The 210232-nt window shown below is 42.9% G+C and overlaps 7 protein-coding genes and 1 long non-coding RNA gene across 28 annotated transcripts in view; 4 read left to right on the top strand and 4 right to left on the bottom strand.

Moving 5' to 3' along the window:
* Nucleotides 1–5943: 5943 nt before the first annotated feature.
* On the bottom strand, nt 5944–10931 carry LOC310704255 (cytochrome c, testis-specific). The gene is made up of 3 exons (XM_083497491.1): nt 10788–10931; nt 8966–9140; nt 5944–6251 (listed from the first exon to the last, which is right to left on the bottom strand). The coding sequence occupies exons 2-3, from the start codon at nt 9132–9134 to the stop codon at nt 6103–6105; spliced, it is 318 nt and encodes a 105-aa protein (XP_083353617.1). The 5' UTR covers nt 9135–9140; nt 10788–10931; the 3' UTR covers nt 5944–6102.
* Nucleotides 10932–11304: 373 nt separating this feature from the next.
* Nucleotides 11305–24447, top strand: LOC310704319. Of its 2 annotated transcripts, none has more exons than XR_014524716.1 (3): nt 11305–12194; nt 15488–15618; nt 19760–24447. It is a non-coding gene; the product is annotated as an uncharacterized lncRNA (long non-coding RNA). The 2 variants fall into 2 exon arrangements; XR_014524717.1 differs by having other exon boundaries at nt 11305–12838.
* A 3950-nt stretch (nt 24448–28397) lies between these two features.
* Nucleotides 28398–128169, top strand: OSBPL6 (oxysterol binding protein like 6). 14 transcript variants are annotated; one of them, XM_083496030.1, is made up of 27 exons: nt 28504–28610; nt 50081–50122; nt 76911–77180; nt 78797–78892; nt 81744–81866; nt 83357–83410; nt 83972–84085; nt 84164–84334; nt 85002–85134; nt 87711–87814; nt 88361–88447; nt 91338–91412; nt 97503–97668; nt 98548–98678; nt 103249–103356; nt 106910–107047; nt 109056–109143; nt 109658–109911; nt 111952–112089; nt 113299–113362; nt 113613–113691; nt 115470–115614; nt 116102–116246; nt 118163–118289; nt 119832–119954; nt 120766–120870; nt 125532–128169. In XM_083496030.1, coding segments are annotated over exons 3-27 (2871 nt in total). In that variant the 5' UTR covers nt 28504–28610; nt 50081–50122; nt 76911–77078; the 3' UTR covers nt 125533–128169. The 14 variants fall into 14 exon arrangements, with proteins under 14 accessions (XP_083352157.1, XP_083352148.1, XP_083352150.1 ...); XM_083496019.1 differs by lacking the exon at nt 125532–128169 and having other exon boundaries at nt 120766–121768; XM_083496027.1 differs by lacking the exons at nt 28504–28610; nt 125532–128169 and adding an exon at nt 28907–29124 and having other exon boundaries at nt 120766–121768.
* Nucleotides 128170–130058: 1889 nt separating this feature from the next.
* Nucleotides 130059–146320, bottom strand: PRKRA (protein activator of interferon induced protein kinase EIF2AK2; the record flags this gene model as incomplete). The annotated part of the gene is given in 9 exon segments (XM_083496933.1): nt 130059–134473; nt 135722–135896; nt 136852–136949; nt 138327–138444; nt 139553–139631; nt 141621–141702; nt 144392–144561; nt 145934–146110; nt 146112–146320. Coding segments are annotated over 9 exon segments (1266 nt in total). The 3' UTR covers nt 130059–134315.
* A 706-nt stretch (nt 146321–147026) lies between these two features.
* On the top strand, nt 147027–161178 carry PJVK (pejvakin). Of its 4 annotated transcripts, none has more exons than XM_083497160.1 (7): nt 147027–147150; nt 148458–148632; nt 156863–157058; nt 157207–157348; nt 158574–158691; nt 159225–159317; nt 160056–161178. In XM_083497160.1, exons 3-7 carry the CDS (start codon nt 156940–156942, stop codon nt 160355–160357), a joined length of 774 nt encoding a protein of 257 aa, XP_083353286.1. In that variant the 5' UTR covers nt 147027–147150; nt 148458–148632; nt 156863–156939; the 3' UTR covers nt 160358–161178. The 4 variants fall into 4 exon arrangements, with proteins under 4 accessions (XP_083353286.1, XP_083353285.1, XP_083353284.1 ...); XM_083497159.1 differs by having other exon boundaries at nt 147041–147150; nt 148445–148632; XM_083497158.1 differs by lacking the exon at nt 147027–147150 and adding an exon at nt 147180–147267 and having other exon boundaries at nt 148445–148632.
* Nucleotides 161179–162446: 1268 nt separating this feature from the next.
* On the bottom strand, nt 162447–168853 carry FKBP7 (FKBP prolyl isomerase 7; the record flags this gene model as incomplete). Its single annotated transcript, XM_083497340.1, is given in 5 exon segments — nt 162447–163169; nt 163270–163403; nt 166734–166885; nt 168419–168769; nt 168771–168853. Coding segments are annotated over 5 exon segments (882 nt in total). The 3' UTR covers nt 162447–163007.
* On the top strand, nt 168723–186760 carry PLEKHA3 (pleckstrin homology domain containing A3). Of its 4 annotated transcripts, none has more exons than XM_083497322.1 (9): nt 168723–168853; nt 169713–170044; nt 176375–176491; nt 178549–178704; nt 179234–179370; nt 181034–181198; nt 182740–182783; nt 184899–185014; nt 186491–186760. In XM_083497322.1, exons 2-9 carry the CDS (start codon nt 170005–170007, stop codon nt 186613–186615), a joined length of 900 nt encoding a protein of 299 aa, XP_083353448.1. In that variant the 5' UTR covers nt 168723–168853; nt 169713–170004; the 3' UTR covers nt 186616–186760. The 4 variants fall into 4 exon arrangements, with proteins under 4 accessions (XP_083353448.1, XP_083353451.1, XP_083353449.1 ...); XM_083497325.1 differs by having other exon boundaries at nt 168772–168912; XM_083497323.1 differs by having other exon boundaries at nt 168807–168947.
* A 5298-nt stretch (nt 186761–192058) lies between these two features.
* LOC310691422 (titin-like) overlaps nt 192059–210232 on the bottom strand; it is a 284446-nt gene continuing 266272 nt past the window's right edge. Inside the window, exons 296-313 of the mRNA XM_083471213.1 lie at nt 209968–210232; nt 208422–208727; nt 208031–208312; nt 207240–207833; nt 206843–207130; nt 206422–206721; nt 205900–206202; nt 205446–205748; nt 204770–205354; nt 204092–204397; nt 203694–203993; nt 202775–203350; nt 202386–202691; nt 201698–202291; nt 194873–200826; nt 194625–194778; nt 193500–193793; nt 192059–193368 (exon numbers count right to left, since the gene is read on the bottom strand). The exon at nt 209968–210232 is cut by the window's right edge and continues 41 nt beyond it. Of these exons, the coding sequence (XP_083327339.1) occupies nt 193076–193368; nt 193500–193793; nt 194625–194778; nt 194873–200826; nt 201698–202291; nt 202386–202691; nt 202775–203350; nt 203694–203993; nt 204092–204397; nt 204770–205354; nt 205446–205748; nt 205900–206202; nt 206422–206721; nt 206843–207130; nt 207240–207833; nt 208031–208312; nt 208422–208727; nt 209968–210232 (12003 nt within the window). The 3' untranslated portion in view covers nt 192059–193075. The remainder of the gene's footprint in view (nt 193369–193499; nt 193794–194624; nt 194779–194872; nt 200827–201697; nt 202292–202385; nt 202692–202774; nt 203351–203693; nt 203994–204091; nt 204398–204769; nt 205355–205445; nt 205749–205899; nt 206203–206421; nt 206722–206842; nt 207131–207239; nt 207834–208030; nt 208313–208421; nt 208728–209967) is intronic.

Raw genomic sequence — 210232 nt, 5'->3', positions numbered from 1 at the left:
AGTAAATGAACATAGGCTTGCAGCCTTGATTTGCAGCTGCGGCCATTGTCCTTTTAACTCATTAAAATCAATCTGTCACGCTAGCTTTAATGGACTTGCTGGAGCTTAGGAATGCAATCGCATCCTTTCCTCTTGCAGGAGGGGATTTGAATCGCAAAATGGGGAGCCGGAGGCTTGCAACCACAAATACGCGGAGATTATAATACACAGAGACGAGAAGGTGCGCTTGTGCGCCAGATGGTTTATTGTTTTTTATTTATTTATTTACGCTGGGAGCCTCCCCCTGAAGCGGTTGCGCGCACGTGGTCACCTTTCCACAGAAATGTGCAGGTCTCACAGTCCGATTAAGATGAAGGAACCGCGAGCACACATGCGGCTTCCTCGCCTCCGCCTCCTCCCCCTTCCGCGGCTAGACGAAACCCCGACCGCCTCTCCGCTGAGACAGACTGACGTGGAGCTATTTTTACGCGCACGTGGAGCAGCGCATTCAATGCCGAACCGATGCCTACGCAAAAATGCTGGGGAACCTCAAGTCATGGATCCCAGCACGTGAAAAACGTACGCTGTGCAGGGACCTGAATGAAAGCGATGTCGGTGGGGTGGTGGTGGGGAAATATGAATGAGATGCCAAACCTTCTCAATGGAAGCTAGCACACACACACACCGCCATCCTATAGCACCTGAGAGGCACCCTAGATTTTAGGGTGGTGTTGAGGCTCGTATAAATGCCAGAATCTGCTTTCAGTGCTAGGGCCAAGTACGGGTGTTCGTGCTTAGCATGTGCAGCGCCTTCAAGCATGTGCAAAGTTCTTTTCTTTGAAATCAAACATGTTAGCATTGAATGTTAATTTCAACGATAGCGTTGAATGTTAAGTGCAATGTTAGCATTGAAATTAATGGACTTCAGTGGGTTTACTCTGAGTAATGCTTAGCAGTGGTATTCAGCTGAGGGCAACCAGGTCAGAATAAATAATATCGCGACAGGTTGAGCCTCGATAGCCCCTTGCCAGCTTTCATAAATTAAGCAAAGGTGCGGAAGGAGCCCAAGACATCCGCGAGAGAGACGGGGCGATCGAAGACAGACACGTGGAATTTGATTACGTGGGAGGTGGTTGAAAAAGGACTGAGCTCTCCAGCCTCCGCTGATACATAAATTGATTTGCTCTCCTTGCTGCAGTCGTTTGAGATTGTAGGTAGGAGGAGCTACTTGGCGTCTGACGATCAGATAGGACAAACTTTCGACAGAAACTGTAATTGAAACAGACGGCGGAACGGGCTCTTCAAAGGCTCTGACCTAAATATCCGTCCTAGATTATAACGTCGTTGAATTTAAGGTGGTGGGGGGGATGTTTTAAGTGCAAGCAAAAGCCAAAGCCAGCTTCTCAGCGCTGCTGTGTTTGCTGGTTGGCTGCAGATCTAGCTTTGATTTGCTAAAAATAACCTATCTCTCTCGGTGCAAGGTGATGGGCTTTACTATACGGACGTAATACACCAACCGATGGCTTCTCATTGAGAAACAGCGCATCGCGAAGAGCAGAAAAACTTGTCAATTGTGATCGCGGGAGGGCGGCAGGCGGGGAGCCCTTTCCGAGCATGCGCAGAGGCGAGGGGAAGGGATTTTTGGATGCACGATTTGCCAATTTCTTGCTCCGGAGTGTAACTCTGAGCTCTTGCTTTGGGTGGATGGGGGACGACATTCCCTCCACCATCGATGGCATGGGCGTAGGTGATCCCGCCCCCCCTCGCTCCAGATCAAGGAAGACAAAATAAATAAATAACTGACCAATCACGTCGGTTCTGCCCCCCCAAGTCCTGCCCCTCCTAACAAAAAAGCCTGGCTACGCCCATGCTTGACGGGCTCACGAAGATGCTCCACGACGGCACCCGCTTTTGTTACCTCGTAGCCGGGAGAGGGAAGAGCGCTTGAATTTTTTAAAAAAATTCAAACTCTGGTCTTAATGGTGGGAGGCCTCCCACCACACACCCCAAGATATATAAAAAGGTAAAGGGACCCCTGACCATTAGGTCCACTCGTGGCCAACTCTGGGGTTGTGGCACTCATCTCGCTTTATTGGCCGGGCGTACAGCTTCCGGGTCATGTGGCCAGCATGACTAAGCCGCTTCTGCCGAACCAGAGCAGCGCACAGAAACGCCGTTTACCTTCCCGCCGGAGCAGTACCTATTTATCTACTTGCACTTTAACGTGCTTTCAAACTGCTAGGTTGGCAGGAGCAGGGACCGAGCAATGGCAGCTCACCCCGTCACGGGGATTCGAACCGCTGACCTTCTGATTAGTAAGTCCTAGGCTCAGTGATTTAGACCACAGCACCACCCTCCAAGATATATATATAGTTGTAAAATATGGCAGAGCCAGGCAGAGGCCCGGGCCAGGTAGATAATGTGCCCCTCCCTTTTTTACCCTGGGGATAACTGAAGTCTTATAAATAGGTAAGTATATAAATAATTTTGTGAATATGCTGACCGAGGCCCCCTTTGGAATCGGAGGCAATGGCCAAGTGGCCCATATGGGGCCCCCTCTGTTTGGGCCTGTGTCCGACTCTTCGTGACTCCATGGACCAGAGCACGCCAGACACTCCTGTCTTCCACTGCCTCCCGCAATTGGGTCAAACTCATGCTGGTAGCTTCGAGAACACTGCCCAACCACCTCGTCCTCTGTCATCCCCTTCTCCTTGTGCCCTCCATCTTTCCCAACATCAGGGTCTTTTCCAGGAAGTCTTCTCTTCTCATGAGGTGGCCAAAGTATTGGAACCTCAGCTTCAGGATCTGTCCTTCCAGGGAGCACTCAGGGCTGATTTCCTTAAGAATGGATAGGTTTGATCTTCTTGCAGTCCATGGGACTCTCAAGATTCTCCTCCAGCACCATGTAGAAGCCTAAGGTATTCATTATGACACCACTTCTACTAGTGGCCACCAGGGGTCGCCGCTGCTAGACAAAATAGAGGCGGGGGGGGGGGCGTGAATTGGTTTGACTCCGCATCAACTTCAAAGCAGACCCTCGCGGAGGATGCTCTCTAGACGGGGCGGCAGCAGGAGAAAACTCACGGGATAAGAAGGGGACCCCCGTGCTTATTCCACGTCTGTGATCGCGAGCTAAGTGGAGTAGTTACCTCTCCCCACCCCAAATTCGAAATCGTTACAACGCTTTTTTGTTAATATTTAAGCGGATTTCTACATAGCCACACTTCGCTTCCTGCCCCCCCCCCCACGTGCATAGACTTGCGTCATTGCCATGCAGGCCATCAAAGCAAATGAGCAGAGCTGTCAAGCAAGGGAGACAGCGCGGTGCCTCGCGGTTCCGAGGCTTCAAGCTTTCTGGAAGATCCTCGCCCTGAAGCCTAGAAATGTGGGAGAAGCTTGCCAGTCAGGCAGGAGGAAATACACGCGAGCTCAGAGGCCCCCCCCCCTTGACCTCCCCGTCCCCACCCATCCCTGAGCGATGCCATGGGAAAACTCAACCTTCCAGGGCTTCCCCCTCTCCACCATCTGTCTCTGGTGGTTGCCGTGGAAGAACTGCTCCCTTTTAACAAAACCACACAATTCAATTTGATCTGGCGCTTTTTTTTTTTTTTTTTACTCGGAGCAAACCCCGCTGAATTCATAAGTCTATAAGCTGTACCTTAAATCTTTATTAAGAAAACTGACAAATATATTCATCAATATATTTATTTCTTACTCTTGTTTCAAGAACTATAAAGTACAGTGGTACCTCGGGTTACATACGCTTCAGGTTACATACGCTTCAGGTTACACACTCCGCTAACCCATAAATAGTGCTTCAGGATAAGAACAGAAATCGTGCTCTGGCGTCGCGGCAGCAGCGGGAGGCCCCATTAGCTAAAGTGGTACCTCAGGTTAAGAACAGTTTCAGGTTAAGAACAGACCTCCGGAACGAATTAAATACTTAACCTGAGGTACCACTGTATTAGATAGGGTTTCTGACGCTTGCTTTCTGTTAGCCTCTCTAACAGAGCCTCTGTCCAAATAATTTTTACAGCTGCCCAAGTTTTGTGTTAAGTTTTGAATTGTAAACCCCACGTTTTGTGCCACCCTCCAAACTGAGTAATTGGGGGCCATAAGGACACCCCCCAAACCCAACCTCGTCCAATTGACTCCAAACCAACCTATATCCATATATGAGCATGGGGGACACTCCACTTTGGCACTGGTTTGGAGTCAATTGGATGAGGTTGGGTTTGGGGGTGTCCCTGTGGCCCCTGGTTTGAGTGTCAACTACTCAGTTGGGGGCGGACGACAGGGAAAGTGGGGTTTGCGACACAAAACTACCACAAAACATTGGCACTGGTTTGTAGTCAGTCAAAGTTGGATTTGGGGCATTAACCTGTGACCCCGATTTGTTTCGTCAATTACAGTCGTACCTTGGAAATTGAACGGAATCTGTTCCGGAAGTCCATATGACTTCCAAAACGTTCAGAAACCAAAGCGCGGCTTCCGATTGGCTGCAGGAAGCTCCTGCAGCCAAGTGGAAGCCCCGTAAGCCCCGTTGGACATTCAGGTTCCAAAGAACGTTTGCAAACCAGAACACTCACTTCCAGGTTTGCGGCGTTCAGGAGCCAAAACATCCGAGTACCAAGGCGTTTGGGGTCCTAGTATGATTGTACTCGGTTTTGGGGGGGGGTGGCACAAAACGCAGCACAAAACTAGCACAAAGCTTTGGCATCGGTTTGGGGTGATCCTGAATTTTGGGGTCACTGATTAATGAAGCCGTTAAGAGTGACAGCTGTACAAATTATTTGGACAGAGGCTCTGTTAGAGAAGCTAGGAGAAAACAAAGTTCAGATACTCTATCTAATACTTTATATTTGTCAGTTTTCTTAATAATACAGATTTATATTATTACTTTCTGCCTAAGCATTTTTCTCTCATTGAATTTTTTTTAAATGAGTCCAGGATTACCAGAAGACATAGTGAACAAGGAAACATCAAACAGTACAACCCTATGCAATATACACGTTTTCTGAGAAGTCCCGCAATGTTCACCTATTTGGCTTATATCCAGATAATTGCAGGTAGGGTTGCAGTCTTACAAGATTCCACAAAACCTAGGTACTGGACTGCCAAGGCCTCTTCTGTTCCTCCTAATTTTATATTTTAGAAAATGAGGGTAGCTTTTTTGTGTGTTTTGCTGTGGAGAGGGTTATCTGCATTTAGTCTGCATCTTGCTTGGGGGATTGGGTGGGGGGTGTCTTATGCAGTTTGGTGGGGTTCACCATCATTGGTTTTTCCCCTGTGAACAATATGACCCAAGTATTGTATGTAAGAATGAAGCTCATTTTTAAATGAAATACAAATTGATCAGAATCTAGTCCCCCCCCATAACCTCCCAAGCACTACAGCAGCGTGATCCAACGGTGAGCAGAATCTATACATATCTAATGGTCCTTGCCCTTGAGTTCATTCAAATCAATTGCATTGGTCAGCTCTTTTTCTTTTACTCTAGCAGAATTCTGCAGAGTGCTGAGCAGGTCCCTCGTCCATTGATTTCACTGAAAAGTTGGCCTGAATAAAATATCACTACTGAAGTGTGTAGGTTCACTTTCCTCAAGGGCAACAGCTCTCTGATGGGAGTCTATAGCGTGACTTGCCGTGTTCTTGACATCTTCTGCTTTTTGCTATTCCTGGCAGACAGGGAAGGTAGGTTTATTGAGCTCATAGTGATAGGAGCTCTGCTAGGCTGTGTTTGGTTTGGTGGGTCATGAGTTGTATATACCTCCATAGGCAGAAGATTGAACCAAATCCACATTTTGCTCTGTTCTGTGGTCTATTATTGAATTTATTTATTCATTTACTTATTCATTCATTCATTCCTGTGAACCAACCCTGAGAACTTTGTTTTAAACAAAATAAAGTATATTGAAATGTCTGTATAGGGACATGCATATGAAAACAAAAGACAATTAACACTTGTTTTCTTAGGAGACTGAGCACCTGAAAATACCAACTTTTATTTGCCCTTTTGAAGGTAATGTCTTAAAGAGCAAATGCTAGGACAATAAACATCAGATGTAACACAAGAGTGGTGCCAACTGGGAATTATCTGGACATCACAGAGGCTGCAATGTTTTATGAAGAGGTTGCTTTTTTCAAGTATGCAATGAGATCTGCCCTTTCATTACTCTTTTTAATGCCAGCAAAAATCATTTTCGTCCCAGGAATGTATTTCTTAGGATCCTCCAAATATTCCATCAGTGTGTTTTCACTCCAGACAATACCTGGAAAATTTAGAAAGTGTTGAAATACCAATTTCTAATCCCATGACTGTTTCACCAATTGGTGTCACCTTTACTGTGAGAGATTTCAAAATTTATTGGAACACATATAAAGGAAAATGTTCTTGAACATCTTATGTTCTTAATTCCAAAGGTTAAAAAAAGGATTAGAAAGAATGTCAAACAAAAGCCAGTTTTCATTACTGTTTGCACACATTTAATACTTAGCATGTATCTGGCATTCTATTTACTTTTGACTCGCTTTTTAATAATCAAACTTGGATTCATGAAGTAGTAGAGGATCTCTAGATGTCCTAGAGACAAGTTGTCACTTTGAACAAGGTAGCTTCTTCTAACATAATCACATTTAAAAGCCAAAATAAAAACCTTCCAAATCATTATCTTCTTGATATTAAAAATTATTTTCTGAAACTAGATGGAAGTTAAACAACCAAGGTTGAAAACCAACAGGTTATTGAAATTCCACATACTTCGGCAAGTCTTTCAGTTGATTTTTCCTGAAAATTTGTGTCATCTCAATCTTTTAAATACAGAAAAATGTAATGAAAGCTGGGGTTGCACATTGTCCAATGAGATGCTGAAGTGCCCTTATCAAAAGTCCAATGGTCTGTTATTGTTTTTCTATAGTCAGAGCAGATTACTGGTTGCAACACTGGGGCTACCCTATTCTTATTCTAATGCCCCCTCTATTCTTTTGCTTGTGCCACCTTGCCATGGGTAAGTTGCACTGCAGCCTTCCACAGCAGTCCACCTGTTCAGTGGAAATAGTCACCTGAGGCTCTCCTCTGTGTGCCCCTACCTTCTGTAGTTTGGTGGAAGGTTAACTGGGAAGAAATCCTTTTAACTGGTGACTCACCTTTGAAATGTGCTCCTGTGGTGCCTACACTGCTGCCAGTTAGGCATCAGGTGAAAAGCATTCTTATTTTCCAGGCTTTTCAATTACCCTTTTAATTTATTTGAAAACTAATTTGTTGCCCTTCCAGTATAATCCTACTGCTCAGGGTGACTTAACACAATCAAGAACAACACCACCACCTCATATAAGTAAAATAAGCATGTTAAAAATGGGAAAAGGCTTGATAGATAAAAATGTTATAAATGAAGATCCATCACATAAAAATAATCCAGTAAGAAAAAAGGGGGGGAGGGGGAGAACAGTAAGAGAGAAGGCCAAATGGATCTCACAAGGTCATAATTTTTACAATCTGGGAGTAGCCACTAAGAAGTCAGTATCTCTCATTGTCTTGTTTCAAACCATCATGCCTCAGTAATGGATAAGACAAAGAGGTCTCTAACATATATCAGTAGAGAGATTCACTTAGATATGCCTTTGATAACTTCAGGTTTTCTCACATTTGATCAACAGGTTAAGCTGCTGTTTTGAAGGTTTTAAAAAAAACCTTCCTATTTTAGTTGGTGCCTTGAGACCTATCACAGTTAAAGGTGCATGATACACATTTAGTAATTAATTTCAAATAAACATAAACTATATAATTGCATACCCTCTGAGCCACACTTAGCTGATTTCCTTGGAACATTCTTCCAAGTAAGTATGCTTAGAACAGAAGCTCAAGCGTATCTGTAAAACACAGGCCCTCCATTCCTCTCCCCAAAATGTGGAAATATGCATGCGCACTTGCAGTGAATTATCAGAGGCAAGCCAGTCCTAAAGGCATGCTAGAAAATAAGCTGGGGTGTCTAAATAAAAGCCATGTCCAAGCAGCTGGCAGTAAGCATGTGCATCCTAGCCTCTGACTGCCAAAACAAAACCTGGTGTCTATAGCTATAAGCATACAAAATCTGATGGCTGTTAGAAGAAATTCAAGAGGAGATGGGCAAGTCAGGCAGTTTCAGAAGGCGCATGGCCAGCCTGCAGTTGGCCTTATCAGAATGATAAAATTAATTGAAAATCCAAGGATACTAGCAGTCTAATGCATTTGCTTTAAGCTGTCACAGAGAGAGTGATGTAGTGGTTAGTGTTAGACTAGAAATTGATAGACCACGGCTCAGCCATGAAATTCACTGGGCCAGTTATCCTATCTCACCCATACCAGGGAAGTTCGGTGGATAAATAGGGGCATGAACCATGCACACCAGCATGAACTGCTTGGAGGAAAGGGAGCATATAAATGTAATAAATAACAATATAGATTGTATGCAGCTAAGTTATTCCCAGAGCTGACCCACTGAAAACAATGGGCCTATTCTGTAGTCTATCATTAACACAGCAAATAGCATTTGCCACCAGAAAGTCTCTGCAAACCTATTAAAAACAAAGAAACGCCTGCAGTGCCAATCTGGCTCCTGGCCATCTCAAATCAGCCTTAGGATGCTGCATAGAGCCAGGGCCATCATTAGTCCTGCCTCCATCCCCACTGGTACCAAACAAGGGACAGTAATGCAGCTCATGCTCTGGTGCAGTGGTTCTGGCGCATTAGGGGCTCTGTGAGATTGATCCCATGCAAATCCATGCAATGACTGGACCATAAAACTTGCAATGCACAAGTTGTTAAATCCAAACCAGAGGTTCAAATTTATATTCTTTATATAAAACCAGAAGAATATTTTCAGAATGTATTTCTAAGAGTTGAAAAGTAATCTCCCAGTGAAGTTTTCCCCTTCTCTAACTTTGGATCGTGTTTATTCAGCGATACTGTCATGATGCAACTGATTATCCGATTCCCCCCCTTTTTTACCTTTATTCTTGTTTGCGTCTGAATAAGAAAATCCTGCAGCTTGTCCGGTTTTTCGGCCAAAGAGACCCCAAAGATTTGGGCCAGTCTTGTGCTTTCCACCTTTTTCAGCTGTATGACACTGAGAACATTTTTGAACAAAGATCTTTTTACCCTTTTCAAAATCACCCATGGCAATCTATGAAAAAGAAATGTGGAAAAATAAAACTACGATGTGTTTGAAATGGTTCCCTCTTTTTTAGCACACTTGTTTCTCAATGCATGTTTATATTTGAAAGGAAGAAAGCAAAGGAAAACATTATTTTGTGGTGATAGTAGTGTAAAGGGAACACTGGAAGTACTATTGTTTAATAGAAAGCTAACAATTTGATCCTACACTTATTAACTCATAAGGATATCCTACAGACCTCTGTGAGATATACTTCCAAGTAAGTGTGTACACAAGATTGTGCCCACAGGCTAGTCTTGAGATCACTTACCTAAACATATAGAGTGGGGAGAGATTTACCTCTTAATAAATATGGACAGCATAGATTGCTCTCCTGGTTTTTAGACAGAAGCATTTGCCAATGTTCTTTTCTTTGCTTATGGCATGTTTACAATGGACATCTGCTTACTGTGAATTTTAAAAGCTGTACATCACTGGTTTATATGCAGTCACTCATTTATATGCTGTCACTGGTTTATATGATAGCTGAGGTTTGATGGAAGGGGGCAAGACAAAAAAGGACCCAGCAGTCGACTCATCTGCTTCTAACCTATTATTTCTGCACATGGACCATTGAACCATCGCCCATGCCGTGAGTGCACCATAAAAATAACAGGTGATTTGGAAAATGATGCTGGCTTTGGGAAGCTCTACTGAGAAATCATGAGGATCCATGAAGATCTGACATGTTTATCCATGGAAGCAATGCTCAGTGGGTTGCCTATGAAAGATTGCTAGTCCCAGCACATGGCCCATATACAGGGAATTATAGAAGTAGGTGCTCTGTGGAGTGGGGGAGCTCTATACCTATGCCTCAAGTGGAACAGAAGAATTAAGCTTTTAAACAAGAGGGTGAAACGTTTATAGCCACCCAACCTAATATTTATTGGAAAAGAAATAAATGGGTGTGCAGGTGTAAATAAATAAATGCACTCTCTCTCATGTGGATATACATACGGTATCTGCTCAAAGCTGACTGAATGGGTGCGATATAAACTGGATAACAAAATATTATGGAGGATTAGATGCTTTACAATAAGAATAAAATAAAAGTAGGGGAGCAGGGTCTCTCCCCTGAGATTCCTGCCAAGGTAGCAAGTTTCTGTGTGGCAAAAAACTATGAACACTTTATGGTGGGGTTTTTTGTTTTTTAAAAACCCATTCTAATACAATGATTTTATATTTCCCACTGTTTCTGTATTTGACATTGTTTTTAAATACAATATATTTAATGCTGCACTTAATGTAATATACTGTGTTTTATGTGTTCAGTTTTCTTCCTCCCTTCTCTACCAGTTATTAAGATATACCTTTCTATCTATACCTAGAGATCTATATCTATCTATATCTAGAGATCTATATCTAGATATAGATATCTATACCTATTTATATCTAGATATAGATATCTATATCTATCTAGATATCACACACGCACATACGTGTGGAATAAGCATGATATAAATATCTGCTCAAAGCGGACTGCTGGAAGAAATGGGCGCGATATAAACCGAATAACGAAACGTTCTTGAGGACTAGGCACTTTACAACAAGAATAAAATGAAAGAAGGAGAGCGGGGTTTCTCCCCGTTCCCTGTATTTCTTTCTACCACTGCCTACCTTCAGTCCAGACTACGACAGGGCCCAGCCCCTCCCCCTCCCCGCTAACAAGCCAGTTTTCACCGCGTCGCGCGACTGTCACAAGTCGATCGCGCATCTGGCGACAGACGCCGCCAAGGCGGATAAAGGTTTTTAACGTGTCACAATAAAGCCGACCAATCACAAGCCACCGTCGGCGGACGTTCTGGGCAGCGATTGGTGCCTTCTGTCGGGGGCGGGGCCGTTCTGCTTCGGCCAAGACTTCCCGCCTGTAGGAGAAAAAATGAGCCGGCGCGCGTTCAACAGTCGGCGGCGGGAGACGGAGCCCAGTTATTGGCTCTCGCCGTAGCCAATAGCAGCTCCTTTCTCTGCTGTCCTCCCCGCCCCTTGGTGTTACGGTTAAAATGCGCGGAGACCGTTTCTGTTTGTTTGACACTCGCGAGAGTAGGGGCTTTATCGCCTCCTCACGCGAGGGGGCGCTGTGGTGCGTTCGAGTTCCCTGCGCCGTGAGCGGCACCACCGAGATGCGGATGTTGAAGGAGAGCAGACGTGACAGCTCGAGGCCGAGCTTCCGGTTTCCGTCGAAGATGGCGGCAGCGATGTCTGGTCGCCTCCGATATTGGAAGCGACGGCAGCCGTTTGTCCCTGGCGTGAAATAAACGCGAATTCCCACCCTCAGGCGACAGTCGCTTGCTTGTGGGGACGGGCAGAGATGTGTCTGCCGGGAGACAGCTCTTTGAGAGCCAGATTATCTCGCTGGACTAGCACAGCAAGAGGACTTTCCTCAAGGCTGCCCTCAGCTCGCAGGCTTGTCTGGCCATGGAAGCGAGGAAAGGTCTACACTTGTTGCCGACCTCTTAAGCCCCTGAAGCAATACCTCCGTCGTTAACTTTCCTGCCCCTTGTCAAATAACGGAACTTGCTGTAGTACTCCCAAGACAAAAACGATTCAATGTGAAATATGCTCGGAGTCGGGAGTGGATTTAATGCACTTTATTCAGCTCACAGTGGTGAGAAGGAATGGAAGTTCCCCCAGAATGTCTGCTTTATATACATTACTTACACAATGATTACTTACACAATGATTACTTACACGTGATTGGCTAATTCCGGGATTCTCCTGTAGGCCAATCAGGTTGCTGATTCACTTCCACCTGGAGCTGGATTGGGTGGCTGCTGCATTCTGGATCCTATTGTTATAGGACCAATCAGACTGCTGCATTTTGGATCCTATTCAACTCAGTACATAACAAATGTGTTGTTAGACAAGAGGAAATGTTCTACAAGGCAGCAAGTGTGAAATTGGATCAGGCTTGCTTTTCTCTACATAGCTGCTGAGTCCCCTGCTCTCCTACACAGACAAGCCTCAAAGGTCTATGTCTTGGAAACTGGATTCAATCATTTCATCAGGTGTTTCTGAAAACTTAAGGTGGAGATCTAGACCTTTATTTCTGTATATATATATATATTTTTTGGGGGGGGAGGGCTTCCTTCTTTAAAAGGCAAAGTTTTTAATCTGCAAACCCTGCTTAGAACAAGTTGCTGGCATCTCCTTAAGTCTTGCTACCTACACAGCATCAGTGAGTGTCACTTACACAAAATAAGATAAAAGTCTTGTGAAAATGGGAAGTTTCTGCATTTTGCATCTATTTAGGACCATATGTAAATGAAAATTTATCTCCACGCTGTTACATTATCCATGAAATAAAAGCACTGAAGCTTTATTCTTCTGTACTTAAGGTCTCATGCTATCTTTACTCCAGCATGGTAGCTATAATGATCAATTCAGTTCACAAGCTGCCCTTTCTCCTTAACCTTTCAATTCAAGCCACAATTAATCAAAAAAGAGACTAATTTTAATTAAACCTGGCTTCTCTAATACATAAGACAGGGGTGGCTAACCTGTGGCCCTCCAGATGTTTCTGAACTACAATGTCCATCAGCCAATGGCCAGTGATAAACTTCACAACTACCCTTGGTAATGGGAACCTTGGACAAGTCACTTAGCTGACACTACCACAGATTGTGAGGGTAATGGCGGGACCCCTGTGATCTTGAGTTATTTGAAAGAATGTGAGTATTAAAATGTGAGAACTATCCAGTGATGTAATGCCTCCAGTTCTTAATTCTCTAGGAAGGATAAAAAATGAGTGGGAAATGAAATGAAAAGGGGCACAGAAGTAAACTCAGAATGCAGGGAGCTATGTGATTTAGGCCAAATTAGCTATCACCCATAGTTTCATTCCAACATTAGTCATGTGCAAATCAGACTAGGAGGGGACCACCTTAGGCCCAAGTGCCAAATGTGGCCCTCCAGGCCCCTTAGAACTCTACCCAGGCCCCACTCCTTACTGGCCAAGTTTGTAGTCTCTTTGTGTGTGTTTGTGACTAGAATGTGTCCTTGAACTCTGATAATGCCTCTTCATTGTTAGATGGAGGATGGAGAGGGGTGTGTGAATCTATAGAAACTATCCTGCTGTCAGGCTGCAGAGGATCCAACCCCCACGACAGGTTGCCAGGAACAGATAAGACAAGGAAAAGGCCTTACCAACCGTTTTTCATTCAATATTCACAGAGAGAGGCTTAGAAATGCAACCTCTTGGAATAACGGTGTTGCCCTGAGTGAGTCCCCACCCCCTACCTCTCTCATGTGTCATTGCTATAGGTGCCGAAAAGTGCCCTCTGCCTTTGAGCTCTTTGCTCTCCTACTTTCAATGCTCGCCGGGTTCTGGGTGCTGGGGGGCTGGAATGCTTTCTAAAGACACCGTGTCCATCAGCTGTTGCCCCTCTGGTGCTGCTTCTTCTTCCTCCTCCTCTCCCATTATTTCCCAGCTTTCCCCCTCATCTGCTTCTGAGCTGTGATCTCCCTCAAACGCCTGTTGTAATTCTGAATTGTCTTCTTCTCTGGAAGGGTCAGGCTGGGGAGGCAGTCTCCACCATTCCTCCTCTGCCCAGTCCCTGACACCTGCTGTACAAAGACAGATCCTGCAAGTGTCCCTATTTTCCAGGGACAGTCCCCGATTTACAGAAGGTTTCTGATTTGATCCTGGAATGTCTAGCTTTTCCTTAGGATGTCCCTGTTTTCACCAGATAAATGTTGAAGGATATGGAGTTATATGACCCCCAAACTAAGGAGATAAATAACTATATAACCTTTAGAAGACATCTGAAGGCAGCCCTGTATAGGGAAGTTTTTCATAATGTGTAATGTCCCTATTTTCATTGGAGAAATGTTAGAGGGTATACAAAGATAAAGTTTACATTCGATGCTCTGCCCACTTTTGCCTCTTGCCCTATTGGCCTATGGCCCTCAGAAGGTTGCCCAGAAAGGAATGCAGCCCTCAATCTGAAAAGGGTTTCTCACTCTTGGAGTAGACTCATTGAAATCAATGGGCTAAAGTCATATAAGTTTTATTAGTTTCAGTGGGTCTGCTCTGAGTATGACTTAGTTGTGTACCACCCAATGATTCTAAAGTAAAATCTCTTCAGATTATATGCAAGCTGAGTTCTGTGTTGTTAACTTGCTAGTTTCCAATAAAGTGTGTATGGAAGTTATTATTGACATGTGTCACCACCTAATAATAATAATAATAATAATAATAATTTTATTATTTGTATTGCACCCATTTGACTGGGTTGCTCCAGCCATTCTGGGCAGCTCCAAAAAGAATATTAAAAATATGATAAGACATCAAACTTTAAAAACTTCCCTAAACAAGGTTGCCTTCAGATGTCTTCTAAAAGTCAAATACAGTAGTTGTTTATTTCCTTGGCATCTGATGGGAAGGCTGGTGCAACTACCGAGAAGGCCCTCTGCAAAATGGTGGCAACGTGTATTTGGAATGAAAAAAAAATAGTACATTATCTTGTAAATTGTCTTGGCTTGTTTTACACAGGCCAGTGATGTTAGCATTGTAGCATCCAATAATCGTGGTTCTTCTGCACTGGACAAAGGCTTTTTGTTCTCCCTTATAACATATTTTAATGCTGGGTGGTTGGGTTTTAGCCCTTCTCAGCTCTTTTATTAGTAGGTTGTTTCACACAGCTTGTTCTGCTCTTACTGTTTTCTGTGGGATTTTTAAAATATTGTATTTGTTTCATATTGCCCTCCATATTTTTTATATATACATATAACGTACAACCACCCACCCACACCCTGTTTGTTATATGTCACTAGAGAACACGTATTACGAGGCGATGGAAAAATGCAAATAATATTTTGAAAGAGAGCAGAACAATTTCATCCCTTACTGTGCAAAGCTCTGTTACAATCCAGCAGAGGTCACTGGTGTCCAGGATCTTAATATACAATGTGTACTTCAACAGGGCAAATTAACAATTGTATTTTGGAAAATCCAACATTTTTTGCAGGTCGTTTATGCTATATTTTGCCACACACGTACGTGTAGATATACTGATATGAACTTTGAGTTTCTTTTGTGGCAGAAGTCTTAGGTGAAATCTACTTCTGGACAAATAGGTTTACTTCTGGGCAGACTACAAATTTACGTGCTGCTTATCACAGGCTGATGCTCTTCTTCCTCTGTTTTCCACATTTTATTCAGAATTGGGTTACTCAGACTGTTCCCAAATAGAACAATTCTAATTTTAAACTGCAATGTGGGTTTTAAGCCTTTAATAACTTTCCCTCAGAACCTTTTTCAGTTCCTGTTTTAGGAGGTGTTAAGCTAATTATGATTATGCAATTTCTTGACTAAATAGGATAAGGCGGCAGTGATGAGCAACAAAATGTGCAAGAGATGAAGGGATGCCGTCCAAGTAAATAAAAGAAAGGAAAAAGGTGGACAATGAAAGGGAAAATAGAGCATATAAGTATCTTTGAACCCATCTTGGTAAGTAAGTAGTACATACATTAAGAAGATTAAGGACTCAAAATAGGTCAAGGGGGCTGGTTTTTTATGACAAAACTACAGTGTGTCATGAATTATCCAAGCTCACAAAGTGACTCCACTGCACACACAAACCCTCAGAATTGCCTTCAGTGACCAGAGTGCTTTATGAGCACAAGACACAAGGTCAACCAATGGTGGCAATGGGTGGGAGGAGGGAACATCTCAATATAGATGCGGCCAAACCGGGTGCGGCCAAAATGTAAAAGGGGAATTGATGAGAGCAGAGCATTCTCAGTACAGTGGTACCTCAGGTTACATACGCTTCAGGTTACAAACTCCGCTAACCCAGAAATAGTACCTCGGATTAAGAACTTTGCTTCAGGATGAGAACAGAAATCGTGCTCCGGCAGCGTGGCAGCAGCAGGAGGCCCCATTAGCTAAAGTGGTGCTTCAGGTTAAGAACAGTTTCAGGTTAAGAACGGACCTCTGGAACGAATTAAGTACTTAACCCGAGGTACCACTGTAATCACAGCAGTCTGTCCTCTGGCAGAACTGAGCTGTGAGCCAGGATCACTGTGCTCCCCTAGCACAGTGGAACAAACAAAATATCTCCTACGGTCAGATATTTTTCTTCCAGGACTTATTTCCTGGACACAAAGAGCATTTGACAGACATGTTTAGAGACGCTGGTCCAGAACAAACGTAGTAACGTAAGGGAGCACTGTAAGAACAGGCATGCCAAAGCACACAATGGTTGACATCTGTTATCGCAGCTGTTTCCTTCTGTGTCAATTGCTGCAGCAGCAGCCTTGCTCTTTCCTCCTGTCCACAGCCTCTCAGAGAACACTGCTGGGAAGCCGTCACATTTCAGCCTCCCTCCATGAGAGTCGGCCTTTGCACATTTCAATAATACTCCTTTTTCTGGACAGAAGGATTCCTTAAACATTTAATTGTACATGCAAGCGTAAGAGTAGCCATCTGGATTAGGTCAAGGCCCATCTAGTCCAACAGTCTGTTGTCACAGTTGCTAACCACATGCCCATGGAGAAGCCCACAAGCAGGACATGAGGAAAACAGCCCTCTCCTGACTTGCTGTTCTGATATTTAGAGGCATATTGCCTCCAGCAGTGGATGTAAAACAAAGCCATTGATGACCCTTTAAGCCTTGGATTTGTTTATCCTTCTTTTAAAGGCATCCATCACTACCTCTGATGGAAGTGAATTCTATAGTTTACTATGCAAACTTTTGTCTTCAACCTTTCAACATTCAGCTTCTTTGGATGACTGTTCTCTGTCTCCTTTCTCCATACTTATACACTCTGTATCCCCCGACCTTTTCTCTAAACTAAAAAGTTCCCCAACTTTTCTTCGTAGGGCAGATTGCCCCAACCCCTTGCTGAGCAATCAGAACTTACTCAGCGAGACAGAGAGGAAAATGCAGTCTGCACTTGCCTCGTAGGGAGCTGTTCCACCCCCTTGAACGTTTTGGTTGCCCTTCAGTGAACCTTTTCCACCTCTACAGTATCCTTTTGTAGTTGAGGCAACCACAACCATGCACAGTATTCCAATCACCACATTTTTCTCTCTATAAGACGCACCTGACCATAAGACGCACCTAGTTTTTAGAGGAGGAAAGGGGGAAAGCCCTGGTTTTTGGGGGGAATCAGCCCACAGTTTTGCAGCTTCTTTTGCAAAGGGGAAAAACCCCATTTTTTTGAGGATCAGCTCAAAGTTGTGTGGCTTCTTTTGCAAAGGCGAAAAACCCTGTTTTTTTTGAGGATCACCTCACAGTTGTGCAGCTTCTTTTGCAAAGGGAAAAAGTCCCTTCTTTTCAGGATCAGCTCAAAGTTGTTGAGCTTACTTTGCAAAGGGAAAATATTCTGTTTTTATGGGGTTTAACTCACAGTTCTGCAGCCATTTCTACAGTTTCCAGAAAGATAATCTAATCAGTCAGTCACATGTCACTGGGGAAAAAACAGCCTCTATCTGCAGAACATTCAACAATGGAGGCCTGGGCAATGGGCCGGGGCTGGAAAGGGAGCCAGCGATTGACCACACATTCGCTCCATAAGACGCACAGACATTTCCCCTTACTTATTAGGAGAGAAAAGGTGTGTCTTATGGAGCGAAAAATATGGTACATGAAACCTCAGATTCGTATAATGCCATTACGACGTAAGCAGTTTTATTTTCAATTCCTTTCCTAACTATTTGTAGCATGGAATTCACCTTTTCCACAGCTGCTGCATGTTGGGCTGACATTACCATTGAGCTACCCATGATGACCCCCAAGGTCTCATTCCTGGTCAGTCACTTTCAGTTCAAACCCCATGATTTGTCTAGGTGAAATTAAGATTACTGGCCCCGGTGTGCATCATTTTACACGTTAAATACATTGCAATTTGCCATTTTATTGCCCATCCACCAGGCTGGAAGAGAGCCTTTTGAAACTCATCGCAATCCCTTGTTTTAACAAACCTGACTGGTGTGGTATCATTGCCAAACTTGGCTTCCTGACTGTCAAATCATTTGTGAACAAGTTAAAAAGCAAAGGCCTCCATACTGATCCTTGGATGCAGTGGCGGTTTTAGGGTAGCCTGACTGGTGCAGCCGAATAGAGCATGAGTGGTAGACGGGAGTTTGTTGCAAATTTTAGCATCACACAGGGTGCCGCTAAAATCTGAGAGCCCAAAGTCTGCCACAGCTGGGAAGTTCTATGTTCCTCCGTTGGGAGAAGTATCCATTTATTCCTGCTCTCCGTTTCCTGTTTCTCAACCAATTACTGATCTATAAGAGGGCATCACTTTGTTGTCCATTATTACTCAACTTAGTCTTTGGTGAGGTAGCAAGGAACTACAGTTATACCTTGGTTCTGGAACGCCTTGTGAGTTGAACATTTTGGCTCCTGAACGCCGCAAATCTGGAAGTGAGTGTTCCGGTTTGCAAATGCTCTTTGGAACCCAAAAGTTCAATGCAGCTTACGCAGCTTCCAATTGGCTGCAGGAGCTTCCTGCAGCCAATTGGAAGCTGCACCTTGGTTTCTGAACGTTTTGGAACTTCCAGAACTGATTCCGTTTGACTTCCAAGGTACAACTGTAGCTCCAAATGAACATGGATATAATCCCTGAGGGGAGAAGCTTAGCTGTTTAGCTGCACTGTTTGTCAGTCATCAGAGACAGTTCCGCTGCCTATTAAAAAAACAAACTTTTGTCTCTTTTGCTGGAATAAAAGAAATAACATACAAGGTGTCCCCCTAACCATGTGATGCAATGTGTGAGGACCCAACTAAGATCACATGCACCCCATACATTTAAAGCACATGACGTCCCCCAAGGAATCCTGGGAGTTGTAGTTTGTTAAGGCTGTTGGGAATTGTAGCTCTGTAAGGGTAAATGGCAGTTTCCGGGATTCTCTGGGGGAAATCATGTGCTTCAAATGTATGGAGCGTACACAGCCTTACTCATACTTGGAGCAGATCCACTGAAATCAGTGGGCTTAATTGAGCCATGCCCATTAATTTCATAGGACTACTCTGAAGTATGGCTTTGCACATCGCATCTGAAATTCCTCGCAAGAGGTTATTCCCAGTATTTTCCATAAATCTACATAAAAACACCATTGTTATAAAACAGAAACCTGAAAACTGTACCCCATTCTAAGAGTTAATAACTGCAGCTGAGCGTGGTGCTTAAAAGAAATCTGTTTTCAGGGACAGTGATTCTTTCTTGTCAGATGCTGAGGTTAAAGAAGATTGATAATGCCTTACGCAAGCAATTTACAGCATCCTCCAAGGGCTTCAAAGTATAATCCACTGTATTTTAGCTGTAATTTCACATTCAAAGAAGCTGAAAGTAGTTTTCAAAGTGTGTATTTTGGGGGAAGGACCTTCCATTTTACAGTGTCCACTGGCATCCTGTGCATTAAATATACATAGTATTTATCTTGTGACAATCACTGGCCTAAAAGCTGAATTACAGTGTTTATTCTTTGTTGCAATGTGTCCTTTTCTTTTTAGAGGCTCTTGAAGAGTCTGTGTAAAGCTAATTGTTCATGATGAGCAGACACCTTCTACCAGATTTAATATTTTTATGCTTTACTATGTTTTTATGGTCACACAATATCATTTTCTCATCTGTAATAGGGCCCCAGGTGCTGCCTAGATGTTAAGAGGAATGCTGCATGTTTCATCACTGGCTCCTAAAGAACAGCATTGAGGTCCAAAATGTATGTCCTTAAGGAGATCTTCTAGCAATTAATCCTCTTTCCTCTGACAAGTGTTTATGTGAGATTGCTCTGTTTCCTTTTATATTTTATCTATCTATCTATCTATCTATCTATCTATCTATCTATCTATCTATCATCTATCTATCTATCATCTATCTATCATCTATCTATCATTTATCTATCTATTATTATTATTGATGCACCAAGTGGTGTGGTTCTTTTTCTGCAGGAAGAAGAATTGAGTATTTTTGGGGGGGGGGGGGATTAGTAATGCAAGTCCTTTGCAGTATGTATTTGCTTAGACAATACAATTGTGGAGTAATAACAGTTCCTGAATTCATTCCAGTCTCTGATTAATCCACAGCACTACGGATGAACAAATCTGTCAATTCCGGTTTCTTTCAGTTCCTTGTCATTGCAAGCTTAATTTCAGTTCTCCACATTCTGGTGGCAATTTGCATTTTTCAAAACAATCCTCATGAAAATTCATTAGCATTTTGGGGTGAATTTCTCCAAATGTACACATTTCTGTGTGCCATTTCGAAAAACATACTGCATTTTTGTACGTTCTTTTCACCAATTTATGCATTTTATGACTTCGATATAAGTATTTTTGTGTACATCATTTGGTTGGAAAACTGCACCCCAGAATCAGAAAACTGTACATTTCACAGTCTAATTGTGTTTTGGTTAACATACTGATTCAGAAAGTACAAATCAGGTAGTTTCTCATCGAAATGCAAACAAAATATAATCTCTCTCTCAAACCTAGACTGCGTAAATATTCCAATTAAAGCTGATATTAACAAATCCACACCACCTAGCAAGATCAGGGAGTCTTAGCTAGGGATGCTTTAAACTATGCCAGGATTAACGTAAGAGAATGGCATGTACTGTTCCATTGAACAATCACCCTAGGGTGTCAGCAAAGGGATATAACTTTAAATATCTGGCATGTCTTGTTCTGAAGACAGGAAGTCATAATCTCAGGAGAACATCTGTTGGTTAAGAATCTCTTAATCTTTATTTCAGTGCATCTGTTTACAGCTTCTGTAGCTTATATTACACAAGAGACCAAGGTGGAAAGTTTTCACTACTAAGTCTGCAACGTTGTGCCTACTGAAAACCTGGAGCACCAAAATTAGCTATTTATTCCAAATCAATATATGATTTTCAGGCCTTGTGGTTCTGCAACTCCCCCTTTTTCTGCCTATGCTCTTTCCCAGTTTCCCTTTACCTCTGACTCTTCAGTCTGGTTTCCTCATTCATCGGGACTTATCCCTCCTGACCTAGGTTCCATTAGTGTGCTAACCTCCTCCTCTCTTAGGGCCTTTGCGATTCTTTGATGTGGGTCTTTACTGCCCTGTTCTGCTTTGGGATCTCCAAAGTAATTCAACTAACAGCAATTAGAGACCTTACAGCAGGTGTGAGGAACATTCAGTTCCCAGATGTTGCTGAACTACAACTCCCATCACCTTGGCCGTTGGCCATGTTTGCTGTGGCTCATGGGAGTTGTAGTTTAGTGACAACTGAATAGCACACTTCCCCACCTCTGCCTTGCAGCCTGCCCCAGTCTCCTTTGCGTTTTAGAGTATAGTTACCAGACGTCCCCGTTTCCCGGGGACAATCCCTGGATTCACAAATCTGTCCCTGGACAAAATCCGTCCCCAGATTTCATTTAATGTCCCCGGATTTATATTTTAAGTGTTGTAGATTTATTAGTAGGGAATGAATGTTGCGTGATGGGTTCAACGGCACAAGACACATCATATGGGGACTTCCGGTGAGGCAAAATGGTATGCGCCATGGCAGCAAGCAGCTCCTGAAGCCAGCCAGAGCCAACTGCACTACCAGGCTGTCTCCAGGCTGCTGAGACTGCCACTGCCCCCAAGGGGGAACCGGGGATGCCTGGCGCTTCAACTGGGGGAACCACTCTCACACACACACACACACCCCACGACCCAAATCGAGCCAGGCGCAAGAGCGCCCGGCCAACTGCCCAGCATATCTCCGGAGCCAGGAAAACCCCCGGAGCCGACGCAGAGAGAAGGAGGAGAGGAGAAGTGAAGTTATGGGGAACCAGCCAGAAGGCCTTCTCGGCAGTCACACCCGCCCTGTGGAACGCCCTCCCTGCAGATGTCAAGGAGATAAACAATTATGCAACCTTTCAAAGACATCTGAAGGCAGCCCTGTATCAGGAAGTTTTTAATGTCTGGTGTTATATTATGTTTTTATATTATGTTGGAAGCCACCCAGAGTGGCTGGGACAACCCAGCCAGATGGGTGGGGTATTAACAACAACAACCTGTTGTATTTGTCATCCTCAACCCTTCAAACCTCCCCCTCTCCCCCCCACAACTGTTTTATCTGCCCAATGAAAATCTCCTTACATATTGTTGGTGGTAAATTTATATTGGAAACATAGGAAGCTGCCTTTTACTGAGTTACACCTCTGGTTCATCTAGCTAAATATTGTCTACACTGACTGGCAGTTGCTCTCCAGGGTTTTTGACAGAGGTATTTTCCAGCATTATCTAGAGATCCCAGGCCATTGAAATGGGGACCTATTTCATGCAAAATATCTTATCTGCTTCTAAGGTAGTAGTAGTACTGATACAGTAACTGTGTATATGTGTGTGAACAGAAGGTTCATTTTAATGTACCTCAGAAGTCAAACGGAATCTGTTCTGGAAGTGTGTTCGACTTCCAAAGCACAGCTTCTGATTGGCTGCAGGAAGCGCCTGCAGCCAATTGGAAACCGCCGAAGCCCCATCGGATGTTCGGCTTCCAAAAGGACGTTCAAAAACCAGAACACCCACTTCCGGTTTTCGATTGTTTGGGAGTTGAGACATTCAACTCCCAAGGTGTTCGGGATCCAAGGTATGACTGTATTTTGAATGAGACCGTGATCTTACACTTGCACTAAATGGTGAAAAAGCAGCTGGTTTTCACTGCAAACTTTCATGTCTTTTTAGATTAAAAAGTCACCATTTGCAGCTGCACTAACCTTTGTCACGCTTGCATTTTAAAACTGGGTTACTAAGCATTTCCCCCTTCTTGTGTGTTGCTTGTACTTGTCATTCTCTGCCGCATTAATGACAGCTGCACAAGCTGTTGTTAGGGTTCGCTCGTCTTGTTCTCCTAACCCTGTGAAATGTAATTGCTTTTGATTGGCTTGTCAGGTCGGTGGCATGCAAGTCATATAGCATAAGATCTTTTTTTGTTTGCCACTAAATAGCCTGTGCTTTCAGGGGTAGCTTACAGGGCTAAGGCATCGTGTAATCACTGCTTTCTAAAATTAGGCAAATAATAAGTAATATGAAGTTTAACTTGCAAATGACATTCAGGGATATGCCAATTGCTGAAGTCTAAATACTATGGCTGACATAACTACAATATGTGGACCAACGGAATAATAAAATGGGATTGAGAGTCAAAAAATTAGTTGCATCAGTGTGAAATAACTTTCAGTTGTGCAATGGGGCCTCCTGCCCGCCCCTTTCCTGCACATCCCCCCGCCCCACTTGGCTCTGAGTGGGGCTGGGAGAATCCCTAGAATTGCACACAGGTGAAGGAGAGCGGAGACTGACCTCCCTGGCAAGCCAAAATTCAAAATGATGTCAAATTCTTCCCTGGGAGTTTGCAAGACATGGAAGGGGAAACAGCTGAAAGGTTGGGTATGGAGCAACAAGATTTGCTTCTAGGGGCCACTGCAGATGTCTTTTTCATTGCACATTTATTATTATTTGTGCTCATGATGCTATCAGGATAGCCATATGTGATCCTGCTTTCCAAACTATTTGTACTGGCAAAATAGTTTTGGGGTGACCATATTGCTTCATTCCCAATTGGTTGCATATCTCATAACTTCCTGTGACATTTCATACCACAAAGGTTTTGGGGTGGTGTTGTTTTTTGACCCAGATTGATTGCCCTGTAGCTCCTCCGATCAGCAATAATGTGGTAGCATAGGGGAAGCATTGTGGAGTGACTGATAAAGCGGAATAAATTAACCAAAAATGCACTGCTATTGTGTCAAGAACATGTTGCAATTCACCTGCACTAAAACATCAGTCAGCTGGTTCCTTGCCATTCGTTCCCATCTCCATCATGAACTATATAGCCAGAACATGTCAACCAGTTTGCATAGAACATGTATTACTTAATGAATGGTATGCATTAATTCTAAGAAAGTTGCATTTCCCACAGTCCTTGGTTTCTGTACTTCCAGTTTTGCGTGACTACCCTAAATCAATAGTGCAGGAAGAAGAGAAGCCCTAAGGGCATGACAGCGCCAGCTGTTTCCCCTGGGCTATGTCCCAGAACATGCCAGGAGCCACTGGCAACATCCTGCATTCTCAAATGCTGGAATTTCCAAAGCCAACATTTTGTGCGTGCTAGTTCTGATGTAAGACCGGTATGGTGAAGGTGAATGTTGCTGACTCTGATAAGTGAAATTGGAGAAGAACCTTCAGTATTCAAGTACAGCTGTACCTTGGAAGTCGAACAGAATCCCTTCCAGAAGTCTGTTCAACTTCCAAAATGTTCGACTTCCAAAGCACAGCTTCTGATTGGCTGCAGGAAGCTACTGCAGCCAATTGGAAGCCGCAGAAGCGCTGTCGGATGTTCAGCTTCCGAAACAACTTATGGTTTTCGATCGTCGGGAGCTAAAACGTTTGACTCCCAAGGTGTTTGGGAGCCGAGGTACGACTGTATATGTTTGATATACTAGGCAAACCACCTTGAACACATAATGAGAAAATTATTTCAGATGCAGATGGCAGATATAATGGTTGGCCTGCTCTGATTTACTGTCCCTCTAGAATGTGTGACGCAGTTGCCTTGCCAGTGTCATCTGACAATCTCCCGCCAAGAGTGCCCTACAGTCTTCTGCATGATGCACACTTTTTGATTATTAAGGTAAAGGGTCCCCTGACCATTAGGTCCAGTCGTGGCCGACTCTGGGGTTGCGGCGCTCATCTCGCTTTTTTGGCCGAGGGAGCCAGCGTACAGCTTCCGGGTCATGTGGCCAGCATGACTAAGCCGCTTCTGGTGAACCAGAGCAGTGCACGGAAACGCTGTTTACCTCCCGCTGGAGCGATACCTATTTATCTACTTGCACTTTGACGTGCTTTCGAACTGCTAGGTTGGCAGGAGCAGGGACCAAGCAACGGGAGCTCACCCTGTCACAGGGATTCGAACCGCCGACCTTCTGATCAAATTATTACTGCTCTCTAATTGTGTTATCCTCTAGATCTGTATAGTCTTACTAACTGTATATGCAAGATGCTGTTGCAAAGCAGGTCATTTGGAAGTGTTTGCTTTGTCAAAATGCCTCCCACCAGAGCTGTTTAACCAAGTACAAAGGATGAGCACCAGGTTATCAATATTAAGCTCCCAGCTTTTCTGCATTGATTCCCTTCTCTCCCCACCCACCCCTTTTCTGGCGTACTGTGCAATCCTCTTCACAATTTCCCTGGCTATGGAACTAGTACCACCTGAGGTCTGATCCTGATGTGGCATTTCTTCGTCCATGTATCTGCAGTCTGGTGGGCATTCCCCAGTGCTGAAGTGCCAAATTACAGCACAGGTAATTCACAGGATCTTAAACCCCAGCCTGTTGCTCTTCTCAAAGTTGGTAGGTCAAGGCTTTCCAATATGGTCGCTTTTATGGAGATTGCTTATAGTCACTTCATGTTTGCGGAGAGCAAAAATACAAGCATGCCTTTGTATTGCTTTCACAATGGTTGGTTCAGCTCTGGAAGCCATGCCTCCAGAAGTCAGATTGGTGGCTAACCTTCTAGCTTGTGGTATCCTGACTTTGGAATGTTCCTCTGCCATACTCTTCCAGTGCCACGACTTGGGGGGCAGGTGAAAACATTTCAATTATTTTGACTCCTAGTTCACCATGATGCTGACGCTTTACTTTTTAATGGGCTTTTGTTGTTGTTTTCATTTACCTTACCTTACCTTACCCTCTCGGGGCCTTTTTTCCAGCCGGAATTCACTGGAACTGAGTTCCAGCATCTCTCAGGTGGGCACCTATGCCCTCAAAAGAGAACAAGGCGAGTTCATGGCGAGTTCCGGCACATCTTTTTCTAGAAAAATAGCATTGACTAACTACATTTTGTGGGGCTCAGGAGTCCCGTTACGACACCCCTTGCCTGCAGAGCCGGCAGCCACTCACCCCCTTTTGAACACCCTCCCTTGGGGAGTGTTCCCTCAGCGCCTTCTCTTCTCCCCTCTCCTTGGCAGTTTGCAGGGCAGCCGCAACTGTCACCCCTGGTCTCTGAGCTGCCCCCCTCACTGCCCCAAAGAGAGGTGCCTCCTCACACTGCCCCACAGGGGCCTGGGGAGCACCCCCTGTCCAGTCCCAGAGGCATCATTTGCCTGGGGAGCTTGTAGCCAGGGCTACTGCGACAAACAGCTGTGTAAGCCTTTGAGAGGCAGAGACGTGAGAGGGCATCAGAAGAGGGAGGGAAGGAAAGAGCAATAGAGGCCAGTGTTGCCTGCAGCACCCCTGACCATCATTCAAGGCATCCCAGGGTGCCAGAGCACACTGGTTGAAAACCACTGGTATATACTCCTCCCCTAGCCTCCTCCCCCTGCACCATGCATATAACCTCAAAGTACAGATAGATGAATCAGTTCCTCGTTTTTTAAGAAATCTTTGATTTAGTTCCTGCAGTTTATGGTTTTGTTTTAAAATCCTCATGAAAATTTATATCTTGGTGCAAATTTCTCTTAACGTACATTTTGTTGTATGCGGCTTTGCCTAAAAAACAATGTCTTTTTGGCAAGCAATTTCCCTTAACATAATGTATTTGTCAAAATAAAAAAATTCCTTCCAGTAGCACCTTAAAGACCAACTAAGTTAGTTCTTGGTATGAGCTTTCGTGTGCATGCACACTTCTTCAGATACCTGAAGATATCTGAAGAAGTGTGCATGCACACGAAAGCTCATACCAAGAACTAACTTAGTTGGTCTTTAAGGTGCTACTGGAAGGAATTTTTTTATTTTGACTATGGCAGACCAACACGGCTACCTATCTGTATAATGTATTTGTGTTACTGACATATGCATTTTTATGAACGTATACTTCCCCCAGTACATGTACTTGGGTTGCATTTTGTTGCACACCACTCCAATCTCCGAAGTGATGCTTCCAGGGAAATAAAATGCTCACCCAGCAAGGGTATAGCCAGGATTTTTGATGGGGGGGGGCACAAAAAGTTGTTGAGATTTTTTGTTGGCTGACATCCTTTAAAAATGCACATTTCCTTTAAAATGTAAAGGCTTTTGTTGGGGGGGGGGGCAGAACCTTAGTTTGTTAAATGTTTGTATTGCTTTTTGAGGATTTGGGGGGCAGCTGCCCCTCCCTTGGCTAGGCCTATGTCACCCAGGGTTTGTATTTCCCTCTGGGAATGAGGCACAACACAGATTGTGGTGGCTTTAGGATATATGGTTTATTTACATATATATATACAACCTGAGCCTGCGACAGAGGGGTTGGAATCTGAACAGACATCGGCCACGGTGATGTGTCCCTCTCTCCAGCTCTCTGCCTTTATCAGCCTGCAACCTTTCCCCCTCTAGGTCACAAAACCTAAAACTCTGCCAACCCTTAAGCTCAATTTGAAACTCTGCCTTAGTGCCTTTGTCTTCTGAGTTGAAGGAGGGGCCCTTCCATTTTGCAGTCTGGCACAAAGCGCCCCCCCCTCCCTTTGGCTTTCCTAATGGCTCATCACCTTCCTTTTGTTCCCCTACTGGCCCATCAGGAAACCAGCCTGGCTTATATTTTAACATTTGCTGAATCCAGGGGTCCAGTGTCCGGCTTCCAGAAACTCCTAACACAAGCGAGTCTGAAACTCCTAACACGGGGGGGGGGGGTGTTGTCTGGCACCCACAAACTCCTAACATTATTTGGTTGCATCTCAAAATTTGAAGGGAGAGTGTTGTTTTGGTGATTTTGTATGGGTTGGAGAAATGGGCAGCTTCTCACTGGAACGCAGGCCGAATCGAATATCTCCTCCACACTCCCCCCCCCCCGCAGCCACCTGCTTCCGCTGGCAAATATAAACATGCCCCTATGCTTGCACGTAGGTGTGCATGCAGATTTCACATTCATACGTGCGTCACGCTGTCTTCCGAAAAGGGTTCCCTCGACCGCTTCCCTTCCGAAGACTTGAGCTGATTCGCGGAGGGGGGCGGAGAGAGAAGAGGCAGCCCCCTCTCCAAGCGAGCAGCGGGCGCCGCGGGGTCCTCGGCTGGCATTTCTCGGCGGCGCGTGCCGGGTCTCCAGCCTGAGGCGAAGTGAGAGGAAAGCGCGGGGGGCTGGACGGAGCAGGGCGGGCGGGCGCTTGGGTTGGGTGGGTTGCCCGCGCCGCCGCCGCCGCCCTTCTGCTTTCCAGTCCGCGCTGCTGCCTCTTCCAAGCTGGGCGGGAGGATGACTTGGCACTGACTCCCGCTCCGGCTGGCTCCACGCGTCCGGGTCTTGGCACAGGCCAGCCTGCTCCGTGCGGAGAGGGGCGGGAGTCGTCGAGGCTGAGGGCGGGCGAGCGAGGCTGCACGGAGGAGGAGGAGGACCCCCTCCAGCCGCCCGCAGCAGGAGCAGCTCCTTCTCCAGCGAGGAGGAAGAGCCGACGACGCCACACGCGTTCCCTTGGCAGGAGGAGCGCGCCGCTCTCCATGCGCCCTCATCCATCTCCAAGCGCCCGCATCCTCCTGCTGCAGCGGCCCGAGCGCGCGCCTTTTGCGCCCAGCCCAGGTAAGGTGCTGCTCCCTTCCTCTCCTCCTCGCCCGGGCTGGCTGCGGGGTAACGCCGGGGGTTGCCATTGTGCCCTGCTCCCTCCGCGTCTGAGGGGATTTCGCAGGCCGGGAGCGGCGGTGGGTCGGCGGAGGAGGATGGAGCCTCCCCGCTCTTCCCCCCACACGCCCCGCTGCCAGCCTCTTGGATAGACCCCGAGGGCCCCTAACGGACGCGTGCCACGCAGGAGCGGCACGTCGCCGCCGCAGCAGAGCCGGCCAAGTTGCCCGTGTCAGCTTCGCGCCGCATCACATGCTGCGAGCGATGCGTTGGCGCGGGGGGGACAATGGCTGCGTGCGCCGGGACGAAACTGCGCGCAGGGTCGGAGAACCGGTCTCTGTCTGGCCGGCTCTCCGGATGGGATAGATAAAGCAGAGAGCTAGGCATGCAGGCACGCGCAGGCCTCTCTCTCTCGCTCTGCCTGCACCCACCCACCAACTCGGATTCGGCCAGACAGGCATAGGAAGAGGAGCAGGTCTGTATTCGTGGGCACACTCTCCAATGACTTGGATTGTGCAGGTGCGCGCACACGGGAAGATGCACATGCTTGCGTCCCCGTACCCCCCGCTCACGACCTTAAATGCCCATTGGGGCAAGTCTGCCTTTTCAAACTAGAGTGGTAAAAGGCACTCTGGAAAAGATGCTGCGTTGTTTTATTTTAGAGGGGAGTTGTTGCCTTAACAGGGTTGTTATCCCTGCATTTCTTCGCTAGCATACGAATGGATACTAATACAGAAGGGATTTCTCTGCCCCCTCCCCATCCCTTTCCTTTCCTTTGCAGTCAAGATGTGTGTTTCCTGCATAGCGGGAGCATTTTCTCTGCATTAACGATGTCATCAGAAAAGCTGGGCCTGGGATGCGATACCTTCCTCATATCATGATAAAAGAAGCTGCGTGTGCATGCTTAAAAAGTTGTAATCCGATGCTGATACTGTGCTGTAATAAACCTCCAGATGAAGCTTAAACACCCAGAACTGGCGTGGGGGCATGATGTTATATAACATAATTCGGTAGCAATGAAGTAAAACCATTTTGAAAGCTCAGTTTGCTTATTTTCGCCTTGTAAGAGAAATTGGGACATTCTCCTCATTGCAAAAGTACAATTTCACACCTGTGCTTAATTAATTGCTCCTGCATGTTGGAGAAGACGAGCTTTAAAATTTTGATGGAAAAGTGGGCACACTAAACCATCACCTTTCTTTTTTTCTCAGCTAGGTTTCTTAGATGAATTGTGTTTTAATTTTAGTTTGCTCAAGATGCTGTGAAACATTTGTTTATCCTTGCTGTTATTTAAGGCTCTTTGGGAAAGACTGCTTTGACAGGCTCACCCTTTCTAATGCGCAATGTGGTAATCTTTAAGGCTTCCCATCTCTTTAATTTCATTTGACAATCGAATTGTTGTGAGGCTGCCTAACACTGTGGGTGTTCTTGTTGACTAATAAAAAGCCTTTCACCATCAGGAAATAAAGCCAGAATACCTCATTTGTATTTCTTGTAGTGAAACACATTTCCAAGGTCGAACACTAACCTGCAGTGTAACTTGAATTTAACAATCTGTCATCTGTCAGGAAGTGTGCCTGAGCCTCTTTAGAAGGTTGTGCACTCCTTCCTGCTTGGAAATAATTAAATAAATAGCTTCTCTTTCACATTATAATTTCTAATGTACTAACAATGAGTCACAAGTGCAAGAAACCAGTTAATGTGTCCACCAATAAAATTGTCAGTAGCTGCTGAGCCCTGGTGGCACTAGCTTCTCATTATATGATTGATAGTTAGTTCATAATCTTGGGAACACCTAAATCTTAACTGGATGTCACTGGATCAGAGATTTGAGCAGGGTTTCCCCCCCGCTTCCATGGCATAATCTCTTGGGACTGGATATCATTCTCTTATGTAACAACCATCCTTCACTCGTATATCCATGCCTACCTTAATTTGATTGTAGTTTGTCCACATGATATGACCTTGTCTTTTAGAGGCTGCTGAAGAACTGCAAAGAAACAGGATAGGATACAATGATGTAGCCTGAAGTTTGTTGTATTCAGCTATAGAAATTAGCCAGGTGCCAGGTGCATTTTGCACCTAGCCATTGGCCACATGCAACCAACTGAAGATGCCTGGGCGCCAGGATGGCGCCTGACATCATCTGGAGGTGCGTGTCTGCGGATCATTGGATCTTGTCTGTTTTCACACACCAGCAACACATCCTGTATAATTCTATCCATTATATTTTATCTGCACCATCGGAATGAATTTCAGGAACCAAAATGCTTTTTCTGTGCAGCCTGAGCAGGAGCGGTGAACAACGTTATAGTTTTAATTGTTGTAGCTTGTTTTCACTTAACTCCATCCCACTGCCCTGTTCACAGTTGTGAAGAATATTCTTATGTTATGAATGGTCTGTGTCCACATTAAGGGGAAAAGAAAGTAGGAATAGGCCAATATATATGTAGACTGTCCCTGGATCAAGTGACTTTTCTTCTTTTAAGTTCTCAGAATTCTTAACCTAGCTCAAGGTTGTCATCAGAACTAGCCAGATGTTTAACTGATAATCTGTCAAAGTCAGTCCATCGTTTGAAGAAGAAGAAGAAGAAAAAGACTTGTTAGAGCTGTCTTGCCCCAAAATGGCAGCAAGACATTCCATTTTGGCAACTGTCACCTTGGTTTAAGGAGCTGTATGGCACCTCTTTTATGTATCTGAATTTCTAACGCGGGTTGTATTTCAGGATAAATTGATGTGCTTTCATTGTCATGTTGCATTGCCTAGTTGCCTGGATGTATAGCTCATTAATTCAATGTAAGTTAGAGCAAATATTTATGTTTCCAATGCAGTTCCTTTTCAACACACACACACACACACACACACACACACACACTATGAGTTACCCACTTAAGTCACTCATTTGCCTCAGTTCTATTTGAAGTTGGCTTCAGTTTGCAGTTTCCTGAGGTCTTACTCAAAGAAAGCTTTCCTTTTTTACCATGTTTTCCCCCCAACGGTGAAAAGTTTTGTTATGCCAAATGCTACCCTCTAAACAAGTAGCAACCTTGACAAAAAAGTATTGAATGACGGACGAACTGAAACGTAGCCCTGTGTAGAATTCAGTCGGGCAATCTAATATGAAGGACAACATTTATTAAGCTGAATTACCGGTAACTGCAGGACTGATCTTGAGGTGGAATGAAACTAAAATACAAATTAAAAATAAAATCCTTTCACTTTATTGGATGAATGGCTGCTATTTCAGAGTTATGTACGGGCAATGTCCAACCCATGTGGAATAACTTATGAATTGTGTATATCCTTCTTTTTCGCAGGAGGGCTAATGTGATGGCTTGGATCCTGTTTTCTAAGCCGAGTTGAACTCAGAGAATGTGGCTTTCCTCTTTTCTGCTGCAGCCTCTTGTATGTACCCCAAAACTGCTTCTCCAGCAGGGGGGACCATCAAGGCTTGCAGCAGAAAGGAAAGATTAGTGATTTTTGATTATTTTAACCTGGTGATAGTGCCTCCTACTTGCACAATGATGCCTTTGGATTCCAGCTGTTGCGATTCAGACTTCCTGTTGTAAGATAGGAAGAATCATTTGCTAATGCACAACATAAGTTGCACAATATTTTGGGTTGTATTCTGTGATGCACTCTCAGGTGTTGGTGACCTCTGTCGGGCTTGTTTGTTTATTCATTTGTTTCATTGTATTTCTATCCCACCTTTTCCCTCCATGGAGCTTAAGGAGGCGTATATACATGGTTCCTCTCCCTCAGTTAACCCTCACAACAACCCTATGAGGTAGGTTAGGCTGAGAGGCAGTGACTGGCTGGAGGTCACCCAGGGAACTTAATGACCAAGTGCGGCGTTGAACCCTTGTCTCCCAGGTGTTAGTCCAGCGCTTGAACCACTATGTGAACTAAGAATATAATGGCCTCCTCCATAGTGTTATGGATTGTAAGCTTTCTGCGCAGAAGAAAAAAAATGGTAGCAGTGATCAGCTTTGTTTCTTACTCTCCCTGTCCCTTTCTACCTTATTCTGAAAAGACCTACAAACCCTGCCTCTCCTTTGTGCAGTGTTCCTGTGAACGAGTGCTCAGGCTTATTTTGCCACTAGGGATATCCGTGGGAGAAGGAGTAAGGTGAGTAAGGACAGTACTGTATTAACTCTGGCTTGGCTTTGCCTTGGAACATGGAAGACAGAGCTTGTTACACAAGTGGATAGCTCAGTTGGTTAGGGCGTGGTGCTGATAATGCCAAGGTTGCAGGTTTGATCCCCATATGGGACAGCTGCATATCCCTGCATTGCAGAGGGGTAGGACTATAGGTGATCCTCAGTTGGAACAAGAATGCATTCAGTTGAAGGGAATAAGCAGGAAAAAATTAAGATATTTGGAGAGAAGCAGAAGTACAGTACAACCCTAAAGAGCAGGAAATATTGAATTATTTTATGGATGCGACCATAACATTATGGCAATTGGATCAGTATTTTGAAGGCTTTCCTGTTTAAACAGTAGCAAGGTCTTGTCTGAGCAATTTAGTTGACCTGATTCACATATAAGATTAAGCCAAACCATAGCTCAATGTGAACAAGCAAACGTGGATTCCCAGAGAAGAGATGGTGGCTGCTTCGTTTCTCCCTGGCTGCTTTGCTACTGTGGTGCACTGAACTAAGTCATGGGGTGACTTAGCCTGTTGTCTGGAACTGGGAATGTGGCGTAGTTCTCTTCAGACAAATCACAAGCTATAAATCATAAGACCACAGCTCCTGGTGGTTCTGGAGAGAGATAAATCACAAGCCTGGATTCGGATAACATTCTAAGCCAAGTCATTACTTGACTCAGTGTAGTGCAGTGGCAAAATGACTGGGGAGGAGGTAAATGGCCACAATCCGTTACATGTGAACAGGAGGATTATGTGTGCCAGCTGTTCAAAGCGCTTAGGGCCTGGTTCTGAAACTTGTGAAAACAGACTTCTTACTCAGTCACTTACCAAACTGTCAGTGCAACTCAGTGCTCATCTACTACTAAATAAGACCCACTGAGTTTAACAAGTCTTCTTTCTGGATGAGTGTTTAGGATTTCAGTCTTTGTGAACAGATTGTACAGGTCTTCCGCTGACAGGGTTCTTGAGGTGAATCCCACCCAAAGTGATTTATAGGACCACAGTTGTCTTTATCTTATGGGTGGTTCTGAAGGTGAGCCAGCAGAATCTTACCATAATTTAAAAATCAGGCAATAGTATTGCTAGAAAATGGTTCTGCCGACTGTCTTGAAACTTGGCAGTGTAGAAGAGACAGTTCTGAGGACGGTCCATGCCAATTTTATGTCAGAAAGGATAAGAAGTAGCTTATTTTGAACGAGTTGCCTGTTTGAGTAGAAGCTTCACCAAGCTGACAAGCACTGTGCTGTTTTCCTTCCATAGACTTTGCTGGGCTGGCTTTGGACTTGAGCCCTGCAGAAGTACGCTTAACAAGGAAGCTTGCATGAAAGTCCTTACCATGTTAAATCGAAAGCGTTTTTTGTTAAATGAATGTTAAATTGTGTACTTCCCAGCCCATACTCCTAGGCCAGGGGTGCCCAAACTTTTTTCAAAGAGGGCCAGATTTGATGAAGTAAACGTGCATGAGGGCCGACCAGAGTTGTTGAGATTTTTTTAGGATTGAAGTTGTTGATCTTTTTTTAAGGATTTGACACCAATAAATAAACTGCCACAGGTTTAGGCCCCCAAAATGGACTTTGGACATGCCTGTCCTAGGCTTTACATTGTACTGTATCTCTGTCGTCAAGATTGTTCAGTTTCCTTATAAGTTGTTCTTATGCCGTAACTAGAGACTTGTTTGTTTGCAACTTCACAAACCATAGTTTTCTGAATGGAAGAGCACGTTTGTAACTACTGAAGCCCTGCCCTGTGCATGACCAGCAGCACAAATGGAAGGTACTTTTACATCATACATAGGGTGAGATTTGAGAAGTGAGGATGGTGGTCTGCTTCTGACTGCTGCTACTATTGATAAATAGGTACTGCTCTGGTGGGAAAGTAAACAGCGTTTTCGTGTGCTCTAGCACTTATCATGGTGCCCCATGCGTCAGAAGTGGTGTAGTCCTGCTGGCCACATGACCTGGAAAAGCTGTGGACAAACGCTGGCTCCCTTGGCCTGAAAGCAGAGATGAGCAGCATCCCATGGTTGAATTCCACTGGACTTAACTGTCCAGGGGTCCTAATGAGACTTATTCTGTTACTCATTGATGCATTTAACTTCAGCTATTTGTGGGGGTTTTTACCATCTTTGTTACCTAAAAGTAAAAATTATCCATATTCGTTAGCATGTAAATCATATTTTCGAGAAGTAACCTTAATTAATACAATCAACAGCTTTATTACCTTTAAACTAGTGTATTCAGATAATCTGATTATTAACTGAACGCTACACTTGAGCATCTCCTGGTGCGGTACATTTAATCTTTTGTCTGCAAAGACAAAAAGTGTCGTCCTGCTGAGAAATAAACGTGATTGAATAATAATTGAAATGTGTACAGTTAACAGCTCTTCTGTAAGGACAGAACATCTATTGTTGAGGGCAACATTCCATCAATGTGAGATGAAAGAATGAGTTTAGTGGAGAACCACCGCCCCCCGCCCACCTTGCTTACTGTGGAGTTTTGTCTCTTTCACAGTCTCTTTGTTGGAGCACTCCTTATCTGTTCACTACCAATTTTGTGAGGGCAATTAAACAATTTCAGTGCTATTCAGAATAGCACTGAACCCAAGCAAGGTGGACGGTAACTGGCAACTAATATTACAGTGACTGAAATGACTATTTACTTGTGCTTTGGCCTGAGTTTCATTAGTTTATGAATTCCTGGTCTTTTGTATTTGCCACCAGCATGTGGCACTGAAAGTATCCTACGCTTGTAGAACCAATTTCCTTCCATTTCACAACAACTTCTTCCTCCTCCTCCTCCTCTTCTTCTTCTTCTTCAAAAAACAAAACAAAAACAAAAAAACCCCTTTCTTCAATATTAAGTAATTATTACTTAATAGAACACTCCCAGCAATTAAGTTCGGCTGAGCATTGCCATCTCTCAAGCTGGACAATAACTTTATTAGAGCCAACCACAAATGCCATAAAATAGTGGCCAAACTTTTGAGCGTTCTCATCAGGTTGGATGTTAAGAGGGGGCTGGTGAGAGTAAAAATTGGGTTGCTGTTGAAGACAAAAAAACCTGCATTTATTAATAGTTTTAATGTAGACTGTACACAATTTTATTAGGCTTTACTAGGAGCAACCAAACTGGTGACCAACCAACTAGGTGACCAAACTGTGGGAGGCAGTGGAAGACAGGAGTGCCTGGCATGCTCTGGTCCATGGGGTCACGAAGAGTCGGACATGACTAAATAACTAAACAACAACAGGTGCAACACAGGTTTGAGGCTGGGTCTAGGATTTCCCAGGACAAAGAAGCAAGAAATGACTGATCTCCCAGTCACCTGGACCTGCTTCCAGTTGTAAGCAAAGGGGAAATGTTCCTTGCAAGATAGAGGGCGAAGTAAATAATTGTGGCAAATTGTTTCCCCTCACTCCAACTTTGCTGAACATCCATTCCACTGAAGAGTTATGGAGAACTCGAAAGCTTTTTTACTTTGGCGACATTTTGTTTAGATCTAATAAAGGCATTAACTGACTCTGGAATTTGGAATTTTTCTAACGGACCGATACAGCTTCCTCTCCTTTTTGTGCGTACTTTAAGTGTATTAATTTGGTGGTGACCAGGAGTTTGGACACTCCCCCTACAATTATGGAATCCGCTGCACAAAGACACTTGTTGCATTGCAGCAGTAATAATGCAAGTTCCATTGGTTAAAAGTTAGCTACTTTGAGTGCAGGATGATTTCCAGTGACATTTCACTACACTTCAGTGGTGGCATCCAGAAAGACCTTGCGTTTGAGTTTCAGAAGATACCGTATGTTTAGTGTTTGCTAGTCGGTGTTTGTCTGCAGACAGTTTTTCCGGGTCATGTGGCCAGCATGGCGCAACGGAACACCGAAACCAGAGCAGCGTACGGAAACACAGTTTACCTTCCCGCTGGAGCGGTACCTATTTATCTACTTGCACTTTTTGGTGTGCTTTCAAACTGCTAGGTTGGCAGGAGCAGGGACCGAGCAACAGGAGCTCACCCCATCACGGGGATTCAAACCGCCGACCTTCTGATCAGCCAGCCCAAGAGGCTCAGTGGTTTAGACCACAGCGCCACCTAGACTGGTTAGGCATACCACAGATCTTCAGTCTGCTCATGCCCCGAGTTTCATCTTCAGATAAGTAGCAGATTGGGTATTGTCCACTTCTATAAATTGTTTTCAAAATGGCCACTGGAACATATATTAGGCTTGCCCATTTTCCATGCCAAAATCCTGACTTTTATGTCCGAATTCGTCATTAATTTTCTTGCCCCCATGTTGCTTTGTAGAAGTAGGAGTTTGGTCTAATTAGAAGGACCACCCTTCACAGACTACGTTACTGTAAAACACAACAGTGTAAACAAACTGAGAAAACAGAACACATCTTGTTATTAGGTGCCATAGTAGGTGGAGTGTTTTAAAACAGAGCCAGTATTTCCCAAGTAGTTATTTTAAGGTGGGAATTGTGGTGATGGTATGTGTGTGTCCTCAGCTGGGAGTTGAATTTGAGCATATACCTGCATCCTTCCTTATTCCTACTGTTTTTTGGGTCCAGGCAGAGCCTTTACCCCATGCAGGGCTACATCTTCCTTGATGTCTTCCCCCCAAGTAGTTTTTCATTTCCTTCTCGCTTGTGTATACCCAGACTAATATCCAGTGCTTTCCCCCTAGCACAATATATTGAGCAGAGCCTTGGTTCATGTTACTGATAGCACTAGTTTATTACACAGATCCAGATTTACAGAAGCCGTCCTGGTTTCTGGTTGATCCCGGAATGTTCCACTTTTCCTCAGGACGTTCCTATTTTCATCAAAGAAATGTTGGAGAGTATGGAATTATGCAACCCTTGAGCCAAGGAGATAAGTAACTCTATAGCCTTTAGAAGACATCTGAAGGCAGCCTTGTATAGGGAGGGTTTTTAATGTTTAATGTTTTGTTGTGTTTTTATATGTGTTGGAAGCAGCCCAGAGTGGCTGGAGAAACCCAGTCAGATGGGTGGGGTAGAAGAAGAGGAGGAGGAGGGATGCCCCTGTTTTCATTGGTGACATTTTGGAGGGTATTCCCCTTTGGCAGGAGTGGCTAACCCATGGGCTGTGTCTCCACTCCCAGAAGCCTTTCAATGCCTCCCAGAGACTCTCTAAATTTTGGCAGCTGTGGCAGAAGCTTTGCCATTCCTTGCTTGAGCCTTTGTGTTTTCTGGGTGTGCTTGTCTCCCTTAAGTGTCACTGAAAGCAGCAGCTCTTGCTTCTTTATTGAAAACTGATGACAGCTTCCTTGTTAAGCGCACTTCCGCAATCCCCCTGTCTGACACTTCCGGCCAGCGAGATATAACCTCTCACTATTGTTCTTCAGAGCAGTTGATCAGAAGAGATCATATCCCTTCGTTAGCTGAAGAGAGGTTGTGAGTGGCAATAAGAAAGGGAAGGAAATTTGTGCACCTTGGGCATAAATTTATGGATGGGGCCAGACCAAAATATCCAGAGGGCACCAGGTTGAAGAAGGCTCTCACAGAGACAGGGCCAACACTCTAGGTGCTGCATGGGTATGGGAGTTTAAGCAATTTCTGGATAAAGTAGGTTCTTGGATGGGATTCCAAACAGTAGCAGTATTTACCTGACTCCCCAACAGTTGTGTTACTCACGCTAAGGGGAGGCAGTGGCGTGGTTAGCACAGTGCCTATTCACCAGTAGAGCCAATCTGGCACTCCTGGCAGTGCATTCCCCATTCCCGCTTTCCTTTAATAAAATAGTGGCTAAATACAATCGTTTAAATTTCAGTGAAAAGGAAATATATGATTCATTTTGAAATACTAGCTAGAAAGGTCATGGTTTTACCTATTTTTTCCTTTTTTTCTTTTTACAATGGGATTCAGAAATAATTTTCCTCCGAGGCCTCCTATTTTTTCAGTATTACGTTTTTATCTAACAGGTGACTGCTATTCAAGTGAAACGGTTATAAATGGCTTCATAATATGGTGCTTTTCTTTTTTCACCCATGCCTAAAGCAGATACTGGTGTTTGATTACTGACTCTGTCACACTCTCCCAACTACAGATTAGGTAACAGATGGCTCAAAGTGAAGCCGTCATGTAGTTTCTCTCTAAAGATTTTGCTTGTCTAAAGTGGCATGTTTGTAAGTTAGATCTGCAGCAAAAAGTGAAGTGAATTACAACTGTGCTTCCAATTTTTGTCCTATCGGTCGCTACTGGTAATGAACTAACATTTTATCATGAATATTTTTAGTTCTTTCTCGCATGCAATAAATTCCTGACAGGCGCTTGCTATGCAGATAATGCTGTCAGATAATGCCAGGAAATCCCCCAGGAAGCATTGTAACTTCAAATTAAATTGCAGAATAGTAGAAGGACTTGATAGCTTCAAAAGACAGATGACTTCTACCTCTGGGTAGATACAGTTATATAGTGACTGTCAGTTGCTCATTCCTGTTTGTGAGGCTAGTTCTGCTGTATTCTGTTTCCTAGTTGACAGTTTTGCGAATCTCAGCGGTAGCCTTCGTAATTGATGCATGCACAAATTTGCAACGCGTAGCGCTGGCTTTTTCCAATTAATCAGAGCAGTCAGAAAACGGGACCCCCGTTTCCCCTCCTGCATTCTGTTTTCTCTTCCCTATGATTGTGGCTCCCAGTGTTCCAAGTCCCATTTCTCATTTCCTACAATATGACGACAATAAAGTGAAAACAATAATTCTCATTGTTATTTAGAGAGAGAAAACCAATTTTGCAGCCGAAATAATGTGAATTAAGGTATGCAAAATGGTCTTAATGCGCACCAATATTTTACCATAAAAGAACTGGGCTGAGTTTGGAATGAAACATTGGATAACTTTTTCTTTGGCATACCAGAGGAAGCTTTCACAGCAGGAGGAGTTGGCCAGGGAAGCCCCCTCTGCCCCCTGATTGTTTGGAACACTGGGGGCACCCCCCATTTTTAGGAGAGGGAGAATGGTGCCTACGAGATGGCACCCCTAACTCGGTAGCATATGTTCCTGAAACAATTCTTGTTCTTTGGCACATATTGACTCAAGGCTGGGATCTATACAATCTTAAGTTTGTTGTACCTTTTGAATGGGACGCGGGTGGCGCTGTGGGTTAAACCACACAGCCTAGGGCTTGCCGATCAGAAGGTTGGCGGTTCAAATCCCAAGGACGGGGTGAGCTCCTGTTGCTCGGTCCCTGCCCCTGCCAACCTAGCAGTTCGAAAGCACATCAAAGTGCAAGTAGATAAATAGGTACCACTCCAGCGGGAAGGTAAATGGCGTTTCTGTGCACTGCTCTGGTTCGCCAGAAGCGGTTTAATCATGCTGGCCACAGGACCCGGAAGCTGTACGCCGGCTCCCTCGGCCAATAAAGCGAGATGAGCGTCGCAACCCCAAAGTCGGCCATTACTGGACCTAATGGCCAGGGGTCCCTTTACCTTACCTTTTGACTAAAGAAGCCTTGAAGATAAGAAATTCCCAGAAGTAAAAACGTGAGTTATTTTTTTAAGTTGAAAACGAAAAGAAAAGAGCTCACTCTATATGCTAGCTAGAACAACAAATCTACTTGAAAAGAATATTTATAAAACTTAATTTTGTTAGTTAAAAAAACACACACAACAATATCTGGCAGACCAAAATTATAGCCCTTTCTGACAAAGGAAAGAATCTGTAGTCATGAAAATTTTATTTCTTCTGCCATAAAGAGTAATATAGCACAGTACTATACAGTGTCTACTCTTGAGTAAGTCTAATTGTGCTGATAGGCCTTAGTCCCAGGGAAGTGGGCATAGGATTGCAGGCACAATCTAAATTACTTCTATCAAGATATCAATTTCCTCAGTAATTGGTAGATTTCTGTAACCAGTGGTCCCTTATAAGCACGTCTCATAAATAGGGACTAAATTCTGTGATAAATCGAGGAAGTGTGAGGAAAAAAACGATGTTGCCATTGTAGCCATAGAGTATATTCAGGGGGGAAAACAGATTATTTTCCAGGTTAGTAACTCATTTGTAAGATATGATGAAATGTTCTCTCTTTATTGCACCCTTACAAAATGGGCTTTATTATTTCAGACCATTATGCCTGTGTTGTGAGAATTGGGATGTTCATTGCACTGTGAAATGGAAGAATATGACTGATCTTTCTCAATGCATAAAGGTTGAAGGACAAAAGCATTTTCTTGAAATCCAGCTATTTTTGAAAGCATCCTTTTGACCCTGAAAATAGAACAGTAGAATGATTGAATGCATCCTGAATTGAGCAGAGAATGATGTGCGGTAGTCATTACTAGGGTAGAACTGTCTTGCCAATACTGGCATATCAGGTGGTTGCTAACATTCCTCTTACTTGAGAACAAGCCTTATATTGACCTCAGTGGCACTTGCTTCTGAGTAAACCTGTGTAGGATTGCACTGTCAGGAAAGGGTTGGGACTGAATCTCTTGAAACCTTCTACAAGCTAGCTGCAACTTCAAATGCTAAAAAATAATTGCTCGCTGAGGACTGGCACACATCAGTCCCATATTTTGGAGATGTGGCCTTTTTGTATGTTTTTGTTGTTGTTTTTTTTGCTTTGCTGTGTTATTATGAATTTGTTACTGTGCTAGTGTTTTGCTATGTTATGAAATGGTTTTTGTAGCGTTCGTTTCAAATGCACTCTGCTACTTTGCTGTAAGCTGCTTTGAGCATGATTTTGCATGTGGAAAAGAGGCATACAAATAAAAATGAATGTATGGGGGCCGGAAATGTATGATAGTGACAAGTTAGGTAAAGGTAAAGGGAGGATTGTGACCATCCAGTTCCCACAGTAGCTCCTTCTTCCACCAGATGTTGCCCTGTGGGCTTCCGCAGAACCATCTTGCCCTGAGCAATGGGGAGAAGAAGCAGTAGCAGATTTTGTACAAACAAGTTGCCTTGTTGTAAAAATCCCATGTACCGTATTTTTCCGTATATAAGACTATATTTCCCCCCTATTTTTTCAAGTTTAAAATTGGGGGTCGTCTTATACATGGATAGTGCATATGGGGGATTTCTTTATTTGGAGTCCTCAAAAATTGGGTGCGTGTTCTACACGGGGGCGTGTTCTACATGGAAAAATACGGTAAAACGCTTTTTGAAGATCACCTGTAAAGCAGTGTATAAATTACACTTAAGCAAGCAAACAAAATGCCTTTCCTTAATGCAACTCTTTGCCACTGCATCATATTCATGGCATACGATTGCCTCCTGTTAAATCAATAGCCTAGGTTTCCTTTCCTTTATTTCCTCTAGCTGTTGATTACTCAGCTTATATTAAAAATATTTTCTCTTTCTCCAACCAAGCACGATTTGTGAAATCCTCTTTACTGCAGACTGAAGCAAAACAACCTCTTCGTACGTGTGCATTAAAAATACTTAATTGGGGTGTCCTTTAAATTATTATTCGATTTAATTAATCAAGGCATTGTGCATAATTTCCCCTTCCCTTGGTTTTTTTCTCAAAGCAAACCTGTGAGCAAGGCTGGGGTTAAGAGAATGTAATCACCCTACAGTCACGCTGTGAACTTCATGGTATAGGGAGGTTTGAACCAGATCTTTCTCAGTCAGTTCAGCACTATTCATTATGACACACTGTCTCTTAGAAATTGTTCTCTTCCTTGAAATTAAGAGCCTGATATCTCACTAACATAAGAAAATCTATTCTTTGAGGGATAGCAGGTTAGGACACAGGGCCTGCAGACCAAGAAGTCTTCATTGAACCCTGGGTTCACATTCATCATCTCACAACCACCACACTTGACTGTTGTGCAGATAAAAGAGGATTTCTTTGGAAGAAGAGTAGGATGAAATTATGGTAGATTCTTCTCCAGAAAAACATTTGCTGCAATAAAATTCATTGGTCTTTAAAGACTCCACAAGATTCTTCGTTGTTTAAAATTACTAGAGGGACTCTTCACCTTGGGAAATAACTTGGTTTTGCTTTCCACACTTTTTGAGTTCTGTTTGTTCGGAGAGGACTCTGACCTGAATATAAAGCCCTGGTCTGAAGAAAAGGCATCTGTTCAATAATCTTGACGTTTCCCCAGTGTTGTTAGGTGATTCAGTGTCCAGTTGGCACATCTACTGAACCAATGGTGCCTGATAAATATGATCATGAGCATACATTCCATGCCCTTTGTATTCTCTTTTCCTTTACTTGTTTGAAAATAATTACAGGAGCTCAGCTGGTAGAGCATGGGACTATTAATCACAGCGTTGTGAATTCGAGCCCACATTGGGCAGAAGATTCTAGCATTGCGCAGGGAGATGGACTACTACATAACCCTCGTGGTCCTTCCCAATGCTACATTCTATGACTCTAGGAGTACAACATGTGAAAAGCCTTTCTTCCCCCTTCATGGCTCATTCTAAGAGTTCCTCAGGTAAAGGTAAAGGGACCCCTGACCATTAGGTCCACTCGTGGCCGACTCTGGGGTTGCGGTGCTCATCTCGCTTTATTGGCTGAGGGAGCCGGCGTACAGCTTCCGGGTCATGTGGCCAGCATGACTAAGCCGCTTCTGGCGAACCAGAGCAGCGCACGGAAACGCCATTTACCTTCCCGCCGGAGCGGTACCTATTTATCTAATTGCACTTTGATGTGCTTTCGAACTGCTAGGTTGGCAGGAGCACGGACCAAGCAACAGGAGCTCACCCCGTCACGGGGATTCGAACCGCTGACCTTCTGATCGGCAAGTCCTAGGCTTTGTGGTTTAACCCACAGCGCCACCCGTGTCCCTAAGAGTTCCTAAAGTAGGAGGCAAAATACTTGTTGACTGTGTGTAACAGAACCATGGTAATATCTCCAACCACTGTAAATCCTCTGGAGGTAAATTTACCAGCTGAACCAGTTGGGAGTGCAGCATTTCAGAGGGTTTAGTACAAAAGCTGCTTGTATCAATGTGGGTTAGAATAGTCGCTTCCTATTTGGCTGTGTCACAGCTGTTAGTGGTGAGGCAGAATGGAGAAAACCCCTTATCCAGTATCCTAAGAGCAATGCCAGAGCCTGTGTAGTCTCGCTCTACTGCACTTCGATATCCTCTGAGGGGAATTTAAAAGTTGCCAGTAGTAAGTGGATCAGAGCTGAAGGGCTCTGTCTCATTTGCCAAGTGTAGCAACACCATGCTCTTGTTTGCTAAATCTTGATGTTCCCCATTGTAAATCACCCCTGTTTTGTATCACTGCAGCAAAGATGCGTTGTTGAGATCAGCATGCATCTGTACGTTACTTTGGGGCTCTATTTCAAATGATAAAATCAGCTGCAAGAAAATCCACGCACTGCTTATTTGAAGATTTTGTCCAGCTCAAAAGCCTAATAAAGTCTCTTACTAATTAAAACAAAAACCGCAACCACAGCAGAAAGATTGTAGAACCGATTGTAGGAACAGAATTATGCTGGACCATCACAGTTTTAGAAAATCTTACTAGACTTTTTTGGCTACAAAATTCTTCTTTCCGCCTATTGTCGGCCTCATCGGTTTTTGAAGTCTCATCCGTCTCCTCAGATAGTTAATTGTACTTGCCAGAAAACTAGCATTGCCAGTGAGTGATTGAGAATAGATTGTTAATGGAGATATCCGTCTGCACTCTACTTAAAAGATGAGGGATTTGGCAAGATCTGAAACTGCAGTTTCAGTGATCAGCTTAGGCAGTAACAACTGCATTGTAAGCAGTTTTCCCAATATTGTCCTAATTGTAGCGCATAAGGATTTCTGGACAATGAGAGAAATGTTAGCGGAACTCTGTGCTCTTGATCACTTGGCTTGCTGCAGCGATAACCTGTGCTCAAGCGTCACAATTCAAGGGTGACCTTCACAGAGCCTGGGAAGGAAATCTTGTTTGCCCAGTGTCCCAGGATAATTAGGAATGGTTGCTGGAGCAACATAGCATCCTCAGAAAATACCAAAGGGGCAACCAAGATGCCAGTTGGAGGATGGCAGCTAAATTGGCAAACAGCTTCAGGAATCAAATACTTTTTACCAGTTACAGTCTCTTCCTCCTTCCCCCTGGCTGCTGAATTAAGAAATAGAAACAGCAAACAAAGGGGAGGAGGAAGTACAAGTCTACTTGCAAGTAAATCTTAATAATTTCACCATAGCGTAAGTGTGCATAGGGGTTCCAACTAAAAACCTGAAGCATGTTTAATAACAAATCACGTGGGAGAGACACAGGCTGGGAAGTAGTTTGCAACTCTGATAGTTGCTTCAGACAGCTATCAAATATAATTTGATATATTTTTGGGCTTGGATCCAAAATGGGGCTTGCTGATCCAGTTATCAGCAGCTGATTTTGGTTGCTTGATGACTGTGGTGTGCAAAACAAGGTCCATGCCTTATTACAAACACAAATTATAATCATAATTATTATTAAGACAAATTCAGTTGTACTCGGTTGTTGATAAATTTATGAAGTTTGGTGCGGGAAGAAGACAAAGAAGAAGAGGAGTTTGGATTTGGTATCCCGCTTTATCACTACCCTAAGGAGTCTCAAAGTGGCTAACAATCTTCTTTTCTCTTTCTCTCCCACAACAAATACTCTGTGAGGTGAGTGGGGCTGAGAGACTTCAGAGAAGTGTGACTAGCCCAAGGTCACCCAGCAGCTGCATATGGAGGAGCGGGGATGCGAACCCGGTTCACCAGATTACGAGTCCACCGCTCTTAACCACTACACCACACTGGCTCTCTCCAGAAAATGGTGTGAGGATTTGTAATGTCTTTCTTTTTGCAAGACATGTGAGTCCCAGGAGAATATTGCTTCCCATGATACAATCCAGCCATCAGCACTTACTCTTCTTCTTCACTTCTTCAGGTGTGACTGCAGTCAAAGGAGATAGAGAAGAAGAGCCACTGTAGTGTTGCAAGGGTGATTTATGATGAATCAGTTGATGAGATGGTTCTTACCTCCCAGTGTATATAAAAGCAAGCTCCTGTTTTAGGGCTTCTCCACACTGGAGAGATTACAGTGTGTTTGCAGCTGTTTGCATTCCCATTTCATTTGTATCATCCACATGACGTTACCCTCAAACAAGGCCAGTTTTAATGCTTTCGTCCTGTACATTCAGATATGGAGATAATCCAAACTGCTCCACTCAGCATCACAGATAATTTATTTCAGTGCTTTTGGGTGGGTGGATCAATTGTCACTTTTTTGCTGCTCCCCTTTCCATGTCCACTACTTCCTCAATGCTTTCCTTTATTTCCTTTATCTAGCTGCTGTGCTTGCAACCATTTTTTGGTATGCTCCTGAGCGGAAGAGAGGGAGAATTGTTTCCATCCCTCATATTTGTACAAAAACCAAAAAATTGCAAAAGCGTGTGCTGAGAATTTACAGTGGCCTGATGGTGTGCTTTTGTGTACTCCCTGGGTGGGGATTTAAAAAAAACCAAAAGAACTAAGTGGCCATGTTGCTTAATTGGCATAATGAAATCAACACATTAGAAGGCGAAGAGAAACAAAAAAGGGAACATTTACTAGTATGAATAGGGACGTGGGTGGCACTGTGGTCTAAAGCACTGAGCCTCTTGGGCTTGCCGATCGGAAGGTTGGCAGTTCGAATCTGTGCAACGGTGTGAGCTCCCGTTGCTCTGTCCCAGCTTCTGCAAACCTTGCAGTTCGAAAAGCATACTAGTGCAAGTGGAGAAATAGGTACCGCTGCGGCAGGAAGGTAAATGGCATTTCCGTGTGCTCTGGGACCCGTCACGGTGTCTTGTTGTGTCAGAAGCAGTTTAGTCATGACCCAGAAAGCTGTCTGTGGACAAATGGCGGCTCCCTCAATCTGAAAAGTGAGATGAGCACTGCACCCCATAGTTGAATTCAACTGGACTTAACTGTGCAGGGGTCCTTCACCTTTTTACCTTACTAGTATTAATGGAAAAGACTGAAGTCGCTTCTTATGTACAAATTCAAATACATGCAAGTGTAGACTAATCTGGTCTAATTCAAAAGGGGGGAAACTGGATTAACAACTAAATAATGCTCGGATTTGAACAAGCCCTTCCAATTTCCCTCCCTCGCTGCCTTTATTTGAGTCAGGACTTGGCTCTGTAATTTATAGTGTCTATTATACTGACAGGAGTCTTTCCTGGTAATCTTTAATGACAAGTTCACATACACTATGGTTAAATTATACAGTACACATGTGTACTGTAAATAACAACTGCTTCTCATTCATTCTGTCAAGGCAACAAATGATGGCATCTCTGAAACCTTAAGCATCTTTGCATTTAGTATATTTAGGCATGTTGTATGGTAAATAGAGAACAAATACTCTTTTTCATAGGCTCATAATAATTATATTTCCTCATGATGTCATCCTTTTACTGTGGTGCCAGTCATGTTGCCAGATGATTTCCCAAGATAAGTCGTTGATTTTGTATGATCTATAAAACTGCACTCATCTTTTTTTATACGCATCACCAATTCTCACTGGGTTAAGAAGATCAGCCCTCCCTGAAGCTATTTTTCCTGAGGTAAAAAGTTTTCTGTTTGCCTTGAATGCTGAGCAGATGCTGCTGCAGGCTTTTGAAAAACATGAGTTCTTACTTTATATTCATTTTTCCTTACAAGATCCAGTGAGTGGCAAAAAAATAAATAAAAATATTTGTGTATATAATATAGCAAATCAGCATGGTGGACAATGATCTGTATAGCCAGAGAGTCTGAAATAGGGCCATGCTTTTGGAAACAAAGAGGTTGAAATTCTGTGCACATTTAATTGTGGGGCTTATGACTAAAGCTCATACCCAGTCAATAAGCTTCTTCAGTCCCTGTTAATTTGTGTTCAGCCTTTACCAATTATTTTGGAAATTAATGGAGGGTCCTACAGAGATCTCTAAAGTTGACTTATTAAACATAATTATCTAGCAGTTTGTAGGGATCTTTTGGGCTTGAACCCCTGAGATTAAGAGTCTCATGCTCTGCCACCAGGTTTTTTTAAAAAAATAAATAAATAAATAGAAATCATGAGGAGAGGAGAAGAAGAAGTCCTCTTTAATTTTGCAGAAGTCGCAACTTTTGCCTAAAACTTGCACATGCTCAACCCTACATGGTGTGGTTGAGGCAGTTATTGCCCATGGTGGAGAATTTTTTGTCCCTATATGAGGCAGAGTCAAAGCCCCATGGTAGAGCGCACACCTTGTAAGCAGAAGATGAGATGAGAAAGGTGAGAAGATGAGAAAGTGGCAGAGAGCCTGGTGGAAAAGCCAGTCAGAGCTGATAATAAGAGGCTAGATGGATCTGACTTGGTTTAAGACATTTTCCTGCGGTTTCTTCTAGCGCCTTACCTAGCTGTGTTTGCAGAGTGCGCAAACAAAGCATGCAAAACTCCTGGTAAGTGTGTACCATTGCATCTCTAGGGGGGACCTGGATGTTTCATATTGGTATATTACAAACTAAAATGTAAAACAGTGCTCTTATTTCAAGAGCTATTCCTTGTGCCGGTCTTTGTTTCCTTTGGATCTCATTCATGAAACTCTACATTCATGAAAGTCTACAGGGACCCCTGAGATTGTAAATAGCAGTGAAGGTAGCAACAACACAGAGTTCGTGTCTAGTTTAACGATTTTTGACGTGTCGTATTTTCTGTCCACTTTCTGAGTGAAGTGTTAAAACATCCAGGGTTGACTTACTTTCATATCATTACTTGATGGCTGCTTGACATTTATTCTGTTGTGCTCACCCTTAATGTGACTTAGTGAATTCTACCTCTTTTACATTTGATGTAGATAACTCATTTTAGAATAGTACTAGAAGGAGATACAAATAATTATAATCCTCTTTTGAAATGGAGAAAACGACCATTTTAGAGATTATTATTTTTTCTTCTCTACTTACTTCTCTACTCATCCAGTCCAGCTACTACTACCTACTTAATTGTCTTTTGATTTTGGTGATCCGTGTTCAGATCTATTTTCTAAGAGTGTGTTAGAAAATCACGGCGTTATTTTTGGTATTGTATTATGGTCGTTATTATTAGACTGCAAAATTTTTTTAAAAAATTCTGCAGAGCACTTTACTTGCCTTTTCCTATTACTGTAATGGAAAACGGGCTTCGTGAGCCAGGATTCTGACCATGTTTTTTAGGCACTTAGTCATCATTCTGTATGCAAAGCAAGTGCATTGGTGAGTCACTGTCTTCCTGAGGTATAGTAAAAAAAGAAAGAAAGAAAGAAAGAAAGAACAGCAGAGAAGTGATCTAGCATCTTACACAAATACTGTCTTGTTCTGAGTCACTTCTGCTTACATCATTGACAAAAATAACTTTGTGCAGCTCTAAAATCTTATTAGCTCTCTCACAAAGTGCTCCATTAATAAATTCCACTTCCAGTGTTTCGTTACTGGTAATGATTCAGGATGCAGCCTTACCCATCGTTTTATGGCTTGTTAGTAGTAAAACTTGTGCCTTGGCACCTACTGGATTCTGCTGTATTTGTGGTACAGCATAATAGCAGTGCGCTACAAGTCATTGTTCAACATGCGAAATGGGCGCACACTGATGCTGTAGTTGTGCAAGAAGTGACAGCTATATTTGACCCTGTAGTAAAGGTTGTGCCAGTTTGCGTAGCTGTCAAGCCTGATCTGTGCTCTGAGACGGACCACGACTAGGGATTAATTTCTGGACCAGAAAGGCAAAAATCCAAAGAGCCAAAAGCAAGACAAGGTCAAAAGTAGATAGGTAAGGTAGAGTGGAACATTTTCCCAGGGCATTATTCAGCCACCCACCCTGCTTAAGTTCATTGGTAACAATGAACTGGTGCAAATTGCAAATGCAACATTGGGCAAACTTGGCAGTTCCAAGGTTTTTAGCTTGGTTTACTGAAATACAAGTAAAGTGAATATTCTAAATTAGTTAATTCTGTGGTGCCACCAGAAAGTCTTTTGATGCCTGCTTCCAGATCAAGCAGACAGGGACATCAAGGTAAGGGAGTCTGTGCCTGCTTGGTGAGTTGGGCAGACTGGGGAATTGACTTGGATGTAAGACCTTTGCGGTAATGACTTTATGAAGCCTGGTGTGTTCTAGGTGTTGTGTAAGAGGCAAATGGTGGGAGACCAGTTGCTATACGCTCTAGTTGAAAACCCTTCCTCCCATGCCTTACACCAGCTTGCCTTCCAGTTGCCTTTTGTCCTGTAACTAATGAGTCATCCTCCAAACAAAAATAACTCAAATGAAATGTTTATTAAACACTAAATTCAAACTAATACAGCTTTAAAGTGGCTAATATTTCATTTCTTGCTTCTTCTTCTTTTTTGCTTTAGGTCTGAATGATTCTTCAGGAAACCTGAAGTAAACCATGACAGGTAGAACAAACTTGTTATGAATGTCACATTTTCGCTGCTTGGAAATCAAACGTTATATGGCATTAAGAAATCTTCAGCAGAGGAGTGTGGTTCTGATCATGGCATAAGTGTGCACGGTAATGTGTGCAAGCCAAGGCTAAGGTTGTGTTGTGACACAGAGAGAAATGCCCGATTCTCCCCATAATTTGTAAAGACCCGGTGGCTAATTTTGACCTCCAGATGTTTAACTCCAGCTTCCATCAGCCCCAGTCAGCATGGTCTTCGTTCAGGCTTACTGGCAGCTGGAGTCAAGCAACATCTGGAGGGCCACAGATTAGCCACCCTTGGTTTCAAGCAGGGTTTCCCAAACTTAGGTCTCCAGCTGTTTTTGGACTACAGTACCCATCATCCCTGACCACTGGTCCTGCTAGCTAGGGATGATGGGAATTGTAGTCCAAAAAAACAGCTGGAGACCCAAGTTTGGAAAACCTTGGTTTAGAGCAAGCGGCAAGTGCATCAGATAGCTCATGTCCAAATGTGCAAAAGGTAGAGGCAAATCTTCTTTGTGCGTGGGTGTGCATTGTTGACGATCTAGCAAGGGAATCCACATGCATAAGCAGGTTTTGCACAAACACCTATGCTAGATGCAGGCATGTCTCTATAGCACTTGTAGCTGATACTTTAGTGAAAGCATACCGATATTTTACCAGTACAGTGGTACCTTGGTTTAAGAACAGCTTAGTTTATGAACAACTTGGATTAAGAACATTGCAAACCCAGAAGTAGGTGTTTTGGTTTGTGAACTTTGCCTTGGGATAAGAACGTGTTCCGCTTCCTGTTGAGTGTGTTCCATTTGTAAATTGAGTCCCCCTGCTGCTATGGGAAAGCACACCTTGGTTTAAGAACACTTTGGTTTAAGAACGGACTTCCAGAACGGATTAGGTTCGTAAACCGAGGTATCACTGTAATATGGTACATGAAAATATTTTGTTAATTTCATCATACATTTAGCCCGAACTAATGCCAAGCAGCACATTCTATCAGCCTAGCTATGTAAGGCAAAGTAAGATTATTGATTTGGTGAGATTTAAGCGGACGGAAGACATAAACTCAGAGACATTTGTATGTTTGCAGGGCTTATATTGATCTTATCCTTTAGCTGCCACAAGAGTAAAGGAAACAAAGACCCTTATTGCTTATTCTCTGCTTATGCAATGTGTGCATGCATTTTTTATTGTAGAAAGGTCTGCTTAGTCTATATGTATTTTCACAGCGTGCACGATATCACTAAATTCAACACCCTCAAATCTCAGCCTATCTGACTTGTAGTAATTTTGTCACAATGTCTCTTTATCATTATCTTCAAGGGCAATTCCAATTAATTAAGGGTGGAACAGTAGCCTGGGTCCTTTAAAAAGAACAAAAGCAAGGCCAGAGTGTGCATCAATTTGCATTCATGAATAAGTCAATTTAATTAGGATAGCTACTGCCTTCTCAGAATTTTATAGTAATGGAAACTGCTGCATGCATACTGCTTAGGCGCCAGCATTTCCTTGATGCTCAGTATGGTATTTTCTTAACACCTCCAGATAGTGTTAAAGCACTGTGAATACATGTGTGTATATCCAATAGGGTTTCTTTGGTTGAGGTTTGGGAGAGAGTGGGAAACAGTTGACATGCCGTTAAAGAGCTTACATTAGCAAAGGGAAGTTGAAGAAGTGTGTCTTGAAGATTAAATGGAATGTAGTCTGTGCTCAAAGCCCCAATCTTTGTTTTGAAAGCTCAGTAATGATGGGTGCCATCCACTTTTATCAATGAACCACTTCTGTAGTACTCGTATTTTAATGTTCTTGTCGTGGTTTCATTATCTCTCCTAGAAAATGCAAAATGTTTTCCTAGCACTGTGCAATTCTAGCTTGTCTCTAGCATGTGCATTTAATTCTGTGGGAGTCTCTCTCTGTTCACTTCCCAATAACTGACTAGTTACATCAAGACAGGGAACTTCCTATACGCTATGCAGAAGTGGGTCTTTTAGTGGGGTGGGGCCACAGTTCTAGTTTCCTGGAAGCAGCCTTGCTGATGCCTTACTGAGAAAGAAAGAGGTGGAGGTGGAGGTGAGATTATGGCTGATGCAAGCACACTGGGGGAGTCAATCCATTACTCCATCAGTTGATCTCCACAGCCCTGACCTTTCTGCCACCACATCCCTTCCCCTTCTCCTCCCGGTAATCAGTAGCAATGCTGATGCTCGGAAGCTATCCTTGCAGCTCATCCCATAGGCCGAGCTCCTTCAGGTTCAGTTTATGTAGATTAGTCCTATCGCACAATGCGCTTTACATAACTTCTAACAGCAGCACTGAAGAGATTCCTTTCCCATTATCCTTCTAAAGCATGATACCCATGCTGATTCTAATTCATGTTAATGCTTGTGAACAGAGAACCAATGGAAGGTTAGATACTAGAGATTAATAAATCCAGTATTGAAATAAGATGATTTTATATATAACCCCCTTCATCTCCTTTTTTTTTGTCCAGAACATTTCAAGTATCTCCCCTGATATTCATTTCCTTTATTGCCGACTTACAGTTGCCAACTCATCCTTGTGTGCCTGTTCTAGGATGCTCCAGCTAATGGGAATAGCAATGAATAGCAAAATTGGCCAGATAATTATTTTATTTGCTCATTATTTAACAGCTTTATAATCCACATTTTAAGAGACAAATCTTGACAAAGTAGATTACAAGATGCACAACAAAACAGTGAAGCATAATTTAAAAACAACTTAAGCCAGTATAAAGTAGGCCTGCATAACCTAACCGTAGAAAGAGAGAAGACGCCATTTCTGCAGCTCAGTTTAGAATTAGTCACTGAAGGTCATGACAAAAAGGTGGACCTTTAAAAATATTGAGGGGTGAGACTTGCCTAATCTTAATGAGGTTAACCCCTGCAGTCAGTTTGCATGTTACATCTACATCTCAGTGCATCTTATTATTTAATAACACTTGCATGAGTATAAGGGCTTGCCACACTTTGGATTGTCTCTCCAGGCATGAGTCTGAGCATTTTGGCTTTGCGCCACTGCTTTCCCCTGAAAAACCTGCCATTAAAACTAGAACAAACGGCAATCCTTGGAAACCTGATTGCGGGGGGGGGGGGGGGGGAGCGGCAGAGCAAACAGAAATGTGGAAGAGCCCTAAGTTGACCTAACTTTCCGAGTTGGTTTTGCAGTTGACTCCATTACAGTTCATGTAAACCTCCTTGAATAATGTTATACGTCTACAGGCTTGCTTTAAAAAAGGTTAGGACTTTTCTGTTGTGAGGGGTTAATTATGATGAACTTTTGATACCAGTTAATTTACATAGAATTGCCAACTTTACTACTTGAGGACTTGTCAACATAGTGATGAGATAAGCGCTGTGTATTTCCTGAGATAGGCCTTGACATTTTGCATGCTGCAGCATTCACTTGATTGAAGAGCACTGGAAGATAGTGCTTCATTTTCTTCTGTGTGTGTTTGTGTGTAAATCTCCCCTTCTCTCTCTTGAAAAAGTCAGTAAGTTTAAACCAGGTTATTGACCTATATAGCTTGTAAAAGTGCTTCAGCCTTGTCTTTATTAAATATTTTGAGACTTCAGGCATTTAGGCCTAGTAATTTGTACAACTATACGGCATAGTCCAGTTAAAGTCAAGCACCTTAATTTCAGTGGCAGAGGATTAACATGCTTATTTTTTTTCTATTGAAACCAGTGGAACCGAAAAGTGCTTAATTTTGGTTGGATCATGTATTTTGATCCATAATATTGATGGAGTAAGAGACAGGGCTTAGAATGCAGTGACTAACATTATGCATCATATTGCAAGCAACCCACGTGAGTAGAAATCTATTCAGAACTTCGCAGGAATGAAAGTGCCCTTAAGTTATTTCTGAATTTCGTACGCATCAGGTACCAGTGTAATAGGACTGCAAGGTGGTCCGGTGGGGTTCTGCTGGTGTGAATTTCACTAGGATTGTGAAACTGGAATCTTGTGAGAATATTTGACGGCCATGTTGCTTTCATCAGCACTGCTGTACTGTGTCACCGAACGATAACTTTGTCCTAACCTTGAGGGAGAAATTCATTTCTTTCTCCTTATCCTTGACCTTTCCCGAGACTTCCCCGCAGCCTTTTAATTATTAATAATAGTCAGATTACTTTTTATGATTTGGTAGTCCATTCTAGTAGGGGCCGAACATCAGCATAAGTTTGCGTGTTAAGCCTGCAGACATATATCAACATTATCAGACTTGCTGTGTGGTTTTATTTTTAAAACGGTAGAGCGTGAGCCGCTTAATTTCAGGGATTCGTACCTCATATTGGGCAAAAGATACATGCATTGCAAAGGGTTGGACTGTATCACCCCCCATGGTCCCCCCTTCCAACGCTTACAATTAAACGATTCTATGATATTACTCTGATAAATTTGGTTATAAATAAAAATTTATTAAAAAATAAATAAATTTGGTTATAGTATTTGTTTGTTTCCTCCTTAGGGAAGAAGCATGGGGTAATGTCAGATGTTTAAGAAAGGTGTGTCAAGTGGATTATAGAAAAGTTGTGAAATAGTAAAATAGTGCTCAGTCCTGCAAGAATTGTAACATAATGTGCAGAAGATGTTGACACATGGAGCCCTGGATTATTTGTGGGTAATGTGTGGGACAAGGATCTCACAACGCTCAAGGAGCCACAGAACATCCATGCTGGATTGGTTGTACTAACACATAATTGGTACAGCCAACGTAGACTGTAAGACTGCATCCAGGTCACCGCTTCCCTTCGAACACTTGACTGTTAATCCGGTTGTGTGTGTCTTGTCAGGGCAGTGTGGGCCAATGCTCATACACAGCAGTTCAAACACAAGCAGCCCACTGCTGTTAGAACAGGGGTCGGCAAACTTTTTGTGGCTTGGGCCAGTTCCCGCAGACACTGCGGTGGGCCGGAGCGTGTGCGCACACGCAAACGCTATTTCCAGCGCTCCTTCTGGCACAGAGGAGGCGTGCGCAGCTTCCCATTGGCTGCACGAGCTTCCTGCAGCCAATGGGAAGCCAGCCAGCGTTGCAAAAGGCGGTCCCCGCTCTGCTTGGCGCCAGTTTAGCGCGGCACACGGGAGCCAACTGAGCGGGCGCCGGGGGTCCATGGGCCAATTAAACGGCCCTGGGCCTTAGGTTGCCGACCCCTGTGTTAGACGCACCCAGTTAGGACTCTTGATGGTTTATGCTTGCAGGTACCCCACAGACATCTGGTTGGCCACTGTGAGAACAGAATGCTGGACTAGATGGGCAGCAGGATCTTCTTAACATTCTTAAAAATATAGCCAGACTTTATTTTGTGGGAGACAGGGATTAAATTTCATGCAATAGGATGGATGCAAGTCTTTGGAACAAACAAGCAGGGCAGACAGCTGATGGGAGTTCCTGATCCTTTTCTACAGCTGCAGTGTGTTCATTCCATCAATTCCCTTTTTGTTTAAACACTTCATTACCAGGCTGCGCTGCCGAAAGGCCAGTGCTGTTTTGGGAAGCCACTTACTTTTTTGTTCAGTTAGTTATTTCTTCTCCATAACTATGTGCTTAAAAGATCCTGTCAGCTCTTCACTCACTGCTATACTTAGCAATGCATTTGCAAAATGGTTATTTTACTCCCCCTTATGAAGCAAAAATAACGCAATGACTCAATTCTATCCTAAATCAGGTGTCTCTCCGTCCTGATAATCCTATATTTGTATTGGGTTTTGTAACAGCTGAGCTACTACTACAACAGAAGCAGCAGCAGTCTTTAACTCTTTGCGCTGCTTGCTATAAGGGCAGCATATACAGTGGTACCTCAGGTTAAGTACTTAATTCATTCTGGAGGTCCGTACTTAACCTGAAACTGTTCTTAACCTGAAGCACCACTTTAGCTAATGGGGCCTTCCACTGCCGCTGCGCCGCCGGAGCACGATTTCCGTTCTCATCCTGAAGCAAAGTTCTTAACCTGAAGCGCTATTTCTGGGTTAGCGGAGTCTGTAACCTGAAGCGTATATAACCTGAAGCGTATGTAACCCGAGGTACCACTGTAAATGTCAGGAAGAACATTAGCACTTCCTGTCAGACATTATTGTGCACACTTGCTTCCCTACCTGGAAAAAGTTTGTACCCAGGAAAAATGTAATTAATGTATAGAATGGCCCTAGGAATTGATGAAATAATGCATGTTGAATCCACAGCTTTTAACAGTTGGTTGTTAAAAAATGTATTCACGAGTTACTGGAGTTAGCTGGAGGGTAGAGGGGTCTTGTGCTTGGGTCCTTCTTCTGGGCTTCCCAAGAACATCTCTTTGGCCACTGTGAGAACAGGATGCTGGACTAGATGGGCCATGGGCCTGATCCAGCAGCGCTCTTCTTATGCTGTATATTTCAAAGTTTTATTCAAACGCTTGTACTCAACTTCTGTGGCTTTTAGGGCTGGGTGATATATTGATATAGCGTCCAAAACAAGTTTGAAATCCGTATTTTGATATCAGCTTCATGGCAATATATCGTGAATGATGATGTGTGTTAGGGCTGAGCAATATATATATATAATCCAAAACCGGTTTCAAGTCCCCATCATGATATTGGTTTCATAATTTTTGACCTGGCAATATATTGTGAATCATGATGTTTGTGTGTGTGTGCTATGCAAAAATCACAACATGGGGGAAACCGTGAAGCCAACCAATGCCTTTACGTAGCTCCATCCTTATTTGAGACATTGTGAAATATCAGTATATTGCAGTGTTCAGCTGGTGATGTATCTGGTTGAAAAAACAGATAATGCCCAGCCCTGCTGTTTTCTTCTACATAGTTCCACCCTTGTTTCAAACATTGTGATATATTGGTATATCACGATGTTTAGCTGGTGATATATCATGATGTTGGAAGACCATATATGTCCCAGCAGTTTTAAAGTAGGATTGTACTTATGGTAGGATTATATCAGACTTTTCTGCACAGGCCATCTCTCGTCTTACAGCTATGTATAGACATGTAGATAATAATGGAGCTGTGTGTTAATGGGTTTTGAACCAATGTTCATATGGCAGGAAACGGTTAACAAGGTAAAGACAGAGCTGAAAATGGCATTGAGAAGCCCAGTGCAAAGTTGTTTCTGAAACCCTTTTGAGTAGTTCATGCTATTTTTATTGACAGTTGAAGCCATAATCTCTGATGACTAATTTCTGACTCAGCCGTAGATTTATAAAAATAAAGTCCATGGAGAGACACTTGTCTTGAGGGAATCACATAAATTTATAGGCTGATGCTATGGGCCTCTTTTATCTGCAGGAGCAGATGTTCATGAGTAATTTCGGTGTTCATTTGGCCTTGTCCATAATAATTTAGAGGAAAGCAGCTACTGGTAATTGGAATGGAATCCATGTCCTATTGAAGTCATTGTCAGAGCTCCCACTGATTGGAATGGTCTTGGATTGCTCTCATTGGGGCTTTTCAGATGTAATGCTAAGCAGTGGCTTAATTCTGAAACAATTAGTAAAGGTAAAGAGACCCCCTGACCATTAGGTCCAGTCGTGGCCGACTCTGGGGTTGCGGCGCTCATCTCGCTTTATTGGCCGAGGGAGCCGGTGTACAGCTTCCGGGTCATGTGGCCAGCATGACTAAGCCGCTTCTGGTGAACCAGAGCAGCACACGGAAACGCCGTTAACCTTCCCGCCGGAGCGGTACCTATTGATCTACTTGCACTTTGACGTGCTTTCAAACAGCTTGGTTGACAGGAGCTGGGAGCGAGCAACGGGAGCTCACCCCGTCGCGGGGATTCGAACCGCCAACCTTCTGATCAGCAAGTCCTAGGCTCTGTGGTTTAACCCACAGCACCACCTGCGTCCCTTTTTGCAAGGATTAGGAGGTCTGCCCATTTCCTCCTCCTCTCTCATAGCACTGCACCAGTAATGATGAACCTGTGACCTTCCAAATATAGTCAGACTACAGCGCTCATAATCTCCGACCACTAACTGATAGGAGCTGGGAGTCCCAACAACATCAGGAGGGCTACAGGTTCCCCATTCATATACAGTGGTACATTGGTACTCGAACAGCTTGGCTCCTGAACAAATCGGTTCCTGAATGCCGCAAACCCAGAAGTAAGTGTTCCGGTTTGCGAATGTTTTCTGGAATCCGAACGGACTCCCGGAACAGATTAAGTTCAAGAACCAAGGTACCGCTACTACCACATGGTTTAGCATGCTTATGCCCAGGGTTATTTTCCAGCCGGAACTTGCTGGAACTCAGTTCTGGCACCTCCCAGGTGGGCGCCATTGCCATTATAAGAGAACCGGGTGAGTTCATGGTGAGTTCCAGGACCTCTTTTTCTAGAAAAACAGAGCACTGCTTATGCCTGTTTGTTTTCTAAAACTAAGCCAAGATTTGACACTACATCTGCAAGGCCCCATTGTGTTTGGCTGGAATTTGATAAAGAAAACCATGATTTCCAATATATTTAGTATTATAAACATCTCTTCAAAGGAAACAAAATTGCTCAAAACACCGAGAACCTGTTAATTTTGAAGCTAGCCAAGTTTTTCCGGCTTTGCAGTTCAGAGTGCCTTGGGAATGTTATGCCTAATAAATTTGGTTACACACACAATGATACATAAATAATCTGGCTGTTTCTGTCTTGCTGCTATAAAAGAGATCCACATTAGTTTTCCTTACATTTGCTTTTTCTGGTTAGCTTTCTTCGAATGACGACCGCTAATGTCTTCGTCTTGCATAATGGCTCTGTTGCCCCTTTTTCCTGACCTCTTACAATTGGAACCATTATTACCTGCTGCTAACTACTGCTGTTGTTTTCCCTTATTGATTCTTTTTAAACATGTGTGCCTTTCTATGCTGCTACTGGAAACAGAATCAGCTGTTTTAGTAATGGTATCTCAGTAGCTATAATCTGTCATATAGACAGACTAATCCATTTTCTGCGGCAACAGTGTCATTGTTTAGAATGCTGGGAGCAAATTTTGGGTTCCAAATGCAACTGCCAGTTTCTGATCCCAGGCTGTTCTGATCAAAGCAATTTAAGTTTAGAGCAGTGCGTTGCTTGCCAGCTAACAACCACGGAATTCTTTGCCCCTACTGCCTGAAGTATGTCAGCGAGCACAATCGGGAGACTTCTTCATGGTTGCACTGTTACGGGATTCCTTCATTTATTTTATTTCACATTTCAGAAAGAATAAAGACGGAAACCTATCTTCCTCCTTCTGCCCCCTCCCCAAAGAAACAAAGCTAGTCATTATTGACTACATCTTCAGGTTGTAGTCACAACACAGGTTGTGTGTTGTAGCATAGGGTCCTGCGGACTGGAGGCATATTTGGAAATCTAAGAAACTGTTGTGGGCACTACAAAACACCCAGATGCTCGGATACACACACACCCCACACACAAATTGGGCAGAACAACTACACACACCCTCACAATGACAAACAAGAAGTAGGCAACATCACCAAAATCAGACACCCTTCCCAACCAAAAAGAATTTTTAAAAAGCCCTACTCCAAAAAGTGGAAGGGGTGCCAAGGCCAGTGTCTGAGGGCACCCTGGTGCCTAAGAGCACCACATTGGGGACCTCAGTTGTAGTGTCTATTCTATACATATGGTCCACTTACACACATAGCTGGTGACAATTACAGTCTTGTGGCCCCCTAAAGACTAAGAGATGTATTGTAGCAAAACCTAATATGAACTGAAGTTTCTCTTGTCTATTTCATAAAATGCTGAGCTTCAAAAATTGATTAGTTCTAATTCACATTGGAGTCTTGTGCTTTCTGATTCCTTGGAGGAAAAATGACACTTTAGAGTGTCATGTGAGGTTGAAACTGAGTCCTCCCATTGGTTTGTGAAGGCTGCCATTTCCAATGTCAAATTTGTGGCCATTCATTATTTTGCATAAACTGACCTGTTTTCCTTGTGCAAAAAAATGAAGAGCATTGCTGGCTTGTCCTAGGCTGCATGATGTTGAGAAATGAGCGTGTGAACAAGCGCCCCAAGTCAGGGCTGATGTTGCTGTGTCCTGTCATGGTGTGTCCTTGGTGAATACGGAGGCAGAGTTGGCATCAGGGGATTTCTGCTGCACCCAGCCCTTCCATTTGCCCCTCTCTTCGGTTCTTTGTTTGTTGCTTGTGAGTAGCTGCTTTAGTTTAGAGGGCTGTCTGCATTCAAACACAGGTCTACACCCCCAGGCCTGTGTGAGCGGATTATCTTCGTGCAAGATGGGATGTAGATAATCTATAATACAGTGGAATAGTTTGGGCAATAGCCAAGTACAGCTAGTGTTCTGACACTTATCTTTGGTTGAATCACAGGACTTTGCTATAGGCATTGGAACTCATGGTGTACTGCAGGTGTCAGCTAGAAGCATACATATTTATAGTGTTCTGCAGGCTTCCAGTATAAAGAGGTGTTTATATGCCCATTGCATAGTCAGAAAGTTAACCTGCTGCATAGACAGGTTGAGGCTCAGGTTGATGGCAGGGTGGAATTACTCTAGGATCTCTTACCTCTGGAGTCTCACAGGTGAATGGTTGCAGAATGGGGCTGTGGAACAGAAGGGAGAAGCTGGGGTGGTTGCTTGCAGACAACTAAGCAAAGTGTCTTGTGGAGGGGTTCTTTGGGGGCTGCCCAGTGGAGTGGGCAGGAGGGCAGTTATCCATATATGCCTTTTGGTGGCTTAAAACGGTGGATTTGAAAAATGTCTCAGTTCGTTTGTTTTCATTCCAATTTGCAAAAACAAATGTAAAGCCTTCCCCTCTCTGGTGTATTGCCCTAAATCCATGGAATTAGAGAGAAGAGGTTAAAATAAAGCAAAGTCATTGCTAGCTCAGTTGTATGTTGCAGCCGATAACTTTGCACTTCCTTCCTAAACTAATGCCCAAGCCATGTTTCTGCACTTGAACGTGCTTCCTTTTGAAACGAATGAATTAATGCAAGAAGACACACAGCTCACGACCAGTTCATTGCGTAAGAGTTGCTGAGCTGTGAATGCAATAGCTGTCCAAGGTGTACGTTTTTCAGCGTACGTCTTGGAGATTATAAGAGTACGTCCGAAGACTGGAGCAGTGAAAGCAAGGCTGGAAGTGGAATAGGTCACAGGCGGTGCATTACGGAAAGCATTGTCGATGCTTAAAGCGAGTGATGAGATTGTCTGACCCCAACCTGCTATTTATATTCAGGACATTCTGTTGGGGGAGAGTTACAATGTCTGGCCACATAGTACCCCCCACCCGCCACCAGGTCATGGTCCCTTGCAGTACGTTCAGCTGTGTACCTTGATATCTGTGGCTTTGGCAGTGTTTCCTAACCAGAGGCTCTATGACAGAATGTTTCTTTATGCTTTCCTAGGGCATAACCTGTTTTGTCTCAGCGTAGCACACGGAAAAGAAGCTCTGAGCCGGGGAAAGAAAATGCAGCTTGCTGTTTTTGCTTCTGTCTCTATTCATCCGGATGAAAAGGAATATATCTCCCCCCCCCTTCTTTTGCTAACGTTTAAGAAAAGATATGTTAGCAACAATATTTCTTTCAGTTGCAATAAAATATACGTGCTCATCATTGTTGAAAAGTCAAGTTATGTAGCGATCAGCAGTCAGTTTTATAGAGCTTTGCATTATATAGCAAAGCGATTTGTAGGAGTATTTCTTGCAGAAACAAAAGTTTCTTGTAAAAGCTGCCTTAACCTCAGAAGCCTTATATTTGCTAGTTTACAATATTGTGATCCAGAACATTAGAGAGAGGATGGCAAAAGAACCCTGTTCAATTTTACAGACCCTTTAAAAAGGTAAAGGGACCCCTGACCATTAGGTCCAGTCGTGACTGACTCTGGGGTTGCGGTGCTCATCTCGCTTTATTGGCCGAGGGAGCCGGCTTACAGCTTCCGGGTCATGTGGCCAGATGACTAAGCCGCTTCTGGCGAAACCAGAGCAGTGCACGGAAACGCCGTTTACCTTCCTGCCGGAGCGGTACCTATTTATCTACTTGCACTTTGATGTGCTTTCGAACTGCTAGGTGGGCAGGAGCAGGGACCGTGCAACAGGAGCTCACCCCGTTGCGGGGATTCAAACCACCGACCTTCTGATCGGCAAGTCCTAGGCTCTGTGGTTTAACCCACAGCGCCACCCGCGTCCCCCTGCATCACAAAAGCATTTCATTATTTCCCATGCAGTCTGTATATACCTTTTCCTTTGGGGGGGCACCTTTAACGATATGGGTCTTTTCTCTGCACATTCTACTTTTCTAAAGCTTATAGATTATGCAATGCTGGAAGCAGTTCTTTCCTATCCTCCCCCGCCCCCAAGAATCATGATTTTATTAGCATAGTCCAAAAAATATGTCACCCTGGTGCAAAAAAGTCAACTTATGATGGGTTTCAACACATCACCAACTGTGGTAGTTGCATCTGAGCAACTAGAGATTATATTTACTAGTCCTCTGTTATCATTGGACTGCAGTTCACAGGCATCATGGCCAACTGGATTTGGCAGCTTGCCAATCCATGGGAGCTCTTGGTGGTGCAAACCAGTCCATATGCACCTCAATTGCTGCAAATGTCTAGTTTACAGGGTGCATGCCAGATTTAGAGAGCTATTGGTGAAATGAAACGAATGTACGATTTTGAACAGTTGAATATTGCTGTGCCCATCAGACTATGGGTTTTGAGAATACTATCCTTCTTTTCTAGCTATTAAACAGGTTTTAAATAACAGGATAATTTATTAACGACAAATCCCTCCTGGCTCCATGGAACATTACACCATTCATCTATGAATGTGAATCAGATCTAATAACAGAATCTTTCATCTTTGGTTTCATCTGACCTAGGCCTTGCATGTGCCTGATTCTCCTCTACCAATAGTTCAGGTATTGGATTCCTCTCTGGAAACAGGCTCTTTTATATTGTAGTTTCAATGTTTTAAAGATGGGCTTACCCAACAAGTTTGCGTTAAAACATCTGAAGTTAGGCATAGGGTGCTTATCTGTTTTACATTGGGGCAAGCATTGTCCTCCAGTACAAAGATTGCCCTTTCCCTGGTTTTTACATTGAGGCAAATGCAGCCTATGAGAGTCCTTTTCTAAGGTAAGTCAAGAGTTTTTTCCTCTCTGTCCTGAGTAGGGCACATATCCATATTAGCAAATTGGTAACCCACTTCTTTTCTATTCTGTTAAAGTGAACGTTTTATGTTTACGGTAATACAAGATATCAGCCGCCCTGAACTCTTCATCCATCTACTTCCAATACTGTGGGCAAAATAATGGCATTGTCTGAAACTGATTTGAATATAACTAAAGCTTTGAGTTGTCACTTTAAAAGAAAAAGGGGAAAAGATTGTGTTGTGGTTCCGAAATCCACATCTGGGTTAAATAGAAAAAGGAAATTCATTCTTTCAGTTTAAGGTTTTCTGAAGTTTACATTTGACAGTCCTTACATGATAACTTTTAAGAGGAATAATCAGAGCAAAATTGGACTTGCTGATTGGACCGTCAGTGGTTTGAATCTGCGCGGCGGTGGTGAGCTCCCATTGCTCTGTCCCAGCTTCTGCCAACCTTGCAGCTCAAAAGCATACCAGTGCAAGTAGATAAACAGATACCACTGCGGCGGGAAGGTAAATGGCATTTCTGTGCACTCTGTCACCAGTCACGGTGTTCCGTTGCACCAGAACCAGTTTAGTCATGCTGGCCACATGACCCAGAAAGCTGTCTGTGGACAAACGCTATATTTGGTAAATATAGCGTTCAAAACTCCCATTGTTCTAGGCACGTTTTGCGACAGGGAATTTCATAAACGTGAGCAGTTTCTGAGCTCTGGGCGCAGTACTGCACCTAAGATTTCAGATTAAAATTGCCCCTGTTACTCAGAAGTAAATCCTAACCAAGTTCAATGGGACTTCCTCCCAAGTAAAACGTGCATGGATTGGGGACTTGAAAACTTTCTTTTCTTTTAAACTCAACATGGGTTTTTTAGGTTTTAGTTGCCTTGTTTAATGTACTTTTATTAGCTTTTAATTTGAAATATACTAGCCAGTTAGTTACGATGGCTTCTTTAGTAGTGCATGTTAAAGTGTTATCTATCTAAGACTCACAGTGATGCCTAAAATCAAAACAAATTTTGGAGTCAGATCATTGAAGAACCATTAAGTCTTAGGTTTTTGAACTGGACACTCAAGGTGGGTGTCTCTGCCATCAGTTTGTAATAGGCCTTTAATATGTGTTAATTGTGGTGCCCAAAAGATATATTTATATGACGGGAAGGGGGTGTAGGGAGAATCCAGGGCTTGTGTGCAGAAAGGAGGACTTTTTCTGCCTCCCCACTTCCAGCCACTCTCTGAAGACTGCAGAAGGTACCCTCTTAAGCAGGGGTCAGCAAACATTTTTTAGCAGGGGGCCGGTCCACTGTCCCTCAGACCTTGTGGGGGGCCAGACTATATTTTTTGGGGGGGAAATGATGCAAGAGTACCACGAGCCCTGATGGCTGCTTACCTGTGTCTTGCGAGCGGCAGGGGCTGGTGGCGGTGGCGGGACGATGAGTGGTGCGCAAAAGGGCTCCGGAGAGGGGCTGCTTAAATTGGTCGTCGCTCAAGTGCTGCTGCTGCTGGCACCAACAAAGCCCAGCCCCCTTCCTCCTCTAGGCAGGGCAGGGAGAAGCCAGGAGGAGGGAGGGAGGAGGCGCCGCTGCCTGTGTGAGGGAGAGGAAAAGAGAAGGAAAGAACGCGTGCTGGCGATCCACGTGGCAATTCTTGGACCAGAAGGCAATTGGGCCTGATCCGGCCCCCGGGCCTTAGTTTGCTTACCCATGCTCTTAAGAATATTAGGGGGCTGGCAGGTGAAGAAGCATGGCTTTGTTTTTTGAAGTCTTTAGATGAGGACTAGACCACGTGAAAAATGAACATAAGATTTTAGCTGCAGTTCATTCATTTTCAGCTATCATTCTTGTTCTTTAAAAAGTGCACCTAGACATTCCGTTATTGCACCTATAACCTAGGTTTAAAGTGCCATTTAGTTCCTAGCTTTCATATCTCAGTTTCTAACACTGGGTAAATAGCAAATCAAATAACATGTTATCTACAGAGAAAGCTCTAAATCTTGTATTACCATAATGGTTGTAAAGGGGCGCTTGAAGGCTTTATTGTGTCTATGTTTGTAAACTGAAAGTGGGCGCTGCAAATTTTGTTCAGGGTCGGAGTTTGCAAGTCCTGACTACAGTCTGTTTTTAAAATTAGTTTTGTTTTGTTTTGTTTTTGAGAATGTACGGAAAGGCTCTCTGTTAATCTAAGGTATCAATACCAACATTTCAAAAACAGTAGAGAGCAAACCTTTCTGGAAATATCCTGCTGCACACACACCTTTGAAATACTGGCTGTGAGCAAGATATATGTCATTCAGTAGAGCGGCTACTGTATACAGTGGTGCCCCGCAAGACGAACGCCTCGCAAGACGGAAAACCCGCTAGACGAAAGGGTTTTCCGTTTTGGAGGCGCTTCGCAAAACGAATTTCCCTATGGGGTTGCTTCGCAAGACGAAAAAATCTTGCGCGTCCCCGCGGGTTTTTTTCGCTCCCCCCCTTTTCCTAAGCCGCCTATCAGCTGTTCCGCTGAAAAACCCGCTTAACAGCTGATCACGGAAAGCCGCTAGACCGCTGTAGCGCTAATCCACTAGGCTGTCAATGGGCTTGCTTCGCAAGACGAAAAAACCGCTAGACGAAGAGAATCGCGGAACGGATTCTTTTCGTCTTGCGAGGCACTGTATACAGTGGTGCCTCGCAAGACGAAAAGAATCTGTTCTGCGATTCTCTTCGTCTAGCGGTTTTTTCGTCTTGCGAAGCAAGCCCATTGACGGATTAGCGCTATTAGCGGCTTTTAGCGGCTTATCTGCTGATCGGATCAGCTGATAAGCGGCTTAGCGGCTTAGAAAAAGGGGGGGAAAGGGAAAAAACCAGCAGGAACTCGCAAGACATTGTCGTCTTGCGAAGCAAGCCCATAGGAAATTCGTTTTGCGAAGCACCTCCAAAACGGAAAACTCTTTCGTCTAGCGAGTTTTCCGTCTTGCGAGGCATTCATCTTGCGTGGCACCACTGTACTGTACATTTGTCCACTGTACTGTACATTTGTCCACTGTACTGTACATTTGTCCATTTGTCAGTAAAGCAAGTTAAGCTGCATGATGGCTAGTTATTATATAAGGTTTTGCACAGCAGAAGCTGTTTTGCACAGGTCACAGCTGAAGAACACCAGTATAAGCTATTCAGCAGGAAACCTAGCCAAAGTACGAAAACATTTCTAGATGAGGTTAGTGACTGCTTGTTCTGATTGGGGTGGAAATAACTTGAACATTCTTCTCAAATTTTGGCAGGCTTATATGTATAATACTCTCTCTCTCTCTCTCTCTCTTTCTCTCTCTCTGTGTGTGTGTGTGTGAAAGATTGCTCCAAAAATTAAGGATTTTGCAACTTCTGCCCGTTTCTGAATATTTGATTTTGTTTTACATGAAAGACATCAAAGTGATCCTCAGGGTCCCTTCCAACTCTGCAATTCTATGATTCTATGAAAGATGATGTAAATTAAATCCCTCTCTGCTTACGTACTATTGTACAGCTAGGTTATGCTTCGGGAGAACACTTAGTTTGCACTAGCATGCAACATTCATTTGGGGTTACAGTATTTATACCCCTAATGAACTTTGCTTTATGCCAGGGTCTCATTCTGGCATTCTTGCATGACTCGTAAAAGTTTGTGATTTTGAGAAGGCGGGAGCTGGTTTCTGAACTGCTAAATGTGATGAATCTGCACAGAAGCAAAATACAGTGTCCGTGAGGATGGGGGGAAAAAAGGCAACAGAGAGAAAATGTGGGAGAGGAGGCGGCGGCGGCGCTGCCTCTGTATGGAATACAGATTGACGTAATTGAGAATGCTCTGCACTGTTCTGAAATTTAAAGCTGGCACAAGTGCAAGGAGACACTTTGCAGGGACATTTCTGCTAGGCTAAACAGAACACTGAGAGGAGTCATAATGTATTTGGACTGCAAGGCTATTATTGGGGTAAACCTGAAAAAGAAGAAAGCGTAATAGTGCGGGCAGGGATATGTGACCATTGCCGTTCTAAGCTAGCAATTAGAAATTTACAACATCAGGGAAATGAAGGTTTTAGAGTGATTCCCACCCACCACCCATCAATATGACAGCCATAGGAGGAATTGCAGGCTTATGAGTAATACTGTATGAGAAAAGCCATAAAGCAAATAATGATTTAGCTCATCCAAGGCATACGTTCCCAGTTGATTAGGATTCTTCATTATTGTAAAGGTGATAATGTCGTCACTGATTGCGATTATTTTGTTGAATAAGAATGATTTGCTATATAACGCTACTCTGGCTTCTCAGCTTCAGCAGACGTGAAGCATCAAGATGCACTTCAGAAGAGTTTGCAGTGTGGGGTTTCCTTTTCTTTTCAGTAGAAAATGCTCTGGGGCATGGGGAATACTAGGGCTCGCTGCCCTAGCCTGACATTTCCTTTGAATGACAATGCTCAGGCAATTGCAGGGGGGAAAACAAAAACAGGACAAAAAAATTAGTAGCTGCAACAATCTTGAGTCAAGATTCATAACAAAGAATATGAAAAGCCCCTTCAGTTACTTGAGTTGGTCCTGATGCAGAACTGGAACAGAAATGGAGACTCCTTTCAAAATGATCATCTAAGTCGGCAATTTAAACGCACTGGAACGCTCCTAATTACCATAAATGCTTCAGAGCTTCTAAAGGGGTAGAAAAGTGTGCTCAATCATGTAGGCAAACGACAAATAGGGAAGGCAGATGTCACGATGACCTCCTGTCACCAGAATATGATTATCTGTTGTTTGACCTCCACCATCTATTTGAGGTCATCATTGATGAAATGAGTCTTAAGCTTTAGAAATTTGAAGCTAGCAGGATTCTAGAAAATGAAAATAAAAATACTATGCCTATATTTTGAAACAGGCATAAGAAAAATCATTCTTACAGAATATATGGGGAATGGATAGTTGGGGAAAGCGAACACAAAGTGGACTCAATACAATACAGTTTACTACTATAGCAAAATACAACCCCCCCCCCACTAATTCTCGTCAGGGACTATATGATCTGTCCCACAGTGCAATATTTTATGAAGTAGGGAATGTGCAGACAGGCAGCCTCAAGTATGAGATAGGAGCATTTGACCCATTTATCTGTGAAGTGTCGAGATAAACTCTTGATGCCACCTGGAAAAGTACATTAAATTGCAAGAAAAATAGGTAGTTTACATGATTTCCATGGTGATATTTGTAACTTTGCATAGCTTCCCTTTCCCAGTAGAATTTGATAGGCTGCTGGAATTTCACACTGTGCTTGACTTTTATAAGCCTTTTTTTTTTTTTGCCAGGCTGGCCTAATTAAATCTAAATATTAGCAGAGATTTTTATTTCTGTTCTTTACTAATATGTTCCACAGTTAACTAGGTGACTATGACATCTCTTGACTGCGGCATAGAAATAGCTTATGTGAGCAGTTATACAGAAAATAGCGCCGTGACATCAAAATCTTGAATGTTCTGCACGCTATGCCTCCCTCACTTCTTCTGTAAGTAGCACAAAGCCTCTCCTATCTATGTGCCCCCTAAATTATTTTTGAACAGCGCCCCCCCTTGCTCATTGCCCCCTTCTTTCAATCACCTACTTCCTTTGCCCGCTTCTGAAGGCCTCTGTCATTTCCTTATTATTATTTGCCATTTTAAATCTATTTTACAATAATAAGAACACATGATGCGCCCTGCTGGATCAGACAAAATTCCCAGCTAGTCCAGCATCTGGTTCTTGGAGTGACCAACCAGATACCTAATGGGAACACTGTTGTTATTACTGTAATGGAAAATGTGTGTTGATTTTAGCTAAAATAGACTGGATGTGTAGCCTTATTGGAGTTCACTGATTGGGTCTGCGTTGCTCCGGGACAGGAGGAAGGAAGTCAAAATGACACCGAGTTGGTTCAAAGAAAGAGTTTATTCTGCTCTCCGGATAGCAGAAGGCACTTGCGTGATTAGTCCACAGCAAGTCCAAAGAAATGACAAGTTTCATGCAGTATTTATATCCTCCAGGCACCCTCTCCCTCCTTCCAACCACGTCAGCCTATGTATGCAGGTTGACATCACATATGTTCCTGCTCTGGTACTCTCAACCATAAAAGGGATTTCCTTCCTGCACTCCTGACCATAAAAAAGATATTCCTGTTCCTACTCCTATCTTGGAGCAAAAGGTCACTACTTCCGAGAACATGCTCTGGCGTTAGTCCCAGACTTGGGTCTCCCCGTCATTTGTGGTCAGAACATAAGATATGTCTGTGTCTGTTCTACTGGTAAAGTCAAGGCCAGTCTTGCCGTCAAACTGATAAGGGAAAGAGCTGTGTTCTTGTTTTGCATTTGCTCAACGGCTAAAGTTTATGCATTTTAGCTAAGGAGAAATGGGGATTTTGGTGCAGTTTAAAAATGCCTGCACAGTCAGTTTTGGGTTTGGGAAACCCATTCCTTCAGATGGAGTACTGATAGTTAAATTTAACAAGATGCTAAATTAAATCTAACAACATCTGGAGGACTCTCTCTTGGCTACCCCTGCTTTAGGTGCCGCAGTCTTTAGTTTTCTCATGTTGTGTTGGAAAATGGAGTGTAATCCAGAAATTGTCCCCTAGAGCTAGTTTCACATGCTGAGGCGGTTGATCTTATATTAGGGGTTGTTTTGTAAATAGAAATTGCTTGTTTCCCATATGCATGTTATTAAATATCATGTGTTTTGCTGCATTTTTGAGCTGCATTGTTTTTAATCACACTTTTGAATTTGCAGAACTTATAACCTAATTGCTTCTGACCGTGACAAAAACAAAATTGATATTTTACTGCTTGAGAAAAGGTCAGCAAACACATTACTGAGTTCTGCATTATACTATAGAAACGGTGGTTGGTTGATTGATTATATGTGTTGGCCTGCAGCAAAGAAAATAGTGTGTTTTCAAGATTAGTACAATTTAACAATTTAATAAATTATGCCCCTTTCCTAGGCTTTAAATTATATTCCCAAAGTTCATACAATGAGCACACATATTTCTTTCCTGAGGCAATGATAGCCGTTGGTTAGCGTTGGGTTTGGGTGTGGAAGGCCCAGTTCGCATCCATGTCAAGAAATATAGGTAAAGGTAAAGGTACCCCTGCCCGTACGGGCCAGTTGTGTCCGACTCTGGGGTTGCGTGCCCATCTCGCTTAAGAGGCCGGGTGCCAGCGCTGTCCGGAGACACTTCCGGGTCACGTGGCCAGCGTGACGAAGCTGCTCTGGCGAGCCTGCACCAGCGCAGCACACGGAAACGCCGTTTACCTTCCCGCTATAAAGCGGTACCCATTTATCTACTTGCACTTAAGAGTGCTTTCGAACTGCTAGGTGGGCAGGAGCTGGGACCGAACGACGGGAGCTCACCCCGCTGCGGGGATTCGAACTGCCGACCATACGATCGGCAAGTCCTAGGCGCTGAGGTTTTACCCACAGCGCCACCCGCGTCCCTGTCAAGAAATATAGGAACTTTATAAAACGGAAGATAGAACAAGCTGTCGATACTGTGTTAGAGCCAGACATAGTTGTGCTTAAAGTAGACCCATTGAAACCAATGCTTAACTAGTCATGGCTAGCTTACTTCTCAATGGTTTCATTGGATCTATGCTAAGCATGACTAAGTGTGGATCAAGACTATTGATTCTATTACCAGTGTTTCCTTATACCAGGGATGAGGAACCTGTGGCCTTCAATGGTGCTAGACTAAAATACCCATCACCTCTTGCTGTTAACCATACAGCCTGGGGTTGATGGGTGCTGGTGTCCAAAAATGTATGGAGGACCACGGGTTCCCCATCCCTGTCTTATACGCTTACTTTGGACAGCTGCTTACTGTCAAAGGAAGCATATGACCATAGATAAGGTTCATTGCTACCCTCCATCCTAAATGCATGTACCGTATTTTTTGCCCTATAGGACGCACTTTTCCCCCTCCAAAAATGAAGGGGAAATCTGCGTGCGTCCTATGGGGTGAATGCAGGCTTTCGCTGAAGCCTGGAGAGCGAGAGGGATCGGTGCGCACCTACCCCTCTCACTCTCCAGGCTTCAGGAAGCTATCCTCTTCTAGCTTGGGGATGGCTATGCAAAGCCTCTGCAGGGCAGCGGAGTGTGCTGCCCCACAGAGGCTAGGGAGGCTGTCCCTGAAGACAGAAGAGGGAGACGGAGCGCTCTGCCTCCCTCTTCTAGCTTGGGGATGGCTGCGCAAACCTGGGGGGGAAATAAATTTCCCCCCCTTGATTTCCCCCCCAAAAAACTAGGTGTGTCCTATGGGCCGGTGCGTCCTATAGGGTGAAAAATACGGTATGTTGAGTAATTTGGGTGCCAGGGTATTGCTAACAATACGTTACCATTTAATCTGCTCATAATGTTTTTTACCTGTGAATCTAGTGGATGTCTTAAATAATACAGAATTTGTTCTGGTTCCGCCTTTGCCAGCCTGGTGCCCTCTTGAAGTTAGGGCAAATGGGAATTGTACTCCAAAACATCTGCCCTCTTGAATAACATACTTTCTCTTTTGGATAGTTGATGGGTATTTTCCAATAAAACATAGAAAACTCACTTGCTTTCATGCCTTATATGGAGTGAAGCCATCCATAGAGCTCAATAATGTCTACTCTGATGCGAGGGTTTCGGATGGGAGCCTTCTCCATCTCTACCTGAAATGCCAGGGATTAGAACTGGGACATTATGAATGCTACATATTGCCTTTCCCATATTGATGCTAATGCTGTCGATGCTAAGGAGAGCTTCTCTTCTCCAGTGATAGTTCCCTTGAAAGGTCTCACTTGATAGCAACGTTGCTGTTGTTTAGGCATCAGGAAGAACCTTTCTTTTTGCCCAAGCTTTTGAAAAGTCTCTTATAGTGATGTGCCTTAGTAATGTTTTAGTTATTTTTGCTGCAACCAAGGTATTCGGTTTGCTGTGTTAGCTATGTCATTGGGAATCACACTGGGATGCAGATAATGAAGGGTAGTATCAAAAGTTTGAGTAACTACATGAGGCTTCTGGCATCTTGTAATTCTGCTGTAAAAGCAATATGAGGCAAAAATTGGGGCACTGTGTGTGTGTGTGTGTGTGTGTGTGTGTGTGTGTGTGTACAATTATGCCTCAGTATAGCAGGCTGACTGGACTACGTTACTTTCAAGTGCCTTGTGGCCAAACCATTCTTTGAGTCTGTTAAATGTACCTTGACATCACAATCTGCCACAATCTTTAGTCCAAATGTCAGCTTTATTCCTCTCATCTTCCCCACTACTCTTACTGTCTGAGACGGTACCTTGAGACACATTGCCATAGGTATATCTGAGGGAGTAATCATAACCCTTACCCTATCATGTTCTGCTCTACCAAGCAAACTTGCATTTATAGTATGCTTTTTATTAGTACATTTACATCCAGGATTTCCTCCAAGGAGCGCAAGGCAGCATATATGGTTCCTCCCATATTTTATCCCCTGAACAATCCTGTGAGGTAGATTAGGCTTAGGGAACCTGACTGGCCCAAGATTACGCATTGAACTTCATGGCTGAATGGGAATACGAAGTTGGGTGTGCTAGACCCAGGCCACATTCACACCATGCATTTGAAGCGCTCTGATACCATTTTAAGCAGTCATGGCTTACCCCCCCAAAGAATTCTGGGAACTGTAGTTTGTTAAGGGTGCTGAGAATTGTTAGGAGACTTCTATTCCCCTCACAGAACTGCAGAGTGGTTTAACAATTACCGTATTTTTTGCTCTATAAGACTCACTTTTTCCCTCCTAAAAAGTAAGGGGAAATGTGTGTGCGTCTTATGGAGCGAATGCAGGCTGTGCAGCTATCACAGAAGCCAGAACAGCAAGAGGGATCGCTGCTTTTGCTGCGCAGCGATCTCTCTTTTTCTGGCTTCTGAGATTCAGAATATTTTCTTTCTTGTTTTCCTCCTCCAAAAACTAGGTGCGTCTTATGGTCTGGTGCGTCTTATAGAGCGAAAAATACGGTAATATTTTTTTCACAGGGAACTCTGGTGGTTGTAACTTTGGGAGGAGAATCCAGGTGCCCTAAAAACTCTCAGAACCCTTAATTAACTACAGGTCTCAGAATTATCTTAGTGCTTTTAATTCATGATGTGAATGTGGCCCTATCCACCACACTGCACGGGCTGCCTTGTTTTAGTTATTTCCACACACAGTGTTGTTCACCAGTCAAACCTAGCAACCTATTTCTCTTGCTTTTCTGTGAAACAATTGGTTATTACCTTGCCTGGATCTAGCAAAGACACACTTTATAAAAAGTGCAGGGCACAGACCCAAGTGTCAGATCTCTTTCTCTCTCTCTATATATATATCTTACACACACACATCCACATGACCAGTGCTAAATATAAATATAAAATTTTCCACATGAATCAACTGAAGGGAGCTCAGATGTTTCAAAAACCCATTAGATTTCCATTTCCCAAGGTCTAGTTGGCAAGTTTTTTTAAATGTCCTCTGTTCGCCATAAATACCTGAAAGCCTTTCCTTTCTATCTCTTGAATAAGCTCTTGAGTGCAGCTCAGTAAACTACCGTAAATTTATTATTTCACTCTTTCGTTGTGATATGCCAAACCTTTAAAGGTGCAGCTATTTTGAATATTGTAATTGATTTTTAAATTTGTGTTAAAACGAGGGTGTGTGCATCTTGAAATAACAAGTTTTATTTTAGAGCAGGGTTTCCCAAACTTGGGTCTCCAGCTGTTGTTGACTACAACTCTCATCATCCCTAGCTAGCAGGACCAGTGGTCAGGGATGATGGGAATTGTATTCCAAAAACAGCTGGAGAAACCCAGTTTAGGACTTTTGTGGCAGGTTTCTTAGGTGGTATAGTTATACATTATGAATACAATCCCACACATTTTTATGGACTTATGTAAACACAATGCAGCATTTTCCTATGTACTTGCAGGGCATTGCAACCACAGTAAAGCTGGCAGTCGATAGGGTGTTTGCTTGGATCATGGAAAACAACACTCTGTTTCATGGAATCCTAGAATTGTAGACTTGGAAGGGACCACAAGGGTCATCTAGTCCAACCCCCTGCAATGCAGATATTTTCTGCCCAATGTGGCGTTTGAACCCACAACCCTGGGATTAAGAGCCTCATCTCATGATGTACCATAATTCCTTTGGAACACTCTGCACCAAATTAAAAGGAAATGTCTCTTAAGCTAATGAGGGCAGCCTAGCTGCCACTTGAAGAAGTGGCGAAACTTTCTTTTATTTTTAAGAGAGAGGAAAGGAGAGGGTCTCAGCCATCTTGTCATTAATGGCTAGCTACCCCCAACACCCAGGAGTTCTGAAAATTTGCCCTCCTTTGGGAGTTGTTTTTGGACATACACCTGCCCCTGAAAAACAACAACACAACCCACTACTTTTGGAGCTGAGGAACAAAGTTGCTGGTTTTGGGGGATCTGGAGAGATTTATTTTTCAGCCAACTCTGATTGTCTGTTGGGCTATCAATGCTAGTTTCCCTAAGCATCTCATTGTTGTTGTTTAGTCGTGTCCGACTGCCACTACAGTGGTACCTCTGGTTACGAATGCTTCTGGTTACGAACGCTTTGGGTTATGAACTCTACTAACTGCTCCTGGAAGTAGCTGCTCCTGGTTGCGAACTTTGCCCCAGGATGTGAACGGAAATTGTGCGCCAAAGGCACACGCGCAGCGGGAGGCCCCATTAGTGAAAGCGCGCCTCAGGATAAGAACGGTTTCAGCTTAAGAACGGACCTCCGGAACTAATTAAGTTCATAACCAGAGGTACCACTGTAGTTCTTAGCAGATTCATGTATACCGTATTCCTTCAATAAAGAAATGAACTGTTTGATTCCACATGCTGGTATCTTCTTCTTCCCCCCCCTACTCTTCAGCAAATTATGGGCTTTTTCCTCTTAAGTGTTAATTTGCACTACAATGCCGATTTGATTAAAATCCATAAGATTTCTTTGACAGTGTGACAGCTCCAGTGTTGGGGGAATGTGGGTTGAGAATGACTCTCAGTACTTCTTTCCTTTCCTTTTTCTTCTGGTGTTTGGCACACCAGTGGCTGCTACTTAAAGAGTTGAGTCAGGTAGAAAAAGTGGCTTACCTACCTTTTCAATAGTGAGGAAGAAGAAGTAGAAGTAAAAATCGAAGAAGAATTTATTACTTATACCCCACCCCAGCCACTCTAGGCGGCTTCCAACAGGATATTAAAAACACAATAAAAGAACAAACATGAAAAACTTCCCTAAACAGGGCTGCCTTCAGATGTCTTCTAAAAGTCATTTAGTTGTTTATTTCCTTGACATCTGAAGGGAGGGCATTCCACAGAGCGGGTGCCACCACCGAGAAGGCCCTCTGCCTCGTTCTCTTCGTGTCATCTTGGGATCAAAGCCACAGTGTTTAGGACTAACCTTCTTTTGTAAATTGCCACAGAAATGACCGTACTTTCTTATTCCAGTTGCGTTGCTCAATGTAAGTTCCAAAGTGTGTTATGAATGTAAGGCAGATGGCCACATTGGATAGTAACAACCACATCCGTGGCATTTGTATGTGGAAAAGATGAAGATGCTATGGTCACTATACATATTGGGCTTCCTTCATGTTATTTAAATGATGTTTGCTATATGTCTGCGTATATTTCTAAACAAAGCTGTGGCGGTGTGCGTAATGGGTAGGGAAAGCTGATTGTGAACCATTTCTGCTGCACAGTAAATTTGCACTTGAGAAACCAGGCAAGAGAGAACTGATACCGTGTAATGAGGAATTGTGTTCTGCCACTCGTGAAAGTACTGGCTGGAAATCTTGCAGAGCAGAACGGAAATTGCCTCTGCCATAGAATTGCATTTGCTTTCACCAAAACTTCTCCTTTAGAAAATATTTTATTGGCACCTCGTGGAAAAAAACAATCCAGCAAGCTTCTGATATTTCTCAGTGGATTTGCATATTTATTTTTCATATAAAACATTTGCTTCATGTTTTATTGGGTTTTAGTGTTTTTTAGTAGTTTGGTAGATATGACCTAAGAGATTCCTAGGTAAATTCAAATATAACATAAAGTGGGCAGTATTTTTGTGTGTGTGTATATCGCTCAATAAATGAAAACAAAACAAAATCCTGCTGGGGGGGGGGATTCTGCCCACTTTATGTTATATTTGAATTTAGCTAGGAATCCTAGTATATCTTGGGCTTGCCAATTGGAAGGTTGGCGGTTCGAATCCCCGCAACAGGGTGAGCTCTGCTGCTCTGTCTCAGTTCCTGCCAACCTAGCAGTTCGAAAGCACAGCAGTTCAATTAGATAAATAGGTACGACAGCAGTGGGAAGGTAAACGGCGTTTCCGTGAGCTCTGGTTTACGTCATGGTGTTCCATTGCGCCAGAAGCAGTTTAGTCATGCTGGCCACATGACCTGGAAAGCTGTCTGTGGACAAACCCCCGGCTCCCTCTTGCTTGGCAGGGGGTTGGACTCGATGGCCCTTGTGGTCTATTCCAACTCTATGATTCTATGATTCTATGAAAGTGAGATGAGTGCCGCACCCAATTGTGGCCTTGACTGGACTTAACCGTCCAGGGGTCCTTTACCTATCTATATATGATAAATAAAAAAATATTTAATTGTAAGCATATACAATCTCTTCATCTTTTTCTTCTTGTTAAAGGTCTGGCTTGGATGCCTTTTGAATTCCTCTTACCCTTGTGTGTAATGGACACTCTGTGAAATAGAAAAAATGCTGAAAATATTTTGGCTCCCTCCCTGTATGGAAGACTGAACGGAGATTGATGTGGTCTTAATTGTCAAAGGAGATCACCAGAATCTAGCTGCAACAATGAGTTCAGAGGAGAAAGGTATATCTCCTGCTCACAAAACCTCTACACCATCTCATAAAAGTGCCTCTTCTTCTTCATCCTCCCAGCGGGACAGCAGGCAGGTAAGTGAAAAAATGCTATGCTATTTATTCGCATTTAAGATGCCATCTCACTATAATTTCATCATAGCGACAGCAACACTTGGAGGTCAACATACAAAAGCTTTCTTTGTAACATCAATAAAAAATCCCCTACAGACCTTGTAATCTTCTGCTTTCTGCTGCTGCTTAAGAAAAGAGAAATATGCCAGGGATTTGGTGAATAAGGTGAATGCCAGGTGTTTTTCTGTACATAGGAAAGTCTGTTTACACCTACTATTAGAGCAGAACTAGATGTAAAGACAGGGGCTCAACTAATGAGTCCTGGCAGTGGAAGCCCCTTGTGCCCCCAAAATTGGCTCTGAGAGGGGTTGGGAGAATTGCACACTGGTTGGGGGGCAGGGGAGGAGATGGTGAAATAATTTTTGCACTGATGGAATGATCAGAATTCCTCCCTACGTTGGCAACACATGACCACATTCACGTGTTTGCCAACAAGTGTAGGATGAAGAGACTCTTCGGAGAGCAGCAGAAAGAAAGAGAAGCGCTTGACTTGCCTACTGATTTCCCCTTACAAATTCACCTTGCCCATGACTTCCCCCACCAGCTACATTCATCTGGGGTTTTATCTGTTTAACAAGGGTGGAATTCACAGCCCCAATGGGGAACAGGGATAAATAAATCATTGGGAGGGCAGAAGGCCTGGGCAGATGTGCCTTAATGCCCATGGGTGACTTGCTGTTGATCCCAGAGTTAACTTTATTGTAGGACTGAACTACTGAGTATGTGCATGTGTGTGTATAAGTCTGCTCCAAGACAATAAATTCAAAATATATATTCCACGCTAAGGAACCTTGCAAGATGCAGCTTTTCCGTTAATTTAACAGTTGGCTTTGTTATGTACTTTCCCCTCCTATATTTCCCCTTCTGTTTGCAAATTACAAGGAAGGAAATTCTCCTTTCTTGTAATTTTAAGTCTGATATTATTTGCTGAACGTAATTTCCTCTTACAGAAACTGGGGGTGGGTGGGGGGGAGAGATTAGTGAGAGAATACATGCCTCTTCGTTGCGGCTGTTTCAACCGTACTTGCTTGACTAGCCGCAAGACAGTTGCGGATTGGGCAATCACACTGAAACAGGAAGCTGGGTGGGAGCAAAGGATGCTTCGCTCCCATCTCCTTGGTCAGAAGGAGGATGAGAGATGTCTGCTTATTAACCCTGCTTCCCCAAATGAGGAAGAGTGGCTTATCTCCAGCCCTGTGTTGTCTCATGCAGGATGGGAGATAAGCTCCCAGTTCTTCCCTAGAAGAAAGGGTAGCTGAATGTAAAGGTATTAGATGAAACAGTGCAGCTAAACTCAACTCTCTGTGACATTTCTGGGTTTTTAAAATTTGTTTGAGCGAATTCCTACCTCACCCTCCTATCCAAAGATAGATAAAAATTACTAATCTTAGAGCAAGACACATGTGGTACTGCTGACATGCTTTGCACGTAAGGTGGTATTAAAGTGTAAAATACAGAAGGGTAGAAATTTCTGAATTATAAGGGTCTGTAAACTATGCCAGCCTTTGGTCTCTGGTTTGTATGCAGAAAATACACCTTCTGTGGCTTAGAATTGACTCCTCTTCTTTTTGCTTTAGAGTGGCCATGTGTTAGAGCGGAATTTTTCTTCTGGAAGCACAGATCCGGTACTTGGCAAACAGTTGCTAGAAAATGAACCAGTAGCTGTATCTAAAGTAAGTTAAGTTCACGGTGTCTGCACTAGGATTTGGTGTGCAAAACTTTTTCAATACATTGGCTTGGTTCAGTTTAGTTTGTTTATATAACTAATCATTGTAATCTTGTCAACACAAGAAATACAAGACAAACTAGAAGACACCCAAATGCCCTGGTTAACACAACACCAACTACATGCCCTCTTAAACAACCCAACAGTAAAATCAGCAGCAACTAGGCCCCTGACAACCTTCGAAAACCTCCTTCTAACAACAAAGGGAAACGGTAAAGGGATGGTATCCGCAATATACAAAATACTACTCCAAAATCTCGCAAATCCCCTAGACGCAATCAAAAATCAATGGGAGAATGACATAGGCTATGAGATAAACCCCACTCAATGGACCAGAATGTGGTCTAAACCCCCCTTTAAATCCATATCAACGAAAAGAAAAGAACTCACACTGAAACTCACCTACAGGTGGTACCTAACACCAAGGAAACTAGCGCTAATACACCCAGGAACCTCACCAAAATGCTGGAGAGGGTGCACCTCCACAGGCACATACTTCCACATGTGGTGGGAGTGTCCCAAAATCCAACTGTTCTGGACAACAGCCATACAAGAAATTTGTAAAATAACTAAGCAAGTAATAGACACCACCCCAGAATTGGCCCTACTAAACATCTTCCAAGACAACAATGCCCATTTACACCACAAAGAACTCATAACCCACCTGCTCTCAGCAGCCAGAAACACCATAACCAGACACTGGAGAGACCTGTCAGGAGTAAGCATGGACCAATGGTATCAAATAGTATGGGAAACAGCCCTACTAGAAAAATTAACTAATAAACTGAAACTGACACGGGGACAAACAGAAGAAGATGCCTTCACCCCGGTATGGCTCCCCTTTATCACACACACAGCCCAACAGGACAAACGATTAAGAAATGGTTCCCCAAATGCATGTTTGGGTTAAAAGTGGGTCCTGCATCTGAGAAGGTTGAGGATACCTCCACAATGAGTTTATATTCATTTATGAAATTTGTATATCACCCTTCATGAGAACCAGTGTGGTGTAGTGGTTAAGAGCGGTGGACTCGTAATCTGGTGAACCGGGTTCGATTCCCCACTTCTCCACATGCAGCTGCTGGGTGACCTTGGGCTAGTCACACTTCTCTGAAGTCTCTCAGCCCCACTCACCTCACAGAGTGTTTGTTGTGGGGGAGGAAGGAAAAAGGAGATTGTTAGCTGCTTTGAGACTCCTTAGGGTAGTGATAAAGCGGGATATCAAATCCAAACTCCTCTTCTTCATCTGAAGACTACAAGACAATTCCAGTGCTTGCAGTAATACCCTGTGTAACTGCTGCTCAGCCACAAACCTTTGGCAGCAGCTTTTGTGTGCTTCCCTACCATACATTTAAAGCACATGGCCTCCTTCACAGAATCCTGGGAACTGTAGTTTGTTAAGGGGAATTATAGCACTCTTTCTCTGTGTGGGGTAAGCTGCAGCTTCCAGGGTTGGGGGGGAGCAATGACTAACAGTGCTATAAATGTGCTTTAAATGAATGGTGTGAATGTGACCAACAAACCTCATGAAAGAACTGCTTTTTAGCAGATTAGATTATGATGTTCTTTTTGAAGAAAACCAAGCTTTTACCCTTTGGTTCTCGTGAGAAAAGAGTGCATCTTGGGGCTAATTTTGTCAGTGAAGCCTTTTGAGAACAGCTTAGTGACTTTACAGGCACATTCAGAGAAGTTCTTTCAACACTAACCCCTTGTTCTCCCTTCTTGTGAGCTTCTAGAAAGGGCATGTAATTTATAAAACAGCACGACACCGGAACAGTTTATGAAATGACACCAAAGTTGAGTCATCCAGTCTGCTCTGTCTCCATCTGATCCATGCACTCTTATTTGAAAGAGTTCCCTTTGCAGAGTTCGAGAGAATAACATCGCTGATGGGTCTCGACACAGTGCTGGGTATCTGGCCTCAGAAGTCAAGTCTCACTGAGTTCAGTGGGACTTACTTTTATAGAAATGAACATTGGCTTGCAGCCTTAATGGTTTGAAGATATGGCTCGTACCATAGGTGGATTTAGGAGAATGTGACCAATATGGTCACGCTTGGCTCACAGCCTTGGGGGTGCTGCACCTAATATTTAGAATGGAGTGGGGGGCGTGTTAGTGTGTGAGCGTCAACTCTTGGGGTCTCAGCAGATTTACTCAGAAAGTCTTGCCACGTCTTCACAGCAGCAGCAGTCCAGCCCTCTCTTGGTGAATTCCTGTGACAGGAATAAACTCCTCACCCATCCACTTCTTCTCTAAAGTCTCTCTGACCCGATAGCTGGAGGGAGCAGTGATCTGTATATAGTTCTGTTTCTTGTTTTATATGTAGACCAGTAGCATTGTGCAAGTCTTTATTATCTGCATTAGAAGTTGCACAATGCTACTGGTCTACATATAAAACAAGAAACAGAACTATATACAGATCACTGCTCCCTCCAGCTATCGGGTCAGAGAGACAGGTTCACAGACTTCCATATATTCTGGCAGCCTTAATGACCAACCCTTGACTGCCTCACACTCAACTGCATCTCTCCAGTTGCTGGGGAGAATTCTTATTGCTAAGTTGATGTTTTAGGCGTGCCTCAAGGATGTGCTTCAAGGCCCTGTTTAAAGACTCGTTTGAAGTTTGTTTTGGCAGTATACCAACAGGGCACTGGATTTTGGCATCACACAGGGCACCAATGAAATTTGAGACCCCAAGATCTGCCGCTGCTCATCCAACACACTGCAAGTGTTTCAGATAATATTGAACTCAACTCACAGAATTTGTTGGTGTTTTCTCCCCACTCCTCTTCCTTCAGGAGCCAGACAGCTGGGAAATTATAGAAGGCCTCAAAATTGGGCAGACCAATGTTCAGAAGCCAGACAAACATGAAGGGTTCATGCTGAAGAAGAGGAAATGGCCTTTGAAAGGTTGGCACAAGGTAAGGCATCCATAATCATCTTAGATGACCATTACTATAGATTAAAAAGCAAAGGGTCATTATCATATGTGGCAAATTCATATGCTCCAGAATCAGCCAATCCCTGTTTTCACACTAAAGGATGGTATTTGCATATTTATCTTATTAACTACATTGGCTTTAGTGTTGTTGTTGTTACGCAGTTGCAGTTCTCGTAGCTGAGACACCTGCTGGTATTGTTAGGAAGCTATTAAGAGTTTACCTGCCTTTTCTCATATGTGCATTGTTTAGCCAGGATACTTAACTCCAGAAAACTGGGAAATGGTAATCCCTTGATGAATTCAATGGATGGCCTAAGGACCAAACTAGGCATTCAATGCGACATTCTTCCAACACTGTTTTTTACAGCCTCAGGAGTCTGTGGTGAGAAACAATGAGAGGATATGCTTGACCCTTTCCACTTTCGCTATTGTTTCATTCAAATCGTGCCCCGCTGTTTTATGCGGGGGAAAGCAACTGGGTAAGGAGAAATTTTGAGGAGAACAATCAGAGAGCACAAGGTTAAGCATACACAAACTCTCTCTTGTTTGAGTCCACTGCTCCTAATTACAATCTCTCATAGTGGCTTTAAAGAGAGAGAGAGTGAGTGAGAGAGAGAGAGAGAGAGAGAGAGGAGGGAAGGTAACAGTGGATGCTGTATTTAGGTCTTTTGCTTGCCGTTAGGTCATCTCCATTATAGTTTGGACTTCAAGGCCAGTGTTCTAGATGGGGCATGGCAGTTGGCCGTGGGTTGCCTGCTCTCCATGCTTGTGAGACATGGGTGGTCTGCCTTCTTCAGCCCAAGAGTTGCATTTCTTCATGAGCAACTTCACAGGGCAACTTGCCAGTGGTGGATGGAGTCAGAGGTGTGGGCAGAGCATATTTCAAGGACGCATTCCAGCAAGACAGAAGCACTTGAGTTGAGAGTAGAGCAGGGCTGTGGAGGAGATGACATGTAGGCTGGGAACAGTCCTGAGAGCCAGATAAAAAGGCACAGAGTCCTGTGTTCAACTCATGGGCCCCAGGTTCCTCAACCCTGCTGTAAGGCATACAAAGTTTAGTGGCTAAGAGGATCCTCATATCCAGGCTACGGAATGGAAGCTAAATGTCTTGTCAGCATGGTTTCTGCTGTGTGCTCGTTATTTGGTAACCACGAGGAACAGACATTTGTCTTTATTAGATATATTATTTTACATATGCCAGATTTTATTTCATAGAATCATAGAATCATAGAGTTGGAAGAGACCACAAGGGCCACTGAGTCCAACCCCCTGCCAAGCAGGAAACACCATCAGAGCATTCCTGACATATGGTTGTCAAGCCTCTGCTTAAAGACCTCCAAAGAAGGAGACTCCACCACACTCCTTGGCAGCAAATTCCACTGTCGAACAGCTCTTACTGTCAGGAAGTTCTTCCTAATGTTTAGGTGGAATCTTTTGACCTCTTACAAATTGTTTTGTTTTTTTCTGTAGCGCTTTTTTGTCCTGGATAACGGAATGTTGAAATATTCAAAGTCGCCAATTGATGTAAGTAATACTAGAGCACTTTTTTTTTTAAAGTAACATTATAAAAATCCAATATTATAATTAATATTTCCTTTGATGATGATGTAGAAAGAAAGGAGAAGAGAAGAATGTTTTGTTTGGTGAAGGACTATTTAGTTATATCTTTTAATTTTCTTTTAATTTCTGCAGCTTTTATCATGTCATCTATAGCAAGCAGAGATTCTAATATATGTTAATGTAGCATATGAAATGCAGCCTTTTTTAGAATTAGTCATGGAGAAAGTGTTTATTAGGAAATCAAAGGGCAATGCATTCCTATCTTCATGATTCCCTTTCCAGAAAAATGATGCTTTCGTTTTCTCCCCATCTAATAATATTTTCTGATGTTTCTGACCAAGTAAACAACATATTTCAATTGGGCACCATAAATTTTATTGTTTGGTTTTTATCTTTTTTAACGTTGTAAGCCACTTTGATATATATATTTTATGATTTAGTGGTATATAAAAATACTTAAATAAACAAATGACCTTATTTTTCCCAGCTCATTGGCAATGTTTTCTCTTCATTTTTATTTTTCAGACTCAGAAAGGAAAGGTTCACGGAAGCATAGATGTTGGCTTATCAGTTATGTCGATTAAAAAGAAAGCTCGGAGGATAGACCTTGACACTGAAGAGCATATTTACCATTTGAAAGTAAGGAATGTTTCCCATTAGTTTTCTTTCCAATTTGAAACAGTCAGATACTATTGCTGAGCTCCCCATTCTCACTAGGTAAAATCCCAGGACTCGTTTGATGCTTGGGTATCGAGGCTGCGCCACCACAGGTTATACCGTCAGAACGAGATTGTACGATCACCACGAGATGCCGGATTCCACATATTCCCTTCAGCGTCAACTACTGAATCTTCACCAGCTGCTAACGTTGCTGCCCTGGAGGCCAAGGTATAAAACGTCCCTGATCGGAAGATACTTGTTTAATAATCCACCGCATTTTCTAACCGTTGTCCTCCGTTAGGAAATGTGTACCATTATTGATAGCACTAGTGAAGTGAAGAGAAGAGGAAGCTGAATAACTCCCTGATTTTACCACTTTTGCTGAACTGCTTGTTATTGATGTTTTATTTGGACTAGAGAAGGGGCTCCCAAACTGTGGTCCGCCAGTGGACCACAAGCTTGGGTCAGGTGGTTTGCGGCATGTCCACATTTGATATACACCATCATTTTTAATTGTATTTTTATTGCTTATTTCGTTCTGTTCATTGTATTTTATTGTATCGCAGTTTTAATCCTATGGAATGCAAATTGTATTACAATAAAATACATTATTAGAAAGAAAGGACACAATAAAAATACATTTAAAAACAATGTAGCATCCAGCATTACAATTGTTAAAACAGGCAGAAAAACCAAGATCACCATCAATTTTCAAGTAGTCCGTGGTGGTGGTGGTGAGTTTGTGAACCACTGGGCTAAGGTGCTGAATTCATACTTGCCTCCTTTCAAACAGGATATCATTTGTTTCTTGTCTGATGGTTTGATTTTAGCACAGGCCATTTTTCTCCCAGTATTCAGTAATAAAATTTTCGAATCTTTGGGGGTTTTTTTTTAGGTCGCACAGAATAATTTCCCATGGCAGCCATCCATTACCTGCAGCAACAGCCTCCCCGCAACATGTACCACTGGCCAAAGTAAAGTAGTTGCTTGGTTGCAAGACTCCGAGGAGATGGACAGGTGTGCGGAAGGTCAGTCTCTGGTCAAGCTTCTTTCCTTCTGGCTAATAGATAGTTCCCATGTATGATAATAATAATAATAATAATAATAATAATAATAATAATAATAATACTACTACTACTACTCTGGGTGGCTTCCACTGAATATTAAAAACAATACAGCCGCCTTCAGTTGTCTTTTAAAAGTAAAATAGTTGTTTATTGCCTTGACATCTGCTGGGAGGGCATTCCATAGGGCAGGTGCCACTACTGAGAAGGCCCTCTGCCTGGTTTCCTGTAACCTCACTTCTCATAGTGAGGGAACCACCAGAAAGCCCTCGGCGCTGGACCTCAGTGTTCGGGCTGGATGATGGGGGTGGAAATGCTCCTTTAGGTATATAGGACTGAGGCCATTCAGGGCTTTAAATATGTAGTATTCATGTGGTATTCATATTTCCCTATATGCAATCATTGGGTGGATTTACTGTTTTTTGCTAATACGTATTTTGTGTTTTTATGTTGTAAACCACTCTGTGCTTTTCGGATGAAAGGCAGCATATGAATTTAATAACCAATACAATAAAAAATAATAATAAGGGGTACTATCTCAGGGCAATCTGTTGATACTTCTGGTCACAATGAATCCTGCCTATGGTGGCTTTCAGGTTAAAAATGGAGGTTAATGTTGTTTGGCACTAGCCTTTTTTTAAATCTATCTAGTTTGTGTCAACGTATCTGGGAGCTATTTTTTTTTATTTTAAATGAGGGTTCCTGATTAGTTTTTAATGTTATATCTGTAGTTTTTATGGCATGCTGTGAATGGTCTAGCCCAGGGACCCCCAAACTCGGCCCTCCATCTGTTTTGGGACTGCAACTCCCATCATCCCTAGCTAACAGGACCAGTGGTCAGGGATGATGGGTGTGATGGCCTGGGAATCCGATTCAGAGGCTGAACCGGAGGAACCCCAGCCTGCACAGGAGTCCCCGCCTTCAGGGCCGGCTGAGCTGGGGCAGGGCCTTGGATCTGAAGCGCCTGCACCTGTGCCGGATCCTCAGGAGCAGGCACCAGGTGATTCCACTCTGGCTCCGGAGGTGATTGAGGACACAGTGCCTACAGGTGCGCCTCTCCCAGCCCTGTCAGGGGAAGGTGAGTCTCCCCCTGGGTCTAGTAACCCTCCAGCCTCTCCTGAGCTGCAGAGGCTCAGGGCAGAGAGGCGGAGGGAACTGGTTTCTCTCAGGAGGAGTGCTCGCCTTAAGGCCAGGAGAGGCGGGTCTCCTGGGGGCCTGGGCCGCCCCTGGCCTCAGAGAAGATAAAGGCCAGTCAGCCCGGTCCCAGGTTGCAGGAGCAACGTCGTTGAATACCTGCTTCTGCCCGGACCCAGACCTGTCCTTCCAGAGTTCCCGTCCCCGCCCGGCTTCCTGCTTCGGACCCCGCCTCGCTCTTTGTGAACTGTTTCCAGACTCGTGACCCAGGACCGGACTTTGACCACGCCAACGGTAACCTTCCCCCCGGGACCAGCACAATGGGAATTGTAGTCCCAAAACAGCTGGAGGGCCAAGTTTGGGGATGCTTGGTCTAGCCAGTGTTTCTCAAACTTGGGTTCCCAGCTGTTGTTGGACTACAGCTGCCATCATTCCTAGGTCACCTGGGCTTGGGGCTGATGGGAGTTGTAGTCCAACAACAGCTGGGGACCCAAAGTTTGGTCTAGAATAGATAATGGACAGCCAACGTCTTGAGCCCATTTCGCAGGACATGTTCCCTTGGCTAAGCTGATCTGAGACTGGATTCCACCAACCAAGATGTCACAGCATCTTCAGGGACGATAACACATATTCCCATCCCCCTTACAATACTCAATAAGTCGACAGTTAACAGAAAATGGTGATTTAGCCAACCAATATTCTGAGTGCTTTTTATCTGATGAAGATGAGTCATGGCAGAGGTATGGCTACTTGGTGGCCATTGCGGCAGTGTATTGAACGGCTGATCTTTATAAAACAACTAATCAAGATGGGGGGGGGGGGATTGCCTAGCCTAATGAAAATCCAGCGCAAGAATTAAAAGGAATTGGCGAGGAATGTGCTTTTAGCTTTCTGTTGCCTAATTATTTACAACTAGCATGTTGGGTTGTATTCAAGTAACTTTTATTCAGAGTATACCCTATGAAATTAAGGGTCGCTCAGATGGGATTTATAGTTCATTATCTGGAGAGCACCGTGTTGGCTGTTCCTGGATTAAGAAGATTAAAAGAGTACAGGGATTGTATGTTGAGTCCCTCATTTAGGGCATAACTTTTTATGCCTATAGAAAGCGTAGCATGCATATGTGTGTGTGTGTGTGTGTGTGTGTGTTTAGTCGTTTAGTCGTGTCCGACTCTTCGTGACCCCATGGACCAGAGCACGCCAGGCACTCCTGTCTTCATATATATATATATTCATATATATTCACACACATATACATATGCATATATATACACACACACAACAATCTCTGTGTTTGTGCTACTATACTGATAATCTTATCCTATTTAAGTTATGAGGTACAATAGAAAAAATAAAATCTTGACCAAGGTAACTAACGTACTTTTTTTGAATATAATTTGTGTCAGACCTTACGCACTGCCAGTCAAACCTTGTGGAACTCAGTAAAATTCTTCAAAACTTAGAAATACTTCAGAGGACTCAGTCAGCTCCAAGTTTCACGGATATGCAGGTAAGCAAGTTTTGAATTCCAAATTTTAATAAAATGATGATGTGTTTTGTTATAGAAAACCTGGTTCCTAGAGGAAACCAATTGTCGGCCTGCAAAATTTAGAAACTCTCTAGTCAGTTATGAAATATCCAAGCATGGGCAGAATAAATTGTTGCTATAATCCAGTTCTGTGAGGATTGTAAATACTGCAGCCAATACAATTTTGCATAACCTTTGTTCCAGTAATTTAATATTCAGTTTGTTTTTGTTTCGTATTACTGAGTATCATATGGAAGCAAGGATACTATCACTGAATTTAGGCAGAAAAGTCTAAAGTAAATGACTTTAGAATTGTATTCCAAAGTTAGTTTGCTTTTAAATTTGTTTTAAAATAACACATTGCTTGCTTTTTATGGAGAGCCTGGGTCAGCATTCTTACCATAATTTTATTTGCTGAAAACTAACGCCAAGATTCTTGTTACTAACTTTTCCAGTATTGTCTCTGTCGGTTGTTTATATGTGCTTTTAACACAGTGCTTTGTTGCTTTTAACTATTTCACGACGTAGGCTAATTGTGTAGATAAGAAGGACAAGCGTGTCACAAGAAGATGGAGAACAAAAAGCGTCAGCAAAGATACTAAAATACAGCTCCAGGTACTGCGTTCATGTTTTCAGTTTTCACCAGAGTTTTAGATAAAAGACGCCTCTGAATTGTTGAAGCACTGGCCTTTTCATTCTTGAAAGTTTTTCTTGAAATATTTTCTGGAAGAAGAAACCAGTGATTTAACAAAAGGGTACACTTGGCAAATCAACCTTTTGTAGGTAATGTTGCACCCGCAAACAATTTGTGCTTGTTTCTGCGCTGTGTTTTACATTTTTTGTGTCTAACGCCTGTTGTCTGAAGTGCTAACTAGATGCAGAGTGTTTTGTGTAACAAACTTCTGTTTTTTATTTCTTTTTTGCAGTGGAGGGTCCATGTTTGTTGAATTAAGGGTTCAGTTTTACCAGACTTTATTCTTTTAAAAGTCAGCCAGTTTCTTTCTTTCTCTCTCTCTCTCTTCCTCCCCATCCCCCTTTTCTCTGAGCTGTAATGAAAGAGTGACTCATTGAGAGGAAATTTCCAGAGAATGTTCTAAAGTCTCAGAAACTCTAAAGCAACGGTGGGGAACCTGCCGCCCTCCATATGTTACCGGACTACAGTTTCCATCCTCCCAACAAAATCTCCACCTCAGGTCTAAAGCCCCAGAAGCTGGTCAGTCTGGCTTCTGACCATCCTTCCTTTTCAAATAATTTTCTCACATAGAGGCTTTAATCCAGAGGTGTGTGCAAATGACCCTCAAACTCTTGGATTGCTTTAGAAGTTATGACGCAAAGTTTTGCACAGACAGTCAGTAGTCGGGTTCATTGCTTTCCAATGCAACCAGAAAAGAACACAAGAGGTTATAAGAAGAACAGGGGCTGCAACATTTTAAAACTGCATTTTCCGTGTTGTAAAGTTTGCAACTCTTGGTATGTTTATCTATAATTTAGTGCCATTTTTTTAAAAGAGAATTTGTAGTTTTCATTAGTTCTTAATAGATCCTTGTGAGATTCACATGCTGCTAGAGTTTTAAAATATTCTCTCTCTCTCTCTCTCTCTCTCTCTCTCTCTCTCTCTTAAAGAAGGAACACTGATAATTTGAAGGAAGTGCAGATTGGTCAGAAAAGCTTGCAGTCAAATTTAAATTTCCTTATCTCTGCTCCAAGTCCTATGTTAATAGCTTCATGGGACCATTCTGACGTGCTAATGCTTGTTTTCATGTTGAATCAGATTAACTTGAAGGCCTATTTAGCCTTACAGAGAGGGAGGGCAGCAAAGGCCTTGGAAAGCCACATGAAAACAAAATCATATTGGTATATTCAGCCTGTGAACATATTGCTCTCTGTTACATGTGGTGTTCTGTTTTCCATGTATGGCACACAAGAATCGAAAGAGAAGCTCCTGGTTATAATTGAGAGCCTAGTTAAACTGAACTTCTGAACCCAGGAGAGAGTGAATGAGTCTGTGGCTCTTGCATGCTCTTACCTCTTCTTCCTGCCCTGTCCGTGGATAAAAAGGACTACCTGAACCTGTACATTATCAGCTTTACCTGTACCTAGGATATCCCAGAACTCCTATCTGTTCACTTCTTTTAATTGAGGGACAACTTGACAAAGTAAAGCTAGGAGGATCAGGAGGTTTTCGCATGCCTAAGATTTGCTCCCTCCTCCAGGACTGAGAAAAGAATATCTCATACAAAGCCCTGAGCAAGCCTGAAATAGGGAAGGTTTTCAGAGCTTGCCTGCAGAGGTGGGAGTTGTGGTACATACTTTGTCCCCTATCTTCAGTTACCTGTGGATATATATAGTTGTGTAGTTGCCTTCAAGAAAACCACTCAAAATGTTGTTGTTTTTAAAAAAAGTTGGTTGTACCCTTGCGAAACTGCTTACTCTAGTGCCACTTGGATTTTTTAATGGCATGTTGAAGGACTGTTATAAATCACTTACTTCTTTTGGAAGCTACAGCCTGCAGACAGTGATTTAAATAAGTGCTTGTCTGCCATCCTTGACATTGTTTTAGGAATAATGCAGAATATGTTGGAATGAATGAATAGGTTGATCATTCAAAAAACAAAAAAACAGCAACGCAGAAGTAAAAGAATGTTGAATAGTTGGTCCGGGTGAAACTTGTAGCACGAAATCCAGAACAGATTGCAGTCTCAGGTGGCATAAAGTTTTATGCAGAGAAATACTTAGTTGCCAAACACCTTTAGTTAGCTTACAACGTCTAGTAGACCTGCATTCTGAGACAACAGCATTCTGGTTGTTTTCCGCTACATTGTGTAGTGTAATTGAACCGTATCCAAATTTTGGATTTTTGTCGTCTTTTCATCCCATTGCCTCCTGGTTTGTTTTTTTATTTACATGCCAAATAACATGCATAAATTATGGACATGCAGTTGTAGTTCACAACTATCAAATGCTACCAGGAACTTTTTAATAGACAGTTATTCTTAATGTATCTTGCACGTGTGTGAATAAGAAAAGCGTAGGCCCTAAATTCAACACTAAGTGATTGCAGTGGCCTTAAGCGAGCATCACTTTTGTGCTGGATTTAGACCACACTATTTGATGCCAAAAGGTTTTCTGCTTCTTACTATTAGGACCAATTACTTTCCACCTGTTTGCAAAAGAAGAGTTGTCACATTATAGCAGCTGGGTAAGTGGTGCTGCAACGGTTTGTTCAGTGGCTTCACCGTGTCCTCTAATTGTCAGTCAGTCTGTTAATGAACTGAGTTAGAAACCTACTCTGTGCAGCTTATCGTGGGGCTAACTGGGGATGAGGTACACATAGCAGAACAACTTGGTGACTCCCTTTTCCTCAGTTGCACTGCAGATTGGCCCTTGGTAGAAGTAAAACAGTTAGAAGAACGTCCTCCTCTTTTTCTCTGACTGTCTTTCCTGAGTTCCCATCATCCTTTTCCCCTTCTTTCTGCTTCCCTGTTCTTTTCCCGTTCACTGTCAGGAAGGGACAGCACTGAAAAGCCAGTTCAGTACCGCACGGCGTCGCCAGAGACTAGCAGATGCAGTGGCTACAACAGTGAGTTTATTTAACAGTCAAGGCGCATAGAAGCTTTAAAGATGGGAAGCTGCAGACATTGATGTAGATGTGCTAAGCTGCGTCACTACTTCTTTAAGTGTTTGTGGGCTCACAAACCGTCTAACTTGTGCATGTTTACAGTGCAACCAAGTAAAAAGGGGGGAAAAACATTGTATAAAATCTAGCCAAACTTAAGCTCTTTCAGGTCTAAACGATTCCAGCTTAAAATGTGTATGTTTAGCTGTGTGTTTGGTGTGTAACCATTTTGGACAGTGCTCCCTTAGCCAAAGTCTGGTTTTTGGTTGTTTTGTTTTTGTATGCATGGTGCACTTTGCTATGAGCAAAAGAGTGAAAAGGAGTTCTCTTTGGTAGCATGTCTTCACTGATGATTAAAAGCAGTCTTGCTTCTGCTTTTTCATGGTGTGATTATTTTTGGATCCTTTACTCAGAGAACGCTGAAAAAACAATAGCATACCACTAACTCTGTTTAACCTGTTTGCACATGCTTATCTCTATATGCTGAGATTAATGACCATCCAACCACTGTCCTTTAGCATCTAGGTGTGGAGAAAGAGCGAGAAATACCCAACAATTGGCCTCCCCATTTCTTGTCCTTAGCAGAGTGGAAGAGGGAGGATAGGAGCAGCCAATGAGAATTTGGGGTTTGAGGGAAATGGCTGCCCCATATCAATGCAGTGCGCAAGAGGAAATGAGAGCTTTAATTAAATTCTATTTAATTATTTTACTTAAGCTATTTTGGGAAACACTTCTGGATCAAAAGGTGGGGTAGAAATAATCAAACAAATAAAATATACATAACAGGAGGCACCGTGTATATAAAAAAGGATGGACTTTGGCAGAGAAATGATACACAAGAAGCCATGCTAAGTGATGTCAGAGCCTATCTTTATCCTGTTAGTATACTTGTTTATACTTATTTAGAATAAAATTTATAACTAGCTTTCTGACTCCATATGGAAGTGTCCAAAATGGCTGACAGCAAATATTTTAAAAAAGAATAAAATAACAAACCAACAATAATAAAAATATCAAAGTATGACATATGCTTATACTATGCAGTATAACTAGGAAAGTGATTGTATATGTTTAAGGTTCTAATGCTCATTTGAGAGTAAGTGGTTTTTTTAAAAAAACAACACTCAGAGGGTCTTACTTATGAGTAAAGATTCTTAGACTGGAAGAATCTTTGCATTGTAATTCTATTAAGTGACTGTTTTAATCAAGAAAGCAGAAGAGAAGTACAGTAGTTACCAGGTCCATAAATAAATTCAATCATGCTGTATTGCATTGCATAAGTTTTATTTATGTTCCATAATCTCAAAAAGTCATATTACTGCCACACCAATTGTATTTTACTTTGTTTTGTTTTTTTAAAGCAGTTAGACTTTCGGTGGAAGAAAAATTTAAGTAAATAAATCAAAGTGTGTATTATGTGGCTTCTTTGAAGAGTTGGAATAGCAGAATGTTCACCTAATTCAGTAGTTCAAATGAAAGTAGACGTATTTACTTCCACCTACAGTAACATGATTGCGTAAGGTTGACACAATGAATCTGATTTGTCAGGAAATGAGGATACCTGAGAGCTGGCTAGCAAGAGGTCCTTGATATTTCATTGAAATAACAAATTGCCACTCAAGCCAAATTGCACGTTGATAGAAAGTGATGTTAATATTCAAGGGATGAACGCATTTATTTTAATTTACCACCCACCCTTCGCATACTATGCCAGGATAACATTCAGATAAATGAATAAAACAGTACAATAAAATGATATAACCACCACCGCCCCAGCAACACTCAATCCATAAACCACACTGAATCATAACCAACTCTTAAAACCATCTGTTGAATATGCTTGGATGTCTGGACAAATTAAAAATTTCTCTGCCTGGTGCCAGAAATATATAGTTGGCTTCAGGCAATGTTTCCATGGGAAGAACATCCCCAATATATGGCATTAGAACTACGAAGGGCCCTTCTTCAATCACTATACTCAACTTCCGTTGGCAGTAGGACTTGGGGGACAGCCTCTGGTGAAAAAAGCAAGCTTCAGGCAATCTTGTGGGGTAGAAAGTGTGTGGTTCTTTGGGTAACCAGGCCAATTTAGGGCTTTATAGGTAACAACCAACGCTTCAATTGAGCCCAGAATCACATACCAGTGGTCATTTAGAGGGGAGTGTTAATAGTAGAGATAAACCAGCTTTTCAGGGGTGAATGTGCATATTAATCTACAACTGTGCTACTTAAAAAAAAAAAATGAAACAGATTATCAGAGCAGGCTACTGCACCAAGCCAAAAATGCTGTGAACATCTACCTGAAAATGGAGCTTGTGAAAGATGGGGAACAAACGAGTAGAGGCGGAAGCAGAGCTGAACGGTACACCTGGGAAGCATTCTTTAGGTGGATAGGTAATGTGGAGTGGGAGATTAAGGCGGTAACAGTAGCTTTAAGGTATCCCCTGGGTGAGCAGATAATGGCTGTGCAAGACAACATTGTAGTGGATCCACTTTGAGATGGGGGCGGGGGGAAATAGCCAAATAGCTGATGGTTATGGAAGGCAGTGCTGCAACAGAGAAACGTGGAACCATGTTGTGAATGGCAAGCATGCACTTAATACCACACATACATATGTGTGCACCCTAAAATTATAATATGTGTATCTTCCAGGCCTGCTGGAGCCAAGGTTTGAAAGTATAAGGTGTGGTGAACCACTGGCCTTCCGGATGTTGTTGAATTGTAACTCCCATCATCCCTGACCGTTGGCCATGCTTGCTGGGGCTTATGGGAGTTGTAGTTTAGTAACATCTGGAGGGCCACACCTGTGAATCACAGCATCTATATTCAGTTGATCGAATCTTTGCTTAACAAGCTGAGATCTAAAACTAAGACTGCTGCATGTCACGTGAGCCGAGAAACAAGCCAGGAAGCCCCAGTTAACCAGGGAACCAGAGCTTTTTATGTCCAGACTGGGAAACCATGCTGAATGGTTTCCAAATGAAACATGATATGGTTTAAAGTTAACTTAAGCCAAGATTTGATTGTCCAAATACTGCCAGCATTGTATATTTCTCACATACTTTTTTTACCTATTTCTTTCCAAATTTGGTGTTGAATTTAATTGTCAAAATCTTTTGGCCTCTATTTTAAGTCCCAATTTACCACATTAACTCTTGGATTTAAAGCAATTGCGTAATGCTCTCTAGCCACATCCTCATTCCAGATGTTTGGTCTAATTTCCAGATGCTGTACCAAAAAAAATCATTTGCCTCTGCCTCTCATGGTTGGAAGGGAGGTTACTATGGTAATCTGAATGACTAGCGTAGTATTTGGGCTTTGCTTTTTTTGTAAATTTTTGGAGGTAAAGCAATCTATATTCCCCTGAACATGGACCATCATTATTAAATAAAAATGAGGCACCAATAGCCTCTTCCTCATGTGATTAAGTTTGTTTCAGATGTGCCAATATTTGCATTCATTCATTTTTGAAAATTCATGTACATTAGCTGGAGGCTAATGTGCCTCTTAGATGTGTGTACGCGCTTTGTTGACAAACGAGAACTTTCCTGGTTTTTCATCCTACCCACACATCCTTGAGTAACATAGAATGCCACTTTCAAAGTTTCTTTCAGCATGGGGAGCAAATGGCTGACTAGCAGCAAGTGCTTCCTTTACAGAAGGACCTGCAACAGCTCCTCCTACCACCCCTTTGCATCCTGGGTATTGGCAGCCCAGTGTACACTAAATTAGAATCTTGCATTTGGAGCAGAAATATTTCTGTTTGCCCTTCTTTTTATAGAACCCCCCCCCCCAGGGATCAAATGCATGAGCTTCCTTAGTCTTTGCCTCCTCCTGCACCACTCTCAGCAGAGTTATTCATGCAATGATGGCAGCTGCTTCCTCAGATTCCACTTCCACCTTGAGAGAACAGCATACCTTCTGTGACCTTAGCTTTCCATCTTATGAGTGCCTTCCCTTGCACACTGGCTTATAGAGTTGGTCTTTCAGAAACAGCCACTTTTAAAAGACTGAAAGTAGATTAAGATTTCCCTTCCTAGTTTATCTCTAGGTTCTCCCTTGAGCTTTTTCCCCTCACAGTTTATAGCTCGATCAGCTCCTAGGTTGCTGCTGTTTGGTTTCAGCCATAATAATGAATGGTGCTGTCCAATTGTGTTCTCCTGCCTGTGCAACAGACTTCTATTTGTGCGAGCAAGACTTCCTCTTCCTTTTCTGCACACCCTCAAAATGTGTTCTAGAGGGTTGGGGACCCTCTGGAGCAGATCTGGGCTGCAGTATGGAGGATATGATGGGGGATATCCCATCCTTTGGCATGACGTTGGAGCTCATCTGAAAAGGGCAAAGTTACAAACTTGAAGGAAGTGATCAATAATTGAGATCAAAGCTTGTTTGCCAAAAGAAGGCTATTCTAAGGAATTGTTAAAGACAGAATTTTAGTTTAGTATGACATCTTATTGTAATACAAGGATACTGTGTTCCTGTGGTAATACTGTAAGTTCCCCTGGGAAAGGAAAACACTCCTTTTGATTGTTGTTTAAACAACCAACAAAAAGAAAAAAAAGGGAGGAGGCATTCCATTTTTTCCAATCTAAATTTAACTCAGGTTCAAAGTTAGTGTTTTTCATATAGCTGAATGGAAGAAATGTATCAACATACAGTAAAGTTCCAATGTTAAGAGACTGGGTAGCAGAAGAAGAGCTGCAATAAATATGTGGGCAGAATAGGATGTCTAATCTCTCAAAAATACATTTCAACTGATGAATTAAAACTTTACATTATATACTGTGGAAGTCCAGGTTCCTGAAAGAACTGGAGAAAATTGTATTCCAAGAAGTTCCTACTGGTTAGGGCCAATGAATCCATTGTCTGTTGAAATGTAAAGTAATATGACTTTTTATGCTGGTCCTGTTGAGAATATTTCAAAAGCATGTAATATATTTTGTAACACCCCCCCCCCAAAGAAATTGACATTTAAATTACATGAACTATTTGGACAACAATGTAATTTAATATTTGACTTTATATTCAAGTGCTGAATTGGGTTGCAAGTTCGGTCACAAAAAATGCTTGAACATTGGGCTGCGGAATGCACCTAAGGCTGAATGCATTTTGTCTTGCATGCCATCACTGAATAGTTAATATATTATTTTTAAAAAGCACTGCAGATGTGTGCACGATGCTTATATGTTTGTGTGTATTCTGTGTAACAAAAAAAAGCAATGTGAGAAAACACACACATATATATACAAACATATTTCTTAGAAGGAAATGAAAAGTGGAGGTGGTACAATAAATTGTGTCTTGAAGACATGATTCAAGATTGTCTCTCTGCATTGTATATTCACAATGTCTTTTTGTGCAATGTGTAGATAAATACAACAAATTAAATTGACATTCTACATTAAAAGACAGGCACTCAATGCATTTAACTTCACATTTTGTGATTTGTAGATGTACTAATGCCATATATTATATATCCATTTCCCGATTTACCAGCACTTTCATAAATCTGTTCATAATTCTTCTTTGGCGATGTTTAGCCATGTTTTAAGTTTGCTGGAGAAAATAGTACTGTTCAAATCTTCTTTCCCCCCCAGTAGCTGCTAATACATTATTCATACATGTTTGGAAGGCCAGACTACAAATTTAGTAAAGTTTTCTCTCCTAAAATGCCTCCCTTCACTTTTCTGATTTCCAGTGAATCAGAAGACACTTGAAGCTCTATTATTTAATGTCCCACCCTGAATATTTGGTAGGTTGTGTTTGGCTTTACTTAGAAAGCACTGTTCCTTTTTTATGTTACAAGCTGTAACTGCAAGTTTGAATTGAAATCCTATTCGTCATAAATTAACGCTTATAACACATCAACATTGATTTCAGGGAAGGAGCAGAACTCCTGCTTTGAAGGAGATTAAAAAGATACCTCTTGGCAGCAGTGCCACGACTCATAAATATTGAGCGCTATGGTAAAGTGAGAAAAGTCTTACAGCGCTGTGCCAGATGTCCTGTGGAAGAAAGATACAGTCCCTTGTATCTGTTGCTTTCCAATTTAGGTTCCTTTCAGCGCTACAATGTCTCCTGTTCGCCTGCATTCATCCAATCCTAATCTTTGTGCAGACATCGAATTTCAGTCTCCTCCAAGCCATGCACCTGACCCCCTGGAAAGCTCCACGGACTACCTGAAACTCCAGGAAGAGTTTTGCCTCATGGCACAGAAAGGTAATTGTATGCGTAACAGCAGCATCTCAGTGGAAATAACCTTTGATACAGAGTAGGCTAGCTTTGGGCCAAGGCATTGTGTGTGTTGATTGTTTCATTTGGGAGAAACTGAAGCTAGCATGTTGAATGTGCAGCAGCCAAAGGTTTCTCTCTTATCCTGTTAAGTTTCGGAAGACCCCTTGTGTTTTACTTTTCAACTGTTTCAGTTGTGCTTCTCAGACATCCTTTGCACACAGATGCAGTTGCAAGGAAGCGATTTCTTGCAGTACCGGTATTAATTTTGCAAGGTGATGGCTTGCAATTTTTTTCACCTGATCAGCACCCACTTGCTATGCCATGTTTTAAAATTCTAGCCAAAGATGTACAAGTTGTTGGCTCTTACAGTCTGAGTCTAAAAATTAAGACACCCCCCAAATTATTATTTTTTGCACTGAACCCTTTGAATTTTCACAGTGATAAATGACAGGAAAAATGGCATGCTCTACAGAAGTTTGGGGAATCATGTAGCATGGAGATATGCTTTAAAGAACAGAATATAAATATGTTATATTTATGAATATTTGAGAAGTAGCCGTAGTTGATGAGAGAAAAATAGACTTATCTGATTTTGCACTCTGTGAGGAATAATGGCACCGTAGGCTCCACTGTGTACATGAGGACAAAACTCCAGCCATGGCTAATGGCCGTTTTTTATACATGGTTATTCAAAGTAGGGCATATGGAAGTTTGGAAGTGATAGGCTCGACCCTGCAAAATCTGCATCTTGTTTCTGTAGCATTGGGAATTGCACTGTTCAAAATGTTCGCTGATACGTATTTTTTGTAAGTTGCATGCAGAGGCCTGTGGTGTATACCAGAGACATTTCTGTTTTCTCCCCAGTACATTCTCTTCTGAAGTCTGCCTTCAACAGCATAGCGATAGAGAAGGAGAAACTTAAGCAGATGGTTTCAGAACATGATTTCGCTGGACACAATACACAGATAACCTGTCTCAGGCAATCCCTCTCGCAGGTATGATCTTACATGGCTATTTGCTACATTTTCAGGTGGTTGGTTTTGGAAATACCATGATTTGTAACTGTTGTTTGCCACAGGTGGTAAATGCTATTTGTGGCATTGCTTTCCATAAATGCCAGATAACTCTCTAAAAACAAGTGACAAAATCAAATGTTACGATACTGATGAATTCCTGTCCTGATCTACCCTATACTTTCAAACATAATGGGGTTAGGGATTATAAAGAAGAAGAAAAATACAGATAAAGGCAACTTCTTGTCCCGATACTAGGGTTTTTTTTTTATTCATTTATATTTTTAAAATACAAAAAAAACCCGAAAACCACAACCCAGATAAATATAGAAATAAAGCGTGGGATGGTATGCAAAATTGTACACTGTTAATATCACATTACATTTTGAATTATTTTGTTCAATACAGGGTATAATATAGGTTGAGGAGTCCAGTGTTTCATAATCACAAAGAAACTAGCCTGTGGATGCTGGTTCTGTTAGGAAAACTTTAATCAAATAAAAGATAACTTGTTTTCCCCACTGCAGGTTCAGTTCAGCTTCAAGTATTTGTATGTTCCTTCTATTGCATCACTTGCATGTCTATAGCTGTAAAATTGAGCCTGCAGCGGGGCTAACTTTATCGCCTTGGGACCCCAAGGAGTATTCTAATTCTCATTTCATCAAAACTGGATATATTAATGTTGGAGCAGCAGTATCCTGCGTGCTTGCCATCTTTGAGCTTGCCTCATCTTACAATAAAATCTACACCCACCCACCCCAGTTATGCAGGAAAGCCAGGCCAATCTCATTGACCCACCCTGCTAGCTTTATCCAGTTTTGTCCATATGTATGTACACAAACACACAAGATAATGTCACAATTTTCAGATCAGCTAACCCAGGGGTCTGCAACCTTTAAGACAAAAAGAGCCACTTGGACCCGTTTCCGAAGAAAAAAAACCTGGGAGCCGCAAAACTCGTCATTATAAAAATAACCTTTTTGTCACTTTTTTTTATTTCTTTGTTTGACCCCTCAGAATTACTCCTCCTCATAGAAATAAACATTAAATTAACAAGTTACCTTTTTTGTGTGTGTGTGTGTTCTTCACTCCCCTTCAAAACAGTGACCAGCGTACATGCCCCCTTTCAATGCAGTGAGCAGCGTACATGCTCCTTACAATGTAGCGGGCGGGAAGGTGACGTCGGGACGGTGCGTGACTAACGCACGCACCGCCCCCATGCGACATCACAGCCAGTACAGCGCCCGCCACAGTGGGGAGTGTCGGGGCGCACAATGCGCCTCCTCCCCTCGCTAGTATCCGCCCCGGAGCCGCGGCAAAGGTGTAAAAGAGCCACATGCGGCTCCGGAGCCGCGGGTTGCAGACCCCTGAGCTAACCAGAAAGAACTCAGTTCAGTCTTTGAAGAACTGCGCTTCTACCCAGTTTGCTTTCACTATAAAGCTTCGGTGAGCTAAGGATTCATGCACTAGAGTATAACTAAGAACTGCAGCATCAGTTGAACTGCTTCACTTAACCAGGATAATGGTATTCTGTTGTTTAACCTCTGTTCTATCATCTTGCTCTCAGCAGTGTTCTGCTTCATACAATGTCGCCACCTTTTCTTGTTATGTCACCTGATACCACGCTTAGTCTATGGTCTCCTTCAGTTGTCCTCTTTTTCTATGGTCTCCTTCGGTATCCAGAATAGATATTTTTCTCTATGTTGGGAAAAGATAGGCAGAAAACAAGTGGGGGAAGACAGCAGCTCATCGTATGCGTCATATGCTAATTCTTGAGTCCATTTGGATTCTATTCTCTTGTCTTCTGTCTCTGTTTTATCTGCACAAGTGGCACTTTCTTTGGAGAGGACAGCTGCCAATATACTCGTTTCTAAAGAACCAGGAACATTGTCCTGTGCAAATTAATAGTAGTAGTGTCGTGTGTTTGCAAGGTTTTCGTCATGAGAATTGAATTAAAATCTTGAAATGGCCAAACCATTTCCCCCCTTTTATTGTGCTTTAGCCAAGAACCTACTGTGCAAAGCGTGCATTTTTGTTTCCAGTGTAGAATACACTGGATTCCCAAGAATTCTAGCCTTCTCTTCATATGAGGAGCTTATTTTCTGTAGAAGAACTTAAAATCTCTGAGATTAGAAAAAGAAGCTTCCAGTTAGCACATCAAATGTTCATTCCTTACAAGTCTGTGTGTGCGCGCGCACGTGTCTTTCGCAGTCTCAGCTTCTTTGCACCTCCAAAATCTCATCAATCCTCCTGCTTTCTCACTGCTGTTGCTCCACATTTTGCTGTTGCAGTACTTAAATTAGTACGGGTAGTGCTGTCTAAATTAAAGAGGTACGAAATTCATACCTAATGAATTAAACTTGACTGGCTTTTTAAAACAATCAAATTAAATTTTAAATAATGTGGACATTTTGCATACTTTACCTCATTTGCTGCAAACCTGCAGAGCTTTGACTTTCCGTGTTGCAGTACTTTCTTTTTGACTGGTGGCAAACAAATACAGTTTAGTTGATTAATTACTATGTTTGCTTCTTCCTGCCTGTTTGCATAAGGGTTGGTGACTATTTGCCTAGTTTCATTAGACTGCAGGGGATGCAGGCAGTGGCCAGTCAAAGCAGATAGGAACATGACCTTGGACAGTTCCTAGGGGTGCTGCTAAGACAGCTACAGACATAAAGCTGTTACCCCTTCAAGGAACTACAGTGGTGCCCTGCAAGACGAATGCCTTGCAAGATGGAAAACTCGCTAGACGAAAGAGTTTTCCGTTTTGGAGGTGCTTCGCAAAACGAATTTCCTATGGGCTTGCTTCGTAAGACAACAATGTCTTGCGAGTTCCTGCTGGTTCCCCCCCCCTTTCTAAGCCGCTAAGCCACTTATCAGCTGATCCGATCAGCAGATAAGCCGCTAATAGCGCTAATCCGTCAATGGGCTTGCTTTGCAAGACGAAAAAACCGCTGGACGAAGAGAATCACAGAACGTATTCTTTTCGTCTTGCGAGGCACCACTGTAGTGCCAGCTGATCAGATCTAGTGTCCTAGCTTCCACCTTCCTGGAGAATCTGGCCGAATAAGGCTCTTGCCGTATTTTGCAGAATTTGACTTCTGCATGACTGGAGGGGAAAAAATGGTATGCAGAGGAGTCATCCTCTGATTAAGACCATGGTAGAGAACTCTGTTTTATTCTATAGAGCAGGCATTTTCAATCTTTTCTGACCCAGGATTCACTTTTAATCCAAACATTCAAGTGGGGACCCGTTTCTTAACCTTTTAGTGTGCATTTGTGTGCTGGTAGCGCTCTTGTGGCAAACCACCAGTTGAAGACCAATGCTCCAGAGGTTCTCTTTCTGACGAAATAACCTGAACCTCATATCCATCTGAGTCCTCCATTGCCTGCTGTAGGTTATGACATGTTGGGAAGTGTAAACTATTTCTGCTCCTCCATATGTCAGCAATATGGGATGATATACTATGGACAATATCAGTGGTCTAATGTTGAGATGCTAAAGGATTATAAGCATGATCCATTAATTCATCAGTATTGTTTATGCTGTGCGAGCTGCACAGAGCATTCAAGAGGATAGACTGGTCTTGTTGGGTGACCTTAAATAAATGTAAAGGCTGAATCGTGCTTATTGAATTCAGAAGCAAATACAACAGCTTCAATGGCAAAACATACAACCATCTGCTGTGAATGGTGCTTGTCTTCCAAATAATCAGGTTCCCCTGAAGCAAACACAACTAGGGTTTCTTCTTTCATTGTCTTATAGAATCTAAGAAAGCAAGGAAAGGCTAAAGGTGTGTCTACTTTTCTGGCAGCCCAGTCCCATGCATATTTAGACAATAAGTCCCACCAAGTAGCTTGCTCCAGAGCAAAGGTGTGTGGGATTGTAATCTTGGGGCCAAACTCAAGGAGATGTAGGAGCAGTTCCCACTTAAAAAACAGCAACACTGAAGTGTCACTATGGATGTGCTGTACATTTGATTGGAAGAGAAAAGAGGGGTTTATAATCCTTTCTCCCGTGTTCCTTTCTCACCAGGTAAAATGATGTAGGAACCTAATAGCTTTTCCTTCACCAGTGGATAAGAGGCTGGGCATTGGGTGGGAATTTTGACTAGAAAAATGTCTCAGAAGGAAAGGCTAACCAACCCCTCTTTTCCACTACTATTCGTATCTTATTCATAGCTCCTCATATGTATAAATTTAATTGATCACATTTATTCCACCTCTTGCCTTTGGCCATAAACTTGTTTAAAGTGAGGAGGGATGCAGACCTCTATCAAGGAATCCTTAGTGTACTCACCAAATTAGCAGCCTTTTTTCTATGGAAGAAAGCCAGAATAGTTAAATGAGTTTAATTTGACTTAAGATACCTAACCAGAACTGCTGGACATAATACTAATGGTTGGAGGAAAAATTTTAGTTGCTTAGAAGTACCATCCATATAATATAACACTTTGGTTCTGGCCCGAATATAGGGTACAGCAGTGGTTTGACTCTGCTTTGTGCTGTCTTGTACATTTGAAATTAAATATTTAATTTTTGTTATTTTAAGGCTATCAACCAGAATGCTGAACTAAGGAGTCGCTTGAACAGAATACATTCAGAGTCTGTTATTTGTGATCAGGTTGTCAGTGTAAATATTATCCCTAGTCCTGATGAGGTAAGACTTTGTCATTGCTCTAATGGACTTACAGTAGTCAAATCCCGCTAATTATCACTAATGACTAAATCATTCTCTTTGGCAAAGCTGGCAAGCAGTGGGTCAGGCTCTATTCAGGAAATTTTCCAGTAGCATTCATGAAAGTAATGAGCTGTAGTAGTTCATGTGAGATTCCTTTTGGAAATCTGAGAAGTGGAAGGTTTGCTGTTAGCATTCAAAGAATACGAATTAGCCCTGTTTCTGGTGCGTTTGTATTTAAGTAAGTAAGCAAGCAGCCAAGAATCAATAAGAAGAGCCTTGCTGGACCAGACTAGTTTAGTCAAACGGCCTTTTCCCCACAATGCACCACTAGCTCTGTTTCCTGGACTTGAGGGCAATAAACCTCACCCACAGCCCAGCAACAGGTATTTAGAGGCAGATTGCATCTGATCCTAGGGTTGGCCTATAGCCTTCCCAACTGGTAGCCTTCTCCTCTATGAGTTTTCTTCACCCCTTTGTAATGCTGTCTGGCCTAGTGGCAATCACCACAAATCTTGAAGCAGCCAATTTCATAAGCTAACTATGTGTGATATGAAGAAGGACTTCCTTTTGTTGCTTGGGAAAGTCTCACCAGTCAGATTCATTTAATAACCTTGGGTTCTAGTGCTATGAGAGAGGAAGAAAGTCTTCTGACTATCCACCTTCTCCATATTGTGTATATTTTTTAAATAAACTTTTCACTCAGCTTCCCCCCCCCCCCAAAAAAAAAACCATAGAAAGCCTAAAGAAATTGTAAGCTTTCCTCACAGGGGAGCTGCTGCAGCTCTTATCATTTGGGTTGGCCTTTACCAAAATAATAGATTTTGTTTGAGGTGTCACAGCCAGAATTGTACTCAGTATTTCAAGTATCACCATGACAAAGATTTGTACAAAGGCATTATAGTATTCACATTTTTTTTAATTTTCAGACACTTTCTTAATGATCTCTTGCATGAATTTTTAGCTTTTTCATAGCTGCTGCACACTGGGTCAGCATTTTCATGGTGCAATCTGCTTCCACCCCAAGATCTCTTTCCCAGCTCAGACACCATCACTATATGTAGGAACTTCAGATTTTTTTTGCCACAATGTTCATCTCTTTGCATTTATTGACATTGAACCACATTTGCCATTATGTTACTCATTCAACATCTTGTAGACATCCTTTTTGGAGTTCTTTTGCAATCTATTTTTCTTTAAATCATCTTCAATGATTTGGGATAATTGCAAACTTGGAAAGCTCATTGCTCACTCCTAACTCAGGATCATTGATGAACAAGTTGAAAAACACCAGTTCCAATTTGGGTGGCATTCCAACCTCTTGCACCCCTCCATTGTGAGAATTACTCATTTATTCCTAATCTCCATCCCTGTTCTTCAATAAGTTACCAATCCTCACACTTCAAATATGGAAAGGTGGACGGGAAATACATTAGTCCACGTGTACTGCCATTGCTAAGAACGCTAGTTATTCTTAATACTGCCTTGCTGAAATAGATTCACTGAAGTTATAATGATTGCCCAGAATTACAAGCCCTATAACCAGTAGGAAAGCTTGTGTAGGGTCTGGTCTCCCTCTTTCCAATCCTCCCTTAGCCACTACTGAGCTCCAAAATGCTGGAGAGTTCAGTTTCCAAGTGAGACAAAGCAGATGTCATTTAAACATATGAGGCACACCATAAGATAATTCTTTCTAGTCTCACTGAACGCTCTGTATTTGGTGATATTAAAGTTGCAGTGTCTCCTCACACACCCACACCCTTTTCCTTTATTTTCCACCATTTACCATTACCATGTGCTTTTCTGATGAATCCCTTCTGCTTGGACAAAAATGGAAATTCCTTTCGGAGCCTCCTTCATTTGAAGTCAGCTTTATAGAATAGAAAACTGGGTGAAGAATCTTCAAAGTGTATTTATATAGTCAGATATAAGTGTGTTAGGCTACTGTATAAAAGTTGCTGAGTGCTACAAAGGCAGAGTGCCCTGAACCATTCCTGGAGTTCCAGGGCTTCTATAGCCACTGTCTTGTCTCTGTGTTAGTTGGAGTGACCATCCTCATGGTGTGAGGCTTTCTTGTCCCAGTCTTGTAGTCGTAGCTTATTAACTGTGCGTAATGCAAGAGGATGAGCTTTGCTACAGGAGGGGGCTAAGGGAGACGTGAGCTCCAGACCTGAAATAAGGAAAACATTTACATATTTTAAATTTGAAATAGAATCATAGTATTGTAGAGTTGGAAGGGTCTGCAAGGATCATCTAGCCTGCAATGCAAGAATCTTTCACCCAATGTGGGGCTTGAACTCACAACCCTGAGATTAAGAGCCCTCATACTCTACCAACTGAGCTATCCCTCAGGTAGTGAGTGGGCCATTCCTTCTGAGGAAATGGCACTGCACTGGATTGGTATTCATTTGGGGTACAGTAGAAAAGTGTGGGTAAGGGAACCTGTTTGACTGAAGGGTAAAGTAAAGAACGCTTCAGATAAATAGATAAGCTCCCTCCTAATGACAAAGACATTGTCCACGCGGGTGGTGCTGTGGTCTAAACCACTGAGCCTTGGGCCTGCCAATCAAAAGGTCAGCGGTTCGAATCCCACGACGGGGTGAGTTCCCGTTGCTCGGTCCCAGCTCCTGCCACCCTAGCAGTTCGAAAGCACCCCAAAAAGTGCAAGTAGATTAATAGGAAGGTAAACGGCATTTCCATGCGCTGCTCTGGTGTTGGTGTTCCGTTGCACCAGAAGCGGCTTAGTCATGCTGGCCACATAACCCAGAAAAACAAGAAGAACATATCAGCAGGCTTATTTGCAGAAGCACAAAAAACCCCACCCTTTTAAAAACCCTCTAAGACAAAACAAAACCCCTCCAAGCAAACATAAAACAGCCTGGCGAACACTGAGCATGTACAGTATCCACAAAAGGTAGAGACAGTTGCAAAAAAACAACAACAAAAAACTAGGACGCAGTAGAATGCTAGGTTGGGAAGGAAGGAATGGTTCGAAACAGGAACAAGAACATTCCTTTTAATAGGGGATGATGAGCTGCAACATTTTGCTGCAGGCCACCCTGTGTGTGCGCATACATGCAAACAAACAAGATCAGGCTTCAGGACATGAGAGCATTGTGCTAAAGCAGTCATGCAACATGCCTGAAGCTGAAGTGTGTCAGGTGAGGGTTGGGCCTCCCTTCCCCATCAAACACAAGGTATCATTTCAGTGCTGGAAGATGCTGGGTTTTCCTGTAGCAGAGGAACAATCTTGAGAGAAGGCATTTCTCTCTGTCCCCTGCCACACAAAAAAAGAGTTACGAGAGTGCTAGCTGGAAAATAAGCTGTTTGCGCTCCCCTTGCAAAATGGCTTCTTTTCAACCTGAGCTCTCCGTTTGCTAGAGCTTATTTTCCAAACTGGGAGGAAGGAGAGGCCATGCAGGGAAGAAGCAGGGCATCTGTCCAATAAAATACATTGATTAGGCATGCCCTTCCTTTTTCTCTGTCATGTGTGGGCATCTGGAGTTCATATGTGTGTGTTTTTCCCTTTTTGCAGGCAGGTGAACAGATCCATGTCAGTCTCCCACTCTCCCAGCAAGTTTCTAATGAAAGCAGGCTCTCCATGTCGGAATCTGTCTCTGAGTTCTTCGATGCGCAGGAGGTGCTTCTGTCTGCAAGCTCATCAGAAAACGAGGTTAGGCAGTGAAAGCCTGATTATTTCTTCTGCTGTGCTCTATATAATTATAATGCATTTGGGATCAAGTACCGAACTTTTGGGGACGCAGGTGGCACTGTGGGTTAAACCACAGAGCCTAGGACTTGCCGATCAGAAGGTCGGCGGTTCGAATCCCCGTAACGGGGTGAGCTCCCGTTGCTCGGTCCCTGCTCCTGCCAACCTAGCAGTTCGAAAGCACCTCAAAGTGCAAGTAGATAAATAGGTACCGCTCCAGCAGGAAGGTAAACGGTGTTTCCGTGCGCTGCTCTGGTTTGCCAGAAGCGGCTTAGTCATGCTGGCCACATGACCCAGAAGCTGTACGCCGGCTCCCTCGGTCAATAAAGCAAGATGAGTGCCACAACCCCAGAGTCGGCCACAACTGGACCTAAAGGTCAGGGGTCCCTTTACCTTTACCTTTAGCTTTACCGAACTTTTGATCCTAATTCGGAAGGCTTGGACATGGACACAGCAGTCTTCTGGTTCAAACCACATCTCCACTATGAGGTTAAGTTGTTGACCGTAGGCAAGACACTATCTCAAAATGAAATATGAGGATAAAAATCCTAACCTATCACACAAAGTCCTAAGAATTAGGTGAAGCTCTTAGAACAATCTGACAGTTCCAAGAGTAGTCCCACTGATTTTTGTCAGGTTAATCTGGAGTAAAGGAGCTGCTTGCCACTTAATTGCCTTGAGATCATGGCCAGAGGCAGCAATTCGTGACCCATTTGCTCCGCCTTCCTCCTGTCAAAAGCAGGCAGCAGTGTTGTGGAATGAGTGACACGTAAATTGCTACCATTTTATTTCCCCCATCTTCTCTTCTTTGGACGGAAGTAAATTAGTAGCTCAGTTTTGACGCCCCCACCCTGTTCCTTCGCTTACTGGTTTTTCGTTTGCCCTGGCAAGAAAATTTGTTTTTCTTTCCTTAAAACAGGGGTGGGCCACATAGGGCCCTCAACGACTCTCTCTGCAACCCACCAAGCTGTGGGGAAAACTTGCCCACTCTTCCCACTGCCCAGGTAATCTGCCATCAGCAGGGAAGAGAACTGTTTCCTCCTCTTCAAAAGGGGTTATACTGTATCCTGAAGCATCTGACTTCCCATGAATGATTGAGTGTGTGCTTCCCTGTGCATACAGCTCTTTGGGAGGCCGGTTGGAGGTAATTTAAATGGAGAAATAAGACATACATGTGCGACCCATGTATCGTATTTTTCGCTCTATAGGACGCACTCGACCCGTAAGACGCACCTAGTTTTTAGAGGAAGAAAACAAGGAAAAAAAATATTCTGAATCAAATGTTGTTGAAGAGGCTTTGCACGGCTATCCCTGAAGCCAGAACAGCAAGAGGGATTGCTGTGCAGCCTGCATTCGCTCCATAAGACGCACACACATTTCCCCTTGCTTTTTAGGAGGGAAAAGTGCATCTTATAGAGCGAAAAATACGGTACCTGTCTTTCCAAGACTGTCTGTGAGCATGAGTTGGTTTAAGGTATGGCAGTGTGACTGGCTCCGGTCATGCTTTCTGGGATGCAGCCCCCAACCATCTACCCACCTGTGATTGTGGTGCCAGAAAAAGTTACCCATCCCTTCTCTAAAACCATGGTTTGAAGTGTGTTTGCAGAGAATGATTTAGAGGCGTTCCCCCTATATAGCATATTGACAGTGATAGGCTTACATGAGTCATCTGTATTCAATAGAACAGACACTCTTTGACCTACAGTCACTTCCAGTACAGCTTGTTCTTCAGAGAGGAAGATGGAGAGCTTACATATTTAGGCATGAGCTAAAAATGGGATGATATTGGCCAAACCAGGGTTTCACAAAACGGGCACTCTTCAGCCTGATAACAACTCTAGGATACATGCGTCACTGGGACTCGAATTTATGAAAACATTTCTATTCAGTGTTCCATTTGTTGTCTTCTTCCTCCTCCTCCTCGTCTGCTTCCATTTACTTTTCATTTAAATCTCTTTGTTTTCTTCTTTAGGCCTCTGATGATGAGTCGTACATCAGTGACGTGAGTGACAACATATCAGAGGACAACACCAGTGTTGCAGACAACATTTCTCGGCAATGTATGCAGGGTTTTAATTTTTTTAAGTTTTAGAAAATAAGTGTTCTTTTTAGGTGTGGTGCAATATAAATCGGAACACTCTCTGGATGCAACTCAAATCAGTGAGGGCCACTTTTACATTTTTATCCCTGTTAACTGTAGAATAGCACTCTTCCTTCTGTTTTTTTACTGTAATTATTTGTATGGTTTTAGTAGATTTCATTATATGTATATAGTTTTAATTCTTTCCGTGTTTATAATTGTTTTCTTACAATGTTTTTTCCTATGTTTTTAGCAGTTCTTCTTTTTATCTGTAAACCGCCTTGAGTCCCATCAGGGAAAAAGGTGGGGTATAAGTAAATCTATAACAACAACAACAGACCCTTTGAAATGAATAGGCCTAAGTTAGTCATGCCTATGAAATTCAGTGGGTTTACTCTGAGTACATCTAGCATTGGATACAAACCATTTTATTTTTCGTTTTTCAGTCAATGAAAGGATTTCACATCCCTGCTGTTCTTCTGTTTTCCTTCCAGTACTTAATGATGAGCTGACCGGTGGTGCTTTCAGAAATGGACGAAGGACATGCCTACCGACCCCCTGCCCTGATACTAGTAATATCAACCTGTGGAACATTTTGAGGAACAATATCGGGAAGGATCTCTCGAAAGTATCCATGCCGGTAGAGCTAAACGAGCCTCTGAATACATTGCAACACCTTTGTGAGGAACTGGAATACAGTGAACTCTTGGACAAGGCTGCTGAATCTGATGACCCCTACGAACGAATGGTAGTAAACCAGACAGAGCACACCATTCCATGTCCCTTGATGTGTTTATCCCTCTCCTAGAGCTCTAATATTGAATACAGTGGACCCTCCGGATACGAATTAAATTTGTTTCGGGGGTCTGTCCGCAACCCAAAAAGTCCGTAGGCAGACGCACCGCTTCTGCGCATGCGCACGATGTGCAGAGCGCTTCTGCGCATGTGCGCACGATGAAACCCGGAAGTATACACTTCCGGGTTTGCTGCGTTCGTAACCCGAAAGTTATGTATCCAGAGCGGTACATAACTAGAGGGTCCACTGTACATTTGTGCATTTTCCATTATTGTAAGCTCACCTCTAACGTGAAAGCAGCTAGATTCTGACACAGAGGATTTTTTTTACTTTTTATCCAGCCTGTTCTTTTCGTTGGCGTACTTTCTTACGACCAGTTCAGATGGTCCTTGGCTGGCTATATCTCTGCAGATAACTGCTCACATAAGTGGAGCCTTGCAGGAGCAGTATGAATTCGGATGAATGAACTTGCATACATGTTGTAGTGAGTCTTAGGGTCCAGCCTCACATTACCTTTGCGGTATGGAAGCTGCTCACGGACATCCTTTTGCCAGGAGACCCAGATCATGTGGGAAGAGCCCATATTGTGTTTCCTCCCCCCTCCCCCCCATTGCCTTGCTTTCCAAACGGGACAATACTAGTATGATGAAATAATCTAAGGATGCTACAGTATGCGCTCTTCCCACATAGAATCGTAAGACCGTAGAGTTGGAAGGGACCGCAAAGGTCATCTGGTCCAACCCCCTGCAGTGCAGGGACCCACATTTTTCAAAATTTGTGGCTTGAACCCGCAACCCTGAGATTAAGAGTCTCAGGTGCTACGTGGTTTGAAACCTCTGACGTTGCCTTCGTAGTGTGGAAAGGAGTGATGCTACCGTAGCGGCCACACTGCTAAGGTAATGCAAGAGAAGGCACTTGGTATAAGCCTCTTGAGCGATTCTAAAGGGAAATAAGTAGTTTAAAAAAACCAAAAAACAAACAAACCGCTAGAGCCTCTGTTGCAGAGAGTGATCACTCACTTGTCGGTGTATCTATTTTGTCAGACCTGTGAATTCCAAAGCTGTAGCCACATCCCTATATTACCCTTTTCTGTGCAAGGCAGATAATGCCCTATATTCTGGCAATGAGCAAATCGCTGGGGAATTCCACTCTGCAAGCCCCGCTAGGAATGCTTTTGCTCAAGACAACTTTCAAGATGGCATGAATGGGGGGGGGGGGATTCCGGGCGGACTGCTTCCATTATATTCCTATACACAGGAGTGGTGCTCCACTTTCCGGGTCTGCGAAACAGACCAAATTGTAATATGAGATGATTCTCAATAGGCTTGTAGAGATGACAATTCCCCAGAGATCTGAAAGTACTCTTTGCTTTCTCTAATTGCATAAGACACATCCATTTCTGCCCCCTTCTATCACCGACTAACTGGTGTTATTTTGTTTTGTCAGCACCTGAGGATGATGCCTAATAAAACCCAAATAAAAATCCTCAGGGTATCGAGCTAGAGTAAAATTGCTTATATGGAAAAGGTGGGAGGATGCAAACTGGAAATGCAAAAAGGGGAGTGCTAGCCCCTTCCCCCCCGGTAGATCCTTGTGTCACACAAAAAACCCCATGTTTCCCCATTAAGGGCTTTCCAGATCGCACATCCTTTCTTTCCCCACACAATTGCCTCTGACCCCAAGACAAAAATAGCAAATATATTCTTCATCTTTAAGCCTGCTTCGGATACTGTTTGCCTTGGGAACAGATTCGCATGGATATTATTGGCGTTCCTACCTTCCCACCACTTGGAGTGTGACTTTCCCTGTCCTTTATTATGTTGGGACAGTGGCTATACTGCTATTGCAAGAACAGAGTTGCTGTCTGCAGTTGTAGCACTAATGCCAAAGGCGCTGCCATCACCCAGAAAAGGAAACACCCGTTTGCTTGCACAGTCTCTCCAGTACTGTTTAGATATTGTTTCTCAAGTTTTTCCCCTTTGTTTTAACTAGGTCCTTATTGCTGCCTTTGCAACTTCAGGATATGCCTCCACTTACTACAGAGCTGGAAGCAAGCCTTTTAACCCTGTGCTTGGTGAAACTTACGAATCAATTAGGGAAGACAAAGGATTTCGTTTTTTCTCGGAGCAGGTAAAATCTGTTCCAAAAGAGACCCTCAAATAGCACCGTGACTTTAATTTATTTGTTTATTTTGGTTGATGCATTTCATCTTATTTTCAGAATGTTGGCTGATATGAATCTAAATATATAGCTTTTAAAATGGATCTGAAGATATATATTTGTTTTTCAAGCATTAGGTGCAATTCAGCACTGTAAAGCTGAATCCAGTTTTGCAGAAATCATAGAATCCTAGAACTGTGGAGCTGGAAGGGACCCTGATGGCCCAGCAATGGTCCAAGTTTCTGGATAGCTCAGTTGGTTAGAGCTTGGTGCTGATAACGCCGAGGTCGCAGGTTCGATCCCCATATGAGACAGCTGCATATCCCTGCATTGCAGGGATTGAGTTAGATCAGGCACCCCCAAACTCGGCCTCCAGATGTTTTGGGACTACAGTTCCCATCTTCCCTGACCACTGGTCCTGTTAGCTAGGGATGATGGGAGTTGTGGTTCCAAAATATCTGGAGGGCCGAGTTTGGGGATGCCTGAACTAGATGATCATCAGGGTCCCTTCCAGTTCTACATTTCTATGATTCTATGCAGGAATCTCAACTAGATCCTACTTGGCACATCACCATCCAATCTCTGCTTAAAAACTTCCAAGGAAGGAGAGTCCACCATCTCTTGTGGGATCTGTTTCTATTGAACAGCTCTTCCTGTCAGAAAGTTCTTCCTGATGTTTCATTGGAATCTCCTCTTTTGTAACTTGAATCTGTTGGTTCGGATACTAGCCTTCGGAGCAGAAGAAAACAGGCTTGCCCCATCTTCCCTCTGACAGCCCTTCAGATAATTGAAGATGGCTACCATATCTCCTCTCAGTCTCCTCTTTTCCAGACTAAACATATGCAACTCTCTCAACTGTTCCTCATAAGGGTAGGTTTCCAGAGTCTTGATCATCGTGGACACTCACCTCTGCACAAGTTCCAGCTTGTCAATATCCTTCTTAAATTGTGGTGCTCAGAAATTCACACAATATTACTGGTGGGGTCTGATCAAGGCAAAATAGAGCAGTACTATGACTTCTGTTGATCGGGACACTATACTTCTGTTGATGCAGCCTAGAATAGCAGTAGCTTTTTCTGCTGCTGCATCATCTCTCTTTTATGTAAGGTGTCTGTTACAGTGATGATAAAAATGAAAGTCTTTTGCACAATTCCTCACCACCGTAATTTTTTATTTCAGGTTAGCCACCACCCACCCATTTCTGCCTGTCACTGTGAATCAAAGAATTTTGTGTTTTGGCAAGGTATACATTTTAATTCACAAGCCTAAAGACCAAATTTAGTTCTGTTTTTGTTTTTGTTTAAAAAAAAAGAAAACTTACGATTACATGCATAGTTTCATTTTTGTGGAATTTAACGAAAAGGTTAATATAATTGGGAAGCCTGCTGTTTTAGGTCTTCCAGTTTCGTATTAAACAAAGAGAAATAATGGTTCGTTGCATTTGTAGAACTTCTGTAACTTGCAGCTTTCTGAATCTTTGCTATGTTATTCAGATATCAGGTGGAAAAACAAATTCTGGGGCAAGTCAATGGAAATACTGCCAATCGGGACACTGAATGTCACGCTTCCAAAGTAAGCAGCTTCTCCATTCTTCTTTTCCTGTTTGTTTGTTTGTTTGTTTGTTTGTTTGTTTGTTTCTTCTTCATCCTGGAAAAGCAGTTCCATGAGACTAATTTAGGCACTTGAAGTCCCAGATGCACACTGATGAATAATGTAGCAAAACTGAAGCCAGACAAGGCAGGGAACACATAGCAGCAGCTTGCGTGGCGTGATAAGGCAACTGGGATCTCTGAATAATTACTTACTCTACCTGCTATTGCTAGATGCTGCAACTATGTTTGATCAAACAGTTGTGAACATTAGGCCAGTTAATTCACAGCAGCTTCCTGAGTGGGAGACATTTTAGTACTGCGAGTGTTTGCTTTGCACAGTAAAAGGAAGCATATTCCTTTTTTTCTTTTTTTTGTAAAAATTGTTCGGATTTCCCCTAGGAGGATAAAGGTGAGAGGCATCATGGTACCTTAAAGTGAGGTGTGTTCTTGTAAAATATGAGGTTTCACAATGACAAGAACTCTTGCCTATAGAGTGTGGCAGATAAGGGTGAGTCCTGTTTCAGTGCAAGGAAGCTTGGGAGAGTATTACTATCCTGCAATGTGTACCTCCTGAAGTTTCTTTGCGGCTGGGCAGCTAATCCTGCAATTTCTCTGCTCATCTCATCTTGTTTCATTCAGAACAAGTCCAGTGGAATGAACAGCGTAATGGGCTTAAAAGTTGGGGAGAACTGGGTTCAAAACTATAATGAACCATGAAGCTCAATGTGGGGCTTTGGGCAACTCGCAATTTCTCAGCCTAATCTACTTAATAGTTATTTTGAGGACAAAACAGGTTTTTTTAATATAATACTGTGCGGAACCAATGTAACCATAGTAGGAAAACACATACTATGATGTCTGGCAGAAGAATTAATAATAATAATAATAATAATAATAATAATAATAATAATGAAATTTATATACTGCCCTTCATCCAGAGATCACAGCTTACAACATAAAAAGATTGTTTTAGAATAATATTATCCAAAATGTATCTTCATTATAGAGGGCTGTAATGTTTCACAGAGCATCTTTTTAAGTTTCTGTAGTGGGACAGAGTTGACTGACTGTCTGTGAGAATAACCAATAACCAATGGTTAAGCACCGGGGGGGGGGGGGGGATGGGACTGCCAGTTCTCTGTGGACACCCTATTCCTTTCGCCTCCACCTTCAAAAGTGCAATGGATATATGGCTACTAGAAGCAAAGCCTTCTTAGTATTGGCACCCTGGCTGTGGTAGGCCCTTCCCTCTGGCACATTTGTCAGGCACTCAAACTTCCTTATGTTTTAGAAATAAGTTTTAAATATCTTTATTTACCCAGGCCTTTGGTGGCTTTGGAAATCAGTGGGGATGGTGTTTATGATTGCAGCCCATTCTGCACTGCTGTTTTGTTCTTATTTTATTGTTGTGCTTTTGCTTTATTACCTTCTCTTTTTTTAACTGGTTTTAAATTATTTATTGTTCCAATTGATTTGCAATTCAACCCCTAGCCATAGCTGTCAACTTTTCCCTTTTCTTGAGAGGAATCCTATTCGGAATAAGGGAATTTCCCTTTAAAAAGAGGAAACGTTTGACAGCTATGCCCCTAGCAGGACACAGATACATGTAAAAAGTGTGGGTATTTCCATATTTGAGTTCTGTCGGTGGTCCATTGGCTTTCAATATTGGAAGGGGGAGTACTGTTTCATTTGTGAATAGGCGGGGGTTTGGAAAGGGCATTTTTGGAGCACAGTTTCCACAGCTAACTCTCTTTGCAGGTACGGTGATTCCTACGTATGGAACAAAGTCACTACTTGCATACACAACATCCTCAGTGGAAGGAGATGGATAGAACATTATGGAGAAATAACCATCAGAAACACAAAAAGCAGCGTTTGTATTTGTAAACTCACATTCATCAAGGTAACGTCTCTTTGAAACTCATAATGAACAGTGAAAAGGGTGTTTGTGCAATTGGTGGCCCATTGCACAGCAGCCTCTGGGAGCACACAGGGCAGGTTCACTAGCTGGAGGTACCAGTTGTATGAATTGTATGAATCTGTGCACCAAAGTGTGGGCGATAAATATAAGACCCTTTCACTGGTTGCCAGCGGTCATGCTAATTGCATTGGCAAGGTCTTTATCCTCTGCACCTCTTTGGGACTGCATTTGAAGATATTTGGCACAATACGATAAGGGGTGGTGGTGTCTGAATCATCCCGATTCCCCACCCGCTTCTGGCAGCTCATTGGCACTGCCTAGCTGTTAGATGGGTGTGATACAGATCTGCCTGGTCTTGTTGAAAGTTGATACCTAGTTATACACCAGACACCTGAAACTGGGGTGATTTACCTTAACAGTTAAGAAAAAGGTCACAGGTCTTCTGTTTCCTTGCATTTTATTTTTTTAGGTGAATTACTGGAATTCGAACGTGAATGAAGTCCAAGGCGTTGTCATGGACCAAGAAGGAAAGGTGGTACACCGCCTCTTTGGGAAGTGGCATGAAGGGTTGTACTGTGGAGTTGGGCCTTCGGCAAAATGTATATGGAGACCAGGTATGAACCTATCAGAGGAACAGCTCTTTTAGGTAAAGAGGTGGGGTGGATTCAATACTTGTACTATGGGTGAAGGAGCTTCATCATCATATTAAGTATGGCAGACTGGGATGACTCTAGATCAGGCTTCCTCAAACTCGCCCCTCCAGATGTTTTTGGCCTACAACTCCCATGATCCCTAGCTAGCAGGACCAGTGGTCAGGGATGATGGGAATTGTAGTCTCAAAACATCTGGAGGGCTGAGTTTGAGGAAGCCTGCTTGAGATAGACAGAAGGGGCCAAGCTGCAGGCTATGCTTCATGCGCTACATCTCTTGTTTTCACTTAATTACAAGTGCGGGGGGCCGGTGTCACTGGGATTGCAGGATGTATGGGGGCGAGATTTATCCCTTTCTTCTTCCAGTCACAAAGTCTCCTGAAAATCTCCTCCTAGCAGCTGCAAGGCTTAAAGACTCTCACTGGCACCAATAGAAACTGTTTTCTGTGGACAGTAACCGTGCTGGTGGCTTGGCAGAGGCAGGGAGAGATAAATCTCCTGGTGTGCTGCAAACCCAATGGCGAATGTAGACAAGGCAAGACTGGAAGTATTCGCACTACAAAATACTGTGTACTTCCTCTTTGAAAGATAAACAATTGGGGACTTTTATTACAGTGGTACCTCAGATTACAAACGCTTCGGGTTACAAACACTTCAGGTTACAAACTCCGCTAACCCAGAAGTAGTACCTCAGGTGGCGAACTATGCCCCAGGATGAGAACAGAAGTTATGTGGCGGCAGCAGGAGGCCCCATTAACGAAAGCGCGCCTCAGGTTAAGAACGGACCTCTGGAACAAATTAAGATTGTAACCTGAGGTACCACTGTACTCGTTTACTGGTCTCCAATAAGCATTTTTTGTCACAGCAATAATAGGACCACCTGATTTGAAAATGGAAGCTCTGGTGTATCGGTTGTTCCTAATTTACAAAGAATACCAGTTGCCTTTTCAGAACTGTTACTTGGAGAAATAAACCCAGCTCTGGTTTACAGACTGTCTCACCACAGTGGCAGGTGCAGGGAAGAGCCCTTCCTCCGTGCTAGGCCACATAAAATAATAGAAATGTAAAGTTGGAAGGGGACCCTAAAGATCTTCTAGTCTGACTCCCTGCAGTGCAGGAATAGGCAGCTGTCCCACATTGAACCTGCAACCTTGGGGTTATCAGCACCAACTGAGCTATCATATCAGGCCTGAGCTTCAGACCCCAGCAGTGAGACCTCTAAAAATCTCTGGTAAGAGGGGTATGAAGGGTGGCTATCAGAGAACCTTTGCCAGAGTACACAACACTGGACCAGTGGCCAAGGGCATCTTCATATGCAGCTCGTAGGTATTCTCCTCTCCCTAATAGATGCTTCGGTACTCTCCGTTTTAACAGCTGGGCCATCTATTGGCCTGGATCAAACTTAATTTTCCCCCAGGTGGAGGCTACTTGAAGCAGGACCGTATCATGCTCAGGGTGTAAAAGTGTTTGTTCCATGAATTTTCTCCCAGCAGGCCAAGTTTTCAGACTGGCATGACTCTCCTCTGGGAGTGAGGGGATGCTGGTGTTGAAAGGCTCTGAATGAGGCAGAAGAACTCTGGGATGCCCAGGCACTGTGTATAATGGCAGCAAGATATGTAGAAGGCACCACCTCAGGGGGCAGCTCAGCGGCACGTAGAGCAAGCCTTAGTCCACCCCACAGACAGTGGTTAGAACTGTGAGAGGTGCTGACCCTCTTTTGGCAGTGCTTGCATGACGTTTGACCCGTGTCAGTTTATCACCAGTAGTTAGAGCCAACTTCAGGAGCTGCAGGCAGGGATTTTGACCTTCTGTATTCAGAGGACCATGTCTTCTTCGTTCACAAAGCTTAGCTACTCACTTTGTCTTATCTGTTAATGCAGGCTCCATGCCCACCAACTACGAGCGTTATTATGGCTTCACAAGGTTTGCCATTGAGCTGAATGAGTTAGATCCTGCACTGAAAGATCTTCTTCCAAGAACAGATGCCCGATTCAGGCCAGACCAAAGGCAAGAATCACTTGGTTGTTGTTGTTTAATGCTCAGCGGCTGCTTTCAAACATAGATTTGATTTCAGGACCCCAATGTTTAGTCCAGGGGTGGGGAAGCTTCGTTAGCATGAGGGCCAGATTCCCTCGTGGGCCATATTCCAGGGACTCAGCGGTGGGTGAGTTTATCCAGGCACAAAAGGTGCAGCTTTTAAATTTGTACTTTAGGCTACTTTCCAGCCAAGCACAAAATAATAGGTTGCCATGGACTGACTGAATTCAAAGGAGTGGTGGGAAGCCACCATCCCAGGAACCCCCAAGAGAAGAAGGCTCAGAGCCAGGGGACTGGTGATGGGATGTTGATGAGTGGTCAGAAGGAGAAGACTGGAATGAGGAGGTGTTGTAAGCTGAAGGTAACAGGTTTTAGTGAGCAGGAAGAGGCTGTGGCAGAGAGCAGTCCAGAATCAGAGGCAGAAGAGGAGGCTGGAGAGTAGGGGAGGAGGCAGAGATGAATCAGGCTGTTGAAGAAGCCAGGGGGTCTCCCTCTCCTGCGGTGACCAGCTCCTCTCCCTCCTGGTCTCCCAGAACCAGAAGAAGAATGAAGAGGGTGGAGCAAAAACAGACAAGGTGTCAGAGTCTCAGATTGCTAGGGAAGGACCCAAGGGAGGAGGAGTCTTGGGGAGCACTGGGAAGGCGTGGCCCTTCAGTCCTCGCAACTGCCTCATTGGGGCAAGATCTGCTGGGAAGAGTTGCTGTGCTCACTAGGCCTGAGCTGTTGTTTATTTGAACAAAGAGTTAACTCCACTGACGCCTTGCGAGTTATTGCTGGCCTGCTCCCAACACCGGCCCTGATAGAGGTTTACACACAAGTAAACCTGATAAGTAAGAGGCACTATTGCAGTACAAGGACACGTTTCAGCCAGGCGAAAACACCCAGGGAGGCTGCAGAGCAGGGCCAGTGAAAGGGTGTCACCTGTGCAGAGTCCCAAAGGCTGGACAGAGAGACACATGGTGGCCACTTGTGACCCTTGGACCTGAAGTTCCCCACTCCTAGTTTAGTCCATCACTTTGTAACATGACTTGCTTAAAAAAACCTTTGATCAACCTTTGCCCCACACTAATCAGGAAGGTTGGTTTGTTTATGATTCAAGTAGCTATAAAAGTTACATTGGGCAGCTGCTGTCTTAGCAGAGGCATTGCTCTTCACTCCCAAGAGGAACTGACTCTTTTAAGATTGGCATGGGGTTTGCATAAAACAAAATAAGCATGCTGCTTGTTGAAAACAATTGTGTGCTTTTAAAAAACTAATATTAATTTATTCTGCTTTAATCAGCAAGTCAGTATACAAACAATCATCTAAAACTCACATGCTTAATAATTAAAGATTTGTTTAATTAATTGGCTCTCATCCCTGCTAATTTTATCTGAACTGCAGTATCTGGATGGTACGGATCCAGCAACTCTTGATGGGTGTAGGTTTGTCATCTCCGGGGTTTTGTTGATTCGTTCCAGTGCTTGAATGTTGGTATTCTGTTTATTCGAACTTCCACTTGCTATATTGCAGGCTTTTGGAAGACGGGGATTTAGAAGCAGCAGCGTCAGAAAAACTAAGAATAGAAGAACTCCAGAGAAGTCGAAGACGCTACTTAGAAGAAAATAATATGGAACATGTACCAAAATTTTTTAAGTATGTAAACTCAGGAATGTGGTTTGTTTCTTCCCCCCCCCCCTTGCTAACAGATACACCACCAGCCTGGTAACAGAGTGGGAAAATTTTAATAGTTGAAACTGGGTTGAGGAGTTGGCAGCTTGTAAAGGTTATGAGTAAACTAAGGTTTACTCAAAGTAGACCCATTGAAATTAATGGACATTTAACTTCATAATGGTCATTAACTTCAGTGGGTTTACCCCGAGCAAAGCTTAGTGGAATACCACCCATTGTTATCACAATTAACTTTTTACAGAAATATTTCCATGAGTTGTTGAGACAGTTTCATTTTCAGCATTGGAAAAATGCATTTATGTGGAAAATGTCTGTTTCTTCTCATTGCGCAGGCTGAGTGATTAAAAAACAACAACCCAAGAAACAAAAACAAAATTTGATCATAAGCCCTGTTTGGCTGGGACTTCTGGTGTGAGGTAATGTTCAGGTTGACATCACCTGACTAGCACTCATAGAGACTGCCATTTATAACGGTACAATCGGGAGCTTGTGTTATGGTTCCACTTCATTCATGGCTCCAGCCTTACCTGCCCCACACCTGATGTCCAATAGGAAATTTTTTAAAAGCCGAAATACTGCCTATTTGTCATTTTGTGGGCTGAATTCAACCCCTCTGTTCCCTCTTCCTTACCAAACAATTGGTTGATGGGATTTTTGCTTCTTATAAAGGACTCTGCAGGTGCCGTGTCGCAAGGGAGTATAATTTGGTCCTTGTTAAAGGTACTCCTGAATTTATTTTGTCTAACAGGTGTGTATTTTTCTTTTGATTTTGCAGAAAAGTTATCGATGCCAATCAAAGAGAAGCTTGGGTTTCTAACGACACGTATTGGGAACTCCGAAAGGATCCTGGCTTTAGTAAAGTAGAAACCCTCAAACTCTGGTAAACTGAGAATGTAGATCTAGTAACATATCACTCCTTAAAAAAAAAAACCTTAAAAAAAAACCTATGCACAACATGTTTCTTATAGCTGAGGTTGGTTTGTGGGCCTGCAAGAAACCTTTCATTTGCTTTTATATTCATCTTTATAAATGGACTTCCAAAAGTGCATTAGCCCAGACCCTGGACATTTCTGCAGCTTGCATTAAATTAAATGGAGGGGGAACCAACACGCCCTTTAAATATTGAGATAAGGGAAATGCAGCGCAAGAGAAACATGCACTGAGTTAGCCAAAGATGCTTTCGAAGAGTATCTGGTGCTTAAAATAGACAACAGAAAAGATACAAAAACAAAATAAGATTTGTTTTAATGGAACATGTCTAGAATGTCCACCCATGCTATTATTAAACCTTGAGTCGCAATACTTGTTCATTTCTAGCTTCGGGTTAGTTTCTTGATGTGTGATGTGCTTGGACTGGCCACGTCGAAAAAAGGCATAATGCTTTTCTGGAAGCTCTCCTCATTCATTCGCCATTGTTCATGCCTTAAAAAAAACACACCAATGTGAAGTTGTACATTTAAGTCATTTTAAAATATGTATTCTTAGACGTTTGTCAGGGGCAGATTTTTAAAGCGCTAGGATTTTGTTCATATTATAAATAACGAAGAAAGTGTATTATTATTATTTAAGAGAAAAGAGAGAAACCCTAAATTGATTGTAAAGGAAAGTGATAAACTAGTACATGTTTTAACTTTGGGGGTGGGGTGGGGTGGGGACTATTGTGTGGTCAAGTTGAAAGGAGACTGGCTGGTTTTGTAACAACCTTGGCAAATGAAGCCGAGGTCGTATTCTCAATGCCTAATGCTGTGATAAATATACCATCTCTTCCCATGGCTTCACACTTTTGTCTCATTTTCTCATAAGTCTTTATACAATTGGAATTCCCTGAAGCTTCGCATGAGTGTTAAGCACAAAAAAACGATAAGTGTCTTGTCTCCTTTCCCGGAGGTGGATTATCCTGGTAACATACATGGTCATGTTCTCTTCGGTACACAAGATGCTTTTGTTGCACATCTGTTTTATGGGGAAAGCAACATAGCATATGCAACTAAGTTCTCAGCAGCATCTTGCCACTGCTAATACTGCTTTTGTGCATAATTCTATTTTGCCATTTTACAAAATGGCAATTATATTTTTCAATGAAGAAGCAAGACCTTAAATGGTTGCTGTGCAGCACATTTCAATGATGTATATGGAAGGAGCCTGCATGACCTCTGTCTCAAAGTAAAGTGAAGTTGGCATGCTTTGCTGTAGCCAGTATTAATAGATAAAAATCCTATTTTTTTAAATGTCATCTTGTCTTTCATTCATGCCCAGTTTGCTAACAGACTCCCTACTTGCATCTCATAGGCATCAATGACAGAAAAGATCTCCTTGTATTAGATTTCAAAAAAATATTTCTACGTATACAGTACATAGCACATAATTCTAAATATGCTTAATTTTCCTTTGCATGGTGCTTCTTAAGAACGACTTCTTGGTGGGGTTCCATAGAGATACAGAGGTGTCTCTTACCATTATTTCCCAAAAGCAAATTGACTGTTCATTTAACTGTGCTACAAATTACATATATATATATATATATATATATTTGTTTTCGTAGATTTTCACGGGTACAGGAATGCAGGTTTTGGTGTCCTCGGGTGTCTTCCCGTGTAAAAGTTGGGGTGTCTAGGCGACGTTTCGACGAGGTCTCACTCGTCATCTTCAGGCTGGTGCTTTCGGCTTCTTGTTACTGGAACAGAGCGGGATCTCAGTGTTTGAGTTCCTATAAATAGTATTTATAGGAACTCAAACACTGAGATCCCGCTCTGTTCCAGTAACAAGAAGCCGAAAGCACCAGCCTGAAGATGACGAGTGAGACCTCGTCGAAACGTCGCCTAGACACCCCAACTTTTACACGGGAAGACACCCGAGGACACCAAAACCTGCATATATATATATATATATATATATATATATATATATATATATTTGCTTTCGTAGATTTTCACGGGTACAGGAATGCAGTATATATATATATAGCCCACAATTCCTTCTTTACAAGCACATCTGCCAAAGAAGCAAAGAGTTATAAATATGATTTCTCCCCACAGTGTTACTTCCTCTTGGTATGCACAATATTGATGGATATTTAAATATTTGACCACAACTTCTTTCTGAGCTGTACTTGTAGCTCAGGGTCTCTTTCGTTTGACTGAGGCTTAGAATAAATTCCAGACGATTCAATGGTAATGATCACATAATGGCCTTTTAAGTCTGTTCTTGCAAAAGTTCTGTTTGACATTTCAAAATATCAGTTTTCATTTTCTAAGCAGGTCAAGTTTTGTAGCCTGCAGCTTCTGGTTTTTGGGATTGCCGTATTTTTCACTCCATAGGACGCACCTGACCATAAGACGCACCTTGTTTTAGAGGGGGGGAACAAGAAAAAAAAATTCTACCCCTCTCTGCGCAACTCCCCTTCAGCGAAGCAGCAGGAGGCGCTGCGCAGAGAAGGGGAGATTTCTTTTTTCTTGTTCTCCCCCTCTAAGACAAGGTGCGTTCAGTGCATTCAAGGAGCGTTCAGTCGCCTTCAGTGAAGGCAACCTGAAGCCTCCGGAGCGCAGCGGGAGTTCTGCTTTCCCCCAACCGCCAGCCTCAAAGAGCAGGTCAGGGAGTAGCCGAAAGGCGTGCAGCCTTCCCGCTGCTCCACGAGCTTGTGGGGCTGGCAGTGGGGGAAGTGCTGCTTTCCCCCACGGCCAGCCTCAAAGAGCAAGTTGGGGCTGGCAGGGGAAGCCCGGATTCCCCCCCCCCCCAGCCCCATGGACCACACATTCGCTCCATAAGATGCACAGACATTTCCCCTTAGATTTTAAGAGGAAAAAGTGCATCTTATGGAGCGAAAAATACGGTATCATATGAAGACTGGAAAGAGTGTTGGTAAAATATTTCAGGGGCGCAGCGTAGGACCATTGGAACTACTAATCATAGCTCCCAGTCTTCATGAGAATATTTGCTGAACTCACTTCTCCCCTTCTGTCATTCAAATCTAATCAAACTCTTTAAACAAAACATCTAATTTATTGAAAGTTAACTGAAGCAAGGGGGTAGAGACAGATGTAACATTTTTAGAGTAGTGCGGTCGTTTTGTCCAAATGTACCTTTAATTTCTAGGGGCTGATCTCTGAAGTGGCCAAATAGCTCTCTATGTTTATGACAAAAATAAGTTATGGACAGTTTGATTGGCTGAATCCCATGATGTCCCTTTTCCCTGGAGCAATTTTGTTGTTTTTTCACTTTGGGAAACATATTTCCTTAAATAGAAAGAAAGAATAATGTCCATTATGTGATTTTGTTTTTTATTTATAAAGAAGGCAGACCGTCCTCCAGGATCAAAGGGGCTTGGGTAAGCAAAATTGATGGTTGGACCAACTTTGCTGCGATGTCCAGCTATCATTCAAGGGTGAAAGAATATTGGATATGATCCACAACTGAGTAATTAACTGACTCCCTTGTCTCCTGTGTCAACACAGATTCTCCCCTCCCCTTCAAGTCATTTCCTTCCTTAGAGATTCCATTTCAGTCAAATTTGAATTTTTAAAACGGCAATAATGTATACAAAGGCCATTTCCCTGTGTGGGCTGATGCAACAGACTTGAGCTGGCTCAGTAAACATCTTTAGAAACTGCCCCTGCCCTGCCACACTTCCCTCCTGCCACATCACCGATTTTTTCTACAATTCCCCTAGGTTTTAAAGGTATGTTTGTTACGTGGAACAAAGAAGCTGCTCTTCCAAAACCTACAGACAACCTAATCTAACCACCTTGGGTTCCCCGAGTTAGTTTCTTCATAGCCTGGGATCTGTTCAAAACTGTTCAGTGCATCACTCGCCTTGAGTTTCTTGTCTTTTTATGCACTAAACTAAGTCTAAACAAAGCGTATAATATTTACGCAAGGCTAGCCCTGCTAGAAATTCATGGATTCCAATCGTGCAAAGCAGTCACACATCACTTGCTGCAGAATTTATCTGAATCATTTTACACAGGGTCTCTGTGGTGTGGCTGCTGCAGCAAAAAAAAAACCAAACGCTTTCTCCTTCTACATTACATTAGTTACGTACTGAAGAGTTTGATCATATCGTTTACCTAGAACACTTGGGCTTGCAGCAGTGGCCTGTCTGTGGTGGACCGATAGATGCTGGTACAGTAATGCCCATGTGATCTAGGCAATATATGGAATTGTGTGCTTTTATATATTACCATGGCAACGTGGTACCCACTTGTGGAGCCGTGGTTCTGTAGCATCCATACTGCAGAGATAACATGCAGATTCAGCCTCAGAGTCATGAATATCATGCATTTCTTTTCTTTTTCGAAACATGGATTTTACACTGAGTTGCTTTTTAAAAAATACTATACAAAAACAATTTTTAAATATATATATATAGTGAGAGAGATGCAGAATATATACATTAGTAGCAAATATGCAAAACAAACAAAACACAATCATGGAACTCACTTAAGAAGGGATATTCACCCTATCCTGCAGAAATGCAAATTATTGTGTATTTCTGCAAGTGACAGAACTCATATGATGTAGACTTTTCTTTATTAAATTTTCCAGATTTGAAAATTGAGGTCTTCTGTACTCTGAGCCTCTTCCCACTCCTGCAAGCTTCAGGAAAATCTCAAGAAGACATTGTATGATTTGCTTCCTTGTTAAACTGGAAGGCGCTGCACCAAACTATACCACAGTCATGTTCCCTGCCTGAGCTCTGTATATGCTCTTGTTTTCAAGTAGACCGCCCCTTCCTCTCTTCTATTAGTGATGGATATAATCACATTTCAGTAGTAGAGGTTTTCAGCACACCTGCAAATTTGGAAAAAGTAGAGGAGGCTTTCTAGAGTCTTGAAAAGGTCTAGAAAGGCCTCCCAAGGGGGTTTGCTAAACCCAGGCCTTGCACTATGCAAGAAACTGCCCCCCTAACCCAAATGCTTGGCATGCCATCGCTACCATTGCTGGACAAAGTCCTGGTGCACTGATGCACATTGAGGCAAAAGCTACTCCTGTAGTAGTTATCTGTAAGTGTTCTTCGATAGGGGGGGGAACACCTCAAGATGGAGGAGCTCTTAGATTTAGGTTTATTAAATTTATATATCGCTTCCCACTACAAAGCCTTGAAGCAGCGGCGAAGCCCTACAGCTGAGACGGAGGAGGCAGGTGGATGTCAGCCCCACGCTGCTGTTTCAGGCAGCACGGAGCCTGCAGCTGTCTGAGCCACTGTGTCACTCCCAGGAGAGACGCGTGGCTTGGGCATGCTGCAAGCCAGGCCCCACGCTAAGAGCCACTCTCTGGGTGTGGGGCCCAGTGCGCCCTGCCCCCCATCCCCGCTAGCTACGCCTCTGCCGTGAAGCAATTTGTAACCAGAGCAAAAGTGATAAAAAATATAGGTAGTAAATAAACATTTGGTGGGTTTTCCCCAAGTCCAGGGCTCAGAAATAGTGGTTGTGGACATGGGAAGGTACCTTTAGATTATGTTCCGTGCTGCAAATGTAAATGAACAAAGACCGCACTCAAGAGTACTAATCCATACTTTTGTGATTTGATAGATTTTCTCTCAGCCCTCATTGTGGTTAGGAAAATGGTGCCAAATCTGAGACTGGGAAAATTCATTTACCTCTGTGGTTTTTGAGAATTTGAGTGCAATCAATAACTATTAAAACAGGTATTTCCTCATTTACTTTGGTGGATGCAGAACTGTAAAGCTGATTTGCATATCTTGTTCTCCGGCTAAATTGCCACTGAATTACTTCCCTGTAAAATAACTTTCGTTGTCAAGTTCTTTCGTTTCGCTTAGCCTACCCACCAGGAAATGATTGTGCGGAAAGGTATAAGTAACATGTCTTAAGGACAATACTTGAGTTGGGTTTCGTTTTGAATTCATGCTTATTCTGAGAGGGGAGAAAATCAGTGTTACCAAACTACGTGCTACATTTTGTGCAGTGTTTTGTTTTAATTCTAACAGAAAATGTGTAGCAAAAGAACCATAATGAAAGTTGAATTGTCTTTTTTGAAAAAATCATGAGCACAATCCAGTAAATATTCATTTGAAAGTTTGACTAACAGTGGCCTGATTTGCACATCACTTAAAACCAGAGTTTTAATTAAGCTATGGTTTAAGGTGAATGCATCCCTGCTTCAGTAATCACCCCCCTTTTTCCTTCAGCACACGGGGGAGGACATTGTATTGTGTGAAGTTGGTTTCCCCCAACAAACCAGAAGTAAGTCAAGAGCAAACTTTGGCTTACCACTCGCTGATTGTTTGGGGAAATCAGGCCACAAGAGCTGGTGTCTACTTGTTTCCTGTCCACAGTGCTGAAAGAAAGAACTAAGCACGCACCATCCTTACTTGAAACTGTGGTCCAGGCTATTGAAAGTTGTGAAATAAGACGAGAGTCATGCCTAGCTGAAGTTAACAGGGAAGAATATAGGCAGCTGACTTGTAAGGAGTCAGACCATTGGTCCATCTGACTTATCATCTACTCTGATTGGCAGGAGTTCAGTGGCAGACCTTGGGGTCTCAAATTTCAGCAGCGCCCCGTGTGACACCGAAATTCGGCGCCAGCCCCGCCTCTCGCACTCCCTTCTAAATAATAGTCATGGCGCCCCCGAGGGTCTGCATTGTGACCGAATTGGTTGCACTCCCCTAAATCTACCTCCAAGAAGCTCTCCATGGCTCAAGAGAAGGGTTATTTCCAGCCTTAACCTGGAGATGATGGGGATTGACCTTTAGTGTCTTCTGCATGCAGTTAATGTGCTGTGCTGTTGAGCTATGGTTCCCCCCCCCCCCCAACACTACGGAAGTGTTAAGCTCCGCAAAGTTATGATTTACTAGATTGTGTTCTATGGCTGTAATGGAAAGGAGTGGTATTCTTGGTAGGAGAGAATGCATGTGAACCTGAAACGTCACTTTCTTCTGCTTTGTTTCCAATATCCAAGAAACAAGCCACTGTTCCATTTCTAAAGATGTCCTCTTCTCTCTCTCCCCGTCCCTCTCTGCCAGTGGGAACTGTCGTGGGAGCAAACCAAATGTGTTGCTCCAGCTACACATCGTTCTTTCCTACCTGTCTATCACATATTTAAGATCATGTGTATGTTGTGCTACCGAAAAAGCACGAGAACTGTGCCTCTTCAAATGAATGTTGTACAGAGGAATGTTCCATTTGTAAGAAAACAGGCCTCAATAAATTCACAGCAATTACCTTTTAAAGTCACTTTGATTTCTTTTTCAGTTTTCCGATTCACTTTATTGCACTTTTATTGCATTTGTCTCCCAGCCTTTCTCCAAGGCGCTTGGGGTCACCTAGGTAGTTTTGCCACCACCTCCATTTTCTCCTCACAACCACCCACCCTGTAGGTTAGGAAGCGAGACAGTGATTGGCAGAGTGAGCCAGTGAACTTTCCATAGATGTCTGGTTGGCTGCTGTGAGAACAGGATGGTGGCTGATCCAGTAGGCTCTTGTGTTCTTATGAGCATCGTGGCTGAATGTGGATTTGAACTCGTGTCTCCCCAGTCTGAGCCCAATGTTACCACCCAAGCTCTCTACAGGATCAGATGGAATTTGACCTGAGAACCTTCTGGTCTGAATTCAGATGGTATCACTATTGGTGAGGTACTGAATACACCAGTAAGAATAATTAACGCTGCAATACAGTACTGAGCTTATTCAATAGGAAGTAAGCCCCATCGAACACAGCTTCATTTATGCATAAACAACTGCAGGATTGCTCTGCAAAAGTCTGCGTGGTCCTCATATTTTGTCTTATAGATATGAAAACCCATGCAGAATTAAAGAGTTACAGTTCTTGGGAAAGCCAAATTGTGTAGGCATATGGAATATTTGTCAAATATTCATACAGAATATCCGACTAGGTTCATACAGAAATCCGACTATTAATACGGGTTTCCACAGAGATAATGGTTTATTTACAGATTCTGTATATTTTGCATGTCTGCCATCTCTTTAAGAACCTAAGAATGATGCCTCTTTATCAGCTTTTAACTGACTTCCCCCAAGTTCCAACTGAGCATTTCAAGTAGGCTATCACCGATGAAAGATCATGCCATTTTGTAATATCAAACTTAGTCCCATAGTGCCATCAAATTCATTTTCAACAAAAGGAGATACCATTGCTTCTTCATTGGCCTACGAAATGCAACTATACATGACACAGGTAAAGAACATTTTCTATGGCCTCATACACTAGTGAAGAATTGTGCTTTCTTGGAACCAAATTAAAAGGTGTATCAGAGTGGAAGTCAAGAGAAGAGCATTTTGTGTTTTGTCGTTACTCAAACATCCCAGATAGCAAACGTCAAAAGCTGCCGTCTTGGTTCTTACTGCTGTGGCCAGCAGTCAGCATTATACTCCAGTACAGAAAATGATGGGTACAACAGATGTCTATATGCAAGGTGATGGTGCTCATGTCAACAAACAGTCAGTGCCGTGGAAGCTGGAGGAAAGCTTTCAAAGGGAAATAAACATGCGGTCCTGCATCCGGTGTCAAGTTGCTTAGTATTGATATGCAGTCTGTCATATATAGATAGATAGATATAGTTACACACACTGCTGCTGTGTTTGATGCATCTGGTATAGCGAACATATCCAGAAAAAAAGCCAGACCTTTCAAACATACCACATAGTGGGCAACATGACACAACTTCAGGGTTGGCTTCACAGGGGTGTATAGTTCTCACAGCTTTAGCTACGTAGAAGTCCCAGTCGTGATGTCCTCTGTCACGGTTGGAGGAATTAACAGTCCCTTGGTTCTTAGGTGAAAAAAGAAAATCTACAACTTCCTCAAGTGGTGCTCATACTGAATTGTGTGGGAGAAGACTGCTAGCTGGCCATGATTTGGAGTATTGCATTCATGAGATTATCAACACACAGCAAAGAATGTAACGGCATGGCTTAGTAACTACCACTTAAAAGAGGGAAATTTTGTGTGCCACTCACTAGAGCTGGGCTTTTGATGTGGGGGATGGGAAGGGGCACAAACCTACTTTTGCTTTTTCTACAGAAAGCTCCACTTCACTACAAAATAAGAAAACGTAGTTGCTCAATAACTGGGCTACGGATACTGAAAAGCTTAAGTTAAATCACACATTTTTATTCACACTCACCATTGTCTGTACAAACAGCAGGGAGCACGGCAGGTTATGCTTCCCTGGTACATTTACCCATGTTACATACAAGCAGTGGAAAAACAAATGTATATATGCTGTGTATGTGACAATTTTTGATACCAATACCTTAAAAACATGAGGTAAAAGTGGTTGTCAGGTCCTTGGATGTGAAGAGAACTACCTGCATATTTAACGTTGCTACAGTCATTATAGATAATAAGCATTAGAGTATAACTAGCTACTTTGTATCTGGTATTGCTCAGGATTTCTAAGAAGAAGACCCAAAAACCCCAATGGTTAAAATCCGCATTTTTGAAAGGTTCTGTATGTTATCTTGATTCCAAACGGCATCTGGTTGGTATCAAGAGATGAAAACCTGCTCCTTGATCTCAGGAAACATCGTGCAAAATTTGGTTACAATGGTAAGAGGTGTCCAAATGCATAGCAAACAACTTTCCAAACTGAACAGCAGAAGTTAGCAGAATCACATGATAGGCTTCAATTTGTTCCACAACTTTTGATAGGACAGTTTAAATTGCATTTCTATACACTCTTCCCCTGCAAGGCCCATTCATAGCTGTTGAGACTTGTGTCCGATTTGCACATACATAGGGTTGTTGTTCTTAATATTTAAATGAGTATGGTTTTGTAACTTTCAGCACATTTTTGTTTACTGTTTATACTGCAGGTACCTAAATACTCTTGGCAGAAATTAGCTGTTTGCAACTCAACAAAGCTTTTGAACTGCAGTTTATGAAATCAATAGGATTTCTTTGGGATGTGATATATCTGACTTGTGGTGTTTTTTTAATTTGAGGGGGGCGGAAAATATTTTCAAAAGCAGATGAAACTAATCTTGGCAAAAATTGTGATGGTATTTTCTCTCTTGGACCCCCCCCCCCCCCGGATGATCTGTGATCCGTATTCCCTCTTTCACCCCTAGGCCTAGAGGTGAAAAATTATTATTTTATAGAGCTATCACAGATTTCAATTTAGGCATTATCTTAGTTGTCTCTGCAAGACTAAAGAATGGCAAGAAACTTTGAATGAATGTTTCTTGTCTCAACTAAGGCCAAATATTCAATTTACCTGTATATGAGTATGGGTAAGTATTAAAATGCATATATGTGACTGAAGGTCAAGTTTTATTTTGTTGATTTCCACCAGCTAAATGATGCCAGGAAAAGTCCCCAGGAGCATGAAAATGAACTACAGTGGTACCTCAAGTTACAAATGCCTCAGGTTACAAAAGCTTCAGGTTACAAACTCCACTAACCTGGAAGAGTTACCTCAAGTTGAGAACTTTGCCCCAGGATGAGGATGGAAATCGTGTCAGCAGTGCAGCGGCAGCAAGAGGCCCCATTAGCGAAAGCATGCCTCTAGTTAAGAACAGTTTCAGGTTAAGAACAGACCTCGGAATGAATTAAGTTCGTAACTGGAGGTACCACTGTACTATGCACTTAATACTTTGAGGCAATATTTGAGCAGAAATAGCCAAAAATGAGATCTTCAAATAAGAGTATGTTGTCTGTCAGAAAGGTATGTGTGCTATTCCTTACAAAGAAGTACCATATTTTTCTGTGTATAAGACTAGTTTTTAAACCAAGAATCGGGTCTAAAATTGGGACTCGTCTTATACATGGGTAGTGCTGAGGGGTGTTTTCTTAATTTGGAGTCCCCAAAATTAGGGGGCGTCTTACACATGTGGGCATCTTATACACCGAAAAATACGGTAATTCTGTAAGTATAGGAAATTTATCAAAAGTCTAGCCTTTTTCAAACCAGTGCTACTTTACTCCCACAGCACCTTATTGCATATTGAATGAATACTGGTTCACATAGATAACTGACAGGGTTGCCATACTCCCCAAAGTGAAAATCCAGACAAGTTTTTTCTCTCTCTCAAAGTTGTTGAGCTTTTTGTGAACATCTCCCCCCAAAATCTAAGCTTTTAACTTCCGTTGCCATATGTCCACGTTTTCTGGACATTTTACCCATTTGCCAAAAATCCACCAAGGCGCCATTTTCCTGCCCAATTCCCAGATGTATGGCAGCCCTAGTAACTGAGCCACCGCTGGCTCTTCCCTAGTAAAGCAGTGCAGGCTCTAACACAAATCGTGATGTGCTGAATACCGATTATGTGACATCAGAGCTGGGCACTCTGTGCTAATATCCAATAATGGAATTCTTCCCTCTCAAAAAGAGCTGGTGCAGGCATGTGGCAGCTAGCATTATCGACATGTAACTGCACCCACAATGATCAACATGAATAGCCAGTGTAATGTGGGACACAGGAACTCTTGGAAGACAATAGTGACTGCTTGCATGAGCAGAACTCATTTTCAGTTTATAATAATAGTCAATGCAATCTTTCAATTGCCATGTCTTGGGCAACAGCTGTACCAGCTCTTCCTTTTGAGAGCAAAGATCTCACGTGCTGGACCTCTCCAGGCTTAGAGGCCTTGGGTGTTCCTGCACATGCATTCACATCACCATGGGAACTATTCTTAGCAGGAAGATTCAGAGACTGCACAGCTGTTACAGTCCCTATAAAACACCCAGGGCCTCCTTTTCTCCAGTTGTTTCAATGAGGTCTGAAGGCCTCTTGGGAGGCTCAATCAGCCTGCAGAGGGAAGGAACTGTTCCACTTGAATCAAGCAGGTCACCTTGAATTCAATAGCAGCTTCAGCTCAGTGAGACACCTACACTCCAGAACCAACCTTAGGAAAATTGCAGACTGTCTAGTAGAGCAGGCTGAACATGACCATCACAATTACACTGTCTTTCCCACGAGAACAATGTGCATATAGGCTTTTGTGTTCAAATCCACTAGTGCATGGTTAACTTTATGTGCAAAATGTGTATTAACTGCTAGCAGGCCATTGTGATCACCTCTAGAAAAGATGCTCTGTCTTAATTTGCTATGACCAATTTACATAGCCAGCCTCTGCCTCTGCCTCTCCTCTAAATATACAGAATACATGCCTTAAGATTAACATAAAAACCTATTACTTGAATTATTCTTTAAAAGAATTTATTAAAGAATGACCGATTCTTATAGTTACCTTACGAAAAAGGGCAGTGATGTTAAGAGAGTCATTATTTCTGTAAAAATTCAATCTTCAAACCATAGGTTTAAAAAGGCCACAGTTCACACAATGAGAGAAAAATTCACACACAGGAAAATGGATAATATCCCATGGCCATAACATAAAGCTTTTCAAAGCACTGGAACATTTCAGATACTTTGGTTTTAAGATCCCATATACACAGGTATTCACAAAGGAGCCTGTAAGCTTCAGTATATATGTAGTGCAGGCTCAAAGCTACTTTGTGATACTAAAACTTAGTACAGTAAAGACAACAGTGCTACAATTCTGTGCCAAACTCCACCCCTAATTCGACAACCAGGAAAAAAATGGAAGTTATTGTATTCGGAACAAATCATGAAGATGAACCATTTCTGTCACACATATTTCATTGTTGTTGTTTAGTCATGTCCAACTCTTTGTGACCCCATGGACCAGAGCACACCTGGCATTCTAAAACTTCTCTCCCCCCCCCTCCCCCGGTTGGATTTTGTGTCATGAAATGAAGCATAAATGAGTCATGCAGTGTTAAACAGAAATCAACATATAGGGATGGTTTGGAGGGAAAGGAGCATGTTGAGATTGCAAGCCCTGTTCCTGACCACAGGAAGCCATTTTCTAACGATCAAGGTAGATCTCATTCTAAACGGGATTGCCAACAAAAAATGGTAGCCACGCTTCTAGTTCCTCCCCCCTCCCCGTTACACCCACTAGAACTTACCTCATGTCATGACATCATAGATTCCTCTTTTCTCACTGCAATGTCATGTCATAAGTTTTTCTGAACCAGAATATAGAGCAAATGGGAGGAATTGGACATGTGGCTGCAATTTGAGGGGCAGCTGCTCATTTAGAGCAACGTTTGCTTTGGGCTTTGGCTCCAAGGATTCTCATTCATCAGATTCTGGAAAGGTGAATTCTGTATCTCATTCCACACCTGCGGCTGTGGTGGTATCAGGACTTCCAGATAAATAACATACTTGCGGTGATTGATTGTTTCATTATAATGCATAATTGTATACAGGTGCGTGGATTTTGTGATGTGACTTTTAAAAAAACACAGCTCCAATGATCTGGAAACTGTTCGGCTTGGATGGATACGTCCTTAAATATTTCCCTTTTGCTTGAATCTTATTTCTGTCCAGCCATGATCTTTAAATATTGTAGTGCATTGTGAGCAGCATCATTGTGGGCATTGCCCCAGGAGATTCCAGTCCCGTGACAAACTGTGATTGGATTAGTTGACAGTTCTGCAAGACACTGGTATTGTCCATTCACACTCAGCTCCTCTGAAAGTACAAACACAGGTGCTGGTTAGTGGAATATCACGCCACTAATTTTTGAAAACACCAACTACATTAATTCTCTTTCCCCGACATTGTGAATGAAAGTACCGTACTTTTCCGTGTATAACACGCCCCCTATTTTGAGGGACTCCAATTTCAGAAAATGGCCCAAAGTTGTTGAGCTTTTGGGGGGGAGGACTGGAGTTGTTGAGCGTTTTTTGAGGGGGAATGCAGTAAATCACTAACCCGGCAGTTGCAATCGCTCACACACCTCGCTAGCAATCGCTCGCGTCTGCTACAAACCTCTGACCGATCACCAACAGCAAAAGTAGATAGCAATAACAATTGCCACAGTGGCAGCCAATCCTCCGCAGCCCTTGACGCAGCAACCAATCAAACACCCATTTCCAATAGCCAATACAAAAAAACCCCTTGCCACAGCCACCAATCACACTACAAATCGCCAATGACAATCTGCAGCTCGCGGCTGCAACCAATCATCTGTCACACATACCCACTACCAGTGTATAAAATGCCCCCACTTTTTAAACCTAATTTTTGAGTAAACAAACCTAGTCTTATACACGGAAAAGTACGGTAATCAGGATGGTGTCACATAAAAGGATATATGACTGGAATATGTAGGAAACCATCTCTCCCAACCTGCTCTGGCACGACACAAATACTCTATTACCTATACAGTCATACCTTGGACGTTGAACAGAATTTGTTCGGGAAGTCCATTCGACTTCCAAAACATTCAGAAACAAAAGCACAGCTGGATTTATGAACTACACTTTGATGCAGAATTTATTTCCAGAAACAGTTCCATCACTTGACAGCCCTAAATTCTTGTTCAGGTTCTTCGATTGTGACCCGTGGGAATTATTTTGTCAAAGCACTAACAATAAACAGCAAGTTTAGCACACATATCCCTGAAAACAGCACCGCCAGTTACATACTGCACCCTTTTAGCAAATTTAATGTTCCAAATGTTAGTGGTAAGACTGTGTGTATCTTTTAATTATTAGACAAAATGTGATGAAAATATGTTCTCTGGCTGCTGTTAGTACTAATGTTTTGCAGATAACTGTGTTCATGTTAATGCTGGAAGAAAATGGACATTTCATAATCCCGCCCCTTTTTGGTACACACTTCATTGGAAACTTGGTTCTGCCTGGCCTGTGTTGGGAAAAAAGATACTAGGAAAAGAGGATGCATCTCACCCATAGTCACCCACATGGTTCTTACCTATATTCAAGTATTTTGCATTAAAACCTTGCTCTTCTGCAAGTTCTCCAAGAAGATGAACATAATCTGTATTAGGAATACTGAGCGGACTTATTTTCAGCAAAGTAATTTTTTCTCCAGAAGAGTTCCTTAAGGTGTTCCATGTACATCCCAAATTAACACTTTGCTCTTTTCCCTGGAACAAATTAAGGGCATTTAGACTTTGCTGTGTTTTAAAACCACCATCCAACAGCTTTAAGTGCGGGCATTCCACTCCCCTTGCATATGTATTAAACAAATACCAAGCTCTCATATTACACTTTGTTCTACCCAAATATTTCCACACTTGTTAAAAACTTGATTTTAATATGGCTTCTCCAAGATTCTCTTGGTCTGTACTACAGGGGCCTATGTTTTCCATAAGCATTCTTACTTTTAACATAACTCTGAACTGTATATGTCAACAATTTCACCTACAGGGGCTACATTTTACTGCTTGTTCTACTGCAGCATTAACAAAAGCCTGAAGAGCAGAAATGAAGCAGCTGAGGCTGTTTCCATTCCTGTATAAACTCGCTGTTAAATACAAGCCGCCTGAAGGAAGGCACATCCATCAGTGTGAAGCAGATTTGATTTGAATTCAGCATTTGATAGTGAGCTGATAGCTGGGATTTCTTAGAAGACATATATACGCTTAACTCCCAAGAGTTAAATGATATAGAAATTGGTATTCTTCCAGCTTCTGGAGGAGAGAGAGAGGCAATGGAAGATGTACATTTTTTGTGCATTTGAAAATATCTTAGATTTTAGAAACAGCTGTGTAGCTCAACGAACGCCTGTTTGCTCTGAACTAGGTTCCATGCAGTTCAATTGAACTCGCTTCCTAAGCTGCATCCTTAGGCTATTAAGTCAAACAAGACAGACAGACAGACAGAAAGTCAGTAGGGGAGAAGACAGAGATCTTGTAGCCTAGATGAAGAACATGGAAGATAACAGGTGAACCATCAGGGCAAGGGTGGGGGGAGTCTAGCTTGCCTGTGTATATTTACTATAGCGCCTTAGTATGAGCTGGACAATTAATGAAAACGAATGATTGCATTGTTAGGTTTGAATAGCTAAGCAGTTGCTATAAACGTAAATGGATTACTTACTAAAGAAATAGTGATATTGTCTCCAGAAAAATTACGGAATTTATCGAGTAGTTTCTCAGCGGCGTTTCGCTTTGCTAATTTTTTAGAAGTCCCAATCCCTTTGTAAGAAAACAAAAGCAAGAAGGATTAAAATACAGTGGTGCCTCGCAAGACAAAAATAATCCGTTCCGCGAGTCTCTTCGTCTAGCGGTTTTTTCGTCTTGCGAAGCAACCCTATTAGCGGATTAGCGCTATTAGCGGTTTAGCGGATTAGCGCTATTAGCGGTTTAGCAGCTATTAAAGGCTTAGCGTCTAAAAGGCTATTAGCGGCTTAGAAAAAGGGGGGGGAGCGGAAAAAAATCAGAACACTCGCAAGACGTTTTCGTCTTGCGAAGCAAGCCCATAGGGAAATTCGTCTTGCAAAGCAGCTCAAAAACGGAAAACCCTTTCGTCTAGCGGGTTTTCCGTCTTGCGAGGCATTCGTCTTGCGGGGCACCACTGTAAGCAGAGAAACCCAGATTAAGAGACATTCATGCTGGAAAACCGAAACTAGACTGTGAGTCACAGACTACACATCCATCAACTCAGCCATGCTTTTGAAACTCCCGTTTTGTTCTGATAGTTCCACCTGTTAAGTTTACATCTGCTAATTATTAACTTGGGATCTCCCCCCCCCCCAGCCATGGGCAAGTGTGAGTTTCTGCATCACAACAGAAGAACCCTGAGAGGGCACAGAGGTGAGAGGGTAGAAAGAGAAGGGGATACTGAAAGCGGACCTGACTGCAGGGCCAAATTTGAGCCAGGCTTACTAGCGCTCAAGTTTGTCCACAAAATGTTTTGATGGAGGAGGGACAGAAAGAGGATTTTTTTGCCCCAAGCGGCTTCTATTAATTAAAAATCTTCCCCAAATGGGTGCAGTGCCTACCTACATACAGATGCCCACAGGCGGTTCCTTCCCCCTCCCAGACCTTGTTTAGCCTGACTAAGCAGCAACAGAGGGCAGAATGGAGAATACAGAAGGCATGCAGAGTCTTCTGCCACCTGTGCTCGTACAGGTACATGTATTGGGGTAGGTGAGAAAACAATAACTTGTTTAGCCCTATGGGAATTTCTATCATTAGACTGTTGGTGCTCCAGTAGTAATCCAAAACCAGGGCACATTGGGAGCAGGTGCACTGATGTTTATTTGGGGGGGGGGGGCAGAGTGGCAGAAAGAAAAAAGCACCCCCTCCATCCACCCTGCCAGCACACTTTGGATTTGGTGGCCCCTCCACCTTAGACGCCCCCACAAGTAGGAATGCTCTGCTAAGGCACTTATTTTGACTTTCAAGTTATAAAGTCCTCAGGGCAGCTTGCAAGAGAGAATTATTTAAGATACAATTTTTTAAAATGATCAAAAATAGAAACATTAGTGGGATTTCTTTGGATAATGAATCCTCTGCTTAAATTCAGGTTTTGCAACGTTTTGTGCCGAGGAGAAAAAAATAAGCACATACCTGTTTCTACAAATGTTTCTATTCTGCAAGTCATTGTAAACTCTCTCTTATGGAGTGGCCCTGTCTCCTGTGCCAGTGAGTACTCAGGAAGTCTCCAACCCTTCTGAATAGCTAGCTCCTAGGGAAGAAGGGAAACAACAGGTAACAGGACAATTTCTTTTTTATCTAGCCTTAAAGCAGCCACATGTCTATTTAGAACAGGTTTATTTATTGTGATTACTTCAGTGTTAACTTGGAAAGCAAAACTCTGATGTATTTTGCTTTACACTGCATGTATCCTTCTACATCTTAATCCAGGACAGAGCTGAGGGAACTTCCAAGATCAGCGCGTTTCACTGTGCCAGAGCAGAAGCCCAATGAAAGCATTCTATTTCAGTGGTGTGAGAGTAAGTCTTGCTTTCATTGGTCACTACTCTGCCCAAAGAAAAGCTTTCCATCTTATATATATCATCACAGTGATGAGCTGTGAGCTTTGCACACAGTGTGGATGAGAAAACCTGACAAACCAACCAATCCTTTCTTTTCTCTTCACCGCCCATTCTGTAATCACTATGCTTTGCTTTTCGTTGCTTACTCTACATTCTTTCCTGAGGGTATAGGAACTGTCTTCTCCTTCCTCGGCTCAGCTACCTGCTTCTGACTGCCTGTGCCGCTTTCTGTCATCAGAAAATAAGAAGGAAACAAAGATGATGCTACATACATAAGGATCTAAATATAATTTGTAACTTAGTGTAGAACGACTCTGACCTCTAAAAAACCAAAAGGTATATAAAGGACCGCCTCTTTCCATATGAAACTACCCAGACCCCGGTATCATCTTCTGAGGCCCTTCTTCGTGTGCCCCCTCCATGAGAGGTGTGGAGGATGGCAACATGAGAACGGGGCCTTTTCTGCAGTGGCTCCCCGTCTGTGGAATGCTCTCCCCAGGGCAGTTCACCTGGTGCCTTCATTATACACCTTTAGGCGCCAGGCAAAAACGTTCCTTCCTTTGGTTGATCTTATGGACATCCAACACCCTTTTAGAATGTGGCTTTTTTTTGGGGGGGGGTTATTGGGTTACTGCTTTCGGTTTGATTTTATATGTTGTGTACTGCCCTGAGACCTCCGGGTATAGGGTGGTATATAAGCTGAAATAATAATAATAATAAATAATAATATATTTTTTTAAAAAAATAAAGACAAAGAACTTCTGAATATGGTACATTTTAAATGTCATTGCAACTCACCTGCAATGATCCAATAGGATTGGACTGATTTGGTGCTTGATCGAGATGTTCAGGGATTAAGTGGTCTGGCATAGAAATGCTAAAAGAAACATAGTTAACTTGAAAACTGGGAGTTTCAGCCATCATTTCGCTAACAAATCAGGAATCAGTCCTAAGCACATTCTACATTTTAATATGAGACTGCCTCATTAAGACTACCTCTACAAGATGTTTAAAGTAAAGAAAGCTGACATGCTTTTCTATGTTGAGTTGTGTCTATGTTTGCATACGTGGAGGATTTTGTTCCCCACAGGCAGTTTCCTGTGCTTCCTTCCCAGGCTGCTTTTTAAGTTCAAGGGTCTGGATCCAGGAAAAAGCAGGCAGAATTCCACTGGCAAGAAGGAGCTTTTCACCGCTCCTCCCCAGACATAAGTCTCATGTGCTCTCAAAAATTGCCATTGAGGGATGAGGGAACCCTCCAGAACAGCATGGGACAGGGCATGGATGGGCCGTGCTGTGGGGTGGGGAAATCAGAAGAATTTGGCAGGGACGCCTCGTGCAATCAGAAGTGCCTTTGTACTCATGCAAGGCACTTTGAAGCCAAGCCTAGCAGTTTCAAAAGCAGCATGGAAGCGATTGACATCTACTGTAACCACAGTTACCTGAATATTTCATTTTGCCAAAATTTGTCATGGAATAAGGCAGGAAACTACAAAACCGATCTTCTTCAAGAAAACACTATGATTCTATAAATAAGGCCAGAAGGAAGGGATAGCTCAGTTGGTAGAGCACAAGACTCTTAAATCTCAGGGCTGTGGGTTCGAGCCCCACATTGCACAAAAGATTCCTGAATTGTAGGGGGTTGGACTAGATGATCGTGATCCCTTCCAACTCTATGATTCTATGATCTATGAAGACCTTTGTTAAAGATTTAACAGTATTGTTGATACTGCTCTAACCTGAATGTGGCTTTGACTTTGTTGTTGTTTAGTCGCTTAGCTTTGTCCGACTCTTTGTGACCCCATGGACCAGAGCATGCCAGGCTTTGACTTATATTTATATTAATAATTACAGTGGACCCTCTACTTATGTACCGCTCTGGATACCTAACTTTTGGGTTATTAATGTGGCAAACCTGGAAGTGTGTACTTCGGGGTCTTGGTGCGCGTGCATGCGCACAAGCGCTCTGCGCACGAAAACGCTCAATAGCGCCACGCACATGTGCAGAATCGGCAACTCTGACTATGAACTTTTTGCGTTGCGGACGGACCCCCAGAACAAGTTTAATTCTTATCCGGAGGGTCCACTGTACTGATCTGTTTTATTAAAATATTCATAGATTGTCTTTTGGCGATAAGGCTGTTCTACGTTTCGTTATATTTTCCCATAGCTTACATTAACTGAATTTTGAAGCTGTTAGCAGCCTGGTGCTTCCCTAGGGAAGGAAAAGCATGATACATGCTATAAATTAAACAAAAATAAAAAAGTAAGATTGAAAGGTCAAATGAAAAAGTAGCAAAAAAATTATTCTATTTATTTATTAACTTTTTCTCCCACCTTTCTTCTCAAAGGAGCTCAGGACAACAATTGACTATCTTTTTGTACTGATAACATTTACAAGTTTGTACACATGAGACTAACAAAGATTGAAAACAGGTCTGACTTATGATACCACAGCTTGTTAAATAAAGAAACAGAAAACCTTTCATACTCTTACAGAGTCATAACTAACTTACAGTTACATGAAAGGCGACAGAAATTGTGACACAATATGCTAAAAACTGCCATTTTATCACTTCCACAAAAATACAAGAAAAGAGGTTTTCAGGAAATGAACAACAATGTAACAGCATTGTTAAAATACTACTTTACCACGTGGATATTAAACAGTGAAGTAACCATCCATCTTAGATGCGGTCACATAATTTGGCCCCATTTCCCACTGCTTTTTTATAAACCTATCTCCAAATCAAGTATGTTAAGCATCATAGCCTTCATTTTTAAAATATTTCTAAAGCTCTCTTCCAAAATTTTCCAGCAGGTCCCATTCGGCAATAATACTATGTCACAATGATCAAAACCAACTCACCAAATATTTGAATTGCCTTTCAAAATGTTCAGGGCAGCTTCTGCAGCTTTGTGCTTTGCAATTTTCTTGCTCGGACCCTCTCCTGAATTAATGAAGACAAAAATATTTGAGTGTTCTGAACAGTAAGCTATGAAAATCTAGCAGTCTGAATGTTTTGTTCTGAAATATCCATTTTCTGTTTCATAACATGAAGAGTGTACAGACCTGTTTGGACACTTTTTCCCGAAAGGCAAGATGGCCTGTTTTACTGTATCTTGCCAGTGGAAGCAAGCACAATGGGAGGGGGGGGGATGTGGCTTGTTTCTAAATGGTGATGATGATAATTTATTATTTATACCCCGCCTATCTGGCTGGGTTTCCCCAGCTACTCTGGGCAGCTCCCAAGAGAATATTAAAAACACGATAAAAGATCAAACATTAAAAACCTCCTGAAACAGGGCTGCTTTCAGATATCTTCTAAGTCAGAGAATTGTTTATTTCCTTGGCATCTGATAGGAGGGCATTCTACAAGGTGGGTGCCACTACCGAGAAGGCCCTATATAATATTTTGCCACTCCCATTCTAAAGACATCACTAACATCAGAAGTAGCGCTGAATATTTTTTGAAAAATTGCATCTTTAAGATAGTGGTTGGGCAACTAATTCCTATTCATCTGCTTATGCTGGTAAGTTCTCAAAATGCAAGGGTATATATAAAAAACACATCTGAAGGGGAGATGCAGAGTTTTAAGAAGGAAGAGGGCCTGCAGCAGGCAGTTTCCTCCCAGCAGCAGAGACTAATCATTGCTACCGTCAGAACTGTACTAACTATGGAAGCTGCGCAGAGGCAGAGAAAATATGGTATGTTTGGCTTGGAGAAAAGATGATTAAGAGGCAATACAATAGCTATATTCAAATATCCCAAAGGCCTGTCACAAAAATTATGGGCCAAATTTATATTCTGATGCTCCAGTGGCCAGGATCTCAATTATTGTGTTCAAATGACTACAAAAGGTATTTAGACCAGTGGTTCCCAAACACGCTTGCTAGAGTGAGGTGGGACACTCATTAAGTGAGCTTGTGGGGCCTAATCCAAACACTATCCTCATTCTACTGGCCACAATAAATGCAAACTTCCTTGTGTGGCACAAGATCAGTTTGCATGTCATGCATAATCCCTCAGTGCTAGGAACAGTGCCAAAGATCAGAGAAATTACCGTATTTTTCGTTCTATAACATGCACCCAACCATAACACACACGTAGTTTTTAGAGGAGGAAAACAAGAAAATATTCTAAACGAAACAGTGGATGTATGATTTTTGTGGTTCATGCTGTGGCCACAGACATGTGATCTGACAGTGAGTTTAGAGTAGCCCAATGCAAAAATCCTGAGGATCCATGTGGATCCATGCTTTGTAACCACGTTTTTGCACCACTGCGGCCCCAGGCAACAGTGAGTGCGTGATTTTTTTTGGTGCAAGATGTAGCCATGGACATGCTATGTGATCTGATGGTGAATTTGGGGTGACCCAGTGCAAAAATCCTGAGAATCCATGTGGATCCGTGCTTTGTAACCACGTTTTAAGTGGGCAGGGAAGGAAAAGCACTCAAGGGACAAGGAGAAGGATGCTGCTAATAATGCAGAAGAGGGGTTTAAGGGGAGAAGAAGCATGCGTGGGATGGGTGGAGAAGGATACTGCTAATAATGAAGAGGGGTATAAGGGGAGAAGGCTCCTCTCCTCTCCCACTTTGCTCCTTTAAAGCAAGCAGGCTCTGCTTTTCTCCCTCCACCCCGCTCATCCCTGGCTTAGCGAGCTGAAAAACTTTGCTGCTGTTTAGCGAGCTGAGTGGGGAGGAGAGAGGGACAGAGAGCCTGCTTGCTTTAAAGGAACCAACCGGACAGGAGCCACTTACACTCATGAGCGAAGGAAGGGGAGCCATGGATCCTCTGCTCACGACTGCAGCAGATCCCCCCCCCCCGCCACCCGTAGGCATTCCCTCCATAACACGCACAGACATTTCCCCTTACTTTCTAGGAGGAAAAAAGTGAGTGTTATGGTGCAAAAAATACGGTACATCGCATTAGTTACGCTTTAAAAAAGGCGGCAACCGTTTTGCTCAGGGGTTCGATTCCTGGCCCCCACATGCGTCAGCGGCGCTTGCATAAGCCCACCCTGCCCCTGTTCTGTGCTCTTGGTGTTCGCACATCAATTGGATGTGCGCAAAATGGTTACTGCCTGTATGGTGTCTGTGTTTGGGTGGACATGATGGGGGTCGAAGAATACGATCAAGGGATAATGTGCTGTGCAATTAGATGCAGGGGAGGGAAGAGTAAGTTGTAGGGTTAGAAATGGGGGGAAATTAATTGGGCTTCTAAGGTCACAAGAGTCGGTAGAAGCTAGGATGAAGGTAGGAAAGATGGGTTCTAGGCCTAGGTTGAAGGACAACAAAAGGATGAAGGACATTATGCTCTCCCTTTACCCATACTGGTACCCAACACACTAGCTTAGAAACAGAGGGAGTATAAAACTAAATAGAAGAAACATTTTAAACACACATTGCATGCAATTAAGAAGTTAGACATGAATTCAGAGCAGGCCCAAGACTTTTTGGCTACCCCCTCCCCCCACCACCTGCAAGGGAAGAAGGGGCAAGTGAAGATCTACATCAAGAACAAAGTGGGGAATAAAGATCTACATCAGGATCTGCTGCCCCTGCTGCCTGAGGCAGTTGCCACACCTTGCCTCATGGATGGCCGGGCCCTGCATGAATCCTATCAAAATGTACAAACCTGTTGCAGTTATGTCACCCATTGTGACTTTATAGGTGAAGACTGGCATATGCACTTGCCCCTCAGCTTTTTCAAAGTCATATACAGGATTGAGATTAGCCTTTGTGCCATATTCATGTAACATCTGAATTGGTGTTTTCCCCGGTTTGGATGTAATGATTTCCTCCAAGCTGTTTACAAAGTAGAATAAAAATTGTATGAATATTTGAGAAGGAAGGAAATCACATGCAGTGTGTTAAAATATTGCTTTTGAAAATATGCTGTATCTTTCATTTATGAAACTCAGAGGTACAAGCTGGAGATAATGAAGCCTGCTTCTGTGTTGCATTCATGATAATGAGTAACCTGTGGACAGTTATAAGGAAATGTTACCAGACATGTGATACTCCATGCTTTGGATATTGCACTAGAGCGGGGAGAAGACGAAGTGTAAGCGACTAGCACTTCTTCCACAAAACAGGCTATGCACAGAACCAGTTGTCAGATTATATTATTGGTCTCTCCACATGCCTTGGAGAATGCTATTTTCTTAATTTCAGTTTCTTTTCCTTTAGCAGATCTAAAGAAACATAAAACTTACACTTTCATTTTCCTCATTCTCAAATTTGGTGTGCTGAAATGTTGAAGATTTGTGAGAGAAGATCGCCCATCTCAATGCAATCATTTTGTATAAAATGTAGGTTAGCCCACCGCCCAACAACAACATGGCTCTAATCTAAATGCCACTCCCCACTCTCCTGTTTTAGCTTTCCACATAAAAATAAAGAAATGGGAGATCTGATCGGAGACCAGCAATGCCTTATCTACTCCAGTTCTGAGCTACTCCTTCCCCTCCACTGTGCACTGTCACCTATAAATATTGCAGGCCTTTGTAGCCTACATACAAGAGCAAATTTAAAAATGTGTACAAATTCAACAGATGACGGGCAGATTCTGCTCTAGGACTGAGTGGGGTTTTTTTTAAGATAATACTTACACACACACACAAACGGGTTTACTTCCAGGTAACTGAGGGTAGCATCTGCTTCTCTCTTTTACACTTACACACACACACACACACACACACGGGTTTACTTCCAGGTAACTGAGGGTAGCATCTGCTTCTCTCTTTTACACACACACACACACACACACACACACGGGTTTACTTCCAGATAACTGAGTGTAGCATCTGCTTCTCTCTTTTACACACACACACACACACACACACGGGTTTACTTCCAGGTAACTGAGTGCAGCATCTGTTTCTGTTTCTCTCACACACGGGTTTGCTTCCAGGTAACTGGGTGCAGCCTCACACACGCTCGCGCCATTCACACTGCCTGCTGCGGTGCGCGCGCGGGTGCTTCTGACCCCTCCCCCCCCCCACGTTCCAACCCGAATCCACGCGCACGCGGGCGCCGTTTCCCGCTGGCGACGGTTGCTCCCGCACGCCTCCTTACCGAGCGCCGTGCGCGCGGGCGGCGGTAACCCAGAATGCTCCCCGCCCGCCCCACCCGCCATATAGAAAGCCCCTTACCCACCCCACCCCTCGCGCGTCACCTGACGGTTTTCAGTTTCTCCACCACCACCGGGGAGTTCCGCTGCTCCGTGCCCGCCAGCCCCCCTTCTTGGCTTAAGATAGCCGGGCAAGGGGCAGGCTGAGGCAGAGCCATGCTGCTCGCCGCCGCCGCCGCCTCCATCTCTTCCTGGCCGGGAAGCATCCCTTTAGCACGGCCCCTTCTCGCGTGTCACGTGTGGTTCCGGGGGCCAGTTTGAGGGGAGGAGCCGCCCGAGAGGCTGCAAGCGGCGCAGAGGCGAGAGAGCGGCTCGCTTCAGTGGGTCTGTGTGAGAGAGAAAGAGGGGCGCTGAGGCGGCGGACGGGACCCCCAAGGAGGCCTGGAAATGGCCCCGCCGATGCGCGGGCGCTTTAGTTGTCACAGTGAACATGTTCTAGCTCAGGGGGTCCGTGGGAAAAAAATCAACCCTTTGCTTCCTGTTAACATACCCTCCAACATTTCTCCTATGGAAATAGGGACGTCCTGTTGTTATAGGGGAGGGGGGAACTGCTCCCTTTTCCCTATGGGGTATCCAAGAGCCCATATATAGTCATTAAGTGGGTCCCCTGTCGGCAGGAGAAAATAACACAGGCCAACCAGAGTATATTGAGAAGCAATACAGTGGTACCTCGGGTTACATACGCTTCAGGTCACATACGCTTCAGGTTACAGACTCCGCTAACCCAGAAATAGTACCTCGGGTTAAGAACTTTGCTTCAGGATGAGAACAGAAATCGCACGGCGGCGGCATGGCAGCAGCGGGAAGCCCCATTGGCTAAAGTGGTGCTTCAGGTTAAGACCAGTTTCAGGTTAAGAACGGACCTCCGGAACGAATTAAGTACGTAACCAGAGGTACCACTGTATATTGAGAAGCAATATGATTCTTCAACATCAACTTCGTTGGACTGTTCATGTTGTGTGGCTGCCTGATTATTGTCTTCCAAAGCAACTACTCTATTCCGGACTTAAAAATGGAAAGCTGGTCAACAAAAAAGGTTTAAACACTGTCTCAAGGCAAATCTAAAACAATGTAGTATAAACACCAAAAACTGGTAAACGCTTGCCTGTGAACGCTCCAATTGGATAACAGCCTTTACCAAAGGTGTCATGGGCTTCGAAGATACTCGAACTCGGGATGCAAGGAAGAGTTCTATCTTCAGGAAGAAATCAAGCTATTTACATTTTTTTTACATTTTAAAGTTTTTGTGCTTGTAAAATTGGGTGAGTTAACAGAATAAAGCATAAAAGACCAAATTAATAACCAGACGTGGCAGTATGGCATGCATGCATTTTGTCAGTGACAATACCCTTGGAGGTTGTTCCTGTCTCTGGGATCAGGTATCACTTCTATGTAATTTTTGCTTACGGAGGTGGGGGTCAATGGTGAGATGGACACCTGCTGCCCAATCACAGCAATGGTAAACCTCATATTTCACCAATATTTTCTATGGACAGTTCTCACTTCTGCCCCAGGGAAAAAGGCAGGATATACATGGAATGAATAAATAAATAAGAACATAACAATTAATGAGATTAAATCCAAGTTATCACCTTAATTCAGCCAAAGAAATGGTTTTCATGATCTCCTAGACATAGAGAGAGTTAAAATGTAATGCTACAAAGATTCAAAATCATGCCAATTAACTAACTGGTGGAGAGCTTCAGAGGTCAATTTGGACTGAACAACCTTTAGCAGAAAAAGTATGTAACTCTGGGGTTATAGTAGACACAGAGTATGTAAGAATATGTAACTCTGGGGTTATAGTAGACACAGGGCCGTCTTACCCCTAGGCGGTAGGGGTGAGTGGTGCCGGGCTCTCAGGGGTGCCAGGCCGAGAGTCCGGGGCCCAAGAGTTGAGTCTTGGGAAGAGCCCGTCCATCGGTCAGTTCGCCACAGCGGGTTCTTCTGCTGTGGGCGGCTCTGCACCGCGAGTTTGGGGGCGACCGAGCCAACAAGATGCTGAGGTGACTGGCCAGCTCCGCCCTCCTGTGCGCCTGGGACTGGGCAACCGGGGGGGGGGGGAGTGCTGCCGGGCGGATCTTTGCACCCCAGCGCTGCATATGCTTAAGACAGTCCTGAGTAGACACATTAATTCAATCAGATCTCAGCTGTATGTTGTAAGATTAAGGGGGGCGGGGAACAATTCTGAATTAAGACAGGAGTCTTTCTAAGTTATGTGAAAGCTAATTTGGTACTACAGAAAGGTATTGTCCGAATACAGCTGAATGTTGCTGTATCAGTTTACTTTGTTAATGTATTATTCATTGTTTTGAACATGGCAGGACAATGAAAGAGAATTCTTGAATAATACCCTGGAGAAGCTGGATGGTTAAAACAATGCTAGTGCTTCCCTTCCAGTTAAATATAATAGCAAAGGAAGCTGTTTGTCCTGTATTACTTAATACAGAAATCTGAAAGGTTTTTAATATGGCTGTATGGTTTGACAACTGCAATTGATAAGAGTTCTCTTTTTTTACTGTGTCTGCGTAATATGTTTGCTGCTGCTACCAAAAGTTTTGTTAAGCAGGTTGGCGATGGAGGTCGACTAGTACCTGTTCGTAGCCTCAGTGAAGCTGATAAATATCAACCCCTCAGTCTTGTTATTAAGAAGAAAAGTTGTCTTATTTCAAGAAGATCCAAATTTGTTTCAACGCCATTCAGCCTAAAAGACATTCTTCAAGGAGAGAAAGAAATTTCAGCTGGTAAGTTTGTTTTTTAAACTTCTTGAAAGCTTATAAAAATATGATCTGCTAATTTTCAGAGACATAACTGAACAGGGGAAATGCAAAACAATATGGATTTTGCTGCTTATGCTGTTTTAGAGGAATCAAACAGTATGTCTACAATATAAACTAGCATCTTGTGAAAAAGCATTTAATGTTTGCATTTAGTAAAAGACTGAAGAAGACATTTTAGGAGGTTTCACTGATAATGTATTGAGTACTTTTCAGCATTCATTACAAATTTGCTTTATATTTTTGGTGTAATCGTTCTGTGTTATATAACATCTGTCACTTACATGCAGTGTGATCTAAAGTTGTTTATTTACCAATCACATTGAGTTCAGTAGGACTTCCTAGTAAGTGTGCTTAGAATTGCAGCATTAATATCCCAATACTGTATAGCATGCAATACCAGCTATCCACTGTTACAGAGGAGTGAGATCACTGCATGACAATACCATTTCCACGTCTGTTCACAACTTTTTTGTACACGTGATATGTAGCTCCCTAGAGCTGTTATTTAATTTGAAGTAATATGGCAGTGCAGTGGGATGCCTGAGGTTCTCTAAAATCTATTCTCTAGGTCCTTGTAGGCACAGGGAACATCTTGAGTATAATGCTGCTCACAGTCTTTTAGAAGAGCATCCTGCAGGTTATATGCCATCCTACATAACAGACAAGAAACTAAGGGAGACATTGCCCTTTAACAAAAACAAATAGCGAAAGCAATTTCTGACAGTGAAAGATAGACAATTTACAGTGCAATCCTATACATTTCTACCCAAAAGCTAACCCCATTGATGTGGGATGTGTATGTAAGTGTGTAAAAGATTGCACCTGATTTCAATAGAACCTAAATGTGACTGATTTAAACAGGATCCAAACCAAATTATTTTAGCTCTAAATGTCAGTGGTATTCTGAGATTATACACAATTTAAGTTATTACATAATTAATGAAGTGATGCTATTTTAGGGTAATTGTTCTACGGAAGGCAGCTCAGTTGCTTTCCATGTCTGTTGTCAACAGCTCAATGCTCTTCAAAGTAAAATGAGTAGCAATTAATATTTTCTACCACTGCAGATTACATGTTTTGAATATGAACATAATAGTAATGGGATGGACATCACAAATGCAACCCTTCACCTATATTTTAAATGACAGATTCTCTTTCTTTCTGTATTCCAGGAAAAGAGAGGTAATAGCAGAAAACAGTACCCTTTGTAGGATATTTGAATAGTAATATTTTAAGCCTACCAGAGGAGTCAGGCATGGTTTTGGGTTGGTCACTTGGTCTGCATTCAAGTAATTTTAAAATGTTATCCCTTGTTTCCATGTTTGTTCTGGAAAGCCTCTCTTCTTCCCAGAGGGGAGGGGTTGTGAGCAGGAATCACTTCCTGCGCTCACAGGGGGGCATGGCCAAGCCCCCCTGCCACACTGAGTCTTGGGCCCTTGTCATGCCCCCCAGTCAGCCAGCCAACCCATCTGGCGGGGGGAGTAGTTTAGACACATTTGAAAACAGCCGCAGGCACACAGACTCTCCCTTGTTGTTCCAGGCCTCCTCGGATCACCTGCCCGCCCTCCCTCCTGACCTTGCTATGGACTTCGCCTTGGTTGTCCAAGGGGCCTGGTAGGATTTTTTTCCACTTGGCAGATTGACACCAGCCACTTGTTTTTTTGCCTACCTCGTAGCAAATTGTCACAACTTTGTAAGGTTTGGCGGTTAGGCATTGGAAAATGTGTTGTGTGTTGGAGGGGAGGTTGTGGCCATCACCTACCCCTCCCCTTGAAGGGTATTCCATTAAAGGAATCTGGTGGTTGTGGTTCCTATCTGATACCCAGGTGGTGGCTAGGGCCATGGCACGACCCCCGGTGACTCTAGGGGAAAGCTTCTAGTTGATCCGCATCAACAAGTTCCCCCTACAGGTTGTTAACCCTTGTGTGACTCCTTGCAGAGTGGGCAGGAGTCAAGTATAGTCTGTTCGGATCCAGTGCCTAAGCCAATACCACTCACATTTTGTAACCAATAAAGTTGTGGCCTTTTTTAGCCCATTAACCTAAAATACTTGTGTCCATGTGTCTTATTTTATCACCAAGCGGGGGTGGGGCCTAGACTCACAAACTTTATCTAAGTTTTGTCAAAATGTTTATATCTCAACTGAGAATTCTAAATAATAATATTTGCCAATGAATACAAGTGGGATAAACTTTGCAAGAGATATACTAAGATAGCTGGCTCCCAACTATGGAATCCTTCCTTGAAATTTGCTGGTGTCCATGCATGATAATCTGAACATCTCTTCAAGTGTTTTCAGATGGCTTTTAAGTGGAAAAGAGATGAGGATTTTAAAAATCCTTTGATCTGAGACAATCATTGTTAATATTTTTAACAGATGCTTGTTCTGAGCCGTTGGCTTGGCAGCTTGATCATATTAGCATACCTACTTATTTCTTACTCTTGTTAAGTACAACAAGCAAAGGAATTTTACAAGAAGTAATACACAAAGTAATTAAGGCTGCAATCCTATGCACACTGTCAGGGAACTGCCATCAGAGCATCAGGTGGTGGAGGGACTCAGGCAGGATGAAAGAGACTCAACTGCTGAAGCAGGGACCAGCAGGGGGAGGAGTGGGTCTCTGAGGGAATGCGAGCAGGAGGGAGGGCTCAGGGAGGCTTCCAGCGAGAACAGTGGGGAGGTATCGGAGTCTCCCATAGGCAGACCCACACCTCGCAGGAAACTGTCACGCCGTGAGTCCAGGAGACGCGTTTCCGTTAAGGAACTTCTTTGCTGGAAACGCTTCCGCAGACAGCCACTGTCGGACTCTACTAGTGACTAGAGCAGACATGTCTGAGGAGCTCCGTCACACACGGAGGTTTGTGGGGTCGCACAAACTCTGAGGGAGCACGTTTTCACGCACAAGCAGCTAATCAAACCCTCACAGCAGTCCGACAGTCTTTGTACGCTGCCTGTGCAAGAGAAGGCATCATGAGCGAACCAACCGGAACCGGAGGAGCAGGGGCTGGAGCTGGTCCAAGCTTGGAAGATAGATACCGAGCGTTGGAGGTTCAACTGGCCCTGCAGACGGCGAGGTTGGAGGAGAGAAGGGCTCAGGATGCAGACAAGAAGGGGAGAGCCACGCAATTCCCCAGAAAGGTACCAGGATTGGTGCAAAAATTTGGGGGGGACCCCAAGGACTACCATGCTTTTAGGACAGAGATGCAATATGCCCTTAATGTGCAGTTCGATGAGTTCCCTGATGAGGAATCGCGAGTTGCTTTTGTAATTGGGCATCTTGAGAAAGGGGCTAGAGACTGGGTTCGACCCCTAATGGCAACGCACAATGACATACTAAAGGACACAATGAAGTTCTTTCGTGCAATGGATATCATGTTTTCCAGCGATATTGAGGAAGGGGTGGTGCGCAGACAGCTAATGGCTTGTAAGCAGGGAAGTCGATCTGTCCGTGAATATTGGACTGAGTTTACCATGCTGATTCACAGACTGAGTTGGGATTTATCGGCGGCACCCGTTCAAATGCTATTTGAAGAAGGTCTTTCTTCGGGGGTGAAAGACGAGCTGGCACGGAGCCCCAGGGCGGAGTCTATGGATCAGCTGACCAAATCTGCGCTGACCATAGGAGCGCGGCAGGAGGCAAGAGCCTTGGAGAGGCGGGAAGGGAGAGGGGAACGTTGGAAGGAGTTCCGCATTCCAGACATTCCTGAGCCAGCTTTCCCGCCGGCAGAGCCGATGGAAATCGGAACAGCGCGCGCGCGCGCATTTTCAAAAACCAGCGAGGGAGCTAAGAAGGAGGGAAAGGGCCCCCGGAAATGCTATCTCTGCCAACAGCCAGGCCACTTTGCCAGAGTCTGCCCCCAGAGGAAGGAATGGCAAGGGATGGTGGGAGCTGTTGAGGGGGGAGAAGAAGGGGGAGCGGAGCAGGTAAAAGCCAACGCCTGGTTGCCACAATTGGGGCACTGCAGCCAGGCCAAAGAGCAGTGAAAGTGCCCGTGCCAGAAGCTCCTCGACCTGCTCTAGTGATTGAAGTGTCCCTAGAGCTGCAGAATGGGCACCCCCTAAAAATAAAGGCGCTATTGGACTCAGGCAGCTCCTGCAATTTTATGAGCAAGGAGTTTGCTGCTGAACACCAGATACAGACCATCCCTTTAAGCAACCCCCTGCAGGTGACCACGATTGATGGCAGGGAGTTGTTGGGAGGAGGAGTCCGCTTGCAGACTGTCCCAATGATAATGAGGGTGGCAAGGCACACAGAACTGATAGCGTTTAATGTGGCCACCCTGGGAGGCGCTCCCATTATTTTGGGAATGAGCTGGCTAGCTCTACATGATCCGCTGGTTGGCTGGCATCAAAGAGTGGTGTCCTTTGGTTCAGCACATTGCCTAGAACACTGCAAAGGGGAGAAGGGTTCAGCAGGGGCCCAAGCCACCCTAGCAGGGACTGAAGTAATGGGGAAGGTGAAGGTACCACCACAGTATGCAGATCTCAGCGACGTGTTCAGCGAGAAGGAAGCTGACCAACTACCACCTCATAGACCCTTTGATTGTCAGATCAATTTACTCCCAGGAGCACAGCTTCCCGTGGGCAAGTTGTATGCCATGTCAGACAGGGAAATGCAGGAGTTGCGAGGGTTCATTGACAAGAACCTGAAGAGAGGCTTCATCAGAGAGTCCAAAGCAGCAGGGGGGAGCCCAGTGTTCTTTGTGGACAAAAAAAATGCGGACAAGCCGAGACTTGTATGTGATTTTAGGCGGCTGAATGCAGTGACTGAACCGGTGGCGTTCCCTATGCCCAGAATTGATGATATTTTGACCAGGGTGAGGAAGGGAAAGATTTTCACAAAGCTGGATCTAAGGGGGGCGTACAACCTGATACGCATAAGGAAAGGGGATGAATGGAAAACCACCATGTTTACCCCTTTGGGGGCGTTTGAATACCTCGTTATGCCATTTGGATTACAAGCAGGCTCCGCGTGTTTTCAATCTTTTATGAACCACGTGCTGGGCCCTTTGCTCTACAAGAATTGCGTTGCCTTTCTAGATGATGTGTTGGTGTATTCTGAGAATGAGGAGCAACATGTGAGAGACGTCAGAGAAGTGTTGAGCAGACTGCAAGCCAACAGGCTGTGGGTCAAACTGGAGAAGTGTCGGTTCCATACCAAGGAGGTGGAATTCCTGGGGTACCGCCTGTCAGACAAGGGATTGGCCATGGATCCCGGCAAGGTACAGGCAGTGCTGGAATGGAAAACACCCAAAACCAAGAAGGATGTGCAGAGGTTCCTAGGGTTTGGAAACTTTTATCGTAAGTTCATCCGCAACTTCGCCCATCTGACGGCGCCCATCACTGACTGTCTCAGCAGTAAAAAGAAGTTTGTATGGACGGCGGAGGCGGAGCGAGCGTTTGAGGAACTGAAAAGGGCCTTCGCCTCTGAAGAACAACTTCTGCATGTGGATTTACGAAAGAAGCTAAGGGTTGAAACAGACGCATCTGACAGAGCCATAGGGGCGGTGCTTCTTCTGCAGCCGGGGAAGGAGGAGTCAGAGTGGCGTCCGTGTGCCTTCTTCTCGCGGAAGCTGAACAAATCCGAGAGGAACTACACGGTGTACGACCGAGAACTGCTTGCTATTCATGAGGCGTTCCGGAGATGGAGGCATCTGCTAGTTGGTGCACAACATAAAGTGCAAGTGTGCACGGACCATAAAAATCTAGAGTACTGGAGAACGGCGCGAGTGCTCAACCAAAGGCAGTTGAGATGGGCCCAAGAGTTCTCCAAATTTAACTTTGAGATTTGTTATGTGCCAGGCCCAGAGAATGTTAGGGCGGACGCTCTCTCACGCAAACCTGAATATTTGGAGGGGGAGGGAGCACCCGAAGAAACCCATATCATTCCAGAGGACCGCTGGGTGTGTGGGGCGACTTTGGTGGGGCAAAGGGAATTGATAGAGGGTACGGTGCAGGATGCATACGCCCAGGGGAAACTCAGGGATCTCAGAGGGGAGGAAGACAAATCCGGTGGTTTTGAGGAGAGAAATGGGGCATTGTATTATAAGGGAGCGTTATATATACCTGAAGGGGAATTGAGGGAGAAGGTACTCAAGCAGCTGCACGATAGCCCCACAGCAGGGCACTTTGGGCAACACAAAACCATGTGGCTGGTTACCAGGGAATTTTGGTGGCCCAAGGTCAGGGAAGATGTGCGGGAGTATGTGAGAGGGTGTGAACAATGCCAAAGAGCCAAGGGGGAGAGGCGGGCGCCGGCTGGTTTATTAGAACCACTGCCCACACCTGAGAGACCGTGGGAAGCAGTGGCAATAGATTTCATGACTGATCTGCCAAGGTCTAGAGGGAAAACAGCCATCATGGTTGTAGTAGACCTGTTAACTAAAATGGCCCACTTCATAGCCTGCTCACATGCGGTTACAGCAGAAGAAACCGCCAAATTGTTTGTAGAGAATGTGTTTAGGTTGCATGGCGCCCCCTTGAGGGTGGTTTCAGACCGAGGGAAACAATTTACTTCCAGGTTCTGGAGGAAGCTCATGAGCTTACTGCATGTAGAGGTTAATTTCTCGACGGCCCGTCATCCTGAAACCAACGGGCAGGCGGAAAGAGCAAATGGGGTTCTCCAACAATATTTGAGGTGTTATGTTAATGACAGAGAGAATGATTGGGTGGAGAAGTTGGCGTTGGCAGAATTTGCCTACAACAATGCAGAGAACGTGTCCACGGGGATGAGCCCCTTTTTGGCTAATCACGGGTGCCATCCCAGAGCCTTCCCAGGGGGGGAGGGGGAGAACTGGAGCGTTCCAGCTGCAGAACAGTTCGTGGAAGAAATGGAAGCGATCCATCGCCAGCTCCAACTCAATTTAAACAGGGCTAAGGAGGAATATAAGAGGCAGGCAGACAAAAACAGAAGGGAAGGTGAAAGCATCAGGGTGGGGGACCAGGTGTGGCTGTCAACCCAAGGGTTGCCATTCAAAGGAGGTTGTAAGAAATTAAGACCCAAAAGGCTGGGTCCGTTTGAAGTCATACAGCAGGTCAATCCAGTGGCTTTCAGGCTCCGGTTACCGAACCACATGAAGCTGCACCCAGTTTTTCACAGGTCGTTGCTGTCACCGTATAGAGGAGACAGTGAGGGGAGGGTCACTAGGGGACCAGCAATGGAGGAGAAGGAACACAGCTACCATGTAGCGGAGATCCTCGATTCCAGGTGGAAGGGAGATCAAGTAGAGTATTTGGTAATGTGGGAAGGGGAACCGGAGTCGGAAAACACCTGGGTTAGGGCAGAGGATGTCAATGACGAGGTTTTAATAGAGACTTTTCATCAGAGGTTCCCACGTAAACCTCAGCCGGTAGCGAGGTTCCGAAGGGAATACTTTGCCACCACCGACGAGGAAGAGGAGTTGGAGGGGTTCCCAGATTCTGAAGAGGAAGAGGATTCAGCTGGCCAGGACGACGATCGATGGAGAGAATTGTTCGAGACGTCAGAAGATGAGGAAGATTCGTTTCGGGGTTTTAGCCCTTCACCTCCCAGGGGGGAGGAATTGGGAGGGGGTGAGGGGGGCCCTGGAGGGGAGGTGGATGTCAGGGAACTGCCATCAGAGCATCAGGTGGTGGAGGGACTCAGGCAGGATGAAAGAGACTCAACTGCTGAAGCAGGGACCAGCAGGGGGAGGAGTGGGTCTCTGAGGGAATGCGAGCAGGAGGGAGGGCTCAGGGAGGCTTCCAGCGAGAACAGTGGGGAGGTATCGGAGTCTCCCATAGGCAGACCCACACCTCGCAGGAAACTGTCACGCCGTGAGTCCAGGAGACGCGTTTCCGTTAAGGAACTTCTTTGCTGGAAACGCTTCCGCAGACAGCCACTGTCGGACTCTACTAGTGACTAGAGCAGACATGTCTGAGGAGCTCCGTCACACACGGAGGTTTGTGGGGTCGCACAAACTCTGAGGGAGCACGTTTTCACGCACAAGCAGCTAATCAAACCCTCACACACACATATCTGGGAATAGTTCTCTCTTCACTGAACACTTACTGGTTGAGTACATATGGGTAGGCTCAGGCTGTAAGAGATGAGAATCTGAACACATTATAATGTTTTATTATCTGATGGGTGTGCAGTTTCTATAAACCATGTTTCAGATTAATATTATATAGGAACTTAATTCCAGACTTCAATAAGCTGCCTATTTCCCTTAGGTATTTCATCCTACCAGTTACTGAATTATGAAGATAAATCAGATGTAGCGCTCAACGGTAGACGAGGAAATCCTATTATGAACTCCGCTGGGGTCAACATCACTGGATCAGATTCTCTTGCAGTGAAGGCTTCCTTTGGCATTGTAACTAAACATGAGGTTGAGGTACCAACATTACTCAGAGAACTTACCAGTAGGTTGGTATTATAGTTTCCATTATTTGACTGTTTAAGCTGCACTTGACAAATGAGCACTAAAATGTGGGTGCTATATGGGTTCTAGGTTTTAGGTGCCATAAATAGGAGAAATATGAAACTATGTGGATTATGTCTCCCTTTATTGCAGAAAAATGAATTTTGAGCACTGCCTTGTTCGTCAGTCACGAGAAAGTAAGAGGACGGTTCTTTGTGTGGTCATGGAGAGTATTCGAACGACACGGCAATGTTCACTGTCCGTGCATGCTGGCATGAGAGGTGATACAATGAGGGTAAGTGAGCATGTTTAACCATGTTAAACATGCTTTTAAAGCATGTTTTTAACTTTAAAGATAGATAGATAGATAGATAGATAGATAGATAGATACAATAAACTTTTTAAATGGTAATTTACCTTGGGGGTCCTTTTGGGGCCAAAAGACAGCTCATAAATAAATTTATAACTAACTAACTAAATAATTATGAATAGTGAAATGCTTATCAGCCGGTTTAAGAACACCTAACTCTATACAGGTTTGTTGCCTATGTGTAGAAATCATATTATCACCAAAAGTTGAGGATCTTTAAGAGATTTAAACATCAAAAAAGCAAAGGCCCAAATAAAATAATTCTAATTTGAGTAATGCAAAACCAAAAAATAAGTTATGCAGAATCTGTCTTGGTGGTCACATGATTTGTTTGTAACATAGATCATTCTCTTCTGGCTGAAAAAGTTATCTTTAACCCAAAGATTAAATAGAAGCTTGTCCAATTAAAGATATACACCCCAATCTGGGTGAGGCGGTTCTGATGCACACATAGACTGACCCCACCGCCACCTTTTTGGGCTGTCGTCCTTACATCAGTGGTGGACAGGGCAGTTCCCCCATGAACCTGCCTGTTCCATAGGGTGGCCATGTGTGCTTCCTACTTTACAGTCCTCTATTTGAAGGGTTGTCTGGTCCAAGTCCAGTTTGAAGATAAACAACCTAAAGAAGAGAGAACAGGGGAAGTTAGCTTCTGGACACCAGGCTGAGCAGGCACACAAGTTACCTGGTCACAGTCTTCCCTACTTATGGTGAGATGCATTGTATTTCTATTTAAGTTATAGAATTTATTTCCAAATTTGCATTTTACATATAAATTAGCATATGCAAACCTGTGCCCTCTTTTTATCGGTGCACAAGTGGCCACCCTACTCATACACTGAGATAATGTGGGAGTTTTGTAAGCACTATAATTCATTTTGTGCACAGACATCCTCTTTTCCTGATTTGCTTCTCAGTTTTGAAGGGCATCTTTTGCAACTGGGAAATTGTTCTAATTTCATTAGAACATCATCATCCTCATCTCTACCATAGTGAAGTACTAGCCTTCCACTGGCTGGCTTTGACATTAAGGTTAAAAAAGAGTCATATTATGTGTTATATTTCCAATACTTATTTAGCTTAATCTGCATTTTTATTCAAAAAATTTTCAATACAGATGTTAACACTGTATCTTTCTTTTTAAAAATAGTTTCATATTATTGATGACTATAATTACAAAGGACGTGACAAAGCTATTGTCTTTCCTGCTCATACAACTATTGCATTTAGTGTGTTTGAGCTTTATATTCACTTGGATGGTAATTTTGGTAAGTAGTCTGTTTTTCAATTGTTAGTGCGATTACTATTTTACATTCTTCTTGTTCTGAGATTGGGAATGTTTAGTCTGGAATACTATAAACATTATATCCATGCTTTAGTGTGCTTGTGGTTAGCAATCTCATTCACTTCAGGGCTTGCATCCATACCTTACAGGTATACACATCTGCAAGGGCACACACAGTAACATCTACCAGTAGATTCAAATCCAGGGACAGTAGTGGGACAGACATTCACATGTGCATTGCAAGACAGATGGAAATCAGAGCCTCATCCATACCATGCAGGGTGATGGATATTGTATTAGATTTGCATCTGAATTTGGATGGTAATGGATGCAAATGATTCTGTACCTGGAAGTTTGCTTCCACCTAAAAAAAAATCACCCTTGCTGAATCAGCTGGTTTGTGTTCAGTTTTGTGTTGTAGTTTTGCCTTATTTAATATAACTTTTCTATAAAATTAAAAAACTAATTTTCATTAATACTTTCTGAATACTTAAAATATATGTATTTTTTTTCCAGAGCTCTGTGTCACTCCAGAATCAAAAGGAGGATTTGAAAGAGAGCCATCAAGAACATTTTCACTAATTAAATTAAGGAATCTGTTTTATCGAAGTATGAGGTTTGATATTTATGTGCATTACATTAATTAATTTGATTGGTAATGTATTTAATAGTATTTCATATTATGGTTGGTGCTGAAGTTCATGCTTATAGCTGCACTGAGAAGTATTTTGCACACACACACACTTAAAATAATTGCAGAGATTTCAAAATATGCAGAGTGCATCAATTTTTAATTATCTTTTAAATTATATTTTTTATTTTTAATTATAATTGCCATAATAACGAATTTGCTTAATTTAAAAATTTAATTTTTAATTGTTTCAGTTGTACAGTAAGATTATACTTATTACGCTTTAAAGACCTTTCATGATGTACAGCAATAATATGACACACACATTTTTTCTATAGGTAAAATTATGCTATTCTATTTATGAACTTGTCAGGATTTAACAATGACTGTAGATTATGGGAGGAATTCAATGTCATGCTAAGGCAATCATTCCATCAGGACATTTCAGCTTGCCAGTTGGAACGCACACATCACTGTAAGGGTGGGGTTCTTCCCCTCCACATCAGAGCCAATTTTGGCGGAATGGGGGGGAGGGAGGGAAAGCCCTATTATGCAAGTGAAACTCCTTGCTTCTGCTTACAGGACTCAGTTATGGAATCCCCCCACTCTGGGCTGAAAGAAGAGTTTGTATTTTTGTCAGTGGTTGACCAGATAATGTGCTATTGGATTTAGCAATCTTTCTTCTTTGTGTCTGTGTGTGCTTTTTCCCCCTTCAGACAAAAGGGTAATGGATATCATTGCTCACTCAGACAATTACTTAGATGACCTTTTCACAGACTACTATGAAAAAGCTGCAAGCATGACGGATGTCTCCACGAACTATTTCCGAGAAGGGGCCCATATACGAGTGAATTTGCTTAACAATCACATCCCCAAAGGTCCTTGTTCGTTGTGTGGAATGGGAAGCTCCAGAAGAGAAACTGTCTATGGTTGTCTTGAGTGTTCTTTTAATGGACAAAAGTTTGTACGGCTACATGCTGTGCCTTGTTTTGACCTCTGGCACAAGAGAGTGAAATGAAAATTTTTGGAAATGCATGTTGGTTGGATCCAGATTGTTGCTTGCACTTAGTATCCTCTGAAATTAAGTCACACCTGACTTTTCCACTTTGAGGTCAGGAAGACCTAAGTACAACCGACTTGGCCTGGATTAAACCCTATGCATATATTTAGGTGTGATTGTGCCATGGAATTTCTCGTGCATTTTGATTGCGAAATATGGAGCCACAAATGCTTTTTTCTCCTTCCGTGTTTTTAAAGGAATGCAAAATAGAACTTGATATAATGGCTTCCCACATATGCTCTGTTATTGGTTAGTTCTTTCTAACTGCATCGTGTAACATAGCTAAGAGATACACATCCAAGTTAAAAAATTCACAATAGCATTTTGTAATAAATCTAAAAAATGTGTAAATTATGTTTAGAAGTAACTATTTGTAGGAGTAATTTGGAAACACTGGCTTTTGTCTAAAGGCAAGAATGTGTTTCACCTTAACTACACCACAGTAAGACAGTAATGAAAAGATATGAATTATTTATTAATGGCATAAATATTTAATTGAAATATCAGATTACAAACATGTTTGTCTTTGCTCTGGTTAAACAGAGAAATAAAAACTGAATTGAATCTTAGTATGACATACCGTAAATGTTTCCATTAAAATTTGCCAATGTCACCCCCAATTACATCTGTCTCCCATTTAGTCCATATTTATCATTAATACAGAGCAAGTTCAGTATTTTTTAAATGTTAGACTTGCTGTTATTTGGTGCCTTTTGATGTATTTGACAATATTTTTTGTAACAAAGCTATATAATTTTGGAATAAACGAGTCAATTACATATCTGATGTACGTATGCAATACTATTATCATTGAGATCTAGCCATTAGGTGGCAGTATCTGCCACTGTGTTTAAAACCGCACGTTAAAATTGGCACTGCTGGGGTTGTCTAGAATTTCTGCTACATATTTATCTACCAATGCATTTGTAAAAATAGAAGGGATTAAACACCTGATTCTCTTTAGATCTGAATATAGCACTCCCACTGAGCCCTGGATTCTTTCTTGACTCTAGTGCTGTTTGGTTTTTGATATAAACACGGTGGGGGAGAACTAACTGGCATTTAAGTTGTCCAAGAGTTGTGCATTTCATCAGTAATACAGTACCTAGCTTGTACATAGCTATTTCCACACAGATGACACACTTTACTTTCTCCATATGCTGGAGGACATGGCGGTGGCGGCGGCGGATAATTTGTCAACCTCTTTTAAAGCCATCCAGGTTGGCACTCTCACTGCCTCATGAGTCAAAATAAAAAAATTCCTTCCAGTAGCACCTTAAAGACCAACTAAGTTAGTTCTTGGTATGAGCTTTCGTGTGCATGCACACTTCTTCAGATACACGTGCATGCACACGAAAGCTCATACCAAGAACTAACTTAGTTGGTCTTTAAGGTGCTACTGGAAGGGATTTTTTTATTTTGACTATGGCAGACCAACACGGCTACCTATCTGTAACTGCCTCATGAGTGTACAAATTTTATACATCTCTTACTATCTTCTCTTATGTGCCTTTTCCTCCAAACTAAGAGCCCCAAATGTTGTAGTATCTGGGTGGGGTGGCTAAAAAAAGAGATGGTTCAGACAGAATACTAAATCACAGATAAAACAAGCCACAGTTCATAAGCCAAAACTATGGTTTCATGCTGGTTTGTTGCCAAAAAAGCAGACAAAAACCCCCACATGCTTAGTCTACTTGGCTAATTTTTGGACACTGCAATAAGCCATGCTTTGGCTAATCCATGGGCAAGCATTATGTGTGAATCAGGCCATTAAGTGAAAATGTGCAACTGAGCTTCAGTGCCATTAAGGCAACTCTGGATCTGCTCCAAAAATGGCTCCCACAGATTTTCAGAATGAATGTTAACCATGAGGGGAGTAAAGATGCCACAGGGGTGGGGGGCAATTTGGAGAAAACACACACAAAAAAGGGGAAATTACTTCATCAGCAACAACACTATATTTGGCATAGCTGTAAATTCCCCGTTAACTCTTACAACTTTAATTCAGATTATTTCATAAGAATTACAAGGAATGTGGAGCCACCCCTATCATTTCAGTAACATTTTTAATCATGATAAAAAGGTATAAAAAATTTCCCACAACCAACATACACGAAATATTATGTGACAAAGAAATTCCATTTTGGTTAAAGCCATTAATCTAATGGACAAATCCCAGGGAAATCAAACAGGGCTGAAGAGTGTAATCACAAAAAGCTGTGTACTTGGTTACAAATGTAGTGACAGCTCCACAGGTACATCTTCACTTCAATGTGTATTTGGGGCTCAAATAGCAGGATTTCCTACTACCTTCAATGCAGTGGGTAACGCTGTGAACAAAGCCTTGTCCCCTCCACTGAAGGGCATGGGGAAGTCCTTGTGAAAGCTCCATGTGCAAATGGGAGGAACTGCTGAATTGGGATCCAAATGTCCATAAAACAGACAGGGATGGGGAACCTGTGGCCTTCTAGCTGCTGTTGGACTGCATCCCCTCTCATCCCTGATCATTGGCCAAGCTGATTTGGGCTGATGGGAGCAGAAGTCCAACAACATTGGCAGGGCTGCAGATTCCCCATTCCTGCCACACAGACTTTTAAGCAATGATCTGTTATAGTTCATCGTGTTGGTAGACGTTATATTCCTTGGCAGATATGAAGCCGTCTCCGTCATGGTCATTCTTTTTAAAAATATCAAGCAAAACATCTTGATGAACGGAAGGGTCGCGTTTCTTGCCATCTCTTTCAAATTCCTTCTTCAGGTAATGGTCTATCTAAAGGAACAACAATCGACAGATTTGTTACGTATTGAAAATGGTGTTAATTTAGGTTTAGATGCTATAACGGGGAACATCAGAATATGACCCGTGTTACCTCATGTTTTGAGAGTTTTTTGTCACTATCCAGGTCCATTTGAGAAAATGCTTCAACACTGCGGGGTCCTTGCGTTACTGCATACAGTTCAATCTCAAAGATCAGTGTTGCGTTAGGTGGAATCTTTGCAGGTTCTAAAAATGTAACAAGACCATTTTGGGAACTGTGCACACACATCTGACAGATAATCTTAACCACAAACTGGAGTATTTTTTATAGTTATTTGGAAATGTGTAAATTATGGACTCTCGTATAAATACTTGTTTTTTAAATACAGGTTCAACTACTTTGAATTTGAGGCAGCCCTCCTGATTATTAGGAGCAAAATACAACTGGATATTCCCTTATACACACTCTTTTTGGGGGTGTATTCCCACGTGGATTGTGCCCTAAGTATATTGGCAAGCCATTCTAAACTAGTAAACTGCTTACTCGCAAAAAACAAGAACAACAGTTCCACCAGATTCGTTTTGTCATTTTCAGAAAGCTGCTTGGAAAATGTGGTCTGTGCTTCAGCCATCAGTAATGGCTGGGGTGGGGGATGGCAAGTCAATGGCCATGGGCAGGGGTCAGCAACCTTTTTCAGCTGTGGGCCGGTCCACCATCCCTCAGACCATGTGGTGGGCCGGACTATATATATATATATTTTTGGGGGGGACATGAACGAATTCCTATGCCCCACAAATAACCCAGAGATGCATTTTAAATAAAAGGACACATTCTACTCATGTAAAACCAGACTGATTCCCGGACCATCCACGGGCCGGATTGAGAAGGTGATCGGGCCGCATCCGGCCCCTGGGCCTTAGGTTGCCTACCCCCTGGCCTAGGCCCTGCCTTTGTCCATCGGCATTGCCAATTGGCCTTTGGTGGGCGAGGCTTCAGGGAAGACCACAGGGAGAACTTCATCCCTCTAGTTCACTCAGGGGCCCCCACATTGGACTAAGGCCAGCACTTTCCTCATGAATGTCAGAAAGCTACTTGATAAATATGAAATGGCTATTTAGTCAATCAAGCATGAACAGCCATTCCACTAAAAAAACCCATTAACTTGAAATACAATTTTTGGAGTAGGCAAGGTTAAGATTTCAGGGATAAAAGTTTCTCCACCACAAGGAGGAAAATGGGCTTCAAAGGAAATCCATGTTTATCTTCTGGTTTGATACAATATCCTCCTGTATCAAAAGGGATACAGTGGTACCTCGGTTTAAGAACAGCCCTGTTTACGTACTATTCGGTATATGAACTCCGTGAAACCGGAAGTAGTGTTGCGGTTAGCGAACTTTACCTCAGTCTACGAATGGAAGCTGAATGGTAGAAGGGCACCGGCGGCAGGAGGCCTCATTAGGGAAAGCGTGCCTCAGTTTAAGAACGGCTTTGGTTTAAGAACGGACTTCTGGAATGGATTAAGTTCGTAAACCAAGGTACCACTGTACCAAAGTTTAGCAGCTTTTGAAAAAGAAAGCATAATGATAATGGCAGACAGGTACCAGTAATGAAGGAGAAAGCTTCCAAAGTCAGTCCGAAACAAGTATTTTGCAAGCCATGTACCTGCAGCTGCCAAATACAGAATTTGGGAACTCATCTAAAATGATGACTAAAAGTATGGCAGTTCAGACAGAAGATTAGTGCTAGAGTGACATGCTTTTCATGCGGACCGTAGGTTCAATCCTTGGCATGTCCAGGTAGGGCTGGGAAGGTATCCTACTTGAAACCCTTCAAAGTTGCTGTCAGTCAATGAAGATAATACTGGGTTAGATGGGACATTGATCTGCCTCAGTGTATAAGGCAGCTGCCGATGGTCCTATAATTTATTTTTGAGTTTCCACATACTGCACTGAAAGCAAAATACTGCAATAGATATCCTCTCCGAGAACTAAGGGAGATCAAACGTCATATACAGAACTCACAATAAATAAAAATGAAATTAGAAACTTTTATGTAGAGGCTAAGACAGTGTGATCCCCTACACTGAAGAGAGCTCACCAGCCTGTCAGGTTGATAAGACACGTTCCTTGTGTAAATGTCTCAGGAAGCAACAATAGGAGACTTAACTGAATCTCTGTGTATGGGTGATCATTATATGTATCTGGCCTGGTGTGTCCAATAGGTCACAAGTTGCCTTGTGCTGGGCCCAGAGACCTTCCCCTCCCCTTAAAATTGTTTAGTAGAAATCCTCACACATGCTTCAGCAACACAACTGCTCGGTTTCTAGAGTTAGTAGCTAAACTAAAAAAAGGAAAAAGATTTAAGCGCAAGCAGTTTTGAGAGTAATACATACCACAGGAAAACCCGTGAAAAGTTCTAGAAAGCCACATGCATTCTTGACATTCAAAACTAGTGCCATCTTGCTCAGCATGCACAAACAATGCTCTGAAAGAATATAAGAGTGTTGTACGTGGAAAGAAAGGCCTCCTTCAAGTTCAGCCTAAAAAAGATAGTCACAGTTAGTATTCAGCAAACAAGCAATGCATCTTTGCACATTGAGAATACCTATTGAGAAATCAAGGTATGTTAAATCTGGTTGAGGTATGATGGCCAAATCTATTACTCGCTTCAGCAGACTTTGAATCACAAGTTGGCCTACAGAGATATTGTGCATGTCAGATGTCAAATCACAATGAGGTCAAAGCTGGGCACCTGGATATTTAAAGATTCACCAGTTCCAGCTAAGATTCAAAAGGCAAAGGTTTCAGCCCAATAACGTTAGATGGGATTAAGTCTAATTGGACAAGTCAGTCACAATTATCTCAAGTTCCAACTAAGTTTAGCTGGACTGGAGTCATGGTGAAGGCTTAGTCAACATCACTCTGACTGGGAAGATAAGTGATCAACATCACTCTGGTATGGGTCTAAAATTAAGATCAGTTCAGACATAAAGCCAAACCTTTGCAGGGAGTGGGAAAGCCCTGCAGCTTTAATGTTCCCTCCTTGCACATGGGGTTCCCTTCCTCAGTTCCTGGATTTTGCTAATTCATTAAGATGTTCAAACTGACAAACTATAGATAGTGCTAACCAGGATTTAGAAACTGAATCCAAGCAGTGGTTTCAAGAAGGCAAGGTACTAACCAAAGGTTGCCAATTTCAACATCAGGACAAACTAGGGTCAGGAAAATGCTGAAAGCAAAGGAAGAAACCTGCAGGTAAGAGGAGAGGAAAAGGAGGCTATAAACAAACCTGTGGGGCTACTTCTGGTCATCAAACAAACAATGGTTTGGCAACATGCTTGAACTGAACCATAAAGCTAGGTACAAAAGCAACAAGACTGAATTGAATTGAATGGTTACAGCCATTACAAAATGCCAGTGAATAAGTAACAAGTAGGGAAGAGGTTGGAAATGTGATAGATAGATTGACAGATAGACAGATAGATAGATAGATCCCAGTTCCTTCTCTATAGGCTAAAGCAATACAGCTAAAGTAGAGAGAATGGCTATTCGCCTTAACATGCAGCCTTGCTTTACCATATCCTTGCTTCCCATAGGCAAGTGATGGAGGTATGATCACTTTCCGTTTCTCTCCAGGACACATATTCAGCATTGCAATATCTAAACCTTTAATGACTTGTCCGACACCAAGAACAAACCATTTTGGGTGGCCGTTGTTTTGTGTTCGACTACAAAGAAATATTAAAAATAGAGAGAGAGAGATTTAATATTTACAGGTTTAAGAAACAAGTTCAGTATACAAGCACATCATTTTTGGTCACCATTTATTGGTACTTAAATGCCTGGGGATACTTGGATCTGGACTGTTTTCACACACTAATACCACATCCCTTAGAATTATATCAGAATGAATTGCAGGAACAAAAATGCTTTTTCGTGCAGCCTGAGTGGTGAACAACGTTATAGCTAACTGTTGTAGCTTATCTTCAAAGCCACCCCACTGCCGTGCTTACAGTTGTGAAGGATATTCTTACATTATGAATGGCCCATGTCACCATTAAGAAAAAGAGGTTGGAATAGGCCAAGTTATCTGGGCTGTCCCTGGATAAAGTGATTTTCTTCATTAAGTTCTCAGAGTTTTTAACCCAGCTCAAGGTTGTCATCTGAACTAGCCAGAAGTTTAACTGATAATCAATCAGTCAGTCCATCATTTGAAAAATAAGACTTTAGGTAAAAAGGTAAAGGTAAACGACCCCTGGGCGGTTAAGTCCTGTCAAAGGCGACTATGGGGTTGCAGCACTCATCTCGCTTTTCAGGCCGAGGGAACCAGTGTTTGTCCACAAACAGCTTTCTGGGTCATGGGGCCAGCATGACTAAACCACTACTGGCGCAAAGGGACTCTGTGACGGAAACCAGAGTGCACAGAAATGCCGTTTACCTTCCTGCCATGGCGGTACCTATTTGCACTGGCATGCTTTTGAACTCCTAGGTTGGGGCAGGAGCTGGGGCAGAGCGACAGGAGCTCAGTCCGTCAAGAAGATTCAAACCGCCAACCTTAAATCAGCAAGCCGAAGAGGCTCAGTCATTTAGACCACAGCACCACCCACATCACAAGAAATGGCATTTTGGCAACTGTAACCTTGGTTTAAGGAGGCATTTGGCACCTAGCTTATACAGCGCGAGTCTCTTAAAAGAGGCCCCGTGGAATATGTGTAGTCTGTATCCACGGAGCCTCTTTTAAAGGACTCACCCTGTATATCTGAGTTTCTAACACTGCACACACATACAAGCTAGGATCAAAATTCCTTCTTAAACCAAAGTTGGTTTCATTTTCCAAATGATGGGTTATAGGCCGTAGTGCGTGCGTGCGTGCCTAGATAGCATATATCTAGGGGCCTTTGACCCACTAGGGCCTATGACCCACTCTCCACATGCCTTAAGAAAATAATGGACCCGGCCCTCTGACCCATACATACTACACATGTAAAACATATGCATACATGTTATCAAGCGATTCTGAAAGCATCTGTGATTTTCGAATGATCAAGGAAGGATATTGTACAAGGCTGGAATAACACCCCCCCTCCCATAAAGACATTAAGTTTTACTTCCTAAATTGCACGGCACAACTCACATTGACTTTGGAACCCAACATTCAGGTTGCCAAACCTTTTATTTTTGCGTTCAAAGTACCGCTTCCTTGTGTTTTATATATCCGGCGGCGTGCGCCGAGTCCCAAAGCAAGCTCTGGATTGCCTTACCTGCAATAGAACTTGGACTTCTCCCCGGCCAGGTACCCGTCGTAATGGGCATTCAGCAGGTCCCCCTTCTTGCTCTTCGGATGGCAGTTTTCGGGGACGTGCACAACTTCCATTTGAACTTCGTCGGCGGAGGCGCCCTCCTCCTTCTTCTGCCCGTCCGCCCGGAGGGTTACGAGGGCGAAAGCCTGGAGGAAGAAACAGATCCCCGCGGCGAAGTGCATAGCTGCTGGAGCACGAGATCGCGGCTGCGGGATCTGCCTCGCTGCTCGCCGGGGCTGCGTGGCACTGGCATTGTTCGACGTCACGGGAGCCGAGAGGGGCGCGGCCCGGGGCTGCTCCAGCCTCTGTCTCGCCTCCTTCCGGCGGACGCGCGGGCGGCGCGGGATGTGCCCCGCTTGCGCTGCTGGCCCGCTTTGCCTCCTCCGCCTTCCCCATGTAGGTCTTTCGGGGGGCGGCACGACGGCGCGGAGCCGCTTTAATCCCCGGAGCTGAAGGTCTCCTCCCGCATCCCCATCTAGGCAGAGCGATGGTAGCTATTCGTTTGGGGAAGGATGGCCCAAGTGGGCAGGATTGCAGGTGGATGCAGAGATAGCAGATTTGTAATCGGGAAGGGGAGCTCCTCCTCGGCCCCCCCGCGACGTTTGCAAATCGGCGTCGCTGCAGCGTTTTTTCTCTGCGCGATGGTGTTTTTGCGCCCGAGGTGGGGGAGGCCGAAGGAGACGCTTTTTTCAAATTAAAAAACAAAAGCCTGAGCCCGATCTTGTGCGTGCCTGTTCGGAAGTCAGTCCCGCCAGTCAGTCCCCTCATTGGAGAGCTGCTTCCGAGCAGATGAGAGCATAAGGGTTGCAGCCTCGAGCGGGATCCCCAGCGAGCGGGCCAGGCAGAATAGAAAGGCGAGCGGGTGGATTTAAACGTGGAAAGCCGCCGTGCTCAATGCGCAGAGCGAGCGATCGCATATATGCAGGGTAGATCTATATAATATATATTAATTACGCCCGGCGAAGGCTGCAGTGCAGACGTGGCGCTCGAGTTTTCGGACCGGCGGTGGAGGCAAGCAGCCCAAATGCGTGTGCGCGTAGCTTGCTTTTTTTTGTTTTTGTTTCATCCACCAGCCCCTTTCATCCAGGAAGTAAATGAGACGTCGGGGTCAATGGCACCAAGCGCAAAGGCCCGAGAAAGGTGGGGGGGAGGGGGAAAAGGGGAAGGAGAAAAAGAAAGAAAGAGGCCGGCGAGGAGAAGAGGGAGGCAGCCGCAGCCTGTGCGAGAGGGTTTGGTAACCGCTTTGTTTCCCCAGTGGCTGCGATGTGCATAGGCAATGCATGACTCCGCCGCTCCTCTTCCTGCCGCACGTGCCCGTACAACCCAGTCCGCGCAGCACCCCCAAAGCCAGCCGGACCCGAAGGCGGCTGCCGCTGCTCCCCCGCTAAGCTAAACCACCCAGCCGTCCATGTACATAGCGGGGCCGGTTGCCGCCGCCGCCGCGTTTGCTCGAGAGCGCCGAAGGGGAGAGAGGGCCCGCGCCGTTCCTGCTGCCTTTTCTCCGGAGGAGGGCGAGCAGGATGCTGCGCGAAGCGCGCCGCTGAACTATGGAAGGAGTTCTGTACAAGTGGACCAATTACATCACAGGTGAGGGGCGTCCTGGGCACCTGGGCGAGGGCCGCCCGCCCGTTGCTGTTGTTCCGTCGTCGTCCCTGGCTACGCTGCTGGAGCCCGGGCGCCGGCTTCCGGGTTGGGGGTGGCAGCCGGGCGGCTTGGACCGGGTTTCTGCCTGGCAGAATGGAAGGCGCGCTTGGCTAGGGCTGGGGAAGCAAGAGGCTGCCGCTTCAAAGCGTGCGCTCCTGCGTTTGGCCTAGTGCTGCCAGCCCCCTAACCTGAGAACCCCTTCCCACACATGCTAGTGTATGGGCATTTAATGTGGGGTGGGAAACAATCCTTGCTGCCTGTCAAAAGTCCTCCAGGATAGAGGCTGGGTGTGCATCCATCTCCCCCCCCCAAGTTTACCTCATCTTTCCTTATTGTCTTCTAATGGATTATGGGATATTGCTTCATTTGATAGAAGTCGTTTGTTTTTAAGTCATCATGAGTTTCTTTTCATACCGGGTTGTTATTCGGTGTGCGATCTTTGCTGTTTATTTTGTTGTTTCTTCAGCTTGTAAGCCGCCATGTGTATAGTAATATAGAAAGGCGGTATGCAAATTAAAAGGGAAATGAAATGAAATCTTAGAGCTGGACTGGATAAAATAGTTGGCAGCCCCACAGGGCGGAGAGGAGAGGCGACTGTGTGTGGAAAGCGGGGGGGCTCCCTCATGTGCCCATTTTGCAGTGTTAGAAACTCATATAAGCTTGGTGCCAAATGGCTCCTTAAATCAGGGCTACAGTCACCAAAACAGAATGCCTTGTTGCCGTGTTTCTGCCAGACAGCTCGAAAGTCGTATTTCTCAGTATGACTTTTGGGTTCCTGAAATCCATTCTAATGGTGCAGATAAAATATAACTTGCCGAATTCAGTGGGATGTGTTGCTAGTGTGTGAAAATAGTCAAGATCCAAGGATCCCCAGGCATGCACCTTCAGATGGCAGAGACATCAGGGAGCTTCACTTGGTCGCAAGTGGCCGATAGTCAGGTGCAAAATGTGCCTGGCGAATTTCGAAGGCTGCCCTTTTGCTCCATGACTTGGGTGGGGGAACCAAGGGCCTGAGAGCTGGGTGCGGCCCTCCAAGCTGCTCTGTCTGGCCCCTGAGACTTTCCTGGCCAATCCATTCCCTCCCAGAGGCACCCCTTTCTGGTCCTGGGTCACACCCTCTTTGAGTTCTCTTGCCTGGCTGGAATGTGTTCCTGAACTCTGACAATGCCTCTTGCTTCCTGGAATGGAGGGTAGCTGAGGGTACATGAGTGAGCTCATCTACTGTACAGAGGTGAGGTTTGCATTCTTTGCTTCCTCCACTTTTTGCTATGGCTATGCCCTGGGGCACCGGCTTGTGTCTCCTGAGTGGAATGTGGCTTTCGTGCCGAAACAGGTTCCCTACCTTGGTTCCTACCAAGTTTCACTTGCCAATTTTAAATGCAAACATAGGAGACAATTAAAGGGCAAATTGGCTGCCTTCATCACATCTAGGTTATCGCCAGAACTTCCCTCTTTTATTATCTATCATCCTATCTCAAGAGCTCTTACCCAAAATATATATGGTGACTGCAGGTGTAATTAAAGTTGCACTCTGTTTGCCTGTGCTTTTAACAGTAGCTTCCCTGCTTTAAATTTAGCAACTTGGCTGAGTAAATAAGGCTGCACGCAGAGATAATGGCAGATATGGCTGCTGACAGATAAAAGAGGGCTTGGAGTTGCATTGCATCGCTGGGGGAGGGGGAAGTAACAGAAGGAAATGTTGAAAAATAATTACAGTAAAAGGGTTCAGAAGCATTTTGTAGAGTTGCCCCAGCCATAATTCCTAACATGACACTATTTGATCTCTAGCATGATATGACATTTAATTATACCCAGGCCCCTTCGGCAAATTTAGAGACTTCACATGACCACAGCAAACTCTGTTGAATGTAGACAGAGAGGGTATCTTGTCTGAAAGGACAGACAACATTTCATATACTTGTTCTATGGAGCTATCAGAACAACCACATAGAGCCAATACCCTGCAGGAACTAAGCTTAACAGAAATAATCTCATGTTTTCCCCCACTTCACTCCACTTCCATTGATTGTAAGCCCCCTGGAGTAGACTTGTTTTCTCCTTCTTTGTAAGCAGCCCCGGCACACATATGGTGCTATTTGAACAAATAAGACCCTGGTGATGAACCTTGACATTCAAAGATAGCTTTGGGGCAGTTCAAGGAAGCAAGTAGATGTGAATGAAAAAGAACCCCTACTGTGCAGGTATGTTGAGAATACAATAGATATTTGACCCTCCTTGTCACCATATGCTAGTAAGATGTTGGAGCCATCGCTTGGCAGAAATGCAGGGGAAGAAAGTAGCACAAGTTGTTATTTGTTCGTTTTATACCTTTCCCTTCCTTGAAATTTCCAGGGTAGCTTTCAAAAATGGAATTATTATTTTTTTTAAAAAATGCAACTTAAAATTGTATACAAAAATATAATGAAACAGGCAAGCTCCAAGGCAAAAAGGATTGCTTGGGTTGATTTGGCTGGTGGAATGCTGAGGAGGAAGTAGCTGGTTGGGGGAGATTGGTTAGGAAGGAATGGCTTATGACTGCCTGCCAGCCATACAGATGTTCGTGCATGTATACAGTGATGCTCGATAACTTTGGCTGCAGCTGGTGTGTCATATCAATACATGACTGAAAACCTAGACGAATGATTGATTCTGCTGATAATGATGGCTGGTGGTCAGGTCTTGCAGTTTTGATTTGTGGGAGGCAAGACCATTCGCATTGCAGCCTCCATGCCCCTACCCACCCACCCACTAAACTATCCCTGCTGGCACAACAACCATGCAAGACATGCCGATTATACACAATACAGTAGTGGTAGTAGGGGACGGAGGAGGTTTTTGGTTGGTCTGCATTTTTTTAAGAAGACTGACCTAGGTAGTTTGGAACTCCTAGGCTAATGCACAGATCACACCATAAATTATCCTTGGGATTTTGTATATTTCCAAATTTTGCAATATACTTTCCCTCCCGGAAAATGTATCAAAATGCATATTTTAGGACAGAATACATTTAGAAATGTAACACTGAAATAAAAATAGGTATTTAAATATGCATATTGTGATAAGGTACATACTTAAGTGCATATTTAAAATACACATTTAAATATTAATTTCTGAATGGAAAAAAGTTGCAGATTAATGTAGAAATGGACAGAGCCAGACTATGGAACAAACACATGCAAAATTGACCGAGGCAGAAAATAGATCTGTTAATCCCAAACTGGTACATACTGAGGTGTTTTGTTTTTTTAAAAAAAAATCATACTGGAGAAATTTAATAGTCTACTAGCACTGTTTCAGCTTCTCATTTTTTTACTTTAATAATTTTTTGGCCTTTCTGAAGAAGCTGTGTCTGTAACCAACATTCGCTAGATAAGGACTGGGTGTACAAACGTTGTGCAATGAGATAAGAGAGAACACTCTACGGAAATGTTCTTGAGTAGGTTATTAATTTAAAGGAGTATACAAGTGAAACACTTGCTGAAAATACATTTGCACTTTAAAGCATAAAGAGATAATAGATAATAGAGGGCAAGTAGAATGAATCATTGAATAAATTCCACCAACTCATGAGGATTTTATTTGATTTATTCGTTCGTCCCAGTTTGTTCTCTCATTTTACAGGGCTGGCCACTGGGACAGCAAAGGATGCTGTTTCCTTTTATTTTGTTGAAAAGGCTTTCTTACTTGCCAGGACAACAGGGCTGTTTTGTTCCATTGCAGCAGATCCCATATGAGTTCCATAAGCTGCTTCATCGGGTCTCTACCTTAACTGCAGCACCACTGACTTTGTTTAATACCCTTGCTGGTACCTTATCCGGGAAAATCAGAGGCTCACTATGTCAGGTTCCTACTGGAAGACGGGACAAATGCTAGAACGTTAGCAGTGGCAAAGTTTTTATCGGTGGTTGCAAGAACAAATGAGCCCTATATTCTAAACAAAATGCTTGATTAACCTGGAGGTAGGCTGTATGAATTGTGTATTGATTTGTAATGATTTCTTGGGTCTCTGGACCGTAATAAAGATTGATTGATTGGTTTGTTTAATTCTGCAGTTCCTTTCTCATTCTGCTCAACTTGAATCAAGTTCAAATTCCTGCAATAGGCTTAGATAGCAAGGTCTGTCTTTTTGAACTTGCGAATTGATTTGTCTTGGATCATTAACCCATACATTCTTTATCATATTTCCTCATACCGTTTTGACCAAAGCACATTTGCAGGTGGCAAAAAACACTCCACTGGGAAATAGTGTCTGTTGCGCTGTGGCGTGCACCAGATTTAGGGTTTTTTATGATCTGTAGTGATACTCACCTATGTGCTTTCCTTCAGGAATGTCATCGTTCCCATGAATAGATCTTGACTGGTTGGAACACATGGCAGACAAAACACTCGGCTGTAATGCGGACAGTTCTTGCTTATAAGATTGGGTTTCCTTGTAGTAGCTGTGCATTTTCTCCTCCAGTGCCAAATGTACACTTGTAGCATTGTATTGTTCAGACAGGCTGTCATACCAGATTCATAGAGCCTTCCTTTAGGTGGAGATATCAGTGACTTGCGAGACAGATGTGTCGGCTTAGTGCTTTAAATGCACTTACAGATTTAATCTCATATGCTCCTAAAAGCAGCTGGTAAATGTGAGCTATCCTTTCTCCTTATCAGCTTTGTTGTGCATGAATGAACAGGCACAGAGCTGTGAAATCTACACAGTAAGCATCCTTTACATCTCCCTCTTGATCTTTTTGTTGTTTAAAGCACTACAGTACTCAACTACCTGCCCCTTGCCAGTGGGGAAAAAGGACACACTCAGATTCTGTCCCTCCACTCTCTGCAGGGACTTCAGCATATTGCTAGGGTTGTCTACTAATTACAGATCTATGTCTCATGATAAATCACTTAAAAAAAATACAGTACACATTAAATATTGTATTTTCAACACAGGGTGGCATTTTTGCATGTCGGAATAAAAAGAGACACACACACCAAAGTGTGCCCTATTGATTAAATTTTTTCCTCCCATTGATTAATGAACACATAAATTAGTCTGCTGATTAAACTGGTTCAGTTTTCATCCAAACAAGGCTTCCTGCTTGTGTACAGTCAAACCTTGGTTCCCAAATGGCTTAGTTCCCGAGCAAATCGGCCCCCGAACGGTGCAAACCCGGAAGTAAGTGTTCCAGTTTGCGAACGTTTTTTGGAAGCTGGACATCTGACGCAGCTTCCGCTTGAATGCAGGAAGCTCCTGCAGCCAATCGGAAGCTGCTCCTTGGTTTGCGAACGGATTCGGGAGTCGAACGGGTTTCCAGAACAGATTAAGTTCCACTGTATATGTCAATTCCACTCCCCACTCCAAATGCAGATCTAAACAGATTCCACAGCTTTGTTCATTAGAGCTACATTGGGGGACCATTGCCCAACTTCTTCCCTTGACTGCCTTTACCAGTGCCATGCTAGTAACTTTGTGCATGTTGGAGACAGGAGCAGTTACAAGCCCAGGACACCAAATAATAATAATAATAACAATTATATTTATACCCTGCCCATTTGGTTGGGTTGCCTCAGCCACTCTGGGTTGCTTCCAGCACATATAAAAACATAATAAAACACCAAACATTTAAAAAATTCCACTTGTACTGGTGTTTGGTGCCTTCATCCTGATATGCGCTGCTGTGCCAGCACAGTAGCCCACAGAATAGTGACTAAACTGAATTTTATCATTATGTTCTTACATTTTACTGATAGTATCTGAACAACCAAAAGTGCTAGTTGGTACCCAATATATCCCCACCCCCGGTATTGCTTAACTTCAATTCCCAGCATCCCTGGCCATGCTTTCTGTAGATGATGGGAGTTTAGTTCAGCGACATTTGGAGGGCAAAGGGTTCCCCACTACCTTAACTAACTAAGTCATTTTCAGGGTAGACTCTAATAAATCCGTGGATTTAAGTTGGTCGGTATGTAACTTGTCCACTGATTTCAGTGGATCTTCTCTTACTATAACTTAGTCAAATAGCATCAAATATTTCATGAGTTTTTAAAAATAGTACGGGACTTTGACAGAGCTGGCAAAGATACAGTCGTCTGGGAAATGTCGATTCGTATTTGTATGTTATTAATGTGTGTGTCTGTTTTGATTTTGAACATTACATAAACAGACTTAAATCTTGCTTACAACTAAGGGTCTAAGCTGAGGAACGGTGCTGTGCTTGTGTGTGATAATTGCATTTTGAAACAAAGCAGATTAATGTTTTTTTTTTTCTGTTTGCACTGTTTCCCTAGGCTGGCAGCCTCGCTGGTTTGTTCTTGATAACGGGATATTGTCTTACTACGATTCGCAGGATGATGTTTGCAAAGGCAGCAAAGGCAGCATAAAGATGGCAGTGTGTGAAATCAAAGGTAGGCTCTCTCAATAAGAAAACTCTCCTTACCTTCTAGGCTGAGGTATCTAACGTGAGCAGTAGGGCTGGGCGATATCTGGTTTCCAGTATTGCAATATATCGCCAGCTAAACATCGTAATATACCGATAGATCACAATTTCTGAAATAAGGATGGAGCTGTGTAGTGGCGTTGGCTGGCTTCACAGTTTTTACCACACTGTGATTTTTTGCGCGCACGCACACACATAATGATTCGCAATATATTGCCAGGTCAAAAACTCTGAAACCGGTATCACAATATGGACTTCAAACCAGTTTTGGAGGATATATCGCCCAGTCCTGCTAGGCAGTCTTTGCAAAATAAGCCGATTATTTCAAGCATCAGCTTGACGCCTAGTACAAGTACAAATGTTATTACTGTATATAGTCACAGGTCCAGTAATTGAGGGTCTGCTTCTCCCTTTGCTCCTTCGTTTTTTTGGGTTTTCCTCCCTCCTCTTTCTTGCCCAATGTCACCCCGCTGTTCTCCAGAATCACCCAGAGAGGCTCTGCTGCCTTTATTTTCCTTAACTCAGGTGAAAAACTGTGGGTTATATCTGGTGGTAGTGCCACTCAGAGTAGACCATTGGAATTCATGAACCTAGATTAGTCAGGTCCCTTAATTTCAATGGGTCTATGCTGAGTATGACTAACAGTGGATATGCAATGGGCAGGATTCACCTAACCACCCTGTGCATGGACCTCTGCTTTTTCAATGGGGCTTTCCCCCTCTTTGCCCCCCACACCCCCTGAAATAGGCTTCTGGGGTGGGAGAACCCCCCAGAATAGTGCAGGGGAGAGGGTATTGTTCCATCAGGCAGGCTGGAATGCTTGTGCTGCTGGATCAATTGGGATATAGAATCCTAGAACTGTAGAGTTGGAAGGCACCCTGTGGATGGAACCTGCAACCTTGGTGTTACCAGCACCATGCTGTAACCAACTGAGCTATCCACATGGGATTGGAAGAGTGCAACATTGAATTCCACCCAATGGCTATATTCTACCTCCACTGTCAGAGGCAATTGCTTGGAATTGCCCATGGGGAGAGCCCTGTTGTGCTCAGGTTTTGCTTGCAGATTTCCTCAAAGGCATCTGTTTGGCTGCTGTGAGAACAGTATGCTGGATTGATATACTAGATGATGATGATGATGATAATGATGATAATAATAATAATAATAATAATAATAATAATAATAATATTGATTTTGGCCCTCCCCAGCCAAAACCAGACTCAGAGTGGCTAACATCAAATGTATAGCACATTAACATAAAATCAGGCAATCAATTAAAATACATCCTAAAATCAGATCAGGATCAGAATAAAATCCAATCAGTTGGCAACCCGCAGATTAGGGTTGGGGACCTTAAATGCTCACCAGGCCCAACTGTTTGTGCTGAACTTATATGGGCCTGTGAGAAAAATTGGGAGGCCACTTTCATGCAAGTTCTTATGAAAGGGGAGAGGGAGTCAGACTGAACCCTAACCAAAGGCCTGGCGGAACAGCTCCGTCTTGCAGGCCCTGTGGAAAGATGTCAAATCCTGCAGGGCCCTTGTCTCTTGTGACAGAGTGTTCCACCTGGCCGGGTCTAATCTTGAGGCTCGGGACGTATAAAATGTTATTATTTGCTGACCATAAGGTCCTCTGTGGGGCATACCAGGAGAGGCGGCCCTGTAGGTACGAGGGTCCTAGGCCGTAGAGGGCTTTAAACGTTAAAACCAGCACCTTAAACATGATCCTGTACTCCACCAGGAGCCAGTGCAGCTGGTATAGCACCGGGTGAATGTGATCCCACGGCGAGGACTCCTTAAGGAGTCTCCCCGTGGCATTCTGCACCCGCTGGAGTTTCTGGGTCAGCTTCAAGGGCAGCCCCGCGTAGAGCGTGTTACTATAATCAAGCCTGGAGGTGACCGTCGCATGGATCACAGTGGCAAGATATTAGAAGTAGGACAGTCGTAACTGGGAAGTACTAACTCTGTAATTCCAGGCAGTCTTTGAAAAATCTGTTCTTCTAATTTATCTCGCCCCTGTCGCAAGTTCATCCGACCGACAGCACCAGGATGGAGTTAATCATCCCAGGGGAACAGCATTTCTACATGAAAGCCGTTAATGCAGCTGAACGACAGCGGTGGCTGGTAGCTCTGGGGAGCTCGAAAGCCTGTTTGGCAGACACCAGAACAAAAAAAGAAAAAGGTACTCATACTTTCTTTTTTATAAAAAGAAAAAAGCAACCTATTAAAAACACCTGGTTTTTAACTATTGTAGTTATCGGTCAAATGCCCAGCAAATGTAAAGTAATTATTTATGGCAGTAGGGATTCGTGACTGGACTTAACTGTCAGGGGTCCTTTACCTTTACAGTGCCGAGGGAGCTGGCATACAGCTCCCGGGTCATGTGGCCAGCATGACTAAGGCGCTTCTGGTGAAACCAGAGCAGTGCATGGAAACACTGTTTACCTTCCCGCAGGGGCGGTACCTATTTATCTACTTGCACTTGACGTGCTTTTGAACTGTTAGGTGGGCAGGAACTGGGACAGAGCAACGGGAGCTCACCCTGTCATGGGGATTCGAACCGCCGACCTTCTGATCAGCAATCCCTAGGCTCTGTGGTTTAGACCACAGCGTTTTGAGAACCAAGGTACCACTGTAAATGCCTACATCTTAAAACTTGTCACGGGAAATTACCTGACCAGTGAAGTTTCTGCTTCCTAATGTCCTTGCAGAAGTTAATGAAACCAATGAATCTCTGAAAACCAAAATGTCTGAGCTTCGTCTCTACTGCGACCTTCTAATGCAGCAGGTCCATACAATCCAAGAATACGTTCACCATGATGAAAATCACCTGTCACCCAGCATTGAGGTATCGGATCATTTTTTAAATTAATATTATTTGTTTTGGATTGGGAGGAAAAGCATCAGCATTAAGGTGGACCCACTACTTTGTCCAGTAGGGCCCAAATACAACTCTTTAGTTTCAATAATTACTTTTGGTTTATGTATATATTAAATGGCCTATTTAGTCTGGTCTTCTCATGTTTTTAAAACTGTGTTTTTAGCATTGGAGTTGGTGTGTTTTTGTTTTCCTGTTGTATTTAGGTTGCTTTTGATATTATGACTTCCTATTCAGATTGTTTTTTTGACTTACTTATTGTGAGTCACCCACAGAACTTTGTCATGGGGCAGCATGTAAATGTTTAGATAAATATAAAAAACACATCACTCTTTCATCTCCAGGTCTACTGAAAGGGGCCTGCACAAATAAAATTACCTACAGAGATCAATATGAAACAGCAAAATAAATAGTAGAAAACTTAATTGCAAAAGGCAGGCAAAAAACAAGCAGAAAGAGCAGCAACAATTGGTAAAATGGCATTAGGTGAAAATAGCGAAACAGCACCGGATTGTTGAAACAGTGGGTGTGAAACAGAGGCTTTAGTCCTGTACCCATTTGCCTGGGAGCAAGTCCCATTGAACTCAAGAGAGATTGCTTCTGAGTAGACTTGTATAGGACTGCACAGTTAGCAGCAGGTTGGATTTGATTTAAATCACACTTTAAATCACTAGTCAGTAAGACTTGATTTAATTAATTTATTTATTTTTACAGAAAGACTCATTCTTGCTGGTATCATCTTAATATTTACAATCAGATGAGGGCTTTATTTTTGGAACAATCAATTTTCAGAGTAGTTTTTACAGTTATATCAAAAATTACTGATTTGGTTATACTATTTGAAATACATACAGCAATAATTATGAAATTATTGTGAGGTTTAATAAGTTAACTTTATATTTGGACAGCTTTTCTGCTGTACTTTATTGGAAGGAGAAAAATAAACATTCCCTTAAGAACAATTTAAACAATTTATTTAACTAAAACAATAACATTATATCCATGTTTGTTAACTGTTGTGGTTAAATATATATTTTTTTAAAAAAACTTAGACTGAGTACACATGAAAAACTTAAACAGATCCTTATTTCCTGATGAATAGTCTTTCGACTTGCATGTAACTTAAATAGAAAACTAGAAAGATTTTTCCTTCAAAAGCATTTTATTTTAAAAATCCGATTTAAATTTTAAAAATCCGATTTATTTATTTTTTATCCACCCTGGTTAGCAGGAATTTCAGGTCCTTGGCATTCGCAAATGAAAATGCTCATCCTTCCGTTGCACCAGAGAAAATTTTTACACCACAACAGAAACGCCAGCGGAGGTTTTGGCCTACTTTTATATCTCTGCCTTTACAGCAGGGATATGAAATCTGTGGCCCCTTCAGAGGCTGTTGGGACACCATCAGCCCCAGGCAGCGTTGCCAGTAGTCAAGGATAATGCTTTACCCAAATGCTGAATGTTCATCAGAGTCAGTCTAAAATACAAGCCAAGAAGAATGCTACACAAGCTTGCAGTTCATTAAAGAGTTGACGTGTTGCCCAGCCAGCGTCTCATGTTTCACCAAAAAGCTTTTATCGGGCCACAAATGTTAAGTGAATTCACCTTTCTCAATTGCTTCCCGTGTTTCCAGAATATGAACGAAGCGTCCTCCTTGCTCAGCGCTACCTGTGACACGTTTATCACGACCCTCGAAGAATGTGTGAAAATAGCAAATGCCAAGTTCAAGCCAGAGATGTTTCAGTTGCCTCATCCGGATCCTTTAGTTTCTCCTGTGTCGCCTTCACCTGTGCAAATGGTTGGACATTTTTTAATCTCTCTCTCTCTCCCCCCCCTCCCCCCAGACTGGAGAGAATTTGAGAGAGTCTGGTGGTAGGATGGTTTTCAAAAGGATAGCTTCCCCCAAACTGCCATAGTCTGCTTTCCCCAAGTCAGTGAGTTGATCCTCTCTCAAGAGTAATAAAGGCTGCGATCCTCACCAATAAATACCGTATTTTTCGCCGCTCTATAAGACGCACCAGACCATAAGACGCACCTAGTTTTTGGAGGAGGAAAACAAGAGAAAAAATATTCTGAATCTCAGAAGCCAGAACAACAAGAGGGATCGATGTGCAGCGAAAGCAGCGGTCCCTCTTGCTGTTCTGGCTTCTGGGATAGCCGCGCAGCCTGCATTCGCTCCATAAGACGCACACACATTTCCCATTTTAGGAGGGGAAAAGTGATTCTTATAGAGCAAAAAATACGGTAAGTGTTTACATTTTTAAGTGTCTGCAAATGCCTGGCTGCATGTGTGTGTGGAAGCAAACTTGGATATGTTTTGGGGTAGTCAGTGAGGCCTTTCAGCGGGACTTATTTGTGAGTGAAATACGTTTGTCATTTTTCTCCAGCCTTCCCTCTGAGGAGCTCTGGGGCGGCCTACATGGCTCCTCCCTGTTTTATCCTCACAACTACTCTGTGGGGTAGGCCAAGAGCCCAAAATCACCCATGGAGCTTTGTGGTTGAATGGGAATTTGAACTCTGGCCACCCCACCCCCCAGCCTTAGTTAGCACTCTCTATCCACCTGGCCACACTGGATCTATGTTTATTGTTTTATTTTATGTGTTTCTGTTTTTAACGTTGCCCTTCCTCCAGAAGGGGAGGCCATGATAGAACATCTGCTTTGTTGTACACAGGAGGTTGCACCCTGGTCCAGTCCTCAACATATTCACTGCTTTGAGGGTTTGGGGTTGTTGTTGTTTTTTGCAATCAAGAGGTTTATAAATTTTATGAAATAAATAAGTAGGGCTGGGCAATTTCCTGTTTGAATCCCAGGAAAGCTGCTGCTAGTTCATTGTAGTAATATCCAAGGAAACACTCTGCAAAACCAAATGTACAGTTACGTTTATTTGGTTCTATGTTTCCAAGAGAATCCATCAAGAGTGCATAATTTGTGATTTTCAGAGATTTATAAGATTTCTGTACATTTGGTACAGATGCATATTTCATATATTTCATACTGTTCAATGTTGTGTATAGATTATATTGTTTATATTGAGATCACATTGTTGTACTTGGTCAGCTTGCCTTGGATATTACTGACAATTGTTTGCAACACAGGGGTTTAATTGTTTGGCCAGTTCAGTGTAGGCAATACTGAGCTAGACTGACCAGTGGTCTGACTCTATGTAAGACAGCATCCTATGTTTAAAATTACCTGCTTCAAAATAAAACAAACACCCACCCAATCCCTCCCTTATTTTTTTTCTTTATTAAAGAAAGCATCGTCCTTAAGATATAGATAACCAACAAAGAATTAGGAAGTATGTAATAACCTGTTTTGTTTTAAAATTATTTTCTAGATGAAACGTTCTGTTAGCCACCCAGGTACTTGTAATCCAGAGAGGTAAGTACAAAATGGCGAACGTATTACTTTTTAAAGTCTGGAAACCAACCAGCCAACCAATAAATAGAAAGGTTCTTCATTATTATTATTATATGAAGCCCCGTATCGTCTCAAATAAAAAAGCAGTTATCTGTTTCCTGGTTAATCTAAACTCTCAGGAGTTTATTCAGCCAAGTTTCACTCAGAGCCAGACCCATTGAAATGAATGAGTATGGCAAAGTCAGGTCCATTCACTTCAATGGATCTACTATGAGTAAAATTTAATTGTTGAATACCACCCACAGAAAGCTGCTTTGCATGACGTGCACAAATATGGAGGTTCCTGGAGCTGACAGATAGCGTGCTTCTCTCCGGTACTTTTTATTTATTGCTTTGTCACACTAAACCAAGGTTTGGCATAGCATGTCATCTGAACCAGGACATGTGTTTAAGTTCTGTTCTCACTAACCACCAGTTGTAGCCAAGAACTAGCCTTGGTTACAGCTCTTGTTAGACAGCCAGTGTGGTGTAGTGGTTAAGAGCGGTAGACTCGTAATCTGGGGAACCGGGTTCGCATCTCCGCTCGTTCACATGCAGCTGCTGGGTGACCTTGGGCTAGTCACACTTCTCTGAAGTCTCTCAGCCCCACTCACCTCACAGAGTGTTTGTTGTGGGGGAGGAAGGGAAAGGAGAATGTCAGCCGCTTTGAGACTCCTTCGGGTAGTGATAAAGCGGGATATCAAATCCAAATTCTTTTTTTGTTTATCTGTATATTTATGTTTCTTTTAGATAACGCCTTTTTCCTCCAAGAAGCCAAAGGTGGCATACATGGTCCTCTCCCTCCCAGTTTTATCCTCACACCTATCCTCTGTACAGTGGTACCTCAGGTTACATACGCTTCAGGTTACATATGCTTCAGGTTACAGACTCCGCTAACCCAGAAATAGTGCTTCAGGTTAAGAACTTCAGGATAAGAACAGAAATCGTGCTCCAGCGGTGCGGCGGCAGCAGGAGGCCCCATTAGCTAAAGTGGGGCTCAGGTTAAGGACAGTTTCAGGTTAAGAACGGACCTCTGGAACGAATTAAGTATTTAACCCAAGGTACCACTGTATAGGTGTTTTTCTGAGCCTGGGCCTCCAACTCTTGGTCACCGACTAACTAGGCATATTGCAACAGTGCTGCGCTTGATGAAAGAAAGGGAAGGACAGGAGAGGGGATTTTTTGTTCATTTGTTTTTCCCTATCCTCCCCCCCCCCAAAAAAAAATGTTTCAGAGGGTTAAGGACCCTGCAGAACAAATGGGAGAGGTGGCACTGTGGGGATTTCAGAGGGAAGGGAGAAATGGCCTTCTGCTTCTTTCAGTGAGAGCCTCTGCTGGATCTCACTCGCTTACACTAACGGAAAGAGCTCTTTATTTCCCCAAAGGGCAAATCTGGATCCAACCCCACGACTATTACTTAGTTGATTTTGGGGGGGTTGATTTTGGTTTGTTCGCCTGCCTATTCAAGAAATTATTTTGCATTGTTTTAACTTCATTGGGTTGCTTTCTGTTTAATTTTCTTTGAATCACCTTGGGCACTGAATTGTGGGGCATACAATTTCTTTTTTAAAGAAATGCTGCAGTGCCACCAGCCACACACAAAGCCCTGTCCATGCTTCTGACACAGTTGTACCTTGGATCCCCAATGCCCTGGAACTCGGACGTTTTGGCTCCCAAACGCCACAAACCCAGAAGTGACTGTTCCAGTTTGCGAACGTTTTTTTGGAAGCTGAATGTCCGATGAGGCTTCCACGGCTTCTGGTTGGCTGCATGAGCTTCCTGCAGCCAATCAGAAGCCTCGATTTGGTTTTCGACCGTTTTGGAAGTTGGAACGGACTTCCGGAATGGATTCCGTTCGACTTCCAAGTATGTGACACAAGATGGCCGTCTCCTCTTGTTGTGAGTGGATGCCCATGTGTCTCCCATGGAGATCCCTTCCACATACAGAACTCCTGTCTCTCTTTAATATTTTTTGGTACCTTATTTCAGGAAAGTGTACCAAACAAAGACCATTTTTAAAATTAAGTGAGATGAGCTGGAGAGAACTTTGGGTGTTAAGGACACGTAATGAAATGTGCAATGCTATTTCATTTGCAGAAGCAGTCACTCTGTAAAAGAACCAAATTCATCCTCTCACCGGATATCCCAAAGGTGGAGAAGGACAGTCTTAGATCCAGAACCTTCTGTAGATGTTCCCCCTGATGATATAGACAGTAAGTTCTGGTGCACCCATGTGCATTCTACTATCTTTGTGCTTCAGTTGGATTCTTGTTCTGCTTTGAGATAGAAGACTCCGCGGCCATTATCTATCCTATAACAAATCAGCTACAGCAATGAGCAACGTAGTCTCCTGCCTTGCTCCAGCCCCAGCCAAGCTGGGTGCTCAAGGAGTTTGCAGCTTGCCTTTTGGCACATTCAAGAGCCTCCATGTGGACTCCATCTATACTTTTTGAACATAGGTATGAAAAAGTAGGAGACTTTTAAAATGGCAAAGCACAGGCATGCTGCTGCCCATTGTGAAGTGCATGTTAGTTTATAGGAGTGAGTTTCTTCGCCATAAATACAGGAATGATGATCACATCTGTTTTTCTCATAGGGAAATGTGGCCATTTAAATATACATGTGCTGCCTGCAAGTGATTGCTCTGCGCACACATAGCACAAATTAAATTCAGAGATTTGGGGTATCCAAATATCCGTATTCATCATTTGGTGCTTGATGGAAATAGGTTTGGCACTAGTTCATGCTTCTTTGGGAGACTTGCTCTAGACTTTTTAATATTAGTAATAATAATAATAAATTTATTATTTGTACTCTGCCCATCTGACTGGGTTTCCCCCAGCCACCCTGGGCAGCTTTCAGCTGATAGAATAACACAATAAGACATTGAACATTAAAAACTTCCTTATACAGAGCTGCCTTCAGATGTCTTCTAAAAGTTGTATAGTTATTAATCTCCTTGACATCTGATGGGAGGGCACCACTACCAAGAAGCCTGGTTCCCTGTCACATCACATCTCACAACGAGGGGACCACCAGAAGACCCTCAGAGCTGGATCTCAGTGTCTGGGCTGGACGATGGGGGTGGAGATGTTCCTTCAATTATACAGGGACAAGGCTTTTAAAGGTCAGCACCAACACCTTGAATTGTGCTTGGAAACAAACTGGGAATCAATGTGGATCGTTTAGGACCGGTGTTATTTGATCCTGGTGCCTGCTCCCGGTCACCAGTCTAGCGGCCACGTTCTGGATTAGTTGTAGTTTCCAAGTCACTTTAAAAGTAGCCCCACATAGAGTGCAAATATTTTTTAAGAATTGAAATCATACCTGTATATTTTTACTGGGCCGAACTTAGATCCTTTCTCTTTATGCCCTGCCCCATTTGGAGGTGTGGAAAAGGACATCTGAAGAGTCAATCAGGGTCGACAAGACTGGGCTGGATGGTCAAATAGTCTAACTTTATATAAGGCACCCAGCTTGTCAAGGTCTAGCAGGGAGAGATGAAGGGGGGTTAAGAAGCTTCTTTCAGCCATATGTTGATCTCTTCCCACCCTATAGTTCTGTGCTGAGCACATTGGATAGGATGGAGCACAACATTTTTGTGCAACGTGTGCCATCAAGCCAAAATGACTAAATGCAACATTTTCCAAGGCACAGTTGAAAACAAACCCCGATCTGTCTCTTTGTAGGACCAGCTTACTGTTCCAGGCATACTCTCAATGGAGACTTGGCGCCTTCAACCATTTCCGACACAGCCCTGTTGGTGTCAAAGAAACAATCAGAACGCGAAGAGACTCTACCGCCTACATCCTGAAGAACTGAAGGGAATCACCTTTCTCTAAGTAATGCTATGCAAAAGCTGCTGTACTTCTCCTGTTGTCGTAGGGGGTAGTTTGTTCCCTGTGCGAAGGATTTCTCTGCACTTTATAGAATAATGTAAAAACTAACTTCAAAGCGTATTTTATCTTTATATAGTTTATTTGCAAGAATATTTTCCTACAACCTTCAGTTTGTGCATTTTTGAAACAAATTATGGTTCGACGGATAGGTAATGTACCTTTGCAAATGTAGCCCTCCTTTTTACAAAGTGTGATGGTCGTTTAGAGCCTTGACAAAAAAAAAAAAGTTTTACATTGGGATAGGGAAAACTTGTGCCATAGACCAGACTGCTCACTTGAACACATCGTTGCTTTGCTGGTACAATATCCTATTCTTGCACACAGTTCACTTCCTATTGAATTGAGTGGCAGTGCTACCGTATTATTATTATTATTATTATTATTATTATTATGGCTCGTGGTTGCACCTTTCATGCCAGGGGATGCTTTTTCTCACATATAGACTGAGATGGTATTCCTAAAACATGGTTTATTGGTAATTTAATATTTTCCCCTTCTTAAAAACCGTGGTGTACATAAGGGCATAATCTCTGCAACTTGGATCTCTTCCGTCTGGTTGGAATTAGTGACACTTGAGTATAGTCTCAGGGCATGTTCCAGCCAAAATTAAGCCCTCTGAAGCCCTCTTGGTTTTAATGAGAATGAAACCAATGAGATTGTAGCTTGCTTAGGTTTGGCAGAATCTTGCTCTAAATTCTTAAATTCCATCCTTTTCTCTTTCCTTTCCTGTGCCTTTTCTTTTCTTGGACTCAGAACACCTGCATTTCTCTGGCTTGCACCCAAAGTCTAGCCAATTAAAAAAAGTGTTAGATGTGAAGTATTTTTCTAAATAGTCATATAAATGATCTGATTTCCGAGGCATTATACATGGGGTAAAAGTATTTTAACGTTTTGATGTATTTATTCCTTTTTGCACCACAAAATGCCTCCTTGTCAATACTGGGGTGGGGTTGGGGGGTGAGATGTGCTTAATCGTCGCTGAGGTGTGTTCCATTACTAAATAGCATTGTTTTTAAAAATCGTGGGACATGATCCAACCCAAAGTGTGCACTTGATTTCAGCTGAAGAGTATGTAAAGCACATGGGACTAAGAAATACTTGACTTTGGCTGGATTCTGCCCCTCCTTTTCGCTAAACAGCAAGATATCCTTGATGTGTCTTTTTACCAAAGTGTTATTTTAGCTCCAGTTTCTAAAATATGCTCTTGAGATGCTGTTGTAACGTATTCATAGCTGCAGCTGTACATTTATTTATGATCTATTTATACCAAAGGGGGAGGGTGGCTTTTTATCATTGTGAGCCCAATAACTTCAGAAGAGCATACTTGTACAGCAATATTCTCCTCTCAGTTAACTTGAATGACAAATACGAATTCATTTCTAATTGAGCCGAGAAACACACTCTGAACCAGAGAATGAACCATGTAACTTAGCCACCACCTACCATACATTTTGGGCCCAGTTTGTCAGAAACCTTTCTTGCACAGGCTGTCCTTGCAAAAAGCAAAAGGGGGGAAAAGCAGCTTAAATTTCAGCAAGGTTTGCACAGAAATTTCTGACGAATTGAGCCCAAAGTTGTTAGTGTTTTGAAATGTAAATTCTTTGTTTTTGTATTCACTTTGGGATAAACTTGGTATATTATGTCTTGGCCATGGAGCACTTTTATAAAAATGTTAAAAAAAGAAGAAGCTTTCTTTTAAAATGTAAGTGTTCAATAAATACAGTTTTTACACGCAGGCATGCACAACTTTGTTTTCTGGTCAAATCTTTTCGGCTGTATTTGGTTCCTGTTAGGATGCTTTCATTTGGTAGTCACAGGGCTTGCTTGGAGGAGGAGCTTCACTGTGTGTAAAGGTAATGCACAGCAAGGTGAGAGAAATCACACTCTTCTGTCCCTCCCAACCGCAGAAGTAAAATAACACACATTTTTTAAAATTAATGAAACAAGTAGCAACAACAACAAAACAGTCCAACCCAATGAAGATTGAGCATGCACAATTGAGTGCCAGTTTGGAAGAAAGAACAGAAGAAAACAGGGGAGAAGGTAGAATGGAGTATCCCACAGGAAGACATGGCTGGCTGGAACCAACAGGAACATAACCTTCAGGTGAGTATGTGCAGCAAGAACTTCGCTGCAAGTCCACCTTGCATACAGCTATTTCACAGCTTGACTACTGCCAGAAACCTTGCTTATTATTGTCTGGATAGGCTTCCCACCATCTTTATATAGCAGCTAAAATTCAGAGTGCTTCATTTCCTCCATTTTCTTCTCCAGATTCAATTATATGCTCTGCTCCATTCAGAGATCTCTCTCACGTGTCTCTGTCTGCCTGCCTGCCTTTCTGCATGCTTATAATAAATTGTTGGTGCTGTGATTAATATAAAGTACTGAGATCCACTGATACACTACATTCTTGGCCTCTTCACTCCAGTATGAACCTGTGTGTGTTTCAGGACTTCCGTTGTCTTTTCTTCACAGCCTGTCCACAAGTTTCTAACATTCTTTTTTGTTTTTGTTTTGTTTTTCTGCACTGTTTTTCCACTGATGTACGCATAAGATAAAGTTTGTTGGAGTTTACTGTTTTCACAGACTCCTAAAAGGGATGGTGTCTTTGGCCTTTTTAAAAAAAAATTAGTCTTGTACCAAATAAATAACAAACAAACAAAACCCACTAGCTTCTGGCTGATGGTTTGCAGGGCATGACATGGCAGCTCTGGTTCACCAGGTCTTGCTACTACTACTTGAGCTGCAGTGATCATCATGGACTTGCCAATTTTGTACATATTCCGGATTGCATTTTGTGGAGCTGCGAAAAAGCAGCAGAGACCTGATTCTAAAGCCTTAAACGGCTCAGGACCGCAATTCCTCAAGGAACGCCTCTTTCCATATGAACCTACCCGGACCCTGATATCTTCTGAGGCCCTCCTTCATGTGCCGCCTCCTCAAGAGGAACGGAGGGTGGCAACACGAGAAGAGGGCCTTCTCTGCAGTGGCTCCCCATCTGTGGAATGCTCTCCCCAGGGATGTTCGCCTGGCACCTTCATTATACACCTTTTGGCGCTATGCAAAAACATTCCTTTTTAACCAGGCCTTTAATTGATTTGATTTTACATCCTATGCCCTTTTAAAATGTGGGGTTTTTTTTGGAGGGGGGGTGTTATTGGGTGGTGGTTTTTATTTTGATTATATATTTTGTGGTTTTATATTTTGATTTTGTTCTGCGAACCACCCTGAGACCTCCAGATACAGGGTGGTGTATAAATTCAACAAACAGAATAAAATAGCCATAATCTGAAAGTCACATGCCAGCTCCTATTACATGATGTGGCATTTTGGAACAAGGCATAAGTAGGAAAGGAAAGATGCCAAAATAAACTAGCATGTTTTGGGGGAGGTGGGGAATTAGAGGGCCTCAGCTTCACCCAGCTAATGCCTGTGCTAATGACATCATATTCAAATTTGGAATCAGGACAATTTTGCAGCTGAATCAAAATATGATATGGTGCCCTATCTGTCTTATATTGCCCATAGACTCTCACTCATGGGGAAGGAGTCTTGGACCTACTGGACACATTACCTCTGCCCCAGTGAGTTATTAAATCCTAGTGGCACGCCACCCATTTACTCCACATCCATCTCAAAACCCCAGTAGACAGTCAACACCAGCTGAGATCCAAAGTACCGTATTTCCAAAGTTCAGGTAGCTGAAAGAGTAAAGGTAAAGGGACCTCTGACCATTAACTCCAGTCGTGGCCGACTCTGGGGTTGCGGCACTCATCTCGCTTTATTGGCCGAGGGAGCTGGTGTACAGATCATGTGGCCAGCATGACTAAGCCGCTTCTGGCGAACCAGAGCAGCGCACGGAAACGCCGTTTACCTTCCCGCTGGAGCGGTACCTATTTATCTACTTGCACTTTGACGTGCTTTCGAACTGCTAGGCTGGCAGGAGCTGGGACCGAATAACAGGAGCTCACCCCGTCGCAGGCATTCGAACCACCAACCTTCCGATCGGCAAGCCCTTGGCTCAGTGGTTTAGACCACAGCGCCACCCGCGTCCCTAGCTGAAAGGGTATGGCAGGCTAAAAGGAATGGGGGAAGATAGACAAAGTGAAGAAGCTCTGCCTGATATCCTGCAGAGCTGCTGCCAGTTAGTGTAGGTGCTACTAGGCCACATGGACAAATCCTGCTCGGCTATGACAGCTTCCTGTGTTCCTAAATTTTCAAATTTGCTGGGGCATCTGAAAGCCAAATGGCCACCCAAATCTCTGGCTTCTGGCGGCACTCCCTGCCAAGGACCCTTTGAAAGCATCGCCCATCCATCTTTATGTAGGTGGCAGATTTATGGATCCATCGTACTTGGAAATGTAGTGAAAAAGTAAACTGGCAGATAAAGGATGAGACTTGGTACAGGGGACTTCTTTGTAGATAATCTGGTAATTCAAGTGAGTAAAAATAGCCGTTCTCTTCCTAGGAAAGGTCCAAGTGGGAGTGGGAGTGGTTTGTTCATTTGCGTTCCTGCATTTTGCTCTTGTGGATCTTTTTCTTTTGCATAGCTTTAAGTGGTGGCATCATTGCATAACGACTCACAGTTATTGCCAGGGGAGTTTAAGCACCTGAGTCAACAGCTGAGGAGTGAATCTGAGGAAAATAGAAGCCTGAAGCTTGGAGGGTAGAAGCTGACAGAAGGGGATCCCACTCTCTTGCTACCTCTCCCTTCCCAGCCCTGCCATTTCACTGTACTTCAGGAACTAACACTACAATACAACTGAACAGCCACACCTGTGAGGATCATTATCTATACTTCGCATAGCATTTATACACTACTGCATTTAATTCTCTCTTCAGTACACCATAACACCTCCATTGGTGCATGGCTGGGACTGACGAAGGCAAGAAGTGCTGACAGGCCTAGGCATTTGGTTTCTGGGCCTCCTAATGAGTTGTTTTATTTAAAAAAGGTACAAATTAATGAAGTCATTTTAGGTTATAATATTTCGCTTGTAAACCACACTTCCCTCCCTGGGCAATGCCTTTCACTTTTATGACCATTTTTACCTCAGCCTATTGACTTTGAGGCCTTAACCCTCTAGTGAAGCCGAGCCCTTTCTTTTTCTTTTTCTTCTGTTGCTAATGTGCTACCTATGTAGCCTGTTCTCTTATTAAAAATTAGGAATTGTCCCAAATGTATTCCAATAATGGATACTGTACATCTCAGGAGATGTAGTTTTTGTTGGATGTAGCGAAGAGCAAATATAAGCAGAGAGAAATCTGACTTAAAATGGACAGTGGCAGAATGTGGTAAATGCAGGCATCCAAAAATAAAGAAAGCTCATACAAAGACCAGAAACATACACTTGATGAGGTGCAGGTAGCATGCTTTATTTCAAATGAACAATACTATCTCGAGGAGGTTCAACAAAACAGCTAACCGAACAACTTACTACTACATAAAATAAAACTAATTCATTTTTTTCTCTAAGTTCAGGGCAAGATGTGATGTTATAACAACAGTTTTAGCTTTTCTTAAACTGTGGTTCAAATCTTAGTTGCCTGCAGTTGACAGTATCTAGCCAAAATCCTAATTGCTACCACACAATCACTGCATCCTAGGAACCTCCAAGAGTTGGTACTGTTTCTGCACTCAAGTACCCAAATGGCTTTTTTTTTTTAACGGGATGGCCAGGTGATGTTACTTTATTGGAAAGCTATTTGGGTAGTCGGTGTGTCAGAAACAATATGATAGGTGCTGAACAAAATGCTGGCCGCTTGCACTTTGTTCAAGGTATTGCGAGTCAGTCATGAACAAAATATAGTTTTGACGTCAATCAGATGTAACATAAGATATTAAAGTGTGGCTTACAGGAGGGTATTTGCAAACCTCACCAATGCCTTATGTCTCTGATTCAAAATAAATTCGTGCACGTATAATGAAACCGTGCACAGCATCATCTCTTAGGTGTCGGTAAAATAAGTCTTCAACAGGGAGCCTCTCTACCTGTTGAGGCATTCTTAGACATCAACATTTTGTTGAGGCACAAAAATTAGTTAAATGTTGAGCAGGGTATTCGTTCCCTAAGAAACTTTCTCCTACCAACGGTTTGTTCCAAAAGTTACATTTTAAAATGTCATAAAATAAATGGTACAAAGCTCCATAACCGTTATCTGCGGCTATATACAGTATGTACATGTCAAATGAAAAATTGTTTTAAAGTCAAATAATAATGACTATAAGTCATAGCGTCTATCCTTGGACTTTGTCTGGTTCAGGTAGGTACAAAAATATTTTTTTAAATATATATTTACAGATCAATTATTTCAGTCCATATGAATCACTTGCCAAAAGTCAAGTGCCAAAAAATAAAAAAGATCAAGCTTTTAAATTGATCGAATGTTAATATTCACAGTGGCAGAGTCAGTGCCAAAATCATTTCCTAAATTCAGTGTATAAAGTCCCCCGTCGTCCTTTTGAACATCCATGATGATAAGAGTGGTTAAGTCTTCACTGGTTTCAACGTGGAATCTACCACCTTGACTAGAAATGCTTTTCCCTTTGCAGGACCATGTTATGTCAGGAGTAGGTTCACCAGTGAAGGCACAGGATATGGTGAGAACCTTTCCTTCCTCAATGGAGATATCATTTGGAAGAGCTTCAATTTTGGGTGGTATTCCTTTGCAAAATGGGAAGGGGAAAAATCAAGTTAGTTCTTAGCGGAAACTGAAGTTCTACTATAATGACTAATTCTACATATCTAGGATATTGTGGTGTTTTTCTAACTCTACGTATAATAGTATTGCTCACCTCTCATACCAGATTTAAGCATTCTACTAGAAGAACTCTCCAGTTGGGTCAGACTAGATTTCCCCATTATACTGCTGGAACTCATCTCTACAAAGGATTCTTGCATGGAGGACATGCTTTTGGCAGACATGCTTGCAAATTTCATCTCACTCATGCTGCTACTGCTGCTACTGCTGAACGAAGCTTCTTGTTTAGAAGCGGACATTTGAAATGACTGCGAAGAGAAACTTTCCTGCATGCTTGCATCACCACTTGTTCTCAACACTACCTCTTTTGGAGGTTCTTCAATTAGAGCTGTGGACAATAGCAAACATAGAACGGGAAAAACAATGACATCACGTTGACTGGTCAGCCATGTGACTTAAATATATTTACTTTATGGATGGAGAAAGAGACTGGCTTGCTGTTTAAGGAAAACAGAATTTCGTTGTAGTAATGTAATGTTCCTAATCATGGAGTAGTAGTAGTAGTAGTAGTAGTAGTAGTAATAATAATAATAATAATAATAATAATAATTTTATTTTAATATGCATGCTGTTGAGAAGCAACATGTAATCCCGTTGAAACTACTACTACTTCTTCTTTTTTTAAAAAAAGATATAGCCCCTTTAGATGGTGCTTTGTTTCCCCTTCTTATTTTACATAACTTGGCAGGTATTCTGCCATTAAAACTACTATACCACCATAAAAAAAACCACTGCCGTTTTCCTTAAACACAAGCACATACATACATCAACAGCAAAACATAGAGAAACCCGTTGGCTCCTGGTATCCAGATGATTTTAAAATGCAGCAAGTTTGTATCTGAGAAGTTTAATGAAACGTAAGAAAAAAATTCAGAGAACTAACCCTTTGGGCATTAATTATTCTGATAGTTTATTAAACAGTGATCACTGGAACCAACGGGTTAATAGCAAGATGTTCAAAGCCTTCTGGTAACACTGAGCGGGCGAGAAACATATAAGTACATATATTTTAAATTCAGTATTTTGTAATTATAATGTTTATTGCATTTTAGGTTCAGTAATGAAACTAACAGCTTTTTAAAGAATCAAAACAATCAACGGCTTTTGCCATATTATAGAAGCCCTACTCATAGTAAGACAAGACTTTAAAAAAACTTACGAAGGACGGTCAGAGATGCTGTTGCAGAACACTGCCCATGGAAGTTTTTCGCTTTGACTGTGTATTTTCCACTATCACTCACTGCAGCATTTTGGATTGCAAGAGAATAAACATTCTTGGAGCGATTTACTCGGATGTTGGATGAGAGAGCAATCTGATAATGAAAGAGATACTTTGTTAATATCAAATTATACTCAGGGTTAAGAATGGATCATTTAATTTCAAGGCTGACATAAGTAATTACTTACTGGCTGGTTATCTTTAAACCAGTGGATTTCAGGGGAAGGATCTCCAGAAACTTCACAGGTAAGCAACACATCTTGTCCTTCATTGATGTTTTGAGATTTTGGTTGTATGATAAAGGCCGGGGCATTTGACTGATCTTTTGAAAGACTCATTTCAAAGTGACATTTGATGATACCCTGTTCAGTCTTTCCTTCACAGGTAAGTATTCCTTCATCTTTCTGGGTCACTTTTTGGATAGTTAGAGTATGATCACTTCCTGATACACCATATCTATAATCTTCAGAGTTAGTTAGCTCTATTCCATTCAGTAACCATTTTACATTAGAAGCACCAGCAATACTGGCTTTAAGGGTAGATTTTTGACCTTCAGACACAGTCATTTTAGTGGTAGTAGATTTAACTTCTGTGTAAGATGTTTTAGCTTCATCAGACACAAGAGACTTTTTAACATATTCTTCTTCAACCACTGCCTTTTCTTGAGAAGTCATTGCAGATTTTTTCTGGGCAGATACCTCAAGTATTTCAGACTCTTTCTGAACTGATTTTTGAGTTTTGCTTAAGCTTGACACCTGAGAATGAATACTTTTAAAAGCTTGGCCAACAAACTGAAAGTTGGTTTTGGAGGCGCCACCTTCCCCAATAATCTCACAGGTATATTCACCTTGATCAGATTCCTTGAGGTTATGGATTTTAAGTTCATATGTTCCGTCAGCTGCATAATGCAATTTGAAATGATCATCCTCTTTTAGTTTCTTGCCATCTTTGTACCAGGCTACTTCTTGGACACTCAAAACACTGCTTTCAACTGAACAGAAGAATTTTGCTTTGTCCCCAGAAGCTTCCACTTTCAGCTGTTGTTTTATTTTAGGGGGAGCAGCAACAGGCAAGTCTGCTTTCTCTGATGGTGTTGTTTTACCTGCAGGTGTTGACTTGGCTTTAGAGTGTGCAGGAGATGGTTCAGGGGATTTTACTCGCTTGGGAGATTTTACTCTGTCTGGGGACTTCACATGAGGCTCAGGAGATTTGACCCTTGGAGGTGATGTAATTGCTTTTTCTGGGACCCTTTTCCTTTGTACAGTCAAACTAAAGTGGGCTTCCTGTCTTCCTTCAGAATTTTCTACCACAACAGTGTAACTTCCTTCATCTGAGGTCTGGACAGATGAAATTTCAAAGGTAGATTTATACTGCGTACGTGTTACTTGGAAACGTCCAGAAGAAACAATAGCTTGACTTGCACGGATCCATGTTACAGTTGGTGTTGGTTCACCATCAATGTCACAAGAAAATCTTGCAGTCTCCCCTTCAGAGACAGTGATTGACCGTGGCTTTGTTAATATTGTTGCAGGCAGAGTGGTCTTAAACTTCCGATGAACAGCTCTTTCTTCCAGTGATTTCTCCTCTGAAGCACTGACTCTCATTTCAGCAGAAGCATGGTGCTCATATGATGATAGCGATTCTCTGGTTTCTGTCAGTTCTGATTTGCTTGCTCTTATTGAAGAACTTGCTTCTGTTTCAGAGACTTTCTTAAATGAGGAGATTGCATATGCTGCAGTCCTTGTCAAGTCTGGTACAATAGATCTTGGTACTTCCTCATCTCTTCGCTGGGAGGTATATGTAGTGTAGTCTCCTCCTGTAACATCTAATGTTGCATAGTCAGAACACTCTCCTTTATAATTTGTGCACACAGCACGGTATGTACCACTATCATCAATATGGCAATCAAGAATCTCCAAGGTTAATACGCCACTAGTATTAGTGAAATGAATCTTATGGCTTTCCTGAATTTCAACACCATTGTGATACCATTTCACTTCAGCAGTTGGTTTGGACTGGACATTCAAAATGAATCTGGTGTTGGTGTTACACGGTACACGATGTGAGCGCATTCTCAGAGTTATGCGTGGGGCATGATCCAGAGTGAAAGGTTCTTGAGTCAGAACTTCATATTTCCGTTCCATTGTTTTTTGGGTTTTCAAAGCAGCTTTCATGGATTCATACCTGGAAAATATATCAAATCTTGCTGTCCTCTCAAATCGTGAGAGAGATCTCTCACTAGACACTGGGCTTGGTGAGCGTGGCCGTGTTCTCTCTGGGGTAGGAGATCTTCTCTCCGTTTCTTCCACAGGGTGTGATCGGGGTCGAATTAATTCAGACACAGGACGCATTAATTCAATGTAAGTTGGAGAAAGAGAGCGCCTTCTTCCTAGTAATCTTGAGGGAGGAGAAAATTCCCTGTGAACGTGCCTCACCATTTCTATTTCTTCCTCTTCCTCTTCTGATCTGACCTCAGTTATTTCTCTCTCTCTCCTTCTTCTCAGTCGGCTCTTTTCTTCTTGTGACATATACTCAAGCTCACTCTTGTATTCAGCAAGCCGGCGGGTTGTTTTTACTGGTCGCAGCAGCTCTTCATCCTCTTTCTCAGACATAATTCTCTGTTTTTGTTTTGGTGGTCTATAAATTGCTCTGTCATGGCGTTGCCGGAGCTGTGCATAAGATGCAGCGGTATCTTCTTTAGAGGGTATGTGATAAGTGCCATACCTCAGCTCTCTTTGCCTAGATTCCTCTGTGGCAATATGAGCATCTGCTGCCGTGTAATGGAGAGAAGACAGTTCAAAGCGGGGAGGGCTTCTGCTTGGAGGTGATGCAGAAAAGCCCAACTCCAGTTCTTCTTCAAGTCGCAGTCTTTCTTCTTCAGTTCTCTTCATGGCTAAATAATCATCAACTGGTAGCAGCAGTTCTTCATCTGACAGGTCACTGAGTGATCGTCTTCTTGGTCGGTAATAAAATTCATAATCAGGAGATGGTGTACGCCGGCGTGCTGGCCTGACGGTCTCAAGATCATCTTGTGACAATTTGGGTATGCGCCACTTAGGTTTATACTGATCAGTAATGCGTGGCAGTGGCATCACATAGAACTGTTCCCATCTGGAAAGGCGAATGCGCTTTGGTCGCTTCTGAACAATTCTATCAAGTTTCCCTGGCATTTCATATTGGTCTCTCAGCTTCTTGTACCACTTCATGTCCGACATAGGCACAAACAGTTTGATGTTCTGATCTTCTTCCAGAGTAGCGGCTGCACGTCTGCGAGGCTCTGGGATCTCATAAGGCATCCGCAGTCTCCTTTCTTCTTTAATTTCTTCTTTTTTAAGTTCAAATTCACCTTTGACAGTCTTAGTGCTTACAGCTGGTTTATACAGGATAGCAGCTTGTCTGAGAGCTTCCTGTGCTACATCTGTCAATGGGACAGATTCTGTTCTAGAAAGGATTTCTGCCATTCTCACTGTCTTGTCAATGCTTTTCTGTACGTGCTTTTGCCGCTCTTCTTCACTCTTGTATTGACGCTTGATATATTTTGAGCGTTCTACCTTCAAGTAAGCCTGGCAACTTGTTGATCCAGCACTGTTTGTAGCAGTAACTCTGTAATAACCACTGTCTTCTGGTAAAGTATCTCTGACATGCAAAGCATAGTAATCTAATCCTTCATGTACAATTTCAATATTTGGACTAGCTGATAAGGGCTGTCCATCCTTTTCCCATTTTAGTGCTGGTTTTGGTATTCCAGATACTCTTATCTCAAAGCAGATACTCTGGCCTTCTTGGCATTCTGCATTTGCCAGTAGTCTTTTGAACATGGGTCTCATCGTGGTAGCCTCTGGAGGAGCGTGCTGAACAACGGTTAACTTAGCTTTGCAGCTGTCCTCGCCGTATTTGTTGCGAGCCAGCACAGTATATTCAGCATCATCATCTTCATTGACATTATGGATAAGAAGCTGATAAAGACCCTTATCAGTTTCAAAGGTATACTTCCTGTCATCATCTCCTGGTTTGATCTTCTGACCTGATCTGAACCACGTTACACGAGGTTCCGGGTGAACTGTTATTGTTACTCCAAACCTGACATTTTCACCAACGTAGGCAGTACGGTTGTATAAAGGCAGCGTAAATTCTGGTGGCTTCTCCAAAAGTCTCAAGGTATCTACTCGGCGCTTCACTCTCCTGACAGTTCTGCGTCTGTAAAAGTCAGAAACTTCTCTCACACCTTTAACAAATAGTTCTGCGTAGGAACTGTCTTCACCATAGTCATTTGTAACTTTGCACCTGTAGGTACCGTCATCTGATTTAGCAATGTCTTTGACATACATTGTGGCCACTCCTTCATGGTAGCTGATCTCATGTTTTTCACTGTTCTCCAATTGTCTGACTCCAAAGTACCAGGTTACTTCTGTGGATGAATCATAGTTTTCAATCTTGCAGACATACTTGGCATGCCCGCCTTCTTCTCCAACAGCATGCATTATCTGCCCAGTAATGGGTCCAATGTCAATTGAGGCCACTTTAACTTTAGCAACTGTAACGGCCTTCTGAGATCTGACTGCACCACCCCATGCAACACGGGCCGCTGACACAACTGTGTTCCATTCCTTCTTCACCAGTGTTTGATAATAACGTCTGTGTCTCAGTGTTTTGATAACTTTGGTGCTTGTTTTCTCTGTCCTTTGCTTCAGCCAAGCATGTTCAAGGGCTTCAGTAGCAGTCATGCGAGCTCTCCTTTCTTTTACTAGCAGGCGGTCAACAAAGTCCAAGGCCTCAATACTGATATCTTTGAAGGCTTCTTCATCAAAATTGTATTCAGCACTTATGATGTTTTCAATTGTTTGTTGGTTTGTTTCAGCAATGAAAGGATTCAGGCCGCTTAGAAGTACATACACTAGGGTTCCAAGTGACCACATATCCGTGGCTGTGTTGACCATATCATGCTGATGGACTTCAGGCGCATAATATTCAGGAGAAGTAAACTGGAGTCTGAAATTATCACCAGGTTTCAGCTGCCTTGCCTGACCAAATTCAATGATTTTAACTATGGAGCTTCTTCTTGTGAAATAGATGATGTTCTCTGGCCTGATATCAAAGTGACCAATGCTATGACTGTGCAGGAATTCAAGTGCTTCACATACTTGACGTACATAGCTTATAATTTCTCTTTCATTAAGTTCAAATGCAGGAGTATTAAGTCTTTCAAAGATGTCAACTCCAGATATGAACTCAGAGATCATGATAAGTTCTTCCAGGCTTTCAAATGATTCATGAAGCTGTAAGATATTTCTATGCCTAGCAATGTTGAGGATGGAGATTTCTTTCTTTACGAGCACTTGATCAGCACCTTTTACTTTGACAAACTTGGCCAGGTAAGTCTTCTTTGAAACTATCTCAACACACCTGTGGGCAATTCCAAATTGTCCCCGCCCAAGTTCTTCAGCAATCATATATCTGTCATAGAGTTCTTTTGTATTAGAGTGAGCTGCTTTTGCTGTAGTGACTTCTCTGGCCTCATCAACTTCTTCATCATAATTGACTGTTCTGGTCTTATCTTCCTTTGTTATTACAGAATCTGTAGGTTCAGAAGGCTGGCTTTGTCCAAATTTATTCTCTGCTATAACACGGAATACATAGCTTGTCTTGCCAAATAGGTTTATCACAGTGTATCGAGTGTCACGAGCCTGACCAACACGAATCCATCTCTCAGCTGTGGTAGCGCGTTTCTCAACAGTATAGTGTGTGACTCGGCTTCCGCCATCATTTGCTGGAGCATTCCATGTCAGGTTGACCGAGTCCCTTGAAACCTCGCTTGCTTTCAGTCCTCTTGGGGGATCAGGAACATCAGCGACATCTAATTCAACTGTTTTCTGATCGATGCCAAATCTGTTTTTAGCGCAGACAATGTAGAAGCCTGCATCTTTCCTGTCCACACCATTAGGGAAAACAAGAGATGTGAATGACCGTGTCACGATAACTTGGTAGTGTCCATTAGTATCAATAAGATCTTGCCCTTTCTGCCATGTGATCACTGGATCAGGCTTGCCACTGAATGGGATTTTGATGCTGATGACTTCACCACGGAGAGCGTGAACGGCTCCCATGCCTTCAAGATTTTTAGGCAAGTGGATCTTAGCAGGAACTGCAGCAAAAACACAGAGGGAAGGGAAGAAACAAAATGTGTGTAAACTATTGCTTTAAAATAGACCGAAACCTAAGCCTTTTATCATTTTACAGTCTGATAACATCTTAAACAAAATTGATCACCAGACCAATGCTACCAAAGCACGCATAGTTATAAATGTGGATGTTTTGTATTTAACGTTTGTTTCATATACTGTTTATCCATATGTATCCTTTTATACTTTCATTGTTCAAATGAAAATTCTGTCTGTTATGACTAACAGAACAATCCTGACCCCCAAATCCACTGGCTGGACAGGGCTAAGTTTGGGTGGTCCTTCCTCTCCATCAGCAGGGGGACATGCCCATCATGGAGGCCATTCTGATGCCCACAGAATACTCTGTTGGTTTAGACTTAGCTGGTGGTGTTTTCACCAGCAGTAGCCAGTCTAAGCACTGAAAGTGGGCATTTTGAGGGCAAATCAGAAACAGCATTGGATCTGCTGGGGTACAAGCCCTTCATTCTTTTTCGAGGACCCTGGATCAGGCTCATCAACTACGCCAGTTTGGAGCTGGTGTAGTTATTTCCTCCCATTATCTTGGGGTGTGTGTTCCAAAATGGCAATCCATGAGAACAAAAAAGGAGAAAAACATCTCTTCTTCTTTCCCTAGCCAGAGTGAGCCAGTAGAACATCTCGCATCTCTCCCACTTCACCTAGGACTACACCATAAATATCTAGATGACCATGCCACAATCTGACTTACTTTAAGGCTATTAAGAAAATACTATTCCAGACTCAGAGTTTCCACCCACTCCCTGTAGCCCATAAGCTTACTCTGAATGAAAAATTAAATAAAAACTAAATTTAAGAGCAAAGCACATTTCTTACCTTCAACATCCAAGGAAGCAGTTCCAGAAACAGATCCTCCCTGGTTGGTTGCCCTCACTTGATATACAGTGGCATCATCATCTGTTACATTTGTAATTACCAGTTGGTAATAGCCACCCTTAAATTCTTGTATCTTCACCTTTTCACCATCTGCCAAAATCTCTTTGCCCTGCCTGAACCATTTCACAACAGGCTTCGGATGACCAGTGACTTTGCAAACAAATGTGGCATGACCTCTGAATTTCACATTTAGGTTTCTGATTTCTTCCTTGAAATGCGGTGCCTGAATTGCTACATCAGATTTGGGAGTGATTGGTTGTGAAATTTCGCTCCATTCGCTTTCACCGCCAAGATTTTCACATTTTACACGGAATTCATACTCCAGGCCTTCAATAAGACCTGTGACAGAATAGACGGTTTCGCGTATTTCTTCTGTGGTTACAGAAATCCATTTGTTTTGTTTCTTTTCACGTTTCTCCAGGAAGTAATTTCTGATCTTTGAGCCTCCATCGCTAGCAGGTGGCCTCCAAGAAACAACACAGGATTCACTTGTCACAGCAGATGCAACTGGCTGACTTGGTTGGCCTGGCTTTTCTGTAAAGAAGAAATAATAATTTTCAGGACATGAAGTCAGTTTGCTTCGTTGAACTGCAGGTAAACAGAAAGGTGGCTTACGGAACACACTTACCAAATGGAGTCTTGATAATAACAACAGATGAAACTTCTAATGCTTCGCTCATGCCGAATGCATTCTGAGCAAAGACACGGAAATAATAGCCTGCGTTCTCAGTTAGGTTAACAATTCTGCAGGTTGTGCCAGAAATGCTTGAAGAAACCAGCTGCCACTCTGTGCCTTCTTTTGCTTCTCTTTTCTCTACAACATAATTTGTTACTAGAGCACCTCCATCATCTTCAGGTGGCTTCCAGCTGATGACCACAGAGTTCTTCAGCAAAGCTTCTATAACAATTGGCCCTGCTGGTATATCTGGTTTATCTACAAAAAGAAAAGGCAGTGTTTAAAGTTAAGTAGAAAAAGTATTTCCCATGATTTCAAGAAAATATAATGCCAAGACATACCTTGTATTTCCACGTTTAGTACAGTATCAACAGTTCCAAACGTGTTACTGAGTTGTACTTTGTAGTGTCCTGCGTGGGCTTTATGCTGTACGTTTTTAATGGAAAGGTGAGTATAATGCTCTGTGTTCTCAATAGTAATGTTTTCTGAGCTCTTCAATAGTTTCTTGCCATGGAACCAAGTGATAGCAGGCACTGGACGACCAATGTATACAATATGGAGGCGAAGTGTGGATCCTACACCTGCACAATATTTCTCTTTCAATGGAAAGCCTGGGTGGAATTGTGGAGGAGCTTGTAAGAGTAGCTTGCCACTACTTTCAACCTCTCCAACTTCATTGATAGCCTTGCAAGTATAAACTCCTTCGTCTTCCTGCTCTTCTGTGAGCACCGTCAGTGTGTGAGTGCGCCCATCTGATGACATCTTGTATTTTCTGCTCTGTACCAATTCTTTGCCGAAACGATACCATTTAATATCAGGGAGAGGTCTCCCAAGGATCTGGCATGATAACTGAGCCGATTCACCCAGATTAGTAGTAACATCCTTCATTTCTTGTCTTACTCCTGGTGCCTCTCCAGCTATATTTATAAAGGGAGAAAAAATGTATTGAAAGCTTTTCCCATTGTCTTTTATTCCACATTCCCTCCCAAACCATCATGCTATGGTACCAAGCATAATTTTTATGCTGCTTATTTAATGAATCATTAATTTTATTAGCCCTGGAGTAGGAAATAGCTTATTTCCTTCCTTGAGGTCCATTCAGAAAAGTAAATATATGAAAGCAGAGTGTCCTAGTTACATAATGGAATTGCCAAATTACTTCAAAACCACTTTATACCATAGCACAGTTTACTGTGACATGTCATATCTTTTCAACAGCTACATAAAGCACAGTGAATATAATGGAATAGTTAAACGTACATGTCAGTTTTGTCTTTACTGCCATAGCTGTTCTACGAGGTCTGCTGAGTCCAGTCTCATTTTCTGCAAAAACTCTGAATTCATATTCTGTAGCTTCCAGTAAGCCTCCCATTATAAACTGCCTGTCTTTGTTACGTTCTTTATTGCACTTTTTCCAGGTAGACTCTCCAGACTGGCGATATTCAATCCAGTATCCGATGATTTCTTTACCACCATCGCATTCAGGGCGCTCCCATTCTAAAGTAATGCTATCCTTAGATATGGACGTGATCTCAATTTCTCCAGGCTGGCTTGGTTTGTCTGCAAAATTTCAAAGTATTTTCATTTTAAAAAGTGTATTTTTTTAAAAAACCCCCACCATACTGATACCCTCTAACACAGAAGTTACATTTACATACCAAATGGATCCTTGCAAACAACTGGTTCAGAAGCAGGGCTGGGTTCACCCTCACCAATGTCATTTTGGGCTACAATACGGAACTGATATTCAGCATCTGGAACCAGCCCTGTGACTGTATACATTGTAGTTGTGATGTGAGTCTTGTTGTGCCTGACCCATTTCTCAGTAGTTGTTTCTTTACGTTCAATATAGTAGCCAGTGACGCGAGAGCCACCGTCATCTCTAGGTCTGGACCAAGATAAGCTAATGGAACTCTTCGTGACATCAAGGATTTCTGGTGGATAACTTGGAGGCTCCGGAGGATCTGTTGAAAAGAATGTAACAATAACCATTCTGGCATAGCAGTTAAGAGTATTGGACCACAACCATGGAAAGCTAGGGTCACATGTCTGTTCAGTCATGAACTGTCTATTCAGTCATGAACTCACTAAGCATGTTAACTCAGGACTAAGTGATCCTAACTTTAATAGGACTTACCCCCCGATAAGCCTTTATAGGACTGCAACCTCAATTACTTTTGGGCAGTCATTCTCTCTCAACCTAACCTACCTCACAGGTTTATTATCAGGATAAAAAGGGGCAGACAATGTACACTCCCCCGAGCACCTTGGAAAATAAAATAAAGTATGTGAGAGATGCACACACATACATGCATTTTCTGAACCCGTATACTTACTCAAAGGTGTCTTTGGCACAACTGGCTCTTCAGATTTCAGGGACCTGCTTACACCAAACTGGTTTTCAGCATAAACACGGAAGTGGTATTCCACATTTTCTTTGAGTCCTTTCACTACCAGTGATGTACCCCTTACTCTGGAGCCCACGGTGTACCAGGCAGTCTTTGGTACTTCACGTCTCTCAATATTGTATCCTATTATATCTGCGCCACCATCGTCACTTGGAGGCTTCCAGCTGACTCTAACAGAGCGTGCTTGTATGTCATCATATTCAAGTGGCCCTTCTGGTGGATTTGGAATACCAATCACTCTGACCTTGATGTAGACAACCTTCTTGCCACATTTGTTTTCAAGCGTCAAATCATAGGTACCAGAATCTTCTCGTTCTGCATCTTTTATCACAAGTTCAGTATCTGATTCAGAAGTCGCAATCATGGCTCTCTTGGTGACATCATGTCCCTCTTTAGTCCATTTGCATATTGGAATGGGTTTACCTTTAATTGGCACTGTAAGCTTAACTACTCCACCTTGCCTTACAAATACACCTTCCAGGTATTTTTCATCAAGTTCATAATCGGGGAATTCTGGGAGGAGGAAAAAGAGATCATGTTATGTATGCAGAAAGCTAAATAGCGCTATGTTCTTTAAAATTTGTATTTCATTAAAGCATCTTACCAAGCATTTCAGTCACTTTGGCTGTTCCAGGAACATCAGCAGGTTCGCCAGGGCCACCGAGATTGCATGCTATAACACGGAATCTATACTCTGCACCTTGTGGAAGATGTGTTAGAGTGTATTCACGGATCTTGGTGGGGGTGGTATTGCATTTGGTCCATTCAAACTGATCAACCTTTTGCATTTCAATCAAGTAGCCAGTGACTTTAGACCCGCCTTCATCTTCTGGTGGACTCCAAGCCAAGGAAATAGATGTTCTTGTAGTATCTGTCACTCTTGGATTCTGAGGTTTACCCGGAGGAGCTGAAATATATTATTAGAGCGTGTTAGATATATTAAAGGTATAGTTTTCATGTTTAAAAGGCAGTCCAAAATATTAGTATCAACTATTTTACAAATAAAATGACTGAACAGAAGTCACTAGTATATGTTATGAATTTTGCAAATTATTTACCAATTGGATCTCTAGCAACTGCAGGCTTGGAAATTCGGCTTGGTTTGCCAGTACCCCTAGCATTGATAGCTGTGACACGATGTTCATACTCCAGTCCTTCAATCAACCCAGTGGAACGATAGCGTGTCATAGTGACTGCAACTTTGTTTACACGGACCCATCTCTCTGATTTAACTTCTTTGCGTTCCACAATATAACCAGTGATCTGTGAACCACCATCTTCTTCTGGTGGATACCAAGTAAGTGTCATTCCATCACGGGAGATATCAAACACTTCTGGGGTACCAGGAAGACCAGGAACACCTACAATAAATAGATTTTTAAAGTGAGATGAAAATTCCATTTACAATAATATTTTGGTCTGAATAAGCTGGGTATTGTAGACTAGTTCTTTCATTCTTATTTCAGGAAAATGAAAATAGAAGGTACATAGTATCAAGACTTGTTTCTTCTATATGTGTCCATGTAAACTGATCTGGATTTTTTAAATGCAGAGGACTAGAAAAAAGAATATTTACTTACTAATTCTGCTCTTGCATTCTACAATTTCAGACTGCAAGTATGATCCAATTCCAAAGCGGTTTGTGGCAGCCACGCGGAACACATATTCAGCACCCTCAGTAAGTTTAGAGAACTTATATGTTGTCCGGGTTACAGATTCAGATACTGGTAACCATCCTGGACGATGTGCATCTCGTTGCTCCACCACATATCCACTTAGTGCTGCGCCCCCATCCATCTCAGGTGGTTCCCATGAAATGGTTACAAAAGTTGAATCAATATCAACAATTTTAATAGGTCCAGTAGGTGGTCCAGGTTTGTCTGTGAAAATGAAATAAATGAGATATAAACAAAGAAATAGTTAAACAAGGAAATACCTGAATTTGGGGAAATTATGCAAGAAAAAATTATGGACAATTATATTTTCAAAGCAAATTCTTACCCAGGATAATAACTTTTATTCTTTCAGTAGCTGTTCCAGTTGTGTTCTTCAGTTCCAGTGTGTACTCTCCAGTGTCATGTATTGTGGTTTCACGTATGGTTAATTTAGCTACCTTAGCAACTGTTTCAACTTTGACCCGGTCTGATTCTCGTAGTTTAGAGCCAGCAAAGAACCAAGAAACAGCTGGAGGTGGTCGTCCAGAAATTGGGATAGCTAGCTCTATAGGTCTGCCAGCTGGTACATGAATGGTCTTTTGAGGTATTCCAGCAAGGTCAATTGCAGGTAGAACTAAAATAATAATAATAGTAAACCCAACATTATTAATATTTGTTAAACCATGACTCAGCACTTTGAATAATATTCCATTCCCCCCCCCCATTGTAATTATGACTCTTACCTTTTTGTTCTTGTACTGTCACTGCTGTGACTATCTCTCTTGGTTCAGACACACCCTTTTGATTTTGCGCTCTTACTCTAAACAGGTACTGTTCACCTTCATTTAATGAAATTATTGTGTGCTCAAGGACCGTAGGTTTCAGTGTTACAACTTTCATCCACCTTTCTGTTCCAGCTTTACTGGCCTCAATTACATAGCCAGTTAATCTGCTGCCACCATCATGCTGTGGTTTTTCCCATGCAAGCGATACAGTAGATTTAGTTATATCAACCACCTCCAGTTTCTGAGGCGCACTTGGAACTTCTGACACCAGCACTGCATCTGCTGTCTCACAGGGTTCACCAATGCCGTAGATATTTTCTGGCAGTACTCGGAAGTAGTATAGCGCTCCTTCAATGAGCCCGGAAATTCTGTAAAAGGTTTTGTTGCATTTAGTAGTTACTGTCTTGAATGCTCGCATGGCAGCCTCACGTTTCTCTATTATATAGTTGTTGACTGGAGCTCCTCCATCAATAGTTGGAATATCCCAAGTAATTGTCACAGACTCTTTTGTAACCTCTTTAACTTTCACTGCTCCTGGTGGTCCAGGGGTATCTGTGGAACAAACAGCAAAATAGACATTCGTCATATTTTATGTGCATTACACTCTGCATAGTAAAGTTGGAGACTACCATTACTCTGCAAACTAAATCCCTCTTTCCCCCTTTTCTTTTTTAAGCAAATTTCTTTAAATTTGTGATGGAATGGGCAAAGGTATTGCTGTAACAATAAACAACGGTATTTGCACTTACCATAGACTTTAACCATAATTGTGGCAGATTTCTTTCCTGATTGATTTTCAGCCTCAAGGACGTATTTTCCAGCATCGTACCGGTTCACTTTATCCACAACCAACAGTGTGTAGCTGTCTGTGGTGTCAATGATACCTCGACTTGCTAGGTCAACACCCTTCTTGCTCCATGTAACCATTGGTGTTGGTCTGCCAGATACTGACACCATTAGACGTAAAGAACCACCTGCTCTGACCGTAATAGTCTTCTTGAGGTCTTCAGCAAGCTCAAGTTCTGGTATTTCTATAGGTGGGGATAGAAATAAAAGATTAGGTTGCATTTGAATATTTCTGAACTAATTTTCAATTTGTAAGTTTGCAAATATTTTACAAAGACTCGATCTTGACATTACCTAGCCTTTCCACAGGTTCTATTTCAGCAGGGGTCTCACTGTATTCACTCATACCATTTACATTTGTGGCAGCCACTCTAAAGCGGTACTTCTGGCTTATTTTCAGACCAGTCACTGTGAATTCGGTGTTTCTTATGGTGGCAGTGCTATGGGCCCGATACCATTGTTCAGTTCCTTCTTCTTTCATTTCAAGGACATAGCCTAATAAATCAACGCCACCGTCATACATGGGCTTTGTCCAAGCCAAGCTTATGCTAGTTCTAGTAGTGTCCACAACTCTTGGCGGTGAAGGTGGAGCAGGAGTATCTTTGGAAAGGAAAAAAAATACACACTTCATGTTACTACAGTGGATCCTTAAAACCTGAATGAATAATCATTTAAACACTTCTGTAGTAGCTATGATTATATATTTTGAACTGCTCCTGTACTTGGATCGGGATATAATTTTAACACTGGCTATCTGTTTCAGTACAGCCTGCTCCCAAGGAACAGATGTGTTTAAGGTGCTGCTGTTTCTTTAGCTTGTGGTATGCAAGAAAGTGATACAATAGAATAATAGGGCTTAGAAGGTTCAGGAGTACACGAAACACTTTGGAGTGGAATGCCCTCCCATCAAAGAAATAAACAACTATAAGACATCTGAAGGCAGTCCTGTTTAGGGAAATTTTTAATGACTGATGTTTTAATGTATTTTTAACCTTCTGTTGGAAGCCACCCAGAGTGCCTGGGGAAACCCAGCCAGACGGGTGGGGTAGAAATAAATTATTATTATTTTATTATTATTGTTATTATTATTATTATTATTATTATTATTATTATTATTATTATTATTATTATTATTATTATTTTATATTATATTATTATTATTATTATTATTATTATTATTATTATTATTATTATTATTATTATTATTTGAAGGAACTTCCACATGTTATCTCCTTTTTCTCCCTCTTGTAGCTTGTCCCTTAAAATTCAGCCCTCACCTTTCTTGCTGCAGACAAAGTTGCATATGTTTAGGCTGTTCAAGGGCAGGTTGACAGGAGATATGATAGCCATTTTCAAATATCTAAAGGACTGTCACTGGGAAGATGGAGCAAGCTCATTTTCTCCTACTCTGGAGGCTAGGAACCAAACCAATTGGAATAATTTGTCCTGACTAAACATCAGCAATAACTTTCTGATGGTAAGAGCTGTTCAGTAGTGGAACAGACTCCCTTGGGAGGTGGTGGACTCTCTTTCACTGGAGGTTTTTAGGAAGAGGTTGGATGGCCAATGTTCATGTATGCTTTAGTTGAGATTCCTGCATTGCAGGCTGATGGACTAGATGACCCTTGGGGTCACTTCCAACTATACAGTTCTATGATTCTATCATTCTAAGGCATCCATCCTGGTGGCATAAAAATGGCTTAAAAATAAATAAATATATTCTCTTTGGTGCTGTGGTGAATGGTCCAAACAGCACCACTGGACCTTCTAGATTCAAGGCCTATGCGGTCTTCATATTGTTTAATCTACAATATTAATGAATATAAATGAATGAACTTACATGATGGGTCTCTGCACAAAACGTACTGCGAAGCATCGCTAGGCTCGCTGTTGCCAGCAGCATTTACTGCAGTGACACGGAACTGATATTCGCTGCCTTCCATTAGACCAGTAATTTTCAGTCTTGTGTCATAAATGATGTAGTCTTTGTTAACGCGGGTCCAGCGTAGGCTTTTCTTTTCTCGTTTGTCTACAAGATAGGTCCTGATCTCGTTACCCCCATCCGACTCTGGCTTCAGCCACTGAATAATGACATGCTCTTTGCC

Source organism: Podarcis liolepis (assembly GCF_965112155.1).
Source record: "Podarcis liolepis genome assembly, chromosome: 1".
Taxonomy (NCBI): Eukaryota; Metazoa; Chordata; class Lepidosauria; order Squamata; family Lacertidae; genus Podarcis; species Podarcis liolepis.
Note: the sequence above shows the minus strand (reverse complement) of the source record. Positions and strands in the feature narration are given on the sequence as shown.

Bases quoted from the DNA above. Each gene is read 5' to 3' on its own strand.
- PLEKHA3 (XM_083497322.1), top strand. From the start codon at position 170,005: ATGGAAGGAGTTCTGTACAAGTGGACCAATTACATCACAG. The intron at 178,705-179,233 runs GTACTCATACTT...ATGTCCTTGCAG, and splicing joins CAGAACAAAAAAAGAAAAAG to AAGTTAATGAAACCAATGAA. The intron at 181,199-182,739 runs GTTGGACATTTT...ATTATTTTCTAG, and splicing joins CGCCTTCACCTGTGCAAATG to ATGAAACGTTCTGTTAGCCA.
- PJVK (XM_083497157.1), top strand. From the start codon at position 148,422: ATGTTTGCTGCTGCTACCAAAAGTTTTGTTAAGCAGGTTGGCGATGGA. The intron at 148,633-156,862 runs GTAAGTTTGTTT...TATTTCCCTTAG, and splicing joins AGAGAAAGAAATTTCAGCTG to GTATTTCATCCTACCAGTTA. The intron at 157,349-158,573 runs GTAAGTGAGCAT...TTTTAAAAATAG, and splicing joins TGAGAGGTGATACAATGAGG to TTTCATATTATTGATGACTA.
- OSBPL6 (XM_083496019.1), top strand. From the start codon at position 77,079: ATGAGTTCAGAGGAGAAAGGTATATCTCCTGCTCACAAAACCTCTACA. The intron at 83,411-83,971 runs GTAAGTAATACT...TTTATTTTTCAG, and splicing joins ATTCAAAGTCGCCAATTGAT to ACTCAGAAAGGAAAGGTTCA. The intron at 85,135-87,710 runs GTCAGTCTCTGG...AATTTGTGTCAG, and splicing joins GATGGACAGGTGTGCGGAAG to ACCTTACGCACTGCCAGTCA.
- LOC310704255 (XM_083497491.1), bottom strand. From the start codon at position 9,134: ATGGGTGATTTTGAAAAGGGTAAAAAGATCTTTGTTCAAAAATGTTCT. The intron at 6,252-8,965 runs GTAAAAAAGGGG...TAAATTTTCCAG, and splicing joins AGACGCAAACAAGAATAAAG to GTATTGTCTGGAGTGAAAAC.